The sequence below is a fragment of the Schistocerca serialis genome, chromosome 8 (assembly GCF_023864345.2).
Source record: "Schistocerca serialis cubense isolate TAMUIC-IGC-003099 chromosome 8, iqSchSeri2.2, whole genome shotgun sequence".
NCBI lineage: Eukaryota > Metazoa > Arthropoda > Insecta > Orthoptera > Acrididae > Schistocerca > Schistocerca serialis.
In genome coordinates, this window is record NC_064645.1 from 585,027,565 (window position 1) to 585,315,922 (window position 288,358).

General features: G+C 43.1%; 1 protein-coding gene across 1 annotated transcript; it reads left to right on the top strand.

Annotated features, from left to right (window-relative positions):
- Positions 1–41,864: 41,864 nt before the first annotated feature.
- On the top strand, positions 41,865–173,107 carry LOC126417139 (orexin receptor type 2-like). The gene is made up of 6 exons (XM_050085035.1): positions 41,865–42,006; positions 63,280–63,468; positions 107,772–108,041; positions 119,826–119,985; positions 136,398–136,510; positions 172,905–173,107. The coding sequence occupies exons 1-6, from the start codon at positions 41,865–41,867 to the stop codon at positions 173,105–173,107; spliced, it is 1,077 nt and encodes a 358-aa protein (XP_049940992.1).
- Positions 173,108–288,358: the final 115,251 nt, after the last annotated feature.

The window sequence follows — 288,358 nt, forward strand, 5'->3', positions numbered from 1 at the left end:
TATTTGCCTAAAAGTTGACAAACCTCAATTATAACTATGTCTTCCGAATCGACTTCCATCTCTTCTTCTGTCACATCATCAAACGCTTCAGCGATATCGTAGAGGCCTCTAATGAACTCTTTCAACCTAATCACTATCAATTCTACATTTAACAATGGAATTCTTTCCTGCATACCACACTGACGATTCAACACATTATGACCAAATGCGTAATATCTTGTTTGTCCGTCTTTGGAACCACATACATCACTGATTCTGCTTATCGGCAAACCGACAGTTTGTTGGTAGTTCTTTTCTGGGGGTGTTTGACGTTAGACGGCTACGTAAAGGTTGAGTAATTCGCGTAAGTAACGAGCAGCTAATTTGCGTGCGTTGTGATGGTGCCCGATAGCAAGACATCTACGTTCCATCGGATTTACATCAGGCGAATCTTATCCCCGAGACATCAATGTGAAATCACTATAATGCTTCTCAAACCACTGTAGCACAGTTCTCGCTCCGAGACGCGGACGAGTATACTGTTAAAAGATTACATCGCCGTCGGGAAAGACATCAAGCCCAAAGGGATTCAGGTGGTTTGTAGCTATCATTGTGTCTTCGTTTAATGTAAAGGTCCCATACAAATGCAGGAGAATGTCTTCCATAGCTTAACACTGCTCCCACGAGTCAGCGTTCTTGGCACGCTGCACGTTTTGAGTCGCCGTTCACCTCGAGGCTGGCGTTTGTGGGGACTACCATCGACCTAGTGTAACGAAAACGTGATTCACCCAAGAGCCGACACGTTTCCATTGATCATAGGTCAAATCTCGATGGCCCCGTGCCCACTGCAATCATAATTGATAACCTCGTTGGTCAATAGGCGAACACGCAGGGGCGACTGCTGCGGAGCTCCGTGTTCAACAATGTACGACGAACGGTGTGCTCCGAAACATTTGTGCGTGCAACAGAATTGGGCTCTTTCGGCAGAGACGCTACAGATCACCATCTATGCTACTTTACAGAGCAGACTAGCCTCCGAACGCCATGTTCTGTGAAGAATCGCGGCCGTCCATCCGTTTAGCTCCTTGTCGTACTTTCACTGTTCTTACCTCTTTGTGTGTAGTCACGATAGTAACACGTGAGCGGTGGTCTAGCGGTTCTAGGCGCTCAGTCCGGAGCCGCGCGACTGCTACGGTAGCAGGTTGGAATCCTGCCTCGGGCATGGATGTGTGTGATGTCCTTAGGTTAGTTAGGTTTGAGTAGTTCTAAGTTCTAGGGGACTGATGACCATAGATGTTAAGTCCCATAGTGCTCAGAGCCAACACGTGAACATTCAATCAGCTTCGCTGTTTTCGAGACACTGGTTCACAGGCTCTTCTTAATAATTATCTGGCCTTTGCCAGAGTCCCTCATCTTAATGGATTTCCACATTTGCAGCCCCTATCTATGGTAGGGTGATCCCTCCTCCGTGTCTGCTCCGCTTGCCTAGTTTTGTTATTGCGTCACGTGCCCACAACGTCATCAAGCAGCATCCAACGTCGCGGTGGGCAGTGGTCACAATATTTGGCTTATCTGTGTAAATATTTACCGTTTCGCTTTTCATTTCACCGAAAGCTGTTTTGAAATTTCTTTACGCTGAATGTGACCAACTGATGACCATTTCTTTCGATTTTCTTACCCTTTTTCTACAGCAATTACACCTAATATTCCACGAATTTCCTGTTTATTTTAGTCCCAAATTATTTACATTGCTATATTCCTTTCTTTTCCTGGGCATCTTTGATGTCTCTTCTTTCGTCGATCAACTGAAGTATTTCTTCTGTTACCTAAGATTTATTAGCAGTTACGTTCCTTGTACTTGCGTCTGTCCATCCAACTTCTGTCATTGCCCTTTTTAGAGATGACCAGTTCTCTTTAACAGAACTTCCTATGTTTGTATTCACTATCGCAGTGTCTACAGCCTTGTCGAATTCCAAAGAAGGATCATTATTCATGACTACTTCCGGATCCCACTTCTTTCCACATTGATTCTTCCTTTCGACGTGGTCTGAATCTACATCTGCTCCAGGAAACGATTTACACTATCATATCTGATTCTGCGTCCACTACGATATAACCCAGATAATACCTGTCAGTGTATCTACGCCTTTTCCAAGTGTACTTCCTCCTCTTGGTTTCCTTAAGTAGTATATTCGCTACTGCTATCAGAATATATATATATATATATATATATATATATATATATATATATAATTTTTTTTTGTTAGAACTGATTTACTATTTCTCCTCTCTCACTCCTAATACCAAGCGTATATTCTCCAGCAATTCTTTATGATAGTCATTCCCCCACAACTGTGTTCCAGTCCTCCATTGAGTATTAGATGTTCCTCTCCCTTTACGAATTGAATTACTCGTTCAATATACTTTTATACTTCCTCTGTCTCTTTACTTTATGCTTGCGACGTAGGCTTCTATACCTAAACTATCGTTGTAGCCGTTGGCCAGCTGTCTAATTTAATGAAAGCAACCTATCACTGAACTGTTCACAGTAGCTCACTATCTGCCCTTCTTTCCCATTCCTAACGGATCTTACTGCTGGTATTCAACTACCTGCTGTTGGTGGTATCACTCTGTATTAGTTTGATCAGAAATCTTTTCATTTAACCTCACTGGTTCCTACTATATCTACACTGAACCTTTATATTTTCCTTTCCAGATTTTCTAACTTTCCTACTACGTACAAAGTTCTTGATATTCCAAGATCCGATTTGTAGAATGTTATCCCTTTGTTGGTTATTCCATCTTTTCCTCATCATCACCTCCCACTTGACAGTCCCTTCCCTATGATCCGAATTGAAGATTAATCAGGAATCTTTTCCCAATGGAGAGATCATGATGATCCTTCAGTTACAGGCCACATGTCTTGTGGATACACATCATGTGTGTTTAATACAGTGGATTACATTTCCGTCTGCTTCCTCATGCAGTTGATCATTGATGATTCTTCCGCATTTAAGGCACAATTTTACAATATTACAACTCAGTATCAAAAGACTGCCATGAGCCTCTTTCACCTCCCTTGCCCTCGCTTGCGAGCTAGTTGGCAGAACGAAGTTGGCTCCTTACGCTGGAATTTTCGGCCGCTATTGCTAATGATTATTATTCAGAAGTGTAGACAGTGACTGGTATGGAACCCAGGTCCCAGCAAGTTTTGATTAACACTCAAAGGCGCTGCTGCCATAGACCATGACGACTGTCTAAGCTCAGTCTTTTGGCAATGGGATCGTCTTTCAAGACGATAATACCCGACTGTACCGCGCCCACCTCGTGAACACCTTCTTCCAGGAGGCAGAAAGCAACCGAATGGAATGATCCGCGGTATGTACTCTCCCATGCCTGAGATCTACTGGAGTCCATCATCGTAGGCACAATCCTCACACACTAGACTGTTGTAGATGACCAGCCGTCGAAAAGTAGGACAGGATGTGGCAGTAACATTGCGGCAGCGCTTGAGATCCATGTTGACAGCACACCATGTTAGAATGCTTGGGGGAGTAGTTCAGTATTGACTGTAATACAGCAAAAGATTTTGATATCACCGACGTGTAAAGATGTGAATCTCCGATGAACTGACAGCTATTATTTTGTAGGACTTTGGGATTTCACGCTAAAACATTGTCATATTGGTCAATCGAGTTTTCTGACTGTAATCTACGACGTACTTGCACGATATTTCGATTGCGTAACTCACAATCTCCACCAACTGCTTCCTGAGGTTTAATTCAGTGTGGAATTGGTTCAGTATTTGTGCCTATGTGAGGCCGGGAGCTCCGTCATCTGTCTTTTTTTTTTTTTTTTTCTTGTTCTTCTCATTTTGTTCGGTGTTGTTCGTTGTTGCGTTTGGACTGGGCGGACATCACGAGACATTCGTTCAAGTTGATCGTTGATTCCCTTACTCAGTCTCTTTATTACAGAGGGCCACGGCCTCTATAACCGAACACGCTGAGCTACCGTGCCGGCTCGGTTCGGGCCGTACCAGGCGTTCCACCCGAGGGACGCGCCAGTCAGGTTAGTAGCAACCGTAGTATTTTCCAGGCACAGCTTTTCCGACTGCTTGGCGCGTCCTTTTAATTTGGTTGTCGTTTTTGTAGTCCTCTGAGTGCTTCTGAGCCACAGCTCGATAAAATATTATTTGTTATCAAGTCGCGTGAACGGAAATGAAATTGAATGCCGTTAAAAATGAAAATCATTTAGTTAAAAAATGCAGCAGCTTCAGAATTGTATTAATTAGTCCTTCCATGACTCTCTGCTTTACGTACCGTATATTATCGTTTCCATATTCTGAAGAGGTTACAAAATATTCTGGTTAATCGCACAACTTATGCTAAATGGCAACAGCTGTCTGGAGTCATTTGTTCTTCGCATGCACCTTACTTGTTACACTTGTTATGGTTCGATTACTTTCATAGCAAGGAAAGCCCGGTTTCGACTCAAGATTTAGAAGCTTTTTCTCCCAATGTTAGGTTACGAAACATGGACACAGCAATTAAAAAGCTGTAGCTTCTCTGTGTACTGTCCTCGTTACAGCGTTACAAGATGTTTAAGCTTTGAGGATACATCAACGGAGAGGAGAAAACGGTATGGACTGAGTGTTATTGCCAGAGTATTCAAGAAAAGGAATATTAATGTAGGTTTCTCGACGACGAACAGACTGGGCGTGCGTTTAAGGAATAACATTCATGAACGCAACGTCTTACATGAATCAGGTGTTTACAAACTTATGTGTGCCACGTGTAATGCAGGTTACATAGGGCAAACCGGACGAAAATTAGAAACAAGGTTCCGTGAGCACGTTGCACTTGAGAGGAAAGATATTGCCGAAAAATCGAATTTCGCAGCCCATCTGGTAGCGACTGGTCATACAACTCCAGATTTGACATCGCAATTGAAGTTGTTGCACAAGGGTAAAAAAGGACGCTTTCTCGCCTTATGGAAGAGATGGTGATCTTTTGTCATAATAAATCTCCGGATATCGCGCTACTTAACGAGCAAACGATATCGAGAAGCACACATTTTTGGGAATGCTTCTCCAATTTCCTGTGAAAAATGTCAACAACTTGTTGTCAATTATCACAGTTAGCCATTCGTAGTCAGTTTTTTTTTTTTTTTCTTTATTGTGATTTCATGCCCCTGCCCCATATGGGCAGGGGAGGGCTGTCAGCAGCACAATCCGCCGCTCTTCAGCCGAGTGACATGACAACTAAAACAAGAATAAAATAATACATACATAAGGAGGTAAAAAAAAGGGGAACAGAAAACAGAGTAAGGGGAGAAAATGGAGGTAAAAATCACTGACATGTAGAAGTTCATTGGGGACAGTTAAAATAGTCACCAGAAAGTTAAAAAACACAGTTGGCGATTCTTAAAACACAGAGAAGACACTGGATGCACATGCACAGTTTAAAAGTTGGCCACAGTATTAAAAACACTCCAAAGACAACACACTTAAAACCAACTCGGAGCACACACGACGAAGAGTAAAATTACCAGGCGGGACCTGCCGAGGGAAAGGGCAGAGAGGATGGAAAAGGAGGGGAGAGGATGGGGCAGCTGGGGAAGCGGCGGGAGGAAGAGAGGAGGGGCAACTGTGGGTTCACGAAGAGGCAGGAGACACATGGGGCGTGAGAGGAAAAGGGAAGACAGGGCAGGAGGGAGCGCAGAGACACCGAAAGAAGGCACAAGAGATGGACGGGGAGTAGGAGGGGAAATCCGCTGAGAAGGAGGGAGGGGGAGGAGAGGGAGCCCTGAGGAGGTGGCAGGAAGAGGGGGTTAGAGTTGGTAGGAAGGGTAGATGTCAGGGCGAAGCTCATCAGCCGGGAGTGGCAGACGGCGGAAGTTGTGTTGGGAAAGGAGATGGAGGGTGTGGAGATGGAGAGAGGGAGGGACACAACGGTAAAGGCGCGGCAACTGGTTGGGAGTGGAGAGGAAGGGAGACACCAGGGGGTGAGGGGGATCAAGGCGGCGGACAATATATAGTGTGCGGATGTGTTCAAGGAAAAGGAGAAGGTGGGGGAAGGGGATGAGGGCATAGAGGATGCGCGTGGGGGACGGAAGGCGGATGCGGAAGGCGAGGCGGAGTGCATGGCGTTCGAGGATTTGGAGGGCTTTATAGAACCGGGGAGGGGCGGAAATCCAAGCGATGCTGGCATAACAAAGGATGGGGCGGATCATGGATTTGTAGGTGTGAAGGATGGTGGAAGGATGCAGACCCCACGTCCGGCCGGACAGGAGTTTCAGGAGGCGGAGGCGGTTGTGAGCTTTGCTTTGGATGGTAAGGAGATGGGGAGTCCAGGTGAGGTGGCGGTCGAGTGTGAGGCCAAGGTATTTGAGGGTAGGAGTGAGGTGGATAGGACGGCCGTAAATGGTGAGGTAGAAATCATGGAGGCGGAAGGAGCGGGTGGTGCGGCCTATGATGATCGCCTGGGTCTTGGAGGGATTAACACGGAGGAACCACTGGTTGCACCAAGCGGTGAATTGGTCAAGGTGGGTTTGGAGGGTACGTTGGGACCGTTGAAGGGTAGGATAAGGGGCTAGGAAGGCGGTGTCATCAGCGAACTGGAGAAGATGAACAGGAGGGGGAGGTTTGGGCATATCAGCAGTGTACAGGAGATAGAGGAGAGGGGAAAGGACAGAACCTTGGGGCACGCCGGCAGAGGGGTAGAAAGTACGGGAGTTGGAATTGTGGATAGTCACATAGGAGGGACGATGGGAGAGGAAGGAAGCAACGAGACGGACGAAGTTGATGGGGAGAGCATAGGTCTGGAGTTGGAAAAGGAGCCCGGGATGCCAGACACGGTCATAGGCGTTCTGGAGATCAAGGGAAACAAAGATAGCAGAGCGACGGGAGTTAAGTTGGAGGGAAAGAAGATGGGTAAGGTTAAGGAGCTGGTCGTCAGCAGAGAAGGAAGGCCGGAAGCCACATTGGGTAAGAGGAAGGAGGCGGTGCAGGTTAAGGTGGCGGTGGATACGGCGAGAGAGGATGGCCTCAAAGACCTTACTGAACACGGAGGTGAGGCAGATGGGACGATAGGAAGAGGTAGCAGAGGTTGTAGTCAGTTGTTTGTTATCCCTTATATACAACGCCTCAGTCATAGTTGCTACGAGAACACTTACAATGGCCGCTATTCCAACTATCTCAACACACAGACACACATGTTTCGGTTTGTTCTAATAACATTACTAATTTCGGTTTTTAAAAAAGATGCTCGCTTTTGTTCCGTAATTTTCAGAACCTATGGACGCCTACTGAACATAATTTTACTACAGTCGACATCTCTTAGGCGTTGACACAAAGTAATACGAACCGGTTATCACTTTACGTAATTATTTTTAATGTATGTTAACAATTCCCTTTCTGTTTGAATAAGTGCTCGATATCATGCATAGCCTATGTTTAATTTCTCTAAAGTACGATGTACATTTCTGGTATAAGTGGCACTATTACCTGTCCTTCCTCATGATGGTTTCTCGATGTTTGATGTATACTACCTGTTCGCACCTTATATTTTTAAATTTATTTCAATAACACAATTAGAATTATAGGTACTTCTTAAGTCTGCTTGTATTTCATATGGGTCCCACTACTACTATAAGATATGTTAAATCAAATTATTTTATTAATATTCAAAACCGGTTGATTGGCAATTTTATTACTGTTTTATCAACCTGTGAATGTACGTATGGGTTCTGACCCAGTGCTTATGCGCAAGCGTACAACCAGTGATAGGACGAATGATATGTACATTATCACGCCGTTAAATATGATAACAAAATTGTTACTCTACACCCTCAAACCTTTTTTTTTTTTTTTTTTTGTAGTGAATATTGTTTAATGGCATTTGAATTGTTACTTAGTGGCATTTTCGTAAATTCCCAGCCGGCCGCGGTGGTCTCGCGGTTAAGGCGCTCAGTCCGGAACCGCGCGACTGCTACGGTCGCAGGTTCGAATCCTGCCTCGGGCATGGATGTGTGTGATGTCCTTAGGTTAGTAAGGTTTAAGTAGTTCTAAGTTCTAGGGGACTGATGACCACAGAAGTTAAGTCCCATAGTGCTCAGAGCCATTTGAACCATCTAACTTCTCACGCCAAATGATGGGGCTATGTTTTACAATAAGCAACCGTGTATATTTGATGTCATGTATGTATGGGTTCTGACCCAGTGCTTATGCGGAAGCTTATAACCACTGTTACAACACTGCTAGCTTGTCCAAAGGGACAAACGAGACATACATCAGCATGTCGGTTAAATATGATAACAAAATTGTTTATTCACACCTACAAACTTTTTTGTAATGAATATTGTGTTTCATGGCACTTTAATTATTAAGTAATGGCAGTTTCGTACTATTACTATTTTTATATATTTGACTCCTTAGTCTTAACGTAACATTTTACGTAAATTACGAACGTTGTACTTCTAACTTCCCACGCCAGATGGTGGGTATTATGTTTTTTAAAAAGCCTGTGTTATACCTCATTTAATGTTATTCATATATTATTCTTTTTCATTGTCTTTTGCTCTTTTACCTGTCCTGCACTCTGACAACTTATCATCGATCTGTTTTATGTTTTATAAGTTTGTTTTTTAAAAACAATACGCCAATGTATTTTAGATATTTCCTTCCCCCTTCGTCTGCTATGTGTTTTACGTACATTTTAAATTTGAATTACTTCATGATTCACGAATGCACAAGAGTTATTTAGTGTTAATATCTCGCAAAACCAGTAATATTATGTCTTCACGTGACACATGTCACATAGAGGGCGTGCCAAGCCCTGTCACACCGAGGTCTGCTGAACAAGTGCATCTAAACAGCGGCCTCAGTTTATGTGATCGCTGTAAGCTTGTTGACACCAGTGCCTACCAATTTAAATTATATATTACAGGTATGTTCCTACCAACTGTTATGTTCATATGCAGATGTAGTTGTGATTTTCTGTTTTATACTCTCTGGTCGTAATGTGAAATAATTTTTAACTTCTAGCACTGAAGATGGTCACTAAGTGACCGAAAATCGATTTTGCGTTTAATAAAACAAAAAAATACGACCAATGATGTCTCTCCTTCCAAAAGGAAGAAGATATCAACAACCATAACTTGGTGCCAACTATGTACAGTCCGCAATGCGCTTCAGAAGGTAGAACGGATAAATCGTTGAAGAGCATTGATACGAGGATATTATGGTAACCGGCAGAAGACCCCTTCCTGTGCCTGCGAGGTAGCCCAGCCACTTTGATTGAATGTGGACCGTAGTGAATCTTATCGGTTTATCGGATGGGAGCGGTAAGTTGAAGGATTGTTGCATGATTTGTGACAGGACTGGGGTATGCGTAGGTACCTACTGTCAGTCTCTCTCTGCTTCCATCTTCAGGTTAATCTGTAATAACACATACATAACCTACACTCCTTAAGGTTGCATATACACTCCTGGAAATTGAAATAAGAACACCGTGAATTCATTGTCCCAGGAAGGGGAAACTTTATTGACACATTCCTGGGGTCAGATACATCACATGATCACACTGACAGAACCACAGGCACATAGACACAGGCAACAGAGCATGCACAATGTCGGCACTAGTACAGTGTATATCCACCTTTCGCAGCAATGCAGGCTGCTATTCTCCCATGGAGACGATCGTAGAGATGCTGGATGTAGTCCTGTGGAACGGCTTGCCATGCCATTTCCACCTGGCGCCTCAGTTGGGCCAGCGTTCGTGCTGGACGTGCAGACCGCGTGAGACGACGCTTCATCCAGTCCCAAACATGCTCAATGGGGGACAGATCCGGAGATCTTGCTGGCCAGGGTAGTTGACTTACACCTTCTAGAGCACGTTGGGTGGCACGGGATACATGCGGACGTGCATTGTCCTGTTGGAACAGCAAGTTCCCTTGCCGGTCTCGGAATGGTAGAACGATGGGTTCGACGACGGTTTGGATGTACCGTGCACTATTCAGTGTCCCCTCGACGATCACCAGTGGTGTACGGCCAGTGTAGGAGATCGCTCCCCACACCATGATGCCGGGTGTTGGCCCTGTGTGCCTCGGTCGTATGCAGTCCTGATTGTGGCGCTCACCTGCACGGCGCCAAACACGCATACGACCATCATTGGCACCAAGGCAGAAGCGACTCTCATCACTGATGACGACACGTCTCCATACGTCCCTCCATTCACGCCTGTCGCGACACCACTGGAGGCGGGCTGCACGATGTTGGGGCGTGAGCGGAAGACGGCCTAACGGTGTGCGGGACCGTAGCCCAGCTTCATGGAGACGGTTGCGAATGGTCCTCGCCGATACCCCAGGAGCAACAGTGTCCCTAATTTGCTGGGAAGTGGCGGTGCGGTCCCCTACGGCACTGCGTAGGATCCTACGGTCTTGGCGTGCATCAGTGCGTCGCTGCGGTCCGGTCCCAGGTCGACGGGCACGTGCACCTTCCGCCGACAACTGGCGACAACATCGATGTACTGTGGAGACCTCACGCCCCACGTGTTGAGCAATTCGGCGGTACGTCCACCCGGCCTCCCGCATGCCCACTATACGCCCTCGCTCAAAGTCCGTCAACTGCACATACGGTTCACGTCCACGCTGTCGCGGCATGCTACCAGTGTTAAAGACTGCGATGGAGCTCCGTATGCCACGGCAAACTGGCTGACACTGACGGCGGCGGTGCACAAATGCTGCGCAGCTAGCGCCATTCGACGGCCAACACCGCGGTTCCTGGTGTGTCCGCTGTGCCGTGCGTGTGATCATTGCTTGTACAGCCCTCTTGCAGTGTCCGGAGCAAGTATGGTGGGTCTGACACACCGGTGTCAATGTGTTCTTTTTTCCATTTCCAAGAGTGTACATGGTGTTTCCGTAAGAGCGTGTAAAGTGTAACAGGGTATAGGCAATGAATGCTCCACAGCACAATTTGACGTAGAAAACTGGGGTCGGAGAAGCCAGCTTAAGGAGATAATAGGAATAAAATCACATTACTGTCTACTTTCTTTATTTACATTAAACAACTGCAAATACCACCATCGACACAATGAACGTAACATTTCTACTGTATTTTACAAAATGTGCTGAAACTGATGTCCATCAACCTCAATGCAAGCATGACATTGGCTAAAAAGATTCTAATGCACCCTGACAAATATCGCTGGTTTGTTTCGGATCACATCACAGGCAGCTCCAACTCTAGGAACTAATTACATTCCCGTATCCACTGGGGACTCATACATATCTGACTTTAGATATCCCCACAAGAAATAATGGAGGGGATTCAGGTCAGGTGACCTCGCAGACCATGGAATAGCACTGAGTAATGAATGGGTCTGTCGCTGACTCATAGCACGTTCTCTCATTGGGCAATGTATACGATACAACAGAGCCCCTTGCGAACAAGTAAAGTACGCAAAAACTTCCTAGTAATCAAGATCGTCCTCCTTAGTTCCCTGCAGGATATTAAAAATGTACATGTAAACAGACAGCACAGCTGCTATAAACTTGTACGCATGTTAGTTGTAAATAAGCTGGAAAAGTGTAATGCTAGACTATGTACTTAAGCTGGCTTCCCCGACCTCAGGTTACCTATCTCAAAATGTTCAGTGGAGGATTCTCTATGTCCTAATAGATACCAAATGAGAGACACTTTGAAACCACATCACCCAATACGATCCTACCAAGAAACCTGCGTAATATCCGTTCCGTTGTTGAACTTTATTATTCAACCCACAGGAACCAGTACTAATAACTAATAACGGTGACACTCTTAGTAGAACACGCAAATTACATAATCAGGGAATTAACTGCTGGGTTTCAACTTTACACTATATTTTGACATTAGCTCTAGGACGCAGGATAACGTGTTTTATAATCGTCTGAACATGAGTTAGTCGCAATTGCCGATGAATGGTACTAAAAAATGCATACTGAGATCTGCTTGCCAGTAGCTTAATTATATTATTAGTTTCACAGACATTTCATTGTCTCTAGTAATTTGATAAAGGCATAAGACACTGTAGACCTTTCAGGTGGAGCTAAATTACATCGTCACTAAACAAACATTGCATGTATCTACCTCATATCAGATGGCTTGCAAAGTATACTCGATTGTTTAATGACACGAATCTTTGTATGTTCTAGCATTGTTTCGAAACAGGAAAAAAGGACTACATATTTAAGAAAGTTACACGTTCATACAAGAAAAGTCCCTAATATAGATTAGTCCTGCTAGGTAGCTGATTGGTCAGCCTAGATGGCTGCCATGTGGAGAACCCGCGATCGATTCCCGGTAATGACAAGAATTTTTCCTTGGTGGCAGGACTGTTGCGGGGCGTACTCAGCCTACTGATGCCGAATGAGGAGCTACTTGATAGAGAAGTGGTGGCTCCATGATCTGGAAAGTCGGCAAGAGGGCCATGGGAGCGGCGTGCAGACATCGCGCCCCTCCATACAGCTTCTGCATGGCGCTACAAGTCAGAGGATGGTATGACGGCCGGTCGGCATCCAGTGGGCCTACATGGCCGAGACGAGAGCCATATGAGTCTACCGTAAGGTGAAATACTACAAAGTTTCTCGCACGATTCCAGAGAGTGAAATGCAGTCACCTTGTCGCTCTGTAATCTAAGAAACTGATAGAAAAAGTTCATATCTTTCCACTGGAAAAGAATGTGAGACCAGTATTTCTATAATTATTCTAGTTCTGGCAAGAGGTTGTTCGTCGTTTAGTGCGTATTTTACTATTATTCAGCTGAGTGAAAACACAACAGTGATAGCTAAAACGGTCCTACAAATACTTGAGGTCAATATTGCGCTGAATCATCATTTATTTGTGCCTCAGAAACGTGGGAGAAATTACTATTCCAGCAACTACATCAAAATTTAGTCTCCACAGTGACGGGCACAATCGAAATAGTTCCACTTTTGTGGACGCCTTTCGCTCTTTCTAAGCGTCGATGCGTCGTCCTGGTTCACATGCGGCGAATAGTCGTTCCATTCTATTATTTATGGACGAATATGGATTACGACTGATGCTTCACCAGGAATATAAGATTGGAATAAACAGCGTTTGCCACTCATCCACATTATCACACTTCGGTTCAAATGGCTCAAAGGGCTCTGAGCCGTAAGGGACTTAACATCTGAGGTCATCAGTCCCCTAGAACGTAGAACTACTTAAACCTAACAAACCTAAGGACATCATACACATCCATGCCCGAGGCAGGATTCGAACCTGCGATCGTAGCAGTCGCACGGTTCCGGACTGAAGCACCTAGAAGTGCTCGGTCACACCGGCCGGCTGTCACACTTTAACTTAGATATTCATACACACATCAAAAAAAGGTTTGCAACACCCCAGCTCCCAGAACTCCTGAAGATAGACGTTGACTGTGCACATTCTATCACAGGCACAGCCATTCACTATTCAGAGATTAGAGATGTTACTAGCCCCGCCCCCCCCCCCCCCCCCCCACACACACACACATAAACAACCATGCTTAAGCAACGCCTATAGAACGGATGGGGTCCGACAGCCGATCAGTTCCAGTCATTCCACCAGGAAGGTACTACATGGCTCGTGCTGTCTCTAGTTCTGCCATGCCGAGACGGTCAATACCGCGGTTAGATCGTGTCCGCATTGTGCCAGGAAGTGTCCAGGCGTCTCGGAGTGAACCAAAGCGATCTTGTTCCGAGATGGAGGAGATACATAAAGACAGGAACTGTCGAATACATGCCTCGCTCAGGCCGCCCAAGGGCTACTACTGAAGTGGATGACTGCTAGCTACGAATTATGGCTCGGAGGAACCCTGACAGCAATGCCACCATGTTGAATAATGCTTTTCGTGCAACCCTAGGACGTCGTGTTACGACTCAAACTGTGCGCAATAGGCTGCATAATGGGGAACTTCACTCCCGACGTCCATGGCGAGGTCCATCTTTGCAACCACGACACCTTGCCGTGCGGATCAGATGGGCTCAACAACATGCCGTATGGACTGCTCAGAATTGGCATCACGTGCTCTTCACCGATGATTGCCGCATATGCCTTCAACCAGACAATCGTCGGAGACGTGTTTGGAGGCAACCTGGTCAGCCTGAACGCCTTACACACCCTGTCCTGCGAGTGCAGCAATGTGGAGGTTTCCTGCTGTTTTGGGGTCGCATTATGTGGGGCCGACGTACGCCGCTGGTGGTCGTGGAAGGCGCTGTAACGTGAATGCCATCCTGAGACCGATAGTACGACCATATCGGAAGCATATTGGCAAGGCATTCATTCGTATTCATGATGACAATTCGCGTCCCTATCGTGCACATCTTTTGAGTGGCTGCCTTCTGGATAACGATATCACACGACTAGAGTGGCCAGCATGTTCTCTAGACGTGAACACTATAGAATATGCCTGGGATAGTTTGAAAAGGGCTGTTTATGAACGACGTGACCCACCAGCCACACTGACGGATCTGCGGCGAATCGCCGTTGAGGAGTGGGACCATGTGGGCCAAAAGTGCCTTGATGAACTTGTGGAGAGAATGCCACGACAATACAGTCATGCAACGAGGCAAGAGGACGTGCTACTGGGTATTAGAGGTGCCGGTGAGTACAGCAATCTAGACCACCACCTCTAAAGGTATCGTACAACATGCAGTGTGTGGTTTTCATGAGCAATAAAAAGGACGGAAATGATGTTGATCTCTATTCCAATTTTCTGTACACGTTCCGGAACTCTGGAACCGAGGTGATGCAAAACTTTTGTTGATGTGTGTATGCACAAATAAATTTAGCATACACCGCTTGAGTTACGACGGAGGTTGCTGATAAATTACAGTAGTTTAAATAAATATTTCTTAAACTACAGCTCAGATTACTTCACAACGCAAAGCTATTCGCAGAAGTTAATCTTGATGTAAACTCCGCGATGCAATTCAATAAAACATTAACTATCAGATTATACGTAATAATAGTTAAGTTATAAAATAAGGTACCTACGTTTGTTATTTCAAATCACTATTCGAGGTACAGATGTAAATTACTGATTAGTGAGCTGGCAGCTGTAACAGTCTTTATGAATCCATAGCCATTACCACACGCATTTGCTGCATAATTAGCTATCCACTTACTTCTAGTAAAGCACGTCATTAAGCGTTCCATAATAGCCCCTCAGATTGTCTGAACTCGAAATCAGCGTCTCTGTCTCCGACTGAATGTGCTAATTACAAGGGGTGTGAACCAGGACCTTGATTACCACCGTGTTAATCAACAGGCATTCACAGAAGAGGGGCGGGCGGTGAATCCCTTTACGCAAGGAACGGTTTTACCGGTTAAGGTGATCTTTCTTACACCTCCCGAATTTCGCTTTGTATTAGACACAGTACTAGCGTGTTAAGGACAAAACGATTTACATTCCACCGACTAGGAGAGTAGATTGTAAATGAATTTACACTCGCCAGTCGGAGGCTATAACTTGTTGTTTCTATAATCAAGAACTACTATCTCCTGAGAGTAGGTCCATATCTGTTTTACTGTTCACCAGGTGAGGTCCGTGACGATGTGTGCACATACAAAAAATTTAAATAAAGTATCCCTTTCTATTTACGAGAAATGTTAGGTCCTATCATCAAACATACTAGTGGATATTGGTCAAGTGGTTGGAGTGCCCATTTTCCGAAATGTTTATGTAAATATAATGTTGCTGGCGGTGCCCATTTTCCGCAGCGTTTCTGTCAATACAAAGTAAAATTAAAAAGGCCTTCAGCCGTCTATATTCTAAATTACTCATGCGACCAGTTACGGAGTTACTTTATGACATCATCAAGCCACTGGTTAAAGACAACGACAATAAAGAGAAAGTGAACAACATAATAAAGAGACGGTGCAATATGTAAGAGATCCATTACCACAGTATGTAGCTGATCTCTTAAATTTTACGGCCCCCCTTTCTATGTAGTTCACACAGATATTATTGTTGTTGTCTTTACACAACGGCTTGAAGATGACGTAGAAAAACACCGAAGCTGGTTGCGTAAAAAATTACATTCATAATAAAGACGGCTGAGGGGGTCTTTAATTTTACATTGTATGCTGAACAGCTGCAGTCCGTCAACCATCTTGTAGAAAGAGGGGCTTAGGGATATTTATACACTCATGTTCAGAAAAAATAGAACACCTTGAACGACTAGATGTACGACGTTCATATTCACAGGTTATGTACATTACCGTATTCTGCAGAAATTATTAGTAGTTCAGTCACCTCCGTTCAGCCCATGTCCTGTTATCTGGTAGGCACAGGGTGCGCCATGGGCCCTGATAACTTATTTCACGCGTCGTGGCATCGACGAGTATAAAGCTCTAAAGGCGTCCTGTGGTATAGCTATCCAGGCTGCATTCACCTTGTTCCAAAGTTCATCTGCGATGGTTGGCACTGGGTTACAGAACGGCAACCTTCTTTTCACCACATCCCACATATTTTCGGTTGGTCTGGCGGATCAGGGCAGACGGCTGACATCCTCTGACACCAAAAAGGCACACTTTTGTCCAGCAACATGAGCCGGTGCACTGTCTTGCTGAAAAATGGCGTCTCGGGTGCTGTGCAGAAAGGGTGTGGCTACGAGTAGCAGACTGTCATTCACGAAGGTCACACTGGCCGGAGTGGACACGCACCAACTGTGATTTGTGGTTTTACTCAATAGCAACCCACACTATAAGGCCTTGATTTGGCGCTGTAAATGTTGTTCGACTATGGTCATTGTGATAAAGCTCCCGCTGTCTGCGGCGAACCAAAATGATGCCATTGTTTTCAAACAAATAGACCTTTTTGAGTCCGTAAAAAAGTATCTGAAGCCATTCCCGTCCACAGTGATGTCGTTCCATATACCATTATGTGCCTAGTAGGTTTCTGCACATTCATCAAACGCAGGAGAAGAAATGGACGACGCGCACGTATCCCATGCTTCAATAAACGGCGACGGGCTGTCACCCCTGATACTGTACGATGTGTTGCGCCAGAGCAGAGGAGTACGTAGATCACTGCTGCAAAGCTATTTGGATGAAGTGCGGATCTTCTCGGGGGGGGGGGGGGGGGGGGTTGTTTGCGTGGAGCTCAAATGGCTCTGAGCACTATGGGACTTAACTTCTGAGGTCATCAGTCCCCCAGAACATAGAACTACCTAAACCTAACTAACCTAAGGACATCACACACATCCATGCCCGAGGCAGGATTCGAACCTGTGACCGTGGCGGTCGCGCGGTTCCAGATCGTAGCACCTAGAACCGCTCGGCCACCCCGGCCGGCCAGTGTGGAGCGATGTGACCCATCTCGTCGTGTTCTACGGCCCTCCGTGAACCGTGCTGCACACACCGGTTGCACTGCCGAAACACTTCGTTCCACACGAGCAGCAGTTACCAGGTGGGTGCATCACATTCTTTCATACCAATAATGCGTCCTCTTTGAAACTCACTTACTCGACGCGATACAGTTTGCGCACACGTTTGCGAGGCATCGTGCACGCCTGCTCAAGTCACACTTCCTATTACCTTCGGTTTACAGCGACAACGGGAGTTGCAGGCACATTTTACCGGTAGGTGGTCTTGCTCCGTGATGTAGATGTTGACCTTGGACTCGTTGGCCGACAAGGTCGAATGCTAATCATTTCTGGAGGATATGCTTATGCACATGTCCTGTGGATATGAATGTCATATGTCTAGTTGTTCAAGGTGTTTCGTTTCTTGTGAACATGAATGTATAAATATTCGTGAATAAAAAAATCATCTGTTACATCTTTCGATCTTGATATGCAGAGTACTAGAATCGTGTCGCTTCTTACATGAAAGGCAACATGAGAGGATGTTCTGAAATACTGTGTCAATCTATACGTATTAGTTACAGATTTAAATCTATTCATGTCTAGATTTTTACAATTTTGCATCTCTTCACAATCTGTTTGTTTGTATGTAGTTCCTCATTCGAAACTATAAAATTTCTTGTGGCTATCTTATGAAATGATGAACATCTTAATAATGTTGGTTATCAAAGAAAAATTACCAAACAGCCGTATGTTTTTAAAAGTTATTATTTTATCTACACGACCTGTTTCCGCACCTCATTAAGACCACCTTCAAGCCTTTGTGTACTTCATGTATAGAAAATCAGACGAATAGGGGCCTGAAGATGGCATTAATGAGATGCCGTAATTGGTCCTGTGAATAAAATAATGACTCCCGAAAGCATACGGCAGTTTGATGAGTTTTTTTGGTACAGATCTCACTCTGACTGGTAGCTATCCCGTATCCATGCTAGATCAACATGGAACTTGTTAATGAAATGTTTAAATATATGAAGTATAATCAAAACAAAATCTGCAAGAAAGCAGGATAAGATGTGACCGTTGAAACTCTTCTGGAGCGGAACGTTGTTGAAACATACTTTTGTGAGAGATTGAAAGTGTGTACCTTAGCAACATACGATGTGAGATATACCTTCTATCAAGAATTACGAAAATATGTCTGTCTCTCCGTTCGAGGCCCATGCCGTTGCCTTTCCTGTAATGTTTCAGAGATGTAGTCTTCCAATACCAATGTGCAGTCCGATCTGTGTGGCAGTGCTGCACCTGCTGGACAATTGTATCGATAATGGGTGTGACGCTCCAGATCGTGGGTCATCGGCCAATCACATCCGTCGTTCGTTTAATTTTTTGTGTCACGCCTTGATCCTTGCAGTGGACGTGTTGTGCTCTCCGTACACTTGTGTCACTCTTTTATTGTCAGTCCTCCTCCCACAGTAAGGAAACGCACCACACATTTTGTTCTTCTTCAGAAGCCTCCAACTGCTACTGAGTGCAGTGGTCGATCGACGTGTGCAGGTGCTCGTTCCGTCGTAGCGCTGGCATGCCTTCATGTCCCTTTAGCGGCGGGTGTTGGACCTCAACGCTTTTACAGAGACCACCTTCTTCCGCGGGCATTTGCGTTAAAATCCCTTCAGCCGTTTTCGTTTCACCACCTCCGGAGGGCATTCACCAAGTAATGCAATACGTATTTTTCTTCGCCAGTTTCGATTGAAACAATTGTAAATAGGTTGTGCGACATCGTGGAATGTTCCCGCTGCAGCCCCAATAGTTTCATGAATTTCCGATAGGTACCAACCCTACGCATTACTTTCAAACTGCGTCGGTAACGCAGACCCGTTCCTAGCAGAGGGCTGAGTTTCTTTCGGTGGAAAACAGAGCATCGCAGATATTCATAGACGCTTGCAGAATGTCTACGGAGACATGGCAGTGAAGAAAAGCACGGTGAGTCGTTGAGCGAGGCGTCTGTAGTCATAGCAACGATGTCGCGCAAATCTGTCCAATCTCCCCCGTGCTGGAACCGGTGGACACTCTCATTCGAGATGATCGAATCACAATCAAACACCTCGCTGCTCAAACGGACGTCGCTGTTGATAGTACTGACACACACGTCCAGCAGTTGGGCTACTCAAAGGTATGTGCCCGCTGCGTTCTTCGCCAGCTAACAGAAGACCATAAAGAGCAATAAAGGACCGTCTGTGTGGAATTTCTTGGCGTTACTAAGCTGACCGTGACAATGTTTTTTTTTTTTTTTTTTAGCATCATCACAGGCGATGAAACATGGGTTCATCACTGCGAACCAGAAACAAAACGGCAATCCACGTGGCACCACACCATCTCTCCACCGAAGAAACTTCAGTGATGGGCCCTCCGCCGGTATGGTCATGGCGAGGGTCTTCTGGAATTCTGAAGCACAGTTCTTTTTATGTTCTCCCATACTGTGCAACTATTGTCTCAGATGTGTGTTTTGGTTGTAAAGTCTGTATGTAGAGCTGTAAACGGATCCTAGTCAAGGCTCGACAGTCGTTACGTACCAAGAATAATGGAGATGTAACCCTTGAGCCCAATTTCTGGTTAAGCCACCTCATAAGGACAAATACAAATTTAAAAATTACAGGGTCGCCACCAGCCTAGGCCCTTCCTAACAATTACGAAAACGCCGAACTGGAAATTATCAGTTCAATTAAATTAAGAATTTAATTATATGAATGCAATTTTTATTAAAGACATTAACAAGATGAACAACATTGTACGTTGTATATCAATGAGCTTGTTTCATTAAATTGATTTTTCCTCCCATTTTTGTTCATCACAAGCAAGCAGATTAACTTAAAAAAATCAGGGAATAGAAAATTAATTTTGAAATCTGGCTTCAATGATAAATATAAAGGACGCTGAGTTTATCTTTTACGTATCACATTTCATTACTGAATTTGATGCATTTCCTATGAATACACATCACGTGACTGAATGAAAAATTTAACTAAATAATTCGCCAAAAATGGTAGAATAGCGCAATTAAAAAAGAAAAACACACAAAATGGAAGTTGAGCACAATAATTCAATCATTCCATCTACATACCCACGACAGAAATAGTTCAGAGAGATACCTATCACCATTATGCTCATGCACTAGCTTAGAAAGAGGTTTATCCGACTCGCAAGGTTTGTATAGTAGATATACGACATGAAATCCGCGCCTGCCTCTTACGAACGCCCGAACTTCAACACGTGGTAAACTTGATTACGAGTTAACTGTTCAGAAATTAGACATTAAACCAGGCACAAATCTAAGAAATTTTAATGGTGCAATAGCAGAATGATTTTGCCGTCACGAAATAAAATTAACTCGGCAAGGCAGAAACCCTGTCTAGGAGCTACGAACTGTACTCACCAACCGCTAGCTGCAGAGTGTCCTTTCTCCACAGAGATTCGTCTAAATACCGGTGCAACGGAAGCTACCAGAAGGGTAGGCTTCCGCCACCAACCTGACAGACAAACCAATCTCAGACTAAAAGGGGTAAACCTCTCTGTCCAGGTACTGGGATCCTAAGTTGGCCATCCTGTGATATCCTCCAAAGGAGAAGTAAACATCACCTGCTCCTAGCAGACGACAACCAACTCAGCGTCCCCCACAAAAGAAACCCAAAAACACTCATTCAGTTACATTTATGCACACATAGGGTAGGGTGAAGCGAAAAACATAGTAAATACAGGTGATGATTTCCTATGGAACACAAAAAAAAAAAATCAAACATAATATCATTTAATAAGCTTTACTTTGATTGCTCAGTCTTTCTGGGAGAATTAATAAATTAATAACCGCAATCAGGCGGTGGACAGAATAGGATGCACAGAACCCTGTGAGACAAGAGACTGTGAAACGGCTCCACAGAGACGTTTCGTGATACTGTCAGAAAATCGAAGAAATGACTTCAGTGTATTCGTTACCAAAAAAATGCCAACAAACTTCTCCTGTTCCAAGACAACCCAAGGCCTCACACATATCTGCGTACCAGAGAGGAGCTCAGAAAACTTCGTTATACTGTTATCTCTTACCCATCCTACAGCCCAGATCTCGCACCTTCCTATCTCCATGTGTTTGGACCAATGAAGTATGCACTCCGCGGGAAGCAGTACGTGCATGTTTGAACGATTATTGATGTAGGAAGATACTGGTTCCTACACCGAGCAGTAGATTGGTAGCGTGTGAGCGTGTAGCCCATCACATTAAGGTCTCGTAGGGCCATCACATTGAACGGAGGTTATGTGGAAAAATACGGTTTTGTCGCCAAGAGAGTGGGGAATTAAATTTTGTGTTGGAACCTTGAATAAAATCAATCCGCTTTTAGAAAAAATGTGTTGCATTACTCATTGAATGCACCTCGTATATATGGAGAAAATGAGGAAAATTGTCGCGTGGAGTTCAGCATGTCGCAAACAAGTCAGTAACAGTTTGGAACTACCTGTTGTGGTGCACGTAAAGTCAATGAAGAATTTTACTCAAGCTTAGGAAATATGTAATTCTTCTGATATTATACGGGAGGTTCTTCCAAACTTGAGTTATAGTAACGTAATAACAGCAGTGAAAGCGTTCTCAGAACGCTACGATTTCAAACAATAAGTGGAGCAGCAGTACAGTGGCAGAACTAAGCGAAAGCTCTAGAAATACGGAATTTCTTTATCAAATTGTGGCTGCATGTTTATTCAAGGGCCGGCACCGCCTCCGCATCTTCCTCAGGGACTATGGTTCTTCGCTCTCGCATGGCGTCACAGCCCACGCGCTCACACGTGCCGAAAGGCTTCTCTTATCATGTAAATTGCGCCGCTCGGCCGAGCCGCTACTTAAAAAGTGTTCTGCATGCAAATTCTCCGGACCCGCCACACCCGTCGCGTCTCGAGTATTCGGTATCCAATAAATCAGAGCAGCATGGCAGGTCTCCATAAGTCGCGCGTTCTACGCTTATCCGGTGCATATTTCACATAAGGAGCTGGCGCGGATCGTAACTGTCGCGTAGTGTAGCGTGGAGCATAATACTCCACCCTACAGTGAAGTGCTTGCAATGTTATCATTAACGCCGAAATGGAAAATGGCAAAACTTAACACGGGTGAAGGTCACGATGTCCTTGCTTCTATTCGGGCTGTCCACTAGTACCAGAAAATTACGTATATGGACGGCACCTGCGCCTATTTCCTGAACGGTATGTCCGAAGGATTATAGAACAGTAGAAACTTTAATTGCATGGCGACAGTGTGCGGGGTTGATTGGGAAGTCTCTTCCTTTCTTCTGTCCAAGCTGTTCACGATTTTTTATTTCTTCCAAATCTAGTATTTTATTTTTAAAACTGTTTATTTCTGCTATTTCTTATTCTTTGACGTTGTTTCTTTCTAGATCTTTCCTTACTTCTATAATCCATGTTATTGTCGATTTCCTCTTCCAGAAATATAGGAGTTTGTGTTTTTTTAGTCTATTTCCGTCCATTCGGTAGAGTTGTCCGAAAAAGGTTAATCATCGTTTGGCCATTACTTCAGATATTTTCTCTATATTTTTCTAGATCTCCTCATTACTTCGTATTTTCCAACCATCTGCAATTTTTATTGCACTCATTATTTTTCTAATAATCTAATAATCTTATATTTCATAGCTAGGGATTCAGATCCACATAAACAGTCAGGTCGTACCACTGTGACGTAGTGTTTTAATTTCGTTTTTCGGAATATACATTTCTTGTTGTAAATATTTTGGGTCAAACCATATGCTCTTTCCATTTTGTTAATTCTTACATCTATTGCAGAATTTTCTAGTCCATTCTGTTGTATAGTTTCTCCAAGATATTTAAATTTATTTACTCGCTCTACTTTACCTATTTGTGGTTCTATGAATTTTGGCGCATTTTTTTAATATTTGTCACAAATTTTGATTCTTCAAGTGAAATGTTGAGACAATTCTGTTCGCTATTTTTTCCAGGAGCTTTATTTGAATAACTACTTCTGTCAGGTTTCCTAAAAGTGTTGCAAAATCATTCGCAAAAGCCAAGCAATTTACCTTAATTCCATTGTTTTCCTTCCCAGAGTTATTGGTTCAATTTTGTGAGTTCTTACCTCCGAATTGCAGATCCTTACAATTTTTTCTAGAACACAGTTAAACAGTAAATGTGATAAACACTCCCCTTGTCTCACATCAGTTTTTATATCAAAAGTCCGAGATACTTCTCCCAAAATGTGACTTTAAAAATTGTATTAGTGGTGTTTCATGAATTATATTTGCTAATTTTTATTTAACACCGAATTCTACAATACTTTCTTGAAATCAATAAATGACACTATTATTGGAATGTTGGTTAACATTCAATGGCGAATTATTGACTTTAAGTTAGGAATTTGTTCTGCACAGGGTCTTCCCTTACAGAAACGATCCTGATATGCTCCCAGTTGTTTGTCTAAAGTATCTACCACTCTGTTCAGGAGAATTTTTGATAATATTTTCTATGACACTGGCAGAAGTGATACTCGTCTATAATTATTGATATTTTGTTTCTCGCCCTTTCGATGTAGCGGGTGGATTAATGCTGTTTTTCATTCAACTGGAATCTTTTCAGTTTTCCAAATGTTCTCAAAAAGCAGCTATAGATCCTTTATGATTTTTGGTTCTGATCACTTTAATAATTCTGCTGTAATGGAGTCTTCACCATTTGATTTATTTTTGAGTGCTTCGACAGCTTCATGAGTTTCTAACTCTGTTGGTAGGGAATCCTCCTCCAGAACTGCCAATCATATAAATTAAATAGCAAACAAAATAGTATCTTGAATACTTTTTATGTCCTTGAAGAGAATTTCAGCGTCATGAACAAGTTTCAATTACCTGACTAAGTTTACGAAGTTAATGTGCCAGAGGGTGCAAGGTTTGCATCACTGGCTATTACTAGGCCTTACACCAATTTTTCAGTCACAGAAACTATTCCGACTATTAAAGATAATCTTATCAAACATAAGTACATGAATGTAGAAGAAATTTCTGAGTTCACTAAGTTACTCGAAAATACCTTTGCCTTCAATTATTTTTATTTAATGGGAAAATTTAGATTCAGAATGAGGGCCTACCTATGGGTAACTCCCTGGCAGGCACAGTTACAGATATATTTGTTAATTATATAGAAACACCATTTTTTAAACCAATGCAGGTGTAAGCAATAAACAATAAAAATATATTGTAAAAGGTACACAGACGACACTATCATTCTTTATGGTGCATCCCTAGAAGAGATGGAGGCTATCTACGCTGAACAATATTCACTCAAATTTGCAATTTGTCGTTGAATATGAGTACATAAAAGCATTCATTTTTGTAGATTTTACTATTACTAATTATAATGGTAAACATCAGTTTTCTATCTACAGTAAATGAATTACCATGGATGTCACTATTAATTCGAAATTTTGTCGTTCGTTCAAGTATAAAAATATTTTTTCAGACCATGATTTTCATGGTTATAAGACTACCTTATAAACAGAAATAATTGATAAAGAATTGAATACCCTTTGACAGATAACTATAGCTAACAATTATAACACTAAATCGTCGGCTGATACTCGTATCCGAGTTTTCATTTCTCTCCTGAGATTTCCTTTGTCACGGTTCAGGCGTGGAAGTGTCGTTGATAGCTTAGCATTCCAATCCTAGCGTGGAACAGGCGGCCACAGACATTACAGCTGATGGAAGGTGAAGGACGTGGCTGAGCCTGGAGGGGTTTACGTCTCCGGCGTTTGTCATCCTCCATTCTTCGACGTTCCAGCTCAAAGTTTTGAAGAGCATTTGAGGTAACTGAGCGCCAGCGACTTCGGTCTTCTGCTATTGTGGACCAGTTACTCGGATCGATGTTCAAGTTTTTCAGATTTTTCTTTTACTGGTCCTTATAACGTTTGACAGGGGCACCTCGTGGCCTTTTACCTGTGCTCACTTCGCTGTACAGCATTTGGAGTGGAAGACTGTCATTTTTCATCCGCTGGACATGTCCGACCCATCTGAGTTGATGCCCAATGATAAGAGCTTCCATGCTATACATTTTTGCTTCCTCAAGAACAGCCGTGTTGGATATCAAGTCATCCCATTTCAGGTTCATGATATATCTTAGCTTCTGTTGGTTGAAGCGTTCTAGTTTCTTCGGATCACAGCGATATAACGTCCAGGTTTCGCAACCATATAGCAGGGTGGAAATGACTATAGCTTTGTACACCATCAGTTTGGTGTACAGTGTTAGGTCTCTATTCAGGAAGACACGCTTTGTAAGACGTCCAAATGCTACATGGGCAGCACGTAATCTATTCTCCACATATTTTCCAGATGAGCAGTTAGATGACAGTATGCTTCCCAGGTAGAGGAAATGGTCCACTTGTTCCAAGGGTGTGTCATAAATGGATATGCTGAAGTCAGGAACGAAGGAGCCAGGAGTTGGCTACGCCAACACCTTTGTCTTCGGAATATTGATGGAGAGACCAAATCGTTCGTACGCCCTGCTGAAGGAATCAACTGACAGCTGCAACTCTTCAGGTGAATGAGCTGGAGAAGCATTGTCATCAGCATACTGCAGCTCTGTCACACGAGTGGTACTGGTGAACCTTTTTGAAAGGAGTCTGGACTAGTTGAATAATCCTCCATCAAACCTGTACTTTAGTTTTATTCCTGCATTGTTTACGGTTGTCTCGTAAAGCATAGCTGCCAGATACAATGCAAATAATGTTGGTGTAAGAACGCATCCTTGTTTAAGCCCACTTGTTATTGGGAATTCACCAGTCGTTTCATTCTGGCAGAGGACCTGTCCAGTAATATCATCGTGGAGAGCTTCAATCAGATCAACAAAATGTTCAGGGCAGCCGAAGCGTATTAAGACCATCCACATGGCTTCTCTGGGAACTGTATCAAAGGCCTTTTCCAGAACGTAGAAAACAAGTAGTAAAGGCTTTTGCTGTTCTCTGCACTGCTCCTGTTGTTGTCGTGCACAGAAAATCATGTCTATTGTCCCTCTTGAAGGTCGAAACCCGTATTGAGACTCAGGTAGTATAGTCTCTGAAAGTGTCTGGAGGCGATTTAAAAGGATTCTAGCAAAAATTTTGCCAGTGACAGAGAGTAGAGACATTCCCCGGTAGTTACCACAGACGCATCTGACGCCCTTCTTGAAGATGGTGACAATTGTGGAGTTCTTCAAGTCAGCTGGTACCTTGCAGGTTTCCCACATTAATAGAATGAGTGAGAAGAGTCTAGTTTTTAGAGGCAAGCCGTGCCCGCATCTCGTGGTCGTGCAGTAGCGTTCTCGCTTCCCACGCCCGGGTTCCCGGGTTCGATTCCCGGCGGGGTCAGGGATTTTCTCTGCCTCGTGATGGCTAGGTGTTGTGTGATGTCCTTAGGATAGTTGGGTTTAAGTAGTTCTAAGTTCTAGGGGACTGATGACCATAGATGTTAAGTCCCATAGTGCTCAGAGCCATTTGAACCATTAGAGGCAAGCCGCCACCCTCAATAAGCTCCATCGGGATGCTGTCAGGTCCAGGAGCCTTCCCAGGTTTCACACTCTTGAGTGCCTTGCAGAATTCTTGAAAAGTTGGAGGATCAGCCATCCAGGGTTTTGGAGGGTGCTGTGGGACATTTTTGAGAAAGTCTCTAGCGGCAGTGGAAGGGCGGTTTAACAGTGAGCTGAATTGCTCATTCCAACGATTTAAGATGTCCTGACTTTCAGTAAGAATGTTGGAGTCGTCAGCAGCTTTCAGTGTTCCTGATGAGGAGCGGATACGTCCATACAGCTCTTTAATACCAGCGTAGAAGCCACACAGGTTCCTTGCATTGGAAAGATTTTGGAGATTTGTGGCTTTCTGTTGCCACCATTTGTTCTTGATTACTCGTATTTCACTTTGACATTTCTGCTTGAGTTCTTGAAAGCGTGCTTTCTTTTCTGCGCAGGACGGATCTTGAGCAAGGGATTGGTAAGCATCCCGCTTTGCATTGATGATGGCTTGGATTTCTCCATGGTTGTCATCAAACCAGTCACTTCTTTTCCGTGCACTAAAACCAACAACATTCTCAGCAGTTTCTTTGATGATGTTCTTTAATGTGGTCCATTCTTGTTCGACGTCATCTGTGGTTGCTGGAGCTTTCTTAAGTTGTTCAGACAGTATGTCTTGGAAGTGTGAGTGAACGTTTTTGTTGTTCAGGTTGCTTATGTTGAATTTTCTGCGTGGTGGGTTTGAAAAGTGGGATCGTGGCTTGCGATACTTCGGTACTCTCAAACGGCTGACTAAAAGTCTATGGTCAGTCCAGCACTCATCAATGTTTAGTGCTGCTTTTGTGATGAGAATGTCTTTCTTGTCACGCTGTCGCGTAATAACGTAGTCTATAAGATGCCAATGTTTGGAGCGTGGGTGCATCCATGTGGTCTTATAGCGGTTACGCAAACGGAATTGGGTATTGGAGATGAAAAGCTCGTGCTCAGCACATAGACCAAGAAGAAACAACCCATTTGCATTGCAGTTTCCCACCCCTTGTTTACCCATGACCTCTCTCCAAAAACGGTTGTCCCTTCCCACTCTGGCATTGAAATCACCAAGTAAAATTAATTTATCTTGAATGGGTATTTTAGAGAGAGTACTGTTTAGTTGGTGGTAGAACTGATTCTTTGTCTTCATCACTGTCTAAAGTAGGAGCATATGCAAAGACGAAGGTGATGAATCTGTCTGAACCAATGGGTACTCTAAGAGTCATCAGTCTTTCATTAATTGAGACAGGTGTAAGTCGAAGATCTTTCACTATTTTCGTTTTTACGGCAAATCCTGCACCATGGATGCGTGGTTCTCCTGCATCCTTTCCCTTCCAGAAGATGGTGTACCGAACGTACCTCACTAATGTGTCCCTCACCTGAGAGTCTTGTCTCACTCAAGACAGCTATGTCTATATCTAGCTGGGCTAGTTCTTGGGTGATAAGAGCGGTTCTTCTCTCTGGCCTGTAATTGTTCACGTCCAGGAGGGTCCTGACATTCCATGTCCCTATTGTCATAATCATTTCATTCTTCTTTTGTTTACGTCCGCAGTATAAGGAGTGACCTACTGGGTGCGGATTCCCAGCCCGGTTCAAGTGTGACTTCCGATGTTTAGCCCACATTTTCTAGGGCCTTCCCCATTCAGGGTGGGCAGCGGTCATCCTAAAGAGGCCTGCCCAGTCGCAGATGCAGGACCGGATTCCCGAGTAGTCACACAGGTTCTCAGGAAAGCGACCATCACACACCTGCCGCCAATGTGCAGGTCCAGACTAGTAGCTTCCAGCCTCACTCGTAGCCTGCTACCATCGTCCTTATCCCATCGCCATTGGTCTTTAGAGGAAATGACAGGAGAAATTGCCATTTGCGTGAATTTTTTTAAGGTGGATTACAGCTTGCGAGGAAGTGACCCACACACTATGATTATGGAACAGTTCATCACGGTACATATGTACGTGACATGTGACTTCCAGTACCAGAACTGCAACGAACTGCCGCGAGGTCAATGATGGCTGAGCGGCGCCTTTACAGCCAGTTCGTCTGGCATGACCTCTTCCGCCTCCACGATCGTTGAGAACCTGGGATATAACATTCTTCTTCCGCTCGCTTCGCCGTTGGGTCGAAGGGTAAATAAAAGATACTAGAGAGGAAAGTGAAGGACACCCTTGGGCCTCGGAAACCTAATACCGTTGGGGTCGAAGAAACCAAGAGTTGGCGGAGGGGGGCCGGATAGGAAAGGAAACAGGAGAAGCCTGACACAAGTAAGTGGAAGTAATGCCAGCACTAAATACATAGACACAATATTTAATAAAAAATAGTTCTTGCCGAAATTCAGATCAACGCACAATTAAAGACAACTGTAGGTTTACTAAGGTGACCCACCTAGGCAATATCACCGGTAAAATTAATAAAATGTTCATAAACACAGAGGCGACCATATCATTCTCAACATTTAATCTACTGCAGGATAAGGCACACTATGGACAACCATGGTAGCAAATTGCTAAATTCCAGAGTTCATAAAATAAATTGTAACGCGTGCAATAGCCAGTACATAGGCCAGGCAGGCAGGAATTTCAGGATTAGATTTCAAGAACACACTTCTGAAACAACTGGTAACAAACCTGTTTATGGTCAACACATCATCCATTATAAACACGCTGAGGGATCTATTAATAATAACCCCCTAGTTCTCCATTTATATCTACCATAAAACGGAACCGTCAGAGCTACTTAACGAGCAATTGGAATTTAGGAAAAGATTGTCTTCGGTTTTCTCAATCTACATCTACATCTACATGAAGTAATCTAAAATCCCCAGCTTTTCATGTTCACAGTTAGTCAGCTAGATTCTACTCTCACATAGGTCAGAGTGTGTTATTACCTATGTTACTATAATTAAATTTGGGGTGATCATTATGCTCCAATTTTTATTTTATTTCGAATACTACCGATTATTTTACAACTAAAATTCTCCTACATACACAACAGTATGTACTTTATATCCATTTAACATTTCGCAAATAATACTGTACGTCACAAGGTCCCCATTACTACCCTTAAGCTTTACATGTTTGCTTTTACTTTTATTAAATATAAATGTAATACCTAATGGCCACTATCATTAAATTGTCATTTCTAGGAGACAACAGTGCTGCTCGAGCTGATTGAGTTGCAGTCCTGATCAGGAAACTGTATAAAGCTCTTTTTTTCTTTACTTATTGTAAGAACATTCTTGCACTGTAGATATTACCCTGTGCCATCTATATGTATATTTTCAAAATTCAGTCTACATGTGAGCCAACAGTTGCTCTACCTTGTGCTATTTATTATTTTATTATTTTCAGTGTTTAACTCTCATGACAAGATGTACGTTACACACATCGAATATTTAGCAAATATTACATTTTATAATTTCCCCAAAACAGCATTTCAGCCTGTTATAATCGACACACATTTTATTTTGCGCATACAACTTTTACGATACAGGTTCCTAACTGTTATTTATTTCGTCGTTCATTGTGGCTGAGACATATCGACGATCTAAAATCATTCGGATTATTGATGAATGCATGAATTTTGCTTCTATGTAAAAGTTACTTTCATATTTTCTCATCCATATTGTAAAATTGTATTAATATATTTTTAAACAGTAACTTTGGCATTTAAATGATAAATATTATGTCTGTGCAAATGTAGCGCTATAACGAACTGCAAATTATACGTACATATGTAACTATTTACCAAATGGCCATACAGGATAGTTCTTACCGTACCACCTTATCATAGTTATTAATTTTATTGCTTTTTACGGCTAAAAGTTTATTCTATCCGGAATCAGGTGCATTCTTGATATATGAGTGTACCTTAAACTAGTGCAAAACTGCTGCATGTCCTTTAATCCATGCTTTTGGTCTCCGTTTTTCTTGTAAGTAGTGAGTTGGCTATTTAAACAAAAACCAATTATATTAAGGGAAACGCAACGACATAACAAGCAGCTGATCGCATAAAATACGCATTGCATAAGAGTATTACATTAGCTGCAAATGGCTACGTACATTTGTTGGCAAATGACGGTACTTACACATTGTTTCCATGGTTACTAGCTGGTGACCTTCTTGACAGTGAGAATCTATAACATCTTTCATAACTGGTGGAATGTAAATCGTTTCCTTGCTTAACAGGCTAGCGTCATACCGACCGTCTTTGCTACGATTAGTTTTACAGGAAGCCTCTGCAGAGGGCAGCCCACGTTTAAATGAGCCCTCTCATCGGGCAGTGTCTGCGTTTAGTATTTCGTCGCTTTCTATAAAGTGTATCCTTCTTTATAGCATCAAATATACCTTTGCTCTTTTCTCAAGAACCGGATTCCTAATAACTGCACAACTAGCTGCTCATGTTCTTTGTACAATGCAATCAGGTCTCACGGCCATTGGCTACCAACAACGTTACGCCAGAAGCAACGAGCGGGGATTCCTCTGTTAACTACTAGCAGCCGAGCCGTATTCAACAGTGTTCTCCGCACGGGCTTACTGCACGCCAGCAGTTCTTACTTTTATCAAGGGTACATCATGCTGCGCTATTTTACTACATTATTTGGTATTAATGCCCATTTCGATTGTAATTGAAGCACTATGTTTTATTCCTTTCACAGAATGTAGATCTGATCGTCAGACATCATCATTAGCGATGAAACATTGGTTCATTACTTCAAATCGGAAACAAATCGATATTTTATGGATTAGCGCTACATCACCTTTCCTCCAAACTCGAATTTCAGCCGGTAAAGTCATGGTGACGGTTCTCTAGGACGCTGAAGGGATTATTGTGTTCGATGTCCTCCTTCATGGTGCAATGATCAACTCCGAAATGTATTGTGCTGCCCTCAGGAAACTGAAGAAACAACTTTAGTGTGATCGTCGCCACAAATAAGCAAGTAATTTCTCCATGTCAACGCAAGGCCTCACACAAGTCTGCACATCCGAGAGAAGCTCAGAAAACTGCACTGTACCGTTCTTCCTGATCCTCCCCACAGCCTTGACCTCGCACCTTCCGACTTCCATCTGTTTGAGCCAACAAAAGATGCACTCCGCGTGAAGCAGTACGCGGATGATGGAGGGGTAACTGATGATGAAGGACTTTGGCTTCGACGTCGACCAGTATTATGGTGTCATGGGAGGATACGGGCCCACCCAGCGAACTGTCATAAAGCCGTCTCTTTGAAAGGAGATTATGTTGAAAAAATAGGGTTTTCTAGCCAGAAGAGTGGGAAATAGTATGTCGCATTAGAATTCTAAATAAAACAAACCTGCGTTCAGAAAAATAGCTTGTGTTGCATCACTTATTTAATGTCTGTCTAGTATTTATCGTAAGCGGTAGCAGTTGTAACTCTCTAAACCCTTATACACATGTAGATGTAGATGTGGCTTTATCAAGATATAATTTCCATTGCTTAACCTGTGTCTTGAGTATTAATATTTGTTTCCTGCCACAAAACAGTTTTCAAAAGTATATGGAGTCGAGCGTAAATAACTTCGAAAGATGGGCTGATGTTCAGATAGGACATAGAGTACTTACATTTAGTACAACTAATGATTTATGGTGACAGCGTTTCTCGAGAATGATGATTAATTTTGTAGCAATGCAAGCAAAAACTGCCATGGGGATAACAACAAAATACGGCTCTTACAGCCTCAAGCTAAATTTAACAAGGCGCTGCTAAAACAAGAATGTAACTCTCTGTGTTCAATCGATATTTACACTGCTGGCCACCGTAAATGCAACACCAGGAAAGACAAGAGGTAGCACAACAAAATTTATTTTGTAGAAAACATGTTGACCAAGTATCAAATGATTACGTTTACAGACGTCTGTGACATGTGGTTCCTGCCAGAATCAGTAGCCAGAGTAGCCGCCATTGTTGGAGATCACCGCTGCCACACGTCTCGGCATTGAGTCAAAGAGACGTTGGATGTGTTCCTGGGGTACAGCAGCCCAAGCAGCTTCCACACGTTGCCAAAGATCATCTGGCGTGGCAGCTGGGGATGTAATCTGGGTCACTCGTTGAGCAACCATGGACCACATGTTTTCTATTGGCGAAAGATCCGGAGAGCGAGCCGGCCAGGGAAGCAATTCAATCTGGTTATTGACGAAGAACCTTTGGACAATGCGTGCCACATGTGGTCGCGCATTATCCTGTTGAAATATGGCTGTGGCCGAGCCATGAAGGTAAGGAAGGACAACTGGTTCCAGCACCTCGGATATGTAGCGCCGGCTATTTAAAGTACCTGCAATGCGTACTAGAGGCGTGCGAGAGTAATATCCAATATCGCCCCATACCATAATACCTGGTGCAAGACCAGTGTGGCGGTGCATAATGCAGCTGTCCAGCATCCTCTCTCTACGGTGTCTCCACACTCGAATCCGACTATCGTGGTGCTGCAGACAGAAGCGTGCCTCGTCAGTAAAGACAACGTCATTCCATTCTGCCGTCCACATCTGTCTGTCATCACACCATTGGCGACGGAGACGTCTGTGGTTCTGCGTCAATGGTAGACGAAGCAATGGACGTCTTGCGGACAGACCACTCTGCTGTAAACGGCGTCGAATGGTACGCGCAGACACTGGATGATGCGTTACAGACGCAATGTGCTGTGCTATGGTTCGGGATGTCACTGAGCGATCCGTCACTGCCATGCGCACAATTTGCCTATCAGCACGTGCAGTGGTGTACCGAGGTGAATGCGATCGACCACGTCGGTCCGTCGTACCCTCCTGCATCCAACGGTCACATATCCGCATTACAGTTGTTTGGTTTCGTCCAACACGACTAGCGATTTCTCTGTATGATAATCCACAATCTCGGTAAGCCACTATCCTTCCTCTGTCGAACTCGGATACTTGATCAAAAGATGTTCGCTGTTGTCTACGAGGCATAACTCATCGTCTTGTGAAACAACCACAAGGTAAACACACGTGCCGAACGTACACTCGTCGAAATCGCCAAGCCGTAAATGGCGCTATGAGGTGGCGCCACAGGCGCGCGTGATGTGCGTCTGCGCTGAAATTCTAATCAGTTGCATATCTCATCGCTGCAAACCCATGGTGTAAATTTCACTTCATTCGGATGCTTCCTTCAGGGTGTTGCATTTACGGTGGCCAGCAGTGTATATTCCATTAATACAACGTCACTTGTTGTGTAAGCTTATTCTAACATGCTGGTGTTTTATTATTTATAAGCTCTGGTTTGTACTAACATCAATGAATTTAAGTGAACAGCTTGCTAATTCGAAGACTTTAGTGGCTGAAATTCGTACATCTTACTGTTTAGCATCGTTACCTTTTCTAGAGAGTCAGCTACTTGACTTCTCTTCGAGGCTTGTTTCGTTATGTGGATAACGAGTGAAGCAATGCACTATATATGTGTATGTTCACTCTTATCGTCTACTTCAAAGACATGTGAACCGAATGACAAGCACAGACCATATGGAATGTCACTCTTCGGGGGACGTTAGAGGCGTTGATGAGAGATGTTGCGAGGAGACTGAATGAGCAAAGATGCTCAAACCCTGACGTAGACGATGACTGCTTCACTATAACAGCAAAGGCTACTACCAACATTGGACAAAAACGGCTAGAATTAGTATTACCGGTAGACACAGAACGCACATATTGGAAACCTTTTAGTTTAGGCACGAGCCTACGAGATCATCAAAACTAAGTTCAACTGATTGGTTTTCGCCTTCAGCACAAGAGGACAAGAGGTCAGTCATTCCTTAGTGACACAATATGGTGCACTTAAAACAGACACTTCAGAATATTACACAATATATTTTTTGCATTCTTTGCCATCACAAATTGCGCAGTACCTTATTCTTTTGCATCAGTCTTCCGAGTGGTTTGATGCGGTCCGCCATGAATTCCTTTACTGTAGCAGCCTCTTCCTCTCAGAATAGCAATTGCACCCAACGTCCTTAACAGTTCATTGGATGTATGCCATTCTCTGTCTTCCCCTACAGTTTCTACCCTCTACAGTTTCCTCAAGCACCATGTAAGTTATTCCTTAATGCACTGACAAATGACCCTCCTTTTTGTGAAAATTTTCGGCACGTTTCTCACTTCGCCTATTCTGCGGAGAAGCTTCTCATGTCTTATCAGTCAATATAATTTTCCGTAGTCTTTTAAAGCACCGCATCTCAAACGCTTCGATTCTCTTCTTTTCCGGTTTTCCTACCGTTCACGATTCACTGTCATACAGTGCTGGGCTCGAGACATATGTCCTGAGAAACATCTTTAGATTATGGCCAATGTTTACTTGTTGACTACTTCTGGGCAGGAATGTCGTCTTTGCCTGTGCCAGTTTGCTATTGATGTACTTTGAGGAACTCAGTTTTGATGTTAAGTCTATCGGTAATCATATATTTGCACCACCTCATTACTTCCGTCCTTCTTCAATTTACTCTTAATTAATATACTGTGCTCATTTTACGGTTCATTCCATTCTACAGGTCCTGCTATTCTTCCTTACTTTCAGTTTATAGTACTGTCATCAATGAATCGTATTAGTGGTATCCTCACCCCTTGAATTTTAATATCAACCAGGAACCTCTATTTTATTTCTGTCATTCCTTCGTCGTTGTATAGTCAGTACGGAAGAAGATTGCACATCGGACTAACAAGCTTTTGAACCCTGGCGCTTCGTTCTTCATCTTCCACTCTTATTATTCTCTCTTGGTTCTTGTACATATTGTATACGTGTCTTTTCACTATCAGCGGCAATGTCAGAACTGCTTCTCAGGTGCCTTTACCTTTCCTAAATCCGACGTGAGCGTCATCCAATAGTTCCTACGTTTATTTATGCTTATGCATATTAATGTTGACAGTAACTTGGATGCATAAGCTGTTAAACTGACTGTGCAATAGTTCTCACATTTTCTGTCCTTGCCGTCTTCGGGATAATATGGATAACATTTTTCTGAACGTCTGATCATTTACCTACTGACCCAAATTCTACAAACGAGCTTCAATAGTCGTACGGTTGCCACTTCCCCCAACGACTATAGAAATTTTGAAGGATTGCTATTCATCTCTTCTGCCTTATTTTATGGAAAGCTCTGTTACATTTCAACAATAATACTGGATTCCACATGTCTTCCACGTCGACTTGTAATTCTTCCGTCACGTCCTCAGACACTTCCTCTACCTTGTGGAGGTCTTCAGTGTATTCTTTCCACCAGTCTGCTCTCTCCTGTACGTTCAGCTTTCTAATTCCTCTTGCTCTCTTTAAAGCTGACACATGTGCTCTGAATTTTATCGAAGATTGTTTACACTTTTCTGTATGCCGAATCATTTCTTCCGACGACCAAGTCTCTCCTTATCACCGCATTTTTCCTGCAGCTACTTCGCCTTGGCTTTTTGGACTTCCTTCTTTCCACTTCTTTCCAATTCTTCTTGGCTATTCTCTAAAACTTCAGATTAGCCCTCATCATTACGAAATTGTGGCCTGAGTCTATGCTGCTGGTGCACCTTCAAATTCAATAACTAGTTTCGTAATCTCTGTACTGCCATCACCTTATTAAGGTCTATTCTTCCGCGTCGCCAGGCCGTTTCCAAACGCACCTACTCCTTTCGTAAGTGTTTAACAGTGTATTTACTGAAGATGTCAATTAGTCCTCCTCTTCTCTCATTCCTACTACCAAGCCCATGTTCTATGGTCACTCTCTCTTCTATTTCTTCCCCTGTTAGCCTTCCAGTCCATCATGGTTATTATTTTTTCATCCACCTCTACACGTTCAATGTCATCATATACTTTTTCTGTCTCTTGATCTTTTACTTGTGACTTCGGAAAGTATACTTGAAACATCATTGTTGGCATAGGTTTGCTGTCGATTACGATGAGAATAATCCTGTCACTGAACTGTTTGCCGTGATTCGCTGTCCACTCACCCTTCCTTTCATAACGAATACTACTTCCGTTATAGAGTTTTCTGCCGCTGTTGATGTTACTCTATACTCATCTGACCAGACATCCTTAACTGAGTGCTCTGCCTAGCACAGTTTATTTTTATAGACTGACGATGATTTTATATTTTGCCTATCGTGGTGCTGTGAATAGTTTCATGAATTTCATGGTGATCAGACGACTGAATCTGGTTGTGTGTAAATAAAGAATTCTATCAGCAGCTCTAAATGGTACTATAACATTTAAAAACTGTATGTTTAACTTCACTAACCCCCCTATGTCTACACTGAGATATTGCGTTTCCCTTTTCAGATTATCTAGAGTTCCCGGAACGTTCTGATTTCCGACATTCCACGCTCCGACTCTGAGAATGTTATACCGTTGTCCAAATGCGAATATTTTAGGTTAGGCCTTACCGTTACTGTTATTGACATTAAATGAAACAACAAGTTTCTTGTTACCAGTCACTGTTTATTTATCTCCACGACGCGTTTCAAAGGTTTAAACCTTCATCATCAGGCGGATTTACCTTGGGTAATATAACATTTGTGTGTGTGTGTGTTGTGTTACGATTTTTGGAGGAATCGTAACAGAACACACACACAAATGTCATATTAACAAATGTAAATCCACCTGATGATGGAGGTTTAACCCTTTTAAACGCGTCGTGGAGATAAATAAATAGTTACTGGTAACAGTACACTTGTTGTTTTATTTAATACCGTCGTTTCTTACTCCATCTTTTTCTCATGGATGCGTACCGTTTGGCAGCCTCCTGCCTGAGATCCTAATGGGGGGGACAAATGGGGAATCTTTTGCCAGTCGAGAGATGATGATGACACATTTCCAATTACTGGCCACATTTCCTGTGGATGCAAACAGTCTGTCCTGAAAGCAATGATTTCCATTGCCTTTTGTGTCATGCCGTTGAACATAATTGATTGATCCGCCTTTTGGAGGCAGTTTCCGATCCAAAGGATAAGAGAGTGCCCTGATCCTCTGTCTGCTCCCTCTTTCTGTTTGACAAGACCCTTGGCAAAACCAGAGCGACTTCATATGCCGCAAATGTTCGTCCGTCTTTACTTTTGTCTTTTATTCAAAATTTAAGCAGAACCTGGATACAAACACGGGCCTAGGACATTTTGAGTACTAGTTAATTACACTACTCCCTTTTTTCAATTATAACCACCCAGTACTTGTCACAAATGTAAATATCACAAAATATGTAACACGACTGTACTGATTTGATTTAAAGGTCTTACGTAACCTTCTTTTTATTTCCAGTGTCCTACCGAAAATTGATTTGTCATTTTTTCAGGTAAATATTACGAAAATAATAAATGGATAGTTAAATACTGATAATTTGCACAGTCATAATAAATCTGTGGTTAAAACTGCGTGTGAATGAAGATGAAGTACCCACAGCGACATTAGGTCTAGCGCCCTGGTGACTATGAAACTAAGCACTTACGCAGTTATGCTGATACCGGCAGGAAAGAATGGACACAGTCAGCTTCAGGTTGAGTAGAGACAAGGTGGGCAGCGGTCGAATCCCGAGGCCTAGCCACGATGCCTCTCCCCTCTCCCCCTCCCCACCCATGCTCCTGTCACTCTGTTTATCCCACACATGGTACTGGCCTGCTTTCTATTTTTTCTTTATTTTATTTTATTTTGATACCTTACATCTTGTTACTCAAAAATAAAAAAATGAAACAAAATCGTACTTAAGCCTACATGGCTTCCACCACTTAAAAAAGAAAACAAGAAATTCACTTTTGGTCGCTACCCGCATAAATTTTTTTTTTAATTTTTTATTAATGAAAACAAGAGAAGCAGTGCCACAGCAACGAAGTAACCTGTAGAACAATATTCCTGAAAAGCGGCCACGACCACGAGGTCATAGAGTAAACTTCTTATTATACAATTCAACGTAGAAACTCAGTGCAAAATTGTGCTAGAGCACACCTTCCACATTAAAACGTAATTAAGTTAAGATAAAACCCCCGATTGGCAAAAACGAGATAAATGAAAAAAATTGCATTATTTAAAAATCTTTAAAATACATCACAGAAATAAAAGATGCTTTCTTACTGCAGATGAAACTACTTAATATGTGGCCAAACTCCTCAGCGGAAGCGGCGAGTTAGCACGCACATTATACCCTGTTAACATTCAAAGAAATAAACGTATGAGCCTACATACTTTAACAAGAAGATTCGAAATTCGAACTACTGATAAACTGAACTACGTTCTCAGTGTGTGTAAGATCTGTAGCTGACTCCAGTGATGTGTCTAAGGGTGGCTTCCACTCCTCCAACACCCCCCTCCACCCCCCCCCCCCTCTCTCTCTGTGGAACCTTTATGTTACTTCTATTCACGAGCTACCATTTGCTTATGTTGGACGTGTTGTCTAAAACGACTACGAGGCAATACATCATCGGCAGTCGGGGACGTAGACGGTTCTAGAACACCAACCAAATTAGATGATGACAAATCAGGATCCACAGAGGCTCACTCCGTAGGATGGGATCCTTGCAATACAGATTGATACACAAGAGAGGGATCAGTTATCACAACATCTGCATCGGCAGGTGGGTTTTCATGTCCTCCGATCGCCTCCAATGGACTAACAACTATTGGACTTTCTGACGTCAACAGAATGGGTGAGGTCAAGACAGAATCTGAGTGGAATGTCACAGTTTTCTACTGTTGAGTCACTGAAACATCAGAAGGCTCAACGACTTCCACCCCCACCCCCCCGAAATGTGCTTCCGGCGTTGTTACAACAACCGCAGGCAGGACACATACTAAGAGAAACACCAGAGACATCATCAGCTATTTTCGCACTATCGACGTCATCAGGAATGCAGGACGCAGCACTATAAGATACATAAACATACAAAGTTACTTCACGGAGGGGTGAGTGAAAAGTAGGCGTATCTGACTCTTTATAAACCTGCGTACGACGTCTTGTATGTTGCACTGCGAACACTACCCGCTTGGTAACAACAATTTCAGGACTGTGCAGCTAGAGTTAGGCAGAAAGTCAGGGGCAGTAAACATCTTATACGTCCACTGTTCGATTGCAGCATCGTGAGCAGCATAAACGAGATCAGTTAACATCAGTTTTCGACTCTGTCCAAATGACGACTTCAAGGCTGTCGTACTGAACGGAGACTATGTCGAAAAATAGGCTTTTGTCGCCAAAAGAGTGGGGAATAATATGATTTATCAGGAATCTTGAACGAAACCAACCTTTTATCAGAAAAATGTGTTGCATCACTTATTGATCACCCCTCATACATCAGTCTCATGACCATGATTTCCTCCCCTCGCGCTGTTCTAGTCATCTCAAGCTAGAACTTGGACAATAAATATTCTATTATTTACCTCTTTCGCCCTGGAAGGTTTTCTTTTCTGTCTTAAAACATGACCTACCATCTTATCTCTTTTAATAGTGTTTTCTACGTGTTCCTCCCATTCACAGTTCGGCGGAGAACCTCCACATTTCTTACTTTAGGTCCACTTAAATTGCAGCATTCATTTACACTGATGGAAATAAAATCACAGCACCATAAGGAGCTGTGCATAGTAAACAAAAGTTGATAGGCGCTTGTCTTTATCTGAAAAATTATGTCTATTCAAATTCCGCACCAGTCACGTAAGAGTGGCGTGGAATTTGCCTTAAATACACGCTGTAGGTGTCATGAGCGTTAGTTGACCTTGAGATTTGACGTGGTGGCTAGACGTTACTGAAGAATTCGTGTAAGACAACAAAAAAGCATTATCAACGTCTGACTTTGTTTGTACGAGGTTGTGTAATGGGCTGTGAGAAGCGCGATGTTACTTCTGCGATATTGCTGAAAGACTTGCCAGGAATTTAGTCGCTGTACGTGACGCTGTCAGTGGTGATCACGAGAATGACGACCGGGCTCTAGACGGCCATGTCGAACTGCTGTGTTCAGCTTACTGCTCCGGCGCATTGTACTGCACCTGCAGCAGCAGTTTGAGCAGCAGTTGGCCCCACAGTGACACAACGAACTGTTACAAATCGGTTACTTGAAGGGCAGCCTATAGCATGCATTGTACTGACCCTAAACTACCGTCATTTTTTACTTCAGTGGTGTCAAGCGAGAGCTCATTGGAGGGCAGTATGGAGGTCTTTTGTGTTTCCTGATGAAAGTTGGTTCTGTCTCGGTGCCAACGATGGTCGTGTGTTGGTTAGGAGGAGTCCAGTTGAGAGCCTGTAACCATCCTGTCTGCGTGCTAGATACGTTGGATCAACCCCTTGAGTTCTGGTCTACGGTAAACGATTTCATATGGCAGCAGGAGCACTCTTGTGGTTCTGCCACGCACCTGATTACAAAGTTGTTCAACAATCTGGTGAAAGGACCTATCGTGCTGTTATTCATAAACGGCATTCCCGGCGGTGTTTTCCAACAGGATAACGCTCGCTCACATACCGCTGTTATAACACAGCGTGCTCTACCGAGAATCGACACGTTACCTTGGCCTACTCGATCACCAGATCTGTCTCCAATCGAGCACAAATGGGACATCATTGTACGACAACTCTAGTGTTATCCAAAAATAACATTAAACGTCCTTGTATTGACCGAGCAGGTGCAACAAGCATGGACCTCCATCCCACAAACTGACATCTGGCACCTGTACAACGCATTGCATGAACGTTTCCATACTTGCATTCAACATCTGGGCTGTTACACCGCTTATTAATGTACCAGCGTTTCACGTTTACGACAGTTTACCTGGCGCTAATATTAACCTGCGATCTTTCAGTGTTAAATATGTCACACAGACAAATGTATTACGGAAATTTCATAACTTGATAGCAATTTTTTTCGTCAATGTATAACATCATATCTCATACAGTTCCTAACCGCAGCCTAATATAGGGAAACGCCATGCTGAATGGGTGAGTGTGTCCGTTCAGTATGATACGAAAAAAACGCGCGATTGTTACGTGACGGCGTGAAGCGATGAATGACAGGCGAGCCGATGTCGCGCCGCGCCGCCAGCGAACACTTTGCGCTCGAGCATCTGCGGCTGCCCACGCAGAGCCCCGTGGCCATTATGTGCTCAGCTGGAGGACCCTCGGGCCCACCCGCCGCCTCCAAGCTGCACCGCCGTGGCCGGCTGTGTATTACGCTGCGGGTCACGTCTCGTCGGGGACCAGTTTCAGAACTTTAGCAGCAGAGCTGAGCGCTCTGCTGTATGCAGGGTGCTATGCTGGATACAGCTCAGCATCTAGAATATTTGGTTAACAGTTTGCAGCGGAAAATAACACAAGAACATTGAATTTACCCAGAGCATTATTCAACAGTACTTCTGAATCAAGCAACAGTAGTTAAGTGCACAAACACGATGAAGCAGAGCAGCTGCAAGTAATTGGAAGTAAGAGAGTCAACCTGAAATAAGTTTCTTTTTTCTCTAAGTAAACATGTTTAAGCCCGCCCGGTTAGCAGTACGGTCTAACACACTGCTTTCTGGGTGGCAAGGCGTGCCGTCTCCGGCACGAATCTACCCGGCGGATTGGTGTCTATGTCTGGTGTTACGGCCAGTCTGTGGATGGTTTTTAGGGCGGTTTTCCATCTGCCTCGGCGAATGCGGGCTGGTTCCCCTTATTCCGCCTCAGTTACACTATGTCGTCGATTGCTGCGCAAACACTTTGTGGTGTCACCGCCAGACACCACACTTGCTAGGTGGTAGCCTTTTTAAATCGGCCGCGGTCCGGTAGTATACGATGGACCCGCGTGTCGCCACTGTCAGTAATTGCATACCGAGCGCCGCCACACGGCAGGTCTAGAAAGACTTACTAGCACTCGCCCCAGTTGTACGGACGACTTTGCTAGCGACTACACGGACTGAGACTCTCTCATTTGCCGAGAATATAGATAGCATAGCCTTCAGCTAAGTCAATGGCTACGACCTAGCAAGGCGCCATTAGCATTATATTGCATGTATCTAAAGAGTCTAACTTGTATCGTCAAGAGCGATATACAAATGATGGATTAAAGTTAAGTATTCCAGAAGCTACGTACTTTTCTTTATAGCATTCATTACGTATCCTGTTTCAGACCTCACGCCATCCTGCGTGAGCTTATAGCGTGCATTTCGGTTTCCTCAAACCACACTGTGTCGGCACTTCTGTCGACACATCACACTTTCTCCACGTACGCGTACACCACAATTACTCTACCACGCAAACATAAGGGGTTACACTCGTCTGGTGTGAGACGTTCCTGGAGGGGTCCACTGGGGGTTGAACCGCGATCGCGTGAGACCCAACTCGCTTTATTTGTTCATGAGACCCAGAAAATATTAGATACAGGCTCCCAGGTAGATACCATTTTCCTTGACTTCCGGAAGGCGTTCGATACAGTTCTGCACTGTCGCCCGATAAACAAAGTAAGAGCCTACGGAATATCAGACTGGATTGACGAGTTTTTATCAAACAGAACACAGCATGTTGTTCTCAATGGAGAGACGCCTACAGACGTTAAAGTAACCTCTGGCGTGCCACAGGGGAGTTTATGGGGCCATTGCTTTTCACAATATATATGAATGACCCAGTAGATAGTGTCGGAAGTTCCATGCGACTTTTCGCGGATGATGCTGTAGTATACAGAGAAGTTGCAGCATTAGAAAATTGCAGCAAAATGCACGAAGATCTGCAGCGGATAGGCACTTGGTGCAGGGAGTGTTAACTGACCCTTAACATAGACAAATGTATTGCGAATATATAGAAAGAAGGATCCTTTATTGTGTGATTATATTATAGCAGAACAAACACTGGTAGGTTACTTCTGTAAAGTATCTGGGAGTATGCGTACGGAACGATTAGAACTGGAATGATCATATAAAATTAATTGTTGGTAAGGCGGGTGCCAGGTTGAGATTCATTGGGAGAGTCCTTAGAAAATGTAGTACATCAACAAAGGAGGTGGCTTGCAAAACACTCGTTCGACCTGTACTTGAGTATTGCTTATCAGTGTGGGATCCGTACCAGGTCGGGTTGACAGAGGAGATAGAGAAGATCCACAGACGAGAGGCGCGTTTCGTCACAGGGTTATTTGGTAAGCATCATAGCGTTACAGAGATGTTTGGCAAACCTCCTGAGGAGATCACGAATGTAAAATTAGAGAGATTCGAGCGTGCACGGAGGCTTTCCGGCAGTCGTTCTTCCCGCGAATCATGCGCGACTGGAACAGAAAAATGAGGTAATGACAGCGGCACGTAAAGTGCCGTCCGCCAAACACCGTTGGATGGCTTGTGGAGTATAAATGTAGATGTAGATGTAGATGAACCGCACAGTAACCCTGGGTTCGGTGTGGGGCGGCGGTGGGGTGAGTGGCCTGCTGTAGCCTGTTGTGGGGTTGTGTACTACTGAGGGCTACGGCGGGGACGAAGCCTCTCCGTCATTTCTAGTTCTTCAGTTCCATACAATACAACACAATTTATGGGATATCCGGAACTGTTCTGCGACATGTTCATGGCAAACAAATGCGCCACAGTTGTAAAATCCTTTTATTGACCGAAGTCTTACACGATCGCTTTTACTGATCGAAGTGTTATTGTGTAACAGTCATATGACTGCCGGATAAGTCTCTACTGTTGTCAGTAGCGCTGCAGCAGAGGCGGAAAATGACGTCTCATATTCAATCTCGAGCCGACAGCGTGCCTCGCTCTGTACTTTCTATTCTTTTTTCTTAATTCACCAGACGTAGCTGCGTTCTCAATGGTCCGATCGGCCCGAAGGTCATGAGCAAACTGATGATGCATCAGTGGTATAGGCAAGTTTCCCAAGGTCGTCAAAGTATCCATATTGAAGACGACCTGGGCGACCGCCCCTCGTCATTAGCGACCTAGTGCAACTGGTGCGTCAGCGCGTTATGGGGAGCCGTCGATGCACGATTATAGCTCTCAGCTACCAGTTTTCGCGGATAATCTTCCTTGAATGAAATTGTCACTATGCACCTGCTCTAGTGGTGCCCCTTAAATTCGTGGTTCATAAACAATTATACTGAGTAAAACAATAAACTGGTAGCAAAGATCGCAGGAATTCTTTGTATTCCATGATTACCGGTTTCGGCGAAACTAGGATACATACAGGTTACAACATCAAGGCAGGCTGTAACCTGTATGTGTCGTAAGATCCGATAATGGCGGCTTTAGTTTCGCCGAAACCGGTAATCATGGCATAAAAAGAATTCCTGCGACCTTGGTTACCAGTTTATTGTTTTACAAGCATCTACATCGCTCTCACATGACCAAAGTGTGCTCCCTACAAAATTTACTGAGGCCTCACAGATTGCGCCACAGTTCCAGACTTTGAATTTCATAACACGAATTAATTAACCTGGCTGCAGTCCATGTCTAGGAGTTCAGCTGTGCTGTGTTCATTGTAAGCTCGCCGACCGAAAGAATTAGTCACTCCAGTGTGCACACACAGGTGATTGGTTAAGCCTTTACAGATGGCGGAGCGATCAAGTCACGGTTTCATCTGCGCGCGCACTGCCTCTTCGTGAGCATAAGACAGTAGCTACCAATGAGACATTTATGTTTCATGTTGATATTGTATGTATACATGGGTAAATACAAGTACTTAACGGAGTGGCAAAAAGGGGCCATCGTGTTTGGCCGCGCCCATACGGCGTCTGAGGTTGCTGGATTTTATGATATTTCGCGACTGTTCAACAAGTATACAAGCAGTGGTGTAACACACGTAGTCACTAAACACGACGTCAGAATTCTGGTCGGAAAATTATCCTGACTGACTGGGCCTTGTGAATGAAAATCGTTTCCAAACCCGAGAGGAACTGCTGCAGGCAAGAAGGTCCATCCCCACCTGTTAGCGCAAGAATATTGCGACGAGAACTACATACAACGAACGTTTGGAGATGGTCGTCTCGCAAGAAGTTTATGCTTACACAGGCTATTACAGGCGACAGCAGCAAAGACCATCGGGCTGAAAATACATGTGACTTGTTGCTTGAACACTCACCCACCTTATTACATTTCGACTGGTCTGCAAATTCATTTGACTTGTACCTCATAGAAAATCTGTGGGGTAAAACGCCAATAAGAATATCCACACAATTTTGTGAAACTGCGCCATCAAATCGTCAGCGAGCGGCTTAACCTGGATGCGACTTACCTGCACAACCTTGTCGACTCACTTCCTAAGCGATTACTGCCAGTTCAAATGGCTCTAAGAACTATGAGACTTAACATCTGAGGTCCCCTAGACTTAGAAACTACTTAAACCTTCGTAGGAAGAAGCGAATGCCACCAGAAAGCTTACGCAACAACACGAGAGGACATGCTCGTTGACTAGCTTGAATGGCAGCAATTACACCATTATCTTGACATTCTTTCAATTCACTGGGTACTTTGTCTCTTAAAGTAACTGGAACGTGGCGGACCTGGTTCAAATGATTATTTGCACTATGGGACTTAAGATCTGAGGTCATCACTCCCCTATAAATTAGAACTACTTAAACCTAACTAACCTAAGGACATCACACACATCCATGCCCCAGGAAGGATTCGAACCTGCGACCGTAGCAGCAGCACGGTTCCGGACTGCAGCGCCTAGAACCGCTCGTCCACAGCGGCCGGCTACTGGCAGTTATGAAGTCTATGGACGGAATTACACGGTATTAAATGATGCTGGCAATGGTTTCTCTAGAAGTGACAGATTTTTTTTTGTCTGGTGAGCTTACCAGCCAATAAGTCAAAACAAGTTTCTGTAAATAAGATTTATTATGTAAACATGGTTCACTTTCACTATCACAGTTAACAGCATCGGCCGTGGTTTACCAGTAGTGCGAACCTAACTCACGTAGGCAATTACAAAAAATATACGTATTGTTCGTCACACGACCTATTTCAGTGTTAACTCATTCTGAACTGTATATATGCATGCCTCTCCACATCAGTTTAGGGTAAACTAGGTCACAGAAATGAAGTATGTTTATGTATTTCATAGTAGAAGTAACCTGCTCTTGGCTAGTATTATTTTAATTTATATAATTCTTCCAATAAAATAGTCTGTCGTTTGCATATTGAAGTAATCGTAGTGTATGTTAATACGGTACCAGCAATATTTGAGTCACCTGTTCCTTCCACAAATCGTTCTGCCATCTTAGTGAAACAAAATAAATATAATTTTTACGAAGTTCAAACTGACATTGAAATGATGTGAAGATGTTTCATCTTGAAGGAATTTATACGCTGATTCCACAACTCATCTTACCGTTTGCGATTTTATAATATTTCCGAAGTTTTGAAGTATTTAATATCGTGATTAATATTTTATTAATAATAATTCACCTGGAGCGTTCCGGTTGCAGTTGTTTGTGTGAAACAAGTTCTTTTGTTGTCTAACACTGGTTGCATGAGCATTAATTTTCAAAACAGTCATTTAATTTAATTTTGGTATTGCATCATGAGTCCTTTAGTTGATACTTGACAAAGTTTAGGGATTGGCCAAATAAACTGGTCCCTCATGAAGCTATTACCCTGTTGCGACGTATAGTCGTTACAGATTCTTAGTTTTCGGTTACAAAATATGGGATGCCATATTTAACTGGTTTTAACATACGAAATATGGAATTTTTACATTAACACTAAAATACTGTATCAGAAATATTACATTGTATCTATGGAATCAGCAAGAGTTAGAAATGTATTGCTGTTGTTATAGTCGTATCTTATGTATAAAAATGTTTAAATTACGTATTATCAATATAGGTTGGGGTTAAGGACTCTCTTGCTAGTGGTAGTGATCAACTTTGCTAAATAATGGGTAGTCGACCGTAAAATTACATCACCGTTCAAGAAATCGTGTGCCAGATGGGTGCTGAAAAACCAGACAATTGAAGACAAAATGAATCGTTCAGGAACGTCATTGACATTTTTACAGCGGTACTGTGATGACGACGACGGCTTCCTCGATAGGATCCTCGCGTGCAATAAGACATGGGTTGGTCATTTTATTCCGGAATCCAAGCAGCAGTAGATACTTTGGTGCCACAGTGGATCTCCTGTAAAGACGAAGCTCATGTTGTGTCGTTGTGGAAAGTGATGTGTACAATGTTCCGGGACAGGAAGGATATTCTGCACATAGACTTCCTATCCAGAAGATAAACAGTGAACGCTAACCGTTACTGTGAAACATAGTGGAAATTGTGACATGTCATTCAAGACAAGATGCGTGGCATGCTCAGTGCAGGAGTAGTGCTTGTCCTTGTCAATACTCTCCCACATATTGCTCGGTGCACAAGAACTGTTTCAAAGAATTTGAACTGCGTTCTGTTAGATCATCCACCGTTCAGTCCTGACCTTGCTTCGCGATTTCTATCTTCTCTTGCACCGCAGTAAGCTTCCGACCTCCAGTCCGCATTCCCACAACGTCGAAGACCTGAAGACAATTATCACATACTGGTTGCACTCCAAGGAGGAAGACTTGTGCGACACAAGAATATAGAAGTTGATCCCACTATATCACGGGTGTCCTAATTCTGCTTGTGTTTCTATGAGACATTACTGTATCTGTTACCAATAAACATTTCCATATATACAGTTTTCATCCAGAAATGATAATGAATTTGTATCATCACACTTATCATGCCTATTTCGTCCAAGACTAAATAAAATTTTATTTTCATTTTTAGAACAACCCTTTGATCTACCGGAGCAATGGTTAGAAGTGTAACAGTTAACTGTTCAAGATTACTCCAACAAAAGTGCAAACGCAGAACGAATTTCCACTCCGCAACAGAGCATGCACTGGTGTGAAACTTCCTGGCAGATAAAAACAGTGTGCTTGACCGGGACTCCAAACCAGGACCTCTCTTTTCGCGGGCAAGTGCTCTACCAACTGAGCTACCCAAACATGAGTCACAACCCAGCGGCAAGCTGTTTCCACAATATCCTTTCTCCTAGGAGTGCTAGTCCCGAAAGTTACGCTCGAGATCTGTGAAGTTTGCAATGCGTGGTACTACCAGAACTACGAATAGAGTTTTGAGGAAGCTCTTGAGTCGTGCTCTGGTAGTTCAGCTGGCAGAACATTTCCACGCGAAAAGCAAAGGTTTACACTCTGTTCCCCACCAGACATACAATTTTAGTCCACCAGCAAGTTGCAAAGCGAAAACGCATTTAGAATGATTTAATGTTCATGTTATTACCTATTTCGCCATAATTTCTCAAGGTAGCGTTCCCTTTGTAAATTTAAATCCCCTGTGTCTGAGACCGACTGTTGCAATATGACAGGCAAACTAGTTAAGTAAATGACAATGATCTGCGGAACTGGCTCTTCTGGATTACAGTATCCTTTTATGTCGGTCTCTTCATCCAGCCGCTTGCTTGTTTACTGATTTCGTATGATGGTTTTTTGTGTTTTCGATAATGATTTTATTATAGCTTATATATGTTTATGAGACCGCAACTGGTCCATCTGTTACGATGAACAGGTAATTACAATCCTGATCTGTGCTAGTGTACAAGACACTATTTACACGTTAATCGAGTAACAGAATGTTCTATCTTCCGGAATGAGATTTTCACTCTGCAGCGGAGCGTGCGCTGTTATGACACTTCCTGGCAGATTAAAACTGTGTGCCGGACCGAGACTCGAACTCGGGACCTGTGCCTTTCGCGGGCAAGTGCTCCACCGACTGAGCTACCCAAGCACGACTCAAGACCCGTCCTCACAGCTTCAACTCCACCAGTACCTCGTCTCCTACCTCCCAAATTTCACAGAAGCTCTCCTGCGAAACTTGCAGAACTAGCACTCCTGGAAGAAAGGTTATTGCATAGACATGGCTTAGACACAGCCTGGGGGATGTTTCCAGAATTAGATTTTCACTCTGCAGCAGAGCGTGCGCTGATATGAAACCTGCTGGCAGATTAAACCTGTGTGCCGGATGTTCTATCTTTTCTACTGTTATTAGGGAGAAAGAAATTTACGTGTGTGTTGCATTTCATTTCATTATAATTGACTGGCCTTTAATTAGACCGTTATGTTATGATTTTAAATCCATGGTTATGTGCAAATGAAAACGTGTCTGATTCGTGTAAGTGCCCAAAAGCTTTTATCTTTTTAAGTTTTCGTATTTTTATCCAGAGGTTCTTGCATGGTTGCTATTATTAAAGAGGAATATCGGAGACTGCATGCAGACTTGTCCTGTATCCGTTACAGGCTACGATCGAAAATAATTAGCGTTATAATACTGCCACACTTGTTTATTATCGTTTATCATTACATCCAGATGTTCCCTCATGGCCACAGCTCATAAGATGATGACTGGATGCTGCACGTGGAACAGCTTTTGTTATGTAGAGTATAATTTTCTCAAAAATGTTTTCGCATTCAATTATTATTGTTAAAACATGAAGTTACGATCCTATCATTTACTTTGATACTAAGAGAAATGCAGATATAACCTCCGTGTGAAATCTGCACAACGAATGCAAGCGTAATAGGCTACAACCAGTGCGGCAGATTTTTGGAATTCAGAAAATTTGCTTTGAGTACAACGTTGCAATTAAGTTATTTATACCTACTGAAATGAATTACTTTCCATCGCTGCTGTTTGGGTTTGAAGCGAATAAAGTACAGTTATTAGCACCCAAATTCTTGGCACTGCAACCTTATAAGTTCACGTAATAACTGACCTAACATCGTCTAGACCGCAGTCTTTCGATCAGAAATTTCTGGAATACAATTCTCTGGCCGACGATATTACCTGGAGCATTTAATCCATCACAGAAGTTATAATCAAAACTACGTACTGTCATTTCCATACAGTATGAATATCATTAAAACCGACAAACTGCAGGGACGGATTCCTGACTGCAAATGGAGGAAAAATGGTCCTGCGTACTTGTGTACCGTAGCTAAGGTAGACGGCGCGGACGAATGAAAGTTCTCTGACCACGTGCTGTGTGTTCTTTGTGTGTTGCAATCTACGTGACTGACGCAGCATGCTGTAAGCAGCAGGCGCTGATGACCGCATAGTTGAGCGCCCCAAAAACCAAACATCATCATCATAATCATATAAGCAGCAGAATGGTCCAGTATTTATGTCGGGAACAAGCCGAGATGGTGTTTGTGTACGGCCAAGCAGATTCAAACGATCGAGAGGCAGCACGGCTATACCAAAGCAAGTATCCTTACAGACACCAATCACATCACACAACATGTGAATTCCTTTTCGGATGTCTGTGTGATCATTAGTTCTTTCAGACAGATGAACGGGGGGCAGGAGGCGGCGGACTTTGCGTACACCAGAATAGGAGGGACAGGTTCTACAGTATGAAACTTCCTGGCGGATTAAAACTGTGTGCCCGACCGAGACTCGAACTCGGGACCTTTGCCTTTCGCGGGCAAGTGCTCTACCAACTGAGCTACCGAAGCACGACTCACACCCGGTCTCACAGCTTTACTTCTGCCAGTATCTCGTCTCCTACCTTCCAAACTAGAGCACTTGCCCGCGTAAGGCAAAGGTCCCGAGTTCGAGTCTCGGTCGGGCACACAGTTTTAATCTGCCAGGAAGTTTCATATCAGCGCACACTCCGCTGCAGAGTGAAAATCTCATTCTGGAAACATCCCTCAGGCTGTGGCTAAGCCATGTATCCGCAATGGCCTTTCTTTCAGGAGTGCTAGTTCTGCAAGGTTCGCAGAAGAGCTTCTGTAAAGTTTGGAAGGTAGGAGACGAGATACTGGCAGAAGTAAAGCTGTGAGACCGGGCGTGAGTCGTGCTTCGGTACCTCAGATGGTAGAGCGCTTGCCCGCGAAAGGCACACAGTTTTAATCTGCCAAGAAGTTTCATATCAGCGCACACTCCGCTGCAGAGTGAAAATCTCATTCAGGTTCTACAGTATATTGAGACCATCCCTAGTACAAGTTCCAGACAAGTTGCCCGCCAAAATGGTATAAGCCAAAGTACGATTTGTGTATCCTGCATGACAACAGCTTCTATCCCTATCACGTGCAACGAGTGCAAGTGTTAACAGCAGCGAATTTCCCTCTACGGGAAGGATTTTATCGATGGTTCGTGCACCAGACCATCACCATTATGGGAATACTGTTGTCAGTCCTCTCTACCGACGTAGCAAACTTTAACAAAACTAGCATTATCACTCTGCATAATCGTCATCTTTAGGCTACAGACTGTCCTTGGGGAATGGTGGAAATGTCTCATCAGCATCAGTTCAGCATCAACGTACGGGCAGGAATTCTTTTCCACCATGTAATTGGACAGAAAGTTGTTCCACTACACCTCTACGGAGGAACATACCTGGACTTCCTGCGGAATACTCTGCCTAGGCTGCTTGAGTATTTACCTGTGGCAATACGACAGGTTATGTGTTATTTGCGTATCGGAGTGCCACCCTACTTCTCAATTACATTTCGCTAACATCTCGACAACATCTTCCCTGGAGTTTGGATTCGACGCAGAGGCCCTGTAGGGTTTCCTGCTAGATGACCAGACTTCAAGTCTTGGATTTTTACCTGTGGGGGCACCTTAAAAGCTTTATGTATGCCCAACCAGTTCCTAATGTGTAGACCCTTCAACAGCGTGTTCACAACGCCTTTGACGCTCTTCTGAGAGAGACCGGAATGCGCAAACGGGTGCATTGTATCCCATGGACACTGTTTTGAACATCTACTGTGGCGCGTGTGTGATGCAGCTCAGTACTGTGTTTCGGGGCGATTTGTTGTTGTTGCACGCTCACAGCCCATTTCCAGAGAAGTGTTCATAGGACTTCTATTTTCCATTTCCAATCAGGAATCCGTCCCTGCAGTTCGTCGCAAGTCACCGTACAGTGTACAGTGCATGGCGGACGGTATCTTGTACCCCTACTAGTTATACTCTTTCCTATTCCTATCGCAAATGGGGTGAGGGAAGAAAACTGTCTATATACTTCCGCAGGAGCCCTAATTTCTCTTGTCTTGTCTTCGCGGTTCTTACGAGAAATGCATGTTGGTGAGAATAGAATTGTTCCGAATTTCGTCTCGAATGTTGGTTCTCTAAACGTTCTGAGCAACGTTTAGCGCAAAATAGATCTTCTTCCCTCTAGGGATTCCCATTCCAGATTGTGGAGCATTCCCGAACCACTCGCGTGTTGATCGAACCTACCGGTAACAAAATCTGGCAGCATGCCTCTGAAATACATACATGTCTTCTTTAAACCTCTGTTTGATAGTTTCTCCCTTCGCTAAATTTTGGAGCAGTTCATTTAACAAAGAACGCAAAACTCTTGATTTTCTGTGTTATATATGTTCGATCATATTATGCAAAGCTTTCCATCACTTCAAAATATCTCCCGGCGGGGTCAGGGATTTTCTCTGCCTCGTGATGACTGGGTGTTGTGTGATGTCCTTAGGTTAGTTAGGTTTAAGTAGTTCTAAGTTCTAGGGGACTGATGACCATAGCTGTTAAGTCCCATAGTGCTCAGAGCCAACTTTAAAATATCACTGTGCCGGGTGACACATCGAGTACGAAATGAAGTATTTTTTTGCATTTTTCAAAATGTTTTTCGCGTACATTTCACTCGATCTATTACCACAAATTCCTTACTGTCGGAATTACTTCATCTGTAAGCATAATGGACATAGTCCCCTGGAAAACGAGCTGTTGCAGCTGCATCATCACGAGGCCGTATTACTTTCCTTCCCCGGGAACCGTAGCTGTGCTTTGCTCGTCCAAAGTCTTTTATGAAGCAACTCACGTAGTTGTATCCCGAGAAACATTATCTGCAAGACTTCCGTGATAACTTGTGGAAATTTTCTAAATACACCATCGAAATATTATTCTCGTTCGACGAATAAGGTATAGCAGTAATGCTTTATAAAATCTATCACAACGACACGGCGTTTTGTAAGCCAGCTAATTTTAAGGAAGGGGCTAGAGAAGAGCAACTATTATGTAAAGCATGCGTATAATTTAGTCGAGCAGTTATAGGCGCTACAGTCCGGAACCGCGCGACCGCTACGGTCGCAGGTTCGAATCCTGCTTCGGGCATGGATGTGTGTGATGTCCTTAGGTTAGTTAGGTTTAATTAGGTTTAATTAGTTCTAGGTTCTAGGCGACTGATGACCTCAGAAGATAAGTCGCGTAGTGCTCAGAGCCATTTGAACCATTTTTGTTCTCCAGTCCCGGTACACATGGAATTTATTTTTGGCTCATTAATCTTCTTTTGACTCATTAATCTTATTTTTTTATACATGGAAGAAGCCTGGAGATACTGACAGGTTTCAGATAGATTATATAATGGTAAGACAGAGATTTAGGAACCAGGTTCTAAATTGTAAGACATTTCCAGGGGCAGATGTGGACTCTGACCACAATCAATTGTTTATGAGCTGTAGATTTAAACTGAAGAAACTGCAAAAAGGTGGGAATTTAAGGAGATGGGACCTAGATAAACTGACTAAACCAGAGTTTGTACAGAGTTTCAGGGAGAGCATAAGGGAACAATTGACAAGAATGGGGGAAATAAATACAAGAAGAATGGATAGCTTTGAGGGATGGCTTAGTGAAGGCAGCAGAGGATCAGCTAGGTAAAAAGACGAGGGCTAGTAGAAATCTTTGGGTAACAGAAGAAATATTAAATTTAATTGATGAAAGGAGAAAATATAAAAATGCAGTAAATGAAGCAGGCAAAAAGGAATACAAACGTCTCAAAAATGAGATCGACAGGAAGTGCAAAATGGCTAAGCATGAATGGCTACAGGACAAATGTAAGGATGTGGAGGCTTATCTCACTAGGGGTAAGATAGATACTGTCTACAGGAAAATTAAAGACACCTTTGGAGAAAAGAGAACATCTTCCATGAATATCAAGAGCTCGGATGGAAACCCAGTTCTAAGCAAAGAAGGGAAAGCAGAAAGGTGGAAGGAGTATATAGAGGGTCTATACAAGGGCGATGTACTTGAGGACAATATTATGGAAATGGAAGAGGATGTAGATGAAGATGAAATGGGAGATATGATACTGCGTGAAGAGTTTGACAGAGCATTGAAAGACCTGAGCCGAAAGAAGGCCCCGGGAGTAGACAACATTCCATTAGAACTACTGACGGCCTTGGGAGAGCCAGTCCTGACAAAACTGTACCATCTGGTGAGGAAGATGTATGAGACAGGCGAAGTACCCTCAGACTTCAAGAAGAATATAATAATTCCAATACCAAAGAAAGCGGGTGGTGACAGATGTGAAAATTACCGAACTATCAGTTTAATAAGTCACGGCTGCAAAATACTAACGCGAATTCTTTACAGAAGAATGGAAAAACTAGTCCAAGCCGACCTCGGGGAAGATCAATTTGGATTCTACATCTACATTTACATCTACATCCATACTTCGCAAGCCACCTGATGGTGTGTGGCGGAGGGTACCCTGAGTACCTCTATCGGTTCTCCCTTCTATTCCAGTCTCGTATTGTTCGTGGAAAGAAGGATTGTCGGTATGCATCTGTGTGGGCTCTAATCTCTCTGATTTTATCCTCATGGTCTCTTCGCGAGATATACGTAGGAGGGAGTAATATACTGCTTGACTCCTCGGTGAAGGTACGTTCTCGAAACTTTCACAAAAGCCCGTACCGAGCTACTGAGCGTCTCTCCTGCAGAGTCTTCCACTGGAGTTTATCTATCATATCCGTAATGCTTTCGCCATTACTAAACGATCCTGTAACGAAGCGCGCTTCTCTCCGTTGGATCTTCTCTATCTGTTCTATCAACCCTATCTGGTTCGGATCCCACACTGCTGAGCAGTATTCAAGCAGTGGGCGAACAAGCGTACTGTAACCTACTTCCTTTGTTTTCGGATTGCATTTCCTTAGGATTCTTCCAATGAATCTCAGTCTGGCATCTGCTTTACCAACGATCAACTTTATATGATCATTCCATTTTAAATCACTCCTAATGCGTACTCCCAGATAATTTATGGAATTAACTGCTTCAAGTTGCTGACCTGCTATTTTGTAGCTAAATGATAAGGCATCTACCTTTCCGTGTATTCGCAGCACATTACACTTGTCTACATTGAGATTCAATTGCCATTCCCTGCACCATGCGTCAATTCGTTGCAGATCCTCCTGCATTTCAGTACAATTTTCCATTGTTACAACCTCTCGATATACCACAACATCATCCTCAAAAAGCGTCAGTGAACTTCCGATGTCATCCACAATGTCATTTATGTATATTGTGAATAGCAACGGTCCTATGACACTCCCCTGCAGCACACCTGAAATTACTCTTACCTAGGAAGACTTCTCTCCATTGCTGCGTTCTGTTATCTAGGAACTCTTCAATCCAATCACACAATTGGTCTGCTAGTCCATATGCTCTTACTTTGTTCATTAAACGACTGTGAGGAATAGTATCGAACGCCTTGCGGATGTCAAGAAACACGGCATCTACCTGTGAACCCGTGTCTATGGCCCTCTGAGTCTCGTGGACGAATAGCGCGAGCTGGGTTTCACACGACCGTCTTTTTCGAAACCCATGCTGATTCCTACAGAGTAGATTTCTAGTCTCCAGAAAAGTCATTATACTCGAACATAATACGTGTTCCAAAATTCTACAACTGATCGACGTTAGAGATATAGGTCTATAGTTCTGCACATCTGTTCTACGTCCCTTCTTGAAAACGGGGATGACCTGTGCCCTCTCGTCTATTTCGATATCTACCATTTTGTCATCTGTGCGACAATCTAGAGAAGGAACTACAGTGCAGTCTTCCTCTGTGAAATATCTTTGGAAAAAGACATTTAGTATTTCGGCCTTTAGTCTGTCATTCTCTGTTTCAGTATCATTTTGGTCACAGAGTGTGTGGACATTTTGTTTGATCCACCTACCGCTGTAATCTGCTTTTTGTCACATTCGCTAAACAGAAAAATCTTCCTACCTTTTTTAATATTTCTATTTACGGCTAAAATCATCGATGCAGTAACCGCTTTATAATCGCTGATTCCCTGTTCTGCGTTAACTGTTTCAAATAGTTCCGGTCTATTTGTCAACAGAAGGTCTAATATGTTATCGCCACGAGTCGGTTCTCTGTTTAACTGCTCAAGGTAGTTTTCAGATAAAGCACTTAAAAAAATTTCACTGGATTCTTTGTCCCTGCCACCCGTTATGAGCGTTTGGGTCTCCCAGTCTATATCGGGCAAATTAAAATCTCCACCTAGAACTATAACCTGGTGCGGAAATCTACTCGAAATATTTTCTAAATTATCCTTCAGGTGCTCAGCTACAACAGCTTCTGAGCCAGGGGGCCTATAGAGACATCCAATTACCATGTCTGAGCCTGCTTTAACCGTGACTTTCACTCAAATTATTTCACATTTCGGATCTCCGTCAATTTCCTTCGATACTATTGCACTTCTTATCGCTATAAACACGCCTCCCCCTTCACTGTCCAGCCTGTCTCTGCGGAGAAATATCGGAACACGTGAGGCAATACTGACCCTACGACTTATCGTAGAAGCTAGATTAAGGAAAGGCAAGCCTACGTTTCTAGCATTTGTAGACATAGAGAAAGCTTTTGTCAACATTGACTGGAATACTCTTTTTAAAATTCTGAAGGTGGCAGGGGTAAAATACAGAGAGCGAAAAGCTATTTACAATTTGTACAGAAACCAGATGGCAGTTATAAGAGTCGAGGAACATCAAAGGGCCGGCCGCGGTGGTCTCGCGGTTCTAGACGCTCAGTCCGGAACCGCGGGACTGCTACGGTCGCAGGTTCGAATCCTGCCTCGGGCATGGATGTGTGTGATGTCCTTAGGTTAGTTAGGTTTAAGTAGTTCTAAGTTCTAGGGGACTGATGACCACAGATGTTAAGTCCCATAGTGCTCAGAGCCATTTTTTTGAACATCAAAGGGAAGCAGTAGTTGGGATTGGAGTGAGACAGGGTTGTAGCCTCTCCGCGATGCTATTCAATCTCTATATTGAGCAAGCAGTGAAGGAAACAAAAGAAAAATTTGGAGTAGGTATTAAAATCCAGGGAGAAGAAATAAAAACTTTGAGGTTCGCCGATGACATTGTAATTCTGTCAGAGACAGCAAAGGACTTGGAAGAACAGTTGAACGGAATGGACATTGTCTTGAAAGGAGGATATAAGATGAACATCAACAAAAGGAAAACGAGGATAATGGAATGTAGTCGAATTAAGTCGGGTGATGCAGAGGGAATTAGATTAGGAAATGAGACACTTAAAGAAGTAAAGGAGTTTTGCAATTTGGGGAGCAAAATAACTGGTCGAAGTAGAGAGGATATAAAATGTAGATTGGCAATGGCAAGGAAATCGTTTCTGCAGAAGAGAAATTTGTTACCATCGAGTATAGATTCAAATGTCAGGAAGTCGTGTCTGAAAGTATTTGTATGGAGTGTAGCCATGTATGGAAGTGAAACATGGACGATAAATGGTTTGGACAAGAAGAGAATAGAAGCCTTCGAAATGTGGTGCTATAGAAGAATACTGAGGATTAGATGGGTAGATCACATAACTAATGAGGAGGTATTGAATAGAATTGGGGAGAAGAGGTGTTTGTGGCACAACTTGACTAGAAGAAGGAATCGGTTGGTAGGACATGTTCTGAGGCATCAAGGGATCACCAATTTAGTATTGGAGGGCAGCGTGGAGGGTAAAAATCGTAGAGGAAGGCCAAGAGATGAATACTCTAAGCAGATTCAGAAGGATGTAGGTTGCAGTAGGTACTGGGAGATGAAGAAGCTTGCACAGGATAGAGTAGCATGGAGAGCTGAATCAATCCTGTCTCAGGACTAAAGACCACAACAACATTCATCTTTTTATACAACATTTGAACTTGTATGATTTGGGACATTAACTAAGAATATGTTTGCTTCACTAACATGGGAGAGATCCACTTATCGCTGGCTGAGCGAAAAGCAATGGACACAAAGGTCAACACTCACCAAATGCGGTGTCTGGCAATGTACCTCGTGTTGATGGTCAAGGCATGACATAAGCTCATTGGGAATTGTACACGTCTAATGCGGAATGGTAAATTGTTACGAAATAAGCAGGATTCGAGAGAGAAATAACTTTTAAGCCCCTGTGATTGAAGGGTTCAGAGGAGCGAGACAGAAGCATGACTCTCTCGATTAGAGGTATCTTGCGCCTCGCTTTCGTAAGGAGTTTTCAGAGATTGAGTGTAAGTCTGATGTTCTCGAGCTGCAGCAAGTGTCACCTCACAATGTTCATTGAATTCTTGGAGCCGCATAGTCCTCAATATTCAGTCATTCTAACGTATTCAGAAAGACTCGGCCATTTCCTAGGCATTTTAATTCATAAACAAAAAGGAAATGAAAATGTAATGATTAAGCACCCAAATCACAAAGCCATCTTAATAAATTCGTATTTTTTAGCACATAATATACTAGGCGTATTGCGAAAGTAAGGTCCGATCGGTCGCGAACTGGATACCACACTGAAAATCCGATAAAGCTTTGCATAGGTTTATTGGACAGTGTCTCTAGTATGCCTGTCGATCGCATCACGTCTGTCTTTTCAGTTCTGTGCGCACAGTAACCACGTAAATATGCGTAGAAAACAGTTTCCCGCCAAGTATGAGTGTCCATAAGAGATTTCGCCTGATTTGATGCAGCCCACACAACACAACTGTCATGCACTTCCTTCTTCATGACAGCTCTCGGCCGCGCTCTGCAGATGCAATGAAGACGCTGGCCATGAAGTCAACGTTTTGGTACAGACAATGAACTGCAGATTAGCGTAGAGGATCGGCGAAAAGTACAGGCGCCGAGCGGCATAGCCGCGCTTTGACACGGTTCACGCGGCTTCCCCTGTCGGAGGTTCGAGTCCTCCCTTGCGCATGGGTGTGTATGTGTGTGTTGCCCTTAGCTTAAGTTAGTTTGAGTTATCCTAGGGACCGATAACCTCAGCAGTTTGGTCCCATAGTACCTTACCACAAAAGAGTGAACACGGCTGCCTTCAATGATGAGGGTGTTGGAAAGTTGTTACAACGCTACGATATATGTCTCAGACGGAGCGGCGGCTATGTAGAGACGTCGCTGGAATGTTTGTCTAACTATTAAAAAGAAAACACTTTCGATTTTCACTGTGGTTTCTGTTTCCGGTTTGAAAATTCTTAAGTATTACCAGCGTGCTTTCATAACTGTGGCTGCCCTATATACGAACATAGTATCTAATTTATTTTCTTCTATCTTTGAGGTCTTGCTTTAACCAGTTCCGATATTTATCGATACAGACATTTTAACTTAACCCACAACAAATATGTAACGAATGTAACGTAGCTACAACAAATATGCCTGTGTTCGTCTCTGAAAATGGACTCGGTAAGCTATCAGTAACCGGAATCTAACCCACGTAATGCTGCGAGCTTGTTGTGTGAGTGTCAGTTCCGCTGTCATTTAAGCCCTCAACCGACCGTTTCATGAAAAACTTGAAACTAACGTTTGGATAAGCTATCTGACTGCGTTTTTGAAGAAGAATTTGCAAGTGATACAGAATCTGACTTGTGCAACGGATTTTACTGGATTACAGTACGTGAAATGTAGTGGTGTCTCACTGTCCGTCTTTAGATGACTGCCTGTTTGCATGTGGTTTACAGCAATTCGCAGTAGCATGCAGCAGCAGCGGCTAAAGTTATTGTTAGTAAGAATGAATTTAATAATGAGTTTTCTTGGGTCCCGTTAACTATTAATGAATGGCTCTGAGCACTATGGGACTTAACATCTGTGGTCATCAGTCCCCTAGAACTTAGAACTACTTAAACCTAACTAACCTAAGGACATCACACAACACCCAGTCATCACGAGGCAGAGAAAATCCCTGACCCCGCCTGGAATCGAACCCGGGAACCCGGGCGCGGGAAGCGAGAGCGCTACCGCACGACCATGTTAACTACTAAATGACTTGTAAGAAGGGACTTCATAAATTAAGTCTCCTAAAAACTTCAGAAATCATTATGATCAAGTATTAATAATAGAGAAATGCCTCACAATGACTATATAAATATCAGTAACGGCTGAGTGCTAGATTTCAAAATTATTTCAATTTCATGGTTCATTAACATTTAATAACCACAGCATATTTATGAATGGAATATGGAGAATAATCATTATTATTTGGAAGATAAGGAGGCTTCTTTAACTGAGAACGAAAACATGTTATTATTGCAAACTTGGACTAACAATCACGAGCGTAACCCTGCATTTACTTTTGCGCTATGCTTACGAATTTTACGTTGAATTCCATCTTCAAGCGTAGTTAGGCAATCTAAATCTCTCCTGGCTATATAAATCAAATCAGGCCTTGAGTGTTGTAAGATCTGCCATCACCGACGTGAGGGCAGCGTGACACGTCTTTTGTCTCCTATCTCTCGGCCGACACTTCGCCCTCAGATTGTTACTAGTCTCACAACAATGCTTAGAATGACGCTCCCATGCTTCGACCGAAGATTGTTACTATCGATATCTGAGTCCTCATTTATTCCCAATCTTACACAATGCAAATAATGGCGTTAAGTTGCCTATATTGTATTCAACGTAATGTAGAGTTCTGACATACTACTTACAACACTACCAGAGACTGTCTATTCAGTCACTGCATTCATATTAAATCTTGGGAGACAGCTGGCTCTTAGACAACAGCATTCGTTGGCAGTACGATAGCCATACCGGTTCTTTGTTCAATGTAAGTGAGCCAATGCATCGGGGGACAATTGGTTGGAGTGTATCTTGATCTGGGTCGCGAGCTGTTCTGATGAAGTCACTTTGTCTGATGGAGAGCCATGTTGTTGAACAGACCTCTGTACGTGCAAGATGTCTGGTGAGATATTTCCAATTTATATTCAGTCCTAAATCATTCTTTTCCGTATGAGGTCATCTGGTAGTTTACTGGTATTGCTCCACATGCTAGTACTCCATTGCGTGCTTTCGCGCAGTGGGGTAGGTCCAAGGTGGTTCAAACGTACCTCTCTTGTATTCTAAGGTATTTCAATAAAATATTTATCAATAAGCGACGTGATAAAATAATGCGAAAGACATAATATTTCGCATAAGTTAATTAGGGCGGCAAGAAGTCTCATTCAAATGACGATGCGAAAATTAATTTAGCATGGAATCACTCTGAAGTGCAACTAAATTGAGAGCGCTAAAAATGAAAGTTATTAATATTTAAATGTACCACCGCCAGTAGTGTATATTACTAACCGCGCCAGCTTCATGGAGGCGCTCATCTAACAGCAGTAGAGAGTCTTTTTCCATTTTTTACGGGAGCAACAGTCGATGGGCCCGTCTCAAATTCGTCTTGTGTGCTAACCCGCTCATCTCACAGTCGCAATTTCAAACTACGTGCACAGTTATTCGGTGGATGTATTTCGATCTCCGTTTTCTCCTACAGATTTTACTTTCTACAGCTCCCTCCAGTACCATGGAAGCTATTCCGTGATGTCTCAACAGCTGCTCTATCATCCTGTCCCTTCTTCTAGTCAGTGTTTTCTTTATATTCCTTTCCTTGTCGATCCTGCGGAGAACCTGCTCATACTTACCTTATCAGCTACCTAACTTTCAACATTCTTCTGTAGCATCACATCTCAACTGCTTCGATTCTCTTCTATCCCAGTTTTTCCACAGTCCATGTTTCACTACGATTCTGTGCTCCAGTTGTACATTCTCAGAAAATTCTTCCTCAAACTAAGGCCTGTGTTTGATACTAGTAGATTTCCCTTGGCCAGTAATACCTATTTTCCTAGTGCTTTGTCTACGTTGTGATAACTAATTTGGCGTTAAATTCCTCACTGTTCTCATTTCTGCTACTTCTCTTTACTTTCGTCTTTCTTCGAGTTACTCTCAGTCCATCTATCTGTACTCATTAAACTGTTGATTCCAGTCAACAGATCCTGTAATTCTTCTTTATTTCCACTAAGGGTAGCAATGACATTAGGTAATACTTATAACTGATACCCTTTCATGATGAACTTTAATCCCGCTCTTGAACCATTCTTTTTTTCTGTCATTCCTTCTCCAATGTAGAGAACAGTGCTGAGCAAAGGACTAAATCCCTCGAATTACGGCCTTTTTAATTCAAGCACTTTGTTGTTGGCCTTCCAGTCTTGTCGTTTCTTCTACTTAACAACCACGAAAATACATGCGAGCAATATTAGAGAGATTAAGTTTACATGAAAGTTTACCAATAATCGCTATTCCCGCGCATCATTGGCGACTGGAACTAAATTACCCGCAGCTGCACACCTTAAGTAGGCTTGTGAAGTATAGATGTTGAGATATATGTGGAACGTCAGTACACGAGGTACACTGCCGAGTTCGCAGACTGCGCAGCCCCGCCCCTCCCCTTGACTAAATTGATACAAACGATTTCAGCCCCCTTGGAATGTCAGCCCTGAGTGACGAATGTCCGGCGCTGTGCCTGCTGTTGCAGACGGTGTCGGTGGCTGTGTCGGTGCTGACTCTGACGTTCATCAGTGTGGACCGCTGGTACGCCATCTGCTTCCCGCTGCGCTTCAACTCTACTACGGGCCGCGCCAAGACGGCCATCGCCATTATCTGGCTGCTGGCTCTGGCGTTCGGTGAGTACCGTTCCATGGAAACACAGATAGATATCCATCGTACGTTTCTGCTAGTTATCTGCCTTCCCTCCTCCTGCTTTGTTCCATTTTTTCAGTACTAGGCAAGATGAGTTAATTTTTTTCGAATGTAGTTACCAATTCCTCGTTCTGTTCGTCCTTAATCGCTACTGACGTGTTTCTGAAGATATTACAAAATTAATTTTTGTTTATTTAAGACAAACAGAATAAGAAAAACCATCTTCCGCAAGTCACTTCAAATCAGGCACCTGCAATCGCAGTTACATTCTATTTAAGCTTATTCGTTATGGATACTGATAACGTCTTATTGTGTACTCTTCTTGTTGTTTTTCTTCTTCATCTTCCGTTACACCCTCTTTGGAGTACGAGGAATCAGTTTTTTCTTTGCATATTGTTCCTTCCTTTGTGGCCAGTATTTCTTCATTCTCTCTGATCGTCTTCTCTCCTCTTCCGAGATTATTGGTTTCTACTTTATTTGAAATGTGGCCTGGGACGTTATCTTTTCGACTTTAGCACTTATGTGAGCTGTTCTACCGAGTAATGACTTTTCCGTAATTTTCATTCCCTTAGTTCTTTTTCAGTTTCCACAAACTAGTTAGGTTTCTTTATGTGGTTATGGAACAGCTCCTATTAGAGTTCATTATCCTATTAGAGTTCATTCTGAGACGACGTCCACAAAAATATAGTCACCTTTTTCGCATAGTATCTGAGAGTTATTCAGTTTCATTACTGGTGTGTGCTATTGTATTATCCTGAAATTTTGTTTTTGTGATTTTTCTTAAATTTTTGTATTACATTTAGTCCTAATTGTTCTATCTGACCTATGTGATTAATGGTTATGATCTATGCTGAATACAATGCTTCTGTCGTGATCAGTGTTATGTAATGCCTAATTTTGGACCCCCACGAAAAGAATTTATCGTTTTGTTTCTCTTTCATCAATAGGAAGGCTAATTCAAGTTTGTTTCTCCTGGGGTCTATTGCTTTCCGTTCTGTTATATTCTATCTAATCCATTCCCCCATATATATAAATTCTTTCAGCATTTCTGATTTCTGTTGGACTTCAGGTATTTATTCTGGTTTACATTGTTTGTCACGATTTTGATTCTTTAGAGGAAATAAGGAGACCTATTTTACCTCTTTTTTTCTCTAGTTCAAGGAATTGTTCCTTTGCTTCTTAATTGTTTGAGCAAATAGGACCATATCATCTACAAAAGTAGTGCAGTTTATTCTGAGATTCTTCTTTTTTGCAACCCAGTGTTATTTATCTCTTTATATTTCTGTTCCATTCTCTGATTCCCTTCTCAAGTCTAACAATAATGGGGAAATCTCATACCTTGTCTTACTGCTGTTTTCATTTCCGATGTGTTTGACACTACATTCAGGAATATAACTTTTGGAATCTTATTTGTAATAGTGGATTTTATTACGTTAGTTGTTTTCTTATCCAAATCCAGTTCTTCGCTTGCTGAGATTTCTGGTTCTCGAGCAATAGAATCATAAGCTTTCTTGAAATAAATGAACGGAATTACATATGTCTTTGTCCTCGATTTCTGGATTAAATGTACATAATTACTATTAGTCACTTTTAAACATTCTAGATTGTTAACAAAGTAATATGTTATAAAATGTATGTCGGCGGTATACCACTCTTGCTTAATGGTTAGACAGAAGAAATTGATAACCTTGTAAAAGTAATGAACAAAATATGTCTGAATATCAACTTCACTGTTGAACACCGGACCGTCAAAGGTTTAAATTTCCTGGATTTCTCCATAAGTAACTTCAACATCAAGAGATAATTTTCAAGTTTACAGGGAGAAACCAACATATGCACATGGCACAATCAGTAAAACCTTATGTTACCCCGATAAGCACATAATGGCTTCACTCAGAGCAATGAACAACAAAATGCAAAACATCCCATTAGAAACAGCTACCCAGGCTGATGGAATAAACACCATTAAAACAACTGCTTACAACAGGAACACGATCAAGAATTAGTATTTGGGCTAAATAGCAAAATCAATTTCCACAGTACCAACCACAGAGGCAACCCAACATAAAATAACACCATGGCACACCTAACAAAAAATATGTGAACATGTCATATTAAGGAAAACTGTCATATTAAGCAGCAAACCTTTAGGAGGAAGGGGTTTCAGAATCAGGTTTTACTTAAATAACAAAAAAATTACATAACCATCCTTAGTATTAAAAATAACAGCAACAGAAATGCACGAACTTACTTGAAAGACATGTTAGAAGATACACACTGAACAAACAGGAATAAATTTCAATGTATGCTTCCGAAAACACGTGGATGCTGTTCGCTTAAAAACCTTAATCAAACCAAACGTTGGCCTACACACCGCTGAAGATGAACATCAAGTGACAGACGTAAGACACAACTTAGTAAGGAAGTAAAATGAGCATATTCCAAGAAACCGAAATTCATTGTCGCAAATGTGTATCTCCATAAGACACCCAAAATAACCAAACAGAATTATCCACAAAATTTTTCTAAAGAAATTTCCATAATTTACTTATACATCCATGCGCTAAGTACAGCCGTGAAAAATCATAACCCAGCATCAGCTCGTCCATCGATTGCACATAATAATTCTACTTCAAGTGAGTCAGTTGTTTGCACTTATTGTTAGTAAATGTCACTTTAGGAGCGAGTAAAATATGTAATATTCTTTTATATAAGATGTATTATATTTTTATAATAATCAACATAGTTTACTCAAGCAGGTACTGCTACACTTATTACAAGACCATACAAGCATTCAGCACTTCATGCTACGCATTGATAGTTTTTTAGTCTTGCAGAAGTTTAATTTAGGAATGGTGCTTTCAGAACGTGTAAGTAAAATATAACTTTGACCATAGGTATACTTGTTCCTTGTCAATAAACATGGAGGTAAAAAAGGAGGGAGATGGCGCTACAGATTTACGCTTTACGTTGTTTTGAAGCCTTAGCGGTCTGGGCCTGTAGCCATCTTAAACAGATCCAAATATTAGCAGACTCCTGTTTGCCACTGATTCTTGTTCATTGTTCCTATCGTCTATGCACAACAGCTGCTTTAGAAACTAAAAAATACAGTACTTACATGAATAACATAGTGTCAGGAATGCAATTTCGAACGGTTTTCTGTTCTCGAATGTGAACTCGCTATAAAATACCACATATCTGGCCTCGTTAATATGGTTAACACTTATTTTGTCGTTCGAATAATGAAGAAGTGAAGGCTTTGATATGAAAAGGATGCTTTCGTAATACATTCAGTTCCAGTTTTACTGTATTCGTAATGACAGAAAATGCTCGCTTTCTTACTGGTACTGTTACTTATTCGTTACGGTTTCAGCTGTCTACTCGTATGCTTAAGATTCCTAATGTTCACGTTAGCAAAAATCATACCTACATCTTCTCTGTTACCCCATCAACGTGTGCAAGTAGGAAAGAACCAAGGTATGCTATAGTGTCTTGTGCATGTCATGAAAGTGATCGATTTTTGAAATGTCAAAGAAACAGAACTGCATAGAGGTGTACTTTCAAGCAGAATCGAGTTCTTGTTTCATTATATTGTCGCTGTATTAGTGTCACTGTAGATAACACATCTTCTCACTTTAAAATGTTACCTATGACGCGTCATTCAGGGTAGCCAATAATAGCAATTTACAGCGTAAGTCGATGATAAAACTTATGTGGAATGAGTAATTCTGTATTAACGTCATTTGTTTAATATGACTCCATGGTGATCATTTATTAGTTTTTTGGTTTTTAATTAAAGATAGACGTTAATAATTCCTACTCGTCACCATTTACACATTACAATAATGGGAGCAGTTGTCAAAGAGAAACGTTTCCTGATTCGTTTCAAATGTTACTTTGCTCCCTGTCAGACATTTTATGTCATCGGGCAAGTCATCAAAGCATTTCGTTGAGGCATTGTGAACTCCTGTTTGTGCTGCAGACAACCTTAATTTGGCGTAATGAATGTAATTTTTTCTTCCGCTTTTGTAATTATGTACATCATTGTTCCTGTTGAAGTGAAGCGGATTGTTTACTACAAAATTCATGAGGGAATAACTATACTCTGAAGCAGAGAGAATGCTTGTCACTCACCGAGCAGGGGGCAGGCATGACGAAAAGAGTGTTCACGTACGTTTCCGGCCAAAGTCTTCTTCAGAAGAATGCGAAGCACATACACACATAAATACAATCACACACACAAAACAGACACACTGTCTGCTGTACGCTGTCTCCGGCAGTTCTAGCAAGAAACTTTTTTAAAGAGGGAGGATATATGAACAACGAATAATTATCGGAATTTACGGAATGAGATATTGCACGAACAATCAACCCGGTCACTTAGACGAGTGTTGTGCGGTGCGAGACCGTTGACACAGCGTAGCTCGGATGTCGCAGTATCCGCGATTTGGAAGGAAAAGAAAAACACAGGAAATAAGAGAAAGACCGGACACCGAGTGAAGTAACATCTTAGAGGATAGTAACGAAAGAAAACATCACCGGTTTGTGGGATAGGACAAAAGTAGTTAGGCAAACTCAAACAATGGGATATCCAGGTTGGAATATGATCAATACCCGGCGATTCCGGCTACAGCAGCATTATATACAGCGACAATGTATGCGTGGCTTTTGTGTGCATGATTGTTTGAATGTGTTATTGTGTGTTCTGGCACAAAGCGTATGTGATGAACATTCTTTTCGTCGTGCCTGTCTGTTGCTTGACTGTGTCTTCATTGCGGTGCATAGCAGTCTGTTCTTTCCACAATATTGTTGATATTCCAACCTGTACTTCCCAATCGTATTTCTGTAGGCTTAATATGGGTTTATACAATTATTTTTGTTATAATTACTACGCAAACGCGAGCGAAGCAGCGGGCGCGAATCTAGTGAATAATATGACATGTGTTACGTGGTGTGAAGAAAGGGAAGGGGACACACTAAAATGATGAATGAATACTTGAGGACATGAGGAAGATTAGGATCTGGCTTGTAGTTTTCGATGAGAAAGAACGAAAAGAGAAAAGGAGACGGAGAGAGAGACCAAATATTTCCACATTATGTATTCCTCCTTGCTTGCTAACTATGAAATTAACTGACTGTCATGTGTCAAGCACCACCGTTGCCGTGGACACGTGCAAATTAACTACTATAAACCCATGACAGGCGCCGGCTAATTAACGTCAAACGAGGCGCGTTGCGGGAATAGATATCCACATCGCTTTTGTCGAAAGAAGACTTTCCCCTCCATCCCTCCCACCACCCCCGCCCCTACCTGCGCTAACAACGTGTAGCTGTCTGCTTTGCGAGCAGGGTGCAGTAGCTGGTAACACGACCTGCCCTTCTTGTGCAAGCTGCTCCGAGAGCAGTAAGGGGTGGTGTGTCAGCAGTATAAGATATGACACGTTTATCGGAAGAGTCACGGAAGCGAGACGATGTATGCGTGAAGAGATGCTGTATCGAAAAAGATAGCAGCCACGAAATATCCTGCAACATCGATAATTGTCTATACATATTCTTAAAAATTCTGTATATATAAATACTCAAATTAAAAGTTTCTGTACAGCTTGTAATAGACCTGGTTTGTGAATAACTACGGGAGCTGCTTAATTTCAACGAATCATGTTTTTTGCATTTATTTCTATTCATCACTGTTAACTCTTTCAGTTAGTTCCTCCTTTAGAACCTCTAAAAGTTTGATAGAAAAAAAACGGAAATGAGCGTTTGGCGTCATTGGCAGGGAGGCCCCTTACGGGGTAGGTCTGACCGCGTTAATACTTTCGACGCCACATTGGGAGACCTGCGCGCCGGATGGGGATGAAATGATGATGAAGACAACAGCCAGTTCCTGAGCAGAGAAACTCCCCGACCTGGCCGGAATTCTACCCGGGGCACTGAGGACGACAGTCCGTCACGCTGACCATTTTATAAAATATTTTTATTTTATTTCTTTAAGTTTTTTTGTGTGATATGGATTAGGTAGTGGGGTGGCGGAGGCAAGGTGGGCAGGGGTCGCAACCCGAGGCCTGGCCACTGTGTCTCCTCCCTCTCATCCTGGGGATGTGGTACAAAGGATGCAATTGGTGTATTATCGTGAATGTTTTTTTTTGTTACTTTATTTTTAATTTTTTTAAGAGTAAGTAACTTAAAACTAGTAAGTCCTGGGGATGTGGTACAAAGGATGCAATTGGTGTGTTATTGAGAATGTTTTTTTTGTTACTTTATTTTTAATTTAAAAATTTTTTTTTAACACTAAGTAACTGAAAACTAGTAAGTACACTCGTTGTTCCGAGTTGGGGACACACATAACTACAAACATGCTTATAGTTGTAGCGAAGGGCATAAAGAAAGAGAGCAAAGTGCGGGGCTAAGGAAGCCATGCCGCAAAACCTAGAGGTGGAATCCATACCACCATTAACCGTTGCTCCATCTTGCACCGGATGGGAAACAAAAACTGTTAAGACCTTTTCACACCGGGGACAAAAGGAGTAAATGGGGCAAATACTGCTACAGAGTGCGAGGGGTCACGACGAAGCTCTCCATCTGCTGTATCATCTAGGTATGACTTCTCGTAATGACCAAGGTAGAGCCCACGTTGTACCGTTTAGTGTTCTATCATCGTCTTGTAATTTTAGCTTCTATTACCCGTGATGTTCCAGCTACGTGGAGAGTCGTGGAACGCAATCCACAAATAATTGGAAAAATATTGTCGATACTTTGGGTTACGGAGGATCTTGCAATGTCGTTCCTGCAAACAGTTCCAAAAGTCTAAAGTGTCCTTAGTGTCGCCTTGAAACAAATAATTAACTGCATGTCCACAAAGCCACGTCATGGCATTAGTTTTCGTGCTTGGGTAATACGTCTCATCTAGGAATAAGATAGTCTTGGGGTCGATATGATTCGGCGTCACTAAAAGGAAGTATGCTGACATTTGGTTCACTAAGTGCCACACTGCCGTAGACTCGCCACAGCTAAGACAGTGTCCATCGTTGTCTTGAACGCCACAGCTCGTGCACGTGCGTGAGTCTACCATATGGATCGCATGTAGCCTTGATCTGGTCACCTGCTTACTGCCAGTGTTACGTGGTGAATTGTCCTCCACACTACTCGCCAGTTGACGTTCGGGTGCTTCCTCTCCACGACGTTATCGGGTCGTCCACGTTGCAGGACCCGATAAACCGTCTTTGCCGTCGCCAGTTGAGTCGCTGGTAAGTCAAGTCGAATGTAACTGAGTTCGATTTAAAAGACACCGATGTAGAAGAGCGAGGAGGGGACGTGGTGTATCGGCACAGGTGGCAACAGGGAGGGCGCTGCTACTGCTTCTATTACGGTGCCATAGTTTGACTAATGTGCTCACAAATAGGGCGACCGCTCTGCCATGAACGTGATAAAGACCAAGCCCTCCCCGATCCGGGGTAAGGGTGAGAGTCTCATATTTGATACTGAAAAGCATTCCTGGTCTCACGAAGAACTCAAAAGCCGTAAGTATACGGCGAGATAACTTCTCCGGTATGGGTAATATCTGGGCGATGCGGGAATGCGTGACGCTAAATGTGTGTTGACATACTGGGTCCGTTGAACGATGCCCAGGGCTCATAGACGGTTGTTGGCAATCCTAGTCCGAATATTTCGTAAAAGCCGTCGAAAGTTGTGAGCAGTGGTTCGTCGTATATCGTCTATAAAATCAATGCCGAGACATTTCAAAGTATCTCTGAGCTGTAAGGGGGTGACGCTGTCCTCAGACAATCCGACCCCGATGTTCATCGCCACAGATTTTGCTACTTTGATACGCCTACCAGTGGCCATGCTATATGTCGCTATCCAATTCAGTGCGCTAGCGCTGTCGTAGCCGTTGGGGATGACAATCACCAGGTAGTCAGCGTACCCTTTACATCGGAAAGTGTGGCCTCTTAACGTCATACCCGTTAGTCGTTGGCGCAGGCCGCATAGGAATGGTTCCATGGCCACAGTGTAAAGTAAAGTGGACAGAGAGCAGCCTTGGCGTATCGATCGAGAAATGGTGAGGGGTGGCGTAGGCCGGCCGTTGACGATGACCTTGGATGTCGTCCCACGAAGTAGTCGCATGACAAAAGGCTGTGGGTACCGCATATGTTGGAGGACCGCTTCCAAATAGTCGTGGTCCACTCGGTCGAAAGCTTAACAGAAATCGATTGCACCCTTCAGACGACATGCCCTCGCCAGTGAGATCAAGTCACGATATTCACTGAGTGCTGTTTGAATATTATTGTCGCCTCCTAATGACGTTTGATCGAGTGAGATAACGTTCCGTAAGGTCTGGTGTATCCGCGCCGCCAACAGTCGAGAAAAGATCTTAAAGTCGTAGTTCAAGAGCATCAATGGGCGGTAGTCCTGCAATCGTGAGCCACCGGATGGCTTATGAAAAGGAATAATCATCCCTTCCACAAGGGCCGCAGGGAGCGGCACTTCCGGGGATAGTAGCTCGCGACAGATGTCCGTCCATCGGGTGGCTAGTAAATATTGAAAAGTCCAGTAAAATTCCAAGGGGAGGCCATCAGGACCCGGAGACTTGTTGACAGCTCCTTTTCTAATGGCTTCGATCACTTCTTCTTCCTTAATTTCTTCCATCAATGCCGCTTCCATTGCCGACGTGACGGTGCCGTAAATCGTCTGAGAGACGTCCTCCAGTGCTGTCGGATCAGGGGTTTGAGCGGAATAGAGCTGGGAATAATAATCGTAGAACGCTGTGTTTACGTCTTGTTGCGTGGTGAGGCGACGACCGTCCTCCGTGCCGATGAAGCGTATCAGCGCTCGTTGGCGTCGTTTACGTCCACGAAGTACGTGGAACATCGACAGGCGTTCGCTCGGTATCCGATACTGCGTCCGCGAGTGGATGACCAGCACCTCTAGGTGGCGTCGCATATTAGCGATGATCTGAGCCTTATCACGGTGGACCGCCGTTTGTCGTTCCGGAGACGGCGCCATAGCATCGCAGTCGCGCAGTATCCTGAAGTAAAAATCAAGTGCATGCGTACGCCAAGCATCGGGTTCGCAGCGTAGGTTATCAACGTTCGCCTCAGAGCCGGTTTGGCGCAGTCCAACCAACAGCGGATCGTTGTGGGATATGCACGGAGGCGATTTTCACACGAATACCACGTTTCCTCAACGGCTTGGCGGCAATCCGGGTACGACAGGTGAGCGATGTTTAATTTCCACGGGCTGCGGCTTCTCCACACTTGTTGCCGCCGCAGGGTGACGGCACAAATGTAAGATGAGTGGTCCGAGAAAGCTGCAGGCCACAGATCCGCATCATGCGTTCCAGCGGCGAGAGAGCGTGAGGCATAAATCCGGTCGATGCGACTTGAAAAGTGACTCGTGAAGAGTGTGAATTCCGGTCGGTGGTCGTGAAGATGTTCCCAAGTGTCCACCATCTGCAGGTCTCGAATTAGCGTCTCGAGTTCCGGGCACGGATTGTGTCGTGGGAGGTGGTCTCTGGGCGCCAGTACGCAATTGTAGTCACCTCGAAACACCAGATTGTCGTGGCGGCCTTGGAAGAGCAGGGTGACATCTTCCTCAAAGAATTGTGAACGTTCGCGGCGTCTGTCCGTCCCGGAAGGTGCGTAGATATTGATAAGGCGGACACCTAGTACTGTGAGTACCATTCCTCTTGCCCCAGGCAGAAAGAGGATATCGTCCGTCACTATCCTTTCCCGAAGAAGTACGGCGACACCTCTGCCTGTGGAGGAAACTGGAGAGACGCAAGCATCGTAACCGTACATGCCTGGGAAGTTGTCGACGTACACTTCCTGGAGAAGGGCTATATCGATGGAAGCAGAATTCAACATATCCTGAAGCAAGGATAACTTAGCGCATGTCCATGTAGTGATGATGTTTATAGTCGCAACGCGATAAGTTTGAGGTTATCTGTAGCAACCGTGTTGGTCATCAATACCCTTGTAAGGCTGTCTCGTCACTGTATCTGACGCTGGGAAAGGATTAGCACTGGTGGGGTAAATTCCCAGAATGCCGTCCGACACGATGGGCAAGGAGTTTTCCTCGCTGTCGTCCGCCCAGTCGCCATGAAATACCATCGGCCCGTTGGTGGCTGTTAGTGGCTGCTGCGGCACTCGGCGCTGACTCTGTCGGCTCTACTGGCTGGGAATCGGCAGCGGCTGTCTGCTTGTGATCCTGCAGTTCTGTGGGGTCGGAGGGACTGAAGCCGTCACGATGGCGATCTGTTGGGTGGGCTGTTACTGCGGCCTCTGTACCGCCTGTACCGTCGTCGGAGTGTCCACAGTCCATGTCAGACGATCGCTGCAAACACAGGTCCGATGGAGCACGCCGCCGTTTCTTGTGTTTCCACGGGGAACGCTGTTTACGGACGTGTGTTTCAGTATCCGAATGTGGGTAGATTTCTTCAGCTGCTCCGGTGTCTAGAAGAAAACCCGCTGTCGGCGCAACCCTGGCATCCATGCCATCTTGCAAGGCCGGTCTATGATTATCTTCAGGTGGGGGCGCCGTTGTAGGGGCCGGATCCGGTACTGCAGAATCCATCATGGTCTCGCTATCGCGGGAGGCTATCGTACGAATGTGGTCAGCATCGGAAAGGGTTGCTGCCGGTGCAACCTAGGCATAATTGAGAGGAAGGGTCGTCACCGTAGAAGGAAGCATAGATTCACCTGTCGGGATTTGAGTAAGCCGTCATCGGAGATAATCCGACCGGACGTGCCCTTCTCGGCCACAACCGGAGCAAATGCGTGGCTGACCGTCACACACAATGATTGCCCTACATTCACCGATGACAAGATATGATGGCACATGTTTGGTCAGTTCAATTTTGATCTGTCGTACCCCGTTAAGAACGGTGGTCCATTTTTCGGCCATATGGCTGACCACTCTGCTGTAAGGCTGGAAAGCCGCGGTGACTACATCCGGTGGTACTTCGTAAGGAAGTTTGAAGACGCGTATCGTACGGAGGCCAAGCCCCGCGTGATCGATAGAGACCGCCCCAATATGGCCATCAGAATGTTTGAATTTAAGATTGTTCGCATGTGCGCGCATGATTCTGTTGCACACCTCGTCACTCACAATCTTGACGTAGACAACACTCCTCGTGATAGAGGGATGATTACCAATTACGTCCCGCGGTTCAATTTTAACGTTGTCACGTAGAAAACGTTCTACTTCAAAAGCTCGCGGTCGTGCATGATCGGGTTGAAAACTGATCTTGAAGGTGCTTTGTCTGTATGAATGTCCCATGTTGCGTCGGTAGTGATGGACTCTAAACTAGCGACGACGAAGTAGTAAACAACTACGGGCACTCGCGACCGCGCGGACGGGACGTAAACAAGACGTCCTCGCCGCAGCGCTGCGGTAAGCAGACTGCTCATTCAGCTATCGGGGCAGACGGTTTGATTGAAGTGTACTAATAGGGAAAGACGTCTAATATAAATACGTACGAAAATCCAGAAGGAAAAATAATAATTAAAAATCAAGAGGACTGTTTACAGATTAGAAGGACTGTAATAAAGAACTGTAGTCTTTCGATCCCATTTTTCAATCCACACATGGAAGAAGAAAGGACGGAAGTACGCGGGTGGTTTTAAAAGTACTCGGAATGGAATAGAAAAAAGTACTTACATCACTGATACTTGTTTTATTTTTCAATGTAGTCTCTTTGTAGATTAATGCACTGGGTCCAACGATGTTCCAATGCCTTGATTCCATTTCGAAAATAAGTTTCCTCCAGGCCTGCAAAATAGTTGTCAATCTCGGCTATCAATTCTTCGTTTGAAGTGAATCTTCGTCCACCAAGAAAAATTTTTAAATTTTGGGAAGAGATGGCAGCCTGAAGGAGCTATATCAGGTGAATAAGGTGGATATGGCAATAATTCATACCTTAGTTCGTGTAATTTTGCCAGATCGACGGCACGTGTTTGCGGGCGCGCATTGTCTTGTTGGAAGATGACTTTCTTCCTTGCTGAACCTGGCCTTCTTTCGCGTATCTTTTGTTGCAATTTGTGCAGGAGGTCTGCATAGTTTTCTCCAGTAATTGTTTGCCCAGTGAGGAGATAATCTACAAACAGAATCCCCTTCGCATCCCAGAACACTGATGGCTTGACCTTTTCCGCCGAAGGAATTGTCTTTGCTTTCTTTTGTGGAGGAGAATCAGCATGTTTCCACTGCTTTGACTGTTGTTTTGTCTCTCGGGTATAGTAGTCCATTCAAGTTTTATCTACTGTCACAAACCGGCGCAAAACGTTTTGTACGTTTCTCGTTATACGGACCAAATTTTGTTCCGATACGTCCATCCTCATACGTTTTTGATCCAGCGTCAAGAGTAGAGGCACCCACCTTTCAAATATTTTTTTTTCATTTCTAATTCTTCAGTTAAAATGTGATATATCCTTTCAGATAAAATCTGGCAAGCGTGAGCAGTGTGACGCACTTTCAAGCGGCGATCCTCCATGACATTTTGTGCACTTTTGCAATGATTTCTGGAGTAGTGACACATCTTGGCCGACCACTGCGCTGATCATCATCTAAGCTCTCCCGACCAAATTTAAATTCATTTGTCCACTTGGCAACAGTTGAATATGAAGGAGCAGAGTCCCCTAGTGTATTCTGGAAATCGAATGTCCTTTGTTTTCGTACCTTATTCACAAAGTACTTAAAACTACTCGAATATCGATTTTTTCCATCTTCGCGAATCACTACGCGGGAACAAAAACAGAGCCATGACACCGCCACAGCTCTCTTCCAAGAGCTGTGACGCGTCACGTGTTTACAGGCAACAGTCCAATGAATATCACGTGAACAATTCGTTGCGTTAGCGCTGACCTCTCGTAGTGATTCCCAGAATTTTTCAGATCGCCCTCGTAAAAGAAAGGTTCAGTTGCTGTATTAAAACTCAGGGTGAAAGGATATCAACCAGGTAACGACAAATCCATAACAAATAAATCTGAAATTATCTTATTCTATGCTAAATACGGTACTAAGTATCACTTTAACTTGATTCATTCGCAACAACGGTGCTCAGTGGTTGGCCATATAACAAAACTCATGTCCTTCGAGAGTGGTCAAGAAAAGACTACATATTTAAAGAGAAAAATGACATTGTTTTTCATTAATTTCTTTCATTATAAGGTAGTAATCGCCGCTGGAGATGTGTAATGCCTTCAAGCGCCTGGCCGTGGTCGACTGCCGTCGGTGATAAACTCACGTCACATGAAAAGTACCGTCTTTATGTTGTCATCTTCTATTTGTGTAGTTGCCATGTTTACGTGAACATGTAATTGTTGGCGTTGGTTAGGTTTGATTCTAACGTGCATAGTATTACTATCCCATAAATGTACACAGTCATTCAGTCACTGCTTTACCTTCCTGTTCATGACGATTCTCTACCCTACATTCCTCTGCCCAAATACCTTTATCTTTTTCCCGTTTAACATAATCGACCCCCCCCCCCCTCCCTTACATCGAGATTCACTATTCGTATTTCCTTTTTCCCATTTTTCTGCATCCCATATGATGATGCTGATGATGATTTTGCTTTGTGAGGCATTCAACTGCGTGGTTATCAGCGCCGGTAAAAAATTCCCAATCTTTTCGCTGTCCAGTCTCGCTACGTCCCGGAATGATGATGAAACGATGAGGACAATACAAAAACCAAGATTCAGGGAGGAGAAAATCCCCAACCCGCCCGGGAATCGAATCCAGAAATCCCTGATTCTGAGGCAGCAACTGTAGCCACTAGACCACAAACTGCGGGCTCTCCATGGTTTTTACACCTCTGGTATTCGGCGCCCCTACTTTTTCAATTACAGGCCACATTCCTGCGAAAACTTTTTATGTCGGATATGTCCTCCTGGTTAGATGGGAGGTAACGTGCTCGCCTCCCGTGCAAGCGGGGCCGGGTTCGATTCCCAGTTGGGTTGGAGATTTTCTCGGGGTGTGTTGTCCTCATTATCATTTCATCCTCATCGCCGGCGCGCATATCGCCCAATGTGGTGTCGACTGAAATAACACTTGCACTTGGCAGCCGAACTTCCCCGGATGGCGCCTCCCGTCCAACGATGTCAAACGCTCATTTCATTTCGTGTCGAAAATAAGGTTACACAATATCAGCAGCTTATTTTTTTGTTGCTACCAGTTTCGAATTTTACTAATCAGCATCAGACACATGACGTTCCTCACTTACAGCATATTTGTAGATGTAAACATGGCATTCCACCTCACTCTAAATACCGTTTAAAACACGAACTGAAAAATAAAATTCGATATGTAGACTTCAAACATTGTTCAGACGATTAATCGTTAATATTTAAAATCCATTCAACAGCCCACTTTATTGTGGATTTGCTCTGTTTAGAATATGCCCAGCGAATGTAACCAGTTATGCTACTGTGAATTGTGTTTGTAGAATGAAACAAGCAACTGTGAGCAATATGTGTATGGGCACAGCCTATTGCGCAAGGTGCTTTATTTTGCTAAATATTTGAGTGGTGTCAAACCTTTAATCATGTGCTCTTTTTAATCACTTAACATCTTGTGCGTGAGCTCAACGTAAAATGAACGTGTTTTACAACAAAAAATTTTAATACCTGAAGATGACAGCATATCATACAATGAAGGCTTTCACGACCGGATGGTACTGTTGATAATTCTTCCGGGTTATATGGCCGTGGTCCATGGAATCCTTCTATTCCTAACGTTTCGTCCAATACTACGTTGGACATCCTCAGAGGTATGGCTGATCCTGTTGAGTCCTACCGACTGACGAGTCGGGCGTCGGAGAGCGGTCTAAATACCGAGGGAAGTGGGCGTGGTCTAGCTTGCACATAATAGCAGAGAGAAAACTAGTCAAAGATAAAATGTAACTATCGATAATAGTCCGTCATAGATAAAAATCACTTATCGATTCTGTAACGCCACTGTCCATATCTCGCTTAATTTCAAGGCCTCTTCTTTTCTATTAAAATTATCTTCATGTTTATAAATTTCAATAGCCTCCCTATACAGTCGTGGATAATAGTTTTCTCTCTGCTACTATGTGCAAGCTAGACCACGCCCACTTCCCTCGGTATTTAGGCCGCTCTCCGACGCCCAACTCGTCAGTCGGCAGGACTCAACAGGACCAGCCATACCTCTGAGGATGTCCAACGTAGTATTAGACGAAACGTTAGGAATAGAAGGATTCCATGGACCACGGCCATATAACCCGGAATCATTATCAACAACAGATGACAGCATAGTCTGTTAAAACCGGGTGACCTGGATAAAAAAATATTTTATCCGGTCCTTGCTGTTTCATCGTTTTAACTCTTAAACAGATCACCCTTCAGTTCTCGCAAAAGAAGAAAAGTCAATTGTCGTTAACATAATAATATACTGCACCAAATATCTGCAGACTCGCATAGTGGTTCGAATATAATCACCGCTAGGCATTTGAATGTCGACTACTTATTGCATACCTCCATGGGTTTCCATTGTCTTCTGCATGTTCTTTGTGTTGATCATTGCTGGCGTGTACGCTTTTACGGCCTGTTTCCTGACCTAGAGCGAGACGTTGCCCTGGTCCCATATCAGCTCCCCTAAGCTCTTTTGACACATTCGTTTGCATAATGACAGTAATTTTTCACAGTGGAATCCCAACCAAAGGTGACGATTTGCGTTTAGAAGTGGCTGGGGTCGAACCCACTTACGCAGTACTTTGATTTATTCGTCCAACTCGCTGCCCTCTGACCAGTAATCTTTTACTGGAAAAATTCAATTGATCAACGATAGAAATAAATACAAAAATAATAAAAAAGAATACAGCAGTATTAGTTACTTATTAGTGAAATCAGTAAGAAGTGCAGGGAGGATAAAGCGAAATACCAGTAGGAAAAACGCGAAGAAATCGAAAGGCAATTTATTCGGCCCATCGAAACCTTACAGGTAAAGTAGCAGTATAGGTGTCGAATGGGAAAGAAACTCGACTGTTGAGTTACAGGAGGAAGACGATTGAGGGAAAGCGTAGAATTAGTGCCTGTTCGAAGACTTGAAAGAAGAAGAAATGAATATTGATTTGAAAGCATAGGAGATCCAATGTTTGACAGAGTAGACGAAATGCATTAAATTTTTAAAATCACTCAGGGAAGTGCCAACAAAGTAATTACTAAATTAATGTATGATGTAAAAGAAAGGAGTCATGTCATTGGAATTCATAAAAAAATTATCGTATACTCGATCCCAAAGATTGTGCGGCCAGATACATGAAAGAACTTCGCAGACTGAGCCTCACAGTTCGTGAGTGCAATTTGCTAATCACAACAAGATACGTATGAATGGAATAAGAAACTGAGGATCTTTCACGCGACGATCAATTAGTTGGCTTTAGGAAAGGAGAAAGCACCGGACATCTATGTTACACATGATAATGAAATAAATACAGAAAAAATGGAGACACTGTCAAAGGATTTGTTGCCCTAGAGGCAGCGGTCGATATTAAAAAACTGGTTAAAGATACCTGAAATCGACAGAAAATTTGACACAGGACAGGTGGGTAATACACAATTTGTACAAGAAACAATAAGTAACAATAATAAGGGAAGGCAAAGAGGAAAGTGCCTTGAATGAAAAAGAGTATAAAGTTCAACCTGTTGAAAGTTGTCTGTAAGTTGTATGATGAAACTGCGTGTAACTGAAATTCTCGGTAATAATCTGAAAACTGTCTGACTTTTAAATTCCGATTACAGGTAAAGATCTAGAATCATTATAGTTAACATACTTTCGAACATGAAATTATTTCTCCAAATTACCTAATAAGAATATTGTTTTAATTAATACGAAAAGCATCTGCCTGTGTGTCAACAAGATTCCATCAAAAAATCAGTCACAAGAATATTCAGAATGACTAACTGTTATTCAGTTTAAATGTGTCATATTACAAAAACGCATGTGTTGAATTTACATGAAATTTCACTAATTGAAAAATGTTCCTATATTCTGTCCAAAACGATCGTTTAATATACAACAAATTCTTACCACGCAACAGATAACCTGATACAGGCAGCACCCACAGAATGGAAAGGTAAAATAAATCCTTGGACTGCAGTTTGCCTCATTATTCTTATCTGTTTTAAGTTGTTGTTTTAGCGAACTAGTTTTTGATTCTCTCCTCAGAATTACAAATTATTGTTCACGAAAATGTGTAAGGCGCGACAATGCAAATTTTACTAAACATATTTTCTTTAACAGTGGTGAAGTGGTTTCGTAAATATTTGTAAATGGCAAATGAACGTACTCCCAAATTGTATTCACTCCTTTTAAGGGTACAATAGCAAATTCGAAACCACTACGAAAACTGGCATTGTCTTTCTGCGAATCGTCATTAACCATTATTTCAGCTTCTACATTTGTATTACATAATTTGTTTTCTTGGATTACTAATGCAATATTATTTACATTATGTAAATGGGGAAAAACTAATTACAGTGAATCATAATCCTCCCTGATTGCCAACCCGTAGGTATTATCGGACACAATAACAGTCTTCTTACTGGTTTGATGCGGATCGCCAAGAATTCCTCCTCTGTGCCAAACTCTTCGTCTCAGAGTAGCACTTGCAACCTATGTCGTCAATTACCTACTGGATGTATTCCAATTTCTGTCTTTCTCTACAGTTCTTGCCCTCTACAACTCACTCTAGTACCACTGGAGTCATTCCCTCATGTATTAACAGGTGACCTATCATCCTCTCCCTTCTCCTTATTATTTTCCACATATTTCATTCCTCTCCGATTCTGAGCAGAATCTTCTCATTCCTTATCTTACCAGTACACTTAATTTTGAACAGCCGTCTCTGGCACCACATCTCAAGTGCTTCGACTCTCTTCTGTTCTGGTTTTCCCACACTCCATGTTTTACTACCATACAATGCTGTATTCCAGAAGTACATTCTGAGAAATTTCTTACTAAAATTTAAGCCTATGTTTGATACTAGTTGACTTCTCTTGGCCAGGCATGCCCTTTTCGCCATTGCTAGTCTGCTTTTGATGTCCTCCTTGCTCCGTCCGCCGTTGGTTACTTTACTGGCTAGGATGGAGAATTCTTTAACTTCATGTACTTAGTGGCCATTAGTGTTGATGTTAAGTTTCTGACTGTTCTCATTTCTGCTACTCATTACTTTCGTCTTTCTTCAATTTACTTTCATCCATTTTCTGAACTCATTAGACTGTTCATACCGTCAGGGGATCATGTAATTCTTTTTCACTTTCGTTCAGAATAGCAATGTCATCAGCGAATCGCATCATTACTATCCTTTCACCTTGAATTTTAATTCCACTCCTGAAACTTTCTTTTATTTTCATCATTGCTTCTTCAATGTACAGGTTGAACAGTAGGGGCGAAAGACTACATCCGTGTCTTACAACCTTTTCAATCCGAGCACTCCGTTCTTGGTCGCCCACTCTTATTACACCCTCTTCAAGCTTGTACATATTGTATATTACCCGTCTCTCCCTTCAGCTTATCCCTACTTTTCTCAGAATTTCGAGCAATTTGCCCCATTTAAGTCTCCGAACGCTTTTTTCAGGTCGACAAATCCCATGAAGATGTTTTGATTTTCCTTTAGCCTTTCTTCCATTGTCAACCGCAACGTCAGAATTGCCTCTCTCGTCCCTTTACCTTTTCTAAACCCAAACCGATCGTCATCTAGCACATCCTCAGTTTCCTTTCCTATTCTCCTATATATTGTTCTCGTGAGCGGATGCATGAGTTGTTAACCTGATCGTGTGATAAATCTCGCACTTGTCAGTTCTTGCAGTCTTCGGAATTGTGAGGATGATGTTTTTCAGAAAGTCAGATGGTATGTCGCCAGACTCATACTTTCTACACACCAACATGAATAGTCGTTTTGTTGTCACTTTCCCCAATGATTTAAGAAATTGTGATGGAATGTTATCTATCCCTTGTGCCTAATTTGATCTTAAGTCCTCCAAAGCACTTTCAACTTCTGACTCTAATACTGGACCACTATCTCTTCTAAATCGACTCCTGTTTCTTCTCCTATTACATCAGACAAATATTCCCACTCATAGAGGCTTTCAGTGTATTCTTTCCACCTATCCACTCTCTCCTCTGCATTTAACAGCGGAATTACCGTTGCACTCTTAATGTTACCACCCTTGCTTTTAATTTCTTGACTTCCCTGTACGCTGAGTCTGTCCTTCCGATAATCATTTCTTTTTCGATTTCTTCACATTTTTAATGCAGCCATTACGTCTTAGCTTCCCTGCACATCCTATTTACTTTAAACTTTAGCGTTTTTTATTTCTGTATTCTTGAGTTTCCCGGAACATTGTTGTTCTTTCTCCTTTTGGCGATCAACTGCATTATTTCTTCTGATACCCATGGTTTCTTCGCAGTTACCTTTTTTGTACCTATTTTTTTCTTTCCAGCTTGTGTGATGGCGCTTTTTAAAGAAGTCCATACAGTTTCAGAAATGGAGCTAAAATTCAAGGTGAAAAGATATCAGTGATACGACTCGCTGATGACATTGCTATTCTGAGTGAAAGTGAAGAAGACTTATATGATTTCCTGATGGTATGAACAGTCTAATGAGTATAGAATATGGATTTAAATTAAATCGAAGAAAGACGTAAGTAATGAGAAGTGGCATAAATGGCTCTGAGCACTATGGCACTTAACTTCGGAGGTCATCAGTCGCCTAGAACTACTTAAACCTAACTAACCTAAGGACATCACACATATCCATGCCCGAGGCAGGATTCGAACCTGCGACCGTAGCGGTCGCGTGGTTCTAGTCTGTAGCGCCTAGAACCGCTCGGCCACCTCGGCTGGATGTAGCAGAAATGAGAAGAGCGAGAAACTTAACATCGGGACTGATGGCCACTAAGTACATTAAGTAAGGAATTCTGCATCCTAGAAAGTAAAAGTAACCAACAACGGACGGAGCAAGATGGACATCAAAAGCAGACTATCAATTTAGAAAAGGGCATTACCGGCCAAGAAAAGTCTACTAGTATCCAATATAGGCCTTAATTTGAAGAATAAATGTCTGAGAACGTACGTCTGGATGCTAGTGCTACTCTTAGGTTAAGAGGTTGGCGCAGGAAAGGAGTTCATGGCGGTTCGCAGTGGTCGCAATTTTGAGATATCCTTGATGAGCTTCGGGGGTTCAGCCCTGTTTGAAATCGACTACCAATGCGTTACATGTTTATAACGATTATAGTAACGTCTTGTAAACCATCACCAGGTTTTCATGAGTTTCCTTTGAAGATAAAACATAAAACAGTTTTATCATTGCAACGTATACTGACTTACTCATTTAAAGGGACCTTACAAAATACATCTATTAAAAAAAACTTTGCGAGGAGAAGTGACCTATGAGAATTGGATTTATTTTGTTAATAACTTCAGCCGTATTGAGCAATTTATGTAGTATCTCGAGAAGAAAATTTCTGGGCTGTTGGATCTGTTATGTTATCCATCTTAAGAAGATAAGTGAAATTAATTATATTTATTAATTGTGAACAATGCATTGAAGTACTGCATTTTCAGTGAAGTACAAAGTACATTAGCTGGAAGAGAGGAATTGATGTGGACCATAACTGCCACAATTTGCACGATATTTTGATTATGGCTCAATTATTTGTGGTTACCGTTCATGGAACGTATTATGAATCAGAACTTCCCATCACGCATTGCGGCTGAAACGTAACCATTACATACCTAATGTACTAGCAATTATCTCATCGTTATTTTACTGTAAGTTAGTAATTTCAGACGAAGGAAACATTGCCACTCAGAGTTTTGTATTACTTTTGTTGTGTTCTGCCCACTCGTCTAATTTAGGGTGCCTAGGGAGGCTGCTTTCTCAGATCGGTTGAAACAATACAAGCAAATAGTATTAACAGATTTTTACTACAGTAAGGTAATTGACAGGATGTAGGTTGCAGTAGGTACTGGGAGATGAAGAAGCTTGCACAGGATAGAGTAGCATGGAGAGCTGCATCAAACCAGTCTCAGGACTGAAGACCACAACAACAACAACAAGGTAATTGACAATACTTAACTTTGGGAATTTACAGTGGGATGTCGCAAGTAAAGGGCGACGTGTAACATAAGCAGTCTCTTCAGTACACACAGTTCGTAACACAAGAGAAGGAATACACTTCCTAAGTCAGTGCTGACTGACTTGACTTAAACCGGGCCGCGGCAAGGCGGCGCGGCGCTTGTGTTCTCTTCGTATAGCGGCCGCTCCTCTCTCTGGGTCGCCCTAGAGAGGGGTCGGCCAGCGTACTACTGGATGACGTCGTCTCGCAGCCCTCTGTGCTCCTCCGGTCTTGACCGTCGTGCAGGCGCTTCACGTTACGCCGGAACTTTCCTCGCTCCCCCCCCCCCCCCCCCCCCACACCCCCCCACCCGCCCCGAAGCGAAGGACCGTCTTTGTGTAGGGAGCGCGACATCGGCGTGGGAGGCACGACTGTGGGATGCTACGCTGGACCAGAAGATGTGGCTGCAAGGGATGTCAGACTTCCGGTCGTACTCCGCCATCCGGCTTTCGGTCTGGCGGAAACGTCCCTCGGAAAACGACCAGAAAGTAGGGTGCGCGTCCAACACACGAGGCCCACAGCAAGATGTCGAAGGCGTAGGCTAATGTAGCGTCGGCAGGTCCTGCTCCATCGGTAGAACGAGAGGAAGTTGAGGAGGCGAAGGCTCCGTCTCCATGTGGTCGTCCCGCGTTGTCGTGATGAGAGCCCCTGGCGGCGGTTGTGGCCGCGCTGTCCTCGGGATCCGTGAATCTGGGGAGGAGGGGTGGGGGGAGAGACACAGAAGGATCACTGTGTATGAAATGAGATACATCGACGAACGATCTCGCCTCGCTCCACCGTCTGCTGCCACTAAAAACTGAAAAACAAAATAGCACGCGGCGTGAAGCGATACTTGCGGGCTTCCTTCAGCGCTGGATGCTGAGGAGGATGGAGCAGGTGGAGCAGTGTCCGATGGCTGCGTCTGTGAAGCAGTTCCACCGCCCATGGTCCATCTCGTGGATGGAAACTGTAGGTGGCGAGAAACAGTTGCAGTACTTGATCCCTGTTGTGTGCGGTAACAAATTTGCCCATCTGCTTCTTGAAGGTTCTGAGAAAACGTCCCGCTTCGCCGTTTGATTGTGGATGGAACGGTGCACCAATTAGATGCTGTATGCCATTGCGCTCACAGAATGTTTCAAATTCATTTGAAGTGAACTGAGGGCCGTTGTCGACACTATGACTTCGGGTAAACATTAGACGCAGAAAATAGAGGACAACACCTGAATTGTGCTTCGTAATGTTGTCGAGTTCATTGTCACAGCAAAAGGAAACTTGCTCTACAAGTCAACCACAATCAACCAACGAGTGTCTCAAAAACATCGCGTAACGTCCACCGTGGCATAGTGATTGCGACTTAGGCCAAGCAGAGGCTTTTTGTGGCGCAGCGAACTGATTTTCCGCACATGTGTGACACTGTGACGTCGTATGTTTTATTTGGGCGTCCATCCCTTGCCAACTACATTGGCGACGCGCTAACTGCTTCGTATGAACAATCCCCCAGTGTCCTTGGTGAAGTAAGTGCAACAACACCTCGTTTACCAAAGCTGTAGGGATCAACACACGTTCTGTCCACTGTCGTTTTGAACAAGAATCACACCTTGCTGTGCAGCGAGGCTATGCCGACGTGCAAAGTATCGGCGCACTACAGAGTTCTTTATGCCATTCGGTTAAAGGCCAAGACGTCCGAATGTGTTTTAGCAAAATGTTCAGATCTGAGTTAGCTTCCGTGGCCTGTGCAATTTTCCTATAGTTCACCGGAAAGAATTGAAGAAATTCTAAATGCTGAGCTTCGTTGTGACAACAAGATGCAGCAGAAGCGTCAAAGTCTGTGTCAGGTCAATTGGAAGACTTAATAGTGCGTCCGCATTACCACTTTGTGCTGTCGGACGATACACAATATCATACTAGTGTTGACATAACAACAAAGTCCATCGTTGCAATTTTTGGGCAGTTCGTGCGGGTACCAGCTTCGTTGGATGAAACAAGATCTGCAAAAGCTTGTGATCCGTTAGTAAGAGGAATTTCCTGCCATACAAGTAGTGGGGGAAGTTTCTGACACCATACTCAATAGTTAATGACTCTTTCTCTATTTGTGAACAGTTACACTAAACTTTGGACAATATTTTCGATGCCAACGCAATAGGCCTTTCTTTATCACCAATTCTGTGCGAAAGCACTGCACCGATTCCGTAAGAGGAAGCGTCAACTTGCAACACAATCGGTTTGTCTGGATCAAAGTGAACTAAGTAGCGATCACTGAAAAACGTATCTTTAAGAGTTTGAAAAGCTTCTTGGCCCTAATCTGTGCAAACGAAAGGAACATTCTTGAGACGCAAGCGATGTAATGGAGCTGCGATTTGTAGAGCATTCGGTACTAACCGAATAAAATAGTTCATTTTTCCTAAAACTTGCCGGCCGCGGTGGTCGTGCGGTTCTGGCACTGCAGTCCGGAACCGCGAGGCTGCTACGGTCGCAGGTTCGAATCCTGCCTCGGGCATGGGTGTGTGTGATGTCCTTAGGTTAGTTAGGTTTAAGTAGTTCTAAGTTCTAGGGGACTTATGACCTAAGATGTTGAGTCCCATACTGCTCAGAGCCATTTGAATTTGAACCCTAAAACTGACTGCAATTCTGGGACATTGCGAGGAACTGGCAAATATCGTGCGGATAAACAAATGTGACAGAAGAGGATGTACACCTTAACTGTTTAGGATATGACCTAGATACTGCAACTCAAGTTTAAAAATATCATACTTGTCTGGTCTACACTTCAGTCCTGCAGCAGATAACACACGAAACAAAGCACGACAATTTCAGTATAATCTTCAGGAGTACGACCAAATAGTTTGAACAGTTTGGCACTTGAGTATTTAGCTGTTCCAAATACCGTTGGAAAATAGCTGGTGCAGAATCACTGCCAAAAGGCAAACGCAGATATTTAAACAAGCCCAAATGAGTATTCACTACAAACACTTTTTGAGATTCATCATCGAGTGGTATTTGAATATACGCGTTGAGCAAGTCAATGTTTGGAAAGTAGCGAACAGCGCATAATATGTCCATGAGATCATCTGGGCGTGGCAATAGTTAAGTATTAATCACTGTTTGTGGCTTGACCATAGACTTAAAGTGACCACAGGGCGAATGCGACCTGAAGGTTTGGGGAGCAAAACGAGTGGACTTGCGCTTTGACTAGCTTCTATGGGCACAATAGCTCCGCTGTCTTGCAATACTTTAAGTTCAGCAGCGACGTTCCCGTAAGGTAATGGGAACAGTTCTGGTCCAGCACAATTTCGGCTGAGCATTGTCTTTAAGAGTGATATGTGCAAAGAAATGTTATTCTTGCCTAAACCTTCAGAAAAAAGTTCAGGCAATTCTTCCAGCAAGCTTGCTACATTGTCTTTTGCATTGACTGCAGACACTGACAACACATTGTTCTGAATTCGAAAGCCAAACGAATCAAAAGAATTAAGGCCAACTATGTTCTAACAATCACGTGATTGTAGCACAGTGAAAGTTGCAGTTCGCGTATGCAAGCGATGCATGGCAGGTAATGTACATTTTCCAAGAACGGAAATGTCTTGACCATTATAAGCCATCGGGTGCGTGTTACTTTTGGACAGGCATGGGGAGCCTAACACTTCATATGTGTTATGATTCAGCAATGTAATAGAGGGAGGCATGTCCAACTGAAATTTCACACGTTTTCCACAAAGAAGCAAAGGATAAAATGTTTGTTGGACTGGCGTAGGAGTGAAGAAACTGTTCGCTTGCTAGGTTTACTAATGCCTATTGCAGGTGTTGAATACACTGCATTTATAACATGGGCCTTGTGACTAGATTTTTGTGAGTGGGAAAAATTCTGATGTTTTTTCCGTTGTAACAGGCATAACATTGTGCTTGTATGGGTGGGCCGTCTTGAAGTTTGTGCCGTGAATAGCACTGTGGGCATGACTTAATTCTGTTTGCTTGTGTGGAGAGCTGTTAATGCGGCATGGAGTGTCGCTTACACCAGGAGGGGCAAACACGCTGCCGTTGCCTAATAGGCTGATTGCGAGCAAGGGACGCAACCTGACAAATTGCTCTGCTCATGTTTATTGGCTAACCTGAATCAAATGGTTCAAATGGCTCTCAGCACTATGGGACTTAACTTCTGAGGTTATCAGTCGCCTAGAACTTAGAACTACTGAAACCTAACTAACCTAAGGACATCACACACATCCAAGCTCGAAGCAGGAATCGAACTTGCGACCGTAGCAGCGGCGCGGTTCCGGACTGAAGCGCCTAGAACCGCTCGGTCACAGAGACCGGCCAAAAAAAAGACAAGAGAGAATTAAAGCGCCAGTAAGGCAATAGCTCACGAAAAGTCAACACAGGGAAGCAGTGTTGGCTGTCGGCTCGTGGTTCATGTGACACTTCGTCGCCAATGTTACGTTCTGCCTGCTCGTTCAACATAGAATGCCTCGGAAGCCTACCTTCTCGGATCACTAGACAACAATTGAAGCAAATAGTATTAATAGATTTTTATTTCAGTAAGAAAATTGACTATACTTTGAGAATTTACAATTGGATGTCACAAGCAAAGGGTGACATGAAACGTAAGTAATCTCATCAGTATATACATTTCGTAACACAGGAGAAGAAATACATTTCCTAAGTCGCTGCTGCTGAACTCATAAACTGCCTGGACTTCAACTGGGCCGAGGATTTCGTCTCACACCCCTCTCTGCTCTTCTGTTCTTGACCGTCGTGGCGATGCTTGAAGTTGTGCCTGAACAACTTTACCAAGCAATGATTACACAGCATGCTGGTGTTGAGATTTCATGACACGTGAGACAGCAGGCAGTGACGTGTTTTCAGTCTGTTGAAAGTGTTTCAGTCGATATCATTAATGAATCTGGATATTTCTCATCACTTAGCAAAGGCCAAAGTCTCGAGCAGCCTTCCAGTACATACTGAACTCAGCAGCGCAGACTTTTCTCTACCCAGGTGTTCTACTAAATTCGTCCTGGACGTGTTCTCATGTTTCATTGGCCAGACAAGAATCATCATCATTATCATCACCATCATCACCGTCATCATTGTATAAAAATATTAGGCATTTTTACCTGTTCCAAACTCACAATTGTTCACATAAGCAGTGTATGGGATGTCCAACTTTTCTCTTACCCACTGATTTACATTGTTGTTGTTGTGGTCTTCAGTCCTGAGACTGGTTTGATGCAGCTCTCCATGCTACTCTATCCTGTGCAAGCTTTTTCATCTCCCAGTACCTACTGCAACCTACATCCTTCTGAATCTGCTTAGTGTATTCATCTCTTGGTCTCCCTCTACGATTTTTACCCTCCACGCTGCCCTCCAATACTAAATTGGTGATCCCTTGATGCCTCAGAACATGTCCTACCAACCGATCCCTTCTTCTGGTCAAGTTGTGCCACAAACTTCTCTTCTCCCCAATCCTATTCAATACTTCCTCATTAGTTATGTGATCTACCCATCTAATCTTCAGCATTCTTCTGTAGCACCACATTTCGAAAGCTTCTATTCTCTTCTTGTCCAAACTATTTATCGTCCATGTTTCACTTCCATACATGGCTACACTCCATACGAGTACTTTCAGAAATGACTTCCTGACACTTAAATCAATACTGGATGTTAACAAATTTCTCTTCTTCAGAAACGCTTTCCTTGCCATTGCCAGCCTACATTTTATATCCTCTCTACTTCGACCATCATCAGTTATTTTGCTCCCCAAATAGCAAAACTCCTTTACTACTTTAAGTGTCTCATTTCCTAATCTAATTCCCTCAGCATCACCCGACTGATTTACATACTACTGCAGTAATCTATTATCAGTCATATATTGGACACAGCCTTTCCAGCTCAATCTGTGTTTTTCAGTTATAGATGTAATGGATTCAACGTCTGGTTCATTTCTAATTCGGTGTTTATTTTATGGTCTAGTAATGAATATCCTGCAACGAAGGTGGGGAATTTCTTTCCTGACGATTCATTTCTTCGCAATTTATCAGGTATTAGGGTACAACCTTTGCTACTATATAGCAGCAAAGGCAAGCCATTAATCTGTAAAGTTTCGTGGATAGTTGTTTCTGTATGTCACATTTTAATGCACGTTGTGTGACTTCACAGAAATGTCTGAATCTGACCAATTTTAGCTCTGGGTCAACTGACTTCAAAAATTTAAAATTACCCCTAGGTACACAAAATCTCCTGTTTGTTCGATTATTTTATAAAAATTTTGCCTCTTATGGTTTCCAGCTCTTGAATTGCAATCGCTTTAGTTTCATCTGTCGATATCCACATTCCGTACTAGTGGCAATCTGACTCAGTTTATGCAATGCAATTTGAAACTTTTCTTCAGATTCTCCTATAGTAAGCTACTCATTAAGACATGGTAACGTCATGATATTCAAAGCAACATTTCTTCATCAGTCAACCAATTATGAATGATATCGTCAGTGTAAACATTGAAAATGATAGGAGACACTGGATAGCCTTGTCTAACTCCTTGATTATAATCGGCAGATTCTGTCCCATTTCTTGCAGTGCTGATGGTTATTTTATTAATTATTTTATTATTTTTGTTTTATGACCGAATTACTGAAAAAAGAAATGCTGGATCTCCCATTTCTTCTATTGATTCCAACACCAATTGATGGTCTGCCTTGTCAAACGCCTTTTTATAATCCATAAAAATAATAGAACTTGGTATTCTAAATTCTCTTTTCTGAGTTACTTGTGCGAAAGTGAAAGTAAGTCAGAACATGATGTACCTTTAACATACGTGCTTCCACTATTGGTGCTAATAACTTACTTATAATTTTGGTATACATTCTGTAACATGAATATAGCAGATGTATTACTCTGTAATTTGCGTATTATGTTTTATCCCTTTTCTTGTAACTACCGCATAACAAACCTTCAAGTCATTCATCTGGCATATTTAATCAATCCCATGTTTATATTAGCAGTGACCGGTGACATCTGGTTTTTTTGTTTCATGGGTCACTTATTGCAGTTCTTTCATTTTTATCAAATCTAAATAATCGTTGGTTCTGGTGTTTATTTCTGCTTCTGTTTTATTATGTAGTCCATAAACGTTTCAAGTACTTCAAGCATAGCTTTCCGAATATTATATTTAGATGTGAATTGCCTCTTTCTCGCTTATTCAAGTGCTTCACAATTCTGTATGCTGTGTTTTTCTTCCATGAATATCGTTTTCTATTTCACTAACATATCAGTCCCAACTTTCTCATTGAATTTTTCGAATTCTTTCTTTACTAAAGCAGATCTGCCTTTACAATGCTTTCTGTAACTCATGTTATTAGGTGGTGATAACGTTTTTAAATATCTCTCCTTTGTCTTTTATCAATTTGCTAATATGTGCATCCCAAATCGTTAACATAGTTCAGAATATTTGTTATTCATCGTTCCTAACGCTTCAGCCGCTGCTTGCGTTATAATTTTTAAAGTAGTATTCCATTCTCCATTTTTGTTGTTGCTTACTTGTTTCATTTGACACATCTCATTTAATCTCTTTTGATGTAATAGTTTAATATTATAGTCTTGGAGTAATTGCACCTTGTAAGTTCTTATATCTGACTGGTAACTTATGTGGAGTTTATTCAACCTTTTCAAAAATGTGATATCATCTCTTAGTAAAAATGATTTGATTATGCATCCACACTTCTTTACGCTCTGTTGTTGTTCATAATTCTCTTTTTACTTACATTATTGAAATGGTACCTCGAGCTGCTGATATAAATTTATGGATGTTTAACTTTCCATTTCACGTTAACAAATTTATAATTTGGCTATGATCTGTCTTTCACATTGAAGCGTTTGTCATAATGATAAATGCGCCACACTTCTATTTTCAGTAAATAATTTCTTTCACTACATGTCATTAACTCCTCGTATATTTGCAATTGCCAAGGAATAAAGTAGTAAAATCCATACTGGTACTCTACATTCTGAGGAGTGTCAGTGACGCTGCTTAAATAGACACTGAATAAAATGGGTGAGTTGTTGCCTTCTGCACCAATAAATAATATTTTCAATTTTACTGTTCGACAGGATTAATTCCCAGATAATTTGAATGTGTGTTTTTAATTAACATATAATTTATACCCCTTTCCTATCTTAAAGAACCAATGCATGCTTTTCTTAATTCACCTAATCAATATGTTACAAGACAGAAGTAATAGATTTCTGACTTTTAACCATTCTGAAAATTGTGTAACTTCTTCATAACATTCAACCAGTTAATTGAATGCCCATAATAGATAAAAGTTATATTATGTGGAGAATTAGGCAGTTAGTATCATTTATTGAAAATTCATTATCCCAGTTGGCTCACGAAAAATAAGCCCCTCATAATTGACTGCTCATAGTTGTCCGCCTTTTGTCATCTATTGTTTCGAAGTTGTTGCGATTGCGTTTTGGATTGTCAGTACGGAAAAAGTGCGAAGTAAATATCTCAGCGAGATGTATCCTCTTCAGGAAAGAAACTCAACAGTGCAGGCATTGGTGTCTACCGGTTCATTTAAGGAAACGTTGACATTTTTACAAAGGCGTTTCCTGGCGTTTCCCTGCTGCCAGAGACCAGTACACAGGATTTGGTAACAAAGTGACTTACTACAGTGTCAGTTGCAATCGCAAAAAGGAATCGATCCCCATTCATTCGTACGCCTGTTGTGATCACGGATATTCGAGCACGAATGATCCAGAGTCCAAAGAACTGGACACTTAAATTGTCACAACAACGGAACGTTTCATGCAGGTCTTCCCAATAAAATGTCAAAATTTGACAGTGGAATGATACATATGCTGCTGTATTTAATGAGTGATGAAGTTTAGTTCCATCTGACCGGATATGTGAACTCTCAAACACCAGATACTGGTTAACCAACAATCCCTATCTGGTTAAGGAGGAAGCTCTTCGCGGTGTAAAAATCGGAGTGTGGTGTGTCCTGCCAGCAACTTGAATTGTGAGTTCGATATTTTTGGAAACAACAGCAACCACTGCTGTAGATAAGCGGATCTTTGAAGAATTTTAGTCACAATTGACACCAACCCCTGTCTTTCAACAGGATGGGGCGACCTGTCACACTTTACACTAGCCAGTCTTACGAATTCACGAAAAGTAGAAGAAAGTACTGCCAGAAAAGGATTGTGGCAGTCGCTTTCGCAGGACCTAACCACTTGTGACTTTTATCTGTGGGGCACTCGAAAGGTGTACGCAAATAATCCAGTGACATTAGAAGACTTGAAGAACAATATTCGTAATGTAAATCTGAGACTTGATGTGGCGGAGTTACGCAAAATGTATATTCACATATTAGGGCGTGCACAAAAGTGCACTGAAACACAAGGAGACATTTGCAGCACCTGAAGTAATGCAATGTAAAAGACAAGATCAATTCAGTACATACAGACCTTTGCGTTAGCTTATTTGTTATTTTTCTACTATCTGTTTATGAGTTGATTATCTATTTGCTGTAATATCTGTTCGTGGGGGCAAGAATTATTGCGTAATTCGCGAGCAATCTGCACTCGAAACCGGTTGTTCGTGTGTCACCCTGTATTATAATTGCGGAAGTAAACCTGCTAATTTGTACGAATAAACTACTGAAGATATTTCGATTAAATCTGGTATGGAGGTAGTTTGAACCCTTAGGAAGACCATAGCGTACGTTAGAAAGAGTGCAGTGCAAGGTATTTAATGATGTGAAAAATATTACGCGGTGCAAGCAAAAATGTACACTTCGAGAAAGCTACTTACTCTTGGGACTTTTGAACATTATCTCATTTGTGAAAATCTTGTAATTGCTGATATGATCTACGTGATATCAACATAATTAATACAAGGCCTATGCAGTCCGCAATTTGTCTAGTCCATTTTTCCTTACTAACACTAAAAACGTGGAAGAAATTCTGTGTGTTACGTTTTCACGACTGAACCGCTGAACCTGTTCCGATGAAATTTGATATGGAAATAGCATGGACACTACAGAAGGTGATAGGCTACTCTAGAACGCAAAAAATGGACAGAATAGGCCCCTAAGATGTTGAAGTAGAGACTAGAGCATACTTTTCTTGCAACGATGAACGTAAACTATGTTGAAAAATTGTAAAATATGTTACCTAATGTACGTGTTTTACAGTGTACAGTTACCTCGACAGCACAATGCAAAGACCGGTGCTTCTGCCCATATCTTGCACGCACCACTCACCAATGACTCTGTGCATGCCACCAAATCGTGCAGTGGGTGGTTTGCGGGGAGGCACACGTACATCACGAGCTATGCTTACCTGAACAGGCAGAAACAAGGGGGCAGCTGACATTATTACATGTGGAATAGATTATTTACTCACCATAACTCCTCATAACAAAAATACTCATATGTGAGCATAGCTACGGTAACAGCTCGTGCCCCATTACACACTTACAATATACAGTCTATATATGGCAAATGATTTTATACAATGTACATATGATATAAGACAAGATTAAAGCTTAAAGTCCGTGTTTCCAACCGTTAATTAAGCTGGGTGTGAGAGTGAACAAGTCATCGGGAATTCCAGGGTATGAATGAAGTGGACAGCGTTGGACTAAATGTTCAATCGTCTGCTCTTCTCTTTACATTCACACATCGGCGAACTGATCCAGCCCCATTTGTACCAGAAGTAGCTACAACAACCATGTCCAGTCCTAAACCTGGGCCGGCCGTAGTGGCCGAGCGGTTCAAGGTGAAACGTCCCCTTTGAACAATTATACACGACTGTCCTTAAACTGACACACAATATTTTATTAGCGCAACGCAATCTGACTTTCAAAATTCCCTACAAAAGAATGGCCCTGACTAACATTAAACTATACCTTTCACAAATCACTTACCTCACAAAAATCTTCGCTGCTCAAGCTACTGCAATACAGCGAGCGCCACTACTGCCAGCTAAATAAAAGATTCAAACTATGGAAGGCACTAACTACTGATAGGGATAGTTAGCAAATGAAAGATATTAATAGAGAACGAACAATGTATTTACCTTGACATCATCATATATAAATATAGCAGTTCATGACAAATTTCAAAACTCCGCCATCTCACTCCCCATATCCACCACTGCTGGCGGCTCACCTCCAACTGCGCAACGCTACGCGCTGTTCACAGCCAGCTGCCTAACACTACAATGGCGAGTATTACAACAATGCAAAGCAGCCACAGACTGCACACAGCACAGCCAGTGATTTTCATACAGAGGTGGCGTTACCAATAAAAAACCTAAACAGCCTACTTACATAGAGAAAACATAAACAGCCTACTTACATAGCCCCCATGCTCCCCACAAAAAATTTTTACAAATGGTGTTGGGCACTGGCCAATACAGATTTGACAAAAATTTTTCACAATTACAGTAACAAAGATATAAAATGCACACACTTATTGATACAATGTTGGTCAAAAGCTAAAAATTTCTCACAGTCCATAAAGACAGTCCACATTGTTCATCACAGTAAAAATGCAGAGTTTTTCTCAAAGTCTGAGCAGTAAAAGAAAATGCACATAGAAGTAGTGGATTTCCATGCAGTCTTGAAGAAGTAGTGTTGTCCTTCCAATGGAAAGACAGTGCTGACTCTTGACATGCTGACAGGTAATGGGTCACAACAGAGCAAACCCACAGCAGAGTCATTCGAAGTTTGGAAGAATATTGGTAGGTAGGCCATCACAGAGCAGACCCACTGTAGTCCTGGTAGAGATTACGGTATTGGTGGGCCACCAGAGGTGCAGACCCACTGTAGTCCTTGTAGAGATGGCCAGCAGCCATCTGTTGCGATTGTGCAGGTGCACATTCACCATCGAAGAGTCTTGCGGAGAATATAGCAAGTCCATAAACCACCACTTGTGCACTCACAAAGTTTTTGGAATTGTCCTTAGAACCAGCAATGCTGTTATCCAGTCCCTTGCTGAATTATTAACACACGTGCAAACACTAACAGTCCCTACTTCTCACATATTGTCCATATACTATGACCAACAGAAACGTGTGCAGTGAAATGTAACTTACAAGTTAATAATAAGATGAACTGGTGTCAATTACAATTTTATAAATTTACAACATGAAAATACAATTACAAAGGTACAAAATACATCATTAAAGAACATAATAATACAGATAACATTTGTAGTACAGGCTTTACAAAAGAATAGAAATAGACATATACATCAGTGTTACAGGAATTATGACATAAGTAAATACATAAAGATCACAAGAACTTTTGAAACGTCAACTTCACACATGAGCATTAAACAGAACAGAATTAATAATGTCTAACATCTTTACAAAGTAAATAACATATTATTAATGCCAATTATATTCGAGGATAACAGTATTCCTCATCATAGTGAATGTAGCTTAATATTAAAAGAAGAAAAAATTCTATGAAACTACACAGAGACAGGAAGAAAACAGCTACACAAGGGTACACAAACACATAGGGGGATAACACAATGGAAAGGACAGGGTTCGTTTTCAGTGTAACTTTTGGTACTGCAGTATTTTGCGAACAAAACCTTTTTTGTTCTTGGAGATCTCCCTTCGTTCATCATTATTCCCAAAAAGTCCTATCTATACCTGCTTTCTGTATTCTATTCATATTTCTTTCAATATAATTATTTCTGATTGTACAATACTCATTTGGGCCCAAATCTTTCTCATATAACTTCGCGATGCATTCTTTACCTATTCTCCATAGTCAGTTTCTCATATAGTCTACCCCCTCTTAAGCTAACTTAAATCTACTGAGCTCAGACGCTAAACTAAGGAACGAGGCAATGCAGCAGCACATAAAACAATTAATATAAACAGCAATAAAAAAATGGAAAATCGCAAAGCAAGCTACAGTAAATCTAAATTACCAAGCAATTCAACATTACAACTAATATGAGCCAATGTGCAGCAACGAGAAAAGCTTAACAGAGTAATACAAAGTTAAATTTAGTAGCACTATGCCTGGCAAACAGCAGCAGAAAATGAAATACCTAAACATGACAAAGCTCAAGCAGAAAAAATATTACACTAACAATGGCCATGTCTAATACCTATGTCACATCTTAACACTAAGGTGATGCATCACGATAACTTACTCTATGAAATAAATTACCAAGTATTGTAAAGAAAATTATGTATGCAGTTCCTGTGAAGGGAAATATCTTTTTGTGCTCCCTCATTTTTTGAAATATATCACAAAACTATTATTTACTGGATCTGTAGACAGAAAATATTTATATTAGTACATCTATAAAATTTTATTTGAACCAATGCAGCAGTGCAGCTAGAAACTAGATATCAAATGAAATAAGCAACTATGTACAAAGCAAAGCGTAAGAACATCGTTCAATAGCCATGTGGCATTTCATAAGTTAGTAGAAAAATCTCTCATCTAGAGAGACAGTAGTCATAATCAGGTGTATAGACATAAAAATATTTCTCGTCATTTCATTAGGCATCCAGTGTAATCATATGTTTTCAAGTTCGACCGTGTCGTTTTTACGATGCTTTCTACAAAGGAATGACAATGGCCAGGATAATGGCCTCCCTTTTTTTTTCTTCCTGTGCTCTGAAAGGCACGCGCCAATGGCCCTCTCTCCAGGCGTCCGACACAGCTGGGTGCCCACGACGCATTACGTGCAGGTGGTCACTTAACTTTCTTACGGAAATATTTACGACAGCAGTTTCCGCTACAGTGACAGTCTCACATAAAAATATTTCACAGGTCAAGAATTAGCGTTGCAAATCTGTAGAAAGAAAATCCTAGAAATATAACAGTGTCCAAAAAAATTTTCGCCAGCATTGTGATACATTCACTCATATACACACATTTCATAACTCTTAAAGTACGATTCTTGGTTTCCAACAACCTTTTTCACAAATCAGAGTCCCTAATCACTACTCATTATTCCTTACCTTATTCGTCGACACTTCTTCAGTATTTCATCATAAGAAATATGTAGCATAATCAAATAACTCATATAGCCTCAGCCTATTAATCATAAACATACCTCAGCAGCATAATACACATCGTCGTCGTAAAAATAATATCATAACACCTCAGTCAAATCTCAAAATCGTCGTAGCTTCCTCCAATAATTAAAAAAATTCTCTGCTCATGTCAAAAGTGTCATCTGCCTCAAACGTACTTTAAAGATCATGATCTCATACCAAATATATCATTCAAAGCTCTCATAGTATCACAATGGTTCCGAAAAAATATGAACAGTTTACAAAGTACAGACAAAATACAATTTCATAAGTGTGAAGTTACCCAACTGTGTATTGCGTAAACATGTGACACTGATGTAGTAAAAAAATGTTTATCTCTCAGTTAAATGATCAGATAGCTGTGTAATTTGTGTGTTAGAGAAATATGGTACCGATGTGTAAAGTTGTATAAGCAAATACCATATTAGCTAGGGTTCCTTGTGGTTGCCACACACATGGTACACAAAGTAAGCGTGTACCCCCCTGAGGATTAATGTAATTATACCCTCAGGTGTTACAGATTACAGCAATGGAATGAAATGTATCACAGAAAACCTTCTTTGTAATTCAAAAATCTTTAAAAATAAATGTTTTAAGTACAAAATTAATCACTCAAATACGTGTACTGTAGCGCTAAATGTGCGTCTTGTTGCAACATAATCTGTGTGGAAATGTCGTAGTTATCGTCCTCCGAAAGCTAAGTTCTGCAGAAGTCAATGTACTTACCTCATAATACACAAAAGTGAAATGCTTTGCGTATAAATGTCTTAGTTATTACGCTTATTGCCGTGATGAAGAAAGTACTGTACTGTAACGTATTGTGCTACGGAAAAGGCAGTCTCATTGTAGCTATACTACAAAAGTTACTACTAAAACCTGTTTTACTTTCCAGAATAAAACAGAAAACTGTGCAGATATAAAACAGAAACACTGCAAAAGCAACATTGTAAATTGTCACTCATTAGTAGCGTCGTGATAAAATCGTGTAGCTGTCACATAAACTGACCACTTTGTCGTCTGGTATCTCACAGAAAGTACTTTAAACCCAGAATGTATTTTCAAGTAAACCAAAATGTTGCATTAAAATCTCATTAGCAGTACTGGTAAATGTTCTAAGTATGTGAGCCTTATAGTCGTTACGTAATCGTGCAACTAACAAGCAAGAATGTACAAATACAACACTGTGTCGTCTGTTCACTATAACAATGCATTCGTAATTTCTGTTTAAAAATGTTCCCTAGGTTCTAGACTGGATATTTAACTTCAAACATTGTTGCATGTTAACAGTTTCTTAAGTCTGACAAGCATACTAGTAATGTAAAGTGCAAAGTTTTATGGCAATGACAAAGTTAAAAAGCAGATTATCTTTGAATAAACGGTTTTACATGTCAAATGTGGTGTAAACCTTTACTCTTCCTAGTACGCAGAGTTTCAACTTCAACGCAATTATCATGTGGTATACGTCGGATTCTGTAAGGTCCATTGTAAACTAGAAAGAATTTGTGACTCAAGTGTTTCTTCTTATGTGACAATGAATGAGCTTTAATGAGAACTTTCTGACCAATATACAATTTCTTTGCATTTGCTTTACGGTGTAGTTTTCTCCTTTTGTCTGCTGCAGATTTTATATTTTTAAGAGCCAAATCAATTATGTCTTTGTGTCGAAGTTTACGTGTATTTGGGAAAGGTACAAGCTCTCTGATTCTGTTCGGTGGTTCTTCATTCTTTAGTACAAGAGTAGGTGGTAAAGCAGTGGAATCATGAGGCATTTCATTCAGCACATTTTGAAATAAGTGTAAATATCTGTCCCAATGCTGATGCTTTCTGTGACAATAAAGTCTGCAAAGCTTATTGATTTCTTTCATAATCCGTTCAGAGGGGTTACAATGTGGTGAGTACAATGAAATAAAAACAGGTTTGATTTTATGGTTGCGAAGCATGCGTGACCAAACAGCAGATCTGAATTGAGGTCCGTTATCTGAAATGACTTTACTAACGTGTCCAACTTCACGTAAGAAATTTTTAACAAAGGCGTTGGATACAGACCGTCCAGTGGCTTTACGTAACGGTGTGAAAGAAACAAATTTTGAAGTAAGTTCAACAGCGACTAGAACGTACGAAAATCCATTAGATGTTCTGACAAGCGGTCCCAAGAGATCAACAGCAGCAAATTCTTTTAATTTAGAAGGAATAATAGGAAATAACGGAGCACGATGTGAGACAGTAGATGGTTTCGCCTTTTGACAAAGTTTACAAATAGACAAGACTCTTCGAATTCGCTTTTCCATATTGTTAAAATAACAAGTCGTTCGAAGAATATGATAACATTTTCGTGGGCCAAAATGTGCGTAGCTGAAATGAATGTACCAAATGAGCTTATTAACAAAATCGTCAGGAATGCAAAGTACCCATAGCTTGTCATCAACAGTGCAGCGTTTGAAGAGTATGTTGTTTCTAACCAGGTAATAATGCCGAATCTGTGTGTGTGTCTTTTCATGCCATTTGCTCTTGATGTCTTTCCAAATCGGATCTCTATCTTGTTCATGAGCAATGTCCTTTAAAAATGTGGTGATGAAGTTTTCAAAGGCGACTTTCTGAATGTAAAGAATACTGAAATTTTTCTCGAGGTTGCCTTCTGTGTTACTTTTCTCAAGCCCAGCCGGTGCGCGTGACAGTGCGTCCGCAACAATGTTCTCCTTACCGGGAATGTAGACTATTGTGAAGCGGAATTCTTGCAGAAACAATGCCCAACGTTTTAACCTGTCATGATTTAATTTTGAAGACATAAGAAATTGTAATGCACGATGATCACTGTATACTTTTATGTGCTTACCAGAAAGAAAGAAACGGAATTTGTTAAATGCCCAAACGATAGCCAAAGCTTCTAATTCAGTAACGGAATAATTTTTTTCAGATTTTGTTAGCACTCGGCTAGCAAAAGCAATGGTTTTCTGAACGGTAGTGTCATTTTCTATGGCTTCTTGAAATAAATGGGCACCAAGACCGACTTTAGAAGAATCCGTGCTAAGGCAGAAATCTTGTGACAGATCTGGATGAGCTAGTATTGGCGCGTTAAGTAGCGATTCTTTCAAAGAATTGAATTCCAACTGTGCTTGTTCGTCCCAGTTCCAAATAGTATTTTTTCCAGTGAGAGAACAAAGTTTTGGTGTAACAAGAATTTGCATATTCAGAAAACGACGGTAAAAATTTACGAGACCTAGAAAACTGCGGACTTGTCTTTTTGTGGATGGAACTGGAATGGCTCTGATTGCTTCTAACTTTTCAGGATCCGGCTGAATGCCTTCAGAAGAAATAATATGTCCCAAAAACCTCACCTTTGACCTACCGAATTCAGACTTTTCCAAGTTAACTGTAATTCCAGATTCTGCAAAAATGCGTAACAAACTGTTGAGGATGCGATTATGTAGTTCCCATGAAGCTTCTGCTATTAGAATATCGTCCACATATAAGGTGGTGTGACGTTTTAGGAACTCAGGTAATATGGAATTTAGCCCGCGAATGAATGCTGCTGAAGAAATGTTCAAACCAAAGGGAAGTTTCCGAAACTGATAACAAACGCCGAAACAAAGGAAAGCTGTGTATTTTCTACAGTCTGGATGAAGTTCGATCTGATAAAAGCTGGATCTGAGATCAATGGAAGACAACACTTTTACACCATTAAAATTTTGAAGAAGTTCTTCCATCGTCTGCGGCCTGTCTGTTTCAGGAATAATGATAGTATTGATTTGCCTCGAATCTAAGACAAGCCTGATCGATCCATTTTTCTTCTCAACAACATGTAACGGATTGTTGTATGAGCTTACTGCAGGCTCAATAATGCCCTCGTCAAGCATAGATTGTATTTCTGTTCTAACACGGTCCCTATAATGTGCTGGAATTACGTATGGTCTAACACAAAATTTAGTATGCTCACGAACAAGAAATTGGTATTGAAATCCCTTGATTGTTCCTGTTTTGTGAGTAAAAACTGTGGAATGTGCTTGTAAAATCTCAAAAAGGTCCTGCCTATCAGTGTCATTACAATTCTCAATTGTTTGAATTTTATTCTGAATTAACTTATTAGTGTCAAATGCGCCGTCGATATCATCCCTGTCAGTACTTGCAGAATGATTGTTAGCGTCAAGTTCCGTCAAAAATTCCGAACTGTTGTCTAACAGGAGGTAAAGCCGATTAATTTCTTCGTCATGGTTTGAGAGCCAATCTTCAAATTTCAAAGCTACTGACTTGCCTTCTTTTTCTAAAGTTATTTCAGCATCGTGAAAGTTTAAGATTGCTTTGTATTCATTCAAAAAGTCTACTCCCAGTATAATTTCCGTCGACAATAATGGAACAATAAGAAAGTTCATAGAGAAGCTGTGGCTTTGACAAAAGAATTCTAAGTTGGTTTGTTGGCGTACATCTACACTTTTTCCAAAGATTGCACCTTGTAATTTAATCTTACATAACGGAAGTGTGGGGCAATCGTTCGATTTGTTGCATTTGCTAAAGGCTGTTTCACTGATTACTGAAATGGGACTGCCAGAGTCAAGTACTGCCGTAAATTTTACGTCATTTACTGTAATGTGAATCACAGGATATGCAATGTTGTTATGTTTTACGTCGTGTTCTTGGAGTAAGATGTCCCTAATGTCTTCCATTTTTACGTAATTACTAGCTACGGCAGCTGCGTCGTTAGTGTCATAAGAACGTTTTGTGGCTGCCAGCGGTGTGAGTCATTGCCTATTGTCCCTTTGTTGGCGAGCGTCGTTATTGGGATTTGGAGACCTAACTTCTACAAATTCACCGTGACGAGAGGGCCCTGCCCTGTTTGAATCCCGCCAGTTCTGATGCAATTCAGGTCTGTCGTTACGATCACATCGTCTGTCGTCATGTCGGTAGTTCCTGTAGTTTCTTTCTTGTCGGTTAAGTGGTGGAGAATTTCTCCCTGAATCGTAACTGCGCGCTGGACCGTTGCGTCTAAAGTTATTCTGTCTCCCGTAATAATAATTATTTTCGTTCCCATATTGTCTGTTTCTCTGATTGTCTCTGTGATAGTCACTACCGCAGAGCGGTGATCTTTCCCTGTAATTATTACTACTCTGCCAACGGTTGTCGTACGGGTGGTGTCTATTTTGGTCACGATTTGCGTTGTAAGAATAGACCTGTCGTGTCCAGTTATTGTTTTTGTCGTCACGGAATTGTGACGGAAGTGACCTGTAGTGATTGTTTTCCTGTTTTCGCATCCCGCGACTGTCTGTGTCAATTTCCAGTTCTTGTAACAGTCCCTGAAAAGCTTCAATGTCGTCTTTGCAACGTCCTGCTAAAATAATATGTCGTAAATGTTCAGGCAATTTGAGTAAGCAAATGCGGATGAGTTCTGAGGGGCTGTATGGGTTTGAAAGATATTGATTCTTACGCAACATGTCTTCAAAATATTTCACAAGACTGGAAAATTCAGATTGTTCGAAACGTTTCATCATTATGATGCTATGTTTTACCCGGTCTTGTGTGGCTTGAGACCAATATGCTGAGAGGAAGGCATGGTAAAACTCTCCTTCACTGTGGCAGTCGTGAATTACCGATCGCATTCTTACAGCTGGTTCATTCTCCAAGTAGCCACACATAAATTCTAATCTGTGTTCTAACGACCAGTTGGGAGGAAAACAATGCGAGAATTGATGGAGCCATGCTTGTGGATGAATGTCGTTGCCAGAATTCTTAAATGTTTTGAATTTACGAGTAGTAATGAACAGCTTATAGTCAAAATCGTCATGTCGGCGAGTCGCATGTCGGTCATTGTTACTTCGTTTCGGCGGTTCCATCTCAAAATCCAATGCGCCTTGCCAATTTCTTTCATAATTTCCGAAGTGTCCTGTGTTATTATTTTGTGGTTGTTCTGTATTTCTATGTCCCTCTTCCCGTATTGTAGCGCGAGTGTCCTCTGAAATACGTAATTCTTGTATTACCTGCGTCAACTGATCTTGTACTTCCCGGATTTCTCTTTTGTGCTGTGTATTGATTTGATTTTGATTTTGTTTGAATTTTCTTATTTGTTCATACTCTTCTGTGTCAGTGAAGGCTACGGGTCTTGTGTCATTCAGATCATCATCTACCTTTGTAGATAAGTTAGTGACCTGATCCGAAAGTTCGGTTACTTTCTCCGATAGTGTACTTATTTCCTCCATGTGTCTTTCTGAACCAATTTTCAGGGTATCTACTGTGTCCTTTAAGTTTTCCTGAGTTCTTGCAAGTTGCGTAACCGAATCGATAGACGCAACTGAGTCAATTTTAGCTTGCAAGGTCTCATGATTTTCATGAACAATAGTTTGCAGTTCTTTTATGGCTGCTTCGTGATTCTGTAATGCATTTTCATGCCGCGAAAAAATAGGTTGAAAATGCTCACAAATTTGTGTTTTTACGTCATTACAGACTTTTTGACATTTCTATTCAATGTTATGTAACTCAGTAGTTAAATCTTCACGTGTTTGTTCAAGTGTTTGTTCCAATGAGTCTAACTTTTTAAGATTTTGTTCCACTGTGTCTAACTTTTGAAGATTTTGTTCCATTGTGTCCAACTTTTGCTGTGTTTGTCTCTGATTTTGTTCCATTGTGTCTAACTTTTCAAGCTTTTGTCCCATTTGTTGCATTAATTGTAATAACAATGCACTGGTGTCTGAAACATGTTCCTCAGTGCTTTTCGGCAGTGAATTTGCACCGGCAACATTCACATTTTGACAAGCGGAAAATGTGTCTTGACTCATTTGAGAAAACCGTGAGGACGCAAAACCTGAATCTACAGTATTTGCAAAATTGTGTCCTGTCATTTCGGATTTCTGAGGCGAGCTGTTGCCGACCGATCGATCGATAATGCTTCCCTCTTCACTAATTGTTTCACTGTCCACGCCATTGTTTGCAGCCCGCTCCATTTCCCTATGCACAATTACCAAATTACTACTTTGAACATCAGTTAATTCATTACTCTGCGGCGCTAACACACTGCTTTCGTCTTCACTGTCATTTCTCAGTTTACTTTGGAGCCTAGTATTACGTTTTTCACACGCCATAATTGTCACAATATTTCACACGATAACACAGAAAAACACAATTTGAAGATCAAAAATAAGAGAACATATTAACATAGCACTGAAAATAATTTCTAGTTAATTGCAGCTGCGAAATACTTGGTGCAAATCTACATGCATGCCACAACTGTTTTACTGTACAACAATGAAATACTGCAACTACAAAGGAGATTTTCTCTACAATTATGCGCTAGCAATAAACAATACCGAGCGGGGTGGCGCAGTGGTTAAACACTGGACTCGCATTCGGGAGGACGACGGTTCAATCCCGCGTCCGGCCGTCCTGATTTAGGTTTTCCGTGATTTCCCTAAATCACTCCAGGCAAATGCCGGGATGGTTCCTCTGAAAAGGGCACGGCCGATTTCCTTCCCAATCCTTCCCTAATCCGATGAGACCGATGACCACGCAGTCTGGTCTCTTTCCCCAAACCAACCAACCAATAAACAATAGCTACACTAATTACACAAACTACAAGAAAAAAAAATCAGAAGATTCCAGGTTCGAATCCTGGCAGGGTCGCCATATGAAACGTCCCCTTTGAACAATTATACACGACTGTCCTTAAACTGACACACAATATTTTGTTAGCGCAACGCAATCTGACTTTCAAAATTCCCTGACTGTGCTTAACCTGACACACAATATTTTGTTAGCGCAACGCAATCTGACTTTCAAAATTCCCTACAAAAGAATGGCCCTGACTAACATTAAACTATACCTTTCACAAATCACTTACCTCACAAAAATCTTCGCTGCTCAAGCTACTGCAATACAGCGAGCGCCACTACTGCCAGCTAAATAAAAGATTCAAACTATGGAAGGCACTAACTACTGATAGGGATAGTTAGCAAATGAAAGATATTAATAGAGAACGAACAATGTATTTACCTTGACATCATCATATATAAATATAGCAGTTCATGACAAATTTCAAAACTCCGCCATCTCACTCCCCATATCCACCACTGCTGGCGGCTCACCTCCAACTGCGCAACGCTACGCGCTGTTCACAGCCAGCTGCCTAACACTACAATGGCGAGTATTACAACAATGCAAAGCAGCCACAGACTGCACACAACACAGCCAGTGATTTTCATACAGAGGTGGCGTTACCAATAAAAAACCTAAACAGCCTACTTACATAGAGAAAACATAAACAGCCTACTTACAAAGGTGCTTCAGTCTGGAACCGCGCGACCGCTACGGTCGCAGGTTCGTATCCTGCCTCGGGCATGGATGTGTGTGATGACCTTAGATTGGTTAGTTTTAAGTAGTTCTAAGTTCTAGGGGACTGATGAACTCAGATGTTCAGGCCCATAGTGCTCGGAGCCATATGAACCTTAATCTGCTGAGGCGGCACCAAAGTTTCCTCGGTAGATCAAAACCTTTTGGCTTCTTTGTGAGATCAAGATGATGGACTCTTATTCCCAATGTTTTTGTTGACCATTCATGCTTCCAGTTTTCATTTAGATCAAAACCATCCGCAATGAGTTGTCCTGCAGTAACACTTCCTGGTCTTCTTGATCGCAATCGTTGCTGTGGCGGATGAGAGACTTCCTGGAAGGGTGTGATGTATAAACGTCAGTTACGTAATAAAATTAAGTTACACCATAGTTGAATAATTTGAATATAGACGTTTTGATTCTAGTGTACCACATACGCTTCAGCAAAACCGATTGTTGCTATACCCACTGCCTTCTCATGACATTTGTCCAGTCTGGTAACTTGGCACGTTGCCCTCCACAGCCTTCGGTGGTGTGAAACCTCGGGAAGCTGGTTAAGATGGTTCAAATGGCTCTGAGCACTATGGGACGTAACATCTGAGGTCATCAGTCCCTTAGAACTACTTAAACCTAACTAACCTAAGGACATCACACACATCCATGCCCGAGGCAGGATTCGAACCTGCGACCGTAGCGGTCGCGCGGTTCCAGGCTGTAGCGCCTAGAACCGCTCGGCCGCCCCGGCCAGCTCAGGAAGCTGGCTCGAGTGCCTTGAGAGTGCTGGTGGGAGTGTCCCTGTTGCAGACATCCCCGAGCTGGTGGTGCTGCGCGCCCGGGGCCGCGACTGGGACTCGGTGCTGCTGACGCAGTGCGAGGGCAGCTGGAGCTACGACTCGGAGATGGTGTTCCACGGCGCCAAGAGCCTGCTGCTGTACACGCTGCCGCTGCTCTTCATGTCGGTCGCCTACTTCCAGATCGTGCGCGTGCTCTGGCGCTCCGACAACATCCCGGGTCACGACGACCACAACGGCGACGTCATCAGCTCCAAGCAGGCGGGACACCACGCCACTTTCGGTAAGCGGCCACTTCGCAGTTACCAAGCACATCTCTTTGCTGGTGTAACGCTTAAGGAAACTTCAAAAATAGTACTGGTAGATAACTACATCAACATCTGTGCTGTGCAAGCGGTTTTGTGGTGTATGCCAGAGGTGGTAACACAATCTTTTCGACCCCTCTTTGTTCAATGCGTAAATGGCACAGTGGATGAATGAATGTGTAAGGGTGTGGTTTGTTTTCTTTTTGTTCTTGAATTTAGAACAACTGTGTGACGAGAAATGACAAGTTTAATGTCGTGCTATCTCTCATCAAATGACAGCGTTTCACACAGTTTTCAAATCGCCAACATGAAAACAGCATCAAAAAGTGAAATAAGTTTATACACAACAATGTTAAATATTAACTCTCTGAAAGAACTTTAATCTTAAGCACAATATTATGAAGGTTTAGTTGGAAGATTTTTACTTTAATCCTAAGCACAATAATATGAAAGTTTAATTGGACGTTTCTTTACAAAACTGCTCCTACACGTACGTTATGATGTTGGTCAGTACTACGAAAATCGTCCGATCCCTGTTCAAAGTTCGATACTATTTAGGATGACAATCAAGTCTACAGTCGATGGTTAGTCAAGTGACAAATTTGAGCGCAAGATTAACCAAGGCCCCTCTAGTTTACAGTGGACGCAAACTGGTGCACCAATAAAGTTTACGCCTCAGCAGGCGGCATTTACCGTAAGCTGCGACGTGCTGCTGTCTGCAAGGCCGCTCTCTCCCACTGAAACTCCTACAAAACTAATCTGGCCTTTGCTGAACTTTCCAGCAGAAACTTTCCCTATGTTTCTCGTTATGCAACAAAATGTGTACCCAGCCCTAGTATTATTATGTGGCGATATACACGCACATGGTTAGATCAGTGTGCATATTATAGTGCCCTCTCAGGTCCTGCAAGAACAATTAACTAATTCGGCTGGTTCGTTTCTCCAGAGCTGGAGCTATACGTTGCTACAGCTAATTTTAGCTGGAGTGCAGCCACTGTGAGCGCAGTGTCTAAACAAATTTCTTCTCTGCGACATACGGAGTGTTAAGCACTCTGTTCTGCACCTGACGCCAGTTCGGAGAAGAGTCCATCAAAATTTCTCTCTTCTCCTACTCATGGCAGAACTGCCTCCCTCCACTTGGGTTCCTTTTTCACGTCACGGCTTTTTTCGACCAATAGGAGCATTCCTCTTATTTTGTAGAAACACCCTCTACCAACTGCTACGTCCCTTCTATCAAACTGCGTCGAAACTTCAGTATTTTTCTCCTTCCTACTCAGTATCCGCCAATCGGACGTTTTGTGCCCATTCTAGATGCCTAAAGTACATTGACCTTTCCGTGTGTCGCACTCGCTGGTCGAAAATGTTTCACTTGCTTTTGTTCGTACCCCGTTGGGATTTCGAAACGTAGTTTTATAAAGCTTCTTCTCTGCCCTTGTACCGATGCCCCCGCTAGAGACAGTCCTCTGACTTGAATCACCTGGCTCGTGGTCGCTGTCCTCTTTCCTGTCATCCCTTTAAGTGGTTTCCGGCGTAACTCCCACAGCCATTGTGGAGCTGGCTTCTCAAAACTAAAAGTGACTCGACTCGCTTTCCCTGTTCTACCTTCCGCTCAAAGACATGCATTGTATGGAAATGGTATGTTAATTACCGTCGATTGACTGTCATCCCTTTGCATTACATATTGATACGCAAATCTTCTCATAACTGTTGATTTATTTTCTCATTGCGATTCATAAAGGTCTCATGTAAGGTGCGAATCTGACCATTTATTCTGCCACCTTACAACTTTTTGCAAACTTCCGAATTAGCTCTAATTTCTATGATTTCTCGTTGAGGTCACTTCGTGAGATGCAAGTGCAAGGAAATAAAATCTTGCCCTACTCTTCCAGGGACAGATACTGCAGAACTGCAGTGATAAATCTGCCAACGATACATAACGATTCTCTCGTAGCTTTTTCAACTACATTTATAGTTTGACTCTTATAGAGAAGACAACAGCAACCAGCCACTTTTTATAACGCTATTTATTTATTTAAATAGCGCCGTTACAGGCTTCGAACCAACAGGTTCACGTTAACATAGATTTTACATTAGTTTTCACTCTTTGTTTTCCCAAATGATGACATTTCCTTGTGGAGCGGTGTTTCATTTCGGAAAACAAAGAGTGAAAGTCATATAAAATGCATCTTAACTTGAACTAGTCGTCTGAATACGAACCTTCCGGTTCGAAACCGGTAACAGCGCTGTTTAAATAAATAAATAGCGTTGTAAAAAGTGGCTGGTTGCTTTTTCCTTCTTTGTAAGAGTCAACCTATATTTTGTGCACAGCGACGGGCCCACAATGTCAGTTCTCGACAAAATACCATTTTTCCACTACAGTTTGTTGAGCATCTTGATAATGCTCTCGCACGGACCAAACGATCCTGTGACGAAACACATTGCTCTTCGCTGGATATTCTCTATCGCTCGTATTAATCCGATTTGGTAAAGGCCCCACTCTGATAAACGACACTTAATAATCGGTTAAGCAAGTGTTTTCTCAGCCGCTACGTTCATGGATGTATTGCAGTCCCTTGAAATCCTCCTGATGAAAATCATTCTGTGATCTGCTATTTGTTCAGTTTGTTTTGTGTGGTTATTTTGCTTTGGGTCCCTCAAAGCGGTATCAATGACAGTTTCGTTTGTCTCAGTGTCCGAATGCAAGTCTTTGAATTGGACGCCCCGTCGACGGCTTACGGGTCCCTAATACAGCTCTGTTATCCAACTGGGAAGAGGAAAACTACACTTTAAAGTGGAATACGAACCATATAGTGTTTCTTACGGCTTGAGACTGTTGAGAGGTGAACGGTAGAACAAAAGGTCACTGAAAATTCCACTGATCTGACCAGGTAGCGATCCCGCAACCTCTTGGTTTCTATGCATGCATTTTACCGCTAGATCACCAGGCAGCGATCCAGATGGTTATTCCGAGGCGTTCTACTGAAGATGAAGTTTCCTGTGATCTGCTACGAATAGTGGTAGCGTACAGTATCAGGTTTCTTCTTCTATGTAAGCCTTACGTTTATTTATACTCAGGGTCAGGGGTCAGTCACTGCACCAGTCATCTATCCTGTACAGGTCTTACTACAATTCGCTACAGTCTTTCGGCTTTGCTACCTTCTTAAAGACAAGTGCATAATCTGTGACAAGGTCCACGGAGCTTCCGACGCTATCCGCTAGATCATACATCAGGTGGTTATAATTCAGATTTCCCTATTTAAAACGTTATGACATGGAAACTAATTACCGTACGATGACCAGACTTGGTAGCATTAATGTCAATGACATGGGGAAGAGACATAATGCAGAATCAATGTAACTGAAACACTTTTATTGTGAAGCTACGGTACATCATATCATTATATACCGGTACCATTACTGCTACAAAAAAGGCTCAATATGTCGCCCATCAGTGATCCGAAGAGTCTGAAAGCGCAGGATTGCATTCTGCACAGCAGAACGAAGCACGTCCATAAGTATGCTGGCTACCTGTCTTGATATGCTCCGCTTCAGATCAGCACATGTGTGAATGTTCCGCTCGTAAAGGAAACGAGCAGCTAAATAATTCGATTGTTTCCAAATGTGTTATGGAGAAGCAGGTGAACTTCGCGAACGATGTGCGGTGGGGCCCCATCCTGCATGAAAACTGTTGAGCTCGGTCTCTCTTCTGTAGGTCGGGTATGGCCTGCTGGCGACGCATATCGCAGTAATGCTGGCCTGTCACACTGCACGTCTTTGGCCCTTGCGTGCCAAACTATTCAAAAAAGAATGGGCCAATGGTGAACGGAGCCGTGATGCCACACCATACGTCGACACGTTCACAATGCAGAGGAACTTCATGCACAGTGACTGGAAGTGAAGATCCCCACACTAGGAAATTCTGTGTATTCACCTCATCCATCAGAGAAAAATGAGCTTCGGCTGTCCATCGGGTGGTCCAGAGCCAGCCCTCATCAGTCCTTGTAAGAAAGTGGAAAAAAAATGGTTCAAATGGCTCTGAGCACTATGGGACTTAACTTCTAAGGTCATTAGTCCCCTAGAACTTAGAACTACTTAAACCTAACTAACCTAAGGACATCACACACATCCACGCCCGAGGCAGGATTCGAACCTGCGACCGTAGCGGTCGCGCGGTTCCAGAAGAAAGTGGAGATCGAAGTCAACACGTCATTCAGCGTCCTGTAAGGTACCGAGCGAGATGCCGCAGTGGTTACTACACTGGACTCGCACTCGGGAGGACGACGGTTCAAACCCGCGTCTGATCATCCTAATTTAGGTTTTCCGTGATTTCCCTAAATCGCTCCAGGTAAATGCCGGGATGGTTCCTCTGAAAGGGCACGGCCGACTTCCTTCCCCGTCCTTCCGTAATCCGATGAGACCGATGACCTCGATGTTTGGTCTCTTCCCCAAAACAATCCAATCCAACCCTGTGAGGTAAGGTGCTGTACGATGTGGATCCTATATGCATACCATCTTAGAACGGCTCGAAGCACCTTTCGTACAGTGGACCACGGGATGTTCAACAGTCGTGAAACAGCACGCGCACTTCATGACGATCGAGAATTGCGCGCAGCAGCTGTGGTGCAACCGGTCGTCGGCCTCTTCCCAGAGCGACGCCCAGTTCTTCAGTTCATTCGAACTTCTTCATCATGCTCCGGACCGTAGGTGGCGAAAGAGGACCCTTCCGTAATCCCTCCAGCCGGCGATATTCTCGAAGTACAGCTGTAGGATTGCTGTTGTTCTGATAACAGAGTTTCAACAATAATACCCTGCTCCTTTGGTCCAAGCTCGGTTGACACTGAGACAAACGACGACTGGTAACTTGTGTGAGACTATGTATCACGATGACTGATGACGGAACCTGGTGGCCACAGTTGGAACTGGACGGTGGCGCAGAGACCCATGGAAATCATGCACCCCGTACTCTGAACATTAATGCTGTCAAGTTTGGTACTCGTACTGTAATTAGTTTCCATGTTATAACGCGTTAAATAGGGAAAGTTTAATCACAGCCACCCAATACACATTCCAGTCACAGTAATGTGACCACCTCTCGAAAGATCGAATAATCACCTCTTGCAGTGCGACCGTTACTTCACATGCAGGAAGAGAGTCAGTGAGGCTCTGGAAAGTACCAACAGGGATACGGAGCCATTCCGACTCTAGTGCTGAGGCCAGCTGCACTAGGTTTCTCGGTTGACGATCCATGGGGCGAACAGTCTTATCGAGGTAGCCCCACAGATCCTCGATTGGGTTTATATCCGGGGAGTCTGTTGGCCGGGGCAGTACAGTAAATTCCACCTTGTGCTTTCCGAACGACGCACGTACACCGCGAGCTGTGTGATATGTTACATTTCCTGCCGATAGATCCCATCTGCCGAAGAGAAATAAACTGAATGTAGAGATGGACATGGAACCAAAGAATAGATTCATACTTCTCTTGATCCATTGTGGGTTCCAGAATGGCGAGATAACGCCAAGGCCATAACGTGTCCTACAGGGCAGCACCTTTTCTAACAAACTTTTCTGCAAAGAGTTAAATGTAAAAATATTATCTGCATAAACATGTTCTTTACGGTACATTTTAAAATAATTCTATACCTAATATCTGAGTCAACTAGAAGCAAATATTTCCATCGTTTGGTACCTTACAGCTGGTATACACACAGAAGACCCAAAGAAACTGGTTCTCACGTATATTATCGTGTAGGGCCCAGTGAGCACGGAGAAGTGCCGCAACACAACGTGATATGGACTCGACTAACGTTTGAAGTAGCGCTGGAGGGAAATGACACCGTGAATCCTGCAGAGCTGTCCATAAATCCGTAAGAGTACAAGAGGGTGGAGATCTCTACGTTGCAAAGCATCCCAGACATGATCAGTAACGTTCATGTCTAGGGAGTTTGGTGTGTAAGTAGGCTGTTTAGGTTTTCTTATTGGTAACGCCACGTAGCGCTCCGTATGAAAATCGCTGGCTGTGCTGTGTGCAGTCTGTGGCTAGTTTGCATTGTTGTCTGCCATTGTAGTGTTGTGCTGTTGGCTGTTAACAGCGTGTAGCGTTGCGCTGTTGGTGAGCCGCCAGCAGTGGTGGATGTGGGGAAGTGAGATGGCGGATTTTTGAGAGCGGATGATCTGGACGTGTGTCCATCAGAAACAGTACATTTGTAAGAATGGATGTCATATATATTATGACTTTTGATCACTATTAAGGTAAATACATTGTTTGTTCTCTATCAAAATCTTTCATTTGCTAACTATGCCTATCAGTAGGTAGTGCCTTCAGCAGTTAGAATCTTTTATTAAGCTGGCAATAGTGGCGCTCGCTGTAATGCGGTAGTTCGAGTAATGAAGATTTTTGTGAGGTAAGTGATTCATGAAAGGTATAGGTTAATGTTAGCCAGGGCCATTCTTTTGTAGGGATTACTGAAAGTCAGATTGCGTTGCGCTAAAAAAATATTGTGTGTCGGTTTAAACACAGTGATGTATAATTTTTCTTAGGGGACGTTTCATAGGTGGCCAGCGGAATTGTTTAATCTCAGAAGAGTGTTCCTGGAGCCACTCTATAGAGATTCTGGACATGTAGGGTGTCGCATTGTCCGGCAGTAATTGCCCAAGTCCTTCGGACCGCACAATGGGCGTGAATGGATGCAGGTGACCAGATAAGGCGCTTACGTACGCGTCACCTATCAGAGTCTTATCTAGGCGTATCAGAAGTCCCACATTACTCCAACTGCACTTGTCCCACACCATTACAAGGGGCTTCACCGGCTTGAACAGTCTCTTGCTGACAAGCAGGGTCCATGGATTCATGAGGTTGTCTCCATGCCTGTACACATGCATCCACTCGATACTATTTGAAACAAGACTCGTCCGAAGAAGCAACATGTTGCCAGTCATCAACAGTCCAATGTCAGAGTTGACGGGACGAGGCGAGGCGTAAAGGTTTGTGTAATGCAGTCATCAAAGATACACGAGTGGGTCTTCGGCTTCGAAAGCACATATTGATGATGTTTCATTGAATGATTCGCGCGCTGACACTTTTTGATGGCCCAGCATTGAAATCTTTAGCAATTTGTGGAAGGGTTGCACGTCTGTCACGTTGAACGATTCTCGTCAGTAGTCGTTGGTCCCGTTCTTGCAGGATCTTTTCCTGGTCGCAGTGATGTCGGAGATTTGATTTTTTACAGAATTCTTGATATTCACGGTACACTCGTGAAATGGTAGTACGGAAAAATTCCCATTTCATCGTAAACTCGGAGATGCTGTAACCCATTGCTCGTGCGCCGACTATAACACCACATTCAAAATCTCTTACATCTTGATAGCCTGCGATTGTAACAGCAGTAACCAATCTAACAACTGCGCCAGACACTTGTTGCCTTATATAGGCGTTGCCGACGTCAGTGCAGTATTCCGCCTGTTTGCAGATGTCTGTATTTGAATACTCACGCCTATACTAGATATCTTTCGCGCTTCAGTGTAATTTTATCGAACATCTTGTTGGAACACTGACGGCTGAGGTAGAAATCTTAATTAATGCGACCAGTTTCGACCATTAATATTGTCGTCAGGTACCTGAACTCATCCGTGAAAAGACCATTGCTATATAAAGTGGGACAAAGTTTTACAATCATATGAAATCGAATAATGGCAATACAAAAATATTTTCATTTACAGTAACCGTGAGAATACAAACATAACGTTCCATCTCACTGTACATTTTCAAAGATATGAAGTGGTCAACAGAACTCAGTAAATATAGTTCAGAAGTGTTATGTGTCAATAGTATAGTAGTACAACGCTTCCAACGTGTGAAATTTTGGCAGAACATCATTGTTAGATGTCTCATTCATTGGTTTTCTGCAACAGTTTACAACTCTCGAGAGTGGAAGTGTTGTACAAGTGATATTATGTTATTGATACACTGTATCTTCTCAAAAATTTTTGAAGTTGTCCAGCTGATGTTTTTGTTCCTATGACGAGTCGGTGGGACATCACGCAGATACTGTAATTGAAGAAATTTTGTGCCTCTTGATGATCTGCAACAATTGAAACCGGTGGCAATAATAAAGGTTTTCATACCAAGCAGCGCAGTACAACATGAATTTTGATAAAGAAATATACTGCCGGCCGAAGTGGCCGTGCGGTTAAAGGCGCTGCAGTCTGGAACCGCAAGGCCGCTACGGTCGCAGGTTCGAATCCTGCCTCGGGCATGGATGTTTGTGATGTCCTTAGGTTAGTTAGGTTTAACTAGTTCTAAGTTCTAGGGGACTAATGACCTCAGCAGTTGAGTCCCATAGTGCTCAGAGCCATTTGAACCAAAGAAATATACTAATAGAGCATTTTATTTTGACTCAGGCCTGTCGCAGTTATGTATGAAGATTTTGACGTTAATTAGTCACATTCAGACGCATTATTGTTGTTTTTGCCATTTAGTGCTATAAGGTACCTACGCAATAATACAGCAGAGAAATGGATGTTGACTACCTCTGTTCTTGTATTTCGTGGGTTCTGAGAAAGCTGTACAATAGGCGTTGAGAATTAAGGTATTTGTTCAATCCCATTTAGTACACTAAAGAATCTAAACTTCAGTGCAATCACTTCCATTAGACATGATAATGTTGGTGAGCAGTACAGAATTCTGTGAGACACTGGGACTCGAACCAAGAACGTTGCCTTTCATGGGCCATGATCTTACTGACTGAGTCATTTTCTTATTGTTTTACATTTTACTTTTTTTATTTTTTTTTATTTTCTATGGTCCTCTTCCTACATTACAGCCCAGCTTTTTGCTAGTCATTATCGCCACCATCGGCATTCATCTACATCTACATGGATACTCTATAAATCACTTTTAAGTACCTGGCAAAGGGTTCATCGAACCACTTTCATAATTCTCTGTTATTCCAAGGTCGTATAACGCGAGGAAAGAACGAACACCTATATCTTTCCGGACGAGCTCTGATTTCCCTTATTTTCTCGTGGTGATCATTTCTCCCTATGTAGTCCGGTGTCAACACAGTATTTTCTCATTCGGAGGAGAAAGTTTGCGGTTGGAATTTCGTGAGAAGATTCCGTCGCAACGAAAAACGCTTTTCAATTAATGATGTCCAGCCCAAATCCTATATCATTTCTACGACACTCTCTCCCATATTTCGCGACAATACAAAACGTGCTGCCCTTCTTTGAACTTTTTCGATGTACTCCGTCAGTCCCATCTGGTAAGGATCCCACACCACGCAGCAAAATTCTAAAAGAGAACGGACAAGTGTAGTGTAGGCAGTCTCGTTAGTAGATCTGTTACATTTTCCAAGTGTCCTACCAAAAAAACGCAGTCTTTGGTTAGCCTTCCCCACAACATTTTCAATGTGTTCCTTCAAATTTAAGTTGTTCGTAATTGTAATACCTAGGTATTTAGTTGAATTTACGGCTTTTAGATTAGAGTCATTTATCTGCTCGATTCCGAAACAAACTATCTCCTCTGGGAGTAGTATATCTGAACACCTAAATGAGAGAAAATAAGGGCCCTGGACGAGATTTAAATAAGGGAAAGATAAATGACAAAAAAATTCTTATTTATCTTTTTAAGGACGTTGAGAAATTAATAAGGTGATTAATGTGAAGTTTTTATCATCATCTACCAGCACTACTCGCAGATAGTTATGGAAGGTGACATTATACAGGGTGTCCCACAAATGTGGGGAAAAACTGCGAAGGGTTGTACAGGGTGTCTTGAGGAACAAACAGAAGATAGGAACACGTATCCGGAAAAGTCATTCAAGACGCCACAGAAGGGCGATATTATAGGTGACAGTGCCTGCCACTATTTCACCCCTTCGGCGGCGAACGTGAATTTCTACGCTGGCAGTCCGTAGACGTAACGTCTCCCAATGTTGTTTGTTATTCAGTAATTGCAGCAGATTGCCACTATCGGCAGTGGGGAAGGAGGAGCTATCTGCTGCATAGCCAGGCCATGTATCCCATGAATGCGATGCTCTGTTGCGTCGGTGTATGACGGTTTCAGACATTGCAGTTTGTTTTTGTCATGTATAGGGGAAAACATAGGAGATTTTAGAGGCTCCCAGGAGAAACATAAACTGCAGATGGAAACCATCATACACCGAGGCAACAGAGCATCGCATTCACAGGAGAGGAGGACTTCCCACGCAGCGGCTAGCTCCACCGGCGATCGTGGCACGCAGTCGCTATCACTGAGTAGCAAACGGCGTTGAGAGACGTTGCGCCTGCTGTCCGTCAGCGTGTGAAGTCATGTTTGCTGACGAAGGGATGGTCCAGTGGCGGGCGCCGGCTCCTATAACTTCGATGGGCTGTAGGGTCGTTAGATGGGGCTTCTGGACACGGTTAGTATCATACATATTTTGTTCCTCAAGACACCGTCTATAGCCCCTCGAAGTTAGCAGCAATATTTCTGGAAATCCCAGTATTTTTTCTGAAATTGGCGTTCCCTCATCCAGTGTTGCTAAAGGGTGTAGTCCGCTATACGAGGTTTATTGCATATAGTGGACGCACTGTGTTGAATCCTGCCTAGTCGTCGAACATGACGTGTCTGAGAAACATGCTTTCTCGGATCGCTAGACAACAATTCAAACAAATCGTAGTAATAAATTTTATTAAGACAACTAAATAACAATACTTAACTTTGAGAAATACATAGATGTATCGCAAGCAATGGGCTACATGCAAAATAAATAAGCCTCTTCAGTATATACAATTCCTAATACAAGTTAAGTAATAAAATTGATGCTTCAATCCAGGCCGCCCGTATTGATTCTTCTCCTCGACTGGGCCGCGACTAGTCGGGCGTCGCGCTTATTTCCTCTTCGCATAGAGGCCGCTGCTATCGTGTTGTGGTCCTGGAGAGGGGTCGGTCAGCGTGCTATTGGCTGACCTCTTCTCACAGCCCCCTCTGCTCTGTCGTTCCCGACTGGCGTACCGGCGTTTTACTTTACGTCATAACACACTGACCAACGAGCCAGATGTAGCTGTGACGTGTTGCGCTAGGGAATAACATTCCACATGGTCGTGGCAAGGTCGTGATTTTAGGAGTCGTCCTTGTTACACTTGCAATTTCTTTTTAGCTCCAATGCGAATAGACTCACGAATGGGTTGTTCACAATGAAACTAATGGACAATAATGACTATTGTTTAAAGGAAATACAAAATTAAATGGCTGTTAGTTTTAGTTAAGAAAGCATGACCCATACTAGCAGCTTCATTTGCGGCAGTAACCTCTCCTCTAACATCCTAGCTTCACAGAAGCTCTCCTGCGTCCCTTCTGGACTATAAAAAGGGAGGTTCCGGATTTAAGACTCAGCCCGGCACTCAGTTGTAATCGACGATTACTAGAGTCCTGGGCTCGCGGGGTAGCCGAGCGGTCTTAGGCGTCTTGTCACAGTCCACGCGGCTTCCCCCGTCGGAGGTACGAGACCTCCCTCGGGCATGGGTGTGTGTGTGTCGTCCTTAGGGTAAGTTAGTTTAAGTTAGATTAAGTAGTGTGTAAGCTTAGGAACCGATGACCTCTGCAGTTTGGTCCCGCAAGACCTTACCACAAATTTCCAATTTTACTGGAGCCCTTGCCGTTTCAGACCTTACACCATGTACCTCTTCTCGAGCAGTTTAATTGTAGTTCATGCATGACAGCACATTGCTGCATATTGATTTCAATTCACGCGAGCTTACCACTTACTCTGTTGTGCCCGCAGCGCCGTCTGGTAGCGTCGGCAGCCGTCGGGTGCCGATGGCCGGCAACTCGACCACGGAGGCGCAGCTGCGGTCGCGGCGCAAGGCCGCCAAGATGCTGGTCGCCGTCGTCGCCATGTTCGCCATCTGCTACCTGCCCGTCCACCTGCTCAACATACTCAGGTGGGTGCGAGGCGCGCACCACAACAGAATGTGGTTCCTCTCATACATTTGTCAGACTATTACAGAATGTTCTCAGTGCGTTCATTTGGTGCCTTCTAAGTATTTACAGAAAAAAAGAAAAAAAAGAATCATTAGTCACGGAAATTTATATCTCCTCACATGTGTTCCCTCCAATTCTAGAAAAAATTTTGCACTGTGACGTTGGTACCTGACTCTCGAGATGATAAAAGTCGATGACTACGCATTGTTTGACGTAGGGGGAACAACAGGAAGCTATTAGGCGATAAATCTGGTGAGTTTGGGCACTGACGAGGGGACCTTCTGGGAGGTGCATCGAGTTATGAGCTCCCTCTTCGCCTGCTTATAGTGTGGGTAGGCACCTATCACACCCTAGAATTGCAGGTGCCAATGCGGCCGCGTTTTTGAAATATTGCCTGTTAAAGTTTGGGCAGCTCTTTATATACAGAAAAGTTTCGCTATTGTGACAAGTGAGCGAGTAGCCGATTGGTGAGCCAGCGAGACTCACGTCCAGGCGACCCTGGTTCAAAACCCGTCTATGCTACTTCTGTTTTCGCGACGCAAAAAAAGAAGTACTCCATATCGTCAATGCAGTGGCGTTTCCCGCGGACTTGAGAAAATACAGATGTGATTGCCACGAAAATGAATGTGCATTCGTACAATGTTCGTGGCGTCGAAAGTACAAATGGTTTGATTGTTTTTATAACAAGTATCATCTGCCGGAAATTGCTCGTCAAAATATAGGAAATATCGATTAACTTTCCATTAAATGAAACATATTTTTAATCCCTCATTCGTTGGTATTTTTTTAATATTCTCTACCTCAACGGAACAAAATTACAAAAAAACGAAAAGAAACTGAACAATAATAAAATATTTCAAGAAATTACATTACGGTTAATTTCCTGTTAAAATAAAAAAATACAAAAGACTGAAACAAAATGTGACATTCAATTTGTAATTTTGATTTATAGATTTTATTAATTGTGGAATGTTCATGATTAATTATAAATTAAAACAAGCATTTGAAAAAAAAGGAAACAAAAGCGGCATAGACGGGTTTTGAACGAGGGTCGACTGGACGGCAGTCTCTGTTGTGGACTGGCAAGACAGCCAATCCACAGTGACGGGTAGCCGAAAGGCACGCGTTTAAGCTCACGCAGGCTGGCGTGAGGTCTGGAACTGGACAAGGTAATTAATATAGCCAATAACGTACGTAGCTGCTGGAATACTTAACTTTAATCCACAATTGCTGAACATCGGTCTGACGGTACATGCATCACAAGATAAATAGCAAATGATAATGGCGCCTTGCTAGGTCGTAGCAAATGACGTAGCTGAAGGCTATGCTAACTATCGTCTCGGCAAATGAAAGCGTAATTTGTCAGTGAACCATCGCTAGCAAAGTCGGCTGTACAACTGGGGCGAGTGCTAGGACGTCTCTCTAGACCTGCCGTGTGGCGGCGCTCGGTCTGCAATCACTGATAGTGGCGACACGCGGGTCCGACGTATACTAACGGACCGCGGCCGATTTAAAGGCTACCACCTAGCAAGTGTGGTGTCTGGCGGTGACACCACAGTCTCGCTGGCTCGCCACTCGGCTACTCGCTCACTTGCCACAATAGTGAAACTTTTCTCTATATAAAGAGCTGGCCAAAATTTAACAGGCAATATTTCAAAAATGTGGCCACACTGGCACCTACAATTTTAGGGTGTGATGGGTGCCTACCCTAGCTGTAAGCAGGCGAAGTGGGAGCTCATAACTCGATGCACCTACCAGAAGGTCCCCTCGTGAGACGTTAATTCGGTGTTTCCTGCAACAAATAATAAATTTTTATTTCACATTGTATGTTACTTCAGACGCGGATACATGGCTGAAGGAACAGACTTTGCAAAATAAAAATAACTATTACAAGCCTAGACGGAAAAAACGAAGACCTCCTAGTCTCATTCTCCCTACTGAGGGAAAGTAGTAATGTGAGCATTGAGAGATGTAGTCATTGTGCGATATGGGGGTCGGGGTCGTTTCTGGGAGCATACATGGATAGCCGAGGTGGTTAAGGCAACCGCCCGGTGTAATCGAAAAGAACGGGCTCGAGTCCCGGTTTGGCGCGGATTTCAATATGTCACTAAAAGGTTGTATACACATGATACGGCTGATGTCAAAGCCTTGAAGTAATTGTTTGACGTACTGTGTAACAGCCGCTTTTGTCATGATGATGTATGATGCGATATTTTCAGTAGAGTTTCGTGATTGAGTCATTGATTTGTGGCAAAGAAACTGTTGAATACCACTCACTATTAATTGTTCTTAGATTCTATTGAGCAACAATGGCATCGTGTCCAGTGTAACTAAATAAACAATCACTTTCTTGGAAGTGCTTAGCCGGCGAACTATTTTCATTCCTTCGGTTCATCTACATCTGTATCTACATACACACACACACACACACACACACACACACACACACACACACACACACTGTAAACCACCGTGTGGCGCATGGCGAAGGGTAAGTTGTACCACTACTGCCCATTTCCTTTTCCACTCGCAAATGGAGCTAGGAAAATCGACTGTCTACATAGCTCCTCACGTGTCCTAATTTCTCTTATCGTGCTTTTGTGGTCCACACGTCAAATGTATGTTCTCGTCAGTAGAATAGTTCGCAGTAAACTACAAATGCCGGTGCTCTGGAGTTTGTCATTAGTGTTTCTCGAAAAGGTTGTCGTTTACTCTCCAGGTATTCCCATTTGAGTTCAAGAAGCATCTTTGTTAGACTCGCATGTCGATCGAAGGTGTCTCTAAGAAATCTAGCAGGCCAACTCTGAACAGCTTCGACGTCTTCCTCGTCTTCCTTTAATCCCATTTGTTGGGGATCCCTAAGAGTCGTATAAAGAAATGGGTCGCCCTAGTGCTCTATACGTGGTCTCTCTTACAGATGAACCTTACCTCCCTACAGCTTTCACAACAAACCGAAGTCGACCTTTCGTCTTCTCTATCCTACAACTAGACATTTGACTATGGTTTAGTTTCATGCTCTTACAAATACATCCAAATTACATCTCTTGTTGCTGTACTGTATACAGGTTTCCAGTACATAAGTCAACTTTTGAGCATTTCCTTACAAACACACAAACAAAATATAGTCAAATCTTCTATGAAATGATAAGATTGAAAGCAAGAAATCAAACAGATTAGAAAAACAGCGATGTGATTTTGAATGGTGCTCGAAATCCTGAGAATAAAATGGTGCGCTGACAGAGAACGTGCATTCTGTTTCTTGATGTCTGAAAAATTCTCTATTGCAAAATTTTTAGTTTGCAAAATTATTGGAACATTTTGCAACTTTGGGTGTAGATGATGGAAAAATATTAAGGCCACACACCGCCTGACTCCACGGTCTATATAATCCACAAATATCCTCTAGACTTTTTTAAAATTCCAATATTATAAATTATATATTGAGCTTTAAATTCTAAATCACCACCTCCTGGTTCAAGGCGTTTCAAATGTTTGTTAATCTATATAATTTCATACCTTTAGAGAAAGCATTTCACAAAACATTTGCGGGATTTATTTATCTCTATTTTCAAGTTTTCTTCAGAATGAATGATCGTTTTGACACCTCATTTGCTTTCACGGAGTCTTCTTTTCTGCAAATGTGCTGAATTTAGTACTAGATTCGAAGAAAGCCATTTCTGACAGTTAAATATCACTCCACTGTAACTTTTTATGCACAAAATAGCTGGTCTTGGAGATGAACTTTTGAAATTTCATTTTCACAGCTAGAAGCTTCTGTTCTTGACATATATTAATTTTCTCTCAAACCCGTTATTAAGCTTTTCTTAATTACCCCGATTACTTTCTAGCTAATAAAGTTGAGAAAAAAATCCACTGCGAAATTTCTAGCGCATCTCATTTTCGCTCCTCTCAAACATTTAACCAAGAACTGTTAGGAGCCCTTCTCGGGGATTGCTTAAATTGTCAGGAATCCTTAATAAGTTTTCAAGCAATAGTGAATGCACTGCGGTCTTCGATTGCATAACGTTGCCTCTATTTCGAGGTGAGTAACTTACCGATCCTGTTCCATCATCCATGGTTTTAGAAACATAAATCGATTTTGATGGACCTTCAGGAAATGGAAACTTCCTGGCAGATTAAAACTGTGTGCTGTGTGCCGGACCGAGACCCAAACTCAGACCCTTTGCCTTTCACGGGCAAGTGCTCTATCGTTTGAGGTGCCCAAGCACGACTCACGCACTGTCCTCACAGCTTTACTTCCGCCGGTACCTCGTCTCCTACCTCCCAAACTTCCGAGTTCTTGTCTCGGTCTGGCACACAGTTTCAATCTGCCAGAAAGTTTCATATTAGCGCACTCCGATGCAGAGTGAAAATTTCATTCTGGAAATTTCAGGAAATTCATCGCTGACGGAAGCAAGAACGCTACGAAATTCTGCGAACCAGTTGTAAACAGTCTTGTTGGAAAGAATTTGTTTACCAAAATTTGTATGAAGCGAATCGAGACATTGTTGTTTACTTAGGGTTTCACGAGGGTAAAAAAAAAGAACATCATCCAATGAACAATTCTGTAGATAATTGACTCGGCCACTTTATGAGTTGCAATTATTTTAACAATAACAAATGAATGATGAAACAGCGCAATCAAGGGTATAGGGCGTCCGTTGGGCCGTATTCATTATTGAAGGATGTTGTATCTTTCAGAAATGAATAAGGCGCTGAAATTGCGTTGCATTACTTCATTCGCTTGGGTTTAGCAACGGAGCTTGTGAAATGCTAAAAATGGCAGTAAACGCCAATTTCAAAGCCAGAGGATGTTATTGTCTTTTGTTGAATGTCACGATCCTTCTCTCCAGTTGAATTAATCGACGGCATCTGCTTCACGCATTACAAGGAAGAAAATACTGCTGCATATCAACTACTTTCCCTTGCAATAAACTCATACTATGTGGACCAAGTTCACATTTTTGTGGAATTACGCTAACTATGGTATCCACTCCAATGATGCAGAAAAATATTTCAAATTCGCAAAACTCACATCCGACTCAGAGGCCTTACGCATAGTCGCCAATAAGAAACTATACCTCTGTGGAGCACGAGTTTCAGTAAACTTATGTAGTGAAGCCTGAGTACCAATGCTCTTTTTAGCCGGAAAATACGAGCTGACTCTGTAACTATCTAGCAACAGTAATTTCGAGTGTAAGCAATGCATACTAAGTGCAGAGTTTAATAGTGACATGGCTTCCAGTTCAGTGTGTCCCTGACCTAAACTGGCTCGTACTGTCAGCTACATTGTTCGTTTTACTTCTGCTTGCAATCGCTTCTGCCAGTAATCGCTTCGCAAATTTCTATTCAGTGCTGTTGAAAGTATTTCTTTTAACACTGTGGTATATGAAGGAATTTAATCTTAAAACATCTTGAGCAGCAACGTTCACAAATTTACCGAATAAGAAAAGCTTTTTGGCCAGGTAGGGAAAGGTTTAAAAATAAAGTCTGCGCAGTCTGGACCAGCTCGATCTTTACGTTTGATAACATTGCGTTGTAGTTTCCCTAAGAGGTAACACAGATTGTGTTCCTATAACTGTGCAAATCATTAGTTGAAATCGAATGTAACATATAAGGGTACGTTACTGCTGAAACCACAAAACTATTAACAAACGAAAGATGTGTTCCGCCTCAAAGGGAGGAGTATTTCTAACAGGGAGACCAGGGGAGACTATTTGTCATTGCCTTATTCCAAGGAGCAATTTAAGTCATATACACAAATGTTTACAATACTACAAGTACTTTGAATGTTACAATTGACATTATTCTCCCAAACTAACCATTCTTGCTTACAAGGAATTAAAATTTGTAGAACCCGATAACAAGAAATCACTAACTCACCACTTCACCTAATCCACTATACTGCTTATTGTAAATTTTTTAACACAGGAGTGCATATCTCTTAATGCCAATTCCTTTCCAAGGCGGGACCCCTCACCATAAAATCATACATCAGCAGCTGAGCAGTTCTGTTGATACACAATAAGAGTAACTCGCAAAAACTCGATTACTTATGAAGTGCTATTACAGAATTCTATTGTGTAATATGTGACGTAACACAGTTGATTATAGTACAATAGCCCGAGAAACTAACCTGAATCATAACGTGAATCTAAATTTTACGTTTAATCTCTGAAAGTGGTGTCATTATTATTACTACGTATGATTTTTAGAAATAAATTACATTTTCACGATCCTCTGCACAGTACTCACGAGGAACTAATTTATTAAATCTTTTTTCAAAGCACGTAATCGGGAATGAATTTGGCTGCTGAGGTGAAGGAAGTGCTCTCCACCTTGTCGCATTTCGTTTCCTGCTACCTTGTCAGAAGCTCTTACGTGTGAAATGTCAGAAACTGATAAAGATCGCAATCTAGCGCTTTATGAAGATGTATACTGTATCAGCTCCATCTCCCTGAGATACAACAAACATACGATGCAGTTTTGGGCACAGAGAATGGAAGAATGCCACCCACCACCACTGCCGTGATGAAGGATATTTCCAGAACAGACAGAAATTAGGAACATCCTCCAGCCGCCCGAAGTGGCCGTGCGGTTCTAGGCGCTGCAGTCTGGAACCGCGAGACCGCTACGGTCGCAGGTTCGAATCCTGCCTCGGGCATGGATGTGTGTGATGTCCTTAGGTTAGTTAGGTTTAACTAATTCTAAGTTCTAGGGGACTAATGACCTCAGAAGTTGAGTCCCATAGTGCTTAGAGCCATTTGAACCATTTGAACATCCTCCAGTGAGAGCAGGTTGACCATTCATCGTCACCTCAACGAGAAAGGAAGATATGGAATAAAATACTGAATAACGATATGTTGAAAGAGCAACTTCAGGCTGCCATAATCATCTTCGCACAGGGATGCAGAAGGAAACTGCTTTCGTACTGGGACCAAGTTTTATTTACAGAGGTATACAGTCCATGTATATCGACCAAGCAGAGCTAGATTAGAAAGCAAATACGTCCATCAGAGGCGAAGGTGTGGCTGAATGCTGTAACAATTTGGGTATTATATCAACAGGCAGCGGTCCATGGCAAGAAGACCGTCAGCTTTCTAGTCATTACTATTGCTAGTGTAGCACTTCCTTCTGTTCGTCAGAGATTTTCGGAGACAGAATAATCTTTCAACATGTCCACATCGTGAACTGTGTCATTAGTTGGCGTGGGTTGTCGTGTTATTGGTCGGCGCTGTAGGATCACCGTTTTCGCCACATGACGCACATTTCTGAGATAGTAGTGAAGCGATACCACTAGCATGACTGAGGTGAGGAATCAGTTGTCTAGAACCATCATTCTTGTGTCTTCCAAATCACAATCATCATCGTCGCCCTCTTCCAGGCCAGACGTCTGAAGGAACCCGTCGCCGTTTCTTGTGGCGCCGAGGTGACGGTTGATTTGGGCACTGTCGTCGTTAGTGCTGTGTAGTGGACGTTCCGCCGATACCTCGTTATCCGTCAGGATGGCCGATGTTGGTACAACCCTAGCGTCGACGTCCATCTTCTCTTGAGATACACACACAGGTGGCAGGTGGTCTGTGGACACAAGAGAGTCGTCGGAGTTGTCGAAATCTCTGACGTCGTGGTGTCCTGCTTTCCTGCACCTTCTGCTTGCTTTGGCATATCGCTCCTTTCGCCGCCCGCCGAAGACGGTGTGGGAGGCTTGACATAATATAGGGAGAGGTCTCCGAAGGAACGACAACATACTGTAGTGGAGAGCTCGTAAGACGATGCTGAAGGTATGCCGGCCTAACATGGGCTTCTAGTTCGCCGTCGGAGCACTTTCGACGTTGGGCATTGTACATAATGATGCCACGACATCCACTTATGTTCAGGTAAAACGAAACATGGTTTGAGCGATCGATTTTCACCTGACGTACTCCGTCGTAGACTTGTAGACGTTGTTTCAAAAGTATGCAGTTTTTCTGCCATATGGATGATCACATTGCCATACAGTCAAAAAGCTGCCATAACAACATCTTCCTGCACCTCAAAACGAAGTTCAAACGCTCGCAGTGTCCTGCGTGGTCCACCGTGACGTGACCAATATAACTTTTGGTGGAACTTAGGGAATTCTCTAACGACCTAGATGTCGACGGGATGCTAAATCCAATCTTCCTTCCTTTTTTGAACTTAGTGACGTTGGAATACTTATTGACCACGTCAGTGCACGCGGCTGCAGATGACATCTTACATAAGAGATACGAGCCGTGACGGTGAAGTATATGCCCACAACGAGCCATGTGTTTAGTCTGAGTTGGTCTCGAATGTACTGCTCAACTCTGTAAGCACGTGGACGGACGTAGACAGGTGACAACTGATCTTAATCATGATCTGCCTGTAGCATTGTGCGGTGGAGTGCTGAACGTAAAACCGATGTAACCCGTAGGCGAGGAGGAAGTAAACACAAACTACTCGCGCGCGGACCCACTGGCGGAACGCTGCCGACTTCCTCGTCTCGCCACTGCTAAAAGCTGACCGATGTTCTCCCTTATTGTTCCAGTGCTGGCGGACAGACAAATTCGCAACGAAAAAGACGAGGTTAACTGCAATTTCCACGTTGAATAACTTTCCTAGATTGAATACCATAAAATGATAACGTTATTTCACACCTTATGTGAAAATCAGTCAGATTATTTAATGGAAATAATACGAATATACAAGTTAATTTTCTAGGCAAATTCTGTGTCGACCAGGAAGTAACTCGTAGGTAATAGGCTTGCCGAAAGTATACTATGTTGCGGACGAGGTTAAGTTATACTTCTAGCAGGAAGAATACCAGCCTTGAGCGGTGTAGGAATTGACTACAGATCGCGCCTCAAAGACGAGGTGGCCGAGCGCCGAAGTCCCCAAAGTATGTATCAATGAGCCTTATTGTTTTACCGTATTGAGTTTAGGACCTACAGGGCGCCAGTAGTAATTGTCAGATGCTCCGACTGCAAACTAAACAATACAAATCATTTACTCTCACAATCATTTGTGTTTTTCTGCCTTAAGTTTACTGAATCTAAAGAGCTCATTTGATGGAGACGACATGGAAAAATAGGTCTTGGGTAAGATATGTATATGTATTTTGTCACCAAATTGTGACTCTTAGCAGCAAATATGGTCTGAGAAAAAATGTGGGGCATTACTTACTGAGCTGGTACCAAGGCAGAATTTGGTGACAAAATACATCAACGTATCTTTTCCATGTCCTATTTTTCCACGTAGTCTCCATCAAGCTCTTTGGCTGTACACCAACGTTGTGGGAAAGCATGTATTCCCTGCTGGTAAAAGCTCTTGTCCTGTAGGAGTAGCCATGTTTTCACTGCATGACTCACACTCCCGTCATCTTCAAAGTGCGTTCCCTGTAGAGAATCTTTAAGTGGCCCAAAGAGATGGAAGTACGAGGGTGTCAGGTCTGGGACAACACAGCATGTCTGGAGCAGTGGCTGTAACAGGACGTCCCGAGCGTAGCTGATCATGGAGCTCTGTTTCTGCATTTCCTGGAGCTGTAACTTTCTTTACCTATCACCCAACTGTACTCACATCAACTGCAGCATCGCCATATGCTGCACACAAACGTTTGTGGATGTTCACCACGGATCTTTTTTCTGCACACAAGAATTCAATAGCACCACGCTGCTTGTAAAGTGAAATATATGAAGACTCCATTTTGACGCTGTAATTTGGCTATGATATCTGCCAGAACGGCTGCAAACTCTACCGGCACATAGAACAAACATCAAATGTGAAGCACCAACAAGGACGTCTGTCTATGTACATTAATGGTTTTTTTAAAAAAAGTGCGGGGATTTACTTATTGAACGACCCTCATGGTTTTGCAGCAGTTATGGTGCTGCGGTATCATGTGATCCATTTTTCATATGTCAGATGTTCATTTACGATTTACATTTCCCAGACTTTATTTGTTTTTTGGCACTCTGGAGCAACTGTATTTAACATTACACTGTTGCAGGACCAATTTGGACGTAATTATTCCACAGAACCCTGATTCCTAAACTTAGTAAGTGTGACATAAGTTAATGAACCAAGAATCAGGTTTCCCACAAAGTAACTTAAAATAGACATTTTAACTTTCAGTCCAAAACTTAGTTTCCAACCCATGTTACGTATTGTGCACAAATTGCTCAGAAAAGTTGATCAAAATTACAAGTAAGTATTTAGTGAACTGACTAGTATAATTTAGTACTAGTCCTGGAAGTCCGTTGACTCTCACTGAATGGCCAAATATTTCTCGGATGGGATTTTGTATGCAGCTGTTTTCTGGGAAAACACAAATGATTTGTGAACTTTTTTTTTTTTTTTTGTTTTTTTTTTTTTGTTTTTTTTTTTTTGCAGTCTGTGTAATGGGGCAGTAACGGCATCCGTTTCTTAGTCATTGTTTTGTAATGGCGCTAAAAATGTTCAGTACATGTGACCGAGGGTATAGCACCTATTTATTCATGTCAATAATGGTCAGTATATTTTAGAACAGCAGAAGCAACATTACAGCAAGCTGATAACTTAACTAAAGGTAACAAACAGAACCTGTGAAGCGGCTGTCATTCCAGTTGCTTGTTAGCAGATTTTGCTTTCATTAATTGCTTTTCCTTGAGAGTAGCATGAAGCGAGATATCAGGGCAGATGTTCTTCGTCACACATCAATGCACAGTGTGTGCTAACTTGCAGAGCAGGATGATATAGGTAGAGCTTAATCAGAGTTGGTCATGAGAAGCAACCCACCATCTTTACTTAGGTAGGCAGCGTTAGATTAAGTGCACAGCCAATAATGACATTCAAAATAGATGGACCGCGTACCACCACCACATTCTCTGAGCGCCCATACCATTCTGATCATACAGTTATTACTAAGATCTACTTGCGATAATTAGAATAAGATTACTGATTCTATGTCAACCCACCCAATTTTTACCTAAAAAAATCGCACACTATTTTGCCTACGGTATCTCAGACGCAAACATTTCGTGAACATCTCAAATGTACTTTACTTCCTCAGTATCTCATGGTACATCACGTATGTCTTGGCTTCACCAGTAAGGCGTGAATTGGCAGAGCAATTTCATGTGACCAATTACAAATTCTGGGTGTAGCCAATACCTCATTAATGAATGCCACACGTTCTCCGCTGTTTTGCCGGACAAGGGTGTGATGAGGTTAGCTATTGAAGAATACCTGAAAAGTGGGGCATTGCTACTAGTTCAGTCTGAAACCGCTCGATCGCTACGGTCGCAGGTTCGAATCTTGCCTCGGGCATGGATGTGTTCTAAGGTCTAGGAGACTGATGACCTCTGATGTTAAGTCCCATAGTGCTCAGAGCCATTTGAAGTATTTGAGCTACTAGCGTGTTAAATGCGCTCGAACCAGGGCTGTGAATCTCGCGTGACCCGTGATGATTGTAACTGTGAGACCAATTCCTCATGGCCTAACTTGTGTTGAGCATTTCCCTCTAACAATGGTAACACTTGTTCCGTTGAAGCAGCTATATTATCTCTAGTAGTAACTCACCTTGTGCCTAGCGTATTTGTGTGATTGGTTTAAATGGCTCTGAGCACTATGCGACTTAACTTCTGAGGTCATCAGTCGCCTAGAACGTAGAACTAATTAAACCTAACTAACCTAAGGACACCACACACATCCCTCCGGCCGTCATATGTGCAATTTACCATTATCTTATATCTATACCAAAAATATCTGTGCCAACATATTCCAGAGAGGAAAAATACAACTTACACTGTACGAAACGAAACTCAGTTACTTCTTTTACCTGATTATAGCCCAGTGACACTCAGTACAGTCCAGTGCTGCATGACCATAAAGTTTACAAGTAGAACAAGTTACCGGTGCAAACTTAGTGAACGGTACACTATAACGAGCTAAATTACAAACAGCACATGTCACACGTACCAAATACATTTCTTTACAATTGCCTCTGAAGTCTGATAAATCAACAGGCTCAGCTGGTTATACAAAAAATACTTATCACATAATACGTCCATCAATACGCCAAAATTCTGCCATATCACAAAGAAAGAAAAATGTTTCTTGCGCTCAACACATTGCGGTTCCTGCTGCTTAGTATGGGCGCTTTAGAGGTAGCTCACTGCGTCCGAATTCCAGGCGCTGGAGTCGGACTCCTCGGATGCCAAATCCTCTGATGACGGCGTCGAACTGCACACTTTTGACAACAGTTTACAGAGGGGCCAAGCAGAGATATCTCTGCATAAAGTCAGGATAGCAGTTGGAGAGACCTGTGGAATGAGCCTGACTCTAGTAAGACATTATGAAAGTTCTATTATTTATTAACCATTTTTACAGGTGTCTTGTTACACATCGGCCTGTAGCTGCGTGTTGGATTATCGCTGACGGCTGCCGAGTCAGCTCCTCGTCCACAGCCCCAGGCAAAGAGTGAGTGACCTCGCGAAACAGTACGCTGCCGGCGCGACTGTGGTCTGGCACGAATGTCTCGTACTAGCTGCAGGAATATGCTCAATCCCACTCGAATTCTATAGTGACCCTTCATGACCATCCGCGATGAGGTATTGTCGGGTCGTGTGGTCAGTCGATCTCCCTCCTACTGGCCAGCTACGTTTCGGCACCCAAAAGCGCCGTTTTGACCCGGAACGTGGACCCCACATGGTCCAGCTGCCGGTTTCCTCGCTGAACTCCGGTGTTGCAAGCATTCGGCGATGTGGCGTTGTCGGAAGACAACTTCTCCATCAGCAGTGGTATGGGGCGAACAATATGAGGTCCATCAGCCGAATACCGTCTTGTCGGGTACATCTGGCTTGGTTACAGACTGTTCTGGAGTACGTAGGGCGTAGATTCGCTACAGTATCGTAATCATGGAACTGAGTGCTATTATTGTGAACGCCATTGATCCCAATGATCAACTCACTGAGAGCTGGAGAGCTCGAGTATTTGAAAGAAGTGAGGCTATGACACGATGCTCGGCTTGTAAAGACCGCATGTGTCCTTCTTATTCTGCTGTATTCGCTTAGCAGGCTTGTAGCTGCAGTGTAGGTTCTGTGATACTGGTTCTTATGAAATAGGTACAGTTTCTTTCGACATATCCTAAGAGCTAACGAATATGCATGTCACGTTTCCGTTGGTTTTCTGTCCCATTCTATTTTCTGCTGAGCTAGTCCTCGCTCTCTTCGGCGCGGTGTTGTATGATTGATGATTCAAATGACTGTAAGCACTATGGGACTTAACATCTGAGGTCATCAGTCCCCTAGACGTAGAACTACTTAAACCTAACTAACCTAAGGACATCACACACACCCATGCCCGAGGCAGGATTTCAACCTGCGACCGTAGCGGTCGCGCGGTTCCAGACTGAAGCGCCTACAACCGCTCGGCCACAGCGGCCGGCCGCTGTGTGGTAATGTGCTAAGGCCTGACCCACTTGCGACGCACCGTACCGCTTATTTCCTTGTTCTGTCTGTGCCTCTGGAGTGACCGGAATTTGCTTGTATTAAGATGAATGAGTTTTAAAAGTAATTTCTGATTTTCAACCCCTTACTATTCTGTAGCATAACATTACGGTACTGTATTGCAATTCTCAACGAGCCAGCTGCTTACGATCAAACAAAAATGCACTAATAATCACCCTTTTTGGTAATTTTTTTTTAAATACGACATACAGTAATATTCCTCCCAACTTCTGAACCTTGTTTGTTGAATGCAAATGTCGCACGACACTTAAATGGTCATACTTGTTTCATATACTTCACGGCTTCCCGAATGTGTGACAACACTTATGCCTGAACAATCTTTTTCGAAGCAAAACATCTTTTCCAGACGTGTTTTGTCCAAAAGCAATATCCACACACACAGTACAAAGATCCCGAGCAGCCTCTGCTACATTCACACCTCTGCTAAGCCCAAAGCGGACAATATGTCGGAAATGTTATACCTTTTTTCCATTTGAGGCTGTATTTTATCACAACAACGTGCATAAGTTTCAGGCATGCAAAATCCAAATCGTTTTTTGCGAGCTAAAAAAGGGAACTCCAAATAAGAAAATGATTGTTAGTAACACATGAAGCGTACCTCCAGATCACGAGCCGATAAGTCTCCAGAACAGCTTGGCAGCTTGAGAAGACTGATAGAACTTTCTCCATACACCTCTGCATCCTACAGTGTTGCCAGATCGTGCATATGGCTCACGTTCTTAGAGATGGCCAGAAATATTGACCACATTAAGTGAATGGACCATGTCCTATCACTTTTGATGTCACAGTTGCTGCGATCGCATAGCGGTGCAGCAAGTGGAGGAGAGTGCTTGAGTAATCAGGTATTTATAAAAAGAGTCACCTGAATCTCTTTACATACCATCAGCTACAGGGTAGAACAGGTTAGAAAATCGGTATGCCTACATGTGGGAGGTGGAGACAGAGAGGGGGCGGGAGGGGGGCAGGTTAGGAGTTAAGACTGGTTCTAAGCTGGTCAGTCAGTATCCGCACATCTGCTGCCACTCTCTCCTGGGGAGATTTTTTGGAGGACAGTTTTGAGCACCCTCTGGTGGATGTGTTGTGGACTATTGCACTCAGTATTCAAACTGTACAGTAAACACTCACACACACACACACACACACACACACACACACACACACAAACACACGTATGATCTGAGAAAGTGGGAACTGCGTACCGGTAGGGCGAAGAACACTCGAGTGTTATGGAGATGCTTCGGGAACTCAAATGGGAATCCCTGGAGAGGAGGCGACATTCTTTTCGAGAAACACTACTGACAAAATTTAGAGAACCGCCATTTGAAGCTGACTGCTGAAGGACTCTACTGCCACCAACATACACTGCGCGTAAGGAGCATGAAGATAAGAAATTAGGGCACATATGGAGGCATACAGACAGTCGTTTTTCCCTCGCTCGATTTGCGAGTGGAACAGGACAAGAAATGGCAAGTAGTGGTACAAGGTACCCCCGACCACGCACCGTACAGTGGCTTGCGGAGTATCTCCATAGATGTAGAAGTAAATGTCCCACTACTTACCGGGTGATCAAAAATTCAGTATAAATTTGAAAAATGATTAAATCACGGAATAATGTAGATAGAGAGGTACAAATTGACACACATGCTTGGAATGACATGGGGTTATATTAGAACTAAAAAAATACAAAAGTTCAAAAAATGTTCTACAGAAGTCGCTTCATCTGATCAGAATAGCAATAATTGGCATAACAAAGTAATGCTCAATATGTCCACCATCATTCCTCAGTTATAGCTGTAGTCGAGGAATAATGTTGTGAACAGCTCTGTAGAGCATGTCCGGAGTTATGGTGAGGCATTGGCGTCGGATGTTGTCTTTCAGCATCCCTAGAGATGTCGGTCGATCACGATACACTTGCGACTTCAGGTAACCCCAAAGCCAATAATCGCACGGACTGAGGTCTGGGGACCTGGGAGGCCAAGCATGACGAAAGTGGCGGCTGAGCACACCATCATCACCAAGCGACGCGCGCAAGAGATCTTCCCCATTCTGACTATACAGCCTCACTAAAAGCGCCTTTTCAGGGAACGTCATCATGCTGCAACTGCTGGCACATCTGATTCTCTCTCTCATTACATCTCCTTTTATACACGATTGCCATGCGCAGTCACTGACGTTTTGCTGTCCAGCGCCATCTGTCTGACATTTTGTGAACTTTGTTTTTTTTTTGTTTTAATAAAACCCCATGTCTTTCCAAGCGTGTGTGTCAATTTTTACCTCTCTAACTACATTATTCCGTGGTTTATTAAGTTTTCAAATTTATACTGACTGTTTGATCACCCAGTATATAACCGTATTCACCATATCAGTATAGGCCGTGGTGAGTCATGACACTAACACTAATAACGATGCAGATATTGCAGCGCATAGCCTGAACATCATTCATGTAAAGTTGGTTACCTGTACAGTAAATAGTTTTTCGGTCTATATTGGGTCAAGTAACGAAAGTTTAATTGTAACCACCCCGTATTCTGTTGGTAGCTATAGCGCGTCAGTGGATGCCACATGTGAAATAAACCGAATTGTAGACTTCAATCCACAGCTGTGTATGAATATGCATATTACTATTTCTATTCCAGTAGAGCCTCACATTGCATGAGTCTAATGTGGTCTAGTAAGTCCTTGGGGACCGTCACAGCCAGAACACTGTAGAAGCCATGTGAATAAACAGATGTAAATTGAATTTGAAATTCGAATAGTGTAATTGATCCCCTTGCTCCTTTTGGCACATCATCAATCATTAGGACACAGCAGTTTTCGTGCAAGTGGAACCAAACCTTACCGTGTAAGCATTTTTCTTGCCTTTGCCACAGGTACACCGTCGACATCCCGCAGAATGACACCACGAGCGCCATCTCGATGCTATCACACTGGCTGTGCTACGCCAATTCTGCAGTCAACCCTGTCATCTACAACTTCATGAGCGGTGAGTTGTCCACCATCTGAAGTACGCTAGATTAAAACAGAACGTCTAAACTTTTATTGTAATTGCGCAACAATTTCAGGATACAATAAAGCAAAAATAGAACCCAGGAAATCATTTCCCGAAACAACCCCTGTCTGATAAATCGAAATTTGTTCAGTCTTCAGGAAGTGAATCGTATTAACAGTGACGGAAATGAAAGAAAAGTGTAAGTGCGGTATTAAATTAGGTTGCAACTGTATAATAATAAAACATTCAACGTTGTATGTAAGTTCATGGCCTTCGATTGCACCGGTGGACTGTCCCCACATTGGTCGCATCGCCCGTTTTCTGGAACTTGATTAAACTGCAGCCAAGATATGACTGGTGAAAAGTAAATATCCTTAAAACAGTTTGCCTACAATTCTATAAATTAATTGTTATATTAATTACAGTTAATATTTCACACGTTCATAACTGTTATGATGGCAACAAGGGATTGTTTTGCTTCCCATTTTTATCCACAGTACATCATTCGAGATACATGTGCAATACATCTCGAAAATAACCTTTCTTGTTCTTTTCACTCGTGGTGTTCCATGAAATAACCAAACATTCATTATACTCACTACGGTAGAATTAAGTTTTCAACGGCCGGCCGGAATGGCCGAGCGGTTCTAGGCGCATCAGTCTGATGACCTCAGATATTCAGTCCCATAGTGCTCAGAGCCATTTGAACCATTAAGTTTTCAACACCACAAGACAGTTCAGAATTTGAGTTCCACGAACACGCGTAAATTTTGAACACTGTTAGAAGCTACTGAATGTTGGACACCTGCATGATGCCACTGTATTACTCGTTTTACTTCTTCCACCGCATACAACAGACTGACCCAAGGCAGTGTGGACTCGCATTCGAGAGGATAATGGTTCAATCCCGCGTCCGACCATCCTGATTCAGATTTTCCGTGATTTCCCTGAATCGCTCCAGGCAAATGCCGGTGTGGTTCCTTTGAAAGGGCACGACCGACTTCCTTTCCCGTCCTTCCCTAATCCAGAGAGACCGATGACCTCACTGTCTGGCCTCCTCCCCCAAACAACCCCACACTGCTTCTTATGTACGAGTGTCTGAATTAATTGTTCTACGACCGCGAACATGGTTTACAATCGAAACCGGTTGGAATAAAATATAAATAAAGTCAGCAATTATGTGTCATGCATTTTATATTGTCTGCGAATGCTTGGTGATGATTCTGACGGATGTCGCATGAAAAATGGGCCGGTGCACCATCATGCTGGAACAACATTGACGGATATACAGTGGCACATGCTGGAAATGCTGCACCAATGCGTACTGCAGGAAGGGCAGGTAGCTGTGCCCGTTAGACAGGGTAGTAGTGTGCACGGACCAATCAGATGATCATGGATAATATCAGCCCATATATTAATACCGAAACGATACTGAAATCCATGGGGTCGTATAGCATTAGGGTTTCCCTCATCTGAAATGTGGCTGTTACGACAGTTGAGCAGACCTTCGTTTGTGAACTGCGCTTCAACTGTGAAAATAATGATCGGAGGGAAGTCTGGAACATCCACGTAATGGCGTGAGAATCACACACAGTAATCGGGACATGACGCTGAAACAGCTAGACCAAGTGTGTGCACCCTCTGGAGATGGTATCTGTGAAGTTCCTGTTTGTGGAGAACTCGCCTCTGGGATACGTCCGTGGATGTTGCGGGTACTCATCGACAGCTATTGCTAGACAAGTTGGAGGGCTTCTTCTTCCACGTCAATAGTGCAGCGACCCGGCCACGAACACCGTCGCCCTATGAGCCTTGAAGTTGATGGTTTCTCGAAGTCGTTCTTCCAATCATGCGAAAATGGAATTTGGTGGATGGGCGCAACAAGGAAATAGTTCGTAATATCGGCTTCATACTGGTCCAGCATTTGGTCTTCTTTCACGATAGATGAGGAACATGTCGGCGCACTCGGAATACGTATGCTCTGCCAGTCTGAAATGTACCATCTTTCTCGATCACTCAGTGCAACTTATGTACATTCGCTTCGGTTCATTGGGCTGTTCTCTGATGACACGTAACGTGACGTCACACAAGGCAACACATGACAAGAGATACCTACCTCCGTCAGCCCGCCTTCATGACCCCAGTCTGGCTTTCACAGCCGTGCAGTGCGAACGTGCTATGTTTTTCTGCCCCTGTAGGGCGCGCGCTATCTATTGTTTATTTTCAGTAACCATCACTTGCGTGTCGCTTATGTGTACTAGAACCATGGCCAACCGTTTTAGAAAATTCACATTACGATTCACCTCCTGAAATGATTACGCCCGACCATTTGCTTTGGAAGTAGAACGCTTCCAATGCGATTCAGTTAAGATCCAAGCTTCCGACATTTTGGGCATCAGTCTGTCAATCGTAAGCAGTACTGTCTACGTCAAAGTTGTCACTGACGCCGCGTATGAACGAATGCTCCTGACACCAACCACTACGCTTCTGCCACGCCAACGGTAATATCGGTGCAGACACTGTAGAGCAGGCAGGCTTGGGCATGCGCGCCATTTGAGTTTTCGAACTACCATTCGAGCAGCCAGAGGAAGACATTGCGACTTTCGGCCCCTGTGGCAATATACATGACGAGATTGCTGAACGCTGCGCGTAATTCAAATGTACCCTCTCTAACGGTGTACGATAGATCACCATCCATTTCCGTAGCTTCGTGCCATCTTATTAACAAATCAGCGGATACCACTTAGTCGTTATATACGACGGCCAATCCAAAACCTATTCTGGGTGCGGAAAATAAGGGGACATCAGATGTGTCATCAGCGGCGCATCACCCAATTTCCGGCTGCTACCATAGCGCCTCAGACTCCAACGGCGGTTTTACTGAACACCTCTCTTCTCCTCCTACCGGCAGTTTCAGTCGGACTACATACCAGTGTCCCTTCGAGATGCCACAGATAACAGCGGGGTTGACGTACCATGCTCACAACCATATGAGACTCTGGAGCCACTACCAACAACGATGACTGCCGATCCACTCCCAGGCGATGATATGAGCGTCACGTAGCTTATCGTCCACGCGACGGCCCTACATCTAGACCGCTGTGGCTTCCTCCCATTTTCCGACAGAGAGAAACGGACATGCAAACAACATTCACCTATACGGTCCAAGAGGAGGCGTAGTAAAGTCTCGGAACGAGACAGGTCACCTTCCCCTCAGCCTCCATAAGCCTTGGAGAACCAGCACAACGACAAGAATGACAACACGATGCCGGATCTGGCTGCACCGATACATACTCCGCCAGCACCTGAACGGATGGACTCCACCATTACGACTGCTGCCAAGATGCTCCCCGGTCCACTGGATGAGAGCGAAAATAAGAATATCACAACGACAGCGACCTAGACGGCATGGACTGACGACGTTTATAATGATCTGAGCCACATGCTAGGGACAGAGTCACCGCAGAGACCTAGTCACGCCCATGTCGATGCTGTCAGTGGCATACGGCACCGGTCGCCACTGCCTTGCCCCTCTTCACCCTCCGATGATTGAGTTCCCCTCCACTGTGGTGCTGGACTCCAGATATACCACATAGCAACACCAAACAACCAAAACAACATTATCTCCCATGCGAAAATTCAACTGCTGCATGAGATGATATGGGCATCGGGCGTCGAGACCGCACTACTGGAGGACACCTTGGGCTATAGCACTTTCCCCTCCATCCAGTAGGGGATGTCACAGAAACATTGCGATCACAGTTATGGGGATGCATATTGTCAACATTTATGCTCCGTCAAACTCCACCAGCCGACAGCACAACACACTTCTCCTCAGAAGCAATCACCCCTTTATTTCTTGGCTGCTGTGACCATTACTTGCTTGACGGTGATTTTAAATGTGTCCTGTTCCCTAAAGATCAAATACTCCACTGCCGCACCTGTCAAGTACTGCACCTTGTAGTCGACGATCTTTTTCTCCGTGACACTTCAGCACCACGTGCGTGGGCATCCTTTCCAGACGGATTATTTTGCGATCCTATGTGACAAGATTTACATCTCTCAGGAACTCACATCTGCACTCCAAGCAGCAGAATTTCGTGCCTTGGCCTCCCCTCATATGACTCTGACTGCATTTACACTATTCTCCGCCTGCAACAAGTGCTCCGGCGCAATCGTGCATTGTGAAAGTTAAACACCTCCCACCTCCATGCTTCTAAATGTCTTCAAAGAGTTGCTGATACATGGGCCACCCGTAAATGCTGTTTGCGTAAATACTGCACAACCTTGACTTGGTGGCTGGAATGTGCCAAATGTGCCATTCGACGTACCTTCATTCAGTATAGTACGGACTGCCAACTATTTCTATGCCGTCCTCCATAACCTGGACACCCAGCTCCCCGAATCTGAAACCCAGAGGCCACACAGCAGGATGAAGGCACAAATCATGACGTTGACATGCTATACACTGCAATGGGTGGTGGTGAGGATCAGACGTTACGGTTCGGCGGAGTCTGTCCCTCCAAGTATGTCACGGCCAAACCAAAATCTCCAACACCTTTGTAGAACGCTTCCTAACAATGTACCAGGAGGAACCTAACAACACACGTACTGAGGAGGTTGTGTTACCACATGTCACAAGCGCCCTCGCCAGCAGTGAGGCGTTGCTAGCGGAGCTGGTCACGTGCGACGAGTTCCACGATGCAGTCAACAAGAAACTTTGAACAAGTCACCTGACGTTAACAGATTGCTGATAGAAATTTATTGTGCCTTCCTTGTGCTAATCGCGTCATGGTGGGGGACAGTGATTCGTGAAATGTTGACGGTGGGCAACGCTGCACCGCCAGCCTTTGTCATGGGAATTGTGATTCCCGTTCAAAAACTTACAGTGGGAGTGATGATACCACAATACACTCCCCTCCTCCTAACTCTGTTTAATGTAGACTGTAAAATTTTTGCACGCCACCTGGCGACGCATTGCTGCAAGATACTCCATTGCATTCTATCCCCAGAACCACAACTTCGGTTGGCTTAGTTAATATCGAAACGGCAACAGGGGAGTGACGCCATGTAATCGCACTGGCAGTGGCTTGCAGACTTCGCGCCGTGGTGATTGCCATTGATTTTGGTAGCACATTCAACGTCTGGCATCTTTTTCTACTCTCCATAAGGGGCTGAAATGGTTTTATACCCAACCTTATTGTTATCATATGGCGCCTGTCCGGCAGTGTCGAATCGCTGATTCAGGTCAATGACCATGTGGTGGGACCAATGACAATACGTCACTCCAAAAGGTAACGTTCGCCCACTTTCGAGTCTACTCTACATCATAACCCTGGAGTCACTCATCAGGTTCCGAACCGCCCACCTTTCTCGTCTCACTTTGCGACAGCACACTTTTACTTGTCATGAGGTTGCAGATGACCTCCTTGTCTTAGTGTGCTCACAGACTGGGACACACATGGTACTTAGTTTGATATCAACATATGGAACTACCACACCTTTGATGCGTAACCTACGATACCTTGGAATCATTTCCGCCTCCACCATGCGCTACTCCGTTGCCATCAATTTTCGGCTTATTCACCAAACTTATCCGCATAGCAGTGTGACAAAATCTCCTCTCGCGACTCTATTCTCTACGACGCGTTGTCTATCTCAATCAACGTGTGATGTCCGAGATGGTCCACATCAAATACTACCAACAAATATGAAAGTAGCCTCCAGGCTATGTTGGGATACTTCCTTGTGACTGATATGGTCATCAACGACCGGTACGAAACACTCTCCCTCCCCACGCAATCAGGGGGCCCCGACCTTCTCAGTATGCGTCTCTGAGTGGCAACTTTATCCATGTCACCATGCACAAGCAGTGGAATTGGGGAGCCTCCCTTACACGCAGCTTCTTGGACATACTTCTTCCCACAGCCATATTCCCACTGTTGCTAGTAGGCTACATCATGCACTACCTGGCACACATTTCTGATTACATCGTTGATATTAGTTACGCTCACACTCACCTATGAAGCCTTCCTTGATAGATTTCTACACCCCACTACTTCACTGCATATTCCTCGACAACGTAGAACTAAAACATCCAATCGCACGGTGGCCCACGGTTTGCCGTCACGTCCACAAGGCTTTCCTTCCCTCCAAAATCCTGGCAACATGGTACCATGTCACGACGATGCCTAACACCTGAGTTATACTGCCATCAGTGTTGTGAGGTCATTTGTTTGACAGTTCGTTGCTTGCTGCCAGACTCCATTGACCCATGTGCTTTTTATCCATCCTGAAGGTAATCATTTCCACCACACCAAGAATTATGCGATTGTGTGGTTCAAGGGATGGACGATTACTTATTTTTATACTTATGGCGATCAGTCACATCTTCAGTTATGGCAGTATTTACAAAATGCCCACAACGAAATACAGTACCACCCCACCTTCTTCGCCAATGACCTTCGTGCAATCTTTACGTCACACCCGCTCAGCTGAATGATGCCACAAGTAGACGATACTCCTGCTCCACCCCTCCCCCCCCACCCCGTTCACGTCTGAGACTCCCTGCACTACATTTCTATCTCGTACTCTACAATAGGGTCAGTGCATGGAGATGTTCCCTTTTCTTTTATTCACAGTACCTGACCAAGGTGGTTATTCCACGAATTCCACTGTCCCTTCCCCCTTGGCTTCCTCCCTCCTTTCGTGAGCTTCTCTGGAACACCGTGGCCAGGCCTTACAAGCTGACCTCTGCCCCATCAGCACCACACCCCATCTGCTGAGGAGCAGGATGCCTGAAAGTCTGCCTGTGCACTCGGCCTTTCTTCTATCTTTGTCACACCTCGTATCATACTTTCAGTGTTTCTCTTTTCAAAACCTTGGTAATGACGATTTTTGCATGCCTTCTTCGAGTGTGTGTCTAATGTTAGCTCCACTGGAAGGACAGACTTAATATTATATTTATGCTTGTATGAATAAAGATGTTTCCTTTAATGTGCTTCCTGCCCCCCTCCCCCCCCCCCCCCATCCTCAAAAAAAAAAAAAATCCAAGAAAGTGGTTCAGGGACGAGAAGAGGGAGGCATCGTGGTCAGGCCTCGAATTTTTATCCTTGACAAGCCTATGGTGACCCCTAGCATAAAGCGGGAATGCTGGGTTCATCTCCCGGTCTGGTTCAAACTTTCATCTGTGCCCTTGAGTTCGCTCAGTGCTCTCTGCAGCTAAATGTCTGAGATTTTGTTCATCACGTATTGAATACAGCTGCTGATCAAGTCAATTATGTCTGTTCTTTCGAACATACATATCCGAAAGAACAGACATTATTACCAGATAATTTTCTCCATATCGACTATCTGCTTATTCTTAGCCTGTTTCTGTCCTACCTTGAGTTACTCGTCGCTCTCATTCAGATAATTAATTAATGACACCAATTTTTTTAAGAAAAAAGAGGTCACTAATGCACGATTGTGTGGTGGCGCTCGACCCTTGGCTAAGTCGCTTCAAATCCTGATGGTCCAAAAAATTTTCGCTGCCAGTATCCGGCTGGGGTGGGAGGAGAATTGGTGGCGTGAAGTTCCTGATCGCTTAGACTTTGCTTCAATGCCCTGGTTTAAATACCAAATCTCTTCGCAGTGTCGCATGAAGTGGGGGCATGTAATACCGTTGCTGGTGATCCGTCCGTCGTATAGGGACTCTGAACTAGAATACCCTCCTGGCGCTATTCGCAGGAGTAGGTTATGTGCTGGCAGGGGTTTTCACCCTTTCCCTTCTCTCATCATCAGCATCATCAGCGCCATCATCATCATCACCACCACGCAACATCAGCATTACCCTACTTCATACACACACATATATATATATATATATATATATATATATATATATATATATATATATATATATATATATATATATAAGTAATATTGAAAACAATGTAATGGAACACGTTGTAAATAAATAAATAAAAAACGAACTATGCCAACGAGTATTGCCTTCCATCGTTCAAAGCCTTCTATCTACCTAAAGTAACGTTTCCAGACATGGTGTTATTACTTAATATTGCTGTCCTGGGACCTCTTTTCATCACTTACAGTATCAAAGTGTAATACGAATTCTGAATGACCGTCTATACCCATTAGTGTAACATTGGACAACTCAAGAAAATACTTTAACTGGACATATTTTTAATACAACTGTAAATCTACGCGTATCACACAACAATAAATGAATTTTTCATCGGTGTTTGGGAGAACACAATTATTATATTTGTTTGCTCACAAATTGGCATTTGCATTCCTATACCATCCTCAGGTGACAACTGAATGTCGCAATCAATGGCACAATGACATGCGACTAATGCAGATATCATTTACACAAACGATATAAAAATTATGATTTGTAGAGCGTTTACGTAGAAGGGGATTGCATTATTTGTTATGCAGAAATGATTACGTGAACTGAACAGGGAAACAAAGTTTTTGCGGAGGTACTTTCAACAGTCGAGTGAAAACAGTTCTGAATTTACAACTTCAATGTAATATTTGTAACTAAAACTTAATTTAAAGGAGGGGGAAAAGGAAATTGAATCTGATCATTCAATACTGGCAAGCTGCCATTCTGTGTCATATGTTTGCTGATTTCTAATATTTGCGACAGAGTCTACTTTTCGTTACACAATTAAAAATTCCCATTCCATATCATACGAGTGCTTTTCTGTTAAAAGACGATCGGCAAAAGTTGAATCTTTCCATCTTAATATCCAGCTTCTTTCACATTCAGATAACCTAATTATCACAGCTCTGCCTGACTGAGGAATGTGAGCTACTTCACAGTGCTTGTACAGAGTGTTTCAAAAATGACCGGTATATTTGAAACAGCAATAAAAACTAAACGAGCAGCGATAGAAATACACCGTTTGTTGCAATGTGCTTGGGACAACAGTACATTTTCAGGCGGACAAACTTTCGAAATTACAGTAGTTACAATTTCCAACAACAGATGGCGCTGCAAGTGATGTGAAAGATATAGAAGACAACGCAGTCTGTGGGTGCGCCATTCTGTACGTCGTCTTTCTGCTGTAAGCGTGTGCTGTTCACAACGTGCAAGTGTGCTGTAGACAACATGGTTTATTCCTTAGAACAGAGGATTTTTCTGGTGTTGGAATTCCACCGCCTAGAACACAGCGTTGTTGCAACAAGACGAAGTTTTCAACGGAGGTTTAATGTAACCAAAGGACCGAAAAGCGATATAATAAAGGATCTGTTTGAAAAATTTCAACGGACTGGGAACGTGACAGATGAACGTGCTGGAAAGGTAGGGCGACCGCGTACGGCAACCACGGAGGGCAACGCGCAGCTAGTGCAGCAGGTGATCCAAGAGCGGCCTCGGGTTTTCGTTCGCCGTGTTGCAGCTGCGGTCCAAATGACGCCAACGTCCACGTATCGTCTCATGCGCCAGAGTTTACACCTCTATCCATACAAAATTCAAATGCGGCAACCCCTCAGCGCCGCTACCATTGCTGCACGAGAGACATTCGCTAACGATATAGTGCACAGGATTGATGACGGCGATATGCATGTGGGCAGCATTTGGTTTACTGAAGAAGCTTATTTTTACCTGGACGGCTTCGTCAATAAACATAACTGGCGCATATGGGGAACCGAAAAGCCCCATGTTGCAGTCCCATCGTCCCTGCATCGTCAAAAAGTACTGGTCTGGGCCGCCATTTCTTCCAAAGGAATCATTGGCACATTTTTCAGATCCGAAACGATTACTGCATCACGCTATCTGGACATTCTTCGTGAATTTGTGGCGGTACAAACTGCCTTAGACGACACTGCGAACACCTCGTGGTTTATGCAAGATGGTGCCCGGCCACATCGCACGGCCGACGTCTTTAATTTCCTGAACGAATATTTCGATGATCGTGTGATTGCTTTGGGCTATCCGAAACATACAGGAGGCGGCGTGGACTGGCCTCCCTATTCGCCAGACATGAACCCCTCTGACTTCTTTCTGTGGGGACACTTGAAAGACCAGGTGTACCACCAGAATCCAGAAACAATTGAACAGCTGAAGCAGTACATCTCATCTGCATGTGAAGCCATTCCGCCAGACACGTTGTCGAAAGTTTCGGCTAATTTCATTCAGAGACTACGCCATATTATTGCTACGCATGGTGGATATGTGGAAAATATCGCACTATAGAGTTTCCCAGACCGCAGCGCCATCTGTTGTTGAAAATTGTAACTACTGTAATTTCGAAAGTTTGTCTGCCTGAAAATGTACTGTTGTCCCAAGCATATTGCAACAAACGGTTATTTCTATCGCTGCTCGTTTAGTTTTTATTGCCGTTTCAAATATACCGGTCATTTTTGAAACACCCTGTATGTGATTTTACATACGAGTTTTGGTTATAAAATACTGGAACTGACGCTCTTAGAGAGTAAGTACGCATGCTCCGAAGATGAACGACCAATAGCTGTGAAGTGCGAAGTCTTCTCAGTCGTATGCGGCATCTCCGGTATCTGTAGACAAATCACTGTGGCCGCGGCATTCATTTGTGTAAGCGCAATTATTTTGTTTTGGCGGAAAAATGATAAGCGTAATAACAGAGGAATAACTGTCATAACGTTTCACATTAAACTTCGAAAAATTGCTGCTGAAACCTACATTTCACTAAAAGAAGCGTATGGCGAGGGCTGTTTATTATCTATACGACTTTTTGAGTGGTTCAGGGAGAGAGAAGACGTGAAGACGTAGAAGGTGAATCACGCTCGGGACGTCTTTCAACATCAAAAAACAAATGAAAATACTTATAAAGTAAGTAATCTGATTCGATCTAGCCTTCGGTTGAGTATTCTGTCGACTGCTGAAACTTTAGGAATTCACATTGTGCAAGGCAAATTTTGCATACCATTTTAACATGAGGAAAGTATGTGCGAAACTGGTGTCGAAAATTCTCACTATCGAACGCGAAGGAGCTAGTGAAAATGTTTGTAGCGGCACGTAATAATGCGACTGATTTCTTGAAAAGAGCGATAACATGTGACGAATCATGGTTTTTCACTTACTAACCACAAACCAAGCGCCAATCCATGCACTGGGACGGTCCAGGTCCACCAAGAGCGAAAGAGCTCGAATGAGCAAATCGAAATTCAAAGCAATGATGGTCGTTTCTTCCAATATTCATGTAATTGTGTATCTTCACTGGGTTCCTGAAGGTCAAACTATTAATCAACATTAGAAAGCTTGAGGTTCTTCCTCACCTCCGTGACAAATTAATTAAAGAAAACAAGATATGAATTATTGAAAAACAAGTCATCGGATCTACATCAAGACAGCGGCTCATACCGCATTGTCTGTTGAGAGATTTATAGTGAAATACAGCATCCCAGTGTTAGAGACCCACCGCATCCGCATGACCTACAACCGTCTGAGTTTTATGTATTGACTAAAGTCCACTCTATATTAAAAGAAACAAGATTTTAGTCATCGAAACAGTGACAGAGAAATCGGCAGGCGTCATCAAGGAGTTCACAGAGAAAGATTTCCACCGGTATTTCTATCAACGGAAAATTCGCATGGAGCGTTGTTGGGACCGAGAAGAAGAGTATATTGAGAGTGGCAACAACTAAATACGTATGTTTTTGAACTAAAATGTTTTGCAGTAATAGCAATATTGTTATACATCCACACCTCATACGTCACTCAGTGCCCAGTTTGCAGTTTGTCTTTAGTGTTGAATAAAAATTTTTATATGCTGTTGGTATTAAAAATGCAGATCTGTAGTTGTGAGACGTCAATATTTACTGAAGGTATCTGAAATTAAATTGAATGATGCGCCAATTTTTGTGTATACTGGCTCATTCCTGAGCCCTGCATGCAAAAGTGGTGTAATTTCATGCACTTTCTTTTTTCGTAGTGTATTATGAACCATTATGAAACACCCCTTGAACCATGGACCTTGCCGTTGGTGGGGAGGCTTGCGTGCCTCAGCGATACAGATGGCCGTACCGTAGGTGCAACCACAACGGAGGGGTATCTGTTGAGAAGCCAAACAAACGTGTGGTTCCTGAAGAGGGGCAGCAGCCTTTTCAGTAGTTGCAGGGGCAACAGTCTGGATGATTGACTGATCTGGCCTTGTAACATTAACCAAAACGGCCTTGCTGTGCTGGTACTGCGAACGGCTGAAAGCAAGGGGAAACTACAGCCGTAATTTTTCCGAGGAAATGCAGCTTTACTGTAATGGAGAGCTGCATCAAACCAGTCTCAGGACTGAAGACCACACCACCACCACCATTATGAATCAGGGCAGAGCTTTAGCCGTTACTCGAAGTGATATGTTTGATGGTCTGTTTGAAAAGCGGGCTCAGATAATGGAACAGATAAGAGGCAATGTACCATTGAATGGAATGCTGAATTGTTGTGTCTGTGAGAGTGCTTTTAGGATCTTTCAGGTTTACTGTATCTGTAGCTGTGGATTATCTGTGAACACTCAATAAATGTCTCTTTGTGCTAATATCTACATTGATGGCAAAGAAATTCATAGATTTTCGTATCTTCTGTGTCAATAATATTCATGTAAGTCAAACACATTTCATCTGTGTCCCGATAATCATTTATCACCTGAAGATGGCCGAAAGCAGGTTCGTGTTCAAATAAATATAATATCACACAACATCGGGAAGTGCTCCCTTTATTGTATTAACATCACACACCGTTTACCGGCCGATACTCGTATTACAATACGCTAAAGTAACTGTGGTATCAAAAATAAATCGTACACATTTTTACATATATACTTCATCCGTCACTACCCCAAGTGGTATTTATTATTTTGGATTAGAAGTTTGTCAACTTTGATCTGGTGTCCTTGGCTTGTTGCTGGGGTACTAACTTTGATATTTATTTGCCATATCTGTCTATTAGCATTTTTTTTTTAGTCATCAGTCTTCTGACTGGTTCGATGCGGCCTCCCAAGAACTTCTCTCTTGTGCCATTTATCAGAATCTCTTCAGTCCAGTAACACAGTTGGCTTGATATTCCATACATTCTTATTTACTTCATTAGGCAGCAATGCTGAACTGTATCTATTGCTTTCTGGATAATGTTGACCAATAGTGCGAGCTGTTTTCCACACGGTCATTGTTTTCGGAGTCCACGTTGATACTACACAGTTTTTCTGTTTCCCATAATATACGGGCATAAGACATGTTCCAAAATTCTCCAGCAGACTGATGTCATAGTTGCAGGCCTATAGTTCTGTCTGTTCGACGAACATTCTTGAATGCAGGAGTAACTTGTGCTCTTTTCCTATCACTAGGAACGCTTACATCCTCCAGCGACCTATGGTTCAATACTGGTGGAAGAGTAGTGAGTTCTTTTGCATTCTTTCTCGTGCCTATTCCTACGTTGCTTTTCTATCCCATGAGTGCCTATTTCGATAGCCGTCATTTTGAAGTTCGAACAACAGTTCACAAGTGGAATCACGCTACGCTCTTCCTGAATGAAACTGTTTTGAAAATGTCGTTTGGTATTTAGGCCTTCTCTCTGTCATCCTCCGTGTCGATGACGTGAAGGTGACAGAGTATATGTCTTCGATCTGTTTATTATTGAATCTTCCAATGGGTTTTGTGACAAGTCGGTAGGTTCGTTATTTCCTTTTTGAGGCTTTGGCTACGTTTAAATTCGCACTGAGTATCTCTTGGTTTTTGAATTACCTTCCTAACACGGATATCGAACATAGACGAGTCTTTCCAATTCCTCACAACTTTCCGTAACACGTATTTGTCTCTAATGCTTATTATACAATATTTCTGAAAGTATGTATACTTGAATATTTCTGGTATCACAGCTGCAGATTTTTCAGCGCTCATTTAACTTTAGGACTCTGTATCTCAGAATGAACAAACATGGACTAGTACCACTATTGAAATAAGCCCTTCATATGTGCCATTAATATCGGACAACAAAATGCTCTCTCTTCTTCTGTACGTATATGGCGTTTCACCCAAGGAGTTATCCGTTTTCGACCTCCACGGCTCTCTTTCATTCCAGCCATCAGCCCTGTATTTCTGTCCTCCATTGCTTCCTGTATGTATTTTCCCTATCTTAACTCTGGGCTTGCTCTCTTTCCTCTTCCAGGGGGCTCCCATTTTAAAGTCTTCCTTGGAGAACTGTATTTGGACGTTCTCTGTATGTTCCCGAACTAGTAAAGCGCTCTGATCTCCAAAATTTTTGTTAAGGATCATGTTATCTCCATTTTCCTCCAAACTCCTCATTTCGTATCCTACATTGCTTCGTATCCACGGACATCTCATATGCTCCATTTCCACTGTTCTACATTTTTCCTTAACTTTCTTTATTTGAGGCTCCATATTGAACCTTAATCTCCACCACATTGTTAAAATATTCTTTTGCTGGTATCTTGTCAAATATTATTATTCCATACTTTCCCATGCAAAGCTCTCTTCCCCTTTGCTATTCTGCAACAAATATCCTTGACGCATGGACAGGAGTTATCTACTACTGTTCCCTGCTTCTATTGGATTTTATTTCTCCTCCCTCTGAGGAGGAAAATCTACCAGCTGCTGTGACATTATCGCACTTATTCCTCTATGGAGAGTTCCATCAAACCAGTCTCAGGACTGAAAACCACAACAACAACAACATTTCCCTATAATCTGTGTAGGCTTTTCATACCTTTTTCTATATCGACAAATGTGTGACAAATTCAGTTCCAAAGGTTGAATGTCCTCCCTCCACTATTTTCACAAAACTTTTCTGTACATATCTCATCACTCCGTTTCCTACATACCTTAGAAGTTCCATTAGTTTATTTGCTGGGGCTGGGGCTTTACTTACTTTTGCTTTAGACAGCGCTACTTTCACACTCTCCATCGTTATTTTCCGTGACGACACCGTTATGAAACATGAGCATCAATTTGGGGAATATGTGACTGATAATGGACCTCTAAAGCACAGAAATGTACAGAAGTGAGTAATGGACTGTGGGGTAACCAGAAAAGAAGGGAAGCTAAACGTTTGAAATGTAGTGTGCTTAAAATTAAGTAAACTGATAGATAAGAAGTTAGGAGCTTCTCCACGGTATTACTGAGGAAATGAATATGCGGAAATAACTGACTAGACGAAGGAATGTAATCTAATATGTATTACGAATTTAGGAAATGACTTATGTTAGTAGAGAAGCTGTAGGAAGCAAAAAGTCTAGAGGAAAGCACAGACTGGGATATATCCTAAAAGTAGTTCAAGGTCAGCTTAGGAGAGTCTGTAGTGGCGGGCCACGTCAAACCAGACTGAAGACGACCCAACAAGAGGTAATGAAGATAATTGTCAGGGTTTCCCCTGATCTCTGCTTTTACATATCAAATTGTAGCTAGAATATCAACATTACACACTGTTGTGAAAAACGTAAGAATGAAAGTGACTTTTGTATGATGTGCCACTGCTAAGTAATACACCCAATGAAACTGGGACCTTATATAGAGAACGAAGAATAAAATTGGCAATGGAAAGAAGAGAAAGGGGAAGGCGAGATGCTCTCGCTAGAATGGCTGGAGTTAGTGGGCAGAAACCGTTAACTCAGCTGTCATGGCGATCTTAATCCATTGAAGAATGGAATGAGAAACGAAGGTCTTTTATGTACAAGGAAAGTGATATTTTACGAGATTATACGATAAGTCGCGTAGTGGACGAGTCTTTCAGCTTAGGCAGAGGGAGCCGCCTGGGGTCTGTGCCATCAGGATCAGCAGACAGCCGTCTCCAGAGCTTAATGGCCACACGCCGGAAGCCAGCGACAGATCTCGGCCGAATGCACGTATAACAATGATTGATTACTGAGCCGTAGTTGCACAAAAGATCCATTCGGTAGCAGTAGCAACAGTTCCATCATTCATGCGTGACAGGAAACGTAATGCACTCCCCTACTTGAGAGCTCTGGACTTTATTATTCATCTGCCTAAGGCTCAGTTTATGAAGTTATCTAGAATAAATGTTCCCTCTTTTACGCATCAGTTGAAACTTGGTACATAAATTCCCCTAAAAAAGTTGATCACGTGTTAATCCTAGATGTGGCACCCACGGCAGGAGGTGATACGAAACGACGGAGAGATTATGGGAATCATAGGGCGTTCTCAAGTTCAACTTTATTCACGAGACGATGGAGAGATTATTGGAAGAATAGGGCGTTCTCAGTTTCAACTTTATTCGCTTTAGATAAACAGCAAGCACTACAGTAGAAAGTTACTGCTTGACTATTGTGTTGTAACTTAGTGCCCATTTTATTCCCTAGTTAATGGGTTGAATATTCTATAACGAAATATATTTTTAACTTGTAATATAAATAGCGTTTAGGAAATAAGCATCGTTTTAAAATAAAATAACGAGCAGAGACGTTATTACAACTTTGTTTTTAAAGGAAAGCCCAGGCTTTAATCTTCTTTCCACCATAATCTCTCACCTATATTAACTCGCATGTTATCCGGTATAACCATCCTCTGAAACCTATCCTCCTACAAATCTGCCGACAGACCTTTTAACCAGTCCTGTATTGACGTTTTGATAACTTAATCTTCACGGCAGCTATGAATAGTGAAGTGTATCATTAAGTGCAGGAACAAATGATGGGCACTAGGTGCTAGAACACGGTTACATGGAGCATTATCAAATTGTTCCCAACCATACGAAGCGGTGAGATCTCAAGGGCGATATGCCACATGGGGACAGGCATTGCTGTATCGCGAAGCAAAATGATGCCTCTCCTAGCACGCCATGTTTTTTGTTTTCGACTGCTCTGCGGAGTTTTGGATCTCACAACAACTGTCTACAGAGACTGTATTAAACAGAAACAAACAAATAACAACCGGAAGACCCCATCCCCCTCCGCAGAACACAGTGCAAATGTTTTCTGGGGCTGATATTGTTTGCTGAAACTTCAATTTCATGGGTATACTGAATATTTGCATTCCAAGTTTTTTCTGTTGTAACGTGAGCTACCCATGATTCGTCCCCACTGACAATTTGACTTAAGAATTCATGGCTTTCGACACGGTGGCTCTGGGGAAAAGTCACTGCACAGTCTAAAAGATTCGTTTTGTACAAGTCAGTCAGAATTACTGTAATCCAGCCTGCGCACAACTTCAGATACTGTATTCGTTCTATAGCAATTTAATAGAAAATATTTCTTGCGAGGAAAGACATGAGATAATGATCAAATCGTGTTGCGTCTTTCTTCTCAAATAATTTCGTGCACTTTCTGCGAGAGGTCACCAGCTATGACAGCACTTTCTGCGAGAGGTCACCAGCTATGACAAACGATCGCCAGGCTCGTTCCTCGTCCTGCAGATTTTGGTGGCCAATTTTAAAAATATTCTTACTATTACAGTGCGCAAAACGCTTTCTCCACACACATAATCTGCAGATTAATTACATCAGCTTCCTTGTCTCTTGCAGTTATAAAATGAAGAACATCGCGTATTTCGTAATCGTTGGTATTTTCAGTCAGTTGACTTGTTTTAAATTCTTTTAAATAAACGTTCATGCGAGCGAAAGACATCGCTATGGCGTTTGTGAATAGCCGACAACTGAAAGTATCTTTCGGGCATGCGCAATACGGTAACCAAAAACCTCCAAAGGACATAAGTCAAAATGATACTTGCTTACGTGCTGGAAAAATGACGGCTCAGGAATTCTCGTCAACGTGGCAAAGTTACACCATGGCAATTATTCCATGATGCGTTAATAAATGTCCCATCGTACTGCCTGTATTCTTGTCTGTGTTCTCCTCATGTTCATTTCTTCACCACTTCTGCTGCGAAACTCTTCACTCATTATCTTATCAGTCCACCTAATTTTCTACATCCTTCTATATCTCCACATTGGAAACACTTCGATTCTCATCTTTTCCGATTTTCCCACTGTCGATTATTCACTGCCATAAATCCTGTGCCCGAAACGTACATTCTCAGAAATTTCTTTTTCAAGTAAGCCATATATTTGATACTAGCAGACTGAAGTTGGCCACAAATGCCCTCTCTCCATGAGATAACCTGATTGTTATATCCTTTTTCACTCGTTCGTCAGATACAAGGCAGAACGACTCCTAAACTTCGCATACTTATTGGTCACCAATTTTGATCTTAAGTTTATTCTTTCTCTTATTTCTGCTACTCTATGCTACATTCGCTTATCTGACTAGGGGTAAGATAGATACGGCCTACAGGAAAATTAAAGACATTTGGAGAAAAGAGAACCACTTGTATGAATATCAAGAGCTCAGATGGAAACCCAGTTCTAAGCAAAGAAGGCAAAGCAGAAAGATGGAAGGAGTATATAGAGGGCCTATACAAGGGCGATGTACTTGAGGACAATATTCTGGAAATGGAAGAGAATGTAGATGAAGACGAAATTGGAGATACAATACTGCGTGAAGAGTTTGACAGAGCACTAAAAGACCTGAGTCGAAACAAGGCCCCGGGAGTAGACAACATTCCATTAGAACTACTGACTTCCTTGGGAGAACCAGTCCTGACAAAACTCTACTAACTGGTGAGCAAGATGTATGAGACAGGCGAAATACCCTCAGACTTCAAGGAGAATATAATAATTCCAATCCCAAAGACAGCAGGTGTTGACAGATGTGAAAATTACCGAACAATCAGTTTAATAAGCCACAGCTGCAAAATGCTAACGCAAATTCTTTACAGATGAACGGAAAAACTGGTAGAAGCCAACCTTGGGGAAGATCAGTTTGGATTCCGTAGAAGTATTGGAACACGTGAGGCAATACTGACCCTACGACTTATCTTAGAAGAAAGATTAAGGAAAGGCAAACCTACGTTCCTAGCATTTGTAGCCTTAGAGAAAGCTTTTGAAAATGTTGACTGGAATACTCTCTTTAAAATTCTAAAGGTGGCAGGGGTAAAATACAGGGAGCGAAAGGCTATTTACAATTTGTACAGAAACCAGATGGCAGTTATAAGAGTCGAGGGACATGAAAGGGAAGCAGCGGTTGGGAAGGGAGTGAGACATGGCTGTAGCCTCTCCCCGATGTTATTCAGTCTGTATATTGAGCAAGCAGTAAAAGAAACAAAAGAAAAATTCGGAGTAGGTATTAAAACTCATGGACAAGAAGTAAAAACTTTGAGTTTCGCCGATGACATTGTAATTCTGTCAGAGACAGCAAAGGACTTGGAAGAGCAGTTGAACGGAATGGACAGTGTCTTGAAAGGAGGATATAAGATGAACATCAACAAAAGCAAAACGAGGATAATGGAATGTAGTCGAATTAAGTCGGGTGATGCTGAGGGAATTAGATTAGGAAATGAGACACTTAAAGTAGTAAAGGAGTTTTTCTATTTAGGGAGTAAAATAACAGATGATGGTCAGAATAGAGAGGATATAAAATGTAGACTGGCAATGGCAAGGAAAGCGTTTCTCAAGAAGAGAAATTTGTTAACATCGAGTATAGATTTAAGTGTCAGGAAGTCGTTTCTGAAAGTATTTGTATGGAGTGTAGCCCTGTATGGAAGTGAAACATGGAGGATAAATAGTTTGGACAAGAAGAGAATAGAAGCTTTCGAAATATGGTGCTACAGAAGAATGCTGAAGATTAGATGGGTAGATCACATAACTAATACTGGGAGAAGAGTAGTTTGTGGCACAACTTGACAAGAAGAAGGGACCGGTTGGTAGAATATGTTCTGAGGCATCAAAGGATCACAAATTTAGCATTGGAGGGCAGCGTGGAGGGTAAAAATCGTAGAGGGAGACCAAGAGATGAATACACTAAGCAGATTCAGAAGGATGTAGGTTGCAGGAAGCACTGGGAGATGAAGAAACTGGCACAGGATAGAGTAGCGTGGAGAGCTGCATCAAACCAGTCTCAGGTCTGAAGACCTCAACAACAACATGTTAAATTCGTCTTACTCTCAATCCATATCCTGTACTCATTCAGCATGGCCGAGTGGTTTCAGGCTTCATGTCACGGATTGCGGGGCCCGTCCCGCCAGAGGTTCGAGGCCTCCCTCGGGCGTGGCTGTGTGTGTTGTTCTTAGCACAAGTTAATTTAACTAGTGTGTAAGTCTAGGGACTGATGACCTCAGTAGTTTGGTCCCTTAGGAATTCACACACATTTGAACATTTTTTCGTTCAGCAGGTCCTGTAAATCTTAACTTTCACTCAGCACATTAATGTCATCAGCTAACCCTATCGTTATATCTTTCACCCTGAATATCAGTTCTACTCTTAAACCTTTCATTTATTTGCGCCATTGCTTCTCGGATGTAAAGTTGGTTGATTGATTTGAGGGAGAGGACCAATGAGTGAGGTCATCGGTCCATTCCGATTAAGGGTGGAATGGGAAGGAAGGCGGCCATGCCCTTCCAAAGAAGCCATTCCGGCATTTGTCTGAAGTGATATAGGGAGATCACGGAAAAGCTAGATCAGGATGGCCGGACGCAGGTTTGGACCGTCGTCCTCTCGAATGTGAATCCGACGTAAGGATTGAACAGTATGATCAGATGGCTACCTTAAACCCTTTTTAATCTGAGCACTTCGTTCTCAGCCCCACTCGTATTCTTCGCTCTTGGTTCTCGCGCATGATTTCAGAAATTCGGAGGGAACGTTATCCATCCCTTTTGCATTGTTTTATCATAAGTTTTCAAAACCTTTCTTAAACTCTGACTCTTACATCAGAAGCCTTTGTATTCCCTATTAAATTCTACTTCCTCTATGAAGTCGTCACGCAGTCCTCGCCTCCGTGGAAGTCTTCAGCGATTTTTTCCTGCTATCCACTCTTTCCTCCGCTTCTAACAGTGCATCCTACTCTATTCCTAATGTAGCCGCCCTAGCTTTCAATTTCAGCAATGGTTGTTTTGACCTTTTTGACTGCTGAATTACTCCTTCCAACGACCATTCTTTTTCGATTTGTTAACATTTCTCCTGAAGTCGATTCGACTTAGCCTCTGTGTACTTCCCATTTATGTCATTCCTAAGTGACTTATTTCTTTATTCCTAAATTTCCCTGAGCTGTGTAGTAATTCCTTCTTTCGTCGATTCATCGATCTTGTGATGCATATCTTCAGTTACCCAACGTTCTTCACGGTTTCTTTCTTTGTATGTATGTTTGACTTATCTGCCTGTGTAGTTTCCCGTTGTATATGTGTATATTCCTCTTAAACTGAACCGCCTGATTTGAGAATCGGGAAAGCATTATCTACAGTGCTGGAGAAACTCAAACGCATCTCATCAACGCGTCAGTATCCCGCTTCTTTCCACGAAATGGAAACCACTGCGCAAATCCGATGAAGCTTTGCTCATATGTGTTGGACAGAGTCTCTAGTATGCTCGGCGATCACCTAACGTTGCTCTTTTCAGTTCAGAGCACTCGGTGAGCTAGTAAAGAGGCCTAGAAAATAACGCCTCACTCCAAGTATAAGTGTATTGTGAGAGATTTCGCCTGATAAGCAGCCAACGTAACATAAATGTCACACGGTTACTTCTTCGTGAAAACTCTCGATCGTACTTTGCAGTGTTAATGAAGATGCTCCTGCAGCGTTTTCGATTGGAAGTGTTTTATCACCCACAGTAGAGCCCGTAACTGGCTCCCGCTGAGTCCCATCTCTCCACACACGAACGTCTAGTCGTGAATAAACGTTTTGGAACAGACAACATGCTGTAGATCAGTATAGATAATTGGTGGAAGGAACAGACGGCTGCCTGCTATGGCGACTGTCTGGAAAGTGCTAAAAAGCTACGACATATGAGGTGACTATTAAAGAGTTGGCAGGAAGGTACGGCTAAATGTACCTAATAAAACATTTTTGGTTTTAACAGTGGTTTCCACTTCCCGACCGATCGCAACTTACTTTCCAAATAGTCCTCGTCTGGTCCTCTGTACGCATTGTAATCCAATGTTTGATTTCGAAATTTCTATCTCACCGTGATGTAATCATGCTGGAATCTTTCTGTGTCTCTGAGCCTAGCCTTAAATTACTGTTGAACTAAATCCTTCTCCTCTGTCATTCCTAACATCTTGCTGCACCTCTTAGTTTTATTCCTTACCCTGCATAATCCTTTCAGTACTCCAAGATTATTAGATTATCATCTCCCCTTTACGTTCTTAATATATTCTTGTATGCAGAACTCAAGGTCGAAAGCTACTTACGTATGTTGTCACTGTCAATTAACATAGCTCAATGGAACTTGGACCATAGACGGAAAAATGCTACAGCATAGTACAGAACGTAATTGAAAGAAACATGCAATGAGACGAACTAAAATGATATTTTTATTCGAAACAATAATTACATTGAAGTCACGGCTATCCGCGATGGTACCCTGTATCATACAAAAGGCGGGACATAGTTATTAATAGGGTGTGTAATCACCACGGATCTGCAGCTCTTGGTCTCGCGGTAGCGTTCTAGCTTCCCGAGCATGGGGTCCCGGGTTCGATTTCCGGCGGGGTCAGGGATTTTCCCTGCCTCGAGATGACTGGGTGTTGTTGTGTCGTCTTCATCATCATCATTCATCCCCATTACGGCCGGAGGAAGACAGCGGCAAACCACCTCCACTAGGACCTTGCCTAGTAAGGCGGCGCGGGTCTCCCGCATCGCTCCCCTACGCTCTGTAAAGAAGTATGGGACTCATCATCATCATCATCAATCACCAGGGACAGCAACGCTTGCTCTGCAACATGCTGGCCACAAGGTTGATAAAGATTTTGCGGATGATGCTGTGGTATATCGAGAGGTTGTAACAATGGAAAATTGTACTGAAATCCGGGAGGATCTGCAACGAATTGACGCATGGTGCAGGGAATGGCAATTGAATCTCAATGTAGACAAGTATAATGTGCTGCGAATACATATAAAGATAGATCCCTTATCATTTAGCTACAAAATAGCAGGTCAGCAACTGGAAGCAGTTAATTCCATAAATTATCTGGGAGTACGAATTGGGAGCGATTTAAAATGGAATGATCATATAAAGTTGATCGTTGGTAAAGCAGATGCCAGACTGAGATTCGTTGGAAGAATCCCACGGAAATGCAATCCGAAAACAAAGGAAGTAGGTTACAGTACGCTTGTTCGCCCACCGCTTGAATACTGCTCAGCAGTGTGGGATCCGTACCAGATAGGGTTCATAGATAAGATAGAGAAGATCCAACGGAGAGCAGCGCGCTTCGTTACAGGATCACTTAGTAATCGCGAAAGCGTTATGGAGATGATGGATAAACTCCAGTGGAAGACTCTGCAGGAGAGACGCTCAGTAGCTCGGTACGGGCTTTTGTTGAAATTTCGAGAACATACCTTCATCGAAGAGTCAAGCAGTATATTGCTCCCTCCTACGTATATCTCGCGAAGAGGCCATGAGGATAAAATCAGAGAGATCAGAGCCCACACAGAAGCATACCGACAATCCTTCTTTCCACGAACAATACGAGACTGGAATAGAAGGGAGAACCGATAGAGGGACTCAAGGTACCCTCCGCCACACACCGTCAGGCGGCTTGCGGAGTATGGATGTAGATGTAGAAGATCTCTTCTGGTAAGAAGTTGCATTCCTCCACCGGCTCGAGTCACAACTCGTGGATGGTCGTTGGGGCATGTGGACGTGCTACAACACGAGTCCCCATTGTGTCTCACACATACTAGATGGGATTTAAGTCGGCGGTACGGGCAGGCCAGTCCATGGGACAAAAGCCTGTCTTTCAAGGAGCTACTCCACTTGCACAGTTCCATGCAGTCGCACACTGTCATCCATAAAAATGAATTCAGGAGCGAATGCACCCCTGAAAAGACGCATATGAGGAGGGAGCAGAGCGTTACATTAACGTTGACCGGTGACAAACGTTTTTTAAGATTCGGCGCTCAGTGCATCAATGCAACATTATGCCTTCCCACGCTACAACACCTGGACCACCAGAACGATTATGTTCGACAGCTTTCCTAGTTGCATTAAGCGTCCCCCACTTCTCGCCATATTACGATACTCCCACACTCACAAACTGAATCTGCTCTCACCCGAGAAGAGCACTCACTGGTGGTGCAATTCCTATGCTGTTGCCACAATCACAAATGCTGCTGTCGATGTGCGGGTGTTAACAAAACACGAACTACGGGATCCTGGGCAAGGAGGCCGTCCCAATGCAGTTACCGTGTCACTGTGAAGCGTGAGATAGGGAGCCTTTCAGTCCTGTTAATAGTGATTGCAATTGCACCAGCTGTTTGACGTGGAAATCTTCTTGCCCGTGGCACAATGTAGCGGTCATACTATAGCTGACAGTGGTCGACCATCTCTTCTCCTCTCCACTTGGCAACAGTGCCTGTACTTTCGGATCGCACTACAAGCGCATGAAGCACTTACTCGATGATTGCTCCCTGTGTGAAGTGGCTCAAACAACCAGTTTATTCATTCAAACGTTATCTACGGGCTATGCTGTAATGAAGAACACAACCATAGTACAACGTAACTGCTCGCTGATTGATACACATGGTACATCACCGTTTCTTCAGTTGCAGCCAGCCCAATTTTGTGCTTTAGCCAAGTTGAGCTCATGCCACTTGACGTGCAACTTTCTCTGCAGAACTGGGAGAAATCTGACAACATGCTCCCCCAGTTTGATTCATCTCCGTCGAGTAGTTAATGCGTTTTGTTAAGAGTTATGCTCTACCAAAGATACTGTCCGGTAGTTTTGGTACAGACGTAAATGACGTAGTAGATGGTAGGATTATCAGCAATACCGGTAGCATTGATAGTTAAAGAAACCTATATTACTATGTGAGAGAGCAACAGGGAGCCAACAACTTTTCTTGGTTTGTTTGTTTGTTTCGCACATAATTACAACCAAACATACTTCAGTGTCAGTCCATTGTGTACTTTATATCCATACAAAATATAAATTCCATTTTATAAGTAATAAAAATTAGTTGATCGCTTAACTTTTGATGCAGGTATAGTTTACACGCAAAAACAATAAAAGACTATGCTATTATTGCTGGCGAAGAGTTCTCGGGCTTCCAGCCGGGTGGCGGTGTCTTCAAACAGCGACGTTTCGACGAGTGACATACTCATCATCTTCTGGCGAAGTGCCGAGACTTTGCGGATGCCGGTCCCTTTATACCTGCGGTGTGCCCCCCACCACCTGGCCGCGGGAGGCTGGGTCCAGAGGAGCCGGCGGGCGAGGTGGAGGGGGAAGCGGGTGCGCCGTTCGTGTCTCCGTCAGAGCATTCTGATTGCGTCTCGTGAGCTGGACGGTTCTTGTTGCGTTCCTGGCGTATTGCGGCTAATGCTGGATTCCAGGCCGCGCTCAGTTGATAGCCTTCGTCCCTGTTCACAAGGTTCTCGTGGACCCGTATTTCTATTGATTCTTTAATGACGCTATCCCAATAGCTCCCGGCTCGGCATAGCACCCTGGTGTTTTCGAAGTCAAAGGTGTGGTTTTCTTTGATGCTATGTTCAGCTATAGCAGATTTCTCTATCTGTCCAAGTCGAACATGCCTGATGTGTTCCTCGCACCTTTTTGAGATGCAGCGCTGCGTTTGACCAATGTACTGCACACCACATTCGCAGGCAATGTTGTATATACCAGGTGTGTTTAGTTTGAGTGGGTCTTTAGCTGAGCCGAGCAGCTCTTTCGTCTTCGGCGGTGGTCGGAAGACGGTATTTATGTTAGATTTTCTTAATAGCCTCCCGATTTTGGCTGATGTGGGCCCCAAATATGGAAGAAAGGCGAGTCTCTTGTTGACTTCCTCTTCCTCTTCCTGAACTTTGTCAGCCTGTCTCCTCTTGAAGGCCCTGACAATCTGTGTTTCACTGTACCCGTTTTTCCGAAATACCTCTCTTAGGTGGTGTAATTCGTCTGAGAGGCTTTCTTTGTCACAAATGACGTGCGCCCTATGCACCAAGGTGGTCAGTACTGACTGGCGTTGCGCCGGATGGTGGCAGCTGGTTGCATGGAGGTACAGGTCTGTTTGTGTCTTTTTTCTATATACTGAATGGCCCAGCGTGCCATCCGCTTTCTTCCTGATCAGTATGTCCAGGAATGGAATACACCCATTCTCTTCTACTTCCATCGTGAAGGTTATATTCCCATGTATGCCGTTTAGGTGGTCCATAAACTCCTCCAGTGCCTGCCTGCCATGCTGCCAAATCACGAAAGTGTCGTCCACATAGCGGAAGAAGTGCCTGGGTTTACGGTGAGCAGTTTGTAGTGCCACCTCCTCAAAGTGTTCCATATAAAGATTCGCAATCCCTGGAGCAAGGGGAGATCCCATGGCCACTCCATCCACTTGTTCATAATGCTCTCCATTGCACTTGAAGTAGGTGGTCGTAAGTGCATATTCAAAGAGCTTCACTGTTTCAGGCTCGAAGTGCCGATTAAGGAGCGCCAAGGCGTCTTGTAGCGGTACTTTTGTGAACAAGGAGGTGACGTCGAAGCTCACGAGTAGGTCATCACTCTGTATTCGGATGTCCTTCAGTATTCTACCGAAATCCGCGGAGTTTTTCACGTGATGACTGCAGTGTCCCACCAGTGGTTTCAATAGGTCGCCAGGTATTTGGCCAGTCCATAACTGTGCGAGTTGATAGTGTCCAGAATCGGCCGTAGAGGCACCCCATCTTTGTGAATCTTGGGCAACCCATACAGGCGCGGTGTCGTTGGCGCTCTGGGATACAGCCGTTTCTGCACTGCCTCTGGTAGATCTGAGTCCTTCAGTAGCGCCACGGTTTTCCTGGTCATCGTCGATGTAGGGTCCTTGTTGAGCTTCCTGTAGGCTGGGTCTTGCAGCAGAGAGCAGATTTTCTGTTGGTAGTCGACTGTGCGAATCAGCACCGTCGCATTTCCCTTGTCTGCTGGGAGGACCATGATGTCAGCATCATCCCTCAGTGCGCGGATAGCCTCTCGCTCCTGCGCAGTAATGTTAGCTTTAGGGAGTCGTGACTTGTCGATGATCCTGCAGGTCTCCCTTCGGATCTGCTCAGCTTCCTCCTTGGGTAGGCCCCGGATTGCTTCCTCTACGCTGCTGATGATGTCCCGTTTCGGTATGGTCCTTGGTACAGGTGCAAAGTTCAGCCCTTTCGTGAGGACAGAAGTTGTGGCTGCATCTAGCACCTTATCTGTCAAATTTACAATAGCTCTGGTGCTATTTGTCACCTTCTGGGTCGACTGAGCTCCAGAGAGTCTGCCGAATTTGTTGATCTGTTTTGCGGCAACATGTCGTTTCTGCACCTCACTGTCGGCGTGAGAGCTGCAGTCAACCCACTCCCAAGTGTGTGCCGGTAATGCTTCTGCCATTTTCAGGTGACATGCGATCAGGATGCGTGCATTCTTGTCCAGTTCTTGCCGTGTGTAGTGAATGCGTTCCCTGACAATGGCCATCCCTGCTCGCCGTAAAATACGTTCGGTTTTCATCGTTTTCACAGGATGTCTTAATTCCGCAAATCGTGGCAAGATGTTCTTGTCTCGGCAACGTTGGAGGAAAGCCAGTGAGCTGAGCAATTTGGCTTTCCTGTTGCGTTCTTTCTGCAGCAGCTTGAAGCTACAGAGCATCTCCTCCCCGTAGAGGTGTCGTAAATGTGAGTGTATGCTTTCCCGGCGTATACAGCTGGCGAAGAGTTCTCGGGCTTCCAGCCGGGTGGCGGTGTCTTCAAACAGCGACGTTTCGACGAGTGACATACTCATCATCTTCTGGCGAAGTGCCGAGACTTTGCGGATGCCGGTCCCTTTATACCTGCGGTGTGCCCCCCACCACCTGGCCGCGGGAGGCTGGGTCCAGAGGAGCCGGCGGGCGAGGTGGAGGGGGAAGCGGGTGCGCCGTTCGTGTCTCCGTCAGAGCATTCTGATTGCGTCTCGTGAGCTGGACGGTTCTTGTTGCGTTCCTGGCGTATTGCGGCTAATGCTGGATTCCAGGCCGCGCTCAGTTGATAGCCTTCGTCCCTGTTCACAAGGTTCTCGTGGACCCGTATTTCTATTGATTCTTTAATGACGCTATCCCAATAGCTCCCGGCTCGGCATAGCACCCTGGTGTTTTCGAAGTCAAAGGTGTGGTTTTCTTTGATGCTATGTTCAGCTATAGCAGATTTCTCTATCTGTCCAAGTCGAACATGCCTGATGTGTTCCTCGCACCTTTTTGAGATGCAGCGCTGCGTTTGACCAATGTACTGCACACCACATTCGCAGGCAATGTTGTATATACCAGGTGTGTTTAGTTTGAGTGGGTCTTTAGCTGAGCCGAGCAGCTCTTTCGTCTTCGGCGGTGGTCGGAAGACGGTATTTATGTTAGATTTTCTTAATAGCCTCCCGATTTTGGCTGATGTGGGCCCCAAATATGGAAGAAAGGCGAGTCTCTTGTTGACTTATTCTTCCTCTTCCTGAACTTTGTCAGCCTGTCTCCTCTTGAAGGCCCTGACAATCTGTGTTTCACTGTACCCGTTTTTCCGAAATACCTCTCTTAGGTGGTGTAATTCGTCTGAGAGGCTTTCTTTGTCACAAATGACGTGCGCCCTATGCAACAAGGTGGTCAGTACTGACTGGCGTTGCGCCGGATGGTGGCAGCTGGTTGCATGGAGGTACAGGTCTGTTTGTGTCTTTTTTCTATATACTGAATGGCCCAGCGTGCCATCCGCTTTCTTCCTGATCAGTATGTCCAGGAATGGAATACACCCATTCTCTTCTACTTCCATCGTGAAGGTTATATTCTCATGTATGCCGTTTAGGTGGTCCATAAACTCCTCCAGTGCCTGCCTGCCATGCCATGCCGGGAAAGCATACACTCACATTTACGACACCTCTACGGGGAGGAGATGCTCTGTAGCTTCAAGCTGCTGCAGAAAGAACGCAACAGGAAAGCCAAATTGCTCAGCTCACTGGCTTTCCTCCAACGTTGCCGAGACAAGAACATCTTGCCACGATTTGCGGAATTAAGACATCCTGTGAAAACGATGAAAACCGAACGTATTTTACGGCGAGCAGGGATGGCCATTGTCAGGGAACGCATTCACTACACACGGCAAGAACTGGACAAGAATGCACGCATCCTGATCGCATGTCACCTGAAAATGGCAGAAGCATTACCGGCACACACTTGGGAGTGGGTTGACTGCAGCTCTCACGCCGACAGTGAGGTGCAGAAACGACATGTTGCCGCAAAACAGATCAACAAATTCGGCAGACTCTCTGGAGCTCAGTCGACCCAGAAGGTGACAAATAGCACCAGAGCTATTGTAAATTTGACAGATAAGGTGCTAGATGCAGCCACAACTTCTGTCCTCACGAAAGGGCTGAACTTTGCACCTGTACCAAGGACCATACCGAAACGGGACATCATCAGCAGCGTAGAGGAAGCAATCCGGGGCCTACCCAAGGAGGAAGCTGAGCAGATCCGAAGGGAGACCTGCAGGATCATCGACAAGTCACGACTCCCTAAAGCTAACATTACTGCGCAGGAGCGAGAGGCTATCCGCGCACTGAGGGATGATGCTGACATCATGGTCCTCCCAGCAGACAAGGGAAATGCGACGGTGCTGATTCGCACAGTCGACTACCAACAGAAAATCTGCTCTCTGCTGCAAGACCCAGCCTACAGGAAGCTCAACAAGGACCCTACATCGACGATGACCAGGAAAACCGTGGCGCTACTGAAGGACTCAGATCTACCAGAGGCAGTGCAGAAACGGCTGTATCCCAGAGCGCCAACGACACCGCGCCTGTATGGGTTGCCCAAGATTCACAAAGATGGGGTGCCTCTACGGCCGATTCTGGACACTATCAACTCGCACAGTTATGGACTGGCCAAATACCTGGCGACACTATTGAAACCACTGGTGGGACACTGCAGTCATCACGTGAAAAACTCCGCGGATTTCGGTAGAATACTGAAGGACATCCGAATACAGAGTGATGACCTACTCGTGAGCTTCGACGTCACCTCCTTGTTCACAAAAGTACCGCTACAAGACGCCTTGGCGCTCCTTAATCGGCACTTCGAGCCTGAAACAGTGAAGCTCTTTGAATATGCACTTACGACCACCTACTTCAAGTGCAATGGAGAGCATTATGAACAAGTGGATGGAGTGGCCATGGGATCTCCCCTTGCTCCAGGGATTGCGAATCTTTATATGGAACACTTTGAGGAGGTGGCACTACAAACTGCTCACCGTAAACCCAGGCACTTCTTCCGCTATGTGGACGACACTTTCGTGATTTGGCAGCATGGCAGGCAGGCACTGGAGGAGTTTATGGACCACCTAAACGGCATACATGAGAATATAACCTTCACGATGGAAGTAGAAGAGAATGGGTGTATTCCATTCCTGGACATACTGATCAGGAAGAAAGCGGATGGCACGCTGGGCCATTCAGTATATAGAAAAAAGACACAAACAGACCTGTACCTCCATGCAACCAGCTGCCACCATCCGGCGCAACGCCAGTCAGTACTGACCACCTTGGTGCATAGGGCGCACGTCATTTGTGACAAAGAAAGCCTCTCAGACGAATTACACCACCTAAGAGAGGTATTTCGGAAAAACGGGTACAGTGAAACACAGATTGTCAGGGCCTTCAAGAGGAGACAGGCTGACAAAGTTCAGGAAGAGGAAGAGGAAGTCAACAAGAGACTCGCCTTTCTTCCATATTTGGGGCCCACATCAGCCAAAATCGGGAGGCTATTAAGAAAATCTAACATAAATACCGTCTTCCGACCACCGCCGAAGACGAAAGAGCTGCTCGGCTCAGCTAAAGACCCACTCAAACTAAACACACCTGGTATATACAACATTGCCTGCGAATGTGGTGTGCAGTACATTGGTCAAACGCAGCGCTGCATCTCAAAAAGGTGCGAGGAACACATCAGGCATGTTCGACTTGGACAGATAGAGAAATCTGCTATAGCTGAACATAGCATCAAAGAAAACCACACCTTTGACTTCGAAAACACCAGGGTGCTATGCCGAGCCGGGAGCTATTGGGATAGCGTCATTAAAGAATCAATAGAAATACGGGTCCACGAGAACCTTGTGAACAGGGACGAAGGCTATCAACTGAGCGCGGCCTGGAATCCAGCATTAGCCGCAATACGCCAGGAACGCAACAAGAACCGTCCAGCTCACGAGACGCAATCAGAATGCTCTGACGGAGACACGAACGGCGCACCCGCTTCCCCCTCCACCTCGCCCGCCGGCTCCTCTGGACCCAGCCTCCCGCGGCCAGGTGGTGGGGGGCACACCGCAGGTATAAAGGGACCGGCATCCGCAAAGTCTCGGCACTTCGCCAGAAGATGATGAGTATGTCACTCGTCGAAACGTCGCTGTTTGAAGACACCGCCACCCGGCTGGAAGCCCGAGAACTCTTCGCCAGCTGTATACGCCGGGAAAGCATACACTCACATTTACGACACCTCTACGGGGAGGAGATGCTCTGTAGCTTCAAGCTGCTGCAGAAAGAACGCAACAGGAAAGCCAAATTGCTCAGCTCACTGGCTTTCCTCCAACGTTGCCGAGACAAGAACATCTTGCCACGATTTGCGGAATTAAGACATCCTGTGAAAACGATGAAAACCGAACGTATTTTACGGCGAGCAGGGATGGCCATTGTCAGGGAACGCATTCACTACACACGGCAAGAACTGGACAAGAATGCACGCATCCTGATCGCATGTCACCTGAAAATGGCAGAAGCATTACCGGCACACACTTGGGAGTGGGTTGACTGCAGCTCTCACGCCGACAGTGAGGTGCAGAAACGACATGTTGCCGCAAAACAGATCAACAAATTCGGCAGACTCTCTGGAGCTCAGTCGACCCAGAAGGTGACAAATAGCACCAGAGCTATTGTAAATTTGACAGATAAGGTGCTAGATGCAGCCACAACTTCTGTCCTCACGAAAGGGCTGAACTTTGCACCTGTACCAAGGACCATACCGAAACGGGACATCATCAGCAGCGTAGAGGAAGCAATCCGGGGCCTACCCAAGGAGGAAGCTGAGCAGATCCGAAGGGAGACCTGCAGGATCATCGACAAGTCACGACTCCCTAAAGCTAACATTACTGCGCAGGAGCGAGAGGCTATCCGCGCACTGAGGGATGATGCTGACATCATGGTCCTCCCAGCAGACAAGGGAAATGCGACGGTGCTGATTCGCACAGTCGACTACCAACAGAAAATCTGCTCTCTGCTGCAAGACCCAGCCTACAGGAAGCTCAACAAGGACCCTACATCGACGATGACCAGGAAAACCGTGGCGCTACTGAAGGACTCAGATCTACCAGAGGCAGTGCAGAAACGGCTGTATCCCAGAGCGCCAACGACACCGCGCCTGTATGGGTTGCCCAAGATTCACAAAGATGGGGTGCCTCTACGGCCGATTCTGGACACTATCAACTCGCACAGTTATGGACTGGCCAAATACCTGGCGACACTATTGAAACCACTGGTGGGACACTGCAGTCATCACGTGAAAAACTCCGCGGATTTCGTTAGAATACTGAAGGACATCCGAATACAGAGTGATGACCTACTCGTGAGCTTCGACGTCACCTCCTTGTTCACAAAAGTACCGCTACAAGACGCCTTGGCGCTCCTTAATCGGCACTTCGAGCCTGAAACAGTGAAGCTCTTTGAATATGCACTTACGACCACCTACTTCAAGTGCAATGGAGAGCATTATGAACAAGTGGATGGAGTGGCCATGGGATCTCCCCTTGCTCCAGGGATTGCGAATCTTTATATGGAACACTTTGAGGAGGTGGCACTACAAACTGCTCACCGTAAACCCAGGCACTTCTTCCGCTATGTGGACGACACTTTCGTGATTTGGCAGCATGGCAGGCAGGCACTGGAGGAGTTTATGGACCACCTAAACGGCATACATGAGAATATAACCTTCACGATGGAAGTAGAAGAGAATGGGTGTATTCCATTCCTGGACATACTGATCAGGAAGAAAGCGGATGGCACGCTGGGCCATTCAGTATATAGAAAAAAGACACAAACAGACCTGTACCTCCATGCAACCAGCTGCCACCATCCGGCGCAACGCCAGTCAGTACTGACCACCTTGGTGCATAGGGCGCACGTCATTTGTGACAAAGAAAGCCTCTCAGACGAATTACACCACCTAAGAGAGGTATTTCGGAAAAACGGGTACAGTGAAACACAGATTGTCAGGGCCTTCAAGAGGAGACAGGCTGACAAAGTTCAGGAAGAGGAAGAGGAAGTCAACAAGAGACTCGCCTTTCTTCCATATTTGGGGCCCACATCAGCCAAAATCGGGAGGCTATTAAGAAAATCTAACATAAATACCGTCTTCCGACCACCGCCGAAGACGAAAGAGCTGCTCGGCTCAGCTAAAGACCCACTCAAACTAAACACACCTGGTATATACAACATTGCCTGCGAATGTGGTGTGCAGTACATTGGTCAAACGCAGCGCTGCATCTCAAAAAGGTGCGAGGAACACATCAGGCATGTTCGACTTGGACAGATAGAGAAATCTGCTATAGCTGAACATAGCATCAAAGAAAACCACACCTTTGACTTCGAAAACACCAGGGTGCTATGCCGAGCCGGGAGCTATTGGGATAGCGTCATTAAAGAATCAATAGAAATACGGGTCCACGAGAACCTTGTGAACAGGGACGAAGGCTATCAACTGAGCGCGGCCTGGAATCCAGCATTAGCCGCAATACGCCAGGAACGCAACAAGAACCGTCCAGCTCACGAGACGCAATCAGAATGCTCTGACGGAGACACGAACGGCGCACCCGCTTCCCCCTCCACCTCGCCCGCCGGCTCCTCTGGACCCAGCCTCCCGCGGCCAGGTGGTGGGGGGCACACCGCAGGTATAAAGGGACCGGCATCCGCAAAGTCTCGGCACTTCGCCAGAAGATGATGAGTATGTCACTCGTCGAAACGTCGCTGTTTGAAGACACCGCCACCCGGCTGGAAGCCCGAGAACTCTTCGCCAGCTGTATACGCCGGGAAAGCATACACTCACATTTATGCTATTATTGTTGTTGTTTTGTACTCAACAGTACGTTCTTCATCATGGCCACAGACTTTGATGTTGTTACTGATGGTTCCCGGGTTCGATTCCCGGCGGGGTCAGGGATTTTCTCTGCCTCGTGATGGCTGGGTGTTGTGTGATGTCCTTAGGTTAGTTAGGTTTAAGTAGTTCTAAGTTCTAGGGGACTGATGACCATAGACGTTAAGTCCCGTAGTGCTCAGAGCCATTTTGGTTACTGATGAGTGCAAATAAATTATTGAAGCAATGTTTCACATGTGATTCTTCTCCTGGCGTACCTCATGCCGAAGAAGTTGCGGCAAACGACCATGTTACCATCATCAGGAGCCTAGTCGTTTGCCGAAATATTCTTCCTGTTGGACAGTGATATCCGGAAGTTCATCTGCGAAGTATTTCGAAATGTTTGATATACTTTTTTTTGAGATATTTGATTATAAAATTTTCTGCCCAGATTGCGTTTTTTAACATTATACACTGGAGAGCCAAAGCAGCTGGTACACCTACCTGGTATCGTGCAGGCCTCCCGCGAGGACGCAGAAGTGCCGCAACACGACGTGGCATGGACTCAACTAATGTCTGAAGCAGTGCTGGGAGGAACTGCCGCCATGATCCTTAAGGACTGTCCGTAAATCCGTAAGAGTACGAGGGGGTGAAGATCTCTTCTGAATAGATCGTTGCAAGGCATCCCAGATATGCTCAATAATGTTCATGTCTGGGGAGTCTGGAGGCCAACTGAAGTGTTTAAACTCAGAAGAGTGTTCCTGGAGACACTCTGTAGCAATTCTGCACGTGTAGGGTGTCCTGCTGGAATTGGCCAAGTCCGTCGGAATGCACAATGGACCTGAAAAGCCGCGGGTGATCATACAAGATGCTTACGTACGTGTCATATGTCAGAGCCGTATCTAGACGTACCAGGGGTCCCATATCACTCCAACTGCACAATCCCCACACCATTACAAAGCTTCCAAGAGCTTGAAAAATCTCCTGCTGACATGCAGGTTCCTTGGATTTATGAGGTTGTCTCCATACCTGTACACGTCCATCCGGTCGATACAATTTGAAATGAGACTCGTCCGACCAGGCAAGATGCTTCCAGTCATCAACAGTCCAATGTCGGTGTTGACGTGTCAGGGAGGGCGTAAAGCCTTGAGTCGCGCAGTCATCAATAGTACACGAGTGGGCCTTCGGCTCCGAAAGCCCATATCGATGATGTTTCGTTGAATGGTTCGGACGCTGACACGCTGGCCTAGCATCGAAATCTGCAGCAATTTGCAAAAGGGTTGCACTTCTGTCACGTTGAACGATTTTGATCAGTCGTCATTGCTCCAGTTCTTGCAGGATCTTTTCCCGGCTCCAGCGATGTCGAGATTTGATGCTTTTCCGTTTTCCTGATGTTCACGGTACACTCGTGAATTGATCGTACTGGAGAATCCTGAGTTCATCGCTACTTCGAAGATGCTGCGTCGCATCGCTCATGCGCCGACTATAACACCACGTTCAAACTAGCTGTGCGGGATATCCCCGCGGTCTTGGGCTCCTTGTTACGGTTCCCGTGGCTCCCCCCGTCGAAGATTCGAGTCCTCCCTCGGGCATCGGTGTGTGTGTGTGTGTGTGTGTGTTGTCCTTAACGTATGATACTTTGTTAGATAAATAGTGTACAAGCATAAGGACCGATGACCTCAGCAGTTTGGTCCCATAGAACCTTACCACACATTTCCAAATTTTCCTAAAATCTTGATATCCTGCCAGTTTAGCAGCAGTAACAAATGTAATAACTGTGCCACACAGTTGTTGTCTTAGACAGGCGTTGCCGACCGCAGCGACGTATTCTGCCTGTTTGCATATCTCTGCACTTGAAGGCACATGCCTGTATAAGTTTATTTGGGGCTTCACTGCATGATAACTTGCGAATAAATAGAATTAAACATCGATAATTTCGATTTTATTATAAACACTGTTTATTTTCAAGTAACAGACAGAGGGATAACTCTGCAGAACAAAAATGCTCGTCAGGTTACGCAGCCCATCCTACACATTCACTAAGTTTTGCAGAAGGAGCACCGCTTACTTTTCCTGGAAGAATATACTAAGACACTGGTAGGAGACAAAAAGAAGGCAATCGAAATGAGTTAACACTCGACAGATACGCAACACGATTAACGCGGATGCAACCTTAACTGATCAAGGCTACTAGGAAAGCAACCGTAGTGTACACTTAGTTATGATGGTGTACGGTAGCCTACGGTAGTCTAGCAACTCTAGTTATTTTGCTTCATCTAACTCGTCTTTGAGTTTTAAAGAGGAGTGTGTATACAAGATAAATGGCGACGTCTTTTGCCTGCAGGGAAGTTCCGCGCTGAGTTCCGGCGGCTGTTCTGGACGTGCGCGTACGGCAGCAACCGCTACTCGCCGGCGCCCGGCGCGGCCCCCTCGGCTGCTATGGTGGCCCGCCGCGGCGGCGCGCGCCAGAGGCCTGGGGGCGGCGGCGCGGCGTCCTCGGCTGGCCACGAGATGCGCTCGCTGTACCGGCGCGGCCCCGGGCCCTGACCCGCGCACCGGGCGGCCGCCGAGCGCTCCTCCTGCTGCGCCGCCCCCGGCCGCCTGCGCGTCACCTGGGCCACCCCCTCCTCCGCCACGGCCACCACCACGCTCGCCTCCGTCGCCCCCACCTCGCTGGTGATGCACCGCTAGGCGCCATCCCCCAGCTACTGCTCTCTGTCTGGCAGGACACCTCCTTACCCGCAGCCGCCACACGCCAGGAAGTGAGGTACTTCCTGAGCACTTCGTATTGTGGTCGTTAGTGGAATGAGACTTCAATGATACTTTGTTGCCAAAGAGGAAATAACCTTATGTGAATACAGAGTGATGTTTATTAAATTTGTTCTCGGAGAACTTCCAATAAATCAGTTAATAATAAAAAATGGTTTTGCAATAGCAAGATGTTCATGAATGTCCATCTTTGCATCGTCTGGGGTGCTTTCCCACACGAACATCATCCTACATCCCTTTATGTTCAAGAGATCTGCTGACGAAATATTTTTCAAACACCTTCCCATTTGTACATATACTGCCTCTCAAGATGGCAGGCAAGATAAAAAGATATTTCAGGAATTCGGACGTTACACTTCAAGCAATAAATTCGTTAACACCGAATCCGACAAACATGACAGAGGCACCTATTAACATATGGCAGATTGACAGAGAGATTACCGAACAACTCGAGCCGCAGGTTGATCTAACCCGCCTCTACTCCACAAGGGAAAGACAGACCACCCAATTCATAAATAACCACCTTCCCGCGGGTGGGCAAACGGAGAAGAATGGTGGGACGACCCCAAAACAAAGTGGCTGGTGACCACACCAAGAAAACAAGTAGAATTTAACAAGTAAATGACAACAACATATCTCCAATCACTTAACTTCTAACAAACTGCGATTCCTGGTGAAGACCTGGCGCAGCACCCCCAAAACGCTCTCCCGAACAGTCCGCTGCCAGCCACTTCAACGGACGCAGGAAGGCGCGCCGATCTCCCGTCTCACGGCATCGCAGCTCGCGCCGGCCAGACCGATGTCGTGGTTTGACTCCTGTTGCTCTCGTGTCGGCCGCGAAGCCACTACCCCTCGCTATACGCCGCGGCACACTGGACTCTCATGGCGACCTCACATGCGCTCACGCTCAAGGCGGACAAGTCATCTGGTGTCTCAGTGCGCGACCGACCAACCGATCGATCCAACCGCCAATGACCATTGCCTGAGCAGACTGGCGGCCTAACGCGCATACTCAGATGCAGGAACTCAGTCCCGACCGGGCGACCACTAGCTGAGTTCTGTTACTGGTGGAGTGGCAAGACTCATTTTGCCGGCTTCAAAGTTTGATCCACATGACAGACATACTAGCACTCCGAATGAGAGACAGACACTAACTGCCCCACAAATGCGAACGAGAGACAGACCAGCAACAGGTGACGAGTGACTGACCCAGACCCACTCCAACTGACCGACTGGCGAGCTCATAGCGCCCCTTAAATTCACGTGAACAGGCAACCTTTCCCCTTTTCCACCAGAGGGAGACACCAAAGCTGCGACTGCCACAGCGGCGCCCCGCCAGAAACGGAGGGCGACTGCTTCACACAACGCGCTGCGGCGGGCTCTTCAAACCAGAAATTTCTTCCCCTGCTCAAAATGACTGAACAATTTTGTACCAAGGTAATTATTTGTAACTGGTAGCGCGAAACTGTGTGTCATACCACGACTCAATCGTGGAACGGTGCATCTGGGGGCTACGCTCTTACTGACTAATCTATTTTTAAAGGCCTCCTTCGTTCCTCATAGCCCTAAGTATCTTGCCAGTTTTGCCGTCTCTGGTTGTTGTTTCTTCATCATTTCTTTGGTATAAATTTTTCCTTTAATTTTGTTCTCTCCTTCATGTGTCTCTTCTCTAAGGAACCTCGGTTGTGTCTCTGAATTAGTGAGACCACTGTCACGTCCCGGCACAGCCTCACTATACCAGAACGAAGTATGTGCGAACTGCGTAGCGCAATCGGGACGTTAACGACAATGGGTTAGTTATAAATTGCTGTCAATCTTTATATCGGAGATCAGAGGGAGAGAATCTCCTTGGTTTGAAGCAAATAATTTTTCAGAAAATAGGTTACAGAATTGCAATAGGCAGAAAAGATTGGTTAGTTTCTATCAAGTTTATTCTCACATATACTTATGTGAGGTGTTGTACCACAAACCCCTTAGTAAGATTCAGTCTATTTATTCGGACTTGCTACTTCAAAGCTAATTGCCGGTACATATAAGAAAAAAGTACAAAGCAATCACTTGTTCTTGCTTAGCACGGAAATCTCTCTACAAAATTCAGACAAAGACTGACAGCCTCTGTTCAACACTATTCCAATGAAACTCTAAAAATCCTACTTGACCTGCAGTTCCTGAGTGTCCACCAGAATCTATCACCGTCTTCTCATAGCTGAAGTCTTTATCAGCTGTATCGGCTGCTATGGGTCTACTCGGGGCCGCTGGCGTCTCGCTGCGGAATCTCCAAACTGCCGGCACTGGCTCTGAATATGCATCTGAATCTGCATCTGAATCTCTGCTTCTAGCTATTCCGCTGCCTGGCCTTTTATTTCGTTTCTCATGTATTTGGGTGCACACGAGTTAATTTGTTTCACACGACCCTTTCACTTCTAAGTGATTGGATTGCACAAGAATGCCTATGGTTCCACAAGACACTCTCGTTTCAAATTGGTCGGCTTGCGCAAGAATGCCTTCGGTTCCACACGACACTCTCGTTTCTAATTGGTCGTCCTGCGCAAGAATGCCTTCGGTTCCACATGACACTTTCGTTTCTAGCTGCACACTACTTAATTTGTTTCCATACGAGTCTTTTCCGCACGTGACTGACACTCTCTCTTGCTGTATTATTGCCGTGGTGTTTGCGTCTTCCACTGATCAAGTTTGATTAATGCTGCTTCCTCTGGCAGGTAGTCAAACGCTAAGTTATTTGATCAACAAGCCATGCTTGGCAGACTCCGCCTCTCATCTTGTCCCTACGTCCTGGTGGACTATTTCCTTATCTCAGCTGGCTGTTCGCCTATGGAGCCTGGATTCTTATTATGGTCACAAAAGCAAGAACAAAAATTAAAATTTTTCTACGGTAAAAACACCTGTTCATGTTGTCACTCATACACCTTAATGAACGACGTCAAACTTAATAAATAATTTAATACTGTAGTGAATCAAACACAAAAAAGAACTACTGAACTAGCGTTTTACCTTTCCTCTTCTTAATATACAAATCTTTTTAAAGAAAATTAAACTTAAATCTTTTTTTTGAAACGCTTTATTCGAACCAACTAAGATCATGTCTTCTTAGGTCTACAGTTTAAGATTCAAGGTACAATTTCTATGAGAGGTTTTTTTTCGGAGTACATTTCCTTCACGCAGTGCCCCAGGCCTTTATCTCTTTCTACTAATTTCTGCTTCTGAGAAGTTTGTGTGTAACATGCTTGTTTGTGTTTATTGTGCACCGGTTTCTCTAGCAGTCCCCTTGTACTGGGTAACCGAGTATATAATAAAATAATTTCGGTCGTCACACGTTTTTTATTGGCAATAACGAATAAGAATTTTCCCATTAACCACATGATATAAGTGTTCTTTTTTCTTCTCAGAACAGTATTTTTCTTCCGGCTTTATCAGAATTTTCTGCTCTTATGGAGATCACAGCAGTATTTTTGCAACCTCATTTCCACATTTAGTTCTTTTTCGTTACATAGAAATCTATGAATTAGTGTGTCTTGTTTGTTTTATGTATTCCAGACGCCAAATCCGAATCTTACAACTGTGTGTGAAGTCTTTGTGTACCGAACAATGATGCACGGTTCGCTCATACAGCTTCTACTTCCAAGAGGTACCGGTTTCGAACCCGCATCCAGCACAAAGTTTTGATCCGCCATGAAGTTTCAGAGCAGCGTAGTCCACTGCCAAGTGAAAGAGTCGTTCAGTATCATGAAGTGACTATGAAAATTGGCTCACTTCCTTGTCCGTATTAGAAGACCTTCGACAAATTTTTAAATAAGTTTCACCATTCAAGAAATTACACCTGAGGGTAAGTGCAGAGCAAGGAATAATGCAACGAATATCCACTCTCAAAGCCGTATACACACACCAAAAGAAACTGCACATGCACAGATACACATAATCGACCAGTTTTGATGCCACATGGAGCTGTAAGTATGTCAAGATTTCTCAACAGCTCTAAAGTGAATTTAAAGTACTACCGCAAAGAAATACTTAACGTAATAATCAGTTATGGGAAATATCAATGCATTCATTGCGTGACAAATAAATGAATGTAAGTAGCTCTTAATCACGTATTTTAATTTAAGCAGAATTACCACCTAAGTCTGCCATGATTATCTTCATCCGCGAGCTATGGAAATCGTATGGAATCCGTATTGATTCCTGAAAAAAATTGAGAAACCGTTAAAGTTACATTCTATGTGAATATCAACAGTCTGAATCTCATAGAAAAGCTGTAAAATCTTAGAAGAAAAATGAAAAGATTCAGACTAGATAATGCAGGGATTACTGAAGTGAAGAGGAAACAGATAAATACACATAGCCAGTAATATCAATGGCCTCATTAAGATTCGTTATCAGCAGGAAGTGGTGCGAAGATGGTGATTTTGGCATACAAGCAGAGATTTGACCATCCATGCGTCAGAGGATACAAACTACCCTCCCCTTCCTTCTCTCGAACCGTTTAGGCCAGTTTTCCTATCGAAAGGAAGTTCAACAACACCTATCCTCTTGTCTGAGACGTATAAGCACAGTTTTGGCTATGACCTGTCACCCCTACCCTCCTAACCTATCACACTTAACAGTGATTTTTAGCGCTCTTCCCCCTTCCTTACTAGTGCACTTGTTCTGCTGATTGCGATTTTGGCACAGTAATTTTTGACCTGTCAGCCTTATCTCCCCAGATATTACCGTTATCACCGATTTAAAAGCCCCCCCTCCCTCTGCTGGACCTCGTCCTTCCCCCTTCCAGACCCCTCTACCCTATTCAAGGGTAGCTATCCTCCTGGTTCTCTCAAGGTCAAGATGGCTGTGTCCATGATCTCACAATCAAAGATGGCTGCACAGGATGGTTACCTCATTGAACTGTTGCAAAAGTCGGTCATTACGTAAGGCCAATGAACAAATGGTGGTAAACAAAAGTGAGATAGCTTTTTTTTAAACAGTTACATATAGCATAGACTACTTTTTTAAACATTTAGGAACATTTGTAACCCATTGCACCTTTTAAGGCTATGTGTGTATCAATATTGATTATCGAGACACCACAGACACTGCAGATCGCAAGAGTGTTACAACAGCACTCGAAGGAGGATTTATTAAAGGGTTTTTGCTGTAGTGTACTGCTCACGTCATACACTGGCTAGTGAAGGAAAAGATAGTGTCTGTGACCCATCACGCCGTCGTTATGACGCAGCATCTGGTTCGACCACTGTATGGAGGGGCTGACTTCCGACAGTTGCACTGCACAGTTATATACGTCGCCAGGCACATCAAACGAAGGATTTAGTGTCTACACTTTATACAAATACAGTACGCTGAATAGTAGTTGCCACACAAGCCTAGGTATTAAAAACAGAATTCGCACATCATCAGATTAACCTCTTTCTTTCTTTTTGTTTTCACAAATATGGGCAGACATTTTAGCTATAGTAATGTTAGAACTTTTATTGTTTCAATCAGCTGACTCCGACAGCAGGCTATCAGATGGTATCACAGGAATCTTCTGTTCAAATAAGAGATTTTCCTGTCATCAATGTTGCATGTATAGTAACTTCATCGTCTAAGTTAGTAATAATTACACATTAGACATCACTTAGTAACATCTAAAAGTCATGTGGTAACTCACTGAAAAGAGATGCAGCAGAAACTACAGTGTCATTGTTGTGCGATTGCTTCTAAAATCAAGGCAACTGCCAGACAAGGAGCTGAAAAGATGCAAACATCTGGCAAATCGTATATGATTACCAGCCCCTTTTAAATGCTCATGTAGCTTAACATCAAGCTTGTCATGTTTTGAGACAAGAAGATGACGTGCACACGAGATAGGTAACAGTTTTTTGTGGTACAAAGGTCAGCATGAGTCTTTGTTTGAATGTTTTGTGACGCCCACGTATGTAAATCCTGGACTGGCTTAGCTCTAGATTATAAATGATGTCTGTACCTCTCATGTGTTTTGTTTCGAAGAAGTGTAATGTAATACCCCTGACGATTCTCTTGTAATCCTATCACGATGCGGCAGTACCATTCCATTAGATGTAAACCTATCTCGGCCTCAACCTGTGACTATGGAAGCCGCTATCGCAAAGAGAAAATAAAACTGCTAAAACTATGTGCTAAGTTCAGAGTCATGGAGGATTTTCTATCATAGTTCAATAAACACAACACACATGAGCTCACCAACAGTATCAATTGATATAAATACAGAGACTAAATAACCGGGATACGAATGCCGATAATAATAAGAGAACGATGGTTAATGCTTAACAATTTTGCATTTAATTACAGTGTTACAAAACGAATCTCTCCTATATAGAAATCGTTGACTGATTCAGTAAATACCCCCGGCTGATGTAGTCGTTCCAAAACGTGGGCTGTATCCAGTTTTGTGTCACAAATCGGTGTTATAGAGGGTATCACATTTAAGAAAGTAGTTAGAAGAGTCGAAGTGAACCATTCCAACATTACGTATTATTTATGTACCATTGCCAGCCTGCACTAATTCCTTCGATTGTAAAATAGTGACGATTCCATTCATAAGAAGGGAGTTGATGATGACTTATTTTTTTAAAAAAAATCCTGTAGTTACCATTGCTATTTAGTTTCCTTTCAACGTGTAACGAAACAATTGTAATTTCCCAAGGTGACAGTATTCTACAATAAATTCCCACGGTTTTAGAACTAAAATTTTACTGGTAAACGGATGAGAATTGTCAGACAAGTGACAAACGTCAAGACAGTTTTCCACAAGTTAGACGTAGACAGATTTTCACAAGGTTAAAAAACATCATACCTCTGCATTTTTATTCCCTGCATATTTATGACGTCAAGGTAGTAGCACAAATATTACCTCCAAACAAGTGCCTCGTGATGTGAGATATTCCAAATATATATGAGTGGAATTTCGCCGAAGTGGAGAAAGGAATACTGCAGTATTCAGAACCCAATTGAAGCATACCTGTAGGAGCCACTTTGTGCCTGACTAATCACATTCCACAAACGTAACATCAGTAACTACTCCAGGGAACAGGATCGATGTGATGGACACCATGGAAAAAATCGTCTCTAATATATCAATTAGCAGTATGCATCTTTTTATATGCCAGGCGTCACTCCCAAGGGGACATTATGTTCCACCCAGGCAACAGTATAGAACTGCCAAGTAGAAAATGCCAAACAGCTGCTTACGTTGAAACGTATCCTATTATGTATGCTATTGTGCTATAACTTTGTTGTAGGATGATGTGTGGAGCAATATGTTGCAGTTTCGATCGATGCTTATTTGTAACTGGGAATACTATTTGTGATTTAGTAACTGACACTGTATGGGGCATGTTTCCTCAGTTTTGCTATAAAGTGTCGAACTGTCACGTATTCTTCACTGTGCAAGAGCATTATCAGCAAAAGGTAACAAATGCTTTGTACTCCAAGAATATTTTTCTTTTTTCTCAGCATGGGGTTCACTATTTTAGATGCGGGAATAACATCCAGGTCATTGTGCGTCGTAAATTTCGTGAACATATTTTCGAAAAAGTCTATGTGACCATAATACCGTTACCATTGTATATCTCTCCCAAGGAACATAAGATAAGATTATGCCACAGTCACTTATGCCCCTGTTCAACATGGACACTAAACGAGAGCAAATTGTCAATTAATAGAAGACAATTACCACGAATCTATTAGGGACACACAGATGCTGTATTTAGTATTACGGCTGAAATGCAGCTCATAGCAAAACTTCGTATTCTTGTCTTGCGCCAGAAAGCGGTATCTGCTGCAAATCTCCGTGTCGGCGACATTTTTGATGATACTGATTCACCTTGTTCCGTGGTACCACCATGCGCCACCCCCAAATCCAAAGACCACAAGTCGAGTACACACTTATATATAAAGTGTAGATTTCAGAATAAATAATATGAATCGGTTCACAAAACAACTGCATGACATTTTTCTTTCTTTTTCAGCATGTATTGCTCCGTAGACAGAGGCTGTAAATGATGTCAGTTGCTTCCATGGATATATCGAAGACATATTCAAAATTATTTCTCCTGTACTGGATGAATATCGTAGAAGGCAAATGTTGGCAAAATCTCATTAAAAGCAAAGAACTGGTTTTAAAATATATTGCTTTTCTCGACAATTTTCCTATATATACACTATGTAACGATTTTTTAACTTCGTGGAACTAGACAACGACAATTTGAACCTTTTTGTATCCTGGAGGTACAACCAACATGGTGAAAGCCTGGGGGCACAAGAAGATACCAATTCCATTAAATCAAGGTGAGACAGAGATTCTCATCAGGTATTAGATAATAAGGCGTACTCGCATCATAATTTAATAATGGTGATTAGCAAGCTGAAATATCGACGATACTGATGAGACTTCGAAATCCTCCGAGGCTGTTGCCGCTGCGATAATGAAGTAGTAGAAGTTCAGATAAGGAGGAACGGACAACTCCGAAAAGAGTAATGATAGAAGGTGGGTATACTAACATAGGTAGGAAATAGTAGGTAACCACCGAAATACTTCAGCTAGTCGACGAAAAATGGAAATATATAATTGCTAAGGAAAAGACAAGAACACAACAATGTAAAGCGCTCAAAATGAAATGGTACGTATTTCAAGGAATTTAATGTAAATGGCTGCTGGAAATATGTCAAGAGATCAAGACCAGTATCTCCCAGACGCCAGAAAAGTCAAAACAGCTTTAAGAATTTGAAATAGAAGGCAACAATAGAACGAGTGTAACACAGTTCCACTGTTAACAACAGAAAAGAGACCAGTTAGATGGAAAGAATATACTAACAATCAAATGTATGAAGAGAAACATTCGCATGAAGTTCGGATATCTACGGTACCACATACGAGTATTGTTGCCTTGTCTTATACACGCACAAGTGATACTCAGTGACATTCGTCCAATAGGCCTGAAGATAACGTGATTATAACTTCGAAACTGGTTGCTTAATAAAACTGCCTAATAAAACACTATCAGAATAACGGTTGTTGATACGGTATCATTACATTTCATCCACCAGCCGCAGTCCCACCATCCTGAACACAGAATGGAGTTACATTTAACTGTGCGAATAACAAATACACTCCTGGAAATTGAAATAAGAACACCGTGAATTCATTGTCCCAGGAAGGGGAAACTTTATTGACACATTCCTGGGGTTAGATACATCACATGATCACACTGACAGAACCACAGGCACATAGACAAAGGCAACAGAGCATGCACAATGTCGGCACTAGTACAGTGTATATCCACCTTTCGCAGCAATGCAGGCTGCTATTCTCCCATGGAGACGATCGTAGAGATGCTGGATGTAGTCCTGTGGAACGGCTTGCCATGCCGTTTCCACCTGGCGCCTCAGTTGGACCAGCGTTCGTGCTGGACGTGCAGACCGCGTGAGACGACGCTTCATCCAGTCCCAAACATGCTCAATGGGGGACAGATCCGGAGATCTTGCTGGCCAGGGTAGTTGACTTACACCTTCTAGAGCACGTTGGGTGGCACGGGATACATGCGGACGTGCATTGTCCTGTTGGAACAGCAAGTTCCCTTGCCGGTCTAGGAATGGTAGAACGATGGGTTCGATGACGGTTTGGATGTACCGTGCACTATTCAGTGTCCCCTCGACGATCACCAGTGGTGTACGGCCAGTGTAGGAGATCGCTCCCCACACCATGATGCCGGGTGTTGGCCCTGTGTGCCTCGGTCGTATGCAGTCCTCATTGTGGCGCTCACCTGCACGGCGCCAAACACGCATACGACCATCATTGGCACCAAGGCAGAAGCGACTCTCATCGCTGAAGACGACACGTCTCCATTCGTCCCTCCATTCACGCCTGTCGCGACGCCACTGGAGGCGGGCTGCACGATGTTGGGGCGTGAGCGGAAGACGGCCTAACGGTGTGCGGGACCGTAGCCCAGCTTCATGGAGACGGTTGCGAATGGTCCTCGCCGATACCCCAGGAGCAACAGTGTCCCTAATTTGCTGGGAAGTGGCGGTGCGGTCCCCTACGGCACTACGTAGGATCCTACGGTCTTGGCGTGCATCCGTGCGTCGCTGCGGTCCGGTCCCAGGTCGACGGGCACGTGCACCTTCCGCCGACCACTGGTGACAACATCGATGTACTGTGGAGACCTCACGCCCCACGTGTTGAGCAATTCGGCGGTACGTCCACCCGGCCTCCCGCATGCCCACTATACGCCCTCGCTCAAAGTCCGTCAACTGCACATACGGTTCACGTCCACGCTGTCGCGGCATGCTACCAGTGTTAAAGACTGCGATGGAGCTCCGTATGCCACGGCAAACTGGCTGACACTGACGGCGGCGGTGCACAAATGCTGCGCAGCTAGCGCCATTCGACGGCCAACACCGCGGTTCCTGGTGTGTCCGCTGTGCCGTGCGTGTGATCATTGCTTGTACAGCCCTCTCGCAGTGTCCAGAGCAAGTATGGTGGGTCTGACACACCGATGTCAATGTGTTCTTTTTTCCATTTCCAGGAGTGTATTAACATCCAAATTGCGGACTATATGTTGGTCAAATTGAAGGAATTCAGGAAGCCTAGATACAATGGATGGGTGATGAAGCAATAGGGGACTTTTAGAAACACAGGGAGAGCATTTTTCACCAAAAGGTGCTTGCTAGTACAAAAATAGGTAAATATTAAATGGAGCATGGATCACAGAAAAACTGCAAATGAAGTGAATTGAAGCGTTTTAGATGTGATACTCCAGAAACATTCTGAAAAATAACTTCACTACTGAATTACGGAAATCAATAGGTTCTCCGTACAATCGTCAGAGAAAGAGTGTTTGTCTTTACGTTTTACGGGCGTTTAACTAAGAGGTTATCAAAGGCTTCACTGAAATTAGAAACGAATGCCCCTGAAACGTATAAATCATTTCAAACTGGTTCAAATGGCTCTGAGCACTATGGGACTTAACATCTCAGGTCATCAGTCCCCTAGAACTTAGAACTACTTAAACCTAACTAACCTAAGAACATCACACACATCCATGCCCGAGGCAGGATTCGAACCTGCGACAGTAGTGGTCGCGCGGATCCAGACTGAAGCGCCTAGAACCGCTCGGCCACCAACGGCCGGCTACAAACTGGTAACATATAATCTAACCTAATATTGCATTCACTCTCTCCCATTCTTAACTTTACCTGCTCATTCACACTAACATGCAACCTGAAAGTTACGTAAAATTAAGATTTCTTATTAAAACATGGATGGCTAAATGAACCACAAAGGGCTAAGTGACCGACTGATTTACTTAGATAGATGTTCACGTGCTAGCCATCCTGATACTTTAAAAATTTCTCCCTCACATTTTACGGAGCAAATTGGAAATTTCAGTCTTAAACGTGGTTCAACAACCGTCTCAGTGTCACATAAGGTAGAACACAGATATGCTGGCAAATTAACCGAAGCCTCTTCTCAGGAACACAGTAAACAATCATCCACGCTGTGGCGCTCTGCGATGTGTACGTTACGCGCTTCATGTACTGGACACTCCTCTAGGGGGAACATGAAGCCTCGTGACCCAGAGCAGTGTTGTATACGATTGAGCAAGAGTTCATCTTGACTTGTGGCTAGAAGAAAGTAGTGGAGTTGCTAACTTTACCAGCCTTCGCTTACTGTCTGTAAGAACAGGTTCCAGGTGCTGTCTGTGGCTGACACTGTCGCTGAGCCAGATGCTGTCGCCTGTCCTGTTTCAGAGGAAATCACTCAGCCTGCAAGATCCAGGCAATCGCAGGGGGTGGGATTATTGGTAGTTGGGAGTCCCAACCTTAGGCGCGTTACGAGGCAACTTAGGGACTTGGCCGACAAGGAGGGTAAGAAATCCAATGTGCACTCCGTGTGCACACCGGGTGGAGTCATTCCAGATGTGGAAAAGGTCCTCCCGGATGCCATGAAGAGTGCAGGGTGCAGCCAACTGCAGGTGGTGGCTCACGTCGGAACCAATGATGTGTGTTTCGAGCGGCAACAGAAGTGGTAAAGGCTGCCAGTCTTGCTTGCAAGATGAAAGCAGAGCTGACCATTTGCAGCATAGTCGACAGGACCGATTGCGGACCTCTGGTACGGAGCCGAGTGGAGGGTCTGAATCAGAGCCTCAGACCCTGTAGGCTGCAGATGACTTGCGCCAAAGGGTGGTTGGGTTTTGGGTTCCGCTGAATAGGTCAGGTGTCCACTATACGCAGGAGGCGGTAACACGGGTAGCAGGGGCTTTGTGGCTTGGAATAGGCGGTTTTTTAGGTTAGAGGGTGTGGGAAAACACAAGAAGGGCTTCAGTCACAAAGGGTGCAGGCTGAGCACAGGAAAAACGTAGATACAGGAACCATTGGTATAACAGTTGTAAATTGTCGTAGCTTTGTTGGAAAAGTACCAGAGCTCCAAGCGCTCATAGAACGCACTGATGTTCAAATCGTAATAGGCACCGAAAGCTGGCTAAAGCCGGATATAAGCTCAGCCGATATTTTTACGATGAACCTAACAGTGTTCCTAAAGGATAGGCTAAACACGGTTGGCGGTGGCGTGTTTGTTGCTGTCAGAAGTAGTTTCACTTGTCGCGAAATTGAAGTAGATGCTTCCTGTGAGTTAGTATGGGCAGAGGTCATTGTTGGCAACCGGAATAAAATAATAATTGGATTCTTTTAGTGACCACCCAATTCAGGTTATACAGTTGCTGAAAGGTTCAAAGAAAATTTGACTCTGATTTCAAACACGTACCCGACTCATATGATAATAGTTGTTGGTGACTTTAATTTACCGTCGATGTGTTGGCGAAAATACATATTTAATTCCGGAGGTACGCATAAACTATCATCCGAATTTGTGCTAAACCCAGTCTCTGAAAATTATTTCGAGCAGTCAGTTCATGAGCCCACGCGAATAGTAAACGGTTGTGAAAACACACATCACCTCTTAGCAACAAAAATCCTAAGTTAATAACGAACATCAAAGCGATTCAGGGATTAGTGAAGACAGGGTTGTCGTAGAGAGATTGAATACTTTAATCACCAAATCCTCGAAAAATAAGCGAACACTGTTGCAGAAACTACGAAACAAACATGCGAAACCTAAACAGACGCAAAATCCACAAGATTGGCGATCTTTTACAGAAGCTCGAAATTTAGCGTTGACTTCAATGCGAGATGCAATAACAGTTTCCACAACGAAATTTTTCTCGAAACTTGGCAGAAAATCCAAAGAGATTCTGGTCGTATCTGAAGTATATTAGTGGTAAGAAACAATCAATGCCTTCTCTGCACAACAGCAATGGAGATACTACGAAGACAGTGCTGCCAAAACAGAGTTACTGAACACAGCCTCCCGAAGTACCTTCACAAAAGAAGACGAAGTAAATATTCCAGAATACGAATCGATAACAACTGCCAACATGAGTAACGTAGAAGTAAATTTCCTCGGAGTAGTGAAGCAACTTAAATCACCTAATAAAAGCAAGTCTTCTGGTCCAGACTGTATACCATGTAGATTACTGTCGGAGTATGCTGATGCATTAGCTCCACGCTTAACAATCATATACAACCGTTCACTCAACGAAAGATCCGTACCCAAAGACTGGAAAGTTGCACAGGTCACACCAATATTCAAGAAAGGCAGTAGGAGTAATCCACTAAATTACAGGACCACATCGTTATACACATGCAGCAGGATTTTGGAACATATATTGTGTTCGAACATAATGAATTACCTCGAAGAAAACTATCTATTGACACACACTCAACATGGGTTTAGAAAACATCGTTCCTGTGAAACACAACTATCTCTCTATTCACATGAAGTGTTGAGTGCTATTGGCAAGGGATTTCAGATCGATTCCGTATTTCCGGATTTCCGGAAGGCTTTTGACATTGTACCACACAAGCGGCTCGTAGTGAAATTCCGTGCTTATGGATTATCGTCTTAGTTCTGTGACTGGATTTGTGATTTCCTATCAGAGAGGTCACAGTTCGTAGTAATTGACGGAAAGTAATCGAGTAAAACAGAAGTGGTTTCTGGCGTTCCCCAAGGTAGTGTTATAGGCCATTTGCTGTTCCTTATCTATATTAACGATTTTAGAGACAATCTGAGCAGCCGTCTTCGGTTGTTTGCAGATGACACTGTCATTTATCGACTAATAAAGTCATCAGAAGGCCAAAACAAACTGCAAAACGATTTAGAAAATATATTTGAATGGTGCGAAAAGTGGCTGTTGACCCTAAATAACGAAAAGTGTGAGGTCATGCACATGAGTGTTAAAAGGAACTCGTTAAACGTCGGTTACACGTACATCAGTCTAATCCAAAAGCCGCAAATTCAACTAATCACGAACAACTTAAATTGGAAGGAACACATAGAAAATGTTGTGGGGAAGGGTAATCAAAGACTGCGTTTTATTGGCAGGACACTTAGAAAATGTAACAGACCTACTAAGGAGACTGCCTACACTACACTTGTCCGTCCTCTTAGAATACTGCTGCGCAGTGTGGGATCCTTACCAGATAGGACTGACGGAGTACATCGAAAAAGTTCAAAGAAAGGCAGCACGTTTTTTATTATCGCGAAATATGGGAGAGAGTGTCACAGAAATGATACAGGATTTGTCCTGGACGTCATTAAAAGAAAGGCATTTTTCGTTGCGACGGAACCTTCTCACAAAATTGCAATCACCAACTTTCTCCTCCGAATGCAAAAATATTTTTTTGACACCGACCTACATAGGGAGAAACGATCACCACGATAAAATACGGGAAATCAGAGCTCGTACGGAAAGATATAGGTGTTCATTCTTTCCGCGCGCAGTACGAGATTGGAATAAAAGATTTTTTAGAAGGTGGTTCGATGAACCCTCAGCCAGGCACATAAATGTGATTTGCAGAGTATCCATATAGATGTAGATGTGGATGTAGATACAAGCGTTTTAGAGAGTAAACTCTGGAATTCCTAACAGCTGAGGAATTATGCAGACTCGTCATATATCTGCTCCAGTGGTGGATCTCAGAATGTCTGTTTGCTTACATGATAAAAGAAAATTTGTTCCACAGTCGGACAAGCACAGTGTGGTGCGGTGACGAATTTGTAACAGCGAGGATCTTGTATCTTCGACTCACCATTAGTAGTTGCCGCCCAGCCTACACACGGGGCTGGTCCTGCAAGCACCTACCGCAAGGCTGACACCTTCATGTTGGATAGTGACAATCACCTTGCGGTAAGTAGGCGTCACTGACCTGTATACTGTGTATCCATAGTTGAGATACCCCCATACAACGTCGTCTACGTAAGATAGCAGAATCAGTTTGTCGATAGACAATTGACTCCTGCTGAAAGCACACTGAGAGTACCTAAGAAGCAGCCTAGGCTCCAATGTTCCGATCAGACGACCGCTGCTAATTCACTCCAGGACCTTTCCTACAAATTTCTTTGAGGTGACGCTTCAGTAGTTATTTGAAATCAAGTCTTCCGGTAGGAGAAATCCCCGGGCACTTGAAGTATAAATCAGGAGGGCTTAGTAACCTAATGCCTCTTGTTGTGGTGAGTACAGTGAGTCTGCTGCGATCTTTGTCCCGCATGAATTTAAACAGCAGCTGCTTGCAGGTTAACACCAATGTATATAGTGGAGTAATAGTATGTGTTATTTACGAACTCATCAACCCCTCCTCAATCCTGTCCCCATTAACGTCACATTAGCACAGGAAAGTCGCTAAGTTTAAAATATATTCCTAGCAAATACAGACACCGGAGACTCCCCTGCACGAGGAGTTTCTTTCCTCCACAAGCATCCTTAACTCACTGATGTCCCACTGTAGTGTGAGAACGATCTAAATGTACATCTGCCTGACTGTTACGCACGTGCTTGTGAAGATGTATTACCTGAATGCGTTCGGCTACCACCAAAGTCTATATTGGACGCATATCTGTTGGTTTAACCAGTGGCCCAGGTTTGCAGCTACATTTACAGTTGCCTGTTACCATTTAGTTTTCTTTCAGGGTATGATCATACAACAGTTCTGTATAAGCAATTACATACTACCACTCGCTCGATGAAAGATCCGTTCCTAAAGACTGGAAATTTGGACAGGTCATACCTATAAACAAGAAATAAAAGTAATCCGTTGAATTATAGACGGTTATCACCGACATCGATTTGCAGAAGAATTTTGCAACGTATACTGTATTCCAACATTATAAATTACCTTGCAGGAAAGAATCTATTGACACATACACAGTACTGGTTGGAAAAATATAGTTCTTGTGAAATATAACTGGCTCTTCATTCACACGACGTAATTAGTGACATCGTCAGGGATCTCAAGTTAATTTCGTATTTTTAGATTTTCGAAAAGCTTTTCACATCGTTCTTCACAAGCGGCTCGCAATCAAATTGTTTCTGGGACTCAGTACTGAGAGATACAATTGAAATACGGTTGGTGATGAATTTAATTAAGAGAGAAGGCGGCTTCAGCTTGGAAAAATCAAGGAATCCGAAAATTTCTGTAATAAACTCACAAAGACGTTGCGACAGTGCAGCTCACGACGATACATTGATATCACTGTGTGGATCGAGCGCGCCACCATAGATCTAATTCCATGCATATTTCATACCTCTTTACCGCCGTCAAACGTCTCTGGATCCTTGTATATCTGTGGCTGCATGCGCAGTGGTCCATTCCATAGGTTTAAAAGGACAGAGCAAGTGCTGGAGCGCCGCCACCCTCCATGATGACGTTGTACCTCTCCCACAACTCACCTGTCGTAAAAGTAACCCCACCCCTGATGATATCCTCGCTTCCCCCAACCTCGTTGGTCGTATCACCGTGGACGGCCTCGATCCCATTGTTCATGACCACCTCCCAGTCCTTCTCACCATCTCCTCTGCCCATGGCCCCCTACAGATTCCCCCCCCCCCCCTACCCTGCCCTGCTACCCCTGTAAAGTCCATCCATGAGTACCTCTGTGCTGACTGGGATGTCTACTGGGAATCCATTGCCTCACAGGTGGAAAGCCACCCCTTACCTTTCACCATCCCGCTGACATCACCCATGCCTCTTCCTTCCTCCAGAAGACCATCACTGATGCTGTAGAGGCCCATGTTCCTACCAAAATCATCCACCCTCATGGCCCTCCTCTTCCCCCACTATTCCTATGCACCTCACTCATACCCTAAAATACCTTGGCCTCATCCTTGACCGCCACCTCACCTGGACTCCCCATCTCCTTACAATCGAACACAAAGCCTACACTAGAGTCTGTCTCCTGAAACTCCTGTCTGGCTGGACATGGCGACTGCATCCTTCCACCATCCTTCACACCTACAAATCCTTTATCCACCACATTCTTTTTTATACCAGTGTCACTTGGATTTCCACCTCTCGCAGATTCTATAAAGCCCTCCAAATCCTAGAACGCCATGCCCTCTGCCTCGCCTTCTGTATCTGCATCCCATCCCCCACACACATCATCTATGACCTCATCCCCTTTTCCTCAAACACATCCACACCCTGTACATCATCTGCTGACTCGATCCCCCACACCCCTGGTGTCCCCCTCCCTCTTCATCCCTAGTCTGTTGCTGCGCCTTTACCGTTGTGTCCTGGCCTCTCTCATCTCTACATCCTCCACCTCCTTTCCCACTGCAACATCCAGCACCTACCCCTCCCAGATGATGAACTCCACCCTGACACCTACCCCTCCTACCAACTCTAACCTCTCCTTCCGCCCCCCTACTCCTCAGGGCTCCCTATCCCCTCCCCTTCCCTTTCTCTGGGCGGCTTTCCTCCATCCTACAGCCCCTCCGTTTCCTGTGGCCCCCTTCAGTGTCTCTGCACTCCCTCCTACCTTATCTTTCCTCTTCATCTACCACCTCGCCCCTCTCCTGCCTCCCTCGCCCCAAACAGCCAATTTTTTTCTGGAGTTGTCCTTTACTAAGATAGGAAGCCTCAGTGAATCCTCTTTAATCCATCACCCTCTTGATCGTTCCCTGAAACAGCAAACTAAAGACACAGTACTCAATAAAATTATTCTACACTACCACTACACAGGATCAGAACTCAAGCATTACCACGCTTTTGTATAATTTAAACTGGTGGGAGTTGGTTGGAAGGTGGAAAGATAGTGACACCAAAAATACAGTCTACTAGAAATGTAATGTATTGAAACATAAAATTAAACCTTTTATAATTAGAAAATACAGAGATAACTATTAACAAGTTTTTTTAAGTTCCTCAATTGTTAAAACTTAGATGTCAAAATAGCTTCAAGTTTTAAGTAGCTATAGTACAAGTGTTCATCGAAATGTGGGAAGTCCAAATCATGGGAACAATTATTCTTACAAAATTTTTAAATACATTAAGACCCAATGACAACATCTTCCATGGCAAAACCAAATTAATTTAAATTATTAGGCAGTTGCAATAAAATGGTTGACAAAGAGTAATAGGTTAAAAACATCAATATTACGTACAAGGAACTTCAATAGTATATATTTAAAAGACGCCCATACAGGACAATGGAACTAACGACCGGTGACCATGCAACAAGCTTTACAGTTAATTGGTGAAGTGGCTTGAGGATCTGCCTGAAATTTTATTAAAACACCAAGCCCAACGAGGCGAAGAAAACAGCAGACAGATATTATACTAAAGATCGCCTTTCGGCAGTTTTGCTTAAATTCACTGACAAAAGGGATTAATTTAAAAGAACCGTTTACAGCAAAGCATACACAAAAAAAATGGCTCTGAGCACTATGGGACTTAACATCTGAGGTCATCAGTCCCCTAGAACTTAGAACTACTTAAACCTAACTAACCTAAGGACATCACACCATGCCCGAGGCAGGATTCGAAACTGCGACCGTAGCGGTCGCGCGGTTCCAGACTCTAGCGCCGAGAACAGCTCGGCCACTCCGGCGGGCAAAGCACATACAAAATAAATAATTATAAAAAGTGAGGCCAACCCTTAAGCTCAGGGGCAACAGGTATGCAGAGAACGGCAGCAGACGATCAAATAGACTGAATGGCCAGGGTCCAGTGGGCAGCAAGATAAATAAACAAAATAAATATCACACATGCTGCTAATTCGAGAAACAGCAAATGACAGATAAAACGGACTTCATGTAGCCAGCTGGCCAGCTGCCCTACCAAAATCGATACCAAATAAAATTATTGCAAAATCTGTTTGGGGAAACTCAAAAGGTCAACTAAGGTGTACAGTGAGGCCCATGATGAATAACGCATTAAGTAAGGGTTAACATGTCCCGCAACACGCACACACATACATTGTTAAACACTATTCTAGTTAAATTTAAAGCCAATTTGTAAATTAAGTTTAACAGACACTATCAAACTAAAGCCAACTGGGCATATGCTAACGTAGGAAATGCCATAACCATCAAAAGGCTGACAAACATTGAATGAATACTATTTTCATAAAACAGTAAACTCTAAGTAATATCTACGACAGGTAGATTATACATAATCTTAACCGTAAGTGCCTTGAACACTGTTCTGATTAAAAACAAAACACCTTAACCCTTTATTTGGAAAAGTTGCCCTCACGCAACATCAAAATCGCAGACTGTTTTCAGCAACTTGTTCAAAGGTCGTCTCTGTACCGGCAGTGGTGCTTGCAAGCAATATTTCTGTTGATAAGTTTCCAAATAGCGTGCAACTTAAGCAGACACCTTGCAAGGTTATGTGAGCGTCAGTTACCGGTGTAGGAGTTTCTTCCTATTTTGTGGCGCTGTTTTCTTTTTTCGTTTCATTTTTCCGTATGCAATGAAAACTACTTGTAAACGGAGAGATGATGTCTTGAAGGTGAGTTATTACACAAATGTGTTAGCCAATTCTTACCTGGGGCATTGGACTGATCTTCCTTGCGAAGAGGAAGCCTGGCTTTGACAACTGTAGGCACAACAAGTCCAGAATAAGAAGCAAACAGCAGCTCCTGAACCTGTGAATAACGTACGATACGACAGTTTTGGTCACTGGCCAGCGTGTGGGCTAAAAGGAGAGCTGTAGACTTTGCTCTCAAGGATGTTCGACAGTGAAATGTGGAAAACGTGGAACCGTTCTTTGCTTTATAACGCGAAGGAATTGTTGTATGACATTTCAGGTGAAAGTCTGCAAAATGCAACCATTTTTCAGCCAAGGGAACATTAGTGTAGTGTTTGTATTGTAGCATCAATACGCCTTTTGTGAACCATGATAGTCAGAGGCATGCACAGTATTTTGAGAAAAAGGCGTGTAAAATTGTTCAAGTACTCGTTTACATCTAATTTAAGTATCTTACTTTTCTTTCTTCGCTATATTTCTATGTGTGTCGACTAAAGTGTGAAAGATAAATAGAAAACATTACACCAAATGACAGGGCAGGTAATGTACGATATTATATAACGGAAAGCACCTCATGTGCACAAGGCACACCCTGCGCAAAGCAAACCGAGTAGAGAAGAGAATTTGATATTCAATACACGTTCACCACACGTAGCGAATGTGTGCCTCGCATAATATCACACATCAGTGCGGTTAGCTCACAACACTAGACCGGAGTAATGACACAAGCATCAAGTAGTCACAAAGGAAACCAGCATTCAGTAGTTCAAAAATAAGGTAAGAACAAAATCAATATTTGTTACTAAACAGTCTTACCATAGTCCACAATACGGGCAGGAAACAGTTTCTAGAGCAGGTTCGCTTCTTCCAACGGTTTTGTAGCTGACAGTTAAACTCCGAACATGGTAACACATCACAAGAAAGGCCTCCACTTTCCAGCGATGTTCAGCCTAGCAGGTCTCTCACAAGCCCTCGGTAAACACGCAGCTCTTACTGCCCATGGCTCGCAGCAAGTCACCTCCTCGCTTGCTGGGCATGGCCCAAATCTGAATGCGTCACTGCTAGCGCGACTTCCTCCAATCGAACGCCAACTGGCCTCCCAGCAACCGGCCAGACAAAAACACAGGGCATTTACCGTTGACACCAGCATCACAAAGACATCGCACGTGCACAGCACAGAGACCTCTCCTTGTGTGTGTGATCCATCGCAGAAAGGTGTCAGGCATACAATGTATCTCGTGGTAAGACCATAGAGTAAATATCTCTGGAGTGAGCATTGCGTTCTGCGCATGTTGTCAACATTAAACCAGGATTGTCACGTGTTTTCGGGACTTCGCTGTGCGTGTGTGCTTTCTGCAGCGTTTGAAGTTTATAATATCAAGAGTTTTTGTTGTGTTTCACCGTTTGTTGATAGTGTAATAGCGAGGGTGAATTACTGTTGTTGCTACGGATGCAAAGAAAAATATGTGAAAGGAGGGATAGTAACTTCTCATGGGTACATACCATGTAGCTCTAATTATAGTTATAATATTAGTAAGAGACATTGTATATGTTAAAAAATTTCGAGACGCCTTATAATTAAGGCTTGATTCTGTAGACCTATTTTTCTACCATTTTATGACTATATAACAGATATTATGGCTCGTACAAAAGCTTACAAGCAATCGCTTCTTCTCGTAAATTTGCTAGTGGATCAGGAAAGGGAATGGTTAGTTGTTTCAGTAAATACTATCCTCCATGCATTTATCAGTGACTTGTCGATTATGTATATAGATTACTCAGTCCACTATTTATTTAATAAACTGGGAGCAAGTACTTAAAATGCGTTAAATAAATACCTCAAAGTGCCACCAGTAAGAAAAATTGTGCTTTAGGTCGCAAAAACGAGAAAATAAATACGCAGAAATACAAGAATCGCTAAAGTGTGGCAGATTCGGTGTTTTTCGGACACTTGCAAAAGTTCTAGCGTACTGTCAAGTCGTTTTGTAGTACTATCACTGCAAAAATGTACGTCAGGCTCTGTAATACTATAAAGGGCCCCATCATACCGAAAACTACCAAAAATCGAGAGCATCTGAAGTATGACACCTATCGCAAAGAAGCGGAATGTAATATCACTTGCCCTTAAAAGTTACGTAGCTGGTTTATTCCCGGTATAAAATGGATAATGTTAAAATGTCTGCGCAACATATATAAATAATCCACGACACGCACGAAAAGAATCAGTCTATACTAGGGATTTAATGACATTCTAAATACACAGGGCGCTATATGGACAAACACACGACGTCCCGAGATCACGTGACCAGGCCGGCAGTGTACGTTGACAACACAAAATCTGTTCTGCGCATGTGAATGCTCACTCCAGAGATTTTTACTCTATGGGTAAGACCACGACGATAGTATTAGAGAGATTTGATTTCACACAGAGGCTTACCAGCAATTGTCCTTTCCTGAAATCATTCACGACTATTACAACAGACGTAAAAGTCAAACTGAAAATATATAACAATTGAAGAACAAAAACTCAGTGTCCCTTAATTCGAGATCTGTCACTATCTAGGCAGAACGAGCTGTTTTGTCACAAAAAAAACCTCACATCTGTGATCCCACGCAGAAGTAAGCCGCACTTACTGATATAGGAAGACAGATAGATGTACAGGGTGATCCCAAACTCCACCATCAAAATTTCGCAGGTTGTTCGGAGTATTTTTTATAAGTGATTTCTTAGTCTCCAATGCTCATTGCAGGGTTATGATATGATTATGATTTAGTTGCTTCATTAAACTAGCTACCATTGTTTCTATGGAAATGTTTTCACAACAGTGAAGAAAAGACCTGCAATATGGCTCACCAAAACGTGCAACACGAAATAATGCAGCAAACCTCTGATGATGCTACTTAGGTGTTTGCAAGTGATTTGGGAACAGTGTCGTAGTGCCCTTCATCCATTGTAGTCAGTGACTGCTCACATCCGGCAAAAAAACAAATGCGAGGCAGGACTGGGTAGTCCTTTAAGCAATATTGAAGGTGAAGAATAAAGTGGATCTTTCTGTTCTCAACAGAAAGTAGCGTGAGTTTTCTTCCAGACCGGACACACAGCGCAAATCGTCGAAATTATTGTTGTTCTGGCGATATTAGCAGTCAGTGCAGGACAGCTACACAGATAAATAGGGACAAAAAATCAAGCGATCCTTAATTTCACTGCAACGAGCCGACACCACAGGCCCCATATACTAACACACTCAGGTTGGTTAAAAAAATGGCTCTGACCACTATGGGACTTAACTGCTGTGGTTATCAGTCCCCTAGAACTTAGAACTACTGAAACCTAACTGATCGAAGGACAGAATTGGAAGGAAGCTCAGCATTGGCCGTATTTTGTTGTTTTATTGTCAGCAAAATCGATTTTCGGTCACTTAGTGACCATCCTCAGTGCTGTAATACACAATTAAAATTGGTAGGCACTGGTATCAAGCTACAACCACAAGCTTAGAGCGAGTTTATGTGATCGCTTTAAGCTTGTGGTTACAGCTTGATACTAGTGGCTACCAATTTTAATTGTGTGTTACAGCACTGCTGATGGTCACAAAGTGACCGAAAATCAATTTTCCTGACAATAAAACAACAAATTACGGCCAATGCTGAGTTTCCTTCCAATTCTATCCACTATTTGGTAGCGGTGCACACATCACGCCATTGAGTCGCCAATCAATAACCGAAGGACATCACACACATCAATGCCCGAGGCAGGATTCGAACCTGCGGCCGTAGCGGTCACGCGGTTCCAGACTGTAGCGCCTAGAACCGTTCGGCTACACCGGCCGGCAACATACTCAGATTATATTCACCTGAAGACAGATATTTTTGTGGTGGAATTCGCGCACTATGGGCGGACTGTGTTTGATGGGTAATGGTGTCATGCAGAAAGGAGTGGATGAGTGACTATCTTCCAGAGGCAGCTGGAGACTTACACGACGCAGGAATCCAAGTTAACCATAAACAGATGTAGTGCAGCACATCTGCACAAGGCAGACAACAGGCGACGGCAGTTGAGCGCTGGACCCAGGCGGCCTGGTGTGGATGTGTCTCTCTAAGCACCTCTTGAAGTGGCGACCTGATGCTGAGCAGCACATTCCAGCGCCCGGTTGGAAATTATGAAAGCTTCCTGGCTCAGGTGGCCGAAGCATGGCCACACTAGCTGAAGACAACGGTGACATCTGGGTGACAAAGGCTGGACTGATGGCTAGGGCGCCGCTTCTTTCAGTGTCTGACCCCGGCGGTGTGGGTATGGACCATAGTTCTCAACACAGGGCACGACGCAGCTGCAGGATCGTCGGCGGGCAGTCCGATGGTAACAGAAGCTAAACGATGTCAAAGTTAGCGTAAGGAGGGCTATGCGTGAAGCGTTCAGTGAATTCGAAAGTAAAATTCTATGTACCGACTTGACAGAAAATCCTAGGAAGTTCTGGTCTTACGTTAAATCAGTAAGTGGCTCGAAACAGCATATCCAGACACTCCGGGATGATGATGGCATTGAAACAGAGGATGACACGCGTAAAGCTGAAATACTAAACACCTTTTTCCAACGCTGTTTCACAGAGGAAGACGGCACTGCAGTTCCTTCTCTAAACCCTCGCGCAAACGAAAAAATGGCTGACATCGAAATAAGTGTCCAAGGAATAGAAAAGCAACTGGAATCACTCAACAGAGGCAAATCCACTGGACCTGACGGGATACCAGTTCGATTCTACACAGAGTACGCGAAAGAACTTGCCCCCCATCTAACAGCCGTGTACCGCAAGTCTCTAGAGGAACTATGTAGGAATCGATTCCGCAAACAGGGATCGTGTGAGACCCAACTCGCTTTATTTGTTCATGAGACCCAGAAAATATTAGATACAGGCTCCCAGGTAGATGCTATTTTTCTTGACTTCCGGAAGGCGTTCGATACACTTCCGCACTGTCGCCTGATAAACAAAGTAAGAGCCTACGGAATATCAGACCAGCTGTGTGGCTGGGTTGAAGAGTTTTTAGCGAACAGAACACAGCATGTTGTTATCAATGGAGAGACGTCTACAGACGTTAAAGTAACCTCTGGCGTGCCACAGGGGAGTGTTATGGGAGCATTACTTTTCACAATATATATAAACGACCTAGTAGATAGTGTCGGAAGTTCCATGCGGCTTCTCGCGGATGATGCTGTAGTATACAGAGAAGTTGTAGCATTAGATAATTGTAGCGAAATGCAGGAAGATCTGCAGCGGATAGGCACTTGGTGCAGGGAGTGGCAACTGACCCTTAACACAGACAAATGTAATGTATTGCGAATACATAGAAAGAAGGATCCTTTATTGTATGATTATATGATAGCGGAACAAACACTGGTAGCAGTTACTTCTGTAAAATATCTGGGAGTATGCGTGCGGAACGATTTGAAGTGGAATGATCATATAAAATTAATTGTTGGTAAGGCGGGTACCAGGTTGAGATTCATTGGGAGAGTCCTTAGAAAATGTAGTCCATCAACAAAGGAGGTGGCTTGCAAAACACTCGTTAGACCTATACTTGAGTATTGCTCATCAGCGTGGGATCCGTACCAGATCGGGTTGACGGAGGAGATAGAGAAGATCCAAAGAAGAGCGGCGCGTTTCGTCACAGGGTTATTTGGTAACCGCGATAGCGTTACGGAGATGTTTAACAAACTCAAGTGGCAGACTCTGCAAGAGAGGCGCTCTGCGTCGCGGTGTAGCTTGCCCGCCAGGTTTCGAGAGGGTGCGTTTCTCGATGAGGTATCGAATATATTTCTTCCCCCTACTTATACCTCCCGAGGAGATCACGAATCTAAAGTTAGAGAGATTCGAGCGCGCACGGAGGCTTTCAGACAGTCGTTCTTCCCGCGAACCATACGCTACTGGAACAGGAAAGGGAGGTAATGACAGTGGCACGTAAAGTGCCCTCCGCCACACGCCGTTGGGTGGCTTGCGGAGTATAAATGTAGATGTAGATGTAGATGTAGATGGAAGCACTCTGATGGTTAATCAATAACCAGTGGCCCGAAACTCATCTGTGACAGTGGTTTCTGCGTCAAATCGGTGTCGGTGGCCTCACAACAGAAAGCGACACACTCTGGGCATCGATGCACAGTCACAGTCCTGCCATGCCGAATACCTGCTCGGCTAGCCTGGGCTATATGCACATCGCAACGGGGCCTGTCACTGCGGAAAACAAGTGCTATCGTATATTTCAGTGCCACTGAAGCTCCCTAAAATCTGGTCACTGTCCGGAGAACAGGGTACTTACCGAGGAAGATGTTGGGATGGCGAAATGCCGCGTCAGTTAGCTGCAGCTCACACACCGATTACAGCCCCCCCCCCCCCCTCCCTCATCTCGGCGTGTACCATTGTGTTACGGTGAATGAAGTCGGTAAAATTGTGTAGCTACGCACCAATATCCTTGTCATTATTTTTAAATGTCCTACCTTCAAATTTTTATCTCCATTTCTCCCAATTTTCCATGACGAAGCGTTCTTCATAGTATGCAACTGTTTCTGTCCTAACAAATCCTCAAGTAACAGGACTATTCTTCTCCAAATACGTAATATCTTATTGCCTCTTTGAGGACGCTGTAGAGCGCACATTTACTTCTTAAGCGTAATCCAGTTATCTGCCTTCTTGTTAGTCAGAGTGAATGGTAATCTTTCTTTCCTACCTTTTCGAAGCACATCTTCCCCGTCTCACTGAGTTTTGCTGACTGGCTGGTCAGACGTCGGAGTGTGACAGTACCGCGAAAAGAGATGCGGGGAAAGATCGTTAGAAATAATCTTTATCAAAAATAAAACTCAACTATGGAACTGTCGTATGTCAAAGATAAAATTTATGTATCGAATCTGTAGGGCTGTTACACTGTCCGGCCACGTTAATGTAACCACCTGCCAAAAGCCTGAATAACGCCCTTTTGAGCGCGGACTGCTGTGGGATATGCACTAATGCCGACTCCAACACCATGGCCACCTGCGGTAGTTTCTCGGCTGAGAATCCGTTTCGCGAACAGCCCGAATGAGATGGTCCACTGATTCCCGAGAGGGTTTAAATCGGAGGAGTTTGGTGACGGTAAACTCATTCTGATGCTCTTCGAACCACGCACGTACACTACGAGCTGTGTGACACTTTGCATCATCGTGGCAGTGAATCCCATGATATCGTGGGAGGCAAAGTAAATATAGGGGTGGACGTGGTCCCAAAGGATAGATGCATACTTGTGTTGATCCATTGTGCCTTCTAGAACGACGAGATCGCCCCGAGACCATTACGCTCCCTTCCTTCTCCGGTCTAGACTCCTCCTACGACTGTTGTAGAGCGGTTGCTTTCAGACGATTCACTCCTTACACACGAACTGCCATCTGTGCAACGGTTAACGAAAATACATACATTCTCAAAAGCCCACCTTTCGCCACTCAGTAGACGTGTCGAGAAAATTTCAGCCTTTCTCGGAGTTGAACATGTGGGGTTGGGTTGGGTTGTTTGGGGAAGGAGACCAGACAGCGAGGTCATCGGTCTCATTGGATTAGGGAAGGACGGGGAAACAAGTCGGCCGTGCCATTTCAAAGGAACCATCCCGGCATTTGCCTGGAGCGATTTAGGGAAATGACGGAAAACCTAAATCACGATGGCCGGACGCGGGATTGAACCGCCATCCTCCCGAATGCGAGTCCAGTGTCTAACCACTGCGCAACCTCGCTCGATTTCAACATGTGAACAATGGTGCTTGAACCAGATACCTGCTACGAAGACCCATAGGCAGCAGTGTTTTCCGAACGGTCGTTGAGGAGACACTGTTGGTAGATCCTTGTCTCATTGGGGCAATCAGCTGCTCAACAGTTTCCAGTGTATTCGCGCGTACATGTAGGGTTGCCATCCATCAAGATAAATCGGGACCGTCACTGTTATGGACCTTCTCGTCCCGAACTCCCGACAAGACCCTCTTTTTTTGTACGATTTTGCAAGGTGCTGATACGATCTTATCTCAAACACTGAAGTAACGCCATCTGTTTGCACATTATGCAAATTCAGCGTCAGTTAGTTTTATTTATGCCTACAAGTTTATGCTGACAATGTCAACTCACAGATGGCGCTGCATGTTGCGTATCCTTATGAAGACCTTTCTAGGATCTAAGCGTGACTCGGAAGAATAGAAATATTAATACTCCGTGGAAGGAAGGTGGATTTACTTTATTAAGGAATCCGAAAATCCTGAGCGCAAATTCCAACTACTAAAATTATATATTTGCTTTCTGTTCCCGCATGCAACGCCACTATACAATGAATATTCTCGCTAATGTAGCTGATGGACTGGACTGATCAAAGAAACTCACTGTTTCCAGGGACTCTGGAATGAATCTTACAGTGCCAGTTTCGCTACGAATTAACTTGCTTGGAGTTTTATAAATACGTAAAAGGGAAAAAGTCTTGCTGGAAAAGGTGAAATCTACAGAAAAATATGGTGTACCAACTGCTTCTGCTTCAACAAGCTTCAGCTAATTGTCTTTTAAATGAAAATTAATTATATTAAACAGATTTTTAAATTCACTTCTACACCCCCATCTCAAAGTCTCGATGAGGTGCCAGCCAGATATGGCAAACCTACCTACCCATCTCCGCACCCGTCGTTCACCCCTGACATCTATGGCTTGTGGTGCATCGCAGTTGCGTCGGCGCTGTTTTCGATAGCATCGTTTAGCCATGCGTAATAATCTTAACCAAGAGTACAGTTTACAAACTTAGCCGTTTCGAAAATGCTTCCACCCTTGGCCCGAAAGCCTTTTGGACGTCAGGTAAATCGCTGCTTTTCCCCATGATGGCAACGACTGCACGGTTTTCCACGCTTCCCCGACGCTCTTTATCCCTCCACTTCAAATGATGCCAGCTGGAGTCTGCAGGGGTGACCGCACGTAGGCGTCGAACACTAGCGCTGGTCGCATTAGTATGACTGATCCGTGTATATTTGCCAACCAAACTCCGTTCGACTTGGCGCCCAGTGTTATCAGAGCAGTTGTTCCTGTCATAGGAAGCACACCTGTGTGTTAATTTTTTTATCATGTATACCCCAGAATCACCTACAAATGTAATACTGTATTATTCATAATATAATGAATACAAACAACAAGTAAAATTTCGTTATTTGCTGCGTTCCTGGTGATTCAGTCTTATTAGCGAGCACCATGTTAGACTTGCTTTGCGAAACAGTTGTGCGAGTCTGATTCACGAGATGGCCGTTTCACACTTCCATTTATGTGGAGGAAAACGGTGCACGAAAGTGGTGAGCCGGTAGTTTGGGCGAGGTAATTTGTTGGCGTGCTTAGCGTACCTCGGCTGCTTCAATCACCTACGGCCTCATGCTGTGTTAGATGAAGAAATAAAAAGGCGAAATCAGGTCGCCACTGGTAGTCTAGTCAGCTATGTCAGTTTTGGAGCCATGCAATGAAATATGGAATGGAACCCCTTGTGTACCGTCAAGAACTTGATTCACGTGAAATTTTGAATATCTTATCGCCGACTGACCCGAAACCTGAATGAGTGCATAGTAGGCTCAGAGGAGGAGCAAACAAGGAAGGCTGACTCTGTCGTAGTTTACGCTGTCAGGAATCATCCCATCCCTTCGATAAATAATAGTTTTGAGGCGGATAATATTACTCGGTTTCACTGTCTCGCGCGTAACAAGTAATAACGTTTCGGGAAAAAAGAGATGTGACGCTTTCTGACATGTACTCACAGTGGGGATGTAATTTACATTACGGACTGTTGAAAACACATCTGTGACTGCCTCCCAACGGCTCTGTCACAGGAATACGATAGACTGCCAGTTTAGCACGTCAACCAGCTCACAGAGAGCATCTCGCGTCGCTGACAAGCATTTGTGCTGTGATTTTCGTTTCGCTATTTTTTGTTACACAATTATTTTCTCTGTCAGGACTTACTAATTTACATGTCTTAGACAGTGCTGACTGCCTCTGAGCCACTAAACTGCACTTTATCGTCTTCTCTGACGTCCCTAACAGCCAGTTCAAGATATATGCAAGCATTAATTAATTATTTCGAATTTAGAGAAAACATTAATCGCGGCGCAGGTACTTACAGAAAGGAATGTCACAACAGTAACGGAGCAAAATTGACTCGATTTCTGCTGCTTCGTAAATGTAGCTGTCTTTACGCCTTTCCAACAGGACTGTAAAAGATCGGCATGGCCTGGCTCGTTAAGTTTTACTGCATCCTGCGACTCCACAGACCTTATAGCGGATTTACTGTTATCCTACGATCGATCCAGACACACTCAGTGCAAGGTCTATCGCTGTGTCTGTCGCTTATCGCTTACGAGGATTACCCGCCTAATGGTGTGGCCACCAATAGCGCAATGTCGGTTGTTAAACATTTTTTTACTCAGTGCATCATGACGTGACTGTTTCAGTATAGAAACGTAGGTTCTGTAAGCAACTCGAAACAATCAAATTCTTACATTGTACATGCATGATAAAATTGAGATGTTCGGGTACACAATGTTATCGAGGAAATAAGGAAGGTGATTTGAATGTCTTCAACACGTCAACACTTTCATGAGTTATTTTCAAAGCACAATTACCATTACACATGGGACATATTGCAACGTAATTTGCGTAATAATTTATTTTAGATTTTGTCCATTTTGCACAGGATGATTGGTAATTTTCTAGAGGACATATTAATGGGAACGAAATATAAGAGAATGAAAGATCACTCTTGACTTCCGGGAAAACATAATGTTAACTAATATGTAATAAAATGGAAAGAAGTCGGATATCTTATCAAATGAGTATAGAGTGACAACAGCAGCTGAAAATGGTATCAAGGGAGTAGGAGTCGTTATGAATAGGAACGTAGGGCAGATAGTGAGTTACCGCGAACACTTCAATGACGGAGCAATTCTCATCGCAGTCGACAAAGAACCAACATCGACAGCAATATTTCAGGTATATATCCCGACGTTGCGAAGAGAAGATAAAGAGATAAAGAAAGTATATGGGTCTACTGAAAGTACGCAAAGGGAGATTAATGTCTAATGTTTATGGGGGACTGGAATGCTGTTGTAGGAGAAGGCATAGATGAAAAAGTTACGGGAGAATATGGGCTTGGTGGTAGGAATGAGAACGGAGAAATGTTACGGTGAGTGGAAGGGGTAGGATGAAGTAGCTGTGACATTCATTTAAGACAACATCCATTTATTACAATATTAAATTCAAAAAAACATTTGGTTAAAATAAGTTTGAAAATTCCCATTAAAATTTATGTCTTAGAATTTTAAAATCTCATGTTTATTGTGATGATTCCGCAAGCAATAATAATAATAATAATAATAACAGTAATAATGCATCTGAAGACATTATAGACAATTTCTCACACAATAATATCAATAACAACGTAGAATTTCAGCGTGTTTAAATTACAAATAATTATAACGAAGCACAATTTCAAACAATTACTTCCAACCAAAAGAAACCCTGCATAAATTTATGACTTATGTTGAAGGCACGCAACATACATGATTTTGAAACTGCCCCCCTTTCACAAGAGAAAAGTTTTAACTGAACGGTACATAGCCAAATACTCAGTTTATGAAGAACGTGCTTGGATAACAATTCTGTAAGGCAACAGGTAACACTACCTGTCTAATTTACTAAATGAGAAAACAGCTCAACACAATTCATACTTACCAAAATTCGTTCTTTTACAGTAACTTCTGGCATCTACAACCCAGGCAACATTATGCGCTTGAAGATAACATCGGCCTGTCTTTACGTGCCATAATCAGCACGGCGACCGCACAGACATGTCATCCACGTCTTTAGCGGCACCCAACGAATTTAAAACTCAGCAACAAGCTTTCTTGATCGTAGGCACCAAGTATTACATCAGTGACAAGTGTGATGGAGAGCGCTACCGTCACCGACGAAGTCGACCAACTGCGTCGGCGTGGCGAATGGCGTGCTGCAGAGAGAGCGAGGCGAAGTTGACCCTTCTAGGTTGCCGACACCATCCAGACAGCAGCTCCCGCGATGTGCCGACACCCCCGGACCCTGTAAGCCGTGGCTGTAACTAGACGACGACAAGCTCGGCGCAGCTCGCGGCGCTGCACTACGGCGAGCCCAGAAGAGGCAGGAGCGCGAATTCAAGACGCTGCAACTACATTTGGCATATCCTCTCCCGCCAAATTCTAGCCCAAGGGGAGTGGACTGTGGCTGAAAATTCGCACTTTCGCATTAATTACAAATCACCACTTTGCTTACAGTAATATCACAGTTCCGTACATCACTCTTTAGATAACATCAGTTCAACTATAGAAAGAAAATAATTGTGACCTGAACGTAAAACATTATCAGTTACGATACCGACAGCAGAGAACACCACACAGTTCATAAGGCAAGGTCCATTAACTGAACTGTACACTCTTATTTGAGTGCATCCCCTTCTACATAAGTTAACTTGAGATGTATGTGTCCTAAAAGTCCTTCCGTTTTGGGGGTTCCTCACCAGCAAGGTGACCGGGATGACGGGCAGGTCCCACAAACCTGGGCAAAAGTTTTCCCATAATACACTCCTGGAAATTGAAATAAGAACACCGTGAATTCATTGTCCCAGGAAGGGGAAACTTTATTGACACATTCCTGGGGTCAGATACAACACATGATCACACTGACAGAACCACAGGCACATAGACACAGGCAACAGAGCATGCACAATGTCGGCACTAGTACAGTGTATATCCACCTTTCGCAGCAATGCAGGCTGCTATTCTCCCATGGAGACGATCGTAGAGATGCTGGATGTAGTCCTGCGGAACGGCTTGCCATGCCATTTCCACCTGGCGCCTCAGTTGGACCAGCGTTCGTGCTGGACGTGCAGACCGCGTGAGACGACGCTTCATCCAGTCCCAAACATGCTCAATGGGGGACAGATCCGGAGATCTTGCTGGCCAGGGAAGTTGACTTACACCTTCTAGAGCATGTTGGGTGGCACGGGATACATGCGGACGTGCATTGTCCTGTTGGAACAGCAAGTTCCCTTGCCGGTCTAGGAATGGTAGAACGATGGGTTCGATGACGGTTTGGATGTACCGTGCACTATTCAGTGTCCCCTCGACGATCACCAGTGGTGTACGGCCAGTGTAGGAGATCGCTCCCCACACCATGATGCCGGGTGTTGGCCCTGTGTGCCTCGGTCGTATGCAGTCCAGATTGTGGCGCCCACCTGCACGGCGCCAAACACGCATACGACCATAATTGGCACCAAGGCAGAAGCGACTCTCATCGCTGAAGACGACACGTCTCCATTCGTCCCTCCATTCACGCCTGTCGCGACACCACTGGAGGCGGGCTGCACGATGTTGGGGCGTGAGCGGAAGACGGCCTAACGGTGTGTGGGACCGTAGCCCAGCTTCATGGAGACGGTTGCGAATGGTCCTCGCCGATACCCCAGGAGCAACAGTGTCCCTAATTTGCTGGGAAGTGGTGGTGCGGTCCCCTACGGCACTGCGTAGGATCCTACGGTCTTGGCGTGCATCCGTGCGTCGCTGCGGTCCGGTCCCAGGTCGACGGGCACGTGCACCTTCCGCCGACCACTGGCGACAACATCGATGTACTGTGGAGACCTCACGCCCCACGTGTTGAGCAATTCGGCGGTACGTCCACCCGGCCTCCCGCACGCCCACTACACGCCCTCGCTCAAAGTCCGTCAACTGCACATACGGTTCACGTCCACGCTGTCGCGGCATGCTACCAGTGTTAAAGACTGCGATGGAGCACCGTATGCCACGGCAAACTGGCTGACACTGACGGCGGCGGTGCACAAATGCTGCGCAGCTAGCGCCATTCGACGGCCAACACCGCGGTTCCTGGTGTGTCCGCTGTGCCGTGCGTGTGATCATTGCTTGTACAGCCCTCTCGCAGTGTCCGGAGCAAGTATGGTGGGTCTGACACACCGGTGTCAATGTGCTCCTTTTTCCATTTCCAGGAGTGTATTATATGCCCCATGATTTGCGGCGCCAAAGTTTATCACCCGAACTTTAACTCCTGTCTTAGAGAGATCGGCTGTGTTTCCGCTGCATACCGTTTTTTTTAAATTTTTACGTTTTCTACCTTCAAATTATTACTGGCGCGTCCCCAATTAGCGCAGATTTGAGCAGCGTCCACCTTCTCCGGATGCAAGTCAGTAAGTGACCACAAATTCGCGAGTGGCAAGTTAGGTTTAAACGCAAAGTTCAGGCTAGCTTATGTAGCCTTGTGAGCTTCGTACATGACCGCACTGAAAGCGAACCCTAAACAAAATAAGAAACTTTTCCACAGGATATGATCGCTGTGATGGAAACCGATCAAAGCTACCCTTAAATTACGGTTGACGCTTTCCTCAGTGGAAGGGTTCGGGTAATAGACCGTGGGAGTACAATGAGCCAGCCCCACTTCAATGCAGAAATTACGCAATGCTGCCGATTTAAGGGATGTGTCACTATTGGACACAAAATACGCAAGGACCCAAGGTACTGAATTTTCCTTGCAGACACCTTACATATGTTTGGGTGGTAATGTTACGGGTAGGAGGTAATTAGCAGAAGCGCGTCAACGCATCTACATCAATGTAGACATACTGGTTACCCTCTCTTGGTCGTGGGAGCGGTCTCACATAATCAACTTATAATTTCTGCATAGACTCAGCTGCAATTATCGGAAGTAAAAATTCAATGCGGGTCTACTGATCCAGAAAATTTTACACCCTAACAACATCTCCTTGATCTGTTTATCCATTCCACCCCACAAAAAATTTTCTTCAGTTTTTATGCGCATTTTTAACCCACCCAAATGGCCTCCGACCACGGCTTCGTGATAATACTGGAACACGAGGGGAACCAGGTCTCCCGGCAGCACAACTTTCTCGCCTCATTTTCCATACCCATTGCAACACATTACGTTTTCCTTTAAGCAACGAGGACCGTCTCTCTCTCCTTTTTTTATCCTTTCCTTAATACTACTTAACACAGGGATTCAATCATGTTGTACGGCAATATCGTTAAAGAAATGCGGGAACCGACTAAGAATAGCACTACTTTGATTGGCTAACAACGCCGGAGCAGTCACCCATGGAGGTTCATAATGCAGTTGTTCCTCCGAGCCCGATCAAACATTTGGGTAAGGCCATCAGCCACATTTTCTTGACCACGGATCTATTTGAACTTAAATGAAAATCCGAAACATGTACGACCCGTCTAGCAATTAACCCCACCTTCTTTGATCCCGCCAATGCTCAACTGAGAGCTTGATTTTCGATCTCTGACAAAAAAAGTTAGTGTTCCAAATATAACTTAAAATTTTCAAAAGTAGACAGGACTGCCAAGGCCTCCAGCAGGTATACTGAATAACGGGCTTCCAATGGCGAAAGGCAATGATAAGCGATAGGCTGTCTTCCTGACTCTTCTTCCTGCTAAAGGACCGCCGCAGTACCTGACGTGGAGGCGTCTGTCTGGTCAAACTCGTTACCGAAATTAGCCACAGCCAACGCACGGGCAGTGGCCAAAACCTTCTTTAAGGCCTCAAAAGACGTTTGCTGTGACGGATTCCCTCTCTTTTTTCTCATCTTTTTTCCGAAGATCATTTAGTGGTACTGTTAACTGGGCGAAATTAAGCACAAACTTTTGGAATAAATGTACGAGTCCAGTAAAACGAGCCACTGATTTAACTTTCTCAAGAGTGGGGCACTAATGAATCGCCTCTGTGCGGTTCTGATCGATGAAACAATGCGACCTAAAAAGGGAATTTCACGCTAAGCAGAGTTCACTTTTGATGATTTAACGGTTAAACATGCCCTTCGCAATCGTTGGAGCACCTCCCTAACGTGGCCGACATGCTCTAGGAAATTTTCACTAAAAATGACTAAACCATTAAGATAATGATACACACACTCAAATTTAAGATAAGAGAACACCCTATCGACGATACCGGATACCACTGCTATCCATATTGACAGTCCGAGAGGAACTGTGTTACACTCATAAAGTGCATAGTCAGTAGCAAATGCCGTGATGGGTTTGGACCTCTCAACGAGACTGATTTAGTAATAGGCTTGACGTAGATCGAATGTCGTAAAAACCTGTGCCATTTGGAACATGGGAAGCATGAATGCAAATCAGGAAGGTGTATGGTTTGAGAAACTACTATTTTGTTAAGGACCCGGTGATCAACCCCCCCTATGGGGGTCACTAAAAATATGGAGAGGGGTACGGTGATTTGGATGGCCTCCCTCAGCGTTTCATCAATAGTGAGCCGTAACGCTTTCATTCGACAACTTGTATGGTAGACGTTATCCGTTTATTCAATTTAATACTCGGTTTCTTTAACCTCGCCTAACCTGTCACTGAGTACATCACTGAATTCTTGACGTAACTTGACAATCTACCCCCTTTGTTCAGACGGTAAATGCGTGATATCACAGGTGGTGAGATTAGTGTCTACCGAGTTAATTATGTGCTTCCGGTGGTCTACACTGCCATTCAGTACACGCTTAAGAAACTTGAAAACTTCCCGGCGGGCAAACTCAAAATAAAACCTTCTCTTTCTCCACTGTGCAACTAACCCAAACTTACAGATAAAATCTGCACCCAGTATAGCCGAAATAGGTAGATTACGGGCCACCTTGACTGCGAATTGCCGTGTAAAATCACCAGTGCGAATCTTAATCTTAATTGACCCTATTATTGTTTGGAATTGGCTAGCTGATAGGACTCAATTCCGCAAGACAATTCGGGTAACTTGCAGTGCTCTCGATGAGTTAACACTCTAATACAAGTAACGAGCAGTACACAAATAGGCTCCTCGTTTGTAGACATACGAGCCCCAGGGATCGCCACAATTCTTCTACAAAAGGCCCTTCTTCGCCATCCCCACGTAAGATACTGTCATCTGTCTTTAAAGCTTGACTACCCTATACAATTCTTCGCAATATATCGACCTCTTGCACTTAAACCACCTTACCCATGAGTAAATCTCATTTTACGCCCCTTGTCAGCGTACGCTACAGCTTTCACACAGTTCAACTCTTGTAACTGGTGAAAAATTCTGTGGCCGCCCGAAAGAACAATAGAGCGATCACTGGGTCACATTCCTTGCAAAATGTTTTCAACTATTACTCCTTCGTTATTATTCAAACACAAACTTCTAGCACTCTTTTTTAACCTGTTGACGTAGCTCTCTAATGGTTCATTAGAATGCTGCACCGCGAAATAATCTTAGGCGACAAGCTCACGTCGGGCACTGGTGCTCAAATAATAGCGACAAATTAACTTATGAAAAGCAAAGAACGACAGTCTAAGGTGCGTTCTGTCTATCAATGCCTGCTCCAATCGCCCACTCACTATAGGACTCAGTTACTGGTAACTGTGTTCCGTGCTTAATCCAAAACATTATACTCTCTGTAGCATTTCGAAGATGAGCTTTAATGGCCTCAGTATCTCATCGCTTGAATTTAATGACAATGCCCCAGCTCCCCGCAAGAATTCCTGTAACAGACTGGGTGAAATAACATACAAGTCATATATCACTACAGAAGAGAGTGCTTTGCTCTCCTGTTGGTTTCCACAGCTCCCCTCTCGCAACCTCCCGCACACGAGCTAAAACATCCTGGGTCTGAACTGCCAATTCATTCATTTGGTCATACCGTGGCTTCCACGCCGAATCGGAGTGTTTGACGCTACACAGGTCCTGCGCTGTCCCAACATAACGCATAACACGAGCTCTAATTCTGTTCACTTGCGAACGAGACGTTTCTCTAACCTCAAGAAAGGAAACTATTGATTCTAATTTCGCTAACGCAAGTTTAATTCTGAAAACGGCGTCACTCACATGTGCTTCCTTCTAGTCCAACGGGGCCACTGAAAGATGGACAACCTCTTGCAGACTCTACCCTAACTCGGCCACTGTGCCCGATGTATGGGTCCCAAGAATCTTTAACTCATAAACTAATTCTGCCTTTCGCAGTTTCGCCATCCAGATCACCTACCTGGCAGCAATGCTGAAACAGAACCTCGACAAGTAATAGCTACTAAACTGAAAACACATACGTGAATCAAAAAAATGATAATAATATCAAACTCACTTCACTAAAGCCACACCAAGCTAACTGCTTCCAATGTGTTATAGTTTCAGTGAGTGGAAGGGTTAGGGTGAAGTGGGTGTGACATTCGTTTAAGACAACATGTAATTATTACAATAATAAAAGCCAACAAACATTAGGTTAAAATAATTTTTAAAAAGCCCAATAACTATTTCTGTGTTGGAATTTTGAAATATCAAGTTTATTATAATGATTAATAAGTTACACATTTATAGAAAATGAAAGATAAATAATTAACTTAATAGCAAGGGTCCTGTCCTAACGTCTGTAATTGATTTAGAAAACAGAGAATCATATTGATTAATGTACGGCATCTCAAAAAGTTGGGAAGTGATCCAACGACATTCGGCTGACCATCGGATAAACTAGGCTTTAGATTAGTTATTTCTTAGTGAGGTATTATTAATTATTCACTTAGATTATAATAGTACCGTCTATAAAACAATTAAACTATACATGCGTGAATGCAAGTGAGCAATAAAAAAATGGCGATTTGGTATTCCTGTGAATCTTTATTTTTGTAAAATCTTTGTAAACCAATATTGCATGTAGGAGCTAAGATAGCTAGTTTCGATCGTTCCTGGTCATCTGGAGATCATGGTATAAAAATCAGTGTGTAAGATACGGGGTTATTAACAATGCAAGGTAGTTCGTTGCTAATATTCCCTTGTGTTGTTAACAGGCATTTGACGAAGTGTCCTCTTGTCTTCAACGCCGCTCTTTATATTCTGAACTAAAGATGACTGGAAACGGTTGAAAATAGTTTTCTGGTCTCCTATAAGCGATTTCAGATAGTTAAAATTTTTTAAAATTCTACATTTATTAGTATGAATAATTTGTATGCCTGGACCTGCTCCTCACTTACCGTTATCAACCATAACAGAAGAGTCTCGACCAGCATACTTTAACAGTGGGGGAAAATTTGAACAGCGACGTTAGACACCGAAGACAAAAATGAAAAAACTACAGTGTGCTTGTAGAGCCAATGGCTACGAAAAAGGGCAGTACATTAAACAGCGCATCGTCGTTCTACAGTGCTGGAAGGCTGTGAGTTAACGGCACACCATAAAGATTATGACTAGTGTGTTTGTACACAAGATAGCGTACATAATAACATTCCATTGAGTAACGACTGGAACCGATTAGTTACAATCTGACTACATTAGGTCACGAGCTGTCCATCGTAAGCCATCGTGTCAACATTGTACATGATTCTGTAGCTGCATGGAATCCATGACAGACCAACCAAGGAGCACATCAAAAGAAGACAAGCACTGGCAAAACGGCTATTTCTGGCCAAGAGAACTGTAATAGTATCTAACATAGGCCTTAATTTGAGGAAGAAATTTCTGAGAATGAACTTTTGGAGCACAGCATTGTATGGTAGCCAAACATGGACTGTGGGAAAACCGGCACAGAAGGAAATCGAAGCTTTTGAGATGTGATGATACAGAAGACTATTGAAAATTAGGTATACTGATAAGGTTAGGGATAACGCAGTTCTGAAAAGAATCAACGAGGAATGAAATAAATGGAAAATACAGGATGATAAAAGTAATGAATCAAGGCTGCCATCACCCCACTCTGCATTGTTGCCAAATGTATCCAAGATGTCGGATCCAAGATGGAGGCAGTAGATATGGCGATGTCGCAATGATGTCATGGCGGGAAGTTCAAATTTTTGTGGGAAAATAGGTCAATTGGGCTAGCTCCACTAACCTAACCCCCTCCTAGAATGAAATTTTCACTCTACAGCCGAGTGTGCGCTGATATGAAACTTCCTGGCAGATCAAAACTGTGTACCGGACCGAGACTCGAACTCGGGACCTTTGCCTTTAATGGGCAAGTGCTCTACCAACTGAGTTACCCACGCACGATTCACTCCCCGTCCTCACAGTTTGGAAGGTAGGAGACGAGGTACTGGCGGAATTGAAGCTGTGAGGACGGGGTGTGAGTCCTGCTTGGGTAGCTCAGTTGATAGAGCAATTGCCCGCGAAAGGCAAAGGTTCCGAGTTCGAGTCTCGGTCCGGCACACAGTTTTGATCTGCCAAGAAGTTTCTAACCCTCTCTTGTCCCCCCCCCCCCCCCTCCCGCGCCTCTGTGTATGTGCATGTGTTGCAGACTGCTCCCAGGACCAGGTCCTCCCGTTGGTGGACCCAACTTTGAACACAGAAGACATCTTCAGACTTAACACATGGTTGGTCCACCTGCTAGACCTATCACAGATGGGATGTGTGATGGACCCACCTCTGAACATCGGTGTGGATATATAGTGCACAGCAGATACACACTCAAATCTGAACTCGGATGTGGTATATGGTAGATCAGCATCCCAACATCACTTCATACATTGTGCATGGCGAATCCAGCTTCAAACCCTATCCTGTACGTGGAACACTGTGGATCTGTATCTGCCGTGGGGCCGAACGGTTCTAGGCACTACAGTCTGGAACCGCGCGACCGCTACGGTCGCAGGTTCGAATCCTGCCTCGGGCATGGATGTGTGTGATGTCCTTAGGTTAGCTAGGTTTAAGTAGTTCTAAGTTCTTGGGGACTGATGACCTGAGATGTTAAGTCCCATAGTGCTCAGAGCCATTTGAACGATTTTTGGTCTGTATCTCAACATCGCTCCAGATATAATACGCAGCGGATCCACACACTAACCCTAACTCGGGTCTGCTGTGGGTTCTGGGAGTCATCTGTGACACATGCACATACACAGACATACAGAAAACTGAGCCGACACCCTGCGAATGTGGAATATGTGGGGTGGAGACGACTGGATACAATTGAGTACAATGCTATACTACGCCTCCCGAACAGTGCATTTGCACTATGTGTTGGCAGCTGTACTACATTTAAAAGCAATCTTAGAACACGGAATGAAAGGTTATGTCATAATCGCAAGGTTAGAACTGACATAAAATCGATAGAATTGCGAAAATTACGTATAAATTGATGGAATATACATCGAAATGCAGGGATGTTGAGGAAGTACTTGCGTGTCTACTGGTTTGTGCAGAACAATTTGTATATGGGAACAAGTATGCTACCGAGAAAACGTCGACATGGAAGCAAAGAGAATCAGGGAAACACCTTTTTTTCTGTCAAAGCAGCAGTCTACTGTACGTCTATATGTCTGTATGTCAATGATACATGACAGTTGACTATTGTAACTTTTCAGGAAGACTGAGATCCATCTGCCTCTAAACTTACTTGCACCTGCGTTAAAGGATGACATAGAGTAGATGGAGAGTAGTCGGTTGAGATGGAGTTGTAATAAGGTATGACTGAAGGCTATACTGATGATGCATTCTAGAGAGAGAGAGGGAGATGTTACTGCAGGTCATTTGACCATTTGTCCCTGATGTTCTGTCGGGATGCATCAGTTGTGTGACATAGCCTGCATTTGACTCGTATACAACCGCGTGTTCTGTGTGGGTCTTTGAACAGTGTCTATTTGTGATCGTTAACAGTAAACCTCTTGGTCATCAGAGGACTTCCATTTCATGTGTAATGAAATGTGACACATTCCTCTAAACGAACATTAATGTGATATACTCCATTCCCCTGTCGCATCTTGGGTGTAAAATCAATACTTCAGTTTCATAACTAAGTTAGCGATAGGTGTTTGTGAGACACTGCAATTCCCATGTATACATACGCTTGACAGGCGTGCTGTTTACAGAGTTAGTGGCGGCATGACTTGTAATTTCACATGTCGGACACTGTTACTATGCATTTATCTGTTTCCTTGTAAGAAATATTCTCTGTTACTAATTATCATTTTATGTGGGATTGATCTGGGCATAGTGTAATTTCTGAATCGTGATCAGATGTTGAAACGTCCCCTTTTAACAATTACAAAAGACTGTGCTTAAACTGACACACAATATTTTGTTAGCGCAACGCAATCTGACTTTCAATAATCCCTACAAAAGAATGGGCCCTGACTAACATTAAACTATACCTTTCACAAGTCACTTACCTCACAAAAGTCTTCGCTATTCAAGCTACTGCAATACAGCGAGCGCCACTACTGCCAGCTAAATAAAAGATTCAAACTATGGAAGGCACTAACTACTGATAGGGATAGTTAGCAAATGAAAGATATTAATAGAGAACAAACAATGTATTTACCTTGATATCATCATATATAAATATAGCAGTTCATGACAAATTTCAAAACTCCGCCATCTCTCTCCCCACATCCACCACTGCTGGCGGCTCACCTCCAACTGCGCAACGCTACGTGCTGTTCACATCCAGCTGCCTAACACTACAATGGCGAGTATTACAACAATGCAAAGCAGCCACAGACTGTACACAGCACAGCCAGTGATTTTCATACAGAGGTGGTGTTACCAATAAAAAAACCTAAACAGCCTACTTACAATGTGAACTGTGAATGCTATGCATCGCTGGAAAGCTTTATTGTGCATGTATCACACAGAGCCGCTGATTTAAGGAATTAGTTTTCTCGTTTTACAGTTTGTTACCATAGTTTATCGCACAGAAACCTGCAAGAAGGATATACGTCATGTGATGGAAATATATTTCTTACATTGGAATATTAACAGCGCTGCATTCCACATGACTGGTAGGTCGGCAACTCAAGCGATCTGACATTATAGCCTGTTCTAAGTGCAGAACCGTGTAGCCTTAGCAGTGCATGTGTTTATGTTCTCTCTTACCAATACCCTACTGGTACTGACCCCAGACACTAGAACAATACCTTAAAATTGATAGCATAGTTGATTCACATAAAACGCTTCCAAATCCGTCCGTCTGGAGGTCCATCATACATAAAAATCAGCCGTTTCTTGTACTTCTTAACCGTCTGCTATTACAACACTTTCAAATCTGTTACTATACATCGTTGAGGAGTGCTAACCTCCTCGACATGGGCGCATCTGGAGAAATCTTGTGCACTTGGATGGGCGAGGACATGACAAGCTCCATTCATTCACGAGACACGGACTATAGTGGTCTACTTCTGGTCGGCTGCAGAGTAAATCGGTAATGGTGCTGCAGGATGGGTTGATCTAAGACTGTGCGACGGGACCTTTCAGTCTCTGATTTTATCCTAAGCCTGTGAGAATGCTCTGTGACTCCCATATGTATAGAGAGAGATCGTAAATTAACCACTATGCTCGAGGTGCTAGAAATATGTAGAGCGGTGTCTGGTATACTTTGATGATGTATGTGTTTGAGAATTCTAAATGAATGGATATTCTGCACAGTCATCTATCTACATTCGCAATGATACTCGCAAAGTAGAGAAGGGACGGTTTATCTATGATTTTGAAATTGCGAAACATGCTGTCGCATCGTTACTGCAAAATTTCTAAAATTGTTCTCACTATCAACTGTGATGCTTATTATTGCAATAAATGGATGGTGTCTTTCCCATCCCATCTGCACGCTGGTATACTGTCGGTAACCACATAATGATTAACTGACATCATTTGTTTGAGTTGGAGAAAAAGTTTTGGTGGAGGGGCAACACCTTCTGGGGATGGCTAGCAGCAAAACAGTGATCGCGTTACTGATTGCAATAAGAGGAATCAGTCGAAACAGAACGCAGAGCCATCGGCTGTTCCGTCACTGTGAAAGATGAGTTTAAATGCAGAGGTAATCAATCACCTTCGGAAAGCAGCTTGAAATCTCTCCACAACACCGCCAAACCCTTCCAGTTTCCTTACATTGTAACTGTATTTTATTTAAAATCATCCAGTGTGTATGGCGTGTTATGGTCGCAGCAGTAGTAACCTGACTTATACTGTGCAACGTTAGTTTTGTGTGAGAAGCAATGGATCAGAACGTGTTAATGTCAGTTTAGAACCTGACACAGATCTCGAAGTCGTGGCGGAAAAAAACAAAATACATGCTAGTGTACAAAGCGTGTTACAGCAGAAAAAAGAAAACAATGTTTTAAACAATGACACAGGTTCACAGGAAGGGTCTCTTCAACTTATAGTATATTTTGTGGGATACCTTCATCCTTCTACAGTACAGGCACTGCAAACTTACACTGGTTCATGCAGTGGATCAATATCTGTATATTTCATAGGATTGTCACATGTGATCGATGCCAGCATGCAGATGGTATTTGTTTTCGGCATAAGGGAGGATGGAGATGCGTTAAAAATCTTATCGAGCTCTCTATGAGATGAAGTTAGTGGAGCTTTTATAGTTCCTAATTTTTCCCTGTTGTATGGTACAGAATAATGAAGATAGCATGTTGGGCTGATACACATGAATGGGACTTGAGTGATGCAGATCTGTTTCGGACAGCAGTACTGGTATGTAGTTTGGGGATGCACCACAATGTAGTAGCAAAATCCTCATCCTTCCCGCAGTTCCTGTACTGTATTTTATACTACCTCATGATGTGGGAGCAGGCTTCGTTTGGCGATGACCTTACGCATCGTACACTGTTGGCAGAGCTACGACAACATGTTCCCATTTCCACTGAATGGTCAAAACGTCGTCTGTTGCACTAACTCAGGTCACTCTATTTCTACATCGGTTGCAGAAGGTGGTAGATATAGCTCTTTCCGACTTCTGCTCAGTTCTGACTTGAACTGGAACTATCACATGCGCAAAGCTGCAGAAATGGCAGCAGTTGTAGGAGGCATAGGGACTATCTAAAATTTTACTGTAGCTGATAGGTTCGAAAAAGGTGACTCGAGATGTGAGAGTGCCAGAAATATGATTCATAGTGACAGTAATCATTAAAGGACTTCTCCATCGGATCCAATGCAGGTATGTGGTTGAATAAAAAGACTTGATTCCTAATCCCAGACAGCATTTCTACTGGAGAGTGTAACACTAGAAATCTGAAAAGCCTGTGTACATTTATAATGACCTCAGTCAGCACACTATCTATACTTCGTGATCCTTTTCAATCAACCTTCACATATGAGATATATCGCAGAACCTCTGACATGGCATCAAGACAAAATATCTTACAAATGCTGGAGAAATACCTAGCTGTGGCATGAGGGAGTTGCAAATACGAGTTTCATACCACGTTCCTTAGCTGAATTACTTTCAAAATTCCGTGAATTTATCACGAGGTTCCATCATGGCTACGTGTAACTGCGCTGTTGGTCTGATAATATACACTCCAACGATCACTGTCTATATTCAGTGTCGTGATATTTGTCTGGAAAAACCATTCAGAGGTAATGCCATAAGTCGATTTACATTGCGGATATAGCTTTTAACATGAATACTTATGTGCACCTGTAGAACCAAGACCGATTGTCATAGTAATATGTTCGTATATTTTTTAACATATAGCGGTTTGTAAGATGATTACATCTCTCTTTCTAAGACACAGTGGTCGCACTCGCAGGAAAAACGTATGAAACATGTCCACACATCACTGATTTTCTCTCAGTATTATTTTGTATCGTCAGGAACCAGTTATTGGCAGAGTATTATACTTAGTAGTAGGGGCTGCATGATAAGTTCGCCGTGAGCATCAGGCTTGTAAACGATTTGTGCATGTTCCAACATGTTCAAAGGAAATGACTATGACCAGTTGAAAGGAAGGTATAGATAGCAAAGGGGATAGTATATCAAGTAATAAGAATGGTGCAGATATTTCTAATTCCAGAGCCATAGCCGTCAGTAGGGTGTATTTCCGATACTTCGCTCATTGTCGAATGTCATCCACTTGAGACCACGATCATAACATTTAACTGTAAGTAAAGTGATCAAATATGGTTGTCACTGGTTTCCTAGGATAATTTTGTCTAGAGGTGTGGGGCGCGCTGGCGGTGGCCTGTGGTGGGAATGATTCACGTTTCTGGCTAATGGTAGGAGCTGTCTGAATGAAGAGGCATGTTGGGATGCAGGAATGTAGCGGACTTAACTGTGTCGTCCTCTAGAGGGCCGAATAGCGAACTAACGCTTAGTATGTGTTGGGTAACTTTCGTGATAGTGTGGAAATTTGAGAAGATTCAATATGGATGTGTGTTTGTGCTGGACCATTATTCTCACGCATGTAAATTGTCTGGTTGACTGCTTCTGCACACTTCACGCCTTTATTTAGATAAGGGAACATCGATTGTGGTGTCTGCATCTAGCAGCTGAAAGACAGGTGGAAGACACATTTCCTGGTTCTCTAGACATGAGAAATACATTAGATGACTTAATAATTATAGTAATGATTTGGAATCTGTCACATCAGTTCACAAGTGGAAATATTAGTTTCCTCTTCAGAATTATAGCGATACTGCTATGCGAGCAATATTGCTATGAGCTTGATATCGAGATGTATTGGGTAAATTGTATAAAATTATGGCAAACCATGTGAAAATACATATGTTCTTGTAATCCCAGAGTCTGGAGATCGGTGTAGAAAGCAATCAAGCAAGCAAGCATGTCGGGGCCAGAAACAGTAACGCCTTTGTGCCGAGAGGAACTGATCCCAGCTTTGTACTTTGGTCCACTGAGGGCACTCTGGTCATGTGTCAGGATCAGATGACCACCCAATCTCATGGGAAATATCTAGTGCAGCGAGGAGTATACCTACAGTGCATGCGCTTATGCTGTCTGTCTTCGTGGTATATGTACAAATGTCTGGCAGTCGATAGCTACATGCATGAAGCAAAAGGGGGTGATTTTGTATGGCACAGGATACGAATTTTGTGTTTACTACATCGTCAAGGTATGCAGTGAATGTAGTCGGGTTGGAGATCGGTTTCATGCTCTAATATTCAAACTTCCATCCTCAGTGGCAGAGCCATGTAATTGAGTAAGAGTTTATCTGTATTTGACGATCTGTAGGCCACTTTGTAGGGTTGCTGTACAAAATAGTTTGTTGCCGCTGAAAGTATCGTCTGTAGAAAGTAAAAAAGGGGAACAGTGTTGACACAATGGCGGCATCACTAATTTGGCGCGTAAATTCAGCAAGTGCCAATCTTAATGCTCCATTCATTCACAAGACATCCTTTGTGCTGCGGCATAGGAGTCTCTACATAGTGGTGAGAACGTTTGCATTTCGGAGATGTTTGTTGGAGGCAGAACTTCACGATTTCCAGGAAGGGTAACATGTGATGGACAGGACCACTTTAGGACCATCAGGAAGAATGCATTCGGTGCTATTCTGGGTTATTTTCGTGAACAGGTTCTGATAGGACAAGAATTTCCATGTGGACGAGCTGAGACATCACGAAAGCTCCTACAAAAGCGACTGTTAACTATTTCTGGGACACTACACAATTTCCAAGAGGTCGAATTGGCTCTTAATTACATAGCCAGATGACATCAGTATAACACTGAGAATCTTTCAGATGTGCTTGTGATGGTAAGTCACTACTCGAACATTTTATGGCAATGCGTCAGTCACACTGGGCAGGTATACAAAATGCATGACTGGATGCAGCTCGCATGTCCCGTTAGGATCGATAGGTCCTGTGCTATTCTGGGAAGCATTGGAACGGACTTTTATAGCCCAACCTGTGATGTCAGTATCCCTAGGTAGAGACATATCGTGCCAACAATGGTGAACACGTGCATGTCCAGAGGGTGACTTGGCTCTTATTTACATAGATATGTGATGTCAATATAACACTCGAAGAACTGTAACTACAGAAGTGACTTTCACCTGCTGGCTGCCATCGGCAGTGGCGCGAGAGCAATAGCTCGCACTCCGGTGCTGGCTTGGGTCTAGCGCTGGCTAGCGGTGGCAAGTGCGCATTTTGGAGCTTCTGGTACATTGAGGGTGGCGATAGTTCGAAAACGTTTTCTTACGTGCACTGAGTGTTTGTATACTACATTATTTTCGGCTTTTTAAGCGTTGTGAGCGTGTTGGTAGAGCGTTATATATACATTATTTATGTGATTCACGAGTTGTTTGCATGGCTGTACACTACGGTGGCTCACATCGGCCACATACGCGCGCTGGAACCTTTTTTGGGGATAGATGAGTGATTGTTGCAGTTGACAATAGTTCCAAAGCGGTTTTTACGTACAATGAGTGTTTGTGCACTGCGTTATCTTCGGCTGTTTAAGCATTGTGAGTGTGTTGGCAGAGCATTATACCGCATTATTTCGGTAATTTACTAGTAGTTTGCATGTCTGTATGTTGTGTACTGCATTATTTCGGTAATTTACCTGCAGTTTGCAGGTGTCTATGCTGTGTAGCGTGACCCCAAGCACGTCAGGGCGAGTGTTTTGTATCAGTGTAATAAATAAACTACGAGAAATCCGACCCTAATCCTCTGATGGCAGTACTGTGCACTCGGTCAATTGGACTCCAGACCTCATGGTGAACACACTGGATGGAGCTACTGCCTCAAATTGTTTAAATAAAGATTGTTTAAATAAAAACGACCATCCCATCCAGCATAGGCTGAGTCCCTTTCCCGCCAATTCCTAGGAAGAGGAAGAGGTTAGTGGAGGCAGCCCAAGTGACCTGTTTTCCACCATTTTCTCGGGTTAGTGGAGGTAGACATGGTGAGGTGCATTGAACTTCACGCCATTTTCTGGGGGAAGGAAGGGGGATTACTTTAGTGGAGGTAGCCCAATTGAGGTATTTTCCCGCCAAAATTTGAACTTTCCGCCATGATGTCATTGCGGCATCGCCATATACATCGCCACGATATTGAATCCTCCATCTTGAATACATTTGGCAACAATGCAGACTGGGGTGGCGCTGGCCTTGTTCAACTATTGATATAACATCAGTTAAGACATTATGGAATAACCTCCATGTAACTAGAGGGTGGTGTAGAGGGTAAAAATTGTAGAGGAAGACAGCAGTTAGAATGAGTCCAGCAAGTAATTGAGTATGTAGGTTACAAGTGTAACTTTGAGATGAAGAGGTTGGCACAGGAGAGGAATTTATGGCGGACCATACCAGACCAGTCAGAAGACTGATGGCTCGAAATAAAAATAAAGCAGTACTTAATTACAATTCTGTGTTGCGACAATGTCTGCCTAGAGGAAAGGAAGTGTCGCGAAATTTACTAATGTAACCTTTCTATTTACTCGGTAATCTACGAAAGCAGATGTCATTCTGGAGAACAACTTCCTTGTAATATAAAGTTTACAAGCTTCCAAAGGTAGTTTGGATAAAAACAGCGAATGGTTGGCAATGACTTGTACAGAAACCAGACTGCAGTTATAAAAGTATGACATCAAAGGTGGACAGTTACGAGAATGGAGTGAGGCAGAGTAATAGCATATCTGCGATGTTATTCAACCTGTACATTGAAAAAGGAATGAAAGAAACAAAGCAGATACTTAGAATAGGAGTAAAACTTCATGGACAAAGAGTAAAATCTTTGGGGATTACATTCGATTTCTTTTGGAGACGGTAACGGTTATGAAACTGCAGTTAAACGGAATGGATAGTTGTTTTCAGTCGACAACGGTAAAACAAGTGTAATAGAATGTAATCGAAATAAATCAGGCAATGGTGAGCGAATTATATAAGGAAATAAGACACTAAAAGAAGTAGATGAGTTTTACTATTTGGGCAGGAAAATGACTTACGACTGCTGAAGTAGAGCGGCAATAGCAGGAAAAGCGTTGCGGAAAAAGTAAAATTAGTTATCATCGAATATGAATTTAATCGTAAAAATGTCCTTTCTGGTTATATTTGTCTTGGTTCAGTCTTGTACAGAGTTTTATTTTTATTTTATTCATTTATTTAGCGTATGGATAGTAGAGACATATCATAATATTAAATTACATATACATATGTACATATTGACACAGAAGAATGTTCGTACCTGAACTTTACACACACAGAAGAGAGATAACACTCAATATTAATTATGTATAATATTTTACAAACTTTGCTTTTTTATGTGCTTCGGCAAGGCATCTTTGTCCGTCATCTTAATTATGGCCGCGCTCTTGCAGATTCACATTTTATCTTTTATATCGGACTCCGTAATTCAGATCATCACCCAAAGACGTCGATGGTTCGTGCTGGATGACTGTCATTTCAATTTACGGATCCGTTCTTTGCCAAGCAAAGACACTCAACAATCTTACAAATAACTAGTGACACAAAATAAAACATACATCGATTAGTAATAATTATATTCTGAGATAGAAACATAGTTTAAAAGTACACTTACATCATGTGACTACTAGTGCCGGTGATTGCAACTCGTGAATAAAATATTGAGATAATACAATGTTGATGGCGGTGTGCCACACACGTCCGATCTGTACAGGTGCTATCCAACAAAAAGTAACCTATACTTTCGTCATCCGACGAATGTAATTCTTCCTCTGTTTTCCAGCGGCTGTTGGCAATGCTTGCATAGCCGTGGATTTCATCTGTGGTTTTTTAATGTATCTTTATTTTTCAACTTATAACTACGACTTTTTGCTAAATAACCACTCAGCGTGCAAATGTTCTTTTAAACTGACCCTGAGTTGCGAGGCGAAAGGTCATAACTGTAGGCGAGTAACTCACTCTAAAGCACTTTTCATTAATACATTTGCAAATAGAAATACATAACATATACAATATACATGACATATACATGATATTTACAAGAAATACGTTTGTCTTTGAATGTGGCGGGTGCGCCTTCAACAGTTTTATGTTGGTATCGCGATTGTATCAGTTCTGTGTTGGCACTGCCGGATATGACTTCATTTGAGATACAACAGAGTCACATGTTTTACTAACGTTATTGGTGCTACGTCTTTACTCGAGGTTTGTTGCTGTATTGCAAGTTCTGAAAATTTTGAGCTGAGATCTGACACTTGTGTAGTCAGTCGTTCGTTTATTTCTTCAACACGCCTATACAAAGCATCATTTGTTGTCTTTAGTGTATTTAAGTCTGTTTTCATTTAGTCATGGGTCGTTTTCATTTCATCATGAGCCGTTTTTATTTCATGATGAGTCGTTTTCATTTGGTTCATGATTGCTTGAAACATCGCAAAAATAGTTAGTATGCGTTTGTTCCGTCCCCGTCACGTCGCTTGACATGACGTCAGATATTAAAATCGGTTCGGAATTGGCTTTTGATAAGTTACTGGTAGACGGTCTGTTACCCAAATTCGCGTCACCAGATTCGTCAATGATATGTCCGTTGTCAAAATTTACGTCAACTGTAACATCATTTTGAGTATTTGTTAAGCTGTCCGAGTCGAATTGTGGCACCGTTTGTCGTTTCTGGCTTTCCATTACTACAGATTGCATTCAGGTTACTGCCATGTCACACGCAATATCGCTTGCACACGTATGTATATTGTAATGAATGTAAATATTAATTTCGCAGTGCGACAATGCATGAGCAAAAGATTTTGATTATCAAGCTCGTTGATTAAATTTTTACAGCTAATGGCTGCTTGCCCATCTTAAATCGCACAGAACTGAAGTCGGCCATATTTTGTTCCGATAAATTCCTATTGTTGTACATTATGCCAGATGGAAAATAATTTTGTGATCGGAATTTAACTTGAAATTCACGCTTTCGAAAATAGGAAATTTACGCAAAGCTCTTCGTCAAATTGCTGATGTGCATATGCGGTGTCTTACCTTGAATCTGCGATTGGAGCATAATTTCAGGTACAGACATCGGTTCCAATTATTGGTATTAGTTGAATAGCGTCTCGAATCGAATTTGTTGTTTCCGATAAAACATGTAACAAAGGATAAAACAATGTAGTATATACAGTAATGGGTCCAGACACGAAGTCCCCAATATAGATGAAAATTGATCTTCTTCGTATCTGAACTTTACAAACACAGAAGAGAGATAACACGCAATATTAATTATGTATAATATTTTACAAATTTTGCTTTTTTATGTGCTTCGGCAAGGCATCTTTGTCCGTTATCTTAATTATGGCCGCGCTCTTGCACATTCACCTTTCATCTTTTATGTCGGACTCCGTATTTCACATCAGCACCCGAAAACGTCGATGGTTCGTGCTGGACGACTGTCTTTTCGATTTACGGATCAGTTCTTTGCCAAGCCAAGACACTCAACAGTCTTACAAATATCTAGTGGCACAATATAAAACATACATCGATTAGTAATAGCCGGCCAGTGTGGCCGTGAGGTTCTAGGCGCTTCAGTCTGGAACCGCGCAGCCGCTACGGTCACAGGTTCGAATCCTGCCTCGGGCATGGATGTGTGTGATGTCCTTAGGTTAGTTAGGTTTAAGTAGTTCTAAGTTCTAGGGGACTGATGACCACAGATGTTAAGTCCCATAGTGCTCAGAGCCATTTGAACCATTTGATTAGTAATAATTATATTCTGAGTTAGAAATATAGTTTAAAAATACACTTACATCATGTGACTACGAGTGCCGGTCATTGCAACTCGTGAATAAAATATTGAAATAATACAATGTTAATGGCGGTGTGCCACACACGTCCGATCTGTACAGGACCTAACCAACAAAGAGTAACCTATACTTTCGTCATCCGACGATCGTAATTCTTCCTCCGTTTTCCAGCGGCTGCAGGCAATGCTTGCATAGCCGTGGATTTAATCTGTGGTTTTTTAATGTATCTTTACTTTTCAACATAATTGCGACTTTTTCCTAAATAACAGCTCAGCGTGCAAGTGTGCCTTTAAAGTTGCGACAATGTCTGCCTAGAAGAAAGGAAGTGTCGACAAATTTGCTAATGTATCCTTTTTGTTTACATGGTAATACGGGAAAGCATATGTCATTATGAAGAACAACTCCCTTCTAATATAATGTTTACAAGCTTCCGAAGGTAGTTTGGATAAAAACAGCGAATGGATGGCAACAACGTGTACAGAAACCAGACTGCAGTTATAAAAGTGTGACATCAAAGGAGGACAGTTACGAGAACGGAGTGAGGCAGAGTAGTAGCATATCTACGATGTTATTCAACCTGTACATTGAGAAAGGAATGAAAGAAACAAAGGAGATATTTAGAATAGGAGTTAAACTTCATGGACAAAAAGTAAAATCTTTGGGGATTACATTCGATTTCTTTTGCAGACGGTAACGGTTATGAAACTGCAGTTGAACGGAATGGATAGTTGTTATCAGTCGACAACGGGAAAACAGATGTAATAGAATGTAATCGAAATAAATCAGGCAATGGTGAGCGAATTATATCAGGAAATAAGACACTAAAACAAGTAGATGAGTTTTGCTATATGGGCAGGAAAAGACTTACGACTGCTTAAGTAGATCGGCAATAACAGGAAAAGCGTTACGGAAAAAATAGAATTCGTTATCATTGGATTTGAATTTAATCGTAAAAAAGTCCTTTCTGGTTATATTTGTCTTGGCCCAGTCTTGTACAGAGTTTTTATTTTATTTATTTACTTAGCGTATGGCTAATAGAGACATATCATAAAATTAAATTGCATATAAATATGTACATATTGACACAGAAAAAACTTAAGTTTGTCTTTACATATGAATATCCAGTCCTTCGATGCAGCGCACTGCATCTGCAGCTGGTAGCAAGAAGACATCTTCAGCACCGTGATAGGCTTGAATCCTACATTCACTGACCATGTGGTGAACAGTCTGGTATGGTGCCCCGCAGTCTCAGGCTGAATTAGGCAGATTCTTACACTTAAAGAGAGCATCCCTGCATCGGCCATGGCTGGTACGGATTCTGTTAAGAGTAGTCCAGGTCTTGGGTGGTAGGTCGAATCCACTTGGAAGTTTAGGCACCTGAGATGATGTTACGCAGGCGCACATCTATCACTGATTCCCAGCGACCTTTCCATTCTTCGAGAGGTTTGAAATCCTTAGCAACCATGTCAATAGCATCACAGAGTTGGGTGGCGTGATTTCAGTCTCTTACGATTTAAAAGTGTCAGGTCGCTACGCACGGGTAGGTTAGAATTCCTGGAGATCTTGTGGAATTCTCTCGTAAGGACAGTATATCTGCGTAGATCAGGAGGCATGATACCGGTTAACAGTGGAAGCTAATAAAGTGGAGTAGATTTGATTGCGCCAGATATTATGGGGATCTTCAGCAACCACCCTGTGATCTTCAGCTTTGGGCTTGGTGTACTCAAGTGCTGAGTATTGTGCACCTGTTTGGACGAACAGTCATCACACAAAGCTTGTTGACAACCAGCTGAATACGACGACGTACAGAGTTAAACGTGGACGATAATCATGTCAGCCTTGAAGTGAATATCAGCTTTTACACAGTGGTAGTACGAAAGTACGATGAAGGTAATTGGGATGAGGAGATACTGAATGGAATTCAGGAGAAAAGAAATTTATGGCACAACTTGACTAAAGGAGGGGATCGGTTGATAATGCACACTTTGGGACATCAAAAGATTACAAATTTAGCGCTGGAAGGGAGTGTGTGAGGTAAAAATTGTAGCATGAGACCAGGTCTTGAATATACCAGGCTCTGCACTGGAAACCGTAGCAAGAGGAACAAATACTGAATCTAGGAGGTAATTTGTGGTGTCCAGAAGCAAAATGCAGTGAGTGCTCCACCACAAGTGCTCTACCAAAGTTTGGAAAGTGGGAGACGAGGTACTGGCAGAAGTAAAGCTGTGGGGACGGGGCCTCAGTCGTGCTTGGGTAGCTCAGTTGGTAGAGCACTTGCCCGCGAAAGGCAAAGGTCCCAAGTTGGAGTCTCGGTCCGGCACACAGTTTTAATATTCGGCTTTTCTCTCATTATTTACAGCCTAAAATAACTTCGATATACCGATTTTTGCTTTTGTTCCTACGGATCTACAGAATTTTGCTTTTGTAGAGAAGGATGTGCATCTGTTATCACGACTTAACAGTAAAAAGACACCTTAATACAAAACACAAAGAAAGAAAGAAAAACAATTTAATGACTACAATCGACTGTTATTACGATGTACCATAACCCTAGTCGCCAACCGGTATCCACCACTGACGGCAGAACAGAGGAATGTTCTGTGAGCGGCCGATAAGCAACCCACACAACCACAGAAGATGTGGCCGGCTTCCGTCTGGCACCCCCGCCAAGCGGCCCGTCATCGTGAAGGACTTCAAAGAGTAGACGACAGCCATCTTCACTGTGAGGGATGCAGGAGACGACAATGTGTGAGTCCAATTCTCAAATGTCGAAGACTTGAGGAAAGTCACAAGGGAGGCAGCCAGATCTCTCTCTTCCTTTCCAAACTTATCCTGTTGTTCAAAAAATGGTTCAAATGTCTCTGAGCACCATGGGACTTAACTGCTGTGGTCATCAGCCCCCTAGAATTTAGAACTAATTATACCTAACTAACCTAAGGACTTCACACACATCCATGCCCGAGGCAGGATTCGAACCTGCGACCGTAGCGGTCGCGCGGTTTCGGACTGAAGCGCCTAGAAGCGCTCGGCCACTCCGGCCGGCTTATGCTGTTGTTCCAGACAGTCCCATCGAGGGGGTCTTCAAAGGTTTCCGAAATGCGCAGACCCTGACGTCCCAAAAGAAGCCCTAGAGGACTTCGGATTTGGTGTGCACGTAGTGATACGCATCAAGTCCACCCAGACGCAGAGAGAATCACCGTCACTCCTGTTCATCACAACCAACAACGAGGAGAACAAGAAGCTCGTTTCAGTGGATAGGGTGGCTGACACTCAAGTTAACGTAGAACGTCTACTGCAGACGAACACGCAAGCTCTAGATTCCTGGTACCCAGAACGTATCACCTCCGCCCTCCTCCGCCCCACCCCCACCCCTACATGCCCCACAAGTGCAAGAAATGTGCCCGCATCTCGTGGTCGTGCGGTAGCGTTCTCGCTTCCCACGCCCGGGTTCCCGGGTTCGATTCCCGGCGGGGTCAGGGATTTCCTCTGCCTCGTGATGGCTGGGTGTTGTGTGCTGTCCTTAGGTTAGTTAGGTTTAAGTAGTTCTAAGTTCTAGGGGACTGATGACCATAGATGTTAAGTCCCATAGTGCTCAGAGCCATTTGAACCATTTTTTGCAAGAAATGTGGCGGCTCGCAGTTTTTAAGGCCGAGGTAGTCCTCCAACGCAGTGTCCCACTCAAGAAGAAAGCCGACCGTCCCGTCGGACATCCGCGTCCAGACGCCCAGACATCAGTCGGGACAACCATCGCTTGAAGAACCTAATTAAAATTATTATTATTTCCATGCAGAAAAAGAGCACGAAATAGGAGATACGACCCTTGAATCCTACCTAATACGCTACGTTTTGTTGCTTCTCCAATCAGAAGTAGCTGCTGATCTTTTACAGCCATTCACTTTTGGAACTGATTACACACGGTATTCTATCACTAATATTCATGATTACGGACAAAATGATAAAACAGTCGGATATTACTTCCAACACCAAAAAAACACTACAAATGTTCTCCAGACACTCACAGGCAAGCGCAGTCAAGAAAAACGTACCAATACGGCTAGGTTACATCCGGCGTACTACTGCTTTTTGTTTCACGGTCCGCTACGGTCGCAGGTTCGAACTCTGCCTCGGGCATTGATGTGTGTAATGTCCTTAGGTTAGTTAGGTTTAATTAGTTCTATGTCACTGACAACCTCAGAAGTTAAGTCGCATAGCGCTCAGAGCCATTTGAACCATTTTTTTGTTTCACGGTCGCGTGCAGTTGGAACTACTTGACGGAACTGCCCTGCCTAACGTGTACAAAGCGAGTTTTGCGTCTTCAAACATCTTCCATAATGTCACTTGCTAAGATAAACCAAGTGCTACTTCTCCATGCAATGGTTTCACACAGTTCTGCTTGCAACGGGAAGTGGATACACCAATTTTTGCTATTGTAGGCTGATTTTCATGTATGTTTTAGGGCAATCACCAACTGTTTTGATAGTGTTTTAAAAGCGTGATAATTAGACGGCAGCATGGAGGACAAAATGGTGACAACAACTCGTTTTGGAGAAAATGTCGATTTACTGCAATTTTATTCTGGACTTCTTTTTTTGTGCAAATGAGAACTTGTTTGAGTGTCCCTCAGCCAAAGGTTGGTATCAAACCATCGACATTGAAGATTGTTATTACACATGAGTCTTTTTTAACATCATGATGGAGACCTGTCGCATGAGTTTGTAGTAAAGTTGTTTTGTAATATGAGTATCTCCTTAGGGTGTTTTTGTTTCGTATGCCTGTTTTCAATTTCTTGTGACTAGTTTCGGAGTATCAGCCCCATTCTGCAGTGCTCTCTATATAAATAGTACATAAAGAGTTAGTCTCATCAGAAAGATACAAATTTTTCCACAACCTGCGTCATGATCGCTGATTAAAACAGTGATCCGGGAAGTTTAGAACAAATTTCTTTTATTTCAGTCAGTTATCACAAGACGTTTGATCCTTAGAATACGGGTTTTCGTCACCAATGACCTCCTTCAGATCTTCAGCGAAAATGGGAAACGAAGTGCAACTAGTGGACAGAGTATATGTTAAAACAGTAAAATACACTTTCATGGGTACAGAAACATGTCCTTCAAATGTGACGTGGGATACCTGTTTTATCACATGTCCTAGTACAATAAAGCCACAGTGGTATCGTCACAAAATACACACGAAACCAGCTTAGTTGACGTCGCACATACTTAAAATATAGCGTAAACTTGGCCACAGCGGCGGCCGAGTCACATTGTCAATAGCGCTGTTCTCCATAACAAACTGCAGTACAGTGGGTACTATGTTTGTCTGTGCCGTAATCTCGTTTTCCGTTTTTAACAACTTTATTTTTATTCTTGGTTTTAATTATTACATTTTATCACTGTAACAACCTATACGTTTGGCAAGCCCACTATAGACTTAATTGTACTCTCATTTATTGCATTCTGTACAATTTTATAACTATCAAATATGTGTCGAGTTACAGTAGCGTCACCTAACGAGCTTACGGCTCAAACAAATATTATGGCTAGTGTACTACAGTTTGTTGTGAACAGTAGCGGTATTCGCAGTAGGACTCCACCGGCACTCTGGCCTAGTTTACACTGTATTTTAAGTATGAGCGACGATACCTTACAGTAGCATTACCTCACCATTAATTTTAACCATTCACAATAAAGACTTAGGGTACGAATAAGTACGTAATCTGTATGCAAACAGCTTTACTTCGTCATAGGGATAAAACAGGAAAGGTAATGAAACTGCCGAGAAGGAATAAACATTGTAAACGACATAATTGGAATAAATTTTTGTTCAGAGAACAACTTATCTCGTGGACGAGTGCTGCTGTCATCCCGACACTGGCTGCTAAAAACGAAATATAAAGTGAAAAACAATGTAAAATTTTGGGAGTATGAAAAATTGTGATAAAATGTTCTGAAATGTTATTTTACCCTTATTAAAACAGCGAGTAATAGAGTAAAATTAGAATATAACTTAATTCGTCGTGAAATACAATTCAAATCGGCCTGGTGGCTAAGAGGAGAGCACATCTCCGTATCTTGACAGTTAAATAACTTAAGAAATCAGTTGTTGTAAAATTAAAAAACCGTTGTTAATCAACATGTAGATTGTATTACGGCGGAGAAGAGGTTCCAGGTTCGTGAATCATCTTCCTGCATTCACCAGCGCGAATATTTGACCCCCTTAGCACGATCCGGGTGATTATGCTGTAAACTCGCATGCATGATTGATCTTTGCAGTCACTGCGATGTAGTAACTGTAGAATGAGATTTTCAATCTGCAGCAGAGTGCCCGGCCGGAGTGGCCGAGCGGTTCTAGGCGCTACGGTCGCAGGTTCGAATTCTGCCTCGGGCATGGATGTGTGTGATTTCCTTAGGTTAGTTATGTTTAAGTAGATCTAAGTTCTAGGGGACTGGTGACTTCAGAAATTAAGTCCCATAGCGCTCAGAGCCATTTGAACCAATTTTGCAGCGGAGTGTACGCTGATATGAAACTTCCTAGCAGATCTCCTGTGACTAGTTTCGGAGCAGCAGCCCCATTCTGAAGCGCTCCACTGTAAAAATTATACGTAAAGAGATAGTCTCGACACAAAGATACGATTTATTTTACAACCTGCGTCATGGTAGCACATTAAAAGAGTGATCCGGGGAATTTAGAAAGAATTCTTTTTATTTCCGTCAATGAACACAAGACGCTTGACCCAAAGGCTACCGGTTTCCGTCAGCAAAGACGTTCTTCAGATCTGCAGCAAAGATGGTAAATGAAACTAGTGGACAGATTACATGTAAAAACAGTAAAATATATCATATCGAAAAATTATTGCTTTCGTGGATATGGAAATATGTGCTCTACAAACTGAGCTACCCAAGCACGACTCATAACCCCTCCCAACAGCTTCATTTCTGCCAGTAGAGCACTTGCCCACGAAAGGCAAAAGTCCCGAGTTCGAGTCTTGGTCCGGCACACAGTTACAATCTGCCAGGAAGTTTCGTGTAATAACTGATTTATATACGAGCCACTATTCGATTATACTGCTGTTGATCTTGTTGTTGTTACAGTTGTTGTAGTCTTCATTTCAAACGCTGGCTCGAGCAGTCTCCTCGAAGTCTCTCATGTGCTGGTTCTTTTCATCTCTGCATTGCTCCTACAACCTGCAGTCATCTGAAACTTGTTACTGTGGCCAAGTCCTGGTCGTCCTCTACAATTTTCATCCCCCACAAGTTCTTCCATTACCACACTGACAATTCTTTGATGCTTCACGACATATCAACTGCTACCTTCTCTTAGTCAGATTGTGCCCCTAATTTCTTTCTTTCCCTATTCATTGCAGCACCTCCTCATTACATATTAGATTTATCCATCTGAACTTCAGCATTCTGCTGTGGCACCACATTTCAGTTGCTTCTATTCTCTTCTTGTCGGAAATGCTTATCCTCCTCTTTTTAATTCCATGCAAGACTCCTCTCCTGACAAATACCTTCTGAATAATCGTCCTAACATTTAATTTCATTACAGATGTTAAAAAGCTTCTCATTTTCTGTAACACTTTTCTAGATGTTGGTGCTCTGTATCTGACATGGTCAGAATACAAATCTTCCAATTATCTACTGTGACTACCTCGGTGACTGAGGGTTCCTATGCCTGCATCATTCGCAGCATAAATGGTAGATGTATAGGGCTTAACTTTCAAAACGCTGTCGAAATAACACCACTGGTCAGAATGACTTCAAATTGAAACGGAATATTATCGGAGAAGGGGCAAAAATATGGCAGAAGAAAAAAAATAGTGTGAAAATTGCTAGATGGCGCTGTATGTGTCAGAATACGTAAATGAAAACAGCTGTCATGCGGACAACCCATTGAAGATGGTACACACACGCCAGGTACACGGCTTTTCCTTTTTTCGCGTCTGCGACGTTCGTCATGACTGTCTGAAAGCAGAATACCTCTCTACTTGTAAAGATGTATTACAAGAATTGATTACTGTGCACACGTCGCTCTGCAGAAGTTCAGGACAGTGAATGGTTTGAAAAAAAGGCGTTGGTCCGTTAACTGCCATGTGTCTGGAGAAAATGATTCGGAAATTCGAAAAGACGGGTTCTCTTGGTGTGCGGCTTGGTAGAGGGAGGAAACGAACTGATTCGACCTCAGTGGAAGCAGTGCCCACAGCAGTGCAGAAGGAGACGAGTGGTGGTTTGCGAACGTGTAGTGCACGGAGAATTGCCCGAACATTGGACACTACCCGTGAGCATGGTGCTTAAAATCCTACAAAACATCCTTCTTTGCTATCCATTAAAAATTACCCATGTACGCTAGTTGTTTCTTGTTGACCTGCCAGCAAGAGAGAGTTTTGCTTTACAATTTCTCGCTCGCATGGAAGTGGACAATGATTGGCCGTAGAAGATTTTGTGGACAGACGAAGACCACTTATGGCAGGATATGTTGTAAGTAGGCTGTTTAGGTTCTTATATTGGTAACGCCACCGCCACGTAGCGCTCTGTATGAAAATCACTGGCTGTGCTGTGTGCAGTCTATGGCTGGGTGGCATTGTTGGAATTTGCTATTGTAGTGTTGGGCAGTTGGCTGTTAACAGCGCGTAGCGTTGCGCAGGTGGAGGTGAGCCGCCAGCAGTGGTGGATGTGGGGGGAGAGATGGCGGAATTTTGAGGGCGGACAATCTGAGCGTGTGTCCGTCAGGAAGAGTAGATTTGTAATATTGGATATCATGGACTGATATATATATATATATTATGACTTTCGAACACTATTAAGGCAAATAAATTGTTTGTTCTCTATCAAAATCTTTCTTTTGCTAACTATGCCTATCAGTAGTTAGTGCCTTCAGTAGTTTGAATCTTTTATGTAGCTTGCAGTAGTGGCGCTCGCTGTATTGCAGTGGTTCGTGTAACGAAGATTTTTGTGAGGTAAGTGATTTGTGAAACGTATAGGTTAATTCAGCCAGGGCCATTCTCTTGTAGGGATTATTGAAAGTCAGATTGCGTTGCGCTAAAAAATATTGTATGTCAGTTTAAGCACAGTCATGTATAATTTTTCTAAGGGGACGTTTCATATGTCGACCCTTAGCCAAGGATACCTCACTGGAATCTTCTGATATTTTCTTGTAGTTTGTGTAATTAGTGTAGCTTCTGTTTATTGCTAGCGTGTAATTGTAGAGAGAATCTCCTTTGTAGTTGTAGTTTTTCATTGTTGTACAGTAAAACAGTTGTGGCATGCACGTAGATTTGCACCAAGTATTTCGCAGCTGCACTTGCAATTAACTAGATATTATTTTCAGTGCTATGGTAATGTGTTTTCTTATTTTCCTCTTCAAATTGTGTTTTTCTGTGTTGTCGTGTGAAATACTGTGACAATAATGGCGTGTGAAAAACGTAATACTAGGCTCCAAAGTAAACTGAGAAATGACAGTGAAGACGAAGGCAGTGTGTTAGCGCCGCAGAGTAATGAATTAACTGATGTTCAAAGTAGTAATTTGGTAATTGTGCATAGGGAAATGGAGCGGGCGGCAAACAATGGCGTGGACAGTGAAACAATTAGTGAAGAGGGAAGCATTATCGATCGATCGGTCGGCAACAGCTCGCCTCAGGAATCCGAAATGACGGGACACAATCTTGCAAATACTGCAGATTCAGATTTTGGGGCCTCACCGTTTTCTTAAATAAGTCAAGACACATTTTCTGCTTGTCAAAATGTGAATGTTGTCGGTGCAAATTCACTGCCGAAAAGCCCTGAGGAACATGTTTCAGATACCAGTGCATTGTTATTACAGTTAATGCAACAAATGGGACAAAGTCTTCAAAAGTTGGACACAATGCTTGAAGAAAATCAGAAACAAATGGGACAAAATCTTCAAAAGTTAGACACAGTGGAACAACAGCAACAGCTTCAAAAGTTAGGCTCATTGGAACAAACGCTTGAACAAACACGTGAAGGTTTACCTGCTGAGTTACTTAAAATTGAATCGAAATGTCAAAAAGCCTGTAATGACGTAAAAACACAAATTTGTGAGCATTTTCCACCTATTTCTTCACGTCATGAAAATGCATTACAGAATCACGAAGCAGTCATAAAAGAACTGCAAACTATTGTTCATGAAAATCACGAAACCTTGCAAGCTAAAATTGACTCAGTTGCATCTACCGATTCGGTTACGCAACTTGCAAAAACTCCGAAAAACTTAACGGACACAGTAGATACGACTTCAACACAAATGGACACTCTGAAACTTGGTTCAGAAAAACACACTGAGGAAATCTGTTCACTATCGGAGAAAGTAGCCGAACTTTCAGATCAGTTCACTAACTTATCTACAAAGGTAGATGATGATCTGAATGACACAAGACCCGTAGCCTTCACTGACACAGAAGAGTATGAACAAATTAGAAAATTCAAACAAAATCAAAATCAAATCAATACACAGTACAAAAGATAAATCCAGGAAGTACAAGATCAGTTGATGCCGGTAATACAAGACTTACATATTTCAGGCGACACTCGCGCTCCAATACGGGAAGAGGGACGTAGAAATACAGAACAGCCAAAAAATAATAACACGAGGCACTCCGGAAACTATGAAAGAAATTGGCAAGGTACACCGAATTTTGAGATGGAACCGCCGAAAAGAAGTAACAATGACCGATGTGCAAATCGCCGACATGATGATTTTGACTATAAGCTGTTCATTACTACATGTAAATTCAAAACATTTAAGAATTCTGGCAAAGACATTCATCCACAAGCATGGCTCCATCTATTCTCTCATTGTTTTCCTCCCAACTGGTCATTAGAGCATAGATTAGAATTGATGTGTGGCTATTTAGAGAATGAACCAGCTGTAAGAATGCGATCGGTCATTCACGATTGTCGCAGTGAAGGAGAATTTTATCATGCCTTCCTCTCAGCATATTGGTCTCAAGCTACACAAGACCGAGTGAAATACAGTATCATAATGATGAAACATTTCGAACAATCTGAATTTTCCACTATTGTGAAATATTTGGAAGACATGTTGCACAAGAATCAGTACCTGTCAAACCCAAACATCCCCTCAGAAGTCATCCGCATTTGCTTAATCAAATTGCCTGAACATTTACGACATATTATTTGGTAGGACGTTGCAAAGACGACATTGAAGCATTTCAGGGACCCTTACAAGAATTGGAAATCGACACTGACAATTGCGGGACGTGAAAACAGGAACACAACAATTGCAAGTCACATCCGTCACAATTCCGTAAGGAAAGAAATAATAACTGGACACGACAAGGCTATTCTTACAACGTAAATCGTGACCAAAACAGACACCACCTGTATGACAACAGTTGGCAGAGTAGTAATAATTACAGGGAAAGATCACCTCTCTGTGCTAATGACTATCACAGAGACAATCAGAGAAACAGACAATATGGAAACCAAAATAATTATTATCAAGGGAGACAGAATAACGTCAGACGCTACGGTCCAGCACGCAGCTACGATACCGGGAGAAATTCTCCACCACATGACAGACAAAAAAGAAACTATGTAAACTACCGACAAAACGACAGACCTGAATTTCATCAGAACTGGCGGCATTCAAACAGGGCAAGGCCCTATCGGCAAGGTGAATTTGTAGAAGTTAGGTCTCCTAATCCCAATAACGACGCACACCAACAAAGAGATAGCAGACAATGACTCACACTGCAGGCAGCCACGTGTGCCGGCTGGCTCAGAGAAAAATAACATAGACGCTAACCTTGAGAAAAATCTGAGCATTCTTTACCGATGTACCATATACCACATGATAATTCCGTTGAAGCTGGAGCTCTGCATAGTAGGAAGAGTAAAGGCTTGCACCACATTTCATATGTAAAACCGTTTATTGAAAGATAATCTGCTTTTTAACTTAGTCTTTGGCATAAAACTTTTCACTTCACGTTACTAGTATGCTTTGTCAGACTTTGAAACTGTTAACATGCAACAATGTTTGAAGTTAAATATCCAGTCTAGAACCTAGGCAACATATTTAGACAGTAATTACGAATACATTGACATAGTGAACAGACGACACAGTGTTACTGTGTGTGTACATTCTTGCTTGTTAGTTGCATGATTACGTAACGACTATAAGGATTACATACTTAGAACATATACTGCTAATGAGATTTTAATGCAACATTTTGGTTTACTTGAAAATACATTCTGGATTTAAAGTACTTTCTGAGAGATACCAGATGACACAGTGGTTAGTTTATTTGACAGCTACACGATTATATCACGACGGTACTAGTTAGTGACACAATTTATATTATTGCTTTTGTGCTGTAACTGTTTTAAATGTGCACAGTTTTTCTGAATTCTTCTGGAAAGAAAAACATGTTTTAGAAGTAACTTTTGTGGTATAGCTACAATGAGACAGCCTTTTCCGTAGCACAACAAGACGCTGCAGCACAGTACTTTCTTCATCACGGCAATAAGCGTAATAACTAAGATATCTATACGCAAAGCATTTCACTTTTGTTTATGAGGAGGTGAGAACATTGATTTCAGCAGAACTTTGCTTACAGAGGACGATAACTACGACAGTTCCACAGAATTATCTTACAGCAAGACGCACATTTAGCGCTACAGGACACGCATTTGGGTGATTAATTTTGTACTTAAAACGTTTATTTTTAAAGAGTTTTGAATTACAATGATACCAAGGTTTTCCATGATACATTTCATTCCATTGCTGTAGTCTGTAACACCTGAGGTTATAATTATATTAATCCTCAGGGGGGTACATGCTTACTTTGTGTATCATGTGTTTGGCAAGCACAAGAAGCCCTAGCTAATATGGTACATGCTTATACAACTTTACACATCGGTACCATATTTCTGTAACACAAAATTACACAGCTATCTGATTATTTAACAGAGAAACAAAAATGGTTTTTTATACTATGTCAGTGACACATGTTTACGCAGTTACACAGTTGGATAATTTCACACTTATGAAATTGTATTTTGTTTGCACTGTGTGAACTGTTCATATTTTTTCGGAACCATTGTGATACTATGAGAGCTTTGAATGTCATATGTGGTAAGGGAGCATGATTTTTAAAGTACGTTGGAGGTAGATGATACTATTGAAATGAGCAGAGAATTTGTTTTAGGTTTTGACGTTATTGCAGAAAGCTACAACGTTTTTGAGATTTGACTGAGGTGTTATGATGTTATTTTTATGACGAGGATGTGTATTATGCTGTTGAGGTATGTTTATGATCAATAAGCTGATGCTACATGAGGAATTTGATTATGCTACATATTTATAATGATGAAATATTGAAGAATGTCGACGAATATGTACATGTGTAAGAAGGTAAGGAATAATGAGTTGTGGTTAGGGACGCTGATTTGTGAAAAAGGACGTTGGACACCAAGAATCGTACTTTAAGAGTTATGAAATGTGTGTAAATGCGTGAATGTATTACAGTACCAAAATTTTTTGGACACTGTTATATTTATAGGATTTTGTTTCTACACATTTGTAATGCAAATTCTCGACCTGTGAAATTTTTTATATGAGACAGTCACTGTAGTGCAAACTGCTGTCGTAAATATTTCGGTAAGAAAGCCAAGTGACCTTGACGTAATACGTTGTGAGCGGCCAGCTGTGTCAGCCGCCTGGAGAAAAAGCCATTAGGTGGAGAAAAAAGAGGCCATTAACCTTGCTATTTACATTCCTTTGTAGAAAGCATCGCAAATATGACACGCTATTACTTGGAAACATATGATTATACTGTGGAGCACATACTTTGTGCTGGTTGCTGATATTCTTATGAGTTGATGGGAAATATTCTTGCATCTGCACACCTGATTATGACAAGTGTCTTTCTACAAGACTTGAGAGAATTTCTACTGACTTATGAAATGCCACATGGCTATTGAATGATGTTTTTAAGCATTGCTTTACACAGTGCTTATTTCATTTGATATCTGGTTTCCAGCTGTGTTGCAGCAATGGTTATATAAAATAAAATTAAATACATTTGCTAATGTGAACACTTTCTGTCAACAGATCTATTAAATAATAATTTTATGATACACATTCTTCGAATAAGGAGCACTTGGAAAGGAAAGAACAACAAGAAGGGACTAATAACAGTAACTGCATATATAGTTTTCTTTTCAAGTACTTGGTAATTTTTTGTAGAATAGGTTTTTGTGGTGCACCAATTTAATTACATAGACATTAAGATGTGAATATACATTTCCCTTATCTGCACTGTTGTCTTTAGTATACTATTTCTTCTGCTTGTGGGTTTGTCGTGTTTAGATATAAGTTATTACATTTGCTGCTGCTGTTTGCCAGGCATAATGTTACTGAATTTCACTTTGTATTACTCTGTTAAGCCAGTTTTACTACTGATTTATTTTTCTTATTTGCTGCACATTGCCTTATATTAGTTGTAATGTTGTATTTGCTTTGCTAATTTAGATACACTGCTGCTTGCTTTGCCAATTTTCATTTTTTGTAATTGCTGTTTGTGTTAATTGTTTTATGCTGCTGCATTGCCTCATCCCTTAGTTTAGCATCTAAGCTCAGTAGATTTAAGTTAGCTTAAGATGGGGTAGGCTATATAAGAGAACGAGTTGTGATGAATTGGAAGAATTGCATTGAGAAGCTATGGAATGAAGTTTTGGGTTGGACTGCAGTACCAAATGTTACACTGAAAATAAACCCTGTCCTTTCCTCCTGTGATGTTCAGCTATGTGTTTGTGTACTCTTGTGTATTTGTGTTTTTCCTGTCTTTATGTGTTTAGCTAATACGATTTATGTTGTAGAATTTTTCTAGTACTAAGCTACATTCACTATGATGAGGAATGCTGTTATCCTCAAATATAATTTGCATTAATAATATGTTATTTTCTTTGTAAAGATATTTACAGACATTCTTAATTCTGTTCTGTTTCAATGCTCATGTGTGAAATTAATGTTTCGAAAACTGTTCTCATTATTTTGTATACACTCCTGGAAATTGAAATACGAACACCGTGAATTCATTGTCCCAGGAAGGGGAAACTTCATTGACACATTCCTGGGGTCAGATACATCACATGATCACACTGACAGAACCACAGGCACATAGACACAGGCAACAGAGCATGCACAATGTCGGCACTAGTACAGTGTATATCCACCTTTCGCAGCAATGCAGGCTGCTATTCTCCCATGGAGACGATCGTAGAGATGCTGGATGTAGTCCTGTGGAACGGCTTGCCATGCCATTTCCACCTGGCGCCTCAGTTGGACCAGCGTTCGTGCTGGACGTGCAGACCGCGTGAAACGACGCTTCATCCAGTCCCAAACATGCTCAATGGGGGACAGATCCGGAGGCCTTGCTGGCCAGGGTAGTTGACTTACACCTTCTAGAGCACGTTGGGTGGCACGGGATACATGCGGACGTGCATTGTCCTGTTGGAACAGCAAGTTCCCTTGCCGGTCTAGGAATGGTAGAACGATGGGTTCGATGACGGTTTGGATGCACCGTGCACTATTCAGTGTCCCCTCGACGATCACCAGTGGTGTACGGCCAGTGTAGGAGATCGCTCCCCACACCATGATGCCGGGTGTTGGCCCTGTGTGCCTTGGTCGTATGCAGTCCTGATTGTGGCGCTCACCTGCACGGCGCCAAACACGCATACGACCATCATTGGCACCAAGGCAGAAGCGACTCTCATCGCTGAAGACGACACGTCTCCATTCGTCCCTCCATTCACGCCTGTCGCGACACCACTGAAGGCGGGCTGCACGATGTTGGGGCGTGAGCGGAAGACGGCCTAACGGTGTGTGGGACCGTAGCCCAGCTTCATGGAGACGGTTGCGAATGGTCCTCGCCGATACCCCAGGAGCAACAGTGTGCCTAATTTGCTGGGAAGTGGCGGTGCGGTCCCCTACGGCACTGCGTAGGATCCTACGGTCTTGGCGTACATCTGTGCGTCGCTGCGGTCCGGTCCCAGGTCGACGGGTACGTGCACCTTCCGCCGACCACTGGCGACAACATCGATGTACTGTGGAGACCTCACGCCCCACGTGTTGAGCAATTCGGCGGTACGTCCACCCGGCCTCCCGCATGCCCACTATACGCCCTCGCTCAAAGTCCGTCAACTGCACATACGGTTCACGTCCACGCTGTCGCGGCATGCTACCAGTGTTAAAGACTGCGATGGAGCTCCGTATGCCACGGCAAACTGGCTGACACTGACGGCGGCGGTGCACAAATGCTGCGCAGCTAGCGCCATTCGACGGCCAACACCGCGGTTCCTGGTGTGTCCGCTGTACCGTGCGTGTGATCATTGCTTGTACAGCCCTCTCGCAGTGTCCGGACCAAGTATGGTGGGTCTGACACACCGGTGTCAATGTGTTCTTTTTTCCATTTCCAGGAGTGTATTTACTTATGTCATAATTCCTGTAACACTGATGTATATGTTTATTTCTATTCATTTGTATTGCCTGTGTTACTACAAATGTTATCTGTGCTATTATGTTCTTTAATTATGTATTTTTTACCTTTGTAATTGTATTCTTATGTTGTAAATTTATAATTGTATAGAAACCAGTTCTTCAAATTAAGTTTCATTTCACTGAACACGTAATAGTATATGCACAATAGATGAGAAGATGAGACTGTGAGTGTTTGCACGTGTGTTGATAATTCAGGAAGGGACTGGTTAACAGCATTGCTGGTTCTAAGGACAATTCCAAAAACTTTGTGAGTTCACAAGTGGTGGTTTATGGACTTGCTATATTGTCCGCAAGACTCTTCGATGGTGATTGTGCACCTGCACAGTCGCAACAGACGGCTGCTGGCCGTCTATACAGGGACTACAGTGGGTCTGTATCTTTGATGGCCCACCAATACCATTATTTCTAGAAGGACTGCAGTATGTCTGCACCTCTGATGGCCCATCAATACCGTAATCTCTAACAAGACTACAGTGGTCTGCTCTGTGATGACCTATCTACCTATATTCTTCAAAACTTCGACGGACTCTGCTGTGGGTTTGCTCTGTTGAGGACCATTACCTGTCTGCACGTCAAGAGTCAGCATTCTGTTGGAAGGATAACACTACTTCTTCAAGACTGCATGGACATCCACTACTTCCATGTGCATTTTCTTTTACTGCTCAGACTTTGTGCATAATATTGCAATTAATACTGTGATGAATGATCAGGACTGTCTTTATGGACTGTGAGAAAATCTTTGTTTTTGACCAACAGTGTATCAATAAGTGTGTGTGTTGGATATCTTCGTTATAGTAATTATGAAAAATTTTATCAAATCAATATTGGCCACTGCCCAAAACAATTTGTAAAATTTTCTGTGGGGAGCATGGGGGCTATGTAAGTAGGCTGTTTAGGCTCTTATATTGGTAACGCCACCGCCACGTAGCGCTCTGTATGAAAATCACTGGCTGTGCTGTGTGCAGTCTGTGGCTGGGTGGCATTGTTGGAATGTGCTATTGTAGTGATGGGCAGTTGGCTGTTAACAGCGTGTAGCGTTGCGCAATTGGAGGTGAGCGGCCAGCAGTGGTGGATGTGGGGAGAGAGATGGCAGAATTTTGAGAGTGTACAATATGGACGTGTATCCATCATAAAGAGTAAATTTGTAATATTGGATATCATGGACTGATATATATATATTATGACTTTTGAACACTATTAAGGTAAATAAATTGTTTGTTCTCTATCAAAATCTTTCTTTTGATAACTATGCCTATCAGTAGTTCGTGCCTTCAGTAGTTTGAATCTTTTATTTAGCTGGCAGTAGTGGCGCTCGCTGTATTGCAGTAGTTCGAGTAACGAAGGTTTTTGTGAGGTAAGTGGTTTGAGAAACGTATAGGTTAATTCAGTCAGAGCCGTTCTCTTGTAGGGATTATTGAAAGTCAGATTGCGTTGCGCTAAAAAATATTGTTTGTCAGTTTAAGCACAGTCATGTATAATTTTTCGAAGGGGACGTTTCAATGTCAGTGCACAAAATTGTCGAATATGGACAACGGAAAATCCGCACGCAAATCAACCAGTACCACTTCATCCTGAAAATTTCACTGTGTTGTGCGCGGTTATGGCATCATTTATCATAGGTCCATATTTTGTCGAAGAGACAGGTGCTTCCGGTCCTGTTACCTGTACCGTCACTGGTAAGCGCTGTGGGTGTTTTCTGCGCAACGACGTTATTCCAGCTTTCCAACAGCATGGATGTGTTGATGGGACCTCCGCACATTGCAAATCCAGTAAGCAGCTGCTGAAAAGCCAATTCGGAAATGCTAGAATTATCGGTTGCCATTTCCCTACTGCCTGGCCGTCCCATTCTTCTGATCTTAATCTGTGTGACTTCTGACTATGGGGCTATCTGAAAGATGTTGTGTTCAGCGTTCCGATCGCAAATTTAGCTGCGTTAAAGGCACACATTGTGCAACAGATTCAGAACGTGACTCCGAAAACACTTGATCAGTTATGGAACATGCTGTTTCTCTATTTCATCTTGTTGCCGAAAACGGTGTACAGCATTTTGCACAAGTTTTACGCCAGTCGTACGGCATTTAATAATCCGATTCGGTTTTGACTAAGGCTTTTTATGTGGTTTTTGGCCTCAGGACAATTAAAAACCGATGTGAGTGGTTCTTTTTATGTGGTTTTTGGCCTCAGGACAGTTAATAAGGAATTTTTCTCGTCCGATGTGATATGACCTTGCCGTGGTGGATGGGCTTACGTACCTAAAAGTATCACACCTGTACGCCCATACACATTGAGTAGTACAGTTTGCGACCGAACCGCCGAATCTTTCCATCAGTAAATGGGGTATGTTCTCAACTGACTCAGTTGTTTTAACCCCCCCACTGACGGAATGACCCGCTTCCTACTTCCGTATGTATAAAGCCAATACGGACTTGTAGCTGTCACGCCTTTGCGCTTACTGCTACGTATTTTAACCGTAAATAGCTCAGCCCTAATGGTACGAGGTAGTAGTGAATTCACGTTATTAATCTTTGAGGACAGCACAGCTGCCACAAGCTCAACTCACTTTTACTCCACTCCTACCCTCGCTATTACACCACATTAACTAGGTGCTACATGGACCTTGCTAAATTCACTTGCGTATACATTTTTGACCGTTACTCGCCAGTATTTACCTATTGGATTAGTACACTCCTAACCGGACTATTTCCCAAAGAGCTGTGATGATTGAACGGGTTCGATCCACGGCCTACAGTGCCCTACAGTTCACACGGTAACACTGCCTACCTGACCCACTTAACTTGGTAGTGAGCTTATGTATCCAATCACCACTGCTAGCAGCAGTGGACAATCCTATCAGCACGACGAGAGCAGCAGACTTACCGTCGAATCCTCCTGAAAATACTTATAACTACGGTCGCCAGCTCTGAAGGAGCAAAAGAATAAATCAATTTTTTGGCTCGTTTCAAAGTGAAACGGCTTGAGTTGAATTTTACTCTTAATTCTGAATATTATTATTTCTGATCATTCTAGGTGATTCTACAAAGCAAATACACTCTCAATTTCTGTGAGTTGGTTTGGTAATTACCACCAAGACAATTTATGCAACTTAGGTTAACAAAATTCTATCCTTCAACTTATTTAATGATTTTGGATATTACTCTTTGGACAATTGCTATAGAATTAGTTAAGTGACTTTACTTGAAAGGTTACTCAGAAAAATTTAAGTAACTATAATAGGCGACTCATTCTGGTGTGACCATTGCTCTTTTCTGGTTCTTATACGCTAAAGTATTCTACACCCAAAAGAATTGTAAATGAAAGAGGCGATGGTGGCCTCAGTCTGATTTCACTACACTATGTTTCAGGTTACTACACTTTACAATGAACAACATGCGTCGTAACTTTACTCATTACTATGTTCTGTCTTCTGCACTTGCACAAAAGAAAACTGGTATTCTCCTTTTACATGTATACAAAGTTCGACTTAACAATTGCAAGCAGTCTTGCCTTGGGTAGACGTGTCGGTGCTGATGGTGAGATGCAGGTGGCTAACGCAGCTCTTCACGCCTCATGCCCTTAATGGCGGCTGGAACTACGAGCTGTAGCACTCGTATAAGCTACTGCACGTCCGCCATAAAATCTGGGCGCAGGAACTCTTACAATCAGCCCCAGTGGCATAGAGACGGCTTCGACAACCATCCGTCGCGTTCCACTCAACAAACGGCGACGGTATTCGCCTCTTCGCTGTTGCACAATCACTTTTGCGTGAGCACAGTTACGCACGTCCTTTCACGTCAAGCCTCCCCAGGCCATTTCATTGTTCAGTCCCTGTGTCTCCAGCTACCTCTAGCTACGCTCGTACCACCAAGAGTGGGGGCGTTCCCCTACCACCTTTTCACCGAAATCATTTAGTATTTAAGAATATTTATATTTATTACCCTGGAGTTCATACCAGTCATAATAATTTACTACTAGCGCCTTATAACATTAAATCATACACTAATAACTTATAATTACCAAGAAAAAGAATACATTTGACTCCGAGATCTTAGTGCATTGTCTGAGAGGCAGCGCTAATTCCCAGTTTCGCCAATAGATGGCATCAGGGTGCACTCCCTGGCAGTCTCACACCAGCGCGCCCGTTTCCGACGCGCGGGCTCCAAATTACTGTCAGCCCACCATCATTTCAGTTCCGTTACACATGCCCCACTTCTTATTGAAGTATCTAACAGTGATAATTCAATAAGAAGTCTCTCCTATAATGAATCTGAAATTTTCGTTAAGCTTTTTACCAAGGGTTTTCCCTTTCTTACTTATACACCTCGGTACTTATATTACTTATTTAAAATTAAACACCAATTCTTTCTATCTTTCCTGCTAAACATTACATAAATGATTTACATATATTCTTTACAATTTTCTTACATCTAAACACAGTACACTTTAAACATCTTTTTTACAAAAATTTTAAATACACTTCTTTTATCTCAGGCAAGTAAAACACACGTTAAGCGCCTATTACTTTATAGCCCGTCCTTTTCACTTTACCTCCTCACTTTTCTACCTCTTCCACAACACTTATTTACACATCTATTAAGGCTTTCTTAGAAGCTCAGTCTTTCCCAGTCTGTTTAGTCTCTACTTAAACTAGAAGTTTCATTAGAATACTGCAACATATTTTAGTGAACATTTACCTTTCACATATAACAAAAGAAACAAAACTATTTACATATTGGTTTACTTTAATATTTATTTATATATTTATTTTCAATCTGGTAGAATTCGTGGTTGATACCTTTTGAGTTCCACTATGTTTCTTACTCCCAGGCGTTTGCCTGTTAATGGGTACTCTAAATAATAAGCATTCACATTGGGTATGGACACTATTTTAAATGGTCCATTATATATATATTTAAATTTGCTGATCTCGTTATTAATTTCACTTGACTTTTCATGTGTTTTTACAAGAACGAGATCACCTATTTTGAATTTAGGATTCCTTACTTTTTCGTCATGACGACGAATTCTCGCATCTGCTTGTTTTCTCATCTTGTCTTTTACTAAGTTCTTTTTACTATCATAATCTAATTCAACTCTATCTGGAAATTCTAGTAGGTCTTCTACTAGACTTTTACTTCTCGTCTTTTTCAGGATTTCTTCTGGAGTAAATCCAGTGCTCTCGTTTGTTAATGAATTCATGATTTCTTCGAATTCACTCACATACATGCCCCACTTCTTGTGATTGCTATGGCAGTACGTCCTAAATAACCTACCTATCTCACGCATATATCTTTCTGCCGGATTGCTTGATGGGTGATAAGCTGAGATATGTACCACTTCTACCTGTTTCTCAGTTATCCCATCCTTCCACATTTTTGAGCAACTGAACACCATTATCTGATAATATTCTCTTTGGCTTCCCTACTTTCACAAAATAATCACACACCATTTTATCATACACAGCTCTGGCAGTAGCTTTTCTCAAGGGATATAGCTTTATATACTTTGAGAAAAGTTCAACTGCTACAAATATGTACACAAAACCCCCCATGGTTTTCGGTAATGGTCCAAAGATATCTACTGCTACTATTTCTAATACTTCATCAGGTTTTATTGATTGCATGGGCCCTTGATTAGTTGCATTTGTTACTTTCGCCTTTTGGCATAGATCACAAGATCTTATCCTCTGTGCTACCCTTCGTGCCATGTTGTTAAAGGTAATGCATTCATCTAACTTATCGGTACACTTCCGTGCACCACAATGGCCATATGCCAAGTGAACATAATCTATCAGCACTTCAGTGTGTTGTTCCGGCCAACATACTCTCCACTTCCCTGGATTATTTAATCTTTGAAGATACAGTACACCTTTATGTATTTTATATGAAGCCCTTATGTTAGTTGCGTCCGGATTGTCAAACTTGACCTTTACCGACTTGAGTGCATCATCATCACTTTGATATCTTCGCATATTCCGACATATTTCCCTAATTTTTTCTCTTCCTTCCGCTTTTTTGAAGTAATTCACCTCAAAAACATCTTCCCTATTCTTTACACTTTCTAGTGTCTCACATCCTTCCGGTAATCTCGACAAAGCATCCGGTACTGCATGTTCTTTCCCTTTAACATACTTGATCTCTATATCAAATTGTTGTAAAAACAGCGCCCATCTGGTTAACCTGTTATGTAACAATCTGCAGTCCTTCAAAAATATTAAAGCTTTGTGGTCTGTATGGACCACAGTCTTATGTCCCCATAAGAAAAGTTGAAATTTCCTAAAACCCCATACTATAGCTAAAGCCTCCTTCTCTGAAACCGTATAGCTTCTTTCGTACTTAGACATGGTTCTACTCGCAAATGCTATTTGTCTATGAGTTTTTTCCCCATCTATCATTACCTCCTGAAATATGGATACTCCCAATCCATAATCTGAACTATCTGTTGCCATGTGGAATGGTTCACACAGGTCAGGGTGCCATAACTTTATGTTTTTAGCCAAATTGTCTTTTAGCCGGTTGAATGCTGCTTCACATTCCTCAGTCCACATATACACACTGTTCTTCTTAAGTAGGTTGTTCAGATGTGGGCTATTGAACAACTGATCATCCACATACTTACGATAAAAGGAACAAAGTCCTATAAACGACTTTAGTTGTTTTTTATTCTTGGGAGCCGGACAATTTCTTATTGCTTTGACTTTATCGAGATCCTTTTCAATTCCCTCTGGTGTTACTATGTGACCTAAAAACTTTATTTCTTTCTTCACAAACTCGCATTTTTTCAGGTTCAGGGTCATTCCTCCTTTAATTAAAGCTTTGAACACCCTGTCGCATAACTCCATGTGCTCTTCCCATGTCCTTGTAGCAATTAACAGATCATCTACATAAACCGTGATTAGCGAACTAAGTTCACTCCCTAAAATTTTGTCTAAAGCCCGAATGAACACTGAAACGGAAGTATTTAGGCCAAATGGTACCACTGTGAAATGGTAGCATTTGCCATTGAATAAAAATGCCATGTACTTCCTAGACTCCTCACTTAATGGGATTTGCCAGTATCCTGCAGTTAGGTCTAAACTAGTCATGTACTTTACACCATTAAACTTCTGCAATAAATTATCTATGTTCTCTGGACGATCCAACTCCCTCTTCACTACTTTATTCAGAGTACGAGCATCTATCACTATTCGTACACTTCCATCCTTCTTACCTACTATCACCAGTGGGTTATTATATGGGCTAGAACTCCGTTCAATGACCCCACATGAAACCATTTTATCTATTTCTTTTTGAACTGCTTCTTTCTTAGACAAGGGTACATTATATGGTGGTTTAAAGAAAGGTTCATGCTCCTCTACCTCCATGCAGTACTCATAATTTATCACTCGTCCCGGTTTGTCCGAAAATACCTCCTGATTTTCTTTCAGAATTTGCCATAGATCCTCCCTTTGGGCATCAGATAGTCCTTCCGTTTTTTCCACTACATTTCGAAGGAGTGTCTCCTTATTTCCATCTTCAACTATCTGCCTCACCAGAAACCAATCGAATTTTTGACCTATTCCTGAATCATGATCGTCTCTAAATTCTACCCATCTCAGCTGGTTCTCTTCCATTACTCTAGATGATTCAAATGGTATTTCTAATACCGCACTATCAACTTTACAAACTATTATCCCTTTGTCACAATCTATAATTACTTTCTGTTCTATTAACCAGTCAATGCCTAAAATGATCTCGGCACTGAGCTCTGGAACTACTAAAAATGCATTCGAAAATAGCTTGTTTTTTATCTTAAATTCCATCATCACTTGATGTTTAACAGGTTTACTACATTTCCCTGTCGCCCCTATCACTTTAACACCTGTTACTGGCATCATGACTACTCCTCGGTGCTCTTTGATCATCTCAAAAAATGCGTGCGTAATAGCACTTATTTGAGCACCCGTATACAACAATACATATAAATCGTATCCACATATATTAATGGGTAGGATTGTTTGCATCCTATTGTCCTCTTTCATACTTTCTTTATCTTCCCATAATAAATCCTTTTCCACCGCCAAGTCTTGCCATATTATTTTTCCGGTTTTTATACTGACCCTTCCATCTGGAGGTTTCTTTCTCCTTTTCATCCTAAATTCTTTCACCACTTTTTCCAATAGTCCTTCGTCTAGGCTCTTTAATGCCATCTCGTTCTCATTCGAATCTGTCATGCCTGAACTCTCGGTTGCGGGATCGGAAACTTCCTCTACTTCTTTTTCTCCCTGGATGCTTTCTGATGATTCTGACGATAATTCCTCCTCCTTAGAAATATGACCTTCTTCGGATTCAAATAATTCTCGCAAATTATAATCCATTTCTCTACTTTCCCTTTGTTGGATAGTGCATTCGCCACTCTTACTTTCATTATTTTCCCCTACTAATGGAATTCCAGTCTCACTCAACTCATTTGCTTCAGTACTACAGGGATCACAACACTCTTTCTCTTGGTTAGATACACTTTCTCTAATTTCTCTAAAAGAATCTTCATCACAGTCATGTACTCTTGCTGTCACTAGGTACACATCATAATCGGTATGGCTCTCTAACACTGTCATATTCGGGTCCAGATTAATCACTTGAGTGGAAGATCTTTCTAATTGTGCTGGCTGGCTTTTGAGCTGATGTACATATTCTGCATACGAGGTAATTTCTGAATCGGCATGCGTCTCTGCACTATGCCCCTTTTTCTTATCCACCCTTTCCTCTTTAATTACTTCTCGATGCGATTCGTCGACTATTCGTACGAACCTTTTACCATAAGTCACATCACTCCTACCTTGCCCCTGCCTCTCTGCACAGTTGCCATCCCTACCGACAAACAACGCCTTCTCTGACTCTTCCTTCATCAATTCGTCACTCTGACCTCGAATTGTACTTATTTCATTCACGTGAGCCTTCACATCCGACCGATATTCTTTTCCTACTTCATTTCCCTTAATAATTCCTCCCTGCTCTCTCTCCTCTGTTTGTATCCCTGCATTATACTTCGCAAAGTTTCGTTTATGTAACTGCTCTTCAGGCGAACGACGCACTATCCTACTATAGTACTGACTACTCCGATCTTCCCTATATTTGGGCCATTTCTTTCTTTCCGCGCGCGTTAGGCCCTTGACCTGCGCGGTATTTAGTTTTCCTGATTTTGATAATGCATCCCGTTTCCCTGATAGTGTCCTCTCCCTCGCTGAGAGTTACCTCCTCGACCTCCTCCTCTCATCATGTTAATTTGCGGTTCATTCCTACCACCTTTTACTATTCCATTCTGATTTATGAAACCTCGAAACTCTCTAGTTTCACGCCACCTATCTTCATTCTCGATTTTTTCTAAAAATTCATCGAATGTTCGATGAGTGCCTCCTACATAACGCTTTGAATCGTCAGGTAGCTTTTTCCACAACTCCCACCCTATCTCCGATTCTGATCTACGATCTTTAAGATACTCCAAACGCTTGAACCATCCTTCACAGTATTCTTTCATGAGCCCACGCCCGTGTTCTGGCATTCTGGCGACAACTAATTCTCTCCACAACCTATCCCTCTGTTGTGTGCCCCAGAATTCCTCAAGGAACTTTTCTTTGAAGTCTGTAAACTTCAAATTGTCGATATCCAAATTCAATCCCCAACGTTTAGCATGACCTGCTAAAGCGTCTATTACTAAATTAATTTTTTCTTTATCCGACATGTCTGTTGGTAAGACACGTTCACAATTTTTTATAAAATCCATTGGATGCCATCCACCTTGTTTCTTTTGAGGATCGTATTTTTCCTCCCTACTCAGTATTTCCGATTTTTGCATTACCAGTGGGATACCACTACAGTTAAGAAACGTCTGATTCTGAACTTGCTGACTTAACAATTTTATCTCATTACGCAGTGTATTTTCCTGCTCCTGCACACATGCATCAAAACTCAACATGGTATTGCGCAGTGTTTCAATATCACCTGCCGTTTCTTTAACAATCTCTTTCTTTACAACTGGTACTATCACCTGTAATTTACTTTCAATTATCGGTTCTAATTTTTCACTAACCAAAGGTTCCACCGATTTCTCTATTTTCTGAATTTCAGTATCAAATCTTTTCTCTATTTCTGTGACTTTTCTCTGAACATTTGTTATTTCAGCCCTAATGCTATTTACTGATTTGTTTACCTCTGTGATACGTTGGCTTTGCGTATTCAAAATATCTAAATTGGCTTTTATTTTGCCAGATAGGTTTTCATCCAGTTGGGATATATGACTAGCCATTTCTGCTTTCAAACTAGCATTCCCTTCTCGAATTTGCGCCATCATACTATTTAACAAACTTGTTAATTCAATATCCTTTTCCTTGTGACTTGCATCTACAGATACATTGGGTTCACTTTTCACTACCTTTGGTTTCACTTCCCGTTCCTCCTGTTTTGTGGGTGTGGATTCATCTATAGGATTTTCCAACCCTACAACAGTATCTATGGTCCCTAATTCTGGGTCTGACCTTGTAATGTTTTCGTCTTGCTTGTTACTATTCGACTCCATCTTATGCTGCTGTATTTCGTGCCTAATAGAAATGTTTATTAAACCAAGTATTACTTGTTTAACTCCTACTATTGGACTTTCTTTTGCTGCTTTGCAGGTTGTCGTCATGAACTTACCAATTGTGGTATATTTGTATACAACAGAATTTTAAATTTAAAATTTTCTTGAAACTACAAGTTTATATAAAACACTTTTATTGCAGCCATTATTCTAAAAACTTGGTAAGTCCTGTCACGGTTGCCACATGCGACCGAACCGCCGAATCTTTCCATCAGTAAATGGGGTATGTTCTCAACTGACTCAGTTGTTTTAACCCCCCCACTGACGGAATGACCCGCTTCCTACTTCCGTATGTATAAAGCCAATACGGACTTGTAGCTGTCACGCCTTTGCGCTTACTGCTACGTATTTTAACCGTAAATAGCTCAGCCCTAATGGTACGAGGTAGTAGTGAATTCATGTTATTAATCTTTGAGGACAGCACAGCTGCCACAAGCTCAACTCACTTTTACTCCACTCCTACCCTCGCTATTACACCACATTAACTAGGTGCTACATGGACCTTGCTAAATTCACTTGCGTATACATTTTTGACCGTTACTCGCCAGTATTTACCTATTGGATTAGTACACTCCTAACCGGACTATTTCCCAAAGAGCTGTGATGATTGAACGGGTTCGATCCACGGCCTACAGTGCCCTACAGTTCACACGGTAACACTGCCTACCTGACCCACTTAACTTGGTAGTGAGCTTATGTATCCAATCACCACTGCTAGCAGCAGTGGATAATCCTATCAGCACGACGAGAGCAGCAGACTTACCGTCGAATCCTCCTGAAAATACTTATAACTACGGTCGCCAGCTCTGAAGGAGCAAAAGAATAAATCAATTTTTTGGCTCGTTTCAAAGTGAAACGGCTTGAGTTGAATTTTACTCTTAATTCTGAATATTACTATTTCTGATCATTCTAGGTGATTCTACAAAGCAAATACTCTCTCAATTTCTGTGAGTTGGTTTGGTAATTACCACCAAGACAATTTATGCAACTTAGGTTAACAAAATTCTATCCTTCAACTTATTTAATGATTTTGGATATTACTCTTTGGACAATTGCTATAGAATTAGTTAAGTGACTTTACTTGAAAGGTTACTCAGAAAAATTTAAGTAACTATAAATAGGCGACTCATTCTGGTGTGACCATTGCTCTTTTCTGGTTCTTATACGCTAAAGTATTCTACACCCAAAAGAATTGTAAATGAAAGAGGCGATGGTGGCCTCAGTCTGATTTCACTACACTATGTTTCAGGTTACTACACTTTACAATGAACAACATGCGTCGTAACTTTACTCATTACTATGTTCTGTCTTCTGCACTTGCACAAAAGAAAACTGGTATTCTCCTTTTACATGTATACAAAGTTCGACTTAACAATTGCAAGCAGTCTTGCCTTGGGTAGACATGTCGGTGCTGGTGGTGAGATGCAGGTGGCTAACGCAGCTCTTCACGCCTCATGCCCTTAATGGCGGCTGGAACTACGAGCTGTAGCACTCGTATAAGCTACTGCACGACCACCATAAAATCTGGGCGCAGGAACTCTTACAATCAGCCCCAGTGGCATAGAGACGGCTTCGACAACCATCCGTCGCGTTCCACTCCACAAACGGCGACGGTATTCGCCTCTTCGCTGTTGCACAATCACTTTTTGCGTGAGCACAGTTACGCACGTCCGTTCACGTCAAGCCTCCCCAGGCCATTTCATTGTTCAGTCCTTGTGTCTCCAGCTACCTCTAGCTACGCTCGTACCACCAAGAGTGGGGGCGTTCCCCTACCACCTTTTCACCGAAATCATTTAGTATTTAAGAACATTTATATTTATTACCCTGGAGTTCATACCACTCATAATAATTTACTACTAGCGCCTTATAACATTAAATCATACACTAATAACTTATAATTACCAAGAAAAAGAATACATTTGACTCCGAGATCTTAGTGCATTGTCTGAGAGGCAGCGCTAATTCCCAGTTTCGCCAATAGATGGCATCAGGGTGCACTCTCTGGCAGTCTCACACCAGCGCGCCCGTTTCCGACGCGCGGGCTCCAAATTACTGTCAGCCCACCATCATTTCAGTTCCGTTACAAGTTTGTTTAACGTCAAACGCACACCTTAGGCTTTGCTATATGATTCATCTGTCATTTATAGCCGACCACTGTTAAATTATAATGCCTATAGCGCTCTCTATTTTTCATTTAGTAATTGTTTATTTATATTTTTCTGCCATAGGTTATCTCCTTCCTCCGATAATATTCCGTCGCAATTTGGCGTCATTCTGACCAGTGATACTATTTCCACAGATGTTTGAGAGTTTAATTATAATCACCCTGTATATAGCTATTAAGTTAGGGTGACGATATTTTCTTCTGACAAAAGTGGAACTTTCATACATTTTCTTGGCCAAAAAGTGGGACAATTTTTATTTCTCGTTAAACATCACTTTTAATGCTAACATTTCTTTTTCCTCTGCAAATATAGCCTTCACTGACATTTGTGTGTGTGTGTGTGTACAAAACCAAACAAAGAATGGAAAGAAGTACATTTAAAGTTTTCAGAAATTTGCTTATTAGAAATCTAACGTTTATAACACAAAATGTAGGAAGACATACAGTAACAATCACTACAAAAAAAGTTCTCAGTGAACACAAGGAATTTATGGTTTTGTGGATTTCATACTGCAATCATATTTCTTCGAAGATGAAATTTCATTCAGTAACTCAGGTGTGCCTAATAGATATGAACAGAAGTCAGTGCAACTGTATTTACTGAATTTTAAACAGGTCAGTAAAATACACTTAAAACTCCTCACCGTAAATCTATTCCTCTCATCTGTCCACTGTGACGATAGTAAGCTGAAAACTCTTTCAACATTTGCATTGTGGGCAGGGAGTGAAAAGATGTACCGCGCTATATTAAGCGATTCTCTGAACTGTTCATTACACTGGCAAGATCTGAAAGAACTACACCATATTTCATATGCCATTAACTGATTCCATTGTTCACCATCTCCTTCCACTTGTTCTTTTACAAATGACTGTATATGAACTATTTCATCAAATAAGAGGCTGTCATTTACTAGAATGCCCTTTTCATTTAGCCACATTAAAGTATTTTCAGCTACTGACCATTCTGGTGGTTCTGTGAGCATCATCCATGAGAATGCCGAAAACTCAACTATTCCCTGTAACCAGAAGGATAAATAGTCTACTGAAGCATCACAAAACTTTGATACTGCTATGTCAAATTTCTTAACAGACTTGTCATCACAATCGTTCAGCAGATTTTTTTACACTTAGTTGTACAAAATGGTCATGTTTCCTCGAATTTAGACTTGTCAAAGCTTTATTTAAGACTGCTAATACTTCACATACGGAATTATTCTGTTTCTCAATGCTCAGAATGAATTGTTGGAAAACACTCATTTGTGAATGTACAAAAAGTAAATAACATTCATTTATAGGATCACTAAAAAAACTCTTTAAGATTGCAGGGCACTTTAAGTTAGACTGTGACAAAAAGTAAGATTTCAAAGGTTAATACATTTTCAAGATACTTTCTATGGCTGGCAACAATGAAAGCCACCTTGATTTGGAAAAGGAAAGTAAATTTTTGTAAGTGACGCCAACAAATTCACAGAATTCAGTGAGTTCTGCAACATGAATAGAAAAAATTTGAAAATGGTTGTACAACTTCACGACAATGCAGTCAATGTCAACAGGTAAAACATCACAAGCACTTTGAACTGTGTTATGAACAACATGTGCTGGACAACCTATGCCAACAATGTTAGAGTCTTTTAATTTTTCTTTTAGATGTGTGAAAACATTATTACCCTCTTTCTTCATAAACCCCCCAAAATTACAGTTAGTATTGTCTGCATAAATGCAACACACTTTGAGATGATACTGTATAACATGAGAAAGATAATTGGAAATTGTTTAGGACTTTTCGTTCTGCAGTTCATCAAGATCAAGTAATTTCGTCTGCAGTCCACCCTCACTTACAGAAAAATACTGAACTATCACAGGAAAAATTTTCTGATGCCCGTGGTTGATAGCAACAGTAGATATTGAAAAGTATTTTGCACTGTTTACAGCAGCTATTACCTGTTTCTAGGGATGCGGAGCTATAACATTGTTGATAACTGCTTCACACTTTGTTCTTCCACACGAAACACTTCCTGCAATCTTAGAAATTTTTCTTTACTTGAACACTGCAGTCACTAAAACGATAGCTTTGATGGTGTTTAACAACATGGAATGACAGGGTTTCTTCTGCTGCAGCTACGTTTTTCTGTTCCTGTGTATTTGAAGTTACAAAATATCTCGTCATTTTTTGCGAGGAACCTGCCGATCAAAGATTCTTCCTGTGTTTCTCTGATTCTATATGATGCTTGAGATCTGCAGCATCACTATGAGACACGTTACATTTTGCTGAACACTCATTGTCTGTAGCAGTGAAGCAAGGAAATTTCCTCTGAAGCTCTTCCGAAAACTTTGATTTTCGTTTCAGTATCCCCACGACGTGCTAGCACTTCACGAACCTGATACTGAGTGCTGAAAACAAAAGCAAGCAAAAGCAAAGAAAGTGAGACTACGCAAGAAATATAGTGCTTAAGCTGTACAATATCAGGGGGTACCAACGTACGGAATGTCAGTTTCAATTGATAGTTTAAAAAATCGACACTCAGAAAATATTTTAACCACTTTGTAAATGTCTGAAAATAATCCTTGAAAATCGGGACTAAGTGCTTGTTTTAAAAAAAAAGTCGGGACAAATTTTTGAGCCTCAAAAAACGGGACAATCCCGATTAATCTGGACGTATGGTCACCCTACTTACAGTGTATTTACAGTTCCATGTTTGTGGATCTATTTACGTTTAATGCAGTTCTACATCAGTATAGGAGGATTTTAGGGTCGGTTGTGTATTGTTGCAATGTTGGGAATTGAGTAATTACTTGGGTGAAACTGAAACGACCCCTTTGAAAAATTATACAAGACTGTGCTTAAACTGACACACAATATTTTTAGCGCAACGCAATCTGACTTTCAATAATCCCTACAAAAGAATGGCCCTGACTAACATTAACCTATACCTTTCACAAATCACTTACCTCACAAAAATCTTCGATACTCGAACTACTGCAATATAGCGAGCGCCACTACTGCCAGCTAAATAAAAGATTCAAACTACGGAAGGCACTAACTACTGATAGGCATAGTTAGCAAATGAAAGATTTTAATAGAGAACAAACAATGTATTTACCTTAATAGTGTTGAAAAATCATAATATACACTCCTGGAAATGGAAAAAAGAACACATTGACACCGGTGTGTCAGACCCACCATACTGGCTCCGGACACTGCGAGAGGGCTGTACAAGCAATGATCACACGCACGGCACAGCGGACACACCAGGAACCGCGGTGTTGGCCGTCGAATGGCGCTAGCTGCGCAGCATTTGTGCACCGCCGCCGTCAGTGTCAGCCAGTTTGCCGTGGCATACGGAGCTCCATCGCAGTCTTTAACACTGGTAGCATGCCGCGACAGCGTGGACGTGAACCGTATGTGCAGTTGACGGACTTTGAGCGAGGGCGTATAGTGGGCATGCGGGAGGCCGGGTGGACGTACCGCCGAATTGCTCAACACGTGGGGCGTGAGGTCTCCACAGTACATTTATGTTGTCGCCAGAGGTCGGCGGAAGGTGCACGTGCCCGTCGACCTGGGACCGGACCGCAGCGACGCACGGATGCACGCCAAGACCGTAGGATCCTACGCAGTGCCGTAGGGGACCGCACCGCCACTTCCCAGCAAATTAGGGACACTGTTGCTCCTGGGGTGTCGGCGAGGACCATTCGCAACCGTCTCCATGAAGCTGGGCTACGGTCCCGCACACCGTTAGGCCGTCTTCCGCTCACGCCCCAACATCGTGCAGCCCGCCTCCAGTGGTGTCGCGACAGGCGTGAATGGAGGGACGAATGGAGATGTGTCGTCTTCAGCGATGAGAGTCGCTTCTGCCTTGGTGCCAATGATGGTCGTATGCGTGTTTGGCGCCGTGCAGGTGAGCGCCACAATCAGGACTGCATACGACCGAGGCACACAGGGCCAACACCCGGCATCATGGTGTGGGGAGCGATCTCCTACACTGGCCGTACACCACTGGTGATCGTCGAGGGGACACTGAATAGTGCACGGTACATCCAAACCGTCATCGAACCCATCGTTCTGACATTCCTAGACCGGCAAGGGAACTTGCTGTTCCAACAGGACAATGCACGTCCGCATGTATCCCGTGCCACCCAACGTGCTCTAGAAGGTGTAAGTCAACTACCCTGGCCAGCAAGGCCTCCGGATCTGTCCCCCATTGAGCATGTTTGGGACTGGATGAATCGTCGTCTCACGCGGTCTGCACGTCCAGCACGAACGCTGGTCCAACTGAGGCGTCAGGTGGAAATGGCATGGCAAGCCGTTCCACAGGACTACATCCAGCATCTCTACGATCGTCTCCATGGGAGAACAGCAGCCTGCATTGCTGCGAAAGGTGGATATACACTGTACTAGTGCCGACATTGTGCATGCTCTGTTGCCTGTGTCTATGTGCCTGTGGTTCTGTCAGTGTGATCATGTGATGTATCTGACCCCAGGAATGTGTCAATAAAGTTTTCCCTTCCTGGGATAATGAATTCACGGTGTTCTTTTTTCCATTTCCAGGAGTGTACATAGCAGTTCATGACATCCAGTCTTACAAATTTCAAAACTCTGCCATTTCTCTCCCCACATCCACCACTGCTGGCGGCTCTGCAAAGCAGCCACAAACTGCACACAGCACAGCCAGTGATTTTCATACAGAGCGCTACGTGGCGTTACCAATATAAGAACCTAAGAAGCCTACTTACAAAACCTTCCAATCAATCTGTAACTGTTGCACTGAACGTGTATGAATCTCAAGATCTCGGTCTTAGCGTCGGAAAGAGCATTTCTGCCCCAAACGAATATTTTTATTAAAACTATGGAACTGACATGTAAATGACTCACATGAGTCTTACAAAATTTATCTAATTTAATATGCGTACTATAGTAATGCGGTAGAATTGTACTGGTGCTATTCACCTTATCTCACGCTGCACGTTTCTTCAAGTAGATAGCATCTTAATATATCATCCACTATTCTAGTGTCTGCTGCGATAACTAAATTATCCGATTTGACCTTCTCCTATAGCAGCACCTGATTGCAACGCATTAGCACCATTAATCACATATATTGCAGCGTGCGGCTGGGAGCAGGGCGAGGTGGGGATTAATGGACAAAGTTATCCGCGGACGCCAAAGTCCTCGTTAACTAAGATGCCGCGTGTGAACAGTGGCTCTCACAGCTCGGCGACTGCGCTACTGAAGAGATGACAACAGCCTGACCAGTCTCTGTCACTTCACGACTATGAGTGGAATAAGTGGATACAAACGAGGAAGGAAGGAATACTATACGCTAGCACTGTAACAGAAGAACAAATACTTAAACTGAGGACCACAGTTAAACAATTTACACTACTGGTCATTAAAATTGCTACACCAAGGAGAATTTCAGATGATAAACGGGTATTTATTGGACAAATACAGGGTTTTTCAAAAATGACCGGTATATTTGAAACGGTAATAAAAACTAAACGAGCAGCGATAGAAACACACCGTTTGTTGCAATATGCTTGGGACAACAGTACATTTTCAGGCAGACAAACTTTCGAAATTACAGTAGTTACAATTGTCAAAAACAGATGGCGCTGCGGTCTGGGAAACTCTATAGTACGATATTATCCACATATCCACCATGCGTAGCAATAATATGGCGTAGTCTCTGAAAGAAATTACCCGAAACCTTTGACAACGTGTCTGGCGGAATGGCTTCACATGCAGATGAGATGTACTGCTTCAGCTGTTCGATTGTTTCTGGATTCTGGCGGTACACCTGGTCTTTCAAGTGTCCCCACAGAAAGAAGTCACAGGGGTTCATGTCTGGCGAATAGGGAGGCCAATCCACGACGCCTCCTGTATGTTTCGGATAGCCCAAAGCAATCACACGATCATCGAAATATTCATTCAGGAAATTAAAGACGTCGGCCGTGCGATGTGGTCGGGCACCATCTTGCATAAACCACGAGGTGTTCGCAGTGTCGTCTAAGGCAGTTTGTACCGCCACAGATTCACGAAGAATGTCCAGAGAGCGTGATGCAGTAATCGTTACGGATCTGAAAAATGGGCCAGTGATTCCTTTGGAAGATATGGCGGCCCAGACCGTCTCATGCGCCAGAGTTTACACCTCTATCCATACAAAATTCAAACGCGGTAACCCCTCAGCGCCGCTACCATTGCTGCACGAGAAACATTCGCTAACGATATAGTGCACAGGATTGATGACGGCGATATGCATGTGGGCAGCATTTGGTTTACTGACGAAGCTTATTTTTACCTGGACGGCTTCGTCAATAAACAGAACTGGCGCATATGGGGAACCGAAAAGCCCCATGTTGCAGTCCCATCGTCCCTGCATCCTCAAAAAGTACTGGTCTGGGCCGCCATTTCTTCCAAAGGAATCATTGGCCCATTTTTTAGATCCGAAACGATTACTGCATCACGCTATCTGGACATTCTTCGTGAATTTGTGGCGGTACAAACTGCCTTAGACGACACTGCGAACACCTCGTGGTTTATGCAAGATGGTGCCCGACCACATCGCACGGCCGACGTCTTTAATTTCCTGAATGAATATTTCGATGATCGTGTGATTGCTTTGGGCTATCCGAAACATACAGGAGGCGGCGTGGATTGGCCTCCCTATTCGCCAGACGTGGACCCCTGTGACTTCTTTCTGTGGGGACACTTGAAAGACCAGGTGTACCGCCAGAATCCAGAAACAATTGAACAGCTGAAGCAGTACATCTCATCTGCATGTGAAGCCATTCCGCCAGACACGTTGTCAAAGGTTTCGGGTAATTTCATTCAGAGACTACGCCATATTATTGCTACGCATGGTGGATATGTGGAAAATATCGTACTATAGAGTTTCCCAGACCGCAGCGCCATCTGTTTTTGACAATTGTAACTACTGTAATTTCGAAAGTTTGTCTGCCTGAAAATGTACTGTTGTCCCAAGCATATTGCAACAAACGGTGTATTTCCATCGCTGCTCGTTTAGTTTTTATTGCCGTTTCAAATATACCGGTCATTTTTGAAACACCCTGTAAATGTGACCATCAGCCATGTTCGACGTCAGCGTGCAGTAACCACCAAAAGACGGCGAGTGGCAATACAAGCAGTGGTCGAGGGTTATTACGTGCTTCGGGGGGACGTGGGAAACAGCGTAGTCGAAATACAGAAACGATGCGATTCCCTGGCGTCCAAAACGGCACGGCTATTGACGTCCGCAGCACGTGTTCTAGTCGCTAGCGTTGCTACCTCTGGATCACGGGGTCCCACGTTCGATTCCCGGCCGGACTGGGGATTTTCTCTACCCAGGGACCGAGTGTTTGTGATGTCCTCATCATTTCATCATCATCGTCATCGTCATTTGTGACAGTGACTAGACATGACTGTGAAAAAAAAATGGACTGTGCAAAAATGGGATTTTGTACAGGCGCTAATGATCGTGCCGTTGTCCGCCCGTGGTAGCTGAGTGGTCAGCGCGACGGAACGTAATACCTAACGGCCCGGGTTCGATTCCCGGCAAGGTAGGAGATTTTTTCCACTCAGGTATTGGGCGTTGTTTTGTCCTTATCGTCATCATTTCATCCCCATCCACACGCAAATCGCCGAAGTGGCTTCCGCTCGGAAGACTTGTACCAGACGAACGGCCTACCCGTCGTCAGGCCCTAGCCACCCGGCATTTCCATTTACCGTGCAGTTGAGCGCCCCATAAACCAAACGTCACGGTCATTGACTTTCAGTCCCAGGGTAAAAGCAATTCCGAAAGGGTTAAGTCTATAAACTGTTCACATAGCGTAATGCTTAAGTATACTGTTCGTGTGAAAATGGCGCTGACGAAAACCAACAACTGACTGCACAAGAGAACTAAGGGCTACCTACGTCAGCCCAGCTTTTGCGATGGGCCTCCGCAACAAGCGCCTCGTTTATGTACTCATACTGACTGCTGTTCATCGGCGATGAAGGCGGAATCTGTACTCCAAAATCACAGCCGAATGTCCACTGAGTGGCTACAGTTGTCCTTCTAATATGAATCACGTTTTATTCCCCATCATATGGGCACTGGCGTGTACGGCGTGCCCGCGTGGTTTGCGGCGCCATGACACGGATTGCGCGGCCTCTACCACCGGAGGTTCAAATCCACCCTCGGGCATGGAGGTGTGTGTTGTTCTTAGCATAAGTTAGTTTAAGTAGTGTGTAAGTCTATGGACCGATTACTTCGGCAGTTGGTCCCTTAGGAATTCACACACATTTGAACATTCGTGTACGGCGTGAAACGTCTAAAAGCAAATACCCTGCAACAATTGTCGGAAGGATCCAGACCAGAGGTCGGAGCGTTACGGTCCGGGGGATGTTTTCGTAGCTTTACACGTGTAATCTCGTCACAATGGAAAGCGCAGTGGATCAACATACGCATGGATCTATCCTTGGGGACTATGTCGACCCCTACATACTGTTTTGTTTTCCTCAGAACACTCGAATCTATCAGCAGGACAATGCCACAGGTCACGCAGCTTACAGTGTACGTGTGTAGTTCGAAGAGCTCTCTGATGTGTTTGGTATACTTCCCTGACCGCCAAATTCCCCAGATTTAAACCCTATGGAGAATCTGTAGTAACAGCTCGATCCGGTGGAGTCTGCACCATGGATTTTCTACAGAGAAACGTAGCGCAACTGGCCAAATGCACTGGAGATAGCATGGTTCTACATTCCTGTCGATACCTTTCAGAACACATTCACTATCTTCCTGCAAGTTTCGCAGCGGTTAGCTCTGCAAAAGGTGGTTATTCCGGTTTTTGATAGGTGGATACATTAACGAGACTGAATGGTGCATGAAGGTATTAAAAAGTGTAGTAGTAAAAATAATATTTTTGGTGTGAACCACTGACCGCGAAAGTGGGAAAACAGTACAACGTCTCAACGATAAGTGACATGTAAATTTCAGAGCAACAACTGTTCAAGAATAGGGCTGTACTATATTCTTTAATCTCCCACTCCGTCATCAAATAGTTGGTCTGCCAACATCAATTTGCATGACGTGCCTCTTGCACACGTCTGATGTCTCATACCATATGACGAATGGCCGGTGACTCTTACACAGATAGTTGCTAAACAACGTTTCCGAGTGAACCTGTGGGGCAGCACATCGTATATTTTCTGTTGTGGTTCCCGGTTGCGACAGCAGGGTGGATTTGTGTGAACGCCGAAGTCAGATATCATGACTAGAACATAATTTACTCTCACTGCTGGCCATAGAAATTCTGGAACTAGGAATATCAGCAAATAAGGAAATTTAACTTAAGTGCGTATAGAGTACAGTAGTCAAAATAAATGCTTAAACTTGTTCTTTATTTTATGACGTACAGGGTGCTTACACAAAGCTGGTGAAAGACAAAAGTGAAGTGCAAATAACTGAACCGGAGGAGCAAAGGAAAAGATGGAAAGAGTACTTTGAGAAATTACTAAGTGTGATAAATAGTAATGAAAATGGAACAGAAGTACAGAGAGGGGACCTGGACTTGAAAAAAGTGGCAGATATTACAATGTTATAAGTGGCACCAGCAGTTCGAATGAAACCAGAAAAAGCAGTTGGGATACATAAAATAAATGTGGAGATAACACGGGAAGCTGTAAAGGTCATACAGACTGGTAAGACGCATATGGACTGTGAAATGTTTACCTGAAGAATGGATAACGGATACAATAACTCCACTGCTGAACAAGAAAGATGGAAAATTATCAGTTAAATATCGAGTGATCACACACATGTAACAAGTAGCACAAATAATGTAGACGATACTGGAAAGAAAAGTCACGCAAAAAGTGGTAATCGACAAGAGAAGTTGTGTATGTGTCTACATGACAGATCAACTGTTAACCCAATATTTAGTATGAGACACTTGATGGAAAGGCATTAGGAGTGTGGGAAATATCTGGTATTGACATTTAATTACTCAGTGCAGGCATACGATAGTGTTCCCGAAAAAAGATCCGGGAAACCACAAAGAGAAAGGGAGATGGAAAACAAGCATTTGAAGTTCTTGAAGCAATGTATAATAGAAGCTTCTGCTGTGTCCAGATTCAAGTTTCAAGAACTGGTTGGTTTAGGAATGTTAGAGAGTTGCGACAAGGGAGTGTGGTGTTACCATTACTACTTCTAACTGTGATGGACGAGATCATGAAAGAGACAAAAGCAGCTCATGGGGAATGGGAGATAAAGTTATTGCTATTTGTTGACGATGCTGTGTTTTGGGGATTCAGCAGTGAAACTACCAAAAGACAGGAAATTGAAATTGCGGACGAAATTAGCACACGGGTACAGCAACAATAAATTTTACCAATGTGCGAGTGGTTTAGCCTGGGGAAGGAACTGATGTACAAGACGTATGGTTCAAATGGCTCTGAGCACTATGGGACTTAACGTCTGAGGTCATCAGTCCCCTAGAACTTAGAACTACTTAAACCTAACTAGCCTAAGGACACCACACACATCCATGCCCGAGGCAGGATTCGCACCTGCGACCGTATTGGTCGCGCGGTTCCAGACTGACGCGCCTAGAACCGCTCGGCCACTCCGGCCGGCTACAAGACGTACTTTGCACACATATTGACATATGCAGTGGGAGAATTTTACGAAAGTGTGGTTCATCTGAAAAGGAGACCGCATATAGGACACACGGGTCGTTGTTGATTACTGTTTGAGTGTTTTTGGATCCGCACCAGGTCGGATTAAAGGAAGACGTCGAAGCAGTCCAGAAGTGAACTGCTAGATATGTTACCGGTAGGTTCGAACCACAAGCTAGTGTTACGGAGATGTTTCAAGAACTCAAATTTGAATCACAAAGGAAGGCGACGTTCTTTTCAGGGAGCACTGTTTCGAGAACCTGCCTTTGAAGCCGACTGCAAAACGATTCTGCTGTCGGGAACGTACATTTCGGGTAAGAAACACGAAGATAAAATTAAAGAGAGTTGGGTTCGTATGTAGGCATGTAGATGGATGTTTCCCCTCGCTCTCTTTGCGAGTGGAACAGGAAAGGGAACAACTAGTAGTGGTACAGGGTATTCTGCGCCACGCACGATACGATGGGCTTGCTGAATACTTGTGTAGGTGTAGGTGCATCACAGACGTGGACACCAACAAGGTGATGGAATCAAAGCCAGTGGAATGTATTTTCTAAGAAGGCATTAGGAAAAACTGGGAAAGAGAGAGTGAGACATGAAAGTGTTAGGAAGGAAAATGGAGTAGAAAAATTGGATGATAGAATTGAGAAGAGTAGAATCAAATGTTTTGAACATGTGAACATAGTGTAAGATAGTGGAATACAAAAACGACTGATGGAGGCCAGTTCTGAGGGCAACAGGGAGACCCAAAGGAAGACAGACTGATCAAGACCAGATTAAGAAGGAGCGATCTGGGCTGGTACCGACCAGTTATAGAGGAAGAATGGAGGGGAGAAAGGCGGAAGTGGAGAAATAGGAGAGACTAGGGATCATTTACACGGATTACTTCTTAAAATATTAAGACGTTTTGGTCGGATTCTTCATGTTTGATATTGTTTAATCTTATAACATCGTTATTAGAGTATAGCTTGGTATTCGCTGAGATAACAAAAGTCATAAGGTAGTGATATGCACGTATACACATGGCGGTAGTATCGTGTACACAAAGTATAAACAGACAGCGCATTAGCGGAGCTGTACTTTCTACTGAGGTGATTCATGTGGAAGGAGTTCGACGTGATTGTGGCTGTATGATGGGACATAACAGACTTTGAACGTATAACAATAGGTGGAGATAGATGTATGGGACAATTCATTTCCGAAATCATTAGAGAATTCAATATTCCAAGAACCGCAGCGTGAAGAATGTGCCGAGAATACCAAATTTCAAGGCATTACCTCACACCAAGGACAATGCCGTGGCCGACTGCCCTCACGTAACGACCATCAGCAGCGCCGTTTGCGTAGATATGTCAGTGTTAACAAACAAGCAACACTGCGAGAAATAATCACGGAAATGACTGTGGTAGGACGTAAGACGAACGTGTCTACTAGAATGGCAAAACGGAATTTGGTTTTTCGCTGTTCCGCCTCTCCTGTGCTAGTGACGACATCGGTTGGAACCTAGATGACTTGAAAACTATGGCTCGGTCATATGAGGTGTGATTTGAACTGAGGTTCGTGATTGGTCCAGACCCTACGAAGCCATGGACCCTACTTGTTATCAAGGCACTGTACAAGCTTGTGGTGGTTCCGTTGTGGTGTTGCCTGTGTATTCATTGAGTGGACTAGATCCTCTCGTTCAACAGAACCGATCATTAACTGGAAATGTTTATGTTCGGCTACTTGGAGACCATTTGCGGGCATTCATGGACATCTCGTTTCCAAAGATGACAATGCGTCATGTCACAGAGCCACTCCTGTTTGCAATTGGTTTGAAGAACATTCTGAACAATTTGAGCTATTAATTTGACCAACAAGATCAGCCGACATAAATCTCGTCGAACATATATGGGACATAATCGAGAGGTCTGTTCCTGCGTAAAACCCTGTGCCGGAGACACTTTCGCAATTACGGAGCGCTATAGCGTCAGCAGGGCTCAATATATCCTGCAAAGGACTACCAACGGCTTGTTGAGTCCATGTTACTTCGAAATGCGGCACTACGTCGGGAAAAAGGAGCTCTGACATGATATTGGGAGGTGCTCCACGACTGCTGTCACGTCAGTGTATCTGCTTCTAACTGAACATTACAATGAATGGTGCAAAATAATTTTATATAAGCTCAAATTGAAATCATAAACGTGTCCCAAGCCTAGGTAACGTTCACACATTCATGGGAGGTCGTCTAAGTATACCATAGAACACAGCAGTGAGTAAATTAAACGTAATATTCATATTTCCAAAATATGTCGTATTGTTGTGATGTTTAAAGCTTTCCCGGCGTACTGATTGTTCCATAAAAACACGGGAGAACTGCCGGATATCAGTAACGTTCTGCCACGATATTTCGGCGCAGAGTCTTCTGGCCTTCTTCAGGTGAATGCCACTGTAGTAGTACTGGCGAGTACGCGCTGAGCTCCGCTATTTAAAGCCGTCTGAGGTGACATTGCGCATGCGCTGCTCAGCGTGCGCGTTCATAACGGCTCCGTGCGCTGCGCCTCGCGCCCTCCACTGCGAAAGCCTGGCGTATCGGTGTCAGGTCGATTTCCATCTTCATGCAGATAACTACGTCGACTACCAAGTTTCTCTATAACAGGATTCCAAGCAGAGCTTAACTGATAACCGCTATCTCGATTGATGAGAGTCTCGCTGTCAGACAATCTTATTTCCACAGATTGATTGATAATCGAGCTACAGAAGTTTGATGTATGGGTCAAAATTTTTGTGTCGTCGTAATTCAGGGAATGGTCTGTGGAAATACAATGTTCGGCGATTGCGGACTTGGTGGGTTGGAGAAGGCGAGTATGCCGTTGGTGTTCCACAATGCGTTCCTGCACAGTTTGTGTCGTTTGCCCTATATACACTCCTGGAAATGGAAAAAAGAACACATTGACACCGGTGTGTCAGACCCACCATACTTGCTCCGGACACTGCGAGAGGACTGTACAAGCAATGATCACACGCACGGCACAGCGGACACACCAGGAACCGCGGTGTTGGCCGTCGAATGGCGCTAGCTGCGCAGCATTTGTGCACCGCCGCCGTCAGTGTCAGCCAGTTTGCCGTGGCATACGGAGCTCCATCGCAGTCTTTAACACTGGTAGCATGCCGCGACAGCGTGGACGTGAACCGTATGTGCAGTTGACGCATTTTGAGCGAGGGCGTATAGTGGGCATGCGGGAGGCCGGGTGGACGTACCGCCGAATTGCTCAACACGTGGGGCGTGAGGTCTCCACAGTACATCGATGTTGTCGCCAGTGGTCGGCGGAAGGTGCACGTGCCCGTCGACCTGGGACCGGACCGCAGCGACGCATGGATGCACGCCAAGACCGTAGGATCCTACACAGTGCCGTAGGGGACCGCACCGCCACTTCCCAGCCAATTAGGGACACTGTTGCTCCTGGGGTATCAGCGAAGACCATTCGCAACCGTCTCCATGAAGCTGGGCTACGGTCCCGCACACCGTTAGGCCGTCTTCCGCTGACGCCCCAACATCGTGCAGCCCGCCTCCAGTGGTGTCGCAACAGGCGTGAATGGAGGGACGAATGGAGACGTGTCGTCTTCAGCGATGAGAGTCGCTTCTGCCTTGGTGCCAATGATGGTCGTATGCGTGTTTGGCGCCGTGCAGGTGAGCGCCACAATCAGGACTGAATACGACCGAGGCACACAGGGCCAACACCCGGTATCATGGTGTGGGGAGCGATCTCCTACACTGGCCGTACACCACTGGTGATCGTCGGGGGGACACTGAATAGTGCACGGTACATCCAAACCGTCATCGAACCCATCGTTCTACCATTCCTAGACCGGCAAGGGAACTTGCTGTTCCAACAGGACAATGCACGTCCGCATGCATCCCGTGCCACCCAACGTGCTCTAGAAGGTGTAAGTCAACTACCCTGGCCAGCAAGATCTCCGGATCTGTCCTCCATTGAGCATGTTTGGGACTGGATGAAGCGTCGTCTCACGCGGTCTGCACGTCCAGCACGAACGCTGGTCCAACTGAGGCGCCAGGTGGAAATGGCATGGCAAGCCGTTCCACAGGACTACATCCAGCATCTCTACGATCGTCTCCATGGGAGAATAGCAGCCTGCATTGCTGCGAAAGGTGGATATACACTGTACTAGTGCCGACATTGTGCATGCTCTGTTGCCTGTGTCTATGTGCCTGTGGTTCTGTCAGTGTGATCATGTGATGTATCTGACCCCAAGGAATGTGTCAATAAAGTTTCCCCTTCCTGGGACAATGAATTCACGGTGTTCTTATTTCAATTTCCAGGAGTGTATGATTTGCCGCATTAACACGGAATTTTGTAAACACCTGGTTTACGCAGGCTCAGGTCGTCTTTAACGAATCCCACCAGTGATGAAATTTTGGAAGGAGAACGAAAGATGACTCTCACTTGATAGTTTCTCAATATTCTGCCTATCTGTGCAGAAATATTCCCAATAAATGGTAGATAAACAGTCGACCTGAAAGCCTCTTCCTCTTCCTTGTTCTGTCGTTTTACTCGGCGTGAATTGAATTCTGTGTCAAAGGACATGTTCCACATACATTTGGAATTGGTAGAAAGACTATCTTCTCTGTCGTGGGACTGGGTGGATGGTGTGACATGGGCTAAAGCAGACTGGAGCCATGATAAAGCTGTGACGAGGCAAACTGCCAAGATTGACAGACTTTCTAAACAGATGCAGCAGGAAGTTCCAACTCGACGATCTGTTGTTAATTTGACAGAGAACACTTTAGATGACAGGACTGTGTCTGTGCTAGCAAAAGGACTCAATTTTGCTCCCACACCTGTTTCACCGCCACTAGTGGATGTCATCAGTGCCATCGAAGAAGCTGTACGCGTGGTGTGAATACTGAAAGTTTGTCAGAAGTAATAAATTTCGCTACACTCTGACTTAATTTAGCAAAAGAATTAATAAAACCGGAAAATTGAAAGTTAATTTAGCGACTGAGATTAATAGCGAACTTTGTTTCTGAAGCATATCGAAATTCAGTAAAATACAGTTAGTCTTGGGCTACCTCAACAATCATTTCAAAAGCTACTTGAATCTACGCAATTTAGAAATAAGAGATTTAACTTCGAACTTGAATTAAATGATTCTGAACAATTAACAATATTAAAATTTAGTAAGTATCAAGCTGAGCTGCAGTCACAAAAATGGCTCTGAGCACTATGGGACTCAACTGCTGAGGTTATTAGTCCCCTAGAACTTAGAACTAGTTAAACCTAACTAACCTAAGGACATCACAAACATCCATGCCCGAGGCAGGATTCGAACCTGCGACCGTAGCGGTCTCGCGGTTCCAGACTGTAGCGCCTTTAACCGCACGGCCACCTCGGCCGGCTGCAGTCACAGGTAAGCTAAAATATGCTAACAAAACTCGCACTCTTAATTTGTGCTCGTGTAATCTAAATATTGTAGCCAGCTATGAATACTTTAACTGAACCTTGAAATTAAAGCAGTGAAATCGAATTATATTATTTCAATGCTGGCGTTTGAATTTCAACGACACTCGGGTTCATTTCGGAAAAGGAAGGGACCCTGCTTGGTAATGCAATTGGGACAATGAGCAACAAAGGTTCATGCTAAGTTGCTGTAATTTTGTGATGCAACAGTTTTAAAAGCTGAGGTCTGCCATACAGTTCTGAAACTTTACGTGCTCTTAGTCTTCCTTGTTGGTTGATTGAAGGTTTGAAGTCGTCGATCGAGGAGGTGGCGACAGTCACTCATTGTCGGCCGTCGCTGTTCCAGAAGCTGGATGCTGGCGCGCCTTCTTCTCGACACGGTCACCAGGCGAAACGGGCTCTTGATGTGTGCCAGCTAATGCTTCCCGTCCGCGACACCGTGCTAGAAACTATTATAGCCAGTCGAGCGCAATTACATGCTGTCCAACCCTGAACGCGCGGCAACTCGCGGGAGCGTCACACAACACACCTGCTCCACTGCACCACCCCAGCCAGACTCCCCCTCTGCCCGCGTTCCACGCGACCGAGTTCACACTACCAAAGATTCTAAACACTTGGGTTCTCCACACGACCTATCGATGTATTCGTTCGATAGCATAGTTTTCCTTAGGCCAGACCCAGCGTATAAATACAAATAATATTCACAAAACAAACCAATTATAAATCGACATAAATGCATAAATATATACAAATAGTGAAACAATTACAATATAGAAAGACCCAGAAATGTCATATCTTCGGGTAACAAAATAAGGAAAAATCTATAGTACAATAGATGGAAACAGAAGGATATGCATTTCCGGCGTTACACGTGCCCCACATTGTCTGAGGATGTTCGTGTAACGTAAACAGACTCAGAAAATGTCCCAAAAAAGAAACAGTGGAAATGCATATGCTCAAAACATCAATAAAATTTAGCACTCGTCTAATAAACCATAAATCAATTTTTAGACCACAATAATTGAGTGGAGACTCTCCTAATCTTATTCCACTCTGTCATCTTGCACAAAATAAAACAGGTTGACAACACATTAAAATTCGTAGAAAACATAGAAAATGGTTTAGATATTCCAAAATCATTAAAATTCGTAACACTATTAAGAAATGTGACACTATTTACAAAATTAATCAGAGTACATGGTCATAAAAACAGGTAGATCAAAATACGCAAATTAATAATTAATTACATAGAATACACATTTTGTATAACCTTTTCATAATTAATATTCTCGTCATGAGAGTCCACTTAACGCTAAAGAAGAATATAATATACAGCAGATCGAAAAGACGTAAATATTGACAGCAGAATTCTTTCACATCAGCTGTCCAGAATGAAAAACAACTCCGCCTTCACTACTCGCAAGTACAAAGAATGCCGAGAGCGGCACAAGGGCCGACAGCGGCTCCGCCTCGCCAGCATTGCTGCGCCCGCCTGTGCGGCACGCTTGATCTCACTCGCCTGTGTAACGGCATTTCCAGAACGTCCGTTTGACTGAATTCTTTCGGAAAAGCCCCCTCCCGAGTAATCTCAAGGAGTTCATTAACACTATCACAGTGGATAACTCAACACTGTCCATCACCACACGCATGTACTAGCCTGAAACTTAAAACAGCGTCTAAGTACATTGGCAATGACTAGTAAATCACATGTTTATGAAATCTTACAGATAGTTACAAAATCATATTTCCATTCCTTAATCTACTGTGACTCAGCTGAAAACTTAAACTAGCAGCTTGGATTTTTAAATTGATTAATATTCAGTAACTCTTAAATCATTTCATCAACATTAAATACTTATTAATTACAACTTCTTTAATGACCTCTAGGTCAGGCAAAAGCATCGCAACATGGCACATCCTTAAATCTTACACTCTATATTTACATACTGTACAAATTACCCTTTCTGTGGTGTTAATCAATCCTTGGTTGGTACAATTTCAGGTCTACAATGTTCCGTATACCTAATAGTTTTCCAGAGTTTGGATACTCTAAGCAATAAGCATTTGTGTGAGGTATATCAATGACTTTATATGGTCCATTATAAACAAATTTAGAGATTTCATTGTCTATCTCGCTCGATTTCTCATGAGCTTTTACAAGTATTAAGTCTCCGACTGCAAACTTAGCAAATCGCGCTTTAGCGTCATGACGACGTATGCGAGCATCGGCTTTTAGCTTCATTACTTCTCGCAAACGATCTTTTTTCACGCCAATACTAATGACAATCCGTGGAGGGAATTAGATTATCTCTTCCAATTCACTTTCTACACTTTTGTCAATGACGAGATTCCTTAAGTTACGTCAATGTCATCCAGCCAGTTAACAATGTGTTTAGGCTGGTATTGCCTACGCACACCGTCTCCTGCCTCGTCAAAACTAACTACTATTACTTTATCTTGTGATGTAAATGTCAAAGTTTTGCTTTCGCAATTAATCACTGCACGGTACTTTAATAGCCAATCTAACCCGATAATTACTTCCGTAGTTAAGTCTGGCACGACGACAAACTCTTGTTCAAATCATGCCCCACATATCCCGAAGTTGACAAAAATCTGTTTTGTGACCGGTTTACTGGCCTTCCCAGTAGCACCGATAATTTTCACTCCTGTTACTGGCATAACTACGATGTCAGGTCTGTCTTTCAGTAACTCAAATATTTTCCCAGATACAGCACTCAATTCTGCACCGGTGTCAATCAACACGTTTAGCTGTAGGTCGTGCATATTAACAGACACTACTATCTGTCTAAAATTGTCCTCGACTGTTTCTTTATTTTCCCACAGTAAATCCTCGTCTATATCCAGGTTATTCCAGAAAAAATCATCCGGCTTTGATCCTAAATCCGACTTATCTGGCGGCTTATTCAGCCTCTGTTCACATACAGTTTTAATTTCAATACGTTTGTCCTGAGGCTTAGTCTGTAGCTTCGCCTCCAATACCGAAACCTTTTCCTGTAACTCGTCAACTAGTGAGTGTTGCTTTGCTATCAATTCACTAATTGTCACCTTCGTTGATTCCTCTTTGGCCAGATTGATCTCATCCGCCAATCTACCTGGAGGAATGTGCCCAGTAGTCTTTGCAATTACTTCCTCTGGATCTGCGCAACCCACACTGCTATCTTCCGACCGTATAACGTCAGCTCTAACCTCATACACGCTGTAATCTGCGTGCCTTTCTACCAATCGTGTGCGGCTGACACTAAAATTCTCGTAATCTTTCTCCTTAATACTTTCGCAATGTTTAAACTGGAGTTTTGCGTCGGATGGGTCGGCCACTTCTCCCACTATATCTTTCGGTAAAGTCTGCCGGTCAGGGCCAGAACTTTCCGTTACTACTTCAACATCCAACTCTTGCGGGACGAAACACGACGAATCTTGCTCGTGCTCCCCATTAACATCAACTATTTCTGGTAAAGTCTGCCGGTTAGGGCCAGAACTTTCTATCACTTCACAAACACTACCTTCCTGCGGGACGAGACGCGGCAAATCCTGCCCGCGCTCCCCATAAACACTTCTCCCATACAGGCCCCTATAATCTCTTAGTTCGTCGTATAAGCGACCGAACTATCTTAATCAGACCTCATCCCTCTCTGCATCCCCTCGCTCGATGACGGACGTATTATCCGACATCTGATCTCCTCTCAACAATTGCGAATCATTCTTAAACTCAATCTTCATTTCCACTGTGGGTGTTACAGCTGCCACTTTATAATCGATTTCCGGAACACTACTTAAATTGTTCTCACTGACAGTGAATGTATTTTGTACTGCCGTGTCTACAGCTGATCTACTACTTGTGGGCGCACTCCTTTCTCCTAACACTGGCACACTCTCCCGCCGTTGATTATTCCACACGGAATTTTCATAACGACGACACCTGGGTTTTCTCCTGTTATTGGGCCGCCAAAATTTCTCCACGCCCGGTCGGCCCCTCACCGGCGCTGCTAATGGTTTCCCTGTCTCGTCCCAGCAGATACGCTCCCCGGATGCTGCTTAGGCGGCTGATCACACCCTCTGGCATTATTACTATTCTGCGAAGCCCGTATCACGCTAGTATGATACTGGTTTCCGTCATTCCTGTTATTATTTGCATTGTACCGATTGTCATTACGGCACGAACCACTATTGTTATTGCTGCCAAGATTGCGGTATGCATTATTCCCATAGTTGTCGTTGTTGTGGTTGATGTGGTGCCCGTTGTTGTTACCACGGCCTCTACCACTGTCGCGATTATTGCGCCAATTGTCCTCGTCCTCAACTCTTTTCAGGAAATCATTGATTGTCCCGTAATTGCTTCCTACGTAGCGTTTTGTATCATCTGGAAGCTTCTTGTAGAGTTCCCAGACTATTTCGGATTCCGTGCGGCGATCACGCAAATATTCCAACTTGCGGATCCAGCCCTCACAAAACTCCTCCATCGAGCCGCGCGAATTCGCATCGAAAGGCCTCGATACGACAAATTCGCGCCAGACACTTCGTTGTTTTTGCTCTGACCAGCATTCAGCCAGAAACAAATTTTTAAACTCGTCAAAAGTCAGGTTCGTAATGTTGAGGTTTAAGCCCCAACGCTTGGCATCACCAGCCAACACGTAAATAACGGCATTAATTTTTCTCTCATTAGTCCATGATCTGGATAAAACTCTTTCACAATTTTTAATGAAATCCGTCGGGTGTATACCGCCTTTTTTCAAGGGGTCGAATCGCTCCTCTTTCGTCAACAATTCCGAACTATGTGCACAGATTGGCACATAGCTCTGTTTTTCGTCAAGTTTCTTTTCTAATTCCGACACTCTCGTAATTACTTGGCAAGTGGTTGCCGCAAGCGTTTCTACTTCCCTTTTTTTCTCTTCGCAGGTATTAGCCTGCTTCGTCACTTTAGCATCAACCTCGGACACTAAAGCCTTTAAAGTTTCCACCTTCTGTTGATCCTCTTTTTTCACTAATTGAATTTGTTCCGTCACCTTATTCTCGATGATCGGAGTAACTGCTTCTCCTACACTTTTCTCGATTCTCCTAATTTCGGAATTAAAATGAGTATTTATGCTCGCAATTTCCGCCTGAACGCTTACCATTTCCTGTTTAAGATTACCGATTTCGGTATTAATTACAACAATATCTTCTTTGATTTTATCAACTTTTGTGTTAACAACTCCAACACAGTTGTTAACAACATTAATAGCTTTGTTCTGATTGTCTAGCTTCCGTTCAATTTTTTCAGCCTGAGGTTCTTGCTTGGCAGCCTGAGCTTTAATTTCTGCCGATTGACTCTTGATTTCATTAATCAAAACATTCAATAGATCAGTTAAATTCCTGGAAACTACCGGTTTTACTTCCGTAGCAGCTTCCTCTTTAATTTTTCCCCCGTATTCGTCATCAAGGGATTCACATTTGATTTTCACTTCCGATTCCGAAACATTTTCTAAAGTTTGGAATTCCATTTCTGCTCTTTGTTGCGTTTCGGCGGTCGCGTCTTTCATGCTAGCCGCCTGCCGCTGAACAATGGGTACCGCGGTGTGCGTTTCCCACTGTTCGACCGATTGTTCCGTATCCAAGTCTACCAAATTTTGGTAATTGTTGCCTTCACTCATTTTAATAATTTTCAATATAAATGCCAAATCTCAAATCTAATTAGGATTCCTCCCACTGCTTAATCTCGCTGACGTAACTACCTGTTCGTAACCAATACTTTGTTACGACATTTGCACCATACAAAATTCGTGTCCAGAACAACCTAAAATCTGAAGATTGTACTGTCACCGGGTCGCCACGTGTAACCTCCCCCTCACTTATCGACCTTAATGGCAGTGAAAAATTAAACTGCGTGTACCTAATGGAAATTTGGGAAGAGCAATCGTCACCGAAGTTAATCTGTCGGTAAAGAGGGAGGAAAGGGTTACATCTAAATGAAAAAAATAATGCAAATGAAACTGGTGGAAATTAATTTTGAAAAGGGGTAAAGTTAATAAAGAAAGTAAATGTGCGGCCGTTACGTCAACAATTAACCAGCGGTAATTAGATATTTGAGATTTGGAGGAAATTACGGTCGCCAGCCCTAAGGACAATTACTATAATAACTGAAAAAGAAAGGTTATTACACATATAATTAGCACCAGAAGCGTGGCAACTGAAGGTTGACACGTGTGGTGTGAAAACTGAAAGTTTTTCAGAAGTAATAAATTACGCTACACTCTGACTTAATTTAGCAAAAGAATTAATAAAACCGGAAAACTGAAAGTTAATTTAGCGACTGAGATTAATAGTGAACTTTGTTTCTGAAGCATATCGAAATTCAGTAAAATACAGTTAGTCTTGGGCTACCTCAACAATCATTTCAAAAGCTACTTGAATCTACGCAATTTAGAAATAAGAGGTTTAACTTTGAACTTGAATTAAATGATTCTGAACAATTAACAATAGTAAAATTTAGTACGTACCAAGCTGAGCTGCAGTCACAGGTAAGCTAAAATATGCTAACAAAACTCGCACTCTTAATTTGTGCTCGTGTAATCTAAATATTGTAGCCAGCTATGAATACTTTAAGTGAACTTTGAAATTAAAGCAGTGAAATCGAATTATATTATTTTAATGCTGGCGTTTGAATTTCAACGACACTCGGGGTCATTTCGGAAAAGGAAGGGACCCTGCTTGGTAATGCAATTGGGACAATGAGCAACAAAGGTTCATGCTAAGTTGCTGTAATTTCGTGATGCAACAGTTTTAAAAGGTGAGGTCTGCCATGCAGTTCTGAAACTTTACGTGCTCTTAGTCTTCCTTGTTGGTTGATTGAAGGTTTGAAGTCGTCGATCGAGGAGGTGGCGACAGTCACTCATTGTCGGCCGTCGCTGTTGCAGAAGCTGGATGCTGGCGCGCCTTCTTCTCGACACGGTCACCAGGCGAAACGGGCTCTTGATGTGTGCCAGCTAATGCTTCCCGTCCGCGACACCGTGCTAGAAACTATTATAGCCAGTCGAGCGCAATTACATGCTGTCCAACCCCGAACGCGCGGCAACTCCCGGGAGCGTCACACAACACACCTGCTCCACTGCACCATCCCAGCCAGACTCCCCCTCTGCCCGCGTTCCACGCGACAGAGTTCACACTACCAAAGACCCTAAACACTTGAGTTCTCCACACGACCTATCGATGTATTCGTTCGATAGCATAGTTTTCCCTAGGCCAGACCCAGCGTATAAATACAAATAATATTCACAAAACAAACCAATTATAAATCGACATAAATGCATAAATATATACAAATAGTAAAACAATTACAATATATAAAGACACAGAAATGTCGTATCTTCGGGTAAGAAAATAAGGAAAAATCTATAGTACAATAGATGGAAATAGAAGGATATGCATTTCCGGCGTTACAAATCGAGATAGCTGTTATCAGCTGAACTCTGCTTGGAATCCTGTCATGGAGAAACTTCGTAGTCGACGTAGTTATCTGCATAAAAATGGAAATCGACCTGACACCGATACGCGAGGCTTTCACGGCGGGGGGCGCGAGGCGCAGCGCACGGAGCCGTTATGAACGCGCACGCTGAGCAGCGCATGCGCAATGTCACCTCAGAAGGTTTTAAATAGCGGAGCTCAGCGCGTACTCGCCAGTACTACTACAGTGGCATTCACCTGAAGATGGCCAGAAGAGTCCGCGCCGAAATATCGGGCAGAACGTTACTGATATCCGGCAGTTCTCCCGTGTTTTTATGGAACAATATGTCGTATTGGCAGTGAAAACGCTTTACATTGACTTACACAATGAACATGGTAAAGTACAATAATTTATTTTCAATAAACAGCCTTTTTTGGGTGATTTCCATCTGCTGGGATTATATGCTAATTAGTCATTGCACGACATACAATTTATGCATACAAAAAATGTTTTTCCCGTGGCACAATGGTCGTGAGCCCACAGTTTCCACCTAAGGCACAGAAACGCTTCCAGATTTCTTCTTGACTGGTTGAATCGTTTCAAGTAGTAAGTACAGAAGTAATTTTAATCCGCTTTATCAGACTGCTGCAGGTTATAAGAGAAAGGTGAAAGAACTGGATTGGGCATTCGTTGAGACGGGAGTGTTAGCTAACAGACGCTTTACAAGGAGTAATTTGTGAGAGGAGACTGAGAGGAAGGAGGACAAAAGATGATAGATGACATAAAGGAAAGCGGAAATTACGTGGATGTCTAGAAAATGCCTTAAATTAGGAGAGCATGGAAAGACCTCTAGTAAAAACCTACCTTCTGGGAGAACACTAAAAATGACATCAGATGTAGGCCTAATCACATTTTCCTTGTTATTTCTCTTGCAATTTCTTACCCTTATCAGTCGTTTCTCACTTAGAAATAATTCTTTCTGCTTGAGATTCGTAGATCCAAATTGCTTCTTAAGCAATTCCTACATTTTGTTCTGCTGTGTCCTCCTTTATTTGTTGAATTGGTTTCCAACTGATGTCTTACAGTTTCCTTGTTTGGCGTTTCGGTTAGGAGGGAAACGTATCCCAATGGAATTGCGTAAACGTGCCCTATCACCATGTCTGAAATAGTTTCTAAACTACAGTAGTAACTTTTAAGGCTTTTAAATAATTCAGAAGTACCTTTTAAAGTAAAATAACCCGTGTGAACTAACATAACTGTTATCAGTTCTAAAATTTATGCTCCCTAGATTCCTAGGTGTCTGAGCAGCAAAATTTACACACCTTGCACAAAAGCACGAATACGTTCTTCGTGCTAAGGCGTACACTCTGCAGGTGCCGCGAAGTTCGTGACAGTCCTCAGTAGATGGCAGCACGGATGTTTTGATTCATAAAAGCCCATTTACAGGCTCAAGATATGTAAAGTGACAGCACGATACTGCACTGTCATAAAAACAATATGCACTGATCAGCCAGAACATTATGCCCCCGGCCTATTATCGATATAAACCTGTCCAGGAGATAGCAGCGTCATATGACAAGGAGTGACTGCTAGTCAGACACGATCATGGTGCATTCAGTACGAGTGAGTGTGCGGTCCGTGTATAGATTGGGGCAGATGCGCGATCCATCTGAGTTTGACCGCCGGCCGCGGTGGCCGAGCGGTTCTAGGCGCTTCAGTCCGGAACCGCGAGACTGCTACGGTCGCAGGTTCGAATCCTGCCTTGGGCATGAATGTGTGTAATATCCTTAGGTTCGTTAGGTTTAAGTAGTTCTAAGTTGTAGGGGACTGATGACCTCACATGTTAAGTCCCATAGTGGTCAGAGCCATTTGAGTTTGACCGAGGGCTGACTGTGATGGCCTGGAGGCTCGGCACAAGCATTTCGGAAAGTGCACGCTTGGCGTGTGTCCGAGGAGTGATGTGTGATGAAATCACGTCCGTCGGAGGCTGGACTGACTGGTAAAACAGGACAGACGGCGAACTGTGGCGGTACTAATGTCAGTCTTTACTGCTTCAGGAAAGTGTGTATCAACACTTCTGTGAGCCTCCGCAGTCGACGACTTAAGCATGTTGACAGTGGCGGGTTTCCTGGCGTCGCCTTTCGAAGCCCTGGAGCCACTAGCTCGAGCTGTCTTGTGATGTGACTCTGGTTTGAGGCCAGTAAGATCTTTGACGATGGCGGCGGGGCGTGTTGTGACGTGGTAAATTGGGTAGTGGTAATGGAGCGAGGAGGATGGTGTGAGAGATCCGCGCGGCGAGTAAGGCAAGCACTTACGTAAGCGTTTTCGCCACGGAGTCCAGCCAGTTGTTCCTGGGCGTGTTTGTGGGCAGATTTGAAACCATGGCTGACTTCCAGTGCCGCCTTCGTATGTAGCCTAGCCAGCCAGCTCTGGGACGTGTCACACCAATGAGAGATTTACAACCAGTTTCGCTGTGCTGAATTATGGGCCCCTTTGGAGCCGGCAAACTTCAGCTTCGATCCATGAACTTCAGTCAGGTTCCGCATTTTGAGACCTTAACTGTTATTTCCTTGTTAATACCTATAGGTCTGTTGTGTTCACTGCTATTTCTTAGCTGATTTGTTTCACTACCAGTTGGTTCCTTGAATTTTGTCTACTGTTTGTTTTTCCTTAGTCGGAACTGGACTTGATTGTTTATTAACAGCACACATTAAACAATGTGAGCCCATGGTGTGTCCTGAGCTGAAGTGGTAAAGTTTTTGTTTTATGCTGTGGCCGGATCCCCCCCTTCCCCCTGCCTGTCGTGGTGGTGGTGGTGGTGGTTAGCGTTTAACGTCCCGTCGACAACGAGGTCATTAGAGACGGAGCGCAAACTCGTGTTAGGGAAGGATTGGGAAGGAAATCGGCCGTGCCCTTTCAAAGGAACCATCCCGGCATGTGCCTGAAACGATTTAGAGAAATCACGGAAAACCTAAATCAGGATGGCCGGAGACGGGATTGAACCGTCGTCCTCCCGAATGCGAGTCCAGTGTCTGCCTGTCGTCATGCAGTACCTAGATAGTTGGGTTTTAGCCGACCTCCCTGACAAACGTCTTCAAACAACAGATAAGTACCTCCGTCTTGTAACACGTCCGGGTGCCGGTCATTGCAGACGTCACTGCTCTGTTAATTATATTGGCTTACGAGGTGCCAGGGTCTCAAAAATTGCAGTTACTGAGACTATGTACTTGGGTTTGCCAGCCAAGTTTTCTTTCGGGCATTTCACCGTCGTTGTAGAAACGGTGTCTAGCTGTGACGTGGGCATACCGTTTGGATAGCTATTGCTGTTCACGTAATTAATCTTACTGTGTTAACATTTATTTTGCCCGTCTGTACTCAATGAAAAGGGCCTCAGAAGGCTGGTCCTTTCGTTGTAACCTTTCTTGGGCTTCCTATTTGGTGTAGTCCTGTGCTCCTTGAATATAAGCCTTCTGGTGCGTCCCTTGTGAGGAAGGAAATCAAGCTCTTGGTTACTTAACAGAAGCAGTTATCCTTGAAGGCCTGTTTGCTATTTGGTAGTCTTACTTAACTGAAGCTGTCATTAAAGAAGACATGTTTGTTTTCTATTTGGTAATTTTACCTAACCGAAGCCTTTATTAAAGAAGGCCTGTCTTCCAATTCGGTAATTTTAATTAAGGGCCCTGAAGAGATTCAAAAATTATGAGATGTTGAATTGTTCCTGTTTTGCATTTTAAAAAGCTACAGACTTTCCTATTTCAATTGATACATAATTTATTCAGTTCAGAAGACTACAAATATTTTAAAAATATATCTGAAATATGTTCTCCTTGGGCATGACCCATTGTGGCGCTGTTAAACTACCGTCAAATGTACTCACGAACAACATACTGATCATGTACATTTTAATGATGTGAGAGCCAGTAAGTGTTACAAAGTAAGTGTTGTAGTTAACCAGTGATACATATCGCTCGCTCGATTGTAGTGTGTTTCATGTTTATTTACTCTTTTGTAATATTCGTAGTGAATTCTGTTCACTGAAGTTTTTGTTTCATTGGAGGATAATCAGTGGCAATCATAAAGTGACTAGAAATCCTCTGAAGGTTTTTAAGAAAAGGAAAAATGTTGAAAATCCAAAGGTAGGTGTTATTACGGTAGACAGTAAAGACGATAACTAATTGTGTGGACCTAACCTTGCTGGTACACCTGCCCATTGCAGTGAAAGTGAGAAAGAAAGTACCTCGCAGAGGAAGCTTGGTTCAGTTAGTGAAAAGTATGAATGTTTTATGGGCGAATCGGATGTGAATAAAATATTTGTTACGTCAGTTCTGAACGGAATTTTCGCAAACTGTGTAAGATGTATTCAGTGTAGTGCAACTCTCTATAAAAAAAATCAAATAGGACTTGCCAGTGAAACAGACCATCTTTTGGAAAAGTTTTGCAGTAACTCCAAATGAAGAAAATGGTAGCAAAATCTATGAAAACAGTATTATATTTGTTTATGCCTTGCGTATAATTGCTAAGGGTGCTACTGCAGATGCAGTTTTCTGTGCCATGATGAATCTTCCAAATCCCCCACCAACTTTACGAACTATAATAGATTTATGGGTCTAAAGTAAAATATGTCTGTATAGAAACGATGAAGAAAGGAGTGGAAGAGGCAGTAATAGAAAACAGTGGTAATAAAAACTTGACTGCAGCATTCGACAGTACCTGGTATAAACGGGGACACACATCTCTTCACGGTGTAGTATCTGCCACCAGCATTTATGCAGCAAAAGTTTGGATATATTAGTAAAATCTCAATATAGTAGGCTTCCTCAACAACATAAAGGTGCACATAACAATAATTGCACAGCTAACTGTAGTAGCAGTAGTGTAGGAATTGAAGTAGCTGGTGCTGCTAGTATATTTCAACGTTCTCTTGCGTGTGATAAAGTGCCATATGTGAATGACCTTGGTGAAGGTGACTGTAAAAGTTTGAAACATATTCAGTAACAGAACCTCTACGGTGATGATGTTGTAGGGCATAAATTTTAGTGTGTTGGACACGAACAGAAACGAATGAGATCAAGACTTCGGCGACTGAAAGCTTCGTACAAAAAACAAAAGCTCAGTTATGGTAAACGGTTGGATGGGAAGAGGTTAACAGACAGTGTAATTGGTAAAATACAGTAATATCATGGAATGGCTATTAGGCTAAACACACAATGTGTCGATGAAATGAAGGAGAAGGCTGTTTGTGCTCTTTCTTTCTTAGTTTTTCAACCGATGGAGCATTACTTGTGTCCCAAAGGAGAAAACAGTTGGTTTAAGTACAAGAATGGATTGCTAAATGGTGAACCGTACACTCATATACATAGCCTACCTGACGTGGTAATGGAGGTGACGAAACCTATTTTCACAGACTTGGCAGCATCTGAACCGTTGAAAAAGGGGGAGGCGAACTTGCAATCGATTTCGCGTGCCTTGATTTCGGGCATTACGTGCACTATTGGCAGCGTGAACAGATTGTAGTTACCGCTGATTATCTCTGGCAGAGCAAGACCTATAGTTAGCCCTCAGCAGCGTTGGTGGGGCAGTAAGAGCAAGGCAGCGAGTATTAGCGGACTAGAGGCCATCAGGGGCCGAGTTCTGGACATAGTTGGTCAGTCGGCCGTTAGCTCTATTTATGTCAAGACCTGGTGTAACTGGTGAAGTCAGAGTTACGACATTCATCTCAGTATGGCGCCCTTCCGTCCGCGCCTGCTGCTTTATCCGGCTTTGATATTCCATGCTGTGTGGAACTGGGTGCTGGGAGCCACACTGGATATTTCGAAGATAATCTGCTGCTTCGTGCGTTTATGGTCAGTATTTCACACGCAACGATACGCTCACCTTTATTACCTGTGTTTAGTGGCTTACTGAAATATCTGTTTGAGCTTAATTATCTGAGCTACGGCTCTGTTGCTCCAGATTATTTATATTTCTGGCCAGTCGAATATTTGGCTGTGTAGGTAATTGTGCCTGTACTGGTGATTTCTGAGTACCACTGAGAGCTTCGTGTAGTGTATTTGTTTTGGGTATACGAAGTGTGAATGATTCAGTGGTTAACTTACTGTTAGATTTTCCCATTTATATGGGCATCGGCTCTAGTGCCGTGGAATTCTGGGGTAAAGTTTCAGCAATAAGCTGTGGCACAAATGTTTCAAGTTAAATTGTGATCTCAAGTGTTTTTAAGGATTTTCCATTTAATTTGTTTTATGTTGTGTTTGCTTTAACAAAAATTTCCTGTAATTAATGTGTGTGTTAAAATGATGTTGTAGATTTCCATGTCTAAGTACCATGGAAGGAAGCATTTCTTGTGAGATCTAATAATTTAGTACCGACTCATAGAAGTACGCTTGTCATTTTCCTAAAATAACTATTTCATGTCCGCCGCTCGTGGTCTCGCGGTAGCGTTCTCGCTTCCCGAGCACGGGGTCCCGGGTTCGATTCCCGGCGGGGTCAGGGATTTTCACCTGCCTCGAGATGACTGGGTGTTTGTGTTGTCCTCATCATTTCATCATCATCCAGGAAAGTGGCGAAACTGGACTGAGCACAGATTGGATAATTGTACGGGCGCTGATGACCTCGCAGTTGAGCGCCCCACCAACCAAACATCATCATCATCATCATCATAACTATTTCATTCACGCTACGTTCCTTAGGGCGTAGTTTGGCTGAATTACTGTCATATCTTATTCTCTGAGCATTTATTAAGTTTTTCTCTATTAAATTTGATTCAGCTAATTGGTGTAAGAGTCATTACCTTCGCCTCTTCTAAGTACTCTTGATATTTTGTAAATTTGGTTGAAGATAAGTTTATGGAACTTGCTGGCGTATTAAGAGGCCTTACGCAAACCATTTCTCAAGCAGGTGGCCATTAATATCTGATAAACTTGCTTGTTTAGCCTGTTTCACCTGGTGTTACCTGTTAACCGCTCTACTTAGTCATCCGAGCTTCGGGGTAAGTTTTTCTGTGGGTGGTGGCCTGGGGGCTTGTTGCTCTTACACTGTCTTGGAGTTTAGTGGCTGCCTCCGAGGCGCAGCCACAATTGCGTTAGCGTGCTGGTTCATGTTACCTGCTAATGAATTTTAAGTTAAGTAGTGAATGTATTACTTAATGTTCTAATCTATGCAACTTTATTTAAGGTTTTATCTAAAGTTGTACATCATCTTTGGAATATGCTTGTATTACCCGTATTATAAATTTTGGGTAGAAAAGTTTTTCTAAACTTTCTTAAGCAGAAGGTTCTGTCCTGATTATTATGTTATGCGCATATTTCCAGATCATTCGAGCTTAAATACTGTTTTTAGCCTAAGCTGGAATTCCACTTGCCTCACCTGTGGACAGCCTGTTTTCGTAATTGATAAAATTTTCGGTATATGTTATCCTGATTTTAGCGGTGTGTTAAGGGCCTGCTTGAGTAAACAAAATAATTACGGTTCCTAAAATCCTTTGAAGGCCTCAAGTGACATTTTCTCAAATTGTCTTAAGGATATCTATGCTGCTGCCTTTTGAGCAGCTTCTGTTTTATAATGAAAGAGGGTTCTTTTAAGTTTACTGTTTATATTTATTTTGGCCAGGGCTTTGTGGTTGTTGAGGTCAAATCATTTGCTAAAACCGATTAATCCTGTAAGCAACTAATTAGCCTTACCCTGTCGCTCATAATTATTTGTGATTCTCGCTATTACGGGGTAGATAAACAAATGTAACCATTCAAATGGCAAATGACGCTGCTATTCTGGGTTCGTCGTTCCATGCTTTCCTTGTCCCAACCCACCCTGTGTTTAGGGGTTTCTGGTGCAGCTAGACGCATGACACATTCTACTTAGGAAACCGTTAGGGAATTCAGTATTCCGAGGTCCACAGTGTCGAGAGTGTGGCGAGAACACCAAATTTCAGGCAGTACCTCTCAACACGGACAACGCAGTCGCCGATGGTCTTCACTTACGGCCGACAGCAGCGACAGTGCTAACAGAGAAGCAATACTCCGTGAAATAACCGTAGTAATCAATGTGGGACGTACGACGAACGTATCGGTTACGAAAATGCTGCGCGAATTTGTCGTTAATGGGCAATGGAAGCAGACAAACGACGCGAGCGCCTTTGCTAACAGCACGACATCCCCTGCAGCGCTTCTCCTGAGCTGGTGGCCATACCGGTTGGAACCAAGACAACTGGAAAACCGTGGCCTCATTAGATGACTCATGATTTCAGTTAGTAGGAGCCGCTGGAAGGATTCGAGTGTTACACAGACTCCACCAAGCCAAGGACCCCTATTTTCAACAAGGCACTACGCAAGCTGATGTTGTTGTTGTTGTTGTGGTCTTCAGTCCTGAGACTGGTTTGATGCAGCTCTCCATGCTACTCTATCCTGTGCAAGCTTCTTCATCTCCCAGTACCTACTGCAACCTACATCCTTCTGAATCTGCTTAGTGTATTCATCTCTTGGTCTCCCTCTACGATTTTTACCCTCCACGCTGCCCTCCAATGCTAAATTTGTGATCCCTTGATGCCTTAAAACAGGTCCTACCAACCGATCCCTTCTTCCAGTCAAGTTGTGCCACAAACTTCTCTTCTCCCCAATCCTATTCAATACCTCCTCATTAGTTACGTGATCTACCCACCTTATCTTCAGCATTCTTCTGTAGCACCACATTTCGAAAGCTTCTATTCTCTTCTTGTCCAAACTGGTTGTCGTCCATGTTTCACTTCCATACATGGCTACACTCCATACAAATACTTTCAGAAACGACTTCCTGACACTTAAATCTATACTCGATGTTAACAAATTTCTCTTCTTCAAAAACGATTTCCTTGCCATTGCCAGTCTACATTTTATATCCTCTCTACTTCGACCATCATCAGTTATTTTACTCCCTAAATAGCAAAACTCCTTTACTGCTTTGAGTGTCTCATTTCCTAATCTAATCCCCTCAGCATCATCCGATTTAATTTGACTATATTCCATTATCCTCGTTTTGCTTTTGTTGATGTTCATCTTATATACTCCTTTCAAGACACTATCCATTCCGTTCAACTGCTCTTCCAAGTCCTTTGCTGTCTCTGACAGAATTACAATGTCATCGGCGAACCTCACAGTTTTTACTTCTTCTCCATGAATTTTAATACCTACTCCGAATTTTTCTTTTGTTTCCTTTACTGCTTGCTCAATACACAGATTGAATAACATCGGGGAGAGGCTACAATCCTGTCTCACTCCATTCCCAACCACTGCTTCCCTTTCATGCCCCTCGACTCTTACAACTGCCATCTGGTTTCTGTACAAATTGTAAATAGCCTTTCGCTCCTTGTATTTTACCCCTGACACCTTCAGAATTTGAAAGAGGGTATTCCAGTTAACGTTGTCAAAAGCTTTCTCTAAGTCTACAAATGCTAGAAACGTAGGTTTGCCTTTTCTTAATCTTTCTTCTAAGATAAGTTCAAAAAATGGTTCAAATGGCTCTGAGCACTATGGGACTTAACATCTACGGTCATCAGTCCCCTAGAACTTAGAACTACTTAAACCTAACTAACCTAAGGACGTCACACAACACCCAGTCATCACGAGGCAGAGAAAATCCCTGACCCCGCCGGGAATCGAACCCGGGATCTAAGATAAGTCTTAAGGTTAGTATTGCCTCACGTGTTCCATGGTGGCCCCAAAATCATGGAATGAACTTGGTCCCGTGGTCCAACTGAACCATGAAATGTATTCACAGTTGCGAATATGAATAACAATGAGCAGTATAATGGAATTGAAACAATGAAAATCTGTGCTGAA

Bases quoted from the DNA above. Each gene is read 5' to 3' on its own strand.
- LOC126417139 (XM_050085035.1), top strand. From the start codon at position 41,865: ATGTCGCGCCGCGCCGCCAGCGAACACTTTGCGCTCGAGCATCTGCGG. The intron at 63,469-107,771 runs GTGAGTACCGTT...TCCCTGTTGCAG, and splicing joins GCTGCTGGCTCTGGCGTTCG to ACATCCCCGAGCTGGTGGTG. The intron at 108,042-119,825 runs GTAAGCGGCCAC...TTGTGCCCGCAG, and splicing joins GGGACACCACGCCACTTTCG to CGCCGTCTGGTAGCGTCGGC.